The sequence below is a fragment of the Trematomus bernacchii genome, unplaced genomic scaffold (assembly GCF_902827165.1).
Source record: "Trematomus bernacchii unplaced genomic scaffold, fTreBer1.1, whole genome shotgun sequence".
Lineage (NCBI taxonomy): Eukaryota > Metazoa > Chordata > Actinopteri > Perciformes > Nototheniidae > Trematomus > Trematomus bernacchii.
Genome location: NW_022987402.1, coordinates 11,219 through 256,241, shown reverse-complemented (window position 1 = coordinate 256,241; position 245,023 = coordinate 11,219). Strand labels below are relative to the sequence as shown.

The following is a 245,023-nucleotide window of genomic DNA, read 5'->3' as shown; positions in this document are numbered from 1 at the left end:
CATTCCATGGAATATAACAAAAAGTGTATCTCGAGCCGGTTTCTCAAACTTACCTACCCCACCTTTAAGTGTGCTTGACATACCACCACTTTGACTGTTAACGACAGAATGTGGAGCACGTGGAATCACTGCAAAATGTGATACATTACATACATTCAGACGGATGCCCTTGGATCCTCTGTTCTCAGTCCGAGTCGCCAGCCTGTGTAAGCAGGCCACAACACAAATGGGACGCTGCACTAGAAGCCTCTGGTCGTTGGGTGGCGCCAGAGAGCGAGACGGCAGGCGTGGAAACAGTGGCCTTGGACGACACCGCCGCAGAGGGGGGTGTGTCAATGTGGCGCTGCAAAAGTCAGGGAGAGGTCTGAACAGCGTGATGCATGTCAGCCGCTAGCATGCGGCTACCCAACCTGCTGGGGTGGATTCCATCAGTGCCGAAGAGGGCGGGTCGGTCCCAAAATAGATTGAAATTGTCAATAAAACCAAAATTGGCAGCTCTGCAGGTGGATTGGATCCAAGTGTGGAGGCTGACCTAGTGAAACGCCCTGCTCCGCGGCCTAGCGTTGGGATCGGACCTGAGATAAAAACCGATTTTTCACAGCTCCGTAAAAGAATAAAAAGTTTCTTAAAATCCTTTTTTGTCAGCTCCGACTGCTGGCGGAGAAAGAGACTTTCTTATTAATTCATTTAAGTTAATGATGTTTGTAGAATAACTCACAATTTATCATTTGAATTATAATACCCTGAAAAGGCAGGAATGTGACTGAGTTATTATTATTATTAGAAATATGCAATGAGCCATACAAAATGTTTGTGATTTTGTTTGCATGTGAACTAACATTTGTTTGTCCTCTGTGTTTTGAAGGTTTTCAACCTGATGAGAATCTGATGAAAAGTGTCTTATAAATAACTGCTGAGCAGAAAATAAAGACAAAAGAAAGAATCTGAGTTGTCCAAGCGTCCTCTGTTGCCCTCCAGCCTCTCAAGTTTGGGCAAAACACTGAATACAGGCCAAAACCAGGAAGAACTTGACAGGAATAGTTTAATATTTACGTGAAATCAAATCTACTGATATGAATCTATTTTAAATGCAGGACACATTGAAAACGCAAAATAAATGATAATGCATATTTCTTTTTAGCCTTCCCTGATATGTAATATAAGGAAAAGCAAGAGAACATTTATTTCGGTTGGTCAAGGACATGCAATGGAAAGAGTAGGGTATTCAGATAATTAAATCATGTTTAATACTACTCTTCTGATACCCTATGAATTCAAAGGCTTTCATGTAATATGCACAGCAGCTACATTGAAGAAATGGCAATGAGAATCTTAAGTCCCGAGCTCCTCCAACAATGCAACATAGTTATACAAGACATAAAACAAGTGCAAGAAGAAACAGTGATCAAATAGTGCAGATTATGTTGCAGATCAATGTGCAAGTAATGCAGATGAAGTAAACTATATGTCATAAGAATAAATAATGACAATAAGCCAAATAATGCAGAGAATGTTGTAAGTGACCAAGTAAATGCAAGAGTCTTTATACATGTAAATAGAATAAGACATACAGAACAGAATGTAAAATTAAGTATTGTAAAGTGAAATAAAATTAAATACTGTTTATTGCAGTGATAACTCATTTTGATAAATAAATTGTGTGATGCAAACAGATAAATACTTTAGGTTATGGCCTTGATACAGATGTCAGATGTTTCTTTATTTTTTGTAAATACTGCAGCACAATCATTTGGTAAGGCACTATGATTTTGCAGTGTCATTTCAGTTTCATTCTTATTTCATTTCTTATTTTAATTACATTTGATAGGATTGAGTCCTTGACAAACCATTAACTATATGTTTTAATGCATTCTTATCAACATCTTTACTGTTAAGGCTAGGAGATCAAGATGAATATACATATGTCCAACAAGTTTAATATAGGACAGATCCACCATGAAGCAGAGGGAAATGCCCTGTGTCATATGAATCTGACTGATATGAAAACAGCACGGCATGTGGTCATATAACCCTTCAACGCCCTCCAGAGGAGGAGGGCAGCATTACATCATTCATTCCTGCTGGCTGAAAATAGTTAAGTTTCGGTTTCCAATCATCAGAAATGATACCGAGCCTTCCTACTGCAGTGAACGCAGCAGCTGCTCAGAGCTGCAGTTGCTGTCTGGTTGGTCTGGTTCAGCTGGGAGCAGGACAACAGGAAGAGGGTGAACAATAATGGAGCCGGAGCTAGAGTTAGAAATATTAAAGTTTATCTGCGCTAATCAGGGATCAGTGAACACTGAGGAGCTGCTGTGTAACCTCGGCTCAGGCGACGCTACGGCTGACATCATCACTAACCGAGAGAAGTTCGCCTTCTGTAGTCCGTTCGGTCAGTCGAAGGTGGTGGCGCGGACCTGGCTGAGGCTGTGTCTCTTGAAGGACTGTCCGGGCGCGTGCACTGGGCTGCACCTGTGTAAAAAGTTCCTCCTTACCGGATCCTGTCCGTTCACCCGCACGAGGTAAACACAGTCGACCGGGTGTGTCATATGACTGCTGGGCAGACACTTGGAGAGGCCTGCACCCCCACAGACATGTCTCAGTGTTTTTAATTGTTGATTTCCTAAATAACATTATTTCCCAGTGTTGTTAAAGCGATTTAACTAACAGAGAAACGACCACAGGGTTGTTCAGGGTTATTATTAATGTGATGTCTTCGCATGATTTAATTACCTGTTTTTAAAGGCCTGGAGGCACGTGGTGCGTTCAGGTACTCTTCGCTTTTTTCCCCCTTCTTCCCTTTATTCAAGAATAGTCAATTGATATCAAGTTAGAATACTGAAACTTAAGTCTTATCTGAGATTTTGTGAAAATAGCTTATAAGGTTAATGATATGTCTACAAGCTAAATATGGTGCGTAGCTAATTCCTTCTGCAGTTTAGTTTAGCTCAAGTTTTTTCAGGGGGGAATAAGCTAGCTAGCTATTTTCTGAGGCAACCAAATCCATGTTCCAGCACTTCTAAAGAGCAATAATTGCAGCTTATCTATACTTTAATAAAGTAACATTAAAGATCAAGTGTTTAGATGTATTGGCAATCTATAGGGAATGGGAAGCGCCGTGCATTCTGGGCAGGGGCGTAGCACAAAACTCCGGGCCCTACTGTATACGTAAACTGTCTCTGTGGGCCCCCTTCTTGATCCATGTCTCTCATGCATTTTATGAAATGTATTTACAAATGATCGAGCCAACAACTGTACACATTGATCTGAAGCGGTTATTAGGGTAGTCACTAATGAACTAAAGTAGAACTAAAGTATAATGGCGCGTTTCCACTACAGCGCGCAGCCCGGTTTAAGAGGGCTGTGACGTCAGCGGCCCGTCTTTGGTTGCGTTTCCACTTGGCCTAGTACCGGCCGGCGGGTCCTAATTCACAGTTTTTCTGGCCTCATAAAATCGTGGGTCCAGGGCCAGAGACAACGAGGCTGAGTCGGGCTGAGTATGCTAAACTAGAGAGAGCGTCGCTGGCAAGGGGGCTACAACTACAACAAGATGGACATATTTGACCGTGATTTAATTGTAATACACGTTTCAAAATGATGCCGAAGTAACAACATACTGATACCGGTTAGTAAAAACCATGATTTAATGCTTTGTCAAGTCTGCAGACAGACGGCAGGGGAAAAACCTTTTAAAATGCTTGTTTTCTAAATGGAGATTGGCTAAGCTAACGCAGTATATGCTCCGACCGTCCACACTCACAACAACGGCCTATACAGACATAAATAAAGCAGCGACTGTATTCACCATGACACAGGCAGTCTGTGGTTTGTACTTGTTTAACTTTTGTCTAGTTTCTGAACATATATGAGGAGCTGTGAGCTCTGAGTGCTAACAGCCAACGGCTGTGTTGTTTTTCTGGGGTCCTCTGAAGATCACGTCACGGCTCCGCCTACACTGCGTTACTATAGATACTGCCCCAGTTCCTAAACTGTAATGGAAATGCGCCATAAAGTGAGCCAGTCCTAACGAGGCCCAGCCATACCGAGCGGGGCCGAGCGAGGCCGTGTAGTGGAAACGCGCCATTAGTAGTAATAATAGAAGTAGGCCTAATAATAATCTGTGCACATGTTGACCCTCTTTCCTCAACATACTGTAGCTTACAATTACTTTACTATGGTTACATGAGGTTTGCTTGGAGTATCATGCTTAAGGGAACATTATCCATGTTTATTTAAGTATTTCTCATTCCCATGGTATAAGACAAAACTAAACACCATCTTAGTTTTCTAACCACTACATTGAGAAAGTGCTTACTATACTGCATAATAAAAGACAACTCAACAAGACTTCACTAGTCATGTTTATTTGCATAAACAACAACACACAAAACATCAGAAAGCATATAGGCAAAAAAGTATTAATTAAAACTTTAGAAAGCTGAACAAACAAAAGTTCTGCTTTGGATAATATGATTGATCTTGAAGTTATTGAACAAATATGAAGAATGTCTTACTTCAAACTTGAATGTATGTTATGGAACTGATGCTGACAGTCATGATATTGTAGTTCATTCCCCAGTAAATGCCCAGTGACGGGTCTTCTTGTTGGCAAAATCATTAGCTGACAAGCTTCTTCTTTGAATTATCAGAGCAAGCCCCTCAGGAAGTGTGCCAGTCGCTGAAGCAAATGTTCGTAGTGGCCAAACGGTGGAATTACATGCCATGGGGCCCAAAAATACTTTTTCTCATTGAACTACATTGGGAAAGAGACGTCCGTAAATCTTATGTTTTTTGAGGTAAATCAACTTTCCAGTACGGACACTTGAATAGCCCTTATTTATATAATTAAATCCTAAAAGTTGTAAAATGTGCTAAAAGCCGAAACCAGAGTGTTGTTTTCCCTCCTTCCCGCAGCGGCTGGGAAGCTGGGCTTAATGATAACGAGACGAATCGTAGTGCGGGGGAAGAATAAACAATTTTCCTCCTTTTGTGAGGGGTGAGAGGGGCCCCACACAGCTTTCACCATTTGTTTTTGGATACATAATTCAGTCAGTCAACCGATTTTATTGAGCTAGTTTCATTTTAGTTATGACACTATCTACTAAAAAAAAATTGCAAACAAAAAAAACCTTCTAATTCCATGCCTGTTCAAGGGCCCTCCCCCCATCTGGGCCCTGGGTAGTCAGTCCCACTTGTCCCCCCACTACGACGCCCCTGATTCTGGGGCCATCAATATCAGCATTTCCGAGTCATCTGTCAGCTGTTTTGCATCCGAAATGAATAAAGTATGCGTGATATATATATATAATAGCCCTTACCAAGAGAAGCTCTGAACAGAAACATGAATATGTACGTATACCGCGATATTTCCTGTTATAAATCCTATTCCCAGAGTAGTGGTTTTTGTTACAGTAGTTCAGCAGACGGCTGACATCAACACATTCAGCATCTCTTGCTGTTAGTTTAAAAGAATAAAAGGAAATCCCATGGTCCTTTTTTTGTTCTGTTCGTTGGTCATAGGAGAGACTGTTCCAGGGCCGGTTCCGGGCTAGAGCCCGATTTAGGTCTGATTTTTCCTGTTTCCATCGCAGCGGAGCCGGCTCTAAGCACCGAAAACCGGTACTTAGCTGGCCCCACTCGGCTGCCCGGTAAGAACCAATACTTCATCCTTACGTCGGAGGGGGGCGAGATTAACCTCAGCAATAACAGTTAATGGCGAGTACGGCAAATAAAACTAGAACGCGACCACACACTTGTAAAAAAAACACACTTTATAAAGTAAGGCAACACTAACCAGGCCTAGTGTGATTCTGTTTATTTTTACCTTACTTTAATGACCATTTTTTATTTTTTTATTTGATATACCCTTAATCGTCCCACAGAGGGGAAATTTACATTCTGCATTTTACCCATCCTTGTGGTAGTTGTAGTGGGCTGCCATTATATACGGAGCCCAGGGAGCAGTGTAGGGAACAGTGCCTTGCTCAGGGACACCTCTTGTAACACTTGGGCTTTCGGGGACTTGAACCGGTGACCTTCCGGTTCCCAAGCCAAGTCCCTATGGACTGTACCACCACCAACCATCCGTTTGCTGTTATTGATCATTGGGAAGAGCAGGCAGACGTTTTCCTGTTGTTTTGTATTATAGCAGCTATCGGATGGAATCAATACATGGGCTGCACAGGTTGTCATGTCCGACTATCACAAGTAGAATCATAAAGAAAAATACACCGGCAAAAATGGCTGTAGAAAAACAGGTGATATTTTGTCAGATAGTGGATATAATGTCAATTTAATGTGAACTCTGACCCTTCTGCGCTAGTCAGACAATGCAACAATAATATGTCCTTTTGGTCTAATTAAATGCATTGTTACATTTTTATTATTTTCCATAACAAATCTATATTTAATATTTAAACAAAAAAATGTAACTGAAAGGTGTATTGTGTTTTTTGATGACAGGACTGGATGCAGATTCTCCCATTGCCTGGACTCTTTCCACAATGCAGCGAAGCTGACTGAGCATGGTCTGGAGAGCCTGAGCCGGAGTGAGCTGTGCACCCTGCTGCTGCAGAGCGACACCAGGCTCCTGCCTCAGGTACGTCCAGGGGCGGACTGGCCATCTGGAGTTCTGGACAATCACAGAACGGCCGGCACGGCCCATTTTGTTTTTTAAATATCATCATTTGTGTTGCGCTGACAGGCGACAGAGGTCCACAGTTTCCCCGCAGCGAGGCTCCCCCCCCCCCCCCCCCCCCCCCCCCCCCCCCGTTCATGAGTCGAATCATCCATTTAAAAAAACAAATAAGTCAGTATACACTGCTTTATGTTTAGTATCAAGCAGAGGGAGTGTTCGCTAAAATAATTCACAACACAAGCCCCTCCCAACAAGCGGGAGGGCGCAGCGAGCAATAAGTCCACAGTCCCAGGAAGTGACAAAGTCCAGATAAAGGCTGTTATAATCCCCCCCCACCCGGCCCTCCCAAGCCCATCTTCCAACGCTGCATTAGGAAATGCAATGGCCGGGGAAAATCAGCATCGTGGAGGAATCCACGTCAACTGACCACTGAGCTGAAAAAAGAAAATAACTAATTGTAAATGATTCATAATGAAAGGCCAAATCCGATTTGAATAAAAAGGAACAGAATCAGGTTCAACCCTAACATCAAGCTAATTCTGGATCAGCTTTCTATAGACTTACATTTGATCCTTAATATTAAAATAATTAAATATATTGTTATTGTTTTACAGCATTTGTCCTTGAATATTTTTCTTTGCATGTTTGTAACCATGTTTGTAATCATGCAACCTTTCCTCCTTACACCAGATATGTCATAATTACAACAATGGTGGTGGGCGGCTGGGCCTGTGTCAAGAGGGCGATAATTGCACAAGATTGCACATCTGCGAGAAGTACCTGAACAGCGTCTGCAGCTGCATCAAGAACCATGATTTTAACGCTCCACAGCCACAAAAGAGCCTGTCTGACAGAGGTGTGCCGGACCAACTCTTTCCCTCGTTGATGTCTGTCTATGCCAACCTGCTGGCTCTGAAGTACGCCGACAGACAGGGCGACCCTGATGCCAGAGGCTCCGATGGTCTGATTCCACCACAGAGAGAGAGGCAAAGAGGGAGAGGGAGAGCTGGTTTCCGGGGCAACCCAGGCAACCGAGGCAACATGGGCAACCGAGGCAACAGAGGAAACATGGGCAACCGGGGCAACAGGGGCTTCAGGGGGAACAGAGGCAACCGGGGCAACAGAGGAAATCAAGGCAACCAGCCAACCCGTTCCACTGATGAAGTCTTTGCTGACTTAGATCTGTACACCGAAGATGGCCTGAGCGAAGATCGGAGACCTACCTCCCCGTACGTCTCTGCTGCTGCCAACGACACCGATGCCAGCAGCGACGATGGAAAGAGCAGAAAGCCAAATCTGAATAAAACCTCAGCCGCTGTCCGAGGGAGAGGCGGTGACAGTGGCAACCATCAACCGCTGAACAGGAGCCGGGCTACTGCTGACCCTGAGTCAGTGAACGACGACGCAAACAGTGAGGATGGAGCCAGAAGAAGACCGAGGCCTGTCAGAGGTAAACTACGCCCGCTTTCATTGAGTGTTTTTGAAAGAGCTGTGTGAAATGGAACGGCTTTATAACGCACCTCTGTCTGTTTCCTTTAGATAAAACTGAGATATGCATGTTCTTCATCAAAGGACACTGTAAACATGAGGGTGAGTAATCATTGATACATCATAGAGCATTATCAGAAACAGTAATAATTATACTGATTATTATGAAAATGTCAGAAATGGACTCTGTATCCTCAATTACCCACAAAACCACATTTTGTAACTATTATTTACATAGGCTATAATGTTAATTAATGCAATTTATGCTAATTGTGCAAATTGCCCAACATATGCAGGTTAGCGTTCAGCAGTTTCTATGTGCTGGAGACCCGTACTATACATTTCTAACACAAAACTCTGGGGTACTTAAGATTTCCAGATTCACAATAGGACTGTGAGCTGAACTAGACTAACTCTGTAACATGACCACCTATTCTGACAGTGTTGTGTCAGCTATTTGAAATAAACATGAGCAAATCCTGCTGGAAATGCACGTATTTCTTTCTTTCTTTTGTTGTACTAACGGAAATTGTGATTATACATTTTTGTATTACTTTATATTGCACTGACTAAAGTAAGGCTATTATTTATATGTTCACTTTTAAACCTGCAACACTCAAAAACATTGTTCCCAGAGATGTTAAAACCTTCATTTTGAAAGAGTTTTGGTTTGACTGGTTTGAGCCTTTAGCTTTTAAGTTGTGGCGTCTTGTGTGAGGAAATAACACAATGTGAGGAAGTACAGTTATGGTTACAGAACAATTACTCTATCTTGATATATACTGTTACCATGATACGAAAAAATCAAAGAGTTAAACATTATTTTGGCCATATTGCCCAACCCTTGACCATGTCTTCTCAGACGAGCGATGTTATAAAGCCCACAACAAGATGCCGTACAGCTGGCAGGTGCTGCTGGATGATCAGTGGACGGCCCTGCCTAATAATGAGACCATTGAGAAGGACTACTGTGACCCAAAGAACACGTACAGGTACTCTCCACTGACATCAATGGTTTCTGTCGTTTTAGGAGATGTTATTCCGTGGTGTAAATGAATTAAATCGTAGAAATTAAATGATTATTTTGCTGTTTCCAGTAGCAGCAACCTGCCTGTAGACTTCGACACGATGACCCAAGGAGCGAACAAAGTACGCCGACTCTCCACCTCAAACTCTCTGGTGGATGTCAGCTTCCTCCACACCACTGAGTGGGTTTGGTATTGGGAGGATGAGCATGCATCCTGGACCATGTACGCTTCACGTGTGAGTAACTGGAGTCCTTTTTAGTTTGACATAGAGGTTATAATTCAGACATACGTTTCTGACAGGAATTTAAATACTGTGACATCAGAACACATTGCAGCTGTCGATTGACACGAAGTGATGAGCTTTACATTTGTTATTTCTGTTAAAGATCCTCTTATCAGTATGTTTACAGAAATTCGGCCTGTTTTGTTTTTCCATATGGAAAATATTCTACAATAAGGATGTTCAGTCTCCCCAGCCAGCAACATTAGATAGCAGCCAATCGAGGTGTAAATGATGTGATAATTACATGTGGCAGGTCAAAGGTTAAAGTCAGTACTCTGTCATAAGAACCCTGTGAACATAGGAACAGTTCCTCATAGATAACAGTGAGTTAGCAAACAGAGGAAAAAGGAAGCCAATGGTTAACTGAAGATATGCATACTGACAACATGCCTCTGAAAGCTAAGCTAGTAAAGCTGATATGGGCAAAGAATTGCCACTTTACCTCTATTTCAGTGACATTTTGCAAGCGTACAACAACCCTTTCCAATACAAATATTAAAACAGCAACACAACATAATTCACAAATTAAAAGCCAGTCTGAAGAGGTGTATTTTGGTCAGTGTTTTGAAGGTGGGGGGGGGTCGGTGCAGTCTCTGATGTGTTGTGGAAGGGAGTTCCAGAGGGTGGGGGCAGCGATGGAGAAGGCTCTGTCCCCCCAGGTTCGGTGCTTGGTTCGTGTGGGGATAGAAAGGAGGTTGGCTTCTGATGAGCGAAGGCTGCGGGAAGGGGTGTGGTGGTGGATCAGGTCGGTGAGGTAGGGGGGGGCCTGGTTGTTGAGAACTTTGTGTGTTCAGTGTTTCCCCTAGGATGGAGTCATAGCAGCGGTGCTAAGGCACGTGGGCCCAGCACAATGTGAGCGCGGAGCGCGTGGAATTTTTTAGTGTGTGCGCGTGCCAAGTGCGCCCCGCCAACTTGTTTCTATGTGTCTGCCAGCACAAGAAAGGCTCTTGAGGCCTAGTACTAGGGCCGGTTCTAGCCAATTTGCTGCCCTAGGCGAGATTTTAGGCGAGATATTATATATAAAGAATAAATGAAAAATCTCTACAAAAGACAAATACACTACAAAAACAGAAACTTATTGACATAGGTAATAGACGTCAAAATGGCTTCAAATGTATTCAGTATTGTATGAACATGTTTGAATTGGGGGGTGGACGTCACATCCTCTAGGGGGGTCCGGGGGTCTGCCCCCCCGGGAAGATATTTTTGAACATTTTAAAGTAAAATGCTTCTATCTGGTGCACTTTGAGCACACAATTACTAGAGACCTGATCTAGGGGGTACAACTCTAAAACACCCATATGAAAAAGATCGGTTTACATTTTAATAATCAATAAGTATGTGAACATAACCAATAATCTACCATAGCCAATAACAAATAAATGTAACTTATTTTATTTTTGTTGTTCATATCTTATTTTACCTAGTTAACATTTATTTATGCATATTTTTGTATCTCTCCAACCTTAAACGATATTTTTGGTTTACTGTCCTATAGTATACATTGGAATGATTTCAAACCTGTTTTTATTGATCCTAATAATTATAAAGGAGTGCCTTGGAAATATGTGTTTACATAATTTGTAAACACATATTTGTTTGAGACCCACTGAGATAACTTGGATCTAAATACTCAGAGAGTCCTTTACCTCACTGAGCCTCTCAGTCTGACAGGAGAGCTCTCCTCCACCCTGGTTGTAGAAACATCTACTTCTTATATCCGTTAGCGCAGCTAGCACCAGATTCTAATAACAACAGCACCGGTGCGCTCCCTCGCTCTCTCGCTCCCACGCTCGCACTTTGGCTGTGAGCTGCAGGCGCCTGATAAGCCAACATCCCCCACTTTCATCACTTACAGCGCCCATCGTACAGGGCAAATGAAAAGTGTAACCGGGGTGAAAAGGGTGTTACATTTACTTAATTATGAATGTTGTTACATCAAGGCCAAAAATTAGGATGAGCGCCAACGGTCAAAAATGTTTTTTCCCCTCCCAGAGCTACCAGCGCAGCGCCCCCCAGCCCTAGGCGACCGCCTATGCCAAAAATCGGCCCTGCCAGTACATACAGTGGCAATGTCTCAAGATTTAGCAAAAATACACCTTTATTGAACATACAGTAACACAAATACTACAAATCCACATAACAAACAATCAAAAATGAAAAAGGGTCGCCACTTATTATTATTTTAATAAAAAATAAAAATAAAAAAAAATGTTGGGTACCTGGCTGGCTAGCAGTGGCGCGCATATTTCAGCAGCGGTGCTGCGCTGCCGCTATTTGTATATAGGGGAAACACTGGTGTTAGAAGGATTTTGAAGTGTATTCGTTGACGGACAGGGAGCCAGTGCAGGTTTTGAAGGACGGGGGTGATGTGGTCTCTGGAGCGGGTTTGGGTGAGGAGGCGGGCAGCGCAGTTCTGGATATATTGCAGTTGATTTAGAATGTTGGATGATGAGCCATACAGGATGCTGTTACAGTAGTCCAGTCTTGAAGTAATGCGTGGATGAGGGTTTCAGCAGCTGGGAAGGAGAGTGAAGGGCGGAGGTGGGCAATGTTTTTTAGGTGGAAGAAGGCGGTCCTGGTGATATGGTTTATGTGTTTATTGAATTTGAGCTGGCTGTCAAAAATGACTCCAAGGTTGCGAATGTGAGGAGAGGGGGTTGGAGTAGCGTTGACGAGGGTGAGGTTGAAGTTCTGGGTGGTGTTGGTGCGGGATGTGGGTCCGATTATGGTAATATCTGATTTGTCGTTGTTCAGTTAAAGGTAGTTTGTTTGCATCCAGGATTTAATTTCTGAGAGACAGTTGGTGAGTGTGGAGTGAGTTGTGGCAGTGATGGTTTTTGTGGAGATGTAGAGTTGGATGTCATCCGTGTAGCAGTGATACTGAAGGTTGTGGCGGCGGATGATTTTTAAAAGGGGGAGCATATAGAGCAGGGGTGGGGAACCTCCGGCCCCCGGCCCGCGAGACCATTTGCTACGGCCTTCGAGGTAATTTATAAACACACGCAAAAAATATTTTTTTTTAAGAAATCTAGACCGCCAACAAATTAAACAAGCGAGTGCCTGTTTTTCCTGGCCAAGGTCAGGGTCCTTGAACACAACACGAGCCTAACGTGTCATCACGTGGTATATGTCTCGTCTGACAGGGGTGTAGTTACGCCGGAGAGCACCAGAACGCCGCTCCGCCACTTCGAAAAATTGCAGTACCCATAAGGAGCCGTACACATGCCGCAGCTTTTGCGTGGCTGTGTTTTAGTTGAAAGCCCAGTGGCATCTGTTCATCTGTCATACTGATCATACAGTCAATAATGTTGTTGTTATTAGCATCTGGTTAGCTAGCTATGCTAACGAATATAAGAAGCTTCTACAACCAGTGAGGTAAAGGCACATCTTTATATGATCTTTATAAAAAAATAAGAGAATAAAGTAAACAGGTATAAAATACTATATGACAGTAAAAAAAAGTTGTTATTAATTAACAAGAATACAATTGGGGAGTGATTTGTAAAATATCCATAAAGAAAAAGAAATCTGCTTACAGTTCTGTTTAATATGGATGTTAAGAGATGTATCCATAGATCTCTTAATGTTGCTCTCAAAGTGCACCAGATTGATGCTTTTAACTTCAACATTTAAAAGAAAATCTTCCCGGGGGAGCATACCCCCCTTGAGGAGGTTAGGTCCCCCCCCCCCACTTAAATCATGTCCACATGGATAGGAAACTAAATACATTTGCACACATCTTGTGTCCATATATTTCTGTTTTGGTGGTCATGCCACAACCGTGCTCGTGCATGCATGCGCGAGTCATGGTAAGATATCTGGATTAAGAGGTTGCTTTTTCTTTGCACAGCATGAAAGAAAGGCCAAATTAATGGGCTGTGATTTTAGTTTTTTTAAGCAGAGGTCAATAATTTGTACGGCCCTCGGAGGATGTTGAAAAGATTGAAATGGCCCTTGAGAGGAAAAAGGTTCCCCACCCCTGATATAGAGGATGAATAGGAGGGGACCAAGCACCGAACCCTGGGGGACGCCTTGGGACAGAGGAGCAGCGGAGGAAGTGCAGTTATTGATATGGATGAACTTGTGTCTGTTGGTGAGGTAGGATTTCAGCCAGGAGAGTGCAGTGTTGGTGATGTTGAGTGAGGATTCCAGGCGGGACAGCAGGATGGTGACGAACGCTGCTGTGAGGTCGAGGTCGAGGAGGATGAGGATGTTGAGGTTGCCGGAGGAGAGGAGGAGGTCGTTAGTGATTCTGAGGAGGGCTGTTTCTGTGCTATGTTTTGTGCGGAATCCTGATTGAAAGGGTTCAAACAGGTTATTGGAGCTGAGGTGGGATTTTAGTTGGGAGGCTACAACACGTTAGAGTAGTTTTGGGGGAGATTCGAGATGGGCCGGAAGTTGGACATGATGTCAGGTGTGAGTTCAGGTATTTTCAGTATGGGTGTAACAGCAGCCAGTTTGAGTGAGGGGGGGACTGATCCAGAGCAGAGGGAGGAGTTAATGATTGTGGTTATGAGTTGGGAGATGGGAGGGAGGCATTCCCTGACAAATTGTATTGGTATGGGGTCCAGAGTGCAGGTGGAGTTCATTCCAGCCATGAGGGTGGACAGTTGCATTGGGGTCACAGGGGAGAACCGGGATAGGGGCTGTGAGGTGAAGGGGGGGAGCCAGGAGGGGAGATGGGGAGGGCTGCTGAGGAGGTCAGGTTTCTATAAATGCTGTCGATTTTGGATTGAAAGAACGAGAGGAAAGAATTGCACTGTGCGGTTGTGAAGGATGGGGTGGCGTTGTCACAGGGTTTAAGGAGTGTGCTGATGGTGGAGAACAGAGCCTTGGGGTTGCTGGAGCCGGAGTGTATCAGTTGTGAGTAGTAGGTGGACCGAACTGCTTTGAGTGCGTTATTGTACTGATGTAGGTAGTCGGTGTAGGCATGGAGATGAACTGTGGTTGAAGAGTGGTTATCTTGTGAAGGCGTTGCAGTTGGCGTTGTTGTGATTTCATTTGGCGGAGTTCGGGGGTGTACCAGGGAGCTGAATGTGTGAAAGAGACCAGTTTATTAAGACAGGAGGAGAGGGTGTTGTAGTAGTCCACCAGTTGACATGGATTGTCAGGCGGTGGGGAGGCAGGCAGACTCATGGTCTCTTCATGTGTTAACTACCTTCTTTGTCCTGTTTTTGGTTTATAGAAGACGTTCCTTGTTTCTCTTGAATAGCTTAGCTTGAAATGCTACCCTTCACATTAATTTAATTGTAATCTCTTGTTTTATGGCTCCACATGCAGCATATCTGAGGAAAGAGGTTAGCATAGCATAGATTGTAGCAACATGCTACAATTAACTTTCATGAACCCAAAACCAGCAGACTTGAATCCCTCCGATTGAGACCATAATCTCACGTTTGCAATGTTTACAGAGAGGTAATGAATCCAGTCAGAATTAGGGTCTGATATAATAGACTTATTTTTGTTAACAATGGAGTCGCCCCCTGCTGGCTGTTAGAATGAACGCAGATTTCAACATTTGCTTCACTTTTTACACTCTGAGGTTGGCCCTTGCTTGTAATACATCAAAGGTTTCTACTTCTCATGCTAAGCTAAGCTAACTGGCTGCTGGTACTACCTTTTATAGTTGGCAAGCAACCATGAGATTGGTGTCATTTAATTCTTAGAGAAAACGCAAACAAGTGATGTTCCCACACTGTTCTTTATGGCGCGTCTCCACTACAGCGCGGAGCACGGTTTAAGAGAGCTGTGACGTCAGCGGCCCGTCTTTGGTTGCGTTTCCACTTGGCCTAGTACCGGCCGGCGGGTCCTAATTCACAGTTTTTCTGGCCTCATAAAATCGTGGTTCTAGGGCCAGAGACAACGAGGCTGAGTCGGGCTGAGTATGCTAAACTAGAGAGAGCGTCGCTGGCAAGGGGGCTACAACTACAACAAGATGGACATATTTGACCGTGATTTAATTGTAATACACGTTTCAAAATGATGCCGAAGTAACAACATACTGATACCGGTTAGTAAAAACCATGAATTAATGCTTTGACAAGTCTGCAGACAGACGGCAGGCGAAAAACCTTTTAAAATGCGTGTTTTCTAAATGGAGATTGGCTAAGCTAACGCAGTATATGCTCCGACCGTCCACACTCACAACAACGGCCTATACAGACATAAATAAAGCAGCGACTGTATTCACCATGACACAGGCAGTCTGTGGTTTGTACTTGTTTAACTTTTGTCTAGTTTCTGAACATATATGAGGAGCTGTGAGCTCTGAGTGCTAACAGCTAGCGGCTGATGTTGTTTTTCTGTGGTTCGCATTGAAGATGACGTCACGGCTCCGCCTACACTGCGTTACTATAGATCAGGGGTCTCCAACCTTTCTTCATCTGAGAGCTACTTTCAAAAAATGAAAGTGGCCAAGAGCTACTTGCATCACATCGCTTACATTTATTCACATAGCCCTCATCAGTTGAATTAAGCTATACTTTTGTACACGTGTGAAATTGCAATACCTAAAGCTTATCAAAAATAAGGTCCAAGAAAACGAAGATTTCTCACATATTATTATGGCCCACATAATAAGTACATCACTGAACATTCACATAAGTGTCCTTAATCACCACCTTACAAGCATTTCACTCTTTTGTTAGTGAGATTAATGGCACTGCATACAGTCCACCATAGAGGTGTATGCTGGACCCACTTAGGTTCACTTAATAGAGTCATTTAAATGTTCATCAGTCGGTCTTGTTCTGTATTTAGATTTCATTCATGTCAGAAAAAGCTGCTTCACAAAGGTATGTAGAACAGAACCAAATAAAGCAGACATTTTCAGTGCTGCTTGGTGAATGTTCTTATAGTTTTCTGGGTCTACAAGGCTCCAGAAATGTTGTGAGTTTTGCTGAGACTTAAGCTGAACATTATTTTGGAGATCTCCACAGGATTGACACTGAACAGTTGTTCAGCCATCTTTTTCTTCTTCTTCTTCGTCTTGACATTAAATTATAAACCATAATAAATCAATTGTATAGGTCTAGCCTCCCTATATCTGTGTGTGAAAATGGTTCCATCCTCAAAAACAAAAAACTAATACTTCTGCAGTCTAGCTGCAGCTTCTAGCAACGGTCTTCTGTTAAAAAAAAGACACACATGACTTGAGTCTGAAAACAGCAGGAGTATTTACAATAGCATTATAAAAACAAAAATAGTGCATGTGGGTGCACACTTACATTCTCTGTCTTACTGTTACATAAATCCCATGAATGTATGAGATTAAGTTAGCTTCATCATATCTCAATCAGTGATTAAGTGAATAATAAAGTTTCTATCGGGTCACTATCAGCCTGTCACTCATTATTTTCAGGGAGGGGGGCGGGGTTTGGAGGAACGGAGAGGAGACGGTGATCGCGGAAGCTTTCCTCCTGCCTTCACAAACTTTACACAAGTATTTATCAACTGAAAATAGCAAGAGGACATTCATACTCCGCAATCCAAGACTTGATTAAATTCACCAAAAACCTGACATGACGATAACGAGTGTTTTTCAAAAAACACAAATCCCTCCCTGTGTGTCTCTGAGGCGCAGCGACAGGGCCTGATTCAGAGCGGGTCATTCTGCTGTTAGTTCTGGACTCGTGCTGGTGGAGAAAGCAGACTGCTCCGTGTGTGTTGTCGCTGTGCTGCTGTCACGTCTGTTCCTTGATCTCTGCGTCACCGACCATTTGATATTCGTGTGACAGAAAAAAATCTAAAATAAAAAAACGTTATTGTCCAGCCGCGGCCGAAAAATCAATAAGCAACCTTACTACGCTATAATCGATAATCGAGCGGCGAGCTACTGAAAAGCTGCCCGCGAGCTACCGGTAGCTCGCGATCGACGTGTTGGAGAGCCCTGCTATAGATACTACCCCAGTTCCTAAACTGTAATGGAAATGCGCCATAAAGTGAGCCAGTCCTAACGAGGCCTAGCCATACCGAGCGAGGCCGTGTAGTGGAAATGCGCCATTATAAACACCCCTATCTCCCTCCCCCCATTGCACCTCATAATGTAATTTGACTGACATTCACGTTGACAGTATATATTTGATCAATTGTTGTTGGCGATTAGGCAGTAGTCTCTTTGCATACCATACCATCCTGATTGGTCACCTACCCCTTCAGCAGAGTTGTGAGGAATGAACTGTTCTGTGTTTCAGTCTGGTGGGCACAGCGCAGCAGACACTGGCAGCGCTGAGCTGGAGCAGAAGTTTCTGGACAACGCCAAAGATGTGGTGGAGTTCAGCGCCGGCTCACAGGCATACTCCCTCAGTTTCCAGGGTAAACAAATATTGCGCAATGGAGTTTTTTGAATTTTCAAACTTTAAAGCAGTACAATAATCGTTTTACTGTTCCTCAGACTTGATCCAAACAAACAAGCAGTACGGCACAAAGAGGGTTGTGAAAAGACGGCCCCGGTTCGTCTCTGCAGCTGATGTTAGGGCAAAGAACACAAGGTGCGTTATCCAAAGTAAAATATGTTGGACCAACTTATGGAACATTGTTATTGAAACCACCATAAGATTAAACTAACCCTTATTCTTCTTTGCTTTATAACAACAGAAGGCCTCTCGCTCAACCAGGCACTGTACCGGATCACTGGGACAAGACACAGATTTCTCAAACAGGATACAAGGTATTCATAATGTTCAGCAACATCAATCATATTGGACTATATCAAATAATATGAAAAGTTCTCCTTGTAGGTCACAGGTCTTTGAAGGGTAAGGATCTGAGATGCAAGGACACAAAAACACCAACAAGTTTATTTCTAGTTACTTACACATGTCTATCTAATACTACAGGTACTACAGGCAATGGTGACTGGCCATAAAGAATACTTTCATACACATTTCATTTCAAACCTTTAGACACATAGATCCCCAGGTTACACCTTGTTTAATTCGAATCACACTAGAAATAGCAAGCTTCCAAGACAGCAACAAAACAGAAGTCAGAAAAAGCCAGTCTGGTTACTCAGATTAAATCGTATTTTGGTAAGTTTCATGCTGCATGCCCAAGGGATGCGTCCTGGCCAATCACTTATTATTTCACAGTTCTGTATGATAACGCCTTTATAGACCCCCATCTTGTTTACCTTGCTTCGTGGCTGTCATTTCTTTGGTGTACTATCACCTTTTACAAAGACCAAAATAAAATGGATTGTGATTATTTCCATAATCAAGCAGCCCTAGTGGGACTGATGTGAAGCCCCCCCCCCCTGCAGAGCCACAGGTCCCGTCCAACGTGCCCCCCCTCAAAAATCAGCTGACATGAACCACACCTGAGACAGCTCCCTCTGGTGGACAAACTGCTTCCTGTTAGTGTTGGAATTAAAGAGGCCATATCATGCTCATGTTCAGGTGTATATCAGTATGTAGTGTCTCTACTTTAAAGAGTCCTCTCCTGCTGATGTTCAGGTGTATATCAGTATGTAGTGTCTCTACTTTAAAGAGTCCTCTCCTGCTCATGTTCAGGTGTATATCAGTATGTAGTGTCTCTACTTTAAAGAGTCCTCTCCTGCTGATGTTCAGGTGTATATCAGTATGTAGTGTCTCTACTTTAAAGAGTCCTCTCCTGCTGATGTTCAGGTGTATATCAGTATGTAGTGTCTCTACTTTAAAGAGTCCTCTCCTGCTGATGTTCAGGTGTATATCAGTATGTAGTGTCTCTACTTTAAAGAGTCCTCTCCTGCTGATGTTCAGGTGTATATCAGTATGTAGTGTCTCTACTTTAAAGAGTCCTCTCCTGCTGATGTTCAGGTGTGTATCAGTATGTAGTGTCTCTACTTTAAAGAGTCCTCTCCTGCTGATGTTCAGGTGTATATCAATATGTAGTGTCTCTACTTTAAAGAGTCCTCTCCTGCTGATGTTCAGGTGTATATCAGTATGTAGTGTCTCTACTGCGACATGTCTCCATGCTTCAATGTTCAAAAAGCTCTTTATTTTTCTCAAACTGCCTGTGCTGCAGCACCTCTTTTCACCCTCTGTCTGAAACCAGAGCCCAGTCTGCTCTGATTGGTTAGCTGGCCGGCTCTGTTGTGATTAGTCAACCGCTTAGAGATGTCCCGCCCCTTAGCCTACCACATACAATAGGTTTTGTTAACAATTATTATACATTAAGTTTTGCATACCATGAACGGAACAAATAAAAATGAAATGAATCCATCAATTATTATTATTGTTATGATTGCTTTTATAACTTTAAATGACATTTTATACCTGGAAAAACAAATACAGGACCGAAAATAATACATAGAATACTATAATAAAAGAGATGGATAGGAGAGATGGACAAAATCATTTCAATGAGAAACTAAATCCCAGGTTTGAAGGGATTTATGTGGAGTGAAGTCCAGTGACAGGTGATAAAAGTGCGCGCACCAGAAGTAAAGGGCGTTGTTTATGATGACGCTGGAGTGAACGAGGACATCCCAACTCATACCTGAGGACTCCTAATGTGTTGGAGCGCTACACACTACACGAAAAAGAAAACCCCCAAAAGCATGATGGAGCCTCTTAAGATATACACGGGTGGTAACAAAACATTTCACGGTAAAATACTGAAACGTGCAAGCAAAGGTAGGACCCTCATTTTGGATGTTATAAACGAGAAGACCCATAAAAATGACGAGGCAAGAAAGAGAACAAAAAGGGTTGAGACACTGATAGGCTTAGCTATTTATTAGGATCCGGAGTAAATTTGACATTTACATTTTTGTATTGCCCATCAAGATAGCTCCTACTATACTGGTCTATACTGGTCTATGCACATTTTTGCCATAGGTAATAATCATTTATTTTCCCTTTGTGTTTACAGACAGTCTCCCTCCATCGCACCTCAGACGAATATTTGGAGATTGAAACCCTCTTCTGTAACACCATGAGAGGCTTTGACATCGTGAAAATAGAAAGGATTCAGAACAAAGCTCTTTGGGAAGCCTTTCAGTTGTACGTATATGATTTGAGAAGATTTGTGTTTGGCATCTGAACTTATTATCCAGCTGTGTGATTGTGTGTGTGATAGCTGGGTTTATCATTGTATGTGCTCTCTGGTTGTTAAAGCCAGGCATTATAAAGAAATAAAGACAGATGTGAGCGTTCCAGCTCACGATAGGGATACAAATTACGGATGAAAAAGGTCGGTTTGAAAAACAAGCAACGTTTATTTCAAACTCCTATCGTTTATTTCAAACTGAGGGCGTCAACACAAAAGGGGTTCACATAAACACCGGTCTGCTCCTCTATTTCCGGATGTGGCTTGGAGAGTGACGGTCCTCCTCTCAGGACCCAGTCTACTGCAAGAGCCCAGAACCAGGTTACCAGCATGCTTTTTACTGAGAGCCTAATTACCTGATTCTGATCAGCTGTCTGGTCTCCGGCTGAGCCACTCCCATCACTCCAGCATCCGGCGCTCCAACCACACCCCGCTGCCACAACAGATTTTCTGGTTGCAGTCGAATAATCCAAAAATCAGCTCCTATCGTCTATCCCTATCGTCTATCCCTTGACCTCTGAGTGAAACGTCACGGGGTTAAGGGATAGTGGATAGGAGAATTCAAAAGGATTTAGGAGAAGAGACTGCGGTACTTTAGAGAATCCGACTGCACTTTCACTATCCGACGTGTTTATGATGCGCAGCAGACGGTCATAAATGTGCGTCCTGCTGCTGTGGGGAAACTATGGAAACTACAGTTTTCTATACAGCGGACTACAACATGGATGTTATAATAAGAACGAGGGACTACTGTAAACTCATCTAGAGACTCTGCACCGTGCTCTGATGCTGTTGTTTTATGCTTTATGAACGGGGACAACAGAGAAACATATTCTTCATGACCAAAGATGGAATTGAAATAAAAAAGGAAAGTGAAACTTATGCTCGTCTCCCTCTCCCTCCGGTCCACATTAATACAAATGATCCCAATACGTATGATTGTATGAAAAGATCTTAAAATCAATACAAATGTATTTATTATAAACGTTAGTCCTTAACATCTATCACTGTGTATATCACCATTCAAACATCTTTTAAAAGTTGAACAAACCCCACACAGCTCAGTAAAGACTGTGAAATGTTGACTTTATTTGATCATTTCAGTAAAAACTAACGTTCATATTTCTCCTTTTGATTATAATACTGATGAACGTTCAAAACAAAGCACTTTGGCAACTTACCACATACGTTTTAAAATGCTTAATAATCACCGTAACTTTCATGATATAATTTGTCGGTTATAATCGGTTGTTTCCGTGAACGGCCGACTGTTGTGTGACGGCAAATGCTGCGGCCGCAAGGCATTGTGGGGCAGCATTTTCTCCTCTCCTTTCGGTGAGGGAGGTCCAGTGGTTCCTAAGCTAAAGGAGGTTATAAAGGAAGTTTGAAACCTCCTTTCCTTTCATCTCGAGAATTTGAACGGCACTTATCATGGCTGCCACTGAGGGACTTCCGGGTCATTTCACTCCGTTAGGAAGGTTCCTAAGCTAAATGGACTATTCGACTGCAACCTCTGTGTTTAGTGGTACAAAGAGTAACGACCTGTGTCCACATATAGCACATTCTTTCCACACCCCCAACGTTACTCAGTCTCGCTTTTTACGTTAGCATGCATTCCTCAATGTATCAACTAGATTTAAATTCAAAGTCTAACTTGTTTGTTTTTTTAATAAAGGAAGAACAAACAGATGAAGGACAACAACAACGGGCACAATGTGACAGAAAAGAAGCTTTTTCATGGCACTAAATCTGAATATGTAGCCGTCATCTGCCACAAAAACTTTGACTGGAGAGTGTGTGGAGTTAATGGAACTGCTTTTGGCCAAGGTGAGATGAAGAAGTAATCATTCCTGACTTGATAACATAACGTGCAGTTGTATTAAATAAAAAAGTGTTTGCTCTTAAGAGGATGGGAGTGTAACTTACAGTAGGTTATCCTAACATCCTACCATCACAGTCAACATGCAGACACATTTAAAGGCACAGACTATTTTTTACCCCATATCCCTTGTTATAGCTGTCCATTAGTTTTTGTTTTTGTTTTTGTCATTGGTTTGGTAGTACATTTAATATCATTATATAGAGAAACCGGTATACACAAGAGGATTAGGGTCACGCGTAAATAACGTTTTCTTTTTAATTCTGAGAAAAAGTTAATAAAGATACTAACATTTTGATTCTCTTCTCTGTCCAATCGTAGGCAGTTACTTTGCCCGGGACGCAAAATACTCCCACAGCTACACCGAGGACTCTCATGTAAAATCCATGTTCGTGTCGCGGGTGCTGGTGGGGGACTACACCAGAGGGAGCTCCAGCTACCGCAAACCTCCTTCCAAAGACGGGGGGGTCATCAACCTGTACGACAGCTGCGTCGACGATGAAATCAAGCCTTCAATCTTTGTTGTGTTCGATTCAAACCAGATCTACCCCGAGTACCTGCTGCAGTACAAGAGCACGCACCCACTGGTCTCTTTAGTTGCTGCTTCTGCACCAGCACCAGTACCAGCACCGACACCAGTACCAGCACCAATACGAGTACCAGCACAGATACTAGTACCAGCACTGACACCAGTACCAGCACCAAGACCAGCTCCCAAACCCAGTGTCACAAGTTATCAATCTAGCACATCAACATACCAAACCAGTACATCATCATACCGACCCAGTACATCATCATACCGACCCAGTACACCGTCATACCTAACCAGTACACCGTCATACCAACCCAGCACCTCCACAAACTACCCCTCAGTTAGCAGAACACCCAGATTTAGTCCATCTCCCCTACCCACCCCAGTTAACAGAACACCCAGATTTAGTCCATCTCCCCCACCCACCCCGAGCCCAAAGAAGTCGTCTAATTCCTGCGTCATTGCTTAAGGACAGGGATGAAGTGAGCACATGATGATAATATGGAGCTTAGTGTGTACAGAGTGCTGTGAGTCATTTGGGGAATAGATTAAATATAGTAATGACAGCCGAACAGCACCCTTCAGAGAACCTGGAAAACAGCTTTTCCCCATGTTTCCTGTCTAACTGAGTAATGGGTACATCAGTCTTTAACTGGTCTAGTGATGAGGGATGAACTAAAAGGCAGCCAGGTAACAGGCCGTCACTGTGTGCCACTGACATGCTCAGTTTTAAATGTGTGTCCGACACCTTTATAGTTGGAGTCATTGTATTGGAGTCAAGAAGCGTTGCTTATTGTTATCTTAAAGGTGGGGTTTGTAATTTTTGAGAAACCAGCTCGAGTGCGCTAGAATTTGAAAGTACACAACCGGAAAAAATCTGCCCCTTCCTTCAGACTTCAGAGCTCCTCCTCCAACACACACGAATGCACACATGACCAATGAGGGCACGAGATAAGTTTGTGCACAGATGGAAGGCTGACAGGCAGGTAGGCCATCCAGTTATTTTAGCCGGGCCGGCTCAGATGATTGGTCGTGCTTTTCACAGCGCCACGGCTTCCACAGATGACTTTTTTTAATGTATTTATTGTCAAAGCATTTCATATATTCATTGCTATCGGGATGTTAAGAGCATTCCATGGAATACAACAAAAAGTGTTTCTGAAATAAATTACATACCCCACCTTTAAAGCGAGTTATTGTCATGGCGGAATATAAATCTGATATTGACAATGTGCAATTGATTCACGACCTCTGAACAAGACTTCTCCGAGAGAGACACAATAAGCAAAGGTAAAATAAAATGTTGTTCCTCTCCTTTCTATAATGTTGTCAGACAGGTTTAGATAATAACAAAATATGATAACAATCTGAGACTGTCAGTGGCAAAAACACAGTCCTCTTTCATTCAGTAGTGTCACTAAAGTTATTGCTAACAAATAACACTAAAATGATTCATCAGAAAGGTAAACAAATGTTGCCTAAACTTAAGGGCAACTTGTTTTTGCATCTTAAGAAAAGGTAAATTATGGCGCATTTTCAACCTTAAAGGTGGGGTAGGTAATTCACTTATATTCCATGGAATGCTCTTAACATCCCGATAGCAATGAATACATTATATGCTTTGGCAATAAATATATACAAATATTTCATCTGTGGAAGCCGTGGCGCTGTAAAAAGCAAGTCCAATTATCTGCCTCGGCCCGGGGAAGATAATTGGATGGCCTACCTGCCTGTCAGCCTTCCATCTCATGCACAAACTTATCTCGTGCCCCCATTGGTCAAGTGCGCGTTTGTGTGTGTGTTGGAGGAGGGGCTCTGTAAGGAAGTCTTTGTTTCGGTTGTGTACTTTCAAATTCTAGCGCACTCGAGCTGGTTTCTCCATTCTTACCTACCCTACCTTTAACTGTAGGGCCAATATTAGGTGTTTGTTAATCGATTTTGTACCATTAAATCAATATAGAAGGAGGGCGGCGGCAAGATGACATAATTGCAGAGCAAATCAATCGTCAAATGAAAAAAACTTCTCAGCAAGATTTTAACATGGCCTTTTTGATTTTCCTGTTATTATTCGCCACTATTTTTTCTGTGTTTAAAACAAGCTTATGATTTGCATCTTACAGTACGTCATGCTTTTTTATTCATTAAGTCTGTTTCCATTGCACTTATTTAGGTAGGATCAACATTAATATATGTGAAATTAATCAGAAAAATGCTCAGGAAACGTTATACATCACAATAGCCTTTTCTCTCGTTGACTGTTATAATGAACAATATATCATACTGTATGTAGTCATTATTACAGCAGGGGGTCTGCTGCACGGACCCCTGCCAGTAGAGGGCCACACCATCTTTATTGGCATTCAAAAATAAGCCATAAAATGTAAAGCTTCTTACACTAAGTGCAAATTAGTTTTATAATGTGTAGCTACTTGTAGGTTTTGTGTGTAATTTGTCTTACTTCACAATTGCACTGCTTTTACTTTTGAAAAACTCTTTTGTGAGTTGAATAAATAAAAAAAACATGTCATATTTATGTCAACAGAAAGCCTATTTTGTGTGTGTGTGTGTGTGTGTGTGTGTGTGTGTGTGTGTGTGTGTGTGTGTGTGTGTGTGTGTGTGTGTGTGTGTGTGTGTGTGTGTGTGTGTGTGTGTGTGTGTGTGTGTGTGTGTGTGTGTGTGTGTGTGTGTGTGTGTGTGTGTGTGTGTGTGTGTGTGTGTGTCTGTCTGTCTTGGAGCTGCAGTCTCATAAGTGAATGGAAGCCACCAGCGGCCGGCTGAGGCTCTTAGTGAAATGAGGCAGCGCAGGAAAAATGATCAATACAGCTGCTGGTGCTTCCTGTGACATTAGACATTAGGCCTGCAAATCACCCCCCTTCCCCCTCCCCTCCTCCCAGCAACACATACAGCACCTACTGTTTTGTCTCCTGAATGTGAATATGTTTAATTTAAAGATGAGCTTTCACTATATACTTCAGATTTGTTCAGTATCTCATTCCAAATGCATATAGATGCATTCATTAATACTAAACACAGATGGGTAAGTTATCAGTTGAAGAGTTAAACCTTGACTGCAATGACTAATATTATTCTATGAACATTATTTGTATACAGAATTTGTTTACATCCCAAATAGATTTTTCATTTTGCAGAAATGTTTCCAAAATACCTGACCACTAAACCTTGTACAAAAATTCGAAAAAATATTTGGATAAAAGAAAACAAATTATTATTACTCTATTTATATTATCCATAGATCACATGGCCACAGGTCAGGTGCTTTATATATACAGTCTATGGTTGTGTGGCAGGTGTTGCTTATGGTAAAAGTTAGATTTATGTGTAGTGTGCAGCTCAGCTCTAGTGTCTTTGAGCTGTTTGTTTTTCAGCTGCAACCAACAGCTCCATTCCCTTTTTGTTTAAAACATATCGCCTTTTTCTCTACAAAAAAACTGCTTTCTGGGTACAGTAGAGTTCACGACAATTCCCAGGGTGAAAATGGATGTGTCCGTCTCCACTGCATCCATTCCTCTGCCAAACCCTTCTTTATTATGTGTACGCTGCCCTTTAAGATGCAGCTGTCTATGGAAAATGCGGCTGTGGTTCCCAGGATGCAACAGCCCTCCCAGTGACAGTAAATAAGCACTGACATTAACAGCCTACTTCCTGTCTGTGTCTTGCCCTGTTTGTCGGTAGACCGAACACATGCCAGCTGCAAGGAGCTTCCATGCCTCCACATATCAGAAAATCTGGTTTCCCTGTATTGCAAGAGCTTATTAATTCAATATGACTCGTTCCCCTTGGTTTGTGTGGGCCCCTCCTGGTGTTTGAGGTGTTCATGTTTTTGCTGAGTCATAAGCGTTTTGTTCCAGCAGATGGAAGAACGTTAGTGGCAAAAGTCCAGTGTGAGGGAGGTGAGTCAGATCTGTATTTGGCTCATGTCAGTAGAAGGTTTTGTTGACTTTCTGAAATATTTCTGGTGTTGCTGTGGTCAGCAAATCTAGGTACAATCTCAAAAGATCAATAACACCATTGATCAGTTAGCCAGTTTGGTTTATATTTATATATCTTTACTTCTATCTGATGGATGTAAATTCCATTTTGCACAGACATTTATGGTCCCCAGAAAATGTATCCTCAGGACTTTAAAGGTCCCCCTTTAATGACACGATGAGATTGATTTGTATTTATATGTTTACTGATATCTCTTGATAACTAGTTAGGGAATGAAGTTTGGTTCAGACATCATGTTGCCCTCAGCATGAAATCCCAATAGTGATCCCTCACAGTTTTTCTATCAGGTATTTGTTGTCCAATACTTTGGTTTATGACTAAATACCACGAGAACAAATTACATGATGTGCTCAGAGCTATTTAGCAAAAGTAGCATGCTGAAAATCGAAATCAGGCGCTTGCGCTGTGTCTCAGTTTGCATATTTCTGTTCTTGTTCTTGCACTGTACCTGCATGGTGCTCTCATAACGATCAAAGAGTTAAGTGTTGAGGCTGGAATCTTCTCGCCCTCAGATCACCAGCTACTGAGCAGTAATTGAGGGACCAGCCACAGTTGCAGTTGACCCGGGGAACACAGCACGTCACACAAGTTATGCATGTGTTCTTTATTTACCAATTTAATAAACGTACCTGCAAACTTTTGTTAAAATGAAGCCGTTGTTAATTCCATTGGGTTAATTAAGCAGTCATTTAGTACTGCGTCTGCGAATGATGACGTTGCTTGCTAGCATCCAGCTAGAGCACAGTAGGCGTGTGCGGAGTAACACTACCCAGCAAAAAAAAGGTACAAAAATGTAAACAGTGAACAAGGCCCCCAATTCCAAAGAATTTGAAAACTTCTATCTTACATCCTTACCAACCTTGGCCTTGATCAGTTAGTTTGTTGCATTATTGTTTGACCAGCAATTCATATTCATATCATTCAATTCAGTTCTCTGTTGGGAAGAGCTGTCTCACATCAAGTTAAAGCAATGAAAAAACTAGATGTGTTTTAGGTGGATAAAACACATTTTGCTGCTGCCCCCTCCCACAGCAGAACATTGCTCTCTAGTCGTAACTCCTGTTTCTCCACACTGATAATACATACGTATTCGATCCAGCCCCATAAACGTTCCCTTTAAATGTGGAATGAATTGGTGTCTCTCGCAGCGTCTGTGAATGTGCTGTCTTCCTCCCGAGGGCTGGAAGCTGGATCATCGCTGCTCATCAAAAATGAATTAGCTCCAACACAGCAGTATTTTAACATTCATTCACACAGTTATCCACAGCAATAACGTTTTCTTTATCCAGCTTTGTGTTTGTGATCCTGTTGTGTAATGTGTTGCCTGATGAGTCATACTAAGGTTCTGTATGCTATCATTTAGACTTCAGTTAGATACCCATAGAACTTCAGCAAATGAAACCTATGATTCATTTATTTATGAACAATGCGGTTTAAAGACATTGGCTTTTGACCACACAGATCCACAGCAGAGTGTGGGTTAAATGAAATGAATGATATTGTGATTACACTCTGTTACATCAGTGACAGAGCGGGTTATTTACAGTAACAGTGTAAAATGGAACACAGTAACTTCCAAGTACGGTATTTGTGTTTACGGTACAGTGTTTCCCCTAGGATGGAGTCATAGCAGCGGTGCTAAGGCACACGGGCCCAACAAAATGTGAGCGCTCCGTGCGTGGAATTTTTTAGTGTGTGCACGTGCGAGGCTCTACAGGTGTATTTTGCTAAATCACCTTTATTGAACATACAGTAACACAAATACACATCCACATAACAAACAATCAAAATAAAATGTATGCAATTTAATTATTTTAACCTGCTTTATTTGGGGGTGGACCTCACATCCTCTAGGGGGGTCCGGGGGCATGCACCCCCGGGAAGAATTGTTTTTAAATGTTGAAGGGAAATGCATCAATCTGCTGCACTTTGAGCACAACATGAATTGATGGATACAGCTCTCAACACTCAGATGAAAGGGAGCTGTATACTTTTCAATAATCCAAACATCTTTAGAATATGATCACAACCAATAACAAATCATTTAAACTGGTTTATTCTTATCTTATGTTACCTAGTTAGCATTCTTTCTTTCTATTTATGCTTATTTTACTAATCACTCCCCTTTCAAACTGTTTTGTTGTACTGTCCTATAGTACACATTGGAATGATTTCTTACTTTATTTTGTACAACTATATTAAATAGATAAAGGTGTGCTCTCTCTCTCTCTCTCTCTCTCTCTCTCTCTCTCTCTCTCTCTCTCTCTCTCTCTCTCTCTCTCTCTGTCTTGCTCGCTCACAGAGGCTGTGTGCTCCTCCGTGGCGATGACGTGAGCGCCACCTATTATTATTTTAATGTATAAAAATCTCAGCGCCGCTGCTGAATGTATATAGGGGAAACACTGTAAAATGAAACACAATAACTTCCAAGTACTGTATTTGTGTTTACGGTAATAGTGTTTAAACTGTAAAATGAAACACAGTAATATGTAATTACTTTATTTTTTGTTACAGCAGTAGTGTTATAGCTGTAAAATAAAAAACGTTGTTCAAGGTAATAGTATTTTAACTATAAAATAAAACACTGCCATTTAAAAAGTACTGTATTTTTGTTTACGGTAATAGTGTTTCAACTGTAAAATAGAAACTGTAATGCTATAATTTTAAGTTACAGTATTGTAAATATTTCTTTATTATAGTATACTTCATGTCATGCTGGTAATTTACAGATTACCAGAAATTCTTGACACAATTTTAAAGCTCACCAATAACTGCAGGGAGACAGCAAACAATACATTTTAACAATGTATTCTTAATTGTTGAACGGTATCAAGAACATGTATTTTCTTGTGCTAAATGGGTGAGCATACCATGGCTACCACAAATGTAGTCTTCCATTGCATATCCCATGTATCTTCCATGTCTTATAAACTGTGCTTAACTGACCAACAGCTGCAATTCCTACACTTATTAAATATTTTCATCCATAAAACAATGGATATTGAAGAGTATTCTTTGATTCGCAGCCAGGAGAGAGTTAAAAAGAGACTAATGGAGTCTCTGAAAGTTCAAATGAGTAATTTAATAAAGTATCGTTGGTTGGAACAAACAGGCAAGTCTTCACAGCAGCTGTGCACACAGGAAAGAGAGTGAGCACAAAACAACAAAAGTTTGTTGTTGTTTTGTGTCAGTTTTACGTCTTCCATTCACATTTTTCATCATTGTTCCACAATGTTTATCATCATGAAATTAATATCTATATATTTTATACTATACTTGCACTGCTTACCATTTTCATACTTTATATATCTTAGCATATTCATACACACTGTTAATACTGTTCATACTGCTCATAGGCTACTGTGTATATCTAGTGTATTCATACCCCTCACTGTTTATTCATCATTCAATTCATTCTATATTTTATTCTGTAGATTGTGTACATTACTTTTCACTTTACTGCTTTATGCACTCCTGGTTAGAAGCTAAACTGCATTTCGTTGTCTCAGTACCTGTAATATGTATAATATAAAGTTGAATCTAATCTTGAGCAGGAACAAATGTATTTACTTAGTACATATCTGACATGAACGATTATACACATTTGTGCATTCTTTATAAATGCAAACTGGTCAAGACCACTGACGGAATTAGTTTTGAAAAGTAGTGGTTCTGTCTTTTACATGTAGGATTCAACCCCCCTTGGATTGATTTGTTTTAAAATGAACAGACACTTGAGTCATTCATTTGTAGTGATATAATAATTGTGGGATTTCTATTGCATCCACTTCATCTGCAACGAAGAACGCCAACGCAATTTCCGCCATTGCAAACCGAATCAAGCCGAGACCTCCCCCGGCTGCAATCGGCTATTCTCGTCTACTTTCGAGGCGAGCCGCAGCTCATCTCAAACAACCCTATTTTTTCTGTTGACTGTTCTTGTCCCTATAGTTTGTCGTTCGTTTTTGTTTATTAAAGGTAGGGTAGGTAAGTTTGAGAAACCGGCTCGAGATACACTTTTTGTTATATTCCATGGAATGCTCTTAACATCCCGATAGCAATGAATATCTTAAGTGCTTTGACAAAAAATCCATAAATAACTGTCATCTGTGGAAGCCGTAGTACTGTAAAAAGCACGACCAATCATTTTAGCCGGCCCCGCTAAAATAACTGGATGGCCTACCTGCCTGTCAGCCTTCCATCTGTGCACAAACTTATCTCGTGCCCTCATTGGTCATGTGCGCGTTCGTGTGTGTTGGAGGAGGGGCTCTGTAAGGAAGTGGCAGATTTTCTCCGGGTGTGTATTTTCAAATTCTAGCGATCTCGAGCCGGTTTCTCAAACTTACCTACCCCACCTTTAAATATTGTCAGACGATATTACTTCGGTGTGGACTTTCTCTTTGAAAACGCGTCACAGCCTATAGCCAAGCTTAGCCTCTCGGCGACTCAAACTGGACTGGGAATTGAGCCGCCACAATAATAATAAAAATGATGATTATTACCTTACTTTTGTCTATTTGTATTACTCTGTGTTGCGTTTTTAAGGCGCAATGCCAAGACGAATTCTTTGTATGCTTGCATTGGCTAATGAAACAGATTCTGTAGTATTGTAATCTCTGAAGGTGACTCATTTTGGTCACTATTTCCATAAAACAAAAAACAAAAACAAAAAAAAGCTTCTATATATTGGGCCTTGAAAGTGCTCTCTGAAACGATACGCCTGGGATGGCTTGTGACCATGAAATGAGAAAATGAAAACTTTGCCGTAGAGGTACACCAAATACATTGTTGGAAAGGTCTTGACCTGGAGAGTAACATATGTCAGTATGAAGATTCCACATGGCTCCTGCTTTGAAATACTGACCTTTGAACATTGACCTACTACTTCCCTGATGGCTCCCACAGGATTGTTGACATCCTCGTGGATTCATCTTCTTATTACAGACACATGCATTTCCAAACATTTGGTCTACCTATGTTGTAAAATGTATTATCTCTTCGATTTACACACGGCATCTACTGCACGTCTGTCCGTCCTGGGAGAGGGATCCTCCTCTGTTGCTCTCCCTGAGGTTTCTCCCATGTTCCCCAATAACTGTGGGGTTTCTTTGGAGTGTTTCCTTGTCCGATGTGAGGGTCCAAGGAGAGAGGGTGTCGTATTCATATTCTGTACAAGCAGTAAAGTCCACTGAGACAAATGTAACATTTGTGATATTGGGCTATATAAATAAACATTGATTGATTGATTGATTGATTGATTGATTGATTGACTGACTGCAGTGGGGATAGAACCAGTCCTCCCCTAATCCGGAGATCAGCACACTACCCCACTGAGCCACAGCCTCCCTCTTTGTATCATCTGTTAGCAGCAGTTTACATCCTGCAGACACCTAGCATCATTAGCATGTTGGAGTTGTTTTCCTGGTGAGTGCAGGCAGATATTCTCTCTCCTTGAGTGTGCTTATTACAGCTGTTTAGCGTTCTGTCTGTCCTACAGCCTGATCTGCACCTTAAAAAGGGCAATCACAAGATCATGCCAAATTGCAGCGCTAATCAAGACAATGAGGACGATCATGAGGTTGGTCAGAAATATAATCGAGGATATTTGTGTGTGTTTGTAAATGTACATGTACACACCAATGTGTGACACGAATATTTCCTTGTGGGATAATAAATGTTCCCTAAGGGGACCAGGTGTCCTTTCTATCATTTGTCCCGTGTTCCACACATTGAGACAATGTCCCGCATTTGATTGACACTTGCCCTTCTTAAACTTGGCTTTAATCCACTGTTCGTTTAGAAAACAAGAGAAGGCTGTCTCCATTAGCTGAGCCAGATGTCAATCAATCAACAATGTCTGTAAATGTATTTATGTATGGGTGTAGCCGCTGGAGGACTTTTCCTAGAGAGTCATTCGTGACATCTGCTAGTTTTGATTTGTTATCGCTTATGGAGGTGAATACCATTTGAAGCAACACTACATGCAAACTCACAGGAAATACCAGGCTCTTGAGGAAAACTATCGATCTATGGATGCATTCCTCCACAAAGAGGATTAGCAAACAGAGGTTCCAGCAGCTGAATTAAAGAACCACCGTGCAGCACTCGGTGTCACACAGCTCAGCACACTGTGGCAGAGAGCTAAGCTATAGGACGATAGTTTGTTGGAAAAAAATCCCTTCACACCAAATATATTTAAGTGATTTACTTGCATAGTTTGTGCAAACACCTCAACCTAAAGCGTTCTTATTCATTTGAATAAGCGAATAGTTTCAATTGAAATGTTTATTTTAAGGATTAGATAGACATTATATTTAAACCGGCTCCTCTCATGGCGGTAAAATGTTGTGCACAAACACACTCTTTTTCCCACATGTGGCTTGTTGGGGTCACCCTCCCTGATCTTTAGGCACACCATCAAAACAAACTGGATTATTCTAAACAGACGGGACACTTTGCCTCCATCAAATCCAGCTATACTAAAATAGAGCTTCACTTGGGATTTAAGGTACCTTGAAACCATTATTTTCTCAGAACTCTGAGATAATAATGGTTTTAATCAAGTTAATGTATTATTTAAAATATTAGAGTCTCATGGTGGTGTAATTGAGAGCACATTTTTTTATAAAAAAACAGATACATTTAACTTTAGACACAATTCCGAGGTATATTGCAAAATTAACAACAAAATAACGCATTAATAAGCATTTCAATGATATTTCTTGTATTTTTCCTGCTTCACATCTGATCCCCTTCACTGACAGAGCAACTGTTCCTGCTCACCAAGCGGCTGCGGAATGAATCAGTGATGAGGCACGACACCCTCACGTTCCCGGCATGCATTGTGTGTGAGAGAGAGAGAATCAGAGAGAGAGAGAGAGAGAGAGAGAGAGAGAGAGAGGAGAGAGAGAGAAGAGGAGAGAGAGAGAGAGAGAGAGAGAGAGAGAGAGAGAGAGAGAGAGAGAGAGAGAGAGAGAGAGAGAGAGAGGAGCAGAGAGAGAGAGAGAGAGAGAATCAGAGAGAGAGAGAGGGCTTGGCTGGGAGGCTGAGGAGGACCGAGGACCTGAGCACAGAAGAAGAAGCAGCAGCAGCAAAACCAGAAGAAGAAGCAGAAGAAGAAAAGGAGAAGAAGAAGAAGGCGGGCATCCTCCTCATCCTCACTGACAGCTGCTCAGGTAAAAATGCGCGTTTATCCCCGACATCCTTTATACGATGGGTTTGCAACGTTTGACGGTGTGTGTGTGTGTGTGTGTGTGTGTGTGTGTGTGTGTTTCCTACTGCGGGCTTTGCTTCAGGATGCTCTCTCACACACCGAGGCTCCTCTCCTACGGTATACGGTGTCATTTGTACTGCACGGATAAGATGGGGCGACCTGTGAGTGTGTGTGTGTGTGTGTATGTGTGTGTGTGTGTGTGTGTGTGTGTGTGTGTGTGTGTGTGTGTGTGTGTGTGTGTGTGTGTGTGTGTGTGTGTGTGTGTGGGATTCCCTCAGTTATATCTCACTCTGCAGTCACTCCTGCTCAGCGTTTCATATGGGGGGGGGGGGGGGGGGGGGGGTATCCATTACATGACTGTGACAGGGGTTACAAAGGAGACACTGGTTATTGAGTCAGTTTTTTGCACATCTTTATCACAATAATATGTATTTGCAGCTGACATGTTTTAACCAATTTATTTGTATACATTTGTATTTATTTAGTTATTTGGTCCATACGTGTACTTTGTTCAAAAACTCATTTTGCAGAAATATAAAAGAGTAAAGAGACATGCTTTTTTCTTTACCTTAAAGCTAAGCAGTTTAAAAAATATATATATATCAAAGCAAAGTAAATAAATCAGTAAAACAAATGGAAAAGGACAGACAACAACAACAACAAGCAGCCCAACTGATGATAAAACGAATCAATTTGACAATTCATATAAATAATATTCATATAAAGGATGAATAAATACCATATCATGAACATCAACACGGACAGAGACTCGCTTTTTGAAAATATTGTTAGATTTTGTTGAAATATTTATGCCTGTTGCGAAATATATGTATTCCATCAAAGGACCAGTATATAGGATACAGGATGATTTATTTTCAGAATATAATATTACATAACTATGTTTAGTGTATAACTATCTGAAGTAAGAACGGTTGTGTTTTTTAGTAGCTTAAAATGAGCCCTTCATCTATAAATAGGGAGGGGGTCCTCTTCACAGAGAGCATGTTCCTATGTTTTCTGGTCACCTCTTTAATGTAAGCTGTGTATTCTCTCCTCTTAGCTTTGTTTGGCCTTCCCCTACTCTTAGAGAAACTCCTGCTTCTTCAACAGAACATCCTCTGTGATCAACAGTTAGTCAGATACTAACTGTAGCTGCAGCCTAGTAGCTTTAGAACAGCGGTCTGAGACCTTTGTGGACGTTGTTTGGCTCGAAATACCCAACAGATAATGCAGTGTAGCATCCCATAATCCCCTCTGTTTCAGCCCTGTTTCAAAAGTGCTGATTCTCTGTCTGTTACTTTAGATGAAAAATAATAATAGAATCTCTTTACACAGAGGGGACGTTGGACCTTTAAATGTTCTGCCATAGCAACAATGTTGGTGTTGAATTAAAACCTAACTGTTCCCTTCTTACTAGATTTAAAGGGTAGGGTCTCACTAAGAAAAAGATGATGTTAGAGTTGAGTTATATTTGTATCAGATCAAGAAGTTTGTTGGGTGCTTTTGTTGACAGGCTGTTGTCAATCAAATCTGATCAAATCTCTGATCTCTTAAAGCTTAGTGAGATGTCCATGGTTTTTGTTTATAAGGCAGATATAGGTGCTACAGTATGTTAACACTGAATATACCAACATGTTCATCATCAGTGTAGAGAGGCAGCTTGTATTCAGAAACGGTGCCTTTTAAATGCCGTCCGGACTTTCATAAGCCCACATGTGACTACCTCCAAATTCAGTGGATGCAGTTTTAAAGCTCAGCCCTTAATATTAAAAATACTGACGCCATATTATAAAATAAACACAATGAAATATTAATCAGGCCATCAGGAGGCAGGCATAAGTATTGCTTCCATAACCTGGTTTCTCTTCTGCCTTTGAACAGACGCTCCTCAGCATGAAAGCCAGGCAGCCAATAATCATCTATTTTTTCTCCTGAACTGATAAATATCAAAATAGCAGTCAGCAGTTTGCGTTCAGCAGACATCCAGGAGGAGAGGGTCCAGTTAGTGATGGGAGCACTCTGATACGTTGTAGTAGTGTGGGGTCCGTTTGTTGTGAATGGAGTCTGAATCAATATGCTGAGAATGATTCATCAACTGCCCGTTAGTCATACTTCCAGATGAATGGAATGAATGTTGTACGGTATTAAGTGGGGCCGTGGCTTTGTTTTGAAGTGCTGAAAGCTAATGTTTGATTTTGCAGCATATTCAGAACTCTTGCATTTTTGCATGAAAATGACAAAATGTACGCTCCAATGAAATCTCTCTGATGCCAGGCTCAACTAATGAATAACAACCATGTTATACCGGAGTTGTTGCTCCTGGGTTCCTCAGATGAACTGTAGTAAACCTATCTGTCACTGGGTGCATCCAGCATGTACTCACCTTCAGTAGCCCCGCCCACTTTTGTGTTCATTCTTGCACCAGCAGTGTTGTAAACAATGAATAGATTCAGGCCGTCCACAGAGAAGACGGAGTACCCCGGTCAGTCAATACCATAGATAGACTGTGTATGATCAATACATGTGCGTCTTTTGGAAACTCCTCATCACAGCTAATGATGCTACGGAGGCTAACGTCCGTCGTCAAAGTATATTGTTTTATTGTTAAAAGTCAAAGTTAATTTAAATACTGCATTCAATATAAAACACTGACAAGCCAATGAAATCCCAGTCTAAGTGTCAGCCTGCTGACTGACAGGACATCCATCCTCTGTAGCTTTATCAACACGATCATCCATCTCCAATGACATGGTTGAATTGTTTGCCTGTTTGACCATCGTAATTGGGCTCCCTGTAGATACAACATGCACGGTATTCTTCATGTGATTAGCAAAAACCTCAGAATCTGTATTTCCCGCCCGTCACATTACAGCTGATGTTTTCACCCAAAATGGGGTCTACATGCTGTAGAGGGAAAGTACCCGGATGAGTTGCTCTCATCATTAAGCAGCGAGACTAACATTAGAAATGGCAGAATTACATACGAAAAGGGCCTGAATCTAATAAGGAGACATATGTTATTACTCTGTAGTCTCTCTTAGTGTAGATAGTTCCACTATGGGACACTTGGAAACATAACTGCTCACAGATCCAAACATCAGCTCCAGTTCCTAAAGATGAGTTATTTAGAATAACTACTTAATTATTGGCACACTAATTGCTTCCTTTTCACCTGAATAGTATAGTATAAAAACAAGTTTTATTTTTAAAGCTTAAAAACAGTCGGGTTGATAAAGCCGGCATCTCTAAACAAATACCAGATCAGAGGAGAGTGAGGAGGGGTCTGAGATGCAGACCCTGCTGGTGGCTCTGAGGTCTCTGTGGGGACAGCAGGAGAGGAGGAGAGAGAGGAGGAGAGATGAGGGGAGAGGAGGAGAGAGGAGAGGAGGAGAGGAGGAGAGAGGAGAGAGGAGGAGAGAGGAGGAGAGGAGGAGGGGAGAGGAGGGGAGAGGAGGTCACTGCTGGTGCCTCCGGGGGGCAGAAGGCTCTGCTGCCTCCGGGGGGCAGAAGGCTCTGCTGCCTCCGGGGGGCAGAAGGCTCTGCTGCCTCCGGGGGGCAGAAGGCTCTGCTGCACACACTCTCAGTGAGAAGTCTCCGGCACATTCTGACACTGCAGCCGTCAGGTTCACAGCTCCAGCTCCAGCTTCACTTCCTGTCCTGCTGGCCTGTTCTGCACGGCACCACGCAGCAGGGTTGGGGGGGGGGGGGGGGTACTTTAAACATGTCATCCATTACAATTACCTGTAACAAAATGTAGACAGTAACCTCATCTGAGTATCACAACATACAAATGCAATGCAGATAAATAAAAGAGAAAAGTAAATCAATAAGATAGATAAGATAAGAATCTTAAGTGTATTATGTACCTTGAAAAAATGTATTATTATTGCTTTCTACTAGCCAAATAAAGAATAAAATAAAATAAAGAAGATTACAAGTAGCCTCAATGAAAACCAAAAGCAGTCAAGCAGTATGTCTACATATAATATTTGTGTTTTAAAATGTATTGTAATATTGTTATCCTGCTTGTAATCCCCATTTTTCTTCAATGTAAAAGTAATCTCAGTGCATCTTTTGAATGTAAATGTAAGGGAGTACAGTTACCTTTTTTTGTATCCTGATGACTAATCCTGTTGATCAGTAACTCCAAAGCCTGCTGATAGTGTTTCATGTATAAGTGGATCTGTGTTGCTGGCTATTGTAATCATGATCATGTCCTCATACTATAATCTTTTCTGGTTACACTTAAATAGTGGTGTGAGATCTGTACAGAGCAGTGTACTGAAAGCATTTCACAGCAATCAACAGCCTGAGTCTAACAGAGTCCTCACAGGCTGTTTCTACACGTTCTGCAATGGCTGATTAAACTAAGCAGCAGGCCTCCACACACCCTCCCACAACATCCCAACACCATATTTCTGTGGACGTCTAAGAAGAGACGGTATTAGCCTCAATATCGAGGCTTTAAATCCATGCCATTAGTGATGTATAAGGTACGGTTCTCAGTATATTCCACTTCTGAAAGATGTTTCTCGCAGATCATATTTGTGGAAAATCAGCCTGAAAAAAAGCTGCAAAACTTGATTACTTTGTTTTTTTGGAACGTTTCCTGCACAGACCTTTGATAATCAGTCTTTAAAATGTTGCCTTTCCTTTAAATATTCTAATACACTGATTTTCTTAGATTATTTTTTGTCTATCATGATACTATAAATTACGATCTGATCAAATGTTATTGTCAGATCAAGTCTGACGTTTTTATTGCATCACAAATGCAAATTGAAAGGAAGGATTGAAAGGATGCATTTTGGAGGAAACACTGAATATTCCTGTGTTTTCTATGAGTTTAATCAAAAGATGTTCAATAAATGCAAACGCTGTAGATCAGTGTGGAAAATATACAAAATGATAGATTATTTACTATCAACTATTAGCTGTTTCTAAAGATATTCCAGAAATTGGTTTCAAAATGGCTGTCGTAATCTGTCACACTCGTAATCAACCAATTAAAGGCATGCATTCAAAATAGAAATGTGTGTTGTGCTCTAATACAACCGGTTGGATATATATCTAGAAGTGATTTACTTATTTAGGACTGGAGCCCTAATGTTGAGATGAATGACAATATATCATGTTTTTTGCTGAGCGACTTTATTAACTCTGTGGCTGCCTTGATGCAGTAAAACTGATTGTTTAGTTACCATATTCATCTTACATCAGCAAAGTGAACATATAGGAATGCCAAAGAATGAAGATGCTGGCCCACATGGAGCTTTAAACTGCATGATCATATTAAAATGTAGGCTGCCAGTGTCGGGCTAACTAAAAGCTAATTGTAGTTTTAGTCTCATTAAACATTGTTTTGGTACAGTTACATGGATGCAGATCCTGAATGCTGCAAAAACTTCAACAAGACTCTTTAGCCATGCTAACGAGTTCTTTGAGGCTATAATAAGACACACTTTTGTTAACGTAAGCATGCTAACCTGATCACAATTACAATGCTAACATGCTGATGTTTAGCCATTTCTCAAGTTCACCAACTGACCTTAGCGTGCTAGTTCGCTACCATTTCAGTATTATTTTTAGGCTGATAGGAAGCCTGCTTATTTTATGTCAGAGTATTACGTCAAAAACCAAGGCATTGGACTCTGAGTGAACTAAGTCCTCCTGATGAACTCCTGTGGCAAATCACAACCTGTCCAATAGAGTGCCACAGTGACGCGTCCTAATCATAAATCTATCGATCATAAATCTATCGATTAGATTTATGATTAGAAAATGATAAAAGTAGGGTAGACATGTGGATATTATCCGGCTGAACAAAACGTGATCTGTCTCTTCAATTTGTGTCAACCACAGACCTTATTTCCAGCTATTTTCCAAAATCCTATGGAGAAATTACATTGCTTTTTGTCGAAGGAACCGGAAGTGGTAAAAATGCTAACTTACTTCCGGGTTTTAGGACGCGTCACTGTGGCACGCTATTGGTGTTGAGACTTCTGACCTAAAGAGGAAAAGATAGAGAAGAAAAGCAGAATCAGTAAGATGTATCCCGCTGGAGACCATGCATGTACATGTTGTCAAACAGGAATTAAATCATAACTGAGATTTAGTCTGGACTCCTCAGTGTGGACTGACTGACAGTGCATCATAAAGCCACTACTGTGGTCATAAAATAATGTGAACGAGGTGCAGGAAACAAATAATAAATACATTAGTTAATGCAGTTATTCAACATAGTTGCATTTAAATACAGTCAATTATGAACTAAAACAAAAAATAGTCTGATGTATTCTCAAGCAGAAGTTAAAAAGCAACATGAAAGACAGGAGGAAGCTGCTCAGTGCTCCACCAATCAGCTTTCAAGGATTCCTGTCAGAGAGAAGTGTAAATATTGGGGATCAAATATGACATGACATAGCCACGTCCTTTCTATTGCTTTGGGTGGCATTATTGAAATATCATAAATACATGGATAACCCACGGTCCTCTGTTTGTCCTATTACTGTTACAACGTATAAAGACAGGACAGAAACAAAGACATTTCTATTTTCATTATCCTTAGAGCCGGCAGCCAGGATGGAATTACGGCGCTCTACTGAGTATATGTAGATGTTATTTTCTGTTTTATACAGACATTTTGGACTAATTTTGGAAAAACATACGGGTTCATCCACGGGGATGGAGGAACAATACAACAGAAAGAAACAGTGTCTTTGAGATCCCTCCGAAGACCATTGCATTGTTTTAGGGGACCTTTTTGGCCTGATGGTGGCGCTATTGGACAAAGGCAGGAAGTCACTACATCTATTGATATCATCCTCTGGGGACCATGAGTATATATGGAGCAAATGTGTCAAGATACATGTTGAAGTGTTGGAAAAACACACAGACAGATGGACAGACTGAGGGGGGGGGAACATGCAGAGTACTGATCCCTTCAGGTCTGATACATCGCTGTGTTTCAGTGTCGAGGGCAGTTCCTGTGAGAGCTATAGGGAAGGAATGATGAAAAATACATTTTGAATTACTCAAGTTACAAAAGCCCCAAACCACTTTAAAAACCCTATTGTATTTATGTATTTCAGTATTCGTGGATTATATATTTCTCAGCATCTGATCCATGCATACTTTCCACGTCACATTCAAATTTAACAAAATCTATAAATGTAACCAAAAAAGTAAATAAATCATAGTACTTTAAATGGTTTGGCTTAATTTAAAGTGGACCTATCATGCTATATTTAAATGATATATTGTAGGGCCATACCTATATAAGGTATATTTATACGTTTCTGTTTTCAAAATACCAAACAAATCATGCATTTTAGCCATGCCTCATTTCGCTCTATGTGCTGTTTGCTGTCTACGGGGCTGATTCTGCTGACCACGCCCCCCTGCAGGAGAGGGAAGCCGTGCTCTGATCGGCTGCTGGGCTGTCAGAAGAGGGGGAGAAAAAGAGATCTCCGTCCTCCGTGTTTTATTTATATATACAGTCTATGGTTTTATTATATTATTATAGGCCTATAGAGTCGTTATTCATTTGTTTTAAAGCTCAATAAATAACAAAGAAGACCTTTGACCGGCACTTTTCTAATTTTGTCCGGAAGATTTAAACTTTAACGGACATCTTGACCGGCGAAAGAAACTGAAACTGAAACTCTGCCGCACGGTCCCCTCGTTCCTTGGAAGAGGCGGAGAGGTGGGTGTTTGTCATCTGCTGGTGGACTAACCGGAGAGAATTACAGTGCTTGCCTCGACGGGGAGGGATTGCATTGAATTAAAGCAGCGGGAGCAAACGCTTGCCTCGGGGAGGGAGAAAGAAAGCCACAGCGGAGAATAAACAGAAGGGTAACCATGGTAACTATGGGCGGGAAGTCTTCTTCGCTACTTTTGTGGCAGACTACAGCGCCACTTACAGGCCTGGCATATGTACTACAGCGTCTCCAGCGCTTTCGAGCGGCAATGGCCGGCCGTGGCCCAACCCCACATTCCCCTGATTGGTGCAGAGTTGGCCCAATAGCCGTAGCGCCACTTCTGTGACGCCATAGAAGTGTTCAAATCTGGATCAGTCTGTATCAGATCCGTTGCAGCCCCTTTTTTAGAGATTTGGGTATGGAGGAAAATAGAGAGGGTTGTGTTTTCTGACACTTGGTGAGTTCCCTGGAACACCGGGGACACATATTCATGTATAAAAGACGTACAAAAGTGCATTTTGCATGATAGGTCCCCTTTAAGGTAATGTACCTGCAGGGTTGTATCTTTATGGTTTTGGCACTAATTGTAAGTTGCTTTGGATGAAAGTATCAGCTAAATGAAATGTAAAGTAATGTAATATTCAGGTCTAATTCTTGATTCTGTTATAATGCAAAGCTCTGGCCCCCTACTGGTTGAAACCAAGCTATTGGACTATAAGGAGAAGGAAAATGCCCATCACTACCCAGAACCCAATTTGACAAGTTTGATTTAATTGTCAACGTAAAAGTTGAACACAAGAAGCATCTGTGGCCACAATGGGCTTCCTACCCCTCACCACTAAGTTCACACCCCCCAAGACAAAATATACACATAGAAAACACAAGCTGTGAAACATCATTACCAAGAGGCTGAAAACATTGAGGAGCCCATCTGTCATCAGAAGTAACTTTAGAGTACGCTTCACATCATTTAACTCATTAAGAACATCAACATCTGGCCGTTTGGAAACCATTATTACTTCAGCCATGAGGTCAGGAAGAGGTTCTTGTTGTTTTTTTTGTTTTTTTTGTGTGTTAATAGTGTTATAACAAATAGCCTGATTTTCCTGAAACTGAGTGATAGGGTGCAACACAGGCCCAGAGAGAACCTGTTACACTTTGGTGCTGATCCGATGCACTGCTGATGCTTTATTTTCCACCTATCAGAAACAATGCCCGACGTGTTTTGGATGTAATATGGTCTGTGTTTACATTAGCAAGCATCGCTAACACTCAGAGCTAACCTGTACTGGAGAGAGTATGTGTAAAAAAAGCGGATATAAAAGGTACTCACCTTGTGGTAAACCAGAGAGAGAAAAAGCATTTGAGCTCCATACTGTTTCAGAAATAATCCTTGATGTGGTTTTGGCCCCCGCCTTTTTTTAGAGGGGTATAGAGGGGTATGAGGCATGGCTAGAATGGGTGATCTGTTTGGTATTTTGAGCAAAACATTTCATAGACATGTTTTTATATAATTGTATATATCTGAGACCTATAATATATGCCTAGTATAATAAGAGACCTTTAAGTCAAAAGTAGCTATAACTACCAGCTGTTTTATATAGTCAGCTGGTAACTGGACCTCACTTTATATTAATAGAACATTAAAGAACTTCTATTTCAAATTGTTATACTGTCATTGTCATACATACAGTGATCATGTTTTCTGTAAGACATTAGGTTGAAATAGGTACATAATGTCTTTAAATAATAATGACCAGGCCACCAAATGCAGATTAACACTGAAGTAACAAGCCTCACTTGAAAATGTAAGAAGTAGAAAGTACAGATATTTGTGTTCAAAATGTACAAGTAAAAGGTTGTCAGAAAATAAATAGTGGAGGAAAAGTACTGATAGCAGAAAAATGTACTTAAGTACAGTTAGGAAGTATTTGTACCTGACTACTTCCCACCTCTGTCAGAGCCTGTAACAGAGGATGGGATGGCAGCACTGCCTCACTTACAGTCAACAGTTTCCACCAGGCTTTGTGAAGTCTCAGAACATCAGAAGTGTTTCAGCAGATCATCAGGAAGAAGAGAAAGAACTGACACCAGCAGGAAGGAAGTGCCATCTCCCATAAGCTGTGTCTTCATCCATTACTCGATTATTCACAGAAAGTGTAGGACACTAATGTATGTATAACATCTGAAGATGTGTAGTTTTATTCATGTTTTCACATCATTTTACAGGATATTGCTATATTATTTCACATATTTTAGTTCTACACATATGAATATCTGATTTGTAAAACATCACAGACAGAAAGGTATATCCGTCATTTAACGGTAAGACCAACTATCCTACAATTTAGGATTTTCCACTAAAAATAAGTCGGGTGACCGCCATGTTTTGTTTTTCTCACGCTGGTAAAGTTTGCGATCACGTGACATGGACACCGGTCATTAGAATTTAATAGGAAAATAAATGGTATCCATGTTACGTCTTGAGAGGGTTATTTGTGAATATACTACGTCTTGCCCTGTGGACCAACGTAGGTATTACACGTTTATTTTGTGAGACTGGGTTGGTATTTCTCTGGTATTTGTTTTTACCAATTGTGTTTTTCTAGAGACGAAGACCTTAAGGATTTAAAAGCTTCAGTCGTCCTCAGGCACAGAGGGAAAGCAGCTTATTGGTCGTTGGAAAAGTGGTGAATGTGCCAGAGGTGAAGATAGTGATTTCTTAACTGTCCAATGGGATTACAGAGGGGGCGGAGCTGGAGATCAGGCTCTGACTGTAATTGCCACCGCTTGTTGTTCTTTGTTCTGTCTGCTTTATAGCAATTGTCTATAATTTGACTGGAGCTGCTAGTGGAGAGCCTTTTGGTGGTTGACACACACGCATAACTCCCAGGGGAAGCCCCCCCCCCCCCCCCCCCCCCCCCCCCCCCCCCCCCCCTCCACACTCTGTGGTGGGATGGGCCACTCAGCCCTGCACTGCAAGGCATATTACATCCAACAATATGTTATTCCTCATGAGTCATGACAACAAGCATCTGCTGTGCTGCAATGCCCTGAGCCAGTAAACTGATCATCAGTCACGGACGTATTAAAGACTGATAGACTATGGCTTTCTTTAAAGACAACAAATACCGTGTGAAGATCATTACCACATCTTCGGATCATGACCCGACTACCCTAAGTGTTTATCTAAAGCCATATCTACTATATTTGTCCTCTTCCATGTGCCACATCATTGAGTGACCTATTCTGTGGTTACCATTAAGATGTGCTCTGTTAAAAAGATACTCTAGCACCACCTGTTATTAATGCACTGCTGAACAATGCACTATTTGCTTCTTCAAAGTGATGCTTGCCCAAATCTACAAGGAAACAATGTTTTAAAGCAGCAATTATTCATGTTTTTATATTAGCAAGGATAAATATCTCGTAGAGTTAAAATGGCCTCTGTAGTGACAAACCCTCACCACTCTGTATTTATACATTTTGGTATTTTTACCTCACATCTTTTATTCCTCTTCATCTTCTACATGCTCTCACAACTTGTTTTCAGCAGCAGCAGCAGCAGCAGTTTTCTGTAAAGGAATCCAGAGTTCACTCCCTGCTCAGCGGCAGACCACGGACAGGCACAGTATACCAGTGGAGCGTTTAGCATTCCAATCAATCACAATATATTTTATAGCTCAATTGCACAAATTACAAATGTGTCTAAGGAGGCTTTACAGCATGCGCTAGACCTTTACAGCGCACGAGGAAAAAGCCCCCTCCAGGAAACCCATAATTAACTGTGGAAAAGGAAGCAACCTCTGAGAGCAACAGAGGAGGCATCCCTCTCCCAGGACGGACAGACGGGTAATGGAGATTTTTGATTAAGCTTATAGTTAGGGCTGGCTGGATATGGTATTATAGCCTTAGACCTCCGAGGACTTTCACCTTCTTCTCCTTTGGGTGCACCCAGATAGAGAGGAACACAAACAGTACAGATTGAGCAAAGAGGATGAGAGAGGAGCTAGCTGTCAGTCTAGGAGCTGGTTCAAGCCGAGCCTGAGCCAGCCCTAACTATAAGCTTTATTAAAAAATGAAAGTCATCAGCCTACCCATAAATGTTGAGAGGGTCTCTGCTGTTGGCCCCCATTCTACTTACGTAACCCTGCATGATGTTAGCATAGTGCTCCATGGGTAATTCAGCTGCTTGAGAGTCAGATATTTGCTTTAGAAGTTGGTGGAGACCAAAGTGAAGCTAAATTGAGTGTGAATGTGGGACTTAAAGGTGGTCCGAAGTTTCACCACTGATGTCAATAGGCAACTGTTAGCCTAAACATTTTCATAGGAGTTAAAGGGACATCTGAAATTACAATGGGTTTTAATGGAGACATGTTGAACGTTTTTGTCACTTCATGCCCTCAAGAGGCATTTTGTTTAATTATTTGTCATTTTTCAAGCTACGAGATGTTTTCCTACGTTTGTCATGAAAAATTATGTCTCAGGAATGTAGGGTTTGGGAATTATGGCAGTTTTAAAAAAAAATATGAAGGCAAATTTCAAGATTTCCTACCCTCCAGCTGTGACATCACGCACTCTGCCTTAACGAGCTGCACAATGTTAAAGTTAAAATGTTAAAAATGTGATGAATTATGGGATGTATCTCTGGAATTATGAAAGTTATGAATGATAAAAGTAATAGCTTGCGATTCCCGACCGAGCTGAACGTTTTGATGTTTGAACGGAGTTTCTGCGATGTTGAATGTGGGAGGAGAAGAGGTGCAAAATAAGTCGGCGGAATAATAAACTTTTTGTCCGTAGCATAACATATAGTATAATAAAATAATATTTATTTATTTATTTATATTTATAATATAAATAATAATAATAAATTCGATTTATGAAGCACCTTTCATTGCTCAAAGCAATCCCAAGGTGCTACAGGAGGCATAATAAAAACAAACAAAATAAACAAAAGTTTAATCAAAAGCTTTTTTAAAAATAAAGGTTTTTAAGCCTTTCTTGAAGGCGTCAGTGGTCTGTGGAGTCCTCAGGTGGTCTGGGAGGGAATTCCACAGGCGAGGAGCAGCTGCACAGAAAGCCCGATCCCCCATTGTGCAGAGTTTGGTCCTCGGGGGGCGAAGCCGATGGTTAGTTTTGGAGCGGAGGTTGCGTGTGGAGGTTTGAGATGTGAGAAGTTCCTTCAGGTATGGAGGAGCGTTCCCGTGGATGCACTGATGGGTCAGTAGTGCGATCTTGTATTCGATCCTGAATGAGACAGGAAGCCAGTGGAGGGAATGACGAACGGGTGTGATGTGGTTGTATTTTCTCACCCTCATCAGGATCCTGGCGGCACTATTCTGTACATATTGGAGCTTCTGAAGGCTCCCGCTAGGAGTCCTGGGGCCTCATTTATAACGCCTTGCGTAGGATTGACGTGAGAAGGTTGCTTACGTAGTACAAAGCAAAAAAATAGGTACAGACATTTTCCGACATTTTCCGATTCACAAAACATTGCGTACCGGCGAGGGAAGTGCGTACCGGCACTTCCTACGCCTGTTTCCCTTTATAAATCACAATCGACTCGAAATGCGGCGCAGCTTTTGCAGGCTTCACGTAACGCCCATATTTGCCTATAAATAGTCAAAGAAACGCCCATTCATTCATTCATTTTGACTGACTGCATGAAGAAGATCGCAGGAAATGAGGACAGAACAGCTAAAAAAGACATCTCACACCGTGTCAGATTTTGGTTATTTTGGGGAGGTCGAGATAAATCATATTGTTTGGTGGATGCAGTTTGAACCAGAGTAGCAGCATGGAGGTCGGATCGTCACCAAAATAAATAAATAAGTGGTCCGAAAAAAGTTAATGACAAAAAAAATACACATAACCTTCCTCAGGCAGTGTGTTTGTCCCGGGGACAGGAGACACCCCCTTGATGAGAAACTGTAAGAAATGATCGGGGAATCCCTCCGGAGTGGAGTCATGACGACTGGATCTGAATTATTTTTGTTGTATTTGGTGGTTTGTGTTCCAGCTGTCGATCAGCAACTATATATCCATAATCCACCAGTTAAAGGAAATACAACTAATGTATTGTGTTATATTAGCTGTACAATTGACCACATATGGTGTTCTTAGTTTCCATACCTCCTGTGTTTTACGAGCCACTTATCAAGTCTTGGCAAACGGCATAAAACACGATTAAACGTGATAGTATATAAAACCATGTTCGTATCTACAACCTATAGAAATGCAAAACGGCGTCAGTTTAGACGTAATTCTGTCCTCCTGCTTACCGCATCATGTATGAGAAAACATTTCATAACATTAACACAACATATTCGAGGTGGTTTTAAATAACATATCCGTATTTATTTATTTCTCCAAGTTTTTGTGTGCACTGAGGAGTCTCAAACAGGCGTTTGTTTAATCGTTTTAAGATTGGCTTTAATCAATGTTTGAAAATGAATTATTCATATGATAAATGAGAGGTAACATTTTATTTATTTCCACATATTTCTCTCAATTCTTCCTTCTGCCAATGGTGTCGCAGTTTCTCGTCTCTCCCGTTTGTGTGCTTAGTGCGTACGCATGGGTTAGAGTTTGCGTGGAGGACCGCACATTTTCCCGTCAAGTTAGTATTTTATAAATCGCAAACATTGAGTAGAAACTGGCGTACGCCATTTTTTGAGCGTATATCCCTTTATAAATGAGGCCCCTGATGAGGAGAGCGTTGCAGTAATCGAGCCTTGATGAGACGAAGGCATGGACCAGTTGTTCTGCATCTGACAGGGAGAGTGTGGGACGGAGTTTTGCAATGTTCCTGAGGTGGTAGAAGGAGGTTTTGCACAGGTGTTTGATGTGGGTGTCAAAGGTCAGATGTCTGTCAAATCTTACACCCAGGTTGGTAACTGCTGTGGAGAGGGGTATGTTTTGTCCAGAAAAGATAATGTGGGTTATGGGGGATGACTGGACCTGGTTTGGTGTGCCAACTAAAATAGCTTCTGTTTTGGAGCTATTTAGTTGCAGGAAGTTTTCTCGCATCCAAGTCTTTATCTCCTCAATGCAGGTGTTAAGGGATGTTGATGGGAAGGGTGATGATGATGGTGACAGTGAGCAAGCATGTGGGATAGAGTCTGTCTTTATATATAGCTGCGTGTCATCAGCGTAGCAATGGAATGATATTCCATGCTTGCTGATGACACGGCCAAGGGGCAGAGTGTACAGGGTGAACAGAGTGGGCCCAAGGACCGACCCTTGAGGGACACCACAGGTGACAGGGTGTGTCTGGGACCTCGCACCTCCCAAGGAGACATACTCTGTATCGCTAGTTTTACTAAAGCAAAAGGTTATGAGAACTTCTTCTTTCACTGAATACTTAACATTATTAAACTTCTGCTACAACATCAGGAGCTGCAGAAGCTCCAACCCTCCCTCTAAATAAAGACTTCCTGTAAGTGATGGTCTGACTACATTAACACCATCCTATTCCTCTTCTGAGGGCTTGTTATAGAGCCCACCCCCCCCTCTTTAACTCCAAGACACCGCCTCAAACACCAGGAACATCCGCCTGAGCTGAGACGCCTCAATAAGAAATGCACTTTTATCTCCTCCAAGCTCCATTGACTGTGATCGCGCCCTAGTTCCAATCAGGTTTTAGGGTTTCTTTCCCCCTTGCCTGTGTGCTCGGCTGCAGTTTGATGGCTAATTTGTTTGAATGTGTCTTCTCTGCCACACTGCTTGGGTTCCATGTGTTACATAACTGTTTCCTTATCCCCGCGGCATTTATCTGCTTTACAAAGTAAGGAGCTGTGAATCACTGCTGCAACTCTGCCTCATCTCTGCTGTGTCACTGGAATACTGGCCAGCGCTCTCTGTCAACCTCATCCTAAATATTTGTTGTGAGCCTCTTAATAACTCTTAACAAATTATACTTCAAAATAAATGTCCAGCCCACCTAAACTGTCTTTTCAAACATTCTGACATGCACCATTCCTTTTCCTATATGGAATTTGTTCTGAAGAACAGAAATTACAATATTACATTATTTATTCATTTTAATATTCGTTAATTAATCAAAGCATTATGGTCTCGGAAATAAAAACACACTAATACTATTTCCAATAAATATTGTATATTAAGAACCATGTTATCTCATACTTGATTGATCATTTATTTATAGGCCTGCTGATACTACCAAATGTAGAGCTCATTTTGCAGAGCCCATTTTGCAGAGCCCATTTTGCAGAGCCCTCTTCAGACTTTTGTTGCTCAGTGCGTTCATTAAATCTCTCAACCTTCTTTTCATCTTCTGTATGGGCACTTCTGCATTCTCATGCTATTTTTTGGCACAACCTCACTCATCATTGTTTTAAATTAAACTCAATCTCCGCCGCAATAAATAATTCGGCTTTTCTATAGGGTCAAATTAATATATTTTCTAAACCGTCTCTGTACTGTAGGGCTCACTATGTATGCGCTCAACTTTATCACTACGCTGCGGCGGTCTATAGCCGAATCACAACCCCACCTTCACTCATGTCACATTGACATTGTGTCAGGTGAGCTGAAGAAATGGATGGTGCCGGTAGCAGCCAAACGCCCAGCGGGGCAGCGAAAAGAAAGAAAAAGTGACAAATTAGGCCAGCAACTACAAGGAACAGTGACGGCCACGGAGCCTGAGGATGTTGTTGAGCTAGCGAGCAATGTTAGGATTTTGATGAACTTATCACAGACTTAAGAAAAGGGCAAGAAAGAAACACTTCAAAAAGGTAAGATGATTTGAGGGATTGTCTTACAAACACACATTCTCTCTCTATTGCTTACATACACACACACACACACTCACTCACTCTCTCTCTCTCTCTCTCTCTCTCGTGTGCACACACACACACCACACACACACACTCACTCACTCACTCACTCACTCACTCACTCACTCACTCACTCACTCACTCACTCACTCACTCACTCACTCACTCACTCACTCACATACACACACACAATCACTCTCACACATACACACACAATCACTCTCACACATACACACACAATCACTCTCACACATACACACACAATCACTCTCTCTCTCACACACACACACACACACAATCACTCTCTCACACACACACACACACACTCACTCACTCACTCACTCACTCACTCACTCACTCACTCACTCACTCACTCACACTATTTGGTCTTTGAAGTGGGGTGCTGCTCTGAGGTTTTGAGTGATATTACCTAAGTCTTCTTGAGCCATACACTGTCTTGAGATCTTATCCATTGGATCCTTGTCTTGTGATGTTTGACTGAAAGGGAAAGTGGAATCCAATTGTGATGGCCACTTATTAGACCCTGCATTTAACCCTTTATAGATATGAGAGCAGCTTTAAACAGCAGTGTCACAGACTGACCTACTAGGACCCACCTATCTGTCCATCTACATATCTACTACAGTTTCAAATATCAATCATGACGAATCCTTTCTCTCTACATTTGTCCTCTGCAGGATTTCAGGAACTCTCCCCCTCTCCTCTGGCCTGACGGACCACCAGCCCCTCACCATGAACTACCTCCGCCGGCGCCTGTCAGACAGCAGCTTCGTAGCCAACCTCCCCAACGGCTACATGATGGATCTGCAGAGGCCGACCCCTCCAGGCTCCTCCCCTTCCTCCACCTCCTCCCCCGCCTCCCCGGCCACAGAGCGGCGGCAGCCCCCAAGCCTCCCGACCCCGGCCCCCAGCCCGGCCCCCGGTCTGGGCTCAGGCCCCGGCTCAGGCTCGGGCTCAGCTTCAGGCGCGGGGAGCTTCCTCAGCTCCTTCTCCAGCGTGGTGAAGAGCGCTCAGATGGCCCAGAACGTGGCCGCCGCCGCTCACGCCAAGGCAGCAGCCTCCGCAGCTGAAGGAGCCCCCCCAGGAAGCGGTCAGCCGCTCAAACCTGTCATACGCAAGCCCAAGATCCTGCTGGTCGTCGACGATCAGAACACAGACTGGTGAGTGCAAAGCTCCTTTTTGCATCTAAATGTCCTGAATGATTTTTCTTGAATGGCTTTCAAGTTCAAAAGACCATGAACTGAACTGTGAGTTATTTGTTTTCAAGAGTCCCAGTGCTAATAGTGTTCATTTCAAGCTAAGCTCCCATGACAAATCCTAAACAGATTACAGTGAGCACCTTAACACACTCTCTGTTTACTGACTGGAAGAAGCATCACTACACTGCTACATGAAGCAGAGAAAAAAGAAACCTCAAGACTTTAAGAGGTCCAGACCAAGTCAAGACTAAGACTTTAAGAGGTCCAGACCAAGTCAAGACTTTAAGAGGTCCAGACCAAGACAAGACCAAGACTTTAAGAGGTCAAGACCAAGTCAAGACCAAGACCAAGGCAGGGCGGGACCGAGTCAAGACCGGAACCAGACTACTGTGAATCCAACACTACACAATACACTTACAATACCATGTGTAAGATACCATAGTCAATTTGATCTGAAAGATCCACATCATCATAAAAAGACCCACATACAAACAGTAAGATCTAAATTCAACTTCATCATATTTATTCAAAAAGTAAGTCAGTGAAGTCATGTTATTTGATCAGGGCGTTTTACATCCAATCACATCTAGGGTTGGTTATCGTTTGGATTTGAATGATTCCGGTTCTGATTCCGGTTCTGATTCCGGTTCTGCTTTTCGATTCCGTTTTTTTCAGATCCATGTCCCATGCCAATTTCACTGGGAGCTAAATATATTTATGAAAACATTTAACAAATGTAGCAGCTAAGTGGCTCAGGCAAAATAACTGTGACCGTGCAGGCTTGTGATTGGCTCTGGTGGGTGAGCGGGTGGGAGCACAGCAGAAGAAACAGTCTATAGGGTGGTACAGTGATTTTTGTAGGCCGACCCAGAAGCTAGCATCGCTTCCTCTTTGACGAAAAGCATGTGATTTTGAAATGTTGCAGAAGGTCGTTGGCTAACACATTTATGACTAGGGATGCTCCGATCGCCAATTTTGGGGCCGATCGCCGATCGCCGGAATCAGTATCGGCCGATACCGATCGCCGATCCGATCGAGTGGGCGGGGCCTAAATGGAAGATCACTTTAAATCTTCCATTTAAAGTGATGTTTCAAACTCAGTTAATGGGGCTCATTCACTGGAGCTTCCACAAACAACAATCAACTTAATTATTACATTCAAATGATGTACATTATTCAAGTTTACATTCACTTTGGATAATACCACGGGAGAAATGAGCGGAAGCGCTCTCTTTTCCTCTCTCCCCCTCTCTCTCTCCCCCTCTCTCTCCCCCTCTCTCTCCCCCTCTCTCCCTCTCCTGACAGCCTGTCAGTATCTCATGCAGCTCACTGATCCATGTAATGAGTGACCCGACAGTGAAGAATAAATATATTTATAACTAGTTTAGCTTGTTCCAGAGGTAGATAAAATAGCTAAGTGTGTTAGGTCTAACTCTTAATGTGTGTTCTGCTCCGCTCACCGGTCCGTCACAGCTTTTCGCACAGAGAAAAGTGTCATGTATTTTACGTCATGCGATTGGCTCTCGCGATCGGCATGTTTAGAGAGCACCGATCGATCGGAGCATCCCTATTTATGACACTAAATTACTTTTGTTCAGCCGGATAATTTCCACATACACATCTTTTATAATGGTTGAAGCATAAATGCAATAGCCAGAAGTAAAAAGTTAACCCAAAAAAACCAACATGACTTCACGCGTCGGCGAACGTTTGGCGAACTCTCAGCGAATGTTCAGCGAATGTTCGGCATGTTAGCAGCCTCGTTTAGTCAAATGTCAGCAAACGCCATCCAGTGGGGTATTCACTGATGTATTTTATGTTGTTGAGCAAAATGTGGTAATCTTGCAAGCTTGCATTAACCAAAGACCTTTTTTAACGAAGAGATTTTGGGAATGTAACCAAAACGTATTAGGGTGTTAAGGTTAGGTTAAAAAACACTGACATGTTAACCAGTTCTTGGTTTAGGACTTTAAATATGGGCAAATAGATTGTGCCTGAGATGTGAAAAGCGGAGTCAAGCTTACCTTTTGTTAGGTGTTGTTGTTTTGCTTACCTTTTGTTTCTTAGCTCCTGTTAACTCGAAAAACATTCTTCTGGTTTGATTTGAAAGGAGCGGGATATTTTATTGTTTATCATAGACTCATTCATCCTTGGCTTTTGCATGGCTGTCATGGTAACAAGGGAAGGTAATTTCCTCTAAAGATGACAGAAAAATAAATGAACTTGGATGAGAAAACCTTTCAGCAACAGCCCCTTAGAGCTGATGTTGTCTCCCCTGCTCTGTGGAGTTAAGACATGCAGCGGCCAGTTTATCATGTTCGTCTTCTCAATCAATAAACCACTCTTCCATTTCATGAATTGATATTCTTCAGCTTGACATTTGCTGGTGAAGCGACCTTACTGAAGCTGCTTTTAGCTATTTCCAGCCCTTTGAAATGATGTACACAGTTAGAAGGGATCATTATGTAGGGAACATCCAATCCTCCAGCAGAGCATCAGGCCGGGGTGTAAAAATGATCACTAAATTAAAGCGCCCCGCTGATAGCCGTGTCAAAAGCACCAAGATTGCTCTCATGTTCTGAAAAGCCTGGCGGATTCTTTTCGTTACGGATTTAGCTGAAATCCCAAAAGGGCCCCTCCTGACACCCCTCCTTGCTGAAAGGAGCCGGCGGAGGATCCTCCTGCAGCTCTTTAGGTGCCATTTATACAAGGACAAAACGGGTTGTATCCGCTACTTTTCTCTCGCGTATAGCCCGTTCGTTCACACGAGGCCGACGCGTAAACACGTAAACGCGTAAACGGACCCCGCAAACGATAACGGGTCCCAAGGTGGATAGATCTGCAAACGGAACGCTCTGGGGGGGCAAACGGCTCCGTGTGTACGCCCTACGATCATTTTCTGATAATGATGAAATAGCCCCGCCTCCCTCTCCCCACGTCTCCCTCTCCCCACGTCTCCCTCTCCCCACGTCTCCCTCTCCCCACCTCTCCTGCTCAGAGATCAGCTGCTGGGCTGTCAGAAGAGTGGGAGGAAAAGAGAGGCTCCGTTTATTATTCTTATATTATTATATAGAGTCGTTATCAATTTGTTTTAAAGCTCAATAAATAACAAAGAAGACCTCTGACCGGCACTTTTCTAATTTTGTCTGGAAGATTTAAACTTTAACGGACATGTTGACCGGCGAAACAATTTTTTAACGGAAACTCTGCCGCACGGTTCCCTCGTCCCTTGGAAGAGGCGGAGAGGTGGGTGTTTTTCATCTGCTGGTGGACTAACCGGAGAGAATTACAGCAGGAGCACACGCCGTCCACCGCGGAGAATAAACAGAAGGGCAACCATGGCAACCATGCTCCGGGGTCTTCTTCACTGCTTTTGGTGTATTTTGTGGCGGCAGCAGTGCCACTTACAGGCCCGGCATATGTACTACAGCGTTTCCAGCGGGTCGGGCGGTCTCGTGTGAACGGACACGTTAATTGAGCCGAATGCGTGTGAACGGAAGACTTTTTTGAAAACGAATTCGGTGCGTAAACGCAAACGTACCCGTTTCGTCCTCGTGTAAATGGGGCCTTAGGCTCTCTGAGGCCAGCTCACTCTGCAGGGAACAGCAGGGACTTCACTCTCCTAAACAAACTACTACTTATATAAAGAGTGAATAATGGAGCCTTGGACAAGTGCTTGGTTGGTTTTATGCTCCAAAAGGAAAAGGAAAGTCATTTTTGTGCATGACTCAGATGTTATACAGGGTTGGCACAGAAACACATGTTATATTTGAATTCACTGCAGCAGCCCTGCAAACTATCCTGCCTTTGTCAAGTTTTGTATATGTAGTTATACTTTGACTTCAATATGTTGATTCTAATCCTAACCAGTGGCATGTTGACTGAGCCTTTAGGACAACATTTGAGTTTTATATCCTTTTCACTTCTTACACAGTGCTATATAACGGATTGGCTTGCCAGAGACAGTTATTGGTTTCGATCGAATTGAATTTCATCTTTTAAACAAATATTGAGGAAATCAGCAGACGATAAAGCAAAAGAATGATTGTTTCATCCCCTGTCTTTGTGTGATTCTAATGAGTTGGTCACCGAGGTGAGTAGGTGGCGCCATTTGTTCATTTGGAAAAACATTACAGAGGTTCAGTCAGACAACTCACGTGTTTCTTAATATGTTTATTAGAAGCAGCATATAGTTTGAGTTTGGCGTCTAGTAGGGTTGGGAACCGAAACTCGGTTCCAGATGAGAACCGATAAGAAAATGCCGGGTACCGGGTACCCATACAAAATACACAATTTTGGTTCTGCTCAACGGTTCCTAAACGCGGTAGACCCTGTATTTCACCGGGTCCGACTGCGCCGCGGCGCCGCGGTTACCCGGTGGAATACAGGGTAAGGGCGGACTGGCCATCTGTGTGTTCTGGAGAATCACAGAACGGCCGGTCGTCAGCGGGCCGTTGACGGCCGGCTCGGTTCGCTGACGGCCGGCACCGACCTTAATTTAAAAACGGCATCATGTAAGTTGAGCTGACAGGCGACAGAGGTCCACAGTTTCCCCGCAGCGAGGCTCCCCCCGCCCTCCCGTAGACAGTTCACGAGCTCAGTCACTTCATAACACCAAAGATGGGTAAACGCTCTAAAGTGAAGCTTCACTACACTAAAAAAGAAAAAGACAAGGCACAGTGTAATGCCTGTTAATAGCTTGCCACAAGCATAGCTCAGTTAAAATAAAGCACAGCTATTGTGCAATACATTTGTATTGCATGTATATTTTTTATTTGTAAAAATGTCAGTGAAAGCTTAAAAGAATAAAGATATTTTTGTTATCTAAACGTTTGACCTCTTTCTTTTACAATTTTGGAATCGAAACGGGGAATCGATAAGAACCGGAATCGGAATCGGAATCAGAATCGGAATCGATCAATTTCAAACGATACCCATCCCTAGCGTCTAGGCTCAGGCCTCATCACTCCACAGATTTACAAAGAACATTGAGTGATGATTAGATAACTATCCCCCGAGCCTAAAGGTGGAAGCTGGGGTGGAAGCTGGGGTGGAAGCTGGGGTGGAAGCTGGGGTGGAAGCTGGGGTGGTGGTGGGTCAGGCGAACAGCAGCAACATGAAATACAGCAGCAGGAACATGAACGTAGCAATAGCAAGTGAACACAGCAGTAGCAGCAGCAGCATAGCGAGGCAGAGGCAGGAAGACCTGGCAGCTTAAATAGGGCGGCATGTTTAGGAGAATGTGTTTGGTTGGTTGTAAGAGAGACGAGGTGCGTCACGTGTTAATGTATCATTGGTGCTCGAGTTGACTGCCTGAACTAGCTCACAGGCTTCGCCCCATTTCATTCAGACAACTCACGTGTTTCTTAATATGTTTATTAGAAGCAGCATATAGTTTGAGTTTGGCGTCTAGGCTCGGGCCTCATCACTCCACAGATTTACAAAGAACATTGAGTGATGATTAGATAACTATCCCCCAACACCACGTGGAGATTAGATAACTCTCCCCCAACACGGCATGGAGATTACATTCCTCGTGATTGCAGACGGACAGGACACCCGGCCATTCGTTCCGACACCGAGTGATGCGTGTGGTGTGGGAGCTGCTGCTCGTTCCAGCAGCGTCTGAGCCATGCTCTGAGCTAGCCTATGTTTCGGATATGAGGCAGGCTTCTTCCCCCGTGGATGATGATTCGCTTCCAGAGTCGGAGACAGCGAGACACATGTGCAAAGAACAGCACCAGCAGGTAACCTGAACATATCATGGAGGACTGTGTAGAGCAGCAGCGATGTGAGTAAAGCAGGCGAGCAGTTCCTACATTTCCCAAACTGCAACTGGTTAGTGTCTTAAATAGACTTACAATCTTCCTCAGCCTACTTAGTGTACATTTGTTACAACCAATAAGAAAAAAGGAAGACAAAGGGTTGATGATGACATCACTGTCAGGCTTCAGACTTTGTGGAACACTTCATAGAGCATTAAAGGAATTAATAGTATTTTTTATCCAAAGTACTTCAATTGTAAAATTGGTGAAGGGTCCCTTTAAAAGTGGCACTGAAGAAGTTGTTGCATGTTCCTCAAGCTTTCCTCTCTGCGCTGTATTAACCCATGAGGGTGCCACTATTTCTCTCAAATGGAACATGAACATGAATCCAAGCAAAATTAAAACTAATGTTAACAGGTAATAAACATTTCAATTGGTTTTGTTTGTAACTCAGCAAGTTCCTTTTCTGGCCACAGAGGGGAACTGTAGTCCAGCCCCCCCCTCACTGCTCTGCATGCTCAGATATCTCTCTGCAGGAGCAGCTTCAGCCAGCAGATGGAGGTGTGTGACAGCGTCTGAGGTTTAAATCAAACTCTGCTCCTGAGATCATCTTCCCTCTCAGCGTGGGAGTTTAGAGATGTTCTGGACAGCGGCTCTTCTCACTGAAATCTTGACCTGTGACTGTCACTCTGAAACCTGCCTAAGAATCATGGTGTTTTTAAGTAACACTCAGTATCTAAGTTATCCAGTGATGGTTTTTCTCAAGATCCGCGAGTACAGCTTTAAAATCTGCAGGTGTCCCCTGTGCATATTTTTGATCAGGAACAGTTAGTGTAACCCAAATTAAAATGCAATGCTATCTGGCCCTAAAAAGACACGGTAGCACTACCTGACCACAGCGACTGATGTTAAACTCAGAATTGTTTGGGCAAAGTACAGACTGAATGCTCACAGACTGGCCATAGAAACAGAGAGGTACAAAAAAACATGCCAACAATTTAAACCGGTACGGAAACAATTCTGCCCCAAAATGTAATAGTAAGCATCCTCAATTATTTTAAAAAGAAAATTAAAAACTCAAAATAAAGAAAGCTGCATTCTTGCAGGACAGTGTGTCTCTGCCTGCCACAGTATGAGGGAATCAGACTGACCTGCTACACCAGCTCTCACATCTCACTCTTTTTTTTATTTTTTATTATTATTTCCTTATTAATGTATTATATTAATTGACTGAATTTTCCTTCCGTGTGTTCCTTATATTGATATATATATCAATACACCAACTTTGTAGCTCAGCCAACCCTTGTTTTTTGTCCACATTTAGTGTGAATCAAGTTCCAGAAACACTGGATCCTACATTTCCCAAACTGCAACTGGTTAGTGTCTTAAATAGACTTACAATCTTCCTCAGCCTACTTAGTGTACATTTGTACACATAAGAAATAAAAGACAAAATGACCTCAAAACGAATACTGCCGCTGAGGCACCAGCTGGCGAATCAGAAGCAGGGAATGATCAAAGTCCAGGCAAGAACGTTGTTTCTGTGCATTTCATTGATCCAATATCATCAAAAGTACACAGTGTTCCATATCTTGCCCTGTGCTTTTCCTGGAGCCTCCTTGTGCTAACCCTGGTAAAAGAACATGTGCCTACTGATTCCACCACCTGCCTCCAATATATACTGATCAGCAGGTGCCCAATCACCCAGGGCCTAGAACTGCCTTCAAATTAAAAGCATAAAGAAATATTTTAATTGCCAAAAATAATTTGACTAAATAAATATACATTAACAATAAACAATAACAGCAAGAACAACATAAAGCAATATATAGCTCCAACAATATGTATATATATATATATATATATATATATATATATATATATTATATGTACCTCATTAGTTGAGCTTAGTAGAAACTGTTAAGTCTTTACACTTAACTCTGTCATGAAGCTCTTTTCCGCCGAGTGATGACATCCAGGTTTGTTTGGAATGAATAGAAGAAAGCTCTCAGTCCGCACCAGATCATGCACTTGAACTATTCTGTTGTATTTTATATGCAATCTATTCACGCTTTTGGAAAACAGGAAGTGGAGGTTAGGAAGACACTGGAAAGATCCCAGCTTCTCATACAGAGGAACAGAGAGAGAAGACCAGGAAGATCTTCCCTCACAGCACAGCGAGAGAAATCCAGGGACACCTATCTTTCCCAGCTGATGAAGGACAAGAGGACACCCAGAAAAGAGTGTCTCCTATATGGCTCAGCTTGATCAGCAAACACCCTTGTATTTGCTCTGAAGGAAGCTGAGCAGGAGGACACGTCTCCTGTTCAGACAACCAATCATCTCGCTGGACTCGTCAAGCCATGGCAGCAGGAGCTTTATGATATTTCAAACAAACTTTAGCAGAGACGAAAAGCCAGTTTGTGGGAACAGATCACCTGGACACTGAGCGTCTCCAGTGAGTTTTGGGATCTTTTAAACTATGCTTTGTAAGCTTGTTAGCTGTGTAGTCAACAATCTGTTAGCGTACACCAAGCTGACCACACGAAGAAACTGTGGGCAAATCCCAGGCAGCGACAAATGTTCACCAATATTGTTAAACAACAAATTCAATTAATAATAAATTAAATTGCTTCAACATGATACTTTTAATTTAAAAGAGCAACTGCACTATCAGCCCTTGAGTCAAAAGTCTTCTACTGAAGCGTTTCCTGTCATCAGAAACATTATGATTTACTGATTTTATCATGGAGTGTATATTGAAACTACAGGAAACTATCATTATGAAACTTGGCACTTAACAAGTAATTTATTAGCTATTTCTTGGCAAAATATTTATTGTAAGATTAAAATATGGATGACTTGAAGAGGATAAAGTACTGTGGTTGATCTGTGTCTCTCGGAGTTGAGTTTCTCCTGGGCATTCCGGGCCGGGGAACGGGGTCTCTGGGGGAACGCTGCTCCGTCCTGACAGTTTGGCCTCCAGCAGTGACTGATGCACAATAGCAGTACACAGCACAGGGCAACGTCTCGGAGCATCATCCCCAGCACCACACAATCCCCCCCTTTCTATCTCTCTCCCTCTCTCTATATCTCTCTCTCTCCATTTTGCCAAGAGGCTGTCGCTCTGTTTGCACTGTGATCTGAATAAAATAAAAATCAGGTTGCTCAATTCAACCATTTCTTCTCTAAAGAAAAAGCTGGGAGCTGACACAGCACTGAACTCTAAAGGGCACAAATACAGAAACAAGTTGGCTTTTATTAATCCTTGTTACATTTTAACAGGGCATACGTTCACAAACTGCTAAGTGCTTGCACCAGCAGCAAGGACCAGATATATATATATATATAAAAAACACCCATAAAGTAGAGACTAAACTTAATAAGGACATCCGTGTTCCAGAATTTCTGCATGTCTGAAGTTTCTTATAAACGGTGAAATCTCAGATATCTGTGGTTTGACTCTGATGAACCTGAGAGGGATGGTGCTTTTTCATGCTGTTCATGCTGTCAAAAGATCTATTCATTTCTTTATAGGGTCCTGAAATGCATTTTCTAGTTAATTGACTTCCACTGATCAGGTGGACACTAGGTGAGCACAAATAGTCAGCTATTTAAAGTTTCCTGATTCAGCATTTAATCTGAGTTACAGTGGTGTCAGGGAAATGTGGTTTTGAAACGTACCAATTTCTAGAATTCCTTGGTTTCTTCCAATTAAAGTGATAGCCTATTTTTCCGCCTATTTATAGTTTTGTTAATAAAAACAATTCAGCTCGACCCTGCTTGAATGTTATAAGCGCAATAAATAGACATCATTAGAAATTATCAGCCTTATTGATATGGGTCAGAAGGGGCCTGCTACACAAAGTACAAGGTTTAAGGCAGGTAACGTAGAATCAAAAGTTTTACTTCCACTTCAGAATGACAGTTACCTTACAGTTTGGCCCATCTGATGTTTTAGATGTTTAGCGATAATCACTGATAATGTCTATTAAACAGGCTGAAATCATTTGATGAATAAATAGATGCATGAAAAATGTGCAGGAAGCCATTGATGCAGCGTCTTGGTGTTATCCTGAGAAATTCTAAATAACAATATAAAACTGTTAGAAAATCCAGGAAATGCATTTATTCATCAGGGACTTACACAAATATAGCACTATCAAAGCACTTTATTTATTTAGAATTGATCGGTTAGGGCAATTTCTAGGTTAATATTAGCATAGTGTGCGTAGAAGTAGTCACCCTCTTTGTTTATCTTCCTTTCTTCTGACAATGGGGGGAAATAGTTAGTGCCAAAAGTTCTAATTAAACCTTGGGAAAGCAGGCAGGATAAGGAACCATGTTCAGTCTCTCCGTCTGTCAGCATAATACACAACAAATAGTGACCATCAATAAGCATAAAAAATAACGTTAGGAAAGACATAACCAATCAGATTCAACTATGTTAATTCTTAGTCAGGGACAGCCATAAAGAGGACACAAACACAACTTAAGACGAATAAATAAAGATGTTTCTCAGCGAATAATGAATGTGTAAATAGGTAACTAGCTTTACACTAGCCACTTTAAGGGATTTAATGCTAATAATTACACGACTAGTCAGATTATGATGAAACATACTCACTGTTACTGGGAACCTTGTGTCCTTCATAGGAGAAACATGAGCTAAACCAACAGTTTGGTATGGGAATATAAGCAGGGCTGCACATAACTGGTGCGCAGGTGCGCATGCGCACCCCCCGCCAAAAAAGGAGCACCGGATCATTTGAAAAAACGCGCATTTGCGCACAGAGAGAGAGAGAGAGAGAGAGAGAGAGAGAGAGAGAGAGAGAGAGAGAGAGAGAGAGAGAGAGAGAGAGAGAGAGAGAGAGAGAAGAGAGAGAGAGAGAGAAAAAAAAAAAAAGAGAGAAAAGAGAGGAGATATTTGCGAGTTGCATAAGAACTGGTAAGATAGCAGGGTTTCCCACACATAGACTTTACTTGGGCGGGCCGCCCAGGTATATTAACGGCCGCCAAAGTATAATTCGCGAGCCATTTAGGTTTAATTTTTTTAATCCGTCCGCGAGCACAACGGCATCTGCGATCCCTCGCTCTACCCCTGGCTATCGCGTGAAGGGTCTGCTTTATGCGCTCCGCACAGTAAAACCCTGCTGCGAGGCATACAGTGAATAGCGAACAGTTCATGAGCGTGCTCACTAGCGCACCCCCCCCCCCGTTCATAAAGTCAAGTACCCCTCAAAAGGTCTGTTTTTTTTTCATTTTAAGGATGCGCACCAAGCAACATCTCCAGGTGCTCCTTTGAGAACCAGGGCAAAAAAGTTATGTGCACCCCTGAATATAAGCATGATGTAAAAACATGTGTCCATCATGGAAACCTCCTTTGTAAACAAGGCAGTATTAGCACCACATCAAGTTTAGGAAGGTGGATACAAATAGAAGCAGGAAAAAATGTTTTAAAAAATAAATACATCTTGAGGGCCAATTGGTTTTCCGTATACATGACTCATACGCTTCCTATTAGTGGTACACAACAGAACATAATCTCATGGGGGGGAAATGGAATTCAGTTCCATGGTGTTTATAGTGGGTTTGTGCAGGGCTCGGAGAAGGAAGGCTCAGACCTCTCTATGGAGTGCAGTGTTTACATCTGGACACATGTAAAACCAGAAAGCCGTCTGTAAATTAAATTGATTACTTGAAGTGACGAAATGTGTTGCAATTACTTGAAACGCATACCAATCATTTTTAGCGGGTGAGCCTGAGGGTCCTGCCTCATGGTGGTGGTGGGCCAGGGTGACAGGGTGCATTGTGTAGTATGTAGGTCAGTCAAGCTGAAGATTCATGGCTTCCAAAATTACAGAGAATGAGACAGCTAGAGGCCCAGACCAGCTGGGAGACGTTAAGAAGTAGATCCCTCTCAGCGGCTGTAATGAACAATAATGAACAGACGTAAAGGACAGATGCAGGGAGATGAGAAACAAAGAGGCAGACATGGGGGAGACAAGGGAAGAGGCTCTGCTGGGTGTTCTGGTCTGAGAAGGTTGAGATGAGCCTTAATGCTGTGTTACATTGGAAGTTGTAGGTCGGAACTGGGAGTGACCTCACATCCGAGTCGACCTTGTTCCAGTAGAACAATTCGGAAAAGAGGGACGCCCGCAGGAAGCTTGTTGGCCTTGTTGACAGCTCTAGCAGTCACCTCAGGTTAGCCGTTGTTAGCAATACCGGTTGATGATCTTGGATGATCTCGGTCATCGTGCTAGGTAGGAATACCGACATCAGGGGGCGTTCCAGTTGGAACTGGAAACAGGTACTCCCACTTCCCAGTACAACTGGAACGCACCATTCATCCCAAACAGCCTGTCCCAGTTATCGAAGGCCTCCAGCATGTCGCCCAGAACCTCAGCAACCTGCAACCATGTCCTCAAGGGGTGAGGGTCCAACGCTGAGACCCACAGAGCACTGGGACACAACATGGCTATAAACAATTACACTTTTGAACATGTTTTTTAGAGATATGGAGAAGTGAGAAGTGAACTTACGTGAACTTACGTGAACTTACGTGAACCAGCGTCGTAGGACCGTTAAACCTTAAAGGGCCCATGTCATGGCCATTTCCACTGATCATAATTACATTGTTGAGGTATACTAAAATAGATTTATACTGTGCAATTTTGCAAACTCACATTGGTTTCGCATACAGCATCTCTGTCAAGCATGTGTATTCAGCAGTATTCACTTTCTCCACTAAACGACTCGTTGGAGCTCTTGCCCCCCCCTCCCTGTGAGCCTAGTGTGCTCCGATTGGTCAGCTCGGCCACTCTGTTCTGATTAGTCAACCACCAGAGAGGCTGCGCCCATGTCTAAACGGCTGCTCTCAGCCGAACATCAGTCTTATCATGGCGTATATTTTATATACATATATATATTTTTAACTGTTGTTATAGAAGAGTGTGACGGCCCCAGGGCCTTTGTCTTACGATGGGGTGGAGCTGAAGAGGCTAATCAGCGCGATCACGGACACCTGGCCGGAGCCGAGGTGCTAGCCAGCTGCCGGGAGTCACACGGCAGCCTCTCTCCCTCCAAGCAGCACAGCAATCCTCTTCCCTGACCACGTATCTCTGCATTTACCACAATAAATGTGCCGTGGTTTTGTAAACTCGTGTATGTCTCCTTGTCTTTCCGTTGTGGCCTTCCGAGTGTGGATCTATCTAGTCAATCTAATGAACAGCTTGTCAGCTAATATGCTAACCTAGCTTTGTTTACCTTGGTAGCTAACGTTAGCTCGGAGGAACGGCAACTATAATGTAGAGTAATAAAACTACTATGAACAAAAGCTAGTGGTTCATATTAGGCTAGCAATAACGTGTTTATAATTGCAATGTTATACGGGTAGTCTGCTACGTTCGGTCATACATTGTAACGGTCATGAATACATTGTTTTGCGCTAGCATACAGCTAGCCTCGTAGCTATACATGCAGTATATGTCCTGTCACAATGTACGTAAATCACCCGGAGTATACTGTATGAGTATTCCGTGTGTGTGACTGCAGACATTCTCCTGCCATGACAAACATGTAAGGCCATCTGCTGACATTGTAGTTGATATATTTAAACGCTAGCAACGTAGCATCACAAAAATGTTTTTCCGACCAAAGCTAGCTCTAGCTCTAGCTCTAGCTCCGTGTTAGATCGGTTGCATACACGCTACGCCAGCTATAATGTAATTACGTTTCGCGACTGACCGCACGGCAAATCACCCGGAGTATACTGTCAATAGGTATTTTGTATGTGAATGCAGACATTCTCCTGCTATGAGATACATGTATGCAAGGCCATCTGCTGATATTAGAGTTGATATATGGAAACTCTAGCAACTTAGTTAGCACAGTTAGCACTGTGTCAATGGCTTAGCAGTCCAACACAGTTTACACATTTAAACAGTCTTGTTTGATAAATACACAAATAACAATGCAAACTTACAGGTTGTGTACCAGGATCTTCCCCTGCTCCAAACGGTCCAAACAAGCTGTGCATATCCGGCCTCAAACTGGGCAATGTTTTGGAAGCTTTCGTCTGTGAAATGCCGGTTCTTCGAACCTCTGGAGGAACACGCCGCTGCTGGTGTGGCCATAGCTCTTCGGGATTGGTCCATTTCGTTCCGGGTACCGCATGACATCAGGCGGTACCCGGAAGAATCAAATGGGCAGTGACGTATCTCCAACGAGGCGTTTTGGGGAGGTATTTTCTGTGTTAGAGTTTTACTCGCTACAGGGTGTACTTTCAGGGTTTTGACTCTGCACACCGTTTACATGCATAAAACCTTCATAACACACAAGGGGACGGGTAATAACCGGAAAAGCATGACATGGGAGCTTTAAGGTACCTCGCTAACCCCAAATCCTGCTTCGTAGTACAGGCCTCTGCCGTGATGCTGCCGCGATATAATGAATTAGAGGCGGGGCTTAAAGTGGCGCAAATGCGCTTGCTGACACGCTATTTTTAGTACCACCGTTTGGCTACTACCAAAGTTTAGCCTGGTGCACTTTCTGGGGACGTGGCCCAGATCCCTGGATGATCTGAGTATTTCTGTACTTGCGTCAGCCCGTTTTGGTTTCATGTGCCAGGAATGAACAGAGCCCCGCCTCCAACGTTGTATCTAGTTATTTTTAAACAGCCATGGTTTTGAACCAAACCTGCAGGGATGACAAGCCAATAAACAAGTTTAATTTTCCATCTGTGTTCAAATAAACCAAATGTTAAAATGTCAACTTTTTACTGTGGTTGTTCTCTACACAAAGTCCAGCTTTGAATCAGCAGAAGTCAATCTCAGTACTGCAGATCTGATGATCAGAGAGATAACCCTTTCAGGTGGAGGTTCACAGGTTGAGACGACAAAGAAGTGCCTCAGAGCTTGATGGTTCCTACATTACTTCCTCATATCGCTCCTTTAGAACAGTGTGAAAGCTCATTGCAACTACTGTGGCGGCTCAATTTCCAGTTACGTTTGAGTCGGCGAGAGGCTAAACTTGGCTATAAACTGTGACGCGTTTTCGAAGAGAAAGTCCATACTGAAGCAAGATAGTTTTACGATATTTAATAAACAAAATCATAACATAGTAACTATGGACAAAACGGTCAACAGAAAAAATTACAGCACAAGCTCACCCTCTGTCATCCTCACTCGACATCAAACAGGTGACTTATATAACCAAACCACACCCATGTGACAATTACCGGAAGTGCTCATCAAACAAATAAAAGTGACGTACACAAATAATAATAATACAAATAATGAACTTGGGCTAAGTAGCGTTATGGCACCTACAGTACAACTACCATGGACGTTGTGTTTCTGTGATAACAGGAGAAGAAACTTCACACACAGGGACTGTCCTTCAAACCATGTTTTCTCTTTATTTATTTCTCTTTTTAATGCACTTTATTCCACAAGTTCCTCTTTGCCAAGAGATTCTGTTTACTGGAAGCCCCGCAGGTCACATTCTATAATTGTGGAAAATATGAGTCATTATTTTGCCCACTCTGAGGGTATTTAGAAGGTCTGTTGAGATTTCAGCTCTCCTTCAATCAAATAAACAAAGGATATTTTAAGGTTGTTTTGACTATAAGGAGCATTTGGAGCACATTCTGTACACTGTGCTGTTGCAGGGGGGGGGGGGGGGGGGGGGGGGGGGGGGGGGGGATCCATGTTGAAGAACACAAATCACCTTACAAAGGAACTAAAAACGAATCCTTGCAGTAAATAATTTGCACATTAATACAATTTGATTGTTTTCCATTGTTTAGTTTTAATATCTGCAAATTATGAATTAAGTATAAGGATTTCACTGTATATAAAACACCCTCTTTTTGTCGGTTCCTTGATAGTTTGTCTTCTGTTTCTTTGCAGGTCCAAGTATTTTCGAGGGAAGAAGCTGAACGGAGAGTATGAGATCCGGGTGGAGCAGGTATGGTGCATTTAACATACATTTGGCCTACTTAAAATATATGTTATTTAATAATTAAAAATCTAGAAATATAAAAAAAAATTTTTTTTTATTATTCTGCATTTAATTAAATAACATTGTCAATGTACTCTGTTGATAGAGGTTTCTAAGTTGGGGAAATTGGCCTAGTGCTGAGGTTGGAAACAACATTTCCTTTTTGTCCGAGATCAGGGGTGGGGCACCTCCGGCCCCCAGGCCGTATACGGCCCGCGAGACCATTTGGTACGGCCCTCGAGGTAATTTATAAACACCCGCAAAAATATTAAACAAGCGAGTGCCTGTTTTTCTTGGGTTAGGTCAGGGTCCTTGAACACAACACGAGCCTAACGTGTCATCATGTGGTATATGTCCCGTCTGACAGGGGTGCAGTTCTGCAGGAGAGCACCAGAACGCCGCTCCGGGCCGGGACTTCACAAATGGCAGTACCCATAAGGAGCCGTACACATGCCGCAGTTTCTGCGTGGCTGTGTCTTTAGTTGAAAGCCCAGTGGCATCTGTTCATCTGTCATACTGATCATACAGTCAATAACTTTGTTGTTATTACCATCTGGTTAGCTAGCTATGCTAATGAATATAAGAAGCTGAGTGAGGTGAGGTGAGGTAAAAACACATCTTTATATTTAATTTAATTTAATTTCAAACCTTTATTCATGCAGGTGAATCCCGTTGAGATCATTGATATTTTTTTCAAGGGTGACCTGCTGCAAGTAGGTTCCACATGAATACATATAAACATAACAGAAAAACAAAAAGGACATCATGCAGCATATTTACAGCAACTACAGTTTACATAGCTATATGATCATTATAGTTATAAAAAAATAAGAGAATAAAGTAAACAGGTATAAAATACTATATAACAGTAAAAAAAAGTTATTAATAAACAAGAATACAGTTTAAAAGGGGAGTGATTTGTAAAATATCCATAAAGAAAATCTGCTTACAGTTCTGTTTCATATGGGTGTTGAGAGATGTATCCATAGATCTCCTAATGTTGCTCTCAAAGTGCACCAGATTGATGCTTTTAACTTCAACATTTAAAAAAAAATCTTCCCGGGGGAGCATGCCCCCCGGACCCCCCTAGAGGAGATTAGGTCCCCCCCCCACTTAAATCATGTCCACATGAATAAGAAACTAAATACATTTGCACACATCTTGTGTCCATATCTTTCTGTTTTGGTGGTCATGCCACAACCGTGCTCGTGCATGCATACGCGAGTCATGGTAAGATATCTGGATTAAGAGGTTGCTTTTTCTTTGCACAGCATGAAAGAAAGGCGAACATAATGGGCTGTGATTTTAGTCTTTTTAAGCAGAGGTCAATAATTTGTACGGCCCTCGGAGGATGTTGACAAATTTAAATGGCCCTTGAGAGGAAAAAGGTTCCCCACCCCTGTTCTAGATGCTGAAACTGTCAGTATATCCTGACATTAGAGCATGAGAAAGATCATCTGTGGGGAAAAATAACCAGTTTCTCTGCCTGCCCCGAAAGATCCTATTCATATTTGCAAGATTCCTACGTGCCCGGATTGAAATCGCGTGGCATGTTTGAACAGTCAAGTCAAAGCCAAGTAACGGCCATCAGCCAGAGTATTTTACAGTTAAACTTGCACGAGATAATCAATGCAGAAACAGAATTGTCTTATTTGGTCAGCACTGCCTAGTCTGAGAATTGACCATTGGGGGGGGGGCAAGAAAAACTAAAGGACACCTATCATGCTATATTTAAATGATATATTGTAGGGCCATACCTATATAAGGTATATTTATACGTTTCTGTTTTCAAAATACCAAACAGATCATGCATTTTAGCCATGCCTCATTTCGCTCTATATGCTGTTTGCTGTCTATGGGGCTGTTTCTGTGAGCTGCAGCTGACCAAGCCCCCCTGCAGGAGAGGGGAGCCATGCTCTGATCAAGTCAAGAGGGGGAGAAAAAAAGATCTCCGTCCTCCGTGTTTTATTATATTATTATAGGCCTATAGAGTCGTTATTCATTTGTTTTAAAGCTCAATAAATAACAAAGAAGACCTTTGACTGGCACTTTTCTAATTTTGTCCGGAAGATTTAAACTTTAATGGACATCTTGACCGGCAAAAGAAACTGAAACTGAAACTCTGCCGCACGGTCCCCTCGTTCCTTGGAAGAGGCGGAGAGGTGGGTGTTTGTCATCTGCTGGTGGACTAACCGTAGAGAATTACAGTGCTTGCCTCGACGGGGAGGGATTGCATTGAATTAAAGCAGCGGGAGCAAACGCTTGCCTCGGGGAGGGAGAAAAAAAGCCACAGCGGAGAATAAACAGAAGGGTAACCATGGTAACTATGGGCGGGAAGTCTTCTTCGCTGCTTTTGTGGCAGACTACAGCGCCACTTACAGGCCTGGCATATGTACTACAGCATCTCCAGCGCTTTCGAGCGGCAATGGCCGGCCGTGGCCCAACCCCACATTCCCCTGATAGGTGGAGAGTTGGCCCAATAGCCGTAGCGCCACTTTACTGTGACGCCATAGAAGTGTTCAAATCTGGATCAGTCTGTATCAGATCCGTTGCAGCCCCTTTTTTAGAGATTTGGGTATGGAGGAAAATAGAGAGGGTTGTGTTTTCTGACACTTGGTGAGTTCCCTGGAACACCGGGGACACATATTCATGTATAAAAGACGTACAAAAGTGCATTTTGCATGATAGGTCCCCTTTAAGTCACATTTCTTACTATGTAGAATCCTGATTTCTATATAACACCATTATGCCAACATGATGCAGAGAATGCAAATATGTGTCCAGACGTACAGTATTTACAGTGTGCAGATAACATTTACCTCAAGTAACTGTTAAGTTATACATCTGCAAGCTATTGTTGAGCTTGGAGCTGTTTTATGAGAAAAGGAAAAAGGAGACCACAAAGAGCCGGACCTGAGGTTGGCCAGCCTGCTCCACTCTCTACTGCTGTGGTCACATTCTCTTTCTGGGGATGGAATATAAGTCAAGATTTTTTTTAAACCAGCACAGATTTTGTAAAATATTACAGTGTCAGAGATATTTAACCCTGATAAAAATGTGGTTAATTGGGCCACTTAAGTTGATCATCAAACAAGCCCCACCAGCTATAGCTCCAACCTGTTGGACCCTCCTCTCTTTCCCAGAAGCCCCTGCTCTAATTGCCTTCAGCAGCCAGACTCATATGCTGTGTGTGCACCTTGCTGAGAGCCTTAGGATGATGGGAACACAGTCTTTGTGTGAAAATAAAGCGACATGCCGAGATTAACCCTTTCAGGGGACAACAATAACAGCAATCAGACTCGATAGACTTTCACCCTCTTTCTTCTCTCCCACTTACCTGAAGGCTTTTAACATCTTTACCCACAGACATTGAATAGACATTTTTAAATGTCATACTCCACTGAAACATAGCAACAAGGTTACAGCTATCTTAGACCCTGTTTAGTGCCACTAACATGGGTGATACGTTTTCATAAGCGTCTTCAGTGAGCACTTGTGATGGAAATTACTTTCTCTATATGTAAAAAACATACAGTTTGCAAAGACCGAATTTGATGATGTGTCTTTAATTCACCTCCAATGCCTAGTCTTTTGGAAATGTAAACAAATATGTACATTTAATGGTTACATAATATGAAAAATGCACTCGTCTTTTACACAGAAGTCCTCGCTGTTTAAAAAGACAAAAAAAGTATCCAAAAATACAAGAGCGGCTCAGTTATTACACTTTCAGTTATGTTGACATTATACAGTATAGAGACTGTTCCAACATCACTATACTACTGTTATATACTTCAATTTTTAGATTACATTAATTAGGTTTATTGCTATCAAGATAGTTACCTGGTGTCCCTTTGAAATGATTTCTGATAATCCATAAGCAATAAAACTGCTTTTCCGTTTCCAGATGTCAGAGCTAGAGATAGGTTCGCTCTGATGCAAAACTGCATGCGCGAAGCCCCCACCTTTTTTTCCCACAATGAGTGTGGGTGGGGGACTCCCCCTTCGATTCTATTGGCTCTAACGGTCAGAAAGAGGTGTCAACCATCAAAATCGAGCAAGGGGGGCCAGAGATATGGAAAATCCACCCAAATGGCCCCAGAAGTGTTTTTTTTTTGCTAAATCTCTCTAAAAAGGTCAAATGTCACTTGTTTTGCATCAATCTTGATACAGGGTACTTATTATATGTTGTACTTTGGATTCCTAAAGCTGTTAGTCTACTAACCCATCATCCAAGGGTAGTTTTCACTATAAGTAAAAAATAAGTTTGGACGGACACTGGAATTTAATGTAAAATCTGAATTTTCTTTAAAATAAAAAACATCTATATTGATTCTGACTTTTCTACATCCAACTCACAGGTTTATCATTACTTTGAAAAAAAAGATTATTAATTTAACCCTTTTAGAAGGGAAGATATGGTCATTTGTTCTGGGAATGTCATTTTCGAGCCTGAGACCTGAAAAACAGTCTCAGGGCTTAACAGGTTAAGACACAAGTAAACATAGCGGTTTACAGGGTTAATGTATAAATACTGAGCAGAGAGACATATATATATTAGCATTACTTATCGCCAAAAAAACGACAGGGAAACCTGTACTCTTGAACCTGTACTCTTGGCAGGTGTTCTTAATTCCTGCCCGATTCTTCCATCAGATCTGCTGGCACATGTGCTGTTTGAAGTTTTGGGTTTATAAACGCTAACTTCGGTGAATATCCACAGTAGAAAACTCCGCTCAGTCATCACCAGAGCCGTCTCCACTCGCGGCCATTAGCCTTGCGCACCCATGATTAGCATCTGCAGAGATTGAGAGCTAGACCCACAATGCTGACCATTCAAAGCAGACTGGTTTTTTTTGGGGTGGGGCTTAAGTAGAATCATCAGGTTCAGAAAGAGGCTGAATACAGCTGTATCCAGGCAGGCAAGAATTAAGGCTTCTCATCAAAATTACAGCATGTAAAGATATTCTAGCTGTGTCAAAAAATACATAAATAAGTTGTAAAATATGACACCTTTAAAACAATACATACTTGGTCTAATACTTGCAGTGTTTCAGGCAAACCAAATTGCCTTAGATTTGAGTTTGAAGCAATCTTAATAAATCGTCTACAATTTGCTACACTTGGGCAAAGCCAGCTTAAGAATAGTTAAAACTGCTTGCGATCTTATCACATTTTCATCATTTTGTCATTGATCCGGCTGAACATACGCTAGCTGTGACCGGTGGTATTCCTGCTGCTGGAGCTCTCAGAGCTCACAGAACCAGCATAACTCTCTGACTCGCTCACTGCCATATAAGGTTCCATCTTTAGACCTGAGCACAGACTTGCCACAGCATGTGATGCTGAGGCCTGATGAAGGAAGGAGAGCGGCCTTGATTCTTCCACCCAATAACTCTCATCGAGGCAACTTTAATTTAGACCTGCAACCTTTATCCTCCCCAGCCACTGCCCAAGAGAACATTTGTGAGCCCATGATTGTGGATCGCTTCCCTTTCATTTCCATGACCCACTTTGAAGATACATTTGGCAGACGGCTGGGGCCTTGTGTCCACCGGGGGTCCGACTCTTATCAACTGAACAGATGCTCATGGGAGTGCCGGTGGTGACTTGTAAAAACATGCTTTTTTCTTTTAAAATCATTGAATATGTTCAGTAGTAGTTACTGATGCTCTGAGGGTGAAAATGCCAAGTCAAAGTCAGAAAATAAACATTATAGCTTTTTTTATTTATTCCAAATGAAAAAAAACAACCCCAATGTACAGAGAGGGCATTGCGGACATGACGTAATGTAAAAAAACAAATATAAAAAGGACAAAAACAAATATAATCAGGTGTTGAGGTTTGAGCCTGTGACACACTTACATTATTCATACATAAGAACCATACGAACCATTAAACTAAGGCAGATTTTAAAAAGAAAATGTATTTAATGTATCAGGGGGGGACAACTATTAGTCATTGACGGTCAGAGTACGATACAATACGATGCACTTTATTTACCCCGTGCAAAACGTGTCCTCTAGTTCCACAAAAGATAACAAATCTATAGGATACATACGTTACATTCTAGCAGTGGCGTAACAAGGTTGTGATTGGCCCCGGTGCAAATATTGTTTTGGGCCCCCCCCCCCCGCCATCGCCCCAAACATAAGCGCACACTGATGCGCTCACACACGCACGGACATACACAACCACTCAGACGCGCCACATGTAGGCTCAGACCACCACAGCCTGACAACGGCACAGCGAACTAAGAAGAGGATTAAACCTGTTTCCTTGATGTTTGTCTCTGGGGAATGGGTCGGTAGGCCTACATAGACCGGTTGCTATAATATAGCTTTTGATCTTGGCGTCGGGGGTCTCAATAGCGCCATAGAGTCCCCTATCGGTTGGGGCCCTTGGGGGAACTGTTGGACCACCGCCGGGCACAGCCAAATCCAGCCTCTCCTCCTGGCTGACTGGAGAAGAAGGTTGCACAGCCACGGCCACGGATACAGCTTCACTTGTGGAGCTAGATGGCAATGACGGTGGTGAGGCAGGTGAACTATCGTTAGCCTCCGGCTCCCGTTGCATGTCAACATTGCTAACGTTAGCGCTCGATTTCGAGGACGATGTATGACAAAAAAAACGGTCTAATTTCGTCAGTTTAGCTGTTACATCTCCTTGTTCTCTCTTGTCCTTTCTCTTTTGAGCGCTGCTCTTGTGCTTTGGTTTGCTGTACATTATAAATGCAAGCTATTACATTTTTATAATGCTACCGAACTTGCTGCTGCTAGCTACAGTACAGGACAGGTTGATTAAACGGTTCGCTCGTCACGCAAGGTATCACATGACATGAAAGGGAGCAAGGTCATTGGACAGACAAATTACAAATTAATTTAGGTTGCTTGGTTACTTTGAAGACTGCGTGAACCGGTCAATGCCATTGGGGCCCCAAAAATTAAAAATATCTATAAAATAAATATTATTATTTTTTATTTTTTGCATGGGCCCCTGGCCGGCTCTGGGCCCCGGTGCGTTTCACCGGCTGCACCGGCAATAGTTACGCCACTGCATTCTAGTAAGCTAGATAGCTTCATTTTTTTTGGGATGATCCTAGAAAGCCTTTAAAAAACAACAACAGATTATTAAAATAATACTCTAACAGCAGCAGTGGATACAAGTATAACTCTTTGAAGGAGAAACTTGTAAAGTAATATTCAGTAGTTCAGTATCAGTCTATCAATATTTATTTCAAGATATTAGCACATTAGTTAACGTCAAAGATGAGGTGTTGGTTGCTGGGAAGCTTGACATATACCATCCAATAAATCGGGAGTATAGATGAGTTAGCTGACATGTCCATTGAAGACAGTATGATGCTAATGTGAGCTAGCTTGCAATTGGTCCAATCTGCAAAAGCAAGTATACGTTATCTTACCTCAGCTAGCTTAAACAACAATAACACAATATATCTCACACCTGTGGACTCTGTGTTGTCATGGATGCAGTTTGTTAATGGAGGCTATATTCCAAATCAAATTCAATAACATTACAGAAAGCATTGTTATTCTAAATATGACTGCAATGTATTATCCAACATTTTACAGACATGATGTCTTGATCACGTTTAGTTAAGAATCACGTCTCTGTTTTGACTGATGCTAACTTGGGCCTACAGCACAGACAGGATGCTGACTGATGTTCCCTCAACAGACACTGCTGTCATTATTTAAGAATAAAATTATCAAGATTCAAATACGTTGTCCACTTCAGGAATTAATCAATGATGTTCTCCCTTTGCTTTTAAATAATGAGCCCTACACTGCTCTTCTTTGGAACTCGGTACAGCTAAGTGGATTGTTTCGTACATTTCTACATCGCCACATTCATGCAGAACAGTGAGTCGAAAAGCATCTTCGCTTTCTTGTCAGGTTGATGGACAAGTGGCTGATGATTATGATCTTGCCCTTACCAGATAAATATTGCATTTCTAACCATTTTGGCCGCAGTCTGGAACCCTCACTGCTGAGATCTCACATGACTTTTGATTTTTGAAATAGATTTGTGAGAAATGTCAAATCAAATGTTCCACAGCTGCATTCAAAGTTGATAACGGACACAAGGACAACTGGCAAGGGCTGGCAAACTAACTGCCAGTTTGATACCCAGCCTCTCTACAAAATGTCATAAACACTGTAATTTACCTAATGGACAAATGAGGCAGTTACATTTGAAGGGGTCTGTGGTTCTTCAGGCTACCGGACCATGTGTGGTTCTGATGGGGCAGCATCTGCAGAGCAGGCACATGACCTCAGTGCTGCCTCACTGTGCTGCTGCACTCATGGAGGCTCACAGGCTCTTTTTGGCTGGTATTAGCATGACTTAGTGCCTCTAGAACTTGCTTAAGACTGATATGGTTTGATAATTGCTGCAGCCATTTAACTGACCCAGCTCACCTCATGCCTTCTGTTTCGCTTCTGCATTCATCATCTGTCTTGGTTTATAACATTTAGTAGGCCTACCTCAATGATTCATCTCACTGTTGTACAGGGTGGTTGTGATTAGCAGCAAATACTTCTCTGTGTTGCACATGAATGGTCCACTGTACTTCTGGCCTCCCAATTGCATCAGTATGTGATTCAGAGAGCTTATCAACAATGACTATACATTCAGAGTCAACAAAAAAGGATATGCCCACCAGCTACAAACAAATCACTGCAATCTGTTCTGAACTTTTGTATACACGACTGGACAGTTTAACCTCCTATGAAGTCATGTGACACTTACTTCTATGCATTTCTCTTCAAAGGTGTACAGTAGTTTGTTCTGGTTTGGTTTGTCAGGATTTACCTCATGAAGCTTTAAAGGATAGGCAATAAAAGAAGCACTTAGTGTCACAGACACACGTTAAGATTACAATAAACCATACAATAAGAGGCTCCATCTGGGCTGCAGCCATTTTATCAACTTTTCCACTTTGGTTGTCCCTGGGGACTAAAAATAAAAAATGATCAGGGGAACCAGGTCAGTGTTAAAAGGAATATAAAAGGCATTTGTGGAGAGGTACAATTAGAGCTCAGTAAGGATAATTGTAGTTTAGATCTGTCAAAGGATTATTTTCGTATTTTGCGTTCATTGGCTTTTCATAATACGTGCTTTTATATTTAGCCATCCTAATACAAATGTCATACGATTTAAGTCCTTTTCTTCCATAATTACCATCACAATAAAGTATACTTTATATTCAGTATTACATCTTTATTGTTTTTTTTTGTGTGTACCATATATAAAATCTCCTTTTAACATTTCTATAGTGGCTAATCTCCATCTAATCTAGAATTCATATTTAGAAAGTCACTTCTATTTACACTTGGACTGCTTTCAGTGTTCACACGTCAGCATTGTGTCAGACATGGGCTCACGTTTCATCTTCTTCTTCTCTTCAGCTCGCAGTTCACCTTCTCTCAGCACATCACAAACTGTTGGCAAGCTTAAAACCAACTATAATGTTTTCAGCCACAGACTTTAATTACTTTGGGTCTTAATTAGGAATAGATTTCAGGTAATCTATTCGGAGTGACAGCGATACAGACAACCGTTTGATTGTGATTAGCTAAGACTATAACTTAAACATAAGCTTTTTCAATGCTTCCATCTAAAATGACACTACAACTACGACGATAAAAATCTAATTGTATTACATTTGAACCGGTTTACAGTTTTTGTGTCTGCAATATTCAGTTTTCTTATAAATATTACTTATTTTTGTAGCTATTTTCAGAGGTGGAAGAAGTACTCAGATCTTGTACTTGGGTAAAAATAGAAGTACTCAGATCTGATACTTTAGTAAAAGTAGAAGTACCAGAGTGTAGGAATACTCTGTTACAAGTAAAAGTCCTGCATTCAAAATGTTACTCAAGTAAAAGAAGAAAAGTATTATCATCAAAGTATACTGTCAGTAAAAGTAGTCATTGTGCAGATTGGTCCATTTCAGAATAATATATATGATATGTTTTATAATGATTGATCATGAAAGTGTTATCAAAGCTGGTAAAGGTGCAGCTAGTTGTAATGACTGTATGTTGAGTATACTGTCCTCAGGTCCACATGGCTCTGCAGTGAGTGCAGCAGCACTGCAGGAGAAATGAGGCTTGTGAACCACTTTCTCACACTTCAGTGCTTTTGTCAGGTCTGAGTTATTGTTAATTTGAGTAGAAAATTGTGTTCATTAAAGTACCTTGTTAATATGGATAAAACACAACAGGGAGGCCCGTGTTTAGGTCTGTGGAAGCTCTTCCATTAGCCAATGTGTTTTGAATTTGAACTTTTCCTTGATTTCTGAAGATAAACAAATGAATGATCAGTGAGCAGTGTGAGAGAAACCACAGACACTCACAACAGAAGAATATGATAAAAGTTCAGCTTGAGATGTGGTTAAACCTGATCACAACCAGACGGCCTCCCATAAATGTGTCCCTCCTTACAGATTAGCTGGCAGCTAATCCTGATTCAGTCTGAATGCAGGTCACCAGATGAGAAGAATCCAGCTCTGGAGGCAGTTGCCTCATGTCTTACTTCCTGTTTTCCTTTCCCAGGGCAAGAGCTGCTCCAATACAACTTTGTGAATGTGTTACCGTGATGGTTACCATGGTGCTGTGAAAAGCTTCCTGTCCCCGCTCCTGGGCCGGTGCCCCACACCAGCCTCTTCATCCATTACTGCCCAATGCCAGTGGTTGTTAGCACTTCTCCTACCGAGAACCAGCCAATCAGAGATGGTGTGGAATGCTTGGCCCACATTCAGGTTTTATCATGCTGCAGCAAAAATCGACGTGGCCCCCTGTGTGTGCGATGGGATTTGTTGTGGGGATGTCATGATGGAGGATGTGTGTGTACATGTGAGTATCTGTGTGTTTGACTGCGCAGACTTTCTCAGTAAGACATGCTGCTGAGCACACAGATGTTTCTTTCAGAGGCGGGAATAAGTAGAGCCAAGTGCATGTCCCTGAGGCACAAAGAGTGTGAGTGGCGCCTCGATGTCCCCTAAATACGATTACAGCATTTACTCGCCCCCTGCTCTTCCTCTCATAGTGCAACAAAATAAATAAAAGAGGTGGGAGTTTTTTTTGGCAGAAAAGCCCAGTTTCTTTACGTTGGCGCATTCTTTTCTAAACCAAATCCCTCCCCCATACAGGGTTTCCATGGGCCACATCGCTGTATGAATGGGAGATGTATCTCAGTGGGAATATTCCTGATAATATTTCCTCTTTATGTAGAGGAAAGCCTGTGTACAGCTTAGCAAACAGGCTTAAAGTATCAACCCATGATCACAGTATGAGAATGTGTAGATAACACTTGACTTGCTATGCACATTGAGAGGATCTGGGTTGAGCGGGGGGTCAGCTGGAGGATTTGCTTCCATCCCATCCATGGGGTGACTGGGGGGCGCCACTGCCCGTCCGGCAGTGGCTCAGTCAGTAGGGGCTTGGACTGTGAGCCGTAGGGTCGCCAGTTCAAGTCCCCGACCAGACCTAAGATATGGAGTGTGGACTTCTACTTGGAGAGGTCCCAGTTCACCTCCTGCCCTGCCCTTGAGCAAGGCACCGGACATCCCCCTTCCCCCCTCACTCCCATTGCTCCCCGGGCGCTGTACAATAGCTGCCCACTGCTCCTGGTACTAGACTCCTGGTACTAGACTCCTGAGTCTAGTACCAGACTAGACTCCTGGTACTAGACTCCTGGTACTAGACTCCTGGTACTAGACTCCTGGTACTAGACTCCTAGTACTAGACTCCTGGTACTAGACTCCTGGTACTAGACTCCTGGTACTAGACTCCTAGTACTAGACTCCTGGTACTAGACTCCTGGTACTAGACTCCTGGTACTAGACTCCTAGTACTAGACTCCTGGTACTAGACTCCTAGTACTAGACTCCTGGTACTAGACTCCTAGTACTAGACTCCTGGTACTAGACTCCTAGTACTAGACTCCTGGTACTAGACTCCTGGTACTAGACTCCTGGTACTAGACTCCTAGTACTAGGAAGGGTTAAAAGCAGAGAACAAATGTCACTGTGTGTGCTGTGTGCTCTGCATGTGTGACCATTAAAGAGGGTTTCATCCCTCCCAATTCTATTCTATGTTGGCGTGAGGCTGCTGTGAGACGTGTCACACTGCCTGTTGGAGCCTAAGCAGAGCAGCGTGGTGCAGGCATGTGTTAGCATCAGCTAATGATTAGCTGTCTGACATTCAAACAGCTGCTGTGTATTTTGTTAGGTAAAAGGATTTTGTCCAAATCACTAAATCTTCCTAAGCATAAATATATCACGATAAGGTTTCATGAACTTTCTAGTGTGGATTAAAAATGACCGCTTTTCCCTTTTGCAAACAACACAGGGTACATACCAGGCTGTTAGTAATTTATTTACCAAGTCAGTCCAGGATTTCATTCATCAACCCTGCAGACACAAACATCATTCTTTGATGAGCCATTAGCCATGTGCTGCACATGTGTGAAGGCCTACATCCAAAATGCTAAATATTCTTTGGAGATGGTCATTTGCCCCAGAACACAATCTTATTATTGAAACTAAAATAAACATCGCTTTCATAGAATGACACCTACAGCGTGAAAACCAATAGTCAAGCTGTACCTTACAATGTGCTGTGGAGGTCAATAAAAACACATGTGTTAATAACTCCTATATATTCCATTCTCTCGCACACACACTGTGATGGTGTTGCTCTGTTCTCAGTGGCAGCAAGCTGCGGCCATATGACATTTACAACAGAGCTGATAGAAACAAAGCTGACCTACAGATGGCATTTCCATTTGATTATGTTTTCCATTGAGTATTATTACAATGCTTACCACTGCAGTGTTAGACTGAATCTGGTCCTCTGCTGACTCAGGTTTAGAGTACTCACGGACAAAATAAATGCACTCATGATCTTTTGTAGTGTTCTCAACGCACATCATGTCAAAAACAATTTAAGTTTGTCCACAGAGTCAGCAGGCTTAGGGCCCATTAGAGGCCCCTATGTCCTCCTCATCCTCCCTGCCAGGCTGTTTGTGATCCAACAGTGGGTTGGGGGGTGCCTTTAAAAATGTCATCCGCTACAGTAACTACCGTAGTTACATGTCAGAAAATGTCATCAGTAACCTAAACTGAGAATCAAAATATAAAAGAAATGTAATCTGATTACTTTCCGTTACTTTTGGATTACCTCAATATCAAATGCAATGCAAATAAAAACGAGAAAATAAATAACAATAAGATGATTTTTACATTAGTGTGTGTAACAATGTAACCTTAGAGAAGAAGAAACCAAGATATTTCACATCAAAAATGTAGTAACAGTTATAGTTTACAAATGCTGTTAAAGCCTAATACATTATTCAAAAGCAATCTGTATTTTTGTTTAATAAATCAGGTGTCCACATACTGCATACAAAATACATGTATTTAAAATAAAGAATAATTAAATTAGCTTAATAATAAACCATTATGAAAATTAGTTCAGTACGTCTACCTGTTGATGATCATCAGCCTTAATATGACAAAAGGAAAGTTCAGAAACGCTCCCTCTGGTCAGGAGCTCTGGAATCAGGAGATTTAGTGACGATACTGACCATAATGAGCAGGGAAATGTGATTGTTCCTCTCGTGTCCTTATCCATAACCAGAATTAATGCAGCAGAACATGTTCCCTTTCACTGGTTAAATATATTCCTGTCAGAGCGTTTGTGTATCCAAGCACAGGAGTTACTGCCAGGGGTGTAAAGTAACTAAGCACATTTACTCAAGTACTCTTAAGTACAATTTTGAGAGGCTTGAGTATTTACATTTTTGCTAGTTCTACTCCACTACAATTCAGAAGTCAATGGTGTACTTTTACTCCACTACATGTATTTAATACCTTGAGTTACTTTACAGATCTGGATGAATGATGTGAAATCTAATCAAGTGTTAAATCAGACTTTAGTTCCACCTGGAGTCAATTCACAAGCTACCCTGCAGTATACAAAGTCATTCAAACTAGCTGCACCTCCATTTATATAAAAACCTGTCATTAAAAACCTGTGCTTTATGATGTCATAACGATGTTTTGGCTTGTGTAACCATTAGCCAATCAGCAACCAAGGTAACCCCCCCCCTCCCCCCCACACCTTATCCCCTGAATCTCCTCCTAGAGCACCATTGAGTTCTTTGTAACCAAATCTCTCTCAGAGGGGCGTGGGGAGGGGCTCCTTATTTTCATCTAAAGTAACAGACAGAGAATCAGCACTTTGGAAACAGGGCTGAAACAGAGGGGGTTATGGGATGCTGCAATGATCTGTTTGGTGTTTGGACATGGTTTGTATATATCTGAGACCTATAATATATTGATAAAAACAGTATAATAGGGGACCTTTAACTATGTTGATGCTAATACTTTTCTTCTTTTACTTGAGTAACATTTTTGAATGCAGGACTTTTATTTGTAACAGAGTATTCCTACACTCTGGTAGGCCTACTTCTACTTGTACTCAAGTACAAGATCTGAGTACCTCTCCCACCTCTGGTCACTGTAAATATAGAGGGGACTTTAAAGAGTCTGTTGCAGGATGTAACATATCATCTTGTCCTCTCTGCAGGCGGAGTTCTCTGAGATGAACCTGGCCTCCTACGTGACCTCGGGCTGCATGGTGGACATGCAGGTCAACAAAGGCGGCACCAGAGTGGTCAGGTAAGACGCTCGGGAGGGGGGGGGGGGGGGGGGGGACTCCAGTCCTTTGACGCATTTGCCCACGCAATCTGTACTGTGCCTCAGTGAGCCGGCACAAAGGCTCCTGTTCTTCACTCTGCTGGCATTGTGCTGACTGTGTGTAACGTCCAGGCACTCAAATCAGGCTGTAACGTGATTACACAGGGAACACAAAATACTTATTGCCCTTTATTCAGGTGGGAAATGTTTAGAAAAGGACTACAAATATAAATCCTAGTCACTTCTTTCGCTGTTTTAACGTTGTATATAGAATATCATCTTAATGCTACTTGGAATAAAAAAAATGCATGTAATACAACCAGGAGTTTCAGCTAAGCGGCCAATCAGAGACAACGCTACCCCTCTACAATTCAGAGGTAAATCATGTGCTTTTACTCCACTACATTTCTTTAATCCCTTTAGTTACTTTACAGATTTGGATGAATGATGTGAAATATCATCAGTCGATCAGAGCCCTGGCAGTACTAATAACTCAGCTCTTGTGGCAACCAGGAAACTACAGTTGCAGACTGATTGAGTCTTAAAACCTTTAATGAAGTTATTGTGGGGCTGATAATGGTGACATAACCTTTATGAAAATAATCACACAAAGAATAAGTTGTCCACATCCAACTGTCAACACAAGCCTCTCTATTCACTATTCTATTTCTTGTCATATTGGTCATTTGGGTCTGAAAACAACCAGCTCCAGCTCCAGCAGCTCCACACTGCTGTTTATAGACGCCTCCGTCATGTGGAGCTGGAGCTCTCAGCTGATCTGGGTGCCAGGGACCACCTGCCCAAATCTACATTATGGATGTTATCAGTACCCCCCCTCAACATACTAATATAAAACCATCAGACAGCACAGCTTGAAAACGGCTATAATCAATACATGAGTATTTAAATATACAACACATACATTTAAATGGTGATGATGTCAGTGTTTACAGCTGGTTACCAAGGGCGTTCCCCTTGTTTAAGGATATTAAAAGACCATAGTTATAATTAAAATAAATATAAAAAGGATATCATTTACAAGTTACCTTGCTCCTCAATTAAACCCTACTTACGGTGCACCTAAGGTCACATGGACGAAATGTTCTCGGCTCAGAAGACAACTTGTGAACACAAGAACGTGTTTTTCTTTTGTCCATGCTCCGTTCTTTTAATTATCTGCAACATTCCATGGAAGCCATTTATACTTTGTAAGTTAGCTAACTCTCACACAAACTGGAAGGGCGCTCGGAGAGCACGATCTACCGAGGCCAACGTGCGTTCATGTGCTCCTCGGATGGTCCCAATCCCCAAGTGTTGACTTATCCTTTTGACTTTTCTGTGTTCATGAGCTGTACAAGTAAAGCATTTAAGCTTTAAAGCCATACAATTAAGCTGTTGGTTTTATTCTATTGCTGAGAACATTCAAACAACATGCTGATGGTTCAGAGTTGTTCAGAGTTGAAGTCGCATGCTAGTCAGAATTGTTCAGATTATTCCATCACCGAATGAATGCAGCACCAAAGCCCTAGCGTATCTTGCAGTGTTTACATCTCCATTATTTGGATCTTCTTCTAAAATGAATGGGTTCTTTTTTGGCTCATGTATGCTCTTCCACCAAGTTTAATGACAATCGAGTCAGTAGTTTTCCAGAAATCTTGCCGATGAAAGGCCAACCGAGCCAAATATGAATATCCTCTGTGGAGGTAATAAAAGAAACAACCTCCAGCTTCAGATAGCAGTGACTTGTAAATATAGTTTACCTATTTATTGACATACACCTGCAGTCCCACTGTTTATCAGCTGTGTTCATGCTGGGCTGCTTGTCACGTGTTAGCTTAGTCTCTGACACCCAGCATGGCCTCATCTCTCCCTGCTGTGACAGTGATCATAAACATCCTGTCTGCAAACTCTCAGCAGTCCTCAGCTTCTCTTTCTCCGGTCCTCTGCATCCTGATTGGTCCATTCGATGGGCTAACTGAGTGTATACCACCCGATATCCAGCCAGCCCTTCATGGGGAATAATCAGACAATCTGTTGTAGCCTCCACACAGTTTTGCAAAATACACAGTAGCATTTGTCCCAGGAAATGGCCTCAGCGTGCAGTACAGTGTGAAATGAAGTGAGGACAGTCCCAGAGTGTCACAATGCAACATGTTGTCAGAGTCACAGAGCTACTGTGTGGGTGGAGCATGTTTCTGTGATACTGCTGTAATGATGGAGAAGTCAATTGGCTGCAGATGGTCTGACTGCTTGTTCACAAACACTGACATCCAGCTGCTGCAGTTCATCATGTCGGGAATGACTCTGAACTGGAATTCAAGTCTTGAGTGAGACACTGAAGGTGTCCCTGGTTTAAAGAGTGTAAACTGCAGATAACAGCCTGAGTCACAGATTATAGCCGAAGCGAAATTAACTCATGCTCACGAGTTAGTCTCTCGTCCGCACAAGAAAGTTACCAGTGTGCACAGGAAGAGGAGCGCTCAGGAGACCACCAGGTCATTGCAGACTGTTATGTTTATATGTGGAAAGTACGGTACAGATATTAATGCAGTTATATAGCGAACAAGTTAGCGAACAAGTGAGTTTCTCGTCAGCACAAGTAACTTTTACGTGAACAAGAGAAACTCACTTGTGCGCACAAGATTATTTGTTTTGGTCCATGTCCTTTTAAGGGGCTCCGTCGTGTATACCTGTTACACTACAAAAGAAAGTCGTTTTAGACACAAACTCTAGTTTACGAAGCACAGACTGTGTGTGACTGCTTTAACCGTGCGTGTGTGTGTGAGATCAATGGAGGCCGCTCACATGCACAGCGGCACGTTACACTGCATATTTAGAGCAGCTTCCTGCGTGTCTCTGGCTGTTTGCTCTCAGCGCTCTGACCTCTGACCTCTGCTGTCCTCAGGCATGCTCTCTGATCTCTGCTGCACACTTTCTCACACTTCTGTGGTTTCAGGGTTATTTGTGCATCCAGGTTTCTCGCATTAGTGTGGTTAAAGATACCCAAATGAATGGAAACTATGGATCTCACATGGCATTTTCAGAATGAGCTTAACTATGAAAACATATTGTGTGTTTATCATGTTCTTGTTCCCGTTTGGCACATGGTGGGTTCTGATTGCGAGCAGGATAAAAACCGATTTCATCGCCCTGGTTGAAACACGCATACTGATTAGAGTGTATGATTGCTCTGTGAGCGGGTCGCAGGTGTGTATGTACAGATCCAGTAATCCAGACTGGCTCTGAATGTGATCACATAAACATATGGCCAGCTTAGCATCAAAGAGTAAGGGCATCTATGGGAACGCTGTCGTTACATAAACAAGAACTCACCTTGAACCTGGACTCTCAGGGTACTGGGAGGTGTAGTAAAAGAGAGGAAAGATTGCATGGAGTGCGCTTTCCAAGAGGGACGGAGCCCGTCTAGTTTACTGCTCTTTATAAACCAAAGAGAATTATTCTCACCGGACATTATGACCGGAGAGATTTAAGATGAGGTATACTTTACTTAACTAAAAGTACAAATACTGTGGTCTTAAAATACTCCACTATAAGTAAAAGTCCAGATCTCAGAATTGTACTCAAGTGCAATCGGAATCAAAACCATGCAGAATGGATCTTTACACAGTGTTATATTTGTATCTTTATTATATGATCCAGTTTTGTATGCATATAAAAGCATATTAGTGTTGTAGTTTGTCAAAGTGCACAACATGTGAATACTTGTTACTTTCCAACACTGATATGTAAAACATATCTTTCAGAACAGTAAATACCAGATAACATCATTTGTGATTCAGAAAGTCAGAATGTGTGTTGATATGTTTTTTCTAGATTGAGCTCAGTCTGATATGGTGAAGTTAAACACGTCTGAATGATTGACTGAATGCAGTCCACACACCTCAATTCTCTCTTATTCTTTATAGTGACATGATTGTATGTCCCACTGTTTATGTTCTAAGTGTTATGAACTAAATCAAAACTGAAATATTGAAATGTAAACAGATTATTAATGGTGTCTCTACATCCATAGATGGCCAACATCAGGAGAGAAAATCAGGCTTGTGCACTAGCGACCTTTTTCCCAATGATTGTTATTTATATTAACAGAACCGTACACAGCTCTGATAAAAAGATGCAACAAAGCTTAATTTCCAAGCATAACATGTTGTGAGTTTACACACATTGTGACCAGTCCTCTGTGCGACGTGGCACACACTGCGCAGCTCCATTACACATGGTACAGGAGTGATGGTGGTGTGTTGTTTCCTGCTGCACTGCTGCAGTCAGCCCTTTGGCTCCTCCACTCTCCGCTGCCAAACCTCCAGCCGCTCGTCTCCGAGTGGGAGCCCTGGTCTGCACTAAAGACAGAGGACTAAAGCCACAGAGCAACGTCTCTCCTCCACACAGAGCTGCTGGTGTGCTGATAACACCTGGTGATTAATGTCAGGCAGTGTGTGTGTAATCTGCTGCTGATTGAGGAGTTCATTCAACGTGTTTTACTGTTACACTCACTAAAAGTAGCCTCCGATAGGTGACTAAATTGTGAGTGTTAAATAAATGTAGGTGGAGGTTTCCATCAGGTAACACTGAACTTTCAGCACTGCACACTCCAGAACTCAGTGTAAAAACCTTTAGTGCTCTAATGCCCCTTTCACAGGGCCGGTTCGGAGCTAGAGCCTGATAAGCACCGGGTTTTCCTGTTCACACCGCAGCGGAGCCGGCTCTAAGCACCGAAAACCTGTGCTTACCAAGCACCAAAAAATTGTCGGTCTAGAAGCAAGAACCGCATACGTCACGCTTACATTGGAGGCGGGGCCAGGGCCAGGGGCGGGATCAACCTGACCTGAGCAATAACAGTTTATGGCGAGTACGGCAAATAAAAGTTGTAACAAGCAGTAGCTCTGAGCAAAGTGACTAGAACGCAACCACACACTTATAAAAAAAACACACTTTATAAAGTCAGGCAACACTAACCAGGCTTCGTGTGATTCTGTTTATTTGTACCTTACTTTGACCATCCGTTCGCTGTTATCGATCATTGTGGAGAGCAGGCAGACGTTTTGTTTTGTATTATAGCAGCTATCGGATGGAATCAATACATGAGCTGCACAGGTTGTCATGTCCGACTATCACAAGTAGAATCATAATGAAAAATACGCCGGTAAAATGTGCCGGCTTATGCCACAATAGGATAGCAACAAGTAGTCAAGATAGTCAGTTTAGCCTCGGTTGCTATGCTAACATCACCCATTTTATACCAGAGAAACTTTCATAACAGCGTTGTGATGCCAAACAGCGGGCAGCACTGCAGCGGTCGGGCTCTGGGCGGTGTGAACAAAACGGGGGCTGAAAATAAAAACCGGTTCCGAACCAGAAGAGCACAGGCACGAAGCTAGAACGGGAACCGTGTTGGTGTGAAAGGGGCATAAGAGGGCCTGATAAAGGGGGGGGGGGGGGGGTCCCATTATTATACCTGAGAAGACACTGATACCTACACTGCACTGAATGTAAATGATCGTTTTTGTTCTCATAACACAGCATTCTGACATGATGGTAGCCCATCTTGCCTTGCCTATTAAGTCAATGTACAAATGTATAACCAACCCCTGGGGTTTGGGTACTGATTCGATACTGGTATTGAATTAATCAGATGTAGGCCTATACTGTGTGGAAATGAGATTGATAATTGTTTTATTAGTTAGCAGGAAACACTAGGTTTGGCTTTAACATTGTTTCCCTAACTTTGTTAGCAAAAAAGACAACAATATGGTGGGTCTAGTCAGGAAAAGGGAGGCAGGGATCTCCTTTTAAGGTTTATTATTAACTGAATATAAATATGGATTGATTCACAGGTAATACAGTAATGTTGAAATGTGTGTGTGTAGTTCTTGAGTAACCCTATACTAAGTTACATAAACAGCTGGTATAGAACTGCTATCAAAATCTTTATTAACAAACACATGACTTATTTGTGGTCAGGGATGCACACAAACTGAAACGTAACTGTTTAACAGAAATGTGATGCTGAACCAACGCAAACGCGCATTGGAAGGGGGCGTGGCCTAGCTACCAATTAAATGACTCTGCTCATGCTTCTTCCCATTGGCTGAGCCTTTTGTTCAATGTAATGTATAAAACAGGACAAAGTCCATGTACTGTATGGATGCGGATAGGATGAATGTAGCTTCCTTAATTAATTAACATACTTTCAATGGTTATTTTAATTAATTTCACTCATTTGTCACTTAGTTTCTTTAATTCCACTCAAACCACAATCTTCTCTTGAACCAAACACAGCTGTTTCCTGACTGGTTACAATAATAACACATGTTGCTGGGCGCTTGTTGGAAATACACATAAAATGAGGAATATCATATTGGAAGATATCATGTCAACCATTAAACCATGTATGTAATTACATAGAAGACAAACATAGATATAGATTTACTGAATTGTTATTTATTAATAAAATAATAAATAAAACAGTAGATTAGTCAAATAAATCTTAAAAAGTTTAACCCTTTTTTTTTTTTATAGGAAAATAAAACTCCAGTATATGTGGTATAAACATGGAATTGAATTGATTAGATCAGCAGCAGTGTCACATCTGATCCAGGCGTTTGAGTTAGTATCAGTCGAAAATCCAATATGCGTATTTATATAGTTAAATCCTTAATTTTACTCAAAGGGCAAACACTACTGAAATGTAGATTGACACTGAACAGATCACCAGACAGAACTGACATTGTGTTCACGCTGATATGTTGTTGGAAGAAGCATGTCAGAATGTTGTGTATTGCAGGAATAAGTTGAGTGACGTCTCAGTCACACTGATGCAATTTTACTTGACGGCGGTCGTTCCTCGTTGCATGTAGGGTAATATTTTTCTGATTGTATTTGAGAAAGCTCTCTGAATTCCTCCAACAAAACCCCACGTTCAGACGGGTGTTTTATTGCATCCCATCAGTGGAGGGAGGGATTCAGCCAGATGAAATGAGCAGATCCCTGTCTGATTTTTAACTCTCCCTCTATTAAATGTTCTGTCCCGAAAGCTCCTGGTCTCAGCCAGACGCCCCCCCCCCTTTAATCCCTACAGAACACATAACTAGACTCTCCTCCTTTAGTTTCCTCAGGTGACGATTTACTGCATAGACCACACAGAGACTACCGACAGGTTCATCTTGTTACAAACAAATCCCGCTCACAGACACGCTGACTTCAGACCTGGCTTTAGGAGGCCTGAGGCTGGTTTCCTGCGGGGGGGGCTGTGACTGTAATGAAAGCATTCAGAGGCCCTCTCCACCATCTCGCTTTTGTAATAAAGCCATGAATACAAATGGCCCCGCTAATTCACTCAGACCCCTAACAACACTCATTTCCCCCTCTGCCAGAGGTCATTTGGTGCTCTATCGCTCTCGCAGCTCCTTTCCTAATTCCATCTGCCCCCCCGTGGGACTCTCCCCAAATCCTCAACACAATCACTGTTAGGCAAATAGACATTCTGGAATTGTTCTTCAAGTAAATGTGCCGCAGCTCCACCCCATCTCGTGTGGATTTGTAGAGGTATTTTAGTTTCTAGTGTCCTTTGTTTTCTATGTGACCTTCAATGCATTCAGTGCAGTGTGGAGAAGAGCCCTGGAGTGCGATTGCAGCTGGAGGAGATCCAAAGCTCTGGCAGCCCTGACCGGGCCACCGCCCAGAGTCTGAGCCCCCGCCAGCCCGCTGTGGAGCCACCGGGCCTGGGGCCACAACCACAGGGAGCCCTATATCCAGGCAGGGGACCACAACATGATGCAATGCTGCAGGGAGTCACTGTGCTCTCAGAGGATGGAGAACTATTCAGGGTTCTTTGGACATTTAATGCACACAGCAGCAGATCAAAACGCAACAGATATTTATTTTTTTGTAAACTTCTATACAACTTTCTCCAGTGACCATTTTCTTCAAGGAGTGCTTTAGCAAAACTGATTTGATAGAAACGTTTTTTAAACATTTAAATTGTTCCTGATAGTCAGCCAAGATGATCTCAATCCACCAATCCAAATAAATTGGACAGAGGGGGGTTTTGGAAACTTATATCTAATTGATGATGTTTATCTATCATTTTCATTGTCAGATTGCCAAAGTAAGTATTAAAGTTAACCACAAAGAGATGATGTGTTTTTTTACATGTTACATTCTTACATGAATGTAAGAGTGCACTGCTGCCAGAGGACAATCCTTCTCATGTGTGAAACATTGATTTTGCTTTGGATTTGCTACGGTTATTTTATTATTATATCGCACAAGGCAACATTTAATATAATAATATTCCAGCTTTATTGGCCTCAAACGAAAATAAAGGTGCAACAGAGAGAACTGAATGAGAGCTTGGTTGAAATAAAACGACTCACTTAACCCTCTTGTCGTGTTCTGGCCCAATCTGACCGGTTTCATCAATCATAAATATTGTGTTCTACATTGGATCTCTTCAAGGCCTTATGATATCCTCCACAGTAGGTATTTGAGGATATTAAGTTGCTGATCACCACTTCCATTGCATTTTGAGGTTTTACTCAACTTTATAACAAGGTGTTCCCGGTCAAAAAAGATCGCCATAGGAAATGATTGGGTAACTCTACATTATGTTCATCCATCAGACAGTACACACACACATCGACAACCTTGCTAATTTTAGAATAGATTTTCAGTGTCTTTTCTTTGTGTATTCACTGTAGGTACATGCACCAACATGTGGTGATGATTAAGGTTTTTTGTGTTCGTGTAAGAGCAGTTGAAACAGACCGGGAACACAGGGTTTTGACCATCAAAGTACTTTTCACACTGTCACCTATTACAAGAACATTTACCATAATACAACTTAGACATTAGACATTTTGGGAAATATGGTTATTTGCTTTCTTCGTCTTGAGTTAGATGAGCAGATTGGTACACCACTCATTCTTCTTTTGATTAGCTTCGACAAGCACTTGAAGCTCAGCTGCTTACACATTAGACTGTATTACATTGTTTATTTAACAGAAATGTGAAACTAACATTTAGTGAGCTTTAGACATGTTGCTAAGACAAACACATTTAAATGTTGCGGTCCATGGTAGATGTTTCGCGCTGCTTCCTGTCTCCGTGCTAAGCTAGCTTTAACCTCCCAGCTAAAGCTCCATACTCACAGTCATTAACCTGCCCAGAAAAATGAAAATGTCAAACCTACATTGCAATCTTGTGGCACTATGTGGAACATTTACTGGAGTGTCTGCCCTCACAACCGGAAAGCACAGACTATTCTCTCTGATGACGTAGAGCCAGTTTGGTACAATGCCCCATTGTGTACGAGTACTGCGCTGATCCTCGGTATGTGCTGTTTGACATTTATGGCATTCCCGCCAATTTCTACCCCGATTACCCTTATCATTGAGAGACAGACTGATGAGAGGGAGATAAGGTCCTTACCAGCCTTATAGAGAGGCACAGGGCCGGTAAAGACAAATGTTCCACACAAATCACAGGTCCCGGTGGAGCCTGTTAGAAGGTCAGAGACTGTATGATAAATGGATCAGAAGATCAAAATGGCAGCATATTGTCTCGAGTTTGAATCGTTTTCTGCTCCAGGGAGCTGGTTAAAACATGGATGTATAAAGACATTGTGATACAGTGTCGGAGGCGGGGGTCTCGTTTGTTCCTATCAGAGTTACTCAGTGGCACATGGAGACAAAATGGAGTGACTGTAGATTCAGAAAGTACCCAGATCATCCGGCCTTTTGCTTATAGATCATGCACACTTGAGTTTTCCTTAAGCCCCGCCTCCGATCTCCTGCTCTCGGCTCAGTCGGATGAATGGAGAGGGAAAATAACTCTGGTTTTGGCTTTTAGCGCATTTTACAACATTTAGACCCTAATGATTCAAATAAGTACTATAAAAGTGTTCGAACTAGTTAGTTTATTGATCTCCAAAAAAAATGGTTCGCTGATTTACAGATATTTCTTTCCCAATGTTAATCAATGCGAAAAAGTATTTTTAAGGCAAAATGATGTCAAGGAAGTCGGTTGGCACAGTGTGTTGTGTAATGGACTTGTACAACTGTTAGCCTTGCAGTGTATTAGATCTTTCTAGATATACATTTGTTGAAATGTGCTTTGAACATAACCTCCCTTTTATCATCATTCTTCATTACTGGATTTCCCTCATTTGTAATTGTAGGTCCATTGGGGGTTTGGGGCAGGTAGCACAGTGTCAGATCTTTTTCACACAGCACAACATTAACTGGTGCTAATGCACATGGAAATGGTTCTGGTGAGAGCAGGGAGACCCCACCACAACACTAAGGTGGTGGGATCCTCACCACGAGCGACCTCTCTCACGTGCACAAGGAAATGTGATAATCTGAATATATTGATTGTTATGATATGCTGTGTCACTTGCAATCTTATCTAGAGTATTTTAAACATGTAAAAAAGCATCTTTGATGTCTGGAAACATTTGAAAGTTTTAACATAAAGTTCTATTTTTAAAGATGTATTTGGGCCAGACTAGCCTTTATTGGAGATGACAGTGTTGAAAGGGGAAGTCCTGATATATGGGCCAGCAGCTCTACAAGTTGAGCTATACCTAACACTCCAATGTACTTGTGAAGTGTTATGAGTGGGCTCATGACTCCACATAGATCCATCCCCTCCTCATGTCCTAATCTGTAACCCTGCTATCCCCCAATCAGCGCCTGTTATCAGCCTTTATTGCAGCATGATAACCCATTCAAAGGGCGCATTAGCATATCGCCCGCAAAGTGATGACTGTGAGCGATCTGGATCGTAAAGCATAAATGTGCTGCTTTAATGTAATCCACGACCCGCAGGGAGCCCTGATTCTGCGTAACGAGTCCGAGTGAAGAGACAGAAAAACAAAGTTAATGGGTGACAAAGCTCAGTAATGCTCTGCTGCTATAGTTCACTGGCTCCATTAACCATAGCCCGGTGAAAGCCATCCCATCGAGCTGAATGTCTTCTGCATCTGGCCTTCCTGTGCTAATGAGGTAGCACGAAGGTGTCATCTGTAAGGTTATATGAGCCTAGCATCCTGGAGAGAAAACTGTTCTCTAGTGCTGTCCTACTGAACAACAGCCGGTGGTAGACCAATACAATGAGATGCTCCTGAATGCAGCGCTACATTTGTGTCAGGCTGATAGTACAGGTGGATTTTAAGTTGATGTCTCAGCTCATGCAGCAATAAACTTCCCATGAGCACCTATTGTTCCATTTTGACTTTGGGTTTTTGCTAGAAACGGCAAAATCAGCCAATGCACTTTATTAATCAGGGGTCTGGCTGGATTCCGAAGCCTCAGTAAACAGCTTCATCCAGTATAAATACCAGAGCCTTTGGTGTGCTGCCACTGTGACTGAGTGCAGCAGCAGGAGGAACAGCAGCAGGAGGAACAGCAGCAGGAGGAACAGCAGCCGGAGGAACAGCTGCATTGCTCTGTTCCCAGACCAGATCCCAGATCAGTCCTCCTGCTGTCCCTGACACCAGCAACACCTGCAGACTCAGAGTCTGTTTAGTTGTAACTTCACCCTACAACCTGCAGCCCTTTACACAGAAAGCAGAATAAGTAGCACAAAATTGTACTATGATAACATATATTTAAAAAACGATTTTAGGACTATTGTAACAAATACAAATTAAAACCAATATTTACACAAAATATAAATATGTGGTGAGGTGGAGTACAGTAATATATAATCAAATAAGACAATACTATATTCAAAATGGAGAGCTGTGCAGATTTAAGAGAAGAAGTGTGGAGCAGAAATGTGCAACATGTACAGATTTATAGTATTAAAAAGAACAAGATGTGCATGATGTGCATTAATATGTTTTTATTGGATGGTAACCAAAGTAATCTAGCAGGAGCTTTGTGAAGCTGCTGGATGCACGGCTGACTTTTACTTCCTTGCATTATTGAAGCCCAACTCATCAACTCTTGTATATTTACAGTGGATCAAATAACTGTTGAATGTGTCCTCTCAGCTCCTTCAGCTGTTTTGGTTTCTTTCAGCTCAATATTTTGGTTTTATGGCTTCAGCTAAACTGTTTTGGTTTACTGTCACCGCTCCTATCAATGTATTTCAGTGGAAGCTGATAAACCCACTATACACTACCTTCTCAGCACCATCAGCAGACAAAGTTAGCAACTAGGCTAAAATAACAGCTGCAGCTTTGATTCTGCAAGTTTTAATCAACAATTGTTTGAAAGTGCTCGTCTATATTTAGACTTTATACACCCTTAAACAGTATTTTGTTGCTCAAAAAACACATTTAGAAATCACATGTCTTTGTACTAAGACATGTAAGTCTTTTTGATTCTATATGAAAACACAATTTCCTTCAGTCTTTATTGATTGTTAGCCCCTTTTGTATAGACGTCATCATGGACTTTACCTAGTTTTCTGTACATGGTAGTTAAGTATTGCATGCCAAATATGAATGAATGGTCTTTATTGTCCTTATACTCAGGAACAATGGCATTTTGGCACAAAAGCAGTAATAAAAGCAGTAATAACATCAGTAATAACATCATAAAACAAAGATCACTACGTCAATTAAATGAACACATTTAGAATTCACAGTGTTGAATGGTATCAGTATTTATACAAAGATGTGTCAATCCTTGTTTATATAGTGTGTTTACAGTCTGTGTCTTTAGTGGTGTGTGTGTGTGTGTGTGTGTGTGTGTGTGTGTGTGTGTGTGTGTGTGTGTGTGTGTGTGTGTGTGTGTGTGTGTGTGTGTGTGTGTGTGTGTGTGTGTGTGTGTGTGTGTGTGTGTGTGTGTGTGTGTGTGTGTGTGTGTGTGTGTGTGTGTGTGTGTGTACTAACAGGGAAGCATTAAGTGTGGTACCCAATGTTGTATGTGTGTAAAATAAGTTTACTACATACTTTAAATGTATATAAATTAACTCAAATGTTCTCCAGATGTGCCAGTAGAAAGTATAAGCAATGCAAGTGTATGGTTGCATCATATATTGTAAACGCTGGAGAGGCTATAGACAGGCAACACTTGCTATAGGATGAAATATTTGATAGAAAAGTGCAGAGAATCAGGGTAATCTGAAGCATGAACAGGACCTGAACGTAAACAGGTGAAACACGGCTGCTGTCAGAGAGAGTTTCCTGTGGTAATGTGAAACGCTGGCTGCCTGGCACTGCTCCCAGAACACTTTGTAAAGGAAGGATTAGGCTGTGTTAATTGGATAGATTTGGTCCAAAAAGATTAGGTGCAGCGAGGAGCCTCTCCTCACCCCTCAGCCCGACACACACTGAATGAAGGAGCCCCGACTGTGTGTGTGAATGTGATGTCTGATCACAGGTCAGAGTCATGAACAGAAAGCTGGTTCTTCTCAAACTTTCATTAAAGAATCACATAATGTCGATGTGTTCAAACACCTTCCTGATGATCAGAACACATTCTGTGCTCCACCCGATCTGCAGCACAGGTGACTGCTCACCAAGATAACTGACAGATGTCGGCATGGCAACTACACTGTTCCAGTGGTCTGGAGGCGGGGACTAAGTGTACGTTGCTTTGAGGGTGAAGTTTCATATCCTTGCTTCAAGATGTCAGCTGCAGGAGATTTGAAGCAATTAGAGTTCTAGGAGCACTCAAGGCCTTTTCATTTGAGTGGATAAGCTTGAATTAAGTTGAAAGTTGAAAATACATATCAATTATATTGCTTTTGCCCCATCATTTATAATATTTCTCAGCACCTAATGCTAGATTACTTCTGTGCGTATTGCTTTGTGTGTAGTCTAGGGCAGGAAGTACAAAAGCCACAAAAGTTCTTAAATAGTTCTCATGCACAATTTAAAATAAAATGTGTGTACCAGCGATTCATGCTGATGTTCAGCAGGAATATGTTCTCCTTAGCTTGTTAGTATCAGTGTATGAGTTGACCATTCTTTCTGATATTGTACTGACACAACTTTGACCTGAAGATGTCACAAGGTGCGAAGTCAGAGGATCACTACAAATATTAAAAAGAATTCTGAGAAGGACATGATTGTCTGCTCCAAATATCATGGCAATCCATTCAATAATACATCCACACCGTTAGAAAAAGATCTAGTGCTATTGAATGATGTTCTTTTATTGTATCCTATCCTTTCATTTTACAATATAACACATTAAAGTTCCTTTCTCATTAAAATGGCTAGGATGTGACTCTTTGTCTTTTCCTAATTTAGTATGATCTTTGAATGTGTAAATGAGTCGGCCTGGAGCAGAATCGTACCGATGAACAACATGTTGGCCTGCTCGCTGAGGGTAAATGGATGGAACAGGCTGTGATTTAAGCGTGTGTCTAAACCCATGTGTTTTGGAGAAACATTTTCAAAACAGTGCTTTTCACCGTTGTGTTTCTGTAACGTTACGCTAATGCCATGGAAAGGTCTACCCCGTAAGATTTGTTCTTGGATATGGATCTCGGAATTCTGTATTCTGAGACTGCTATTGGAATACTTAGGTCAGAAATGCTCGACAATATCGTTGAATACTCATACCTGATATCAATCAATCAAAGTTTACTTATATTATCCAATATCACACATTTACATTTGTCATTTTATACAGAATATGAATACGAATAGTACACCCTCTGTCCTGAGACCCTCACATTGGACAAGCAGAAACTATGATATGCTTTGTAGCCAGTTGAGCTGTAAGACCCTCTGGGGGCCCCCTAGCAGTTGCCTGCCTTGCCTGTCGGCAAACGGCGCCCCTGTTTGTAGCACATAAAAAAGCCCTGCGGACATTATCCTAAGGTCAAAAACGCACTTTGATTGGAGGGCTTATTCAAAGTGAGATTACGCTCTCAGAGCCTTGCAGATTGATAACCCCCACCCTGCCAAACTCCACCATCTGATGGTTTCATTTCCATGTCGGTCTTGTTGCAGGTCTTTCAAGCCAGACTTCGTCCTGATTCGCCAGCACGCCTACAGCATGGTCCCAGGTGAGGACTTCAGGAACCTCGTGATTGGTTTGCATTTCGGCGGCGTCCCGAGTAGCAACTCCCTCTTCTCCATCTACAACTTCTGCAGCAAGCCCTGGGTGGTAAGCTGCTCTACTGCTCTCTGCTCTACTTTAACCCCCACAAACGTGTCCCTTCCCCTGCTGATTCATGAAGGCTTTTAAAGGGAGCTGAAGCACCGTCTCTGGAGTCGGTGCAGCGAGCCTCCACACATTCTGACTCCCTCTGTACTTTGAGGAAGAGCAGTGAAAACTCTCTGCATGTGTTCATAATTGAAGGAGTATGAACCACCCCGTGTAAAAGAATGACCTTTACATGTCGTAGCTTATTTACCACATGTTTACACCTCTGTTTCCTATCCAACGAAGCATTCCATACGTTTTTAGATGGTCTCGTTTTTCTGCTCAGTGTTAATGGTAGGGACGTGGTAATTGCTCTCCAGAGATAATGACCTTTTATACTTTTTGAACGATAATTTACTGTTTGAAAATCATTCTGTTCTTGTGTTCCCACATTAGTTTTGCCACATTGGAAGCCATGACAAACAGCAAGGTCATCCATCAAGTCAGTTATAATATTGGGCAGGATAGATCAAAAAGGCCCTATGGCTTTTTTAACAGGGAACTTTAGAGCACTAAAGCATAAAGACAAACAAAAAGGTTGGACTGTACCATACACCTCGACTGTCATCAGCTGTAGCTGTATTTATAACAGTTTTCACTAAAGTGATTCTGATATTCTTTGCTTTTTTCTTCTAGTTTTGATATGTCTGAAAACATGCTTACACATATACAAATATGTGGAGAGACATTATAACAAATCCATAATTAATGAATATGATAAGCCACTTTGGTAAACATCGCTCTAGAGCAAGATACACGTCTTATTATTATATTTGGGATTTGACTGATGTGTCTGCTCTGTGAATAAATCAGGCTTACATGAATCTCAAAGACTTTGCTAGCCTCAAAGAAAACTTTATTTGTTACAAATATCAGTGTTCCCCAGGTTTGAAACCAATCATTCATACAGCAATAATGTATCAACATTCAACTATCTACTGGTGGGTTTAGAATGTATTTACTTAAACCAAGCTATCCTCACTGTCATTGTAACCAACAGCTGGATGCAGCAGGTTCAGCACTGTTAACTGAAGTGCGTAAGGCAGGTTAGAGGAAGTCAGAAAAACGATTTGTGTTGGGATATGTGTCTGACTGTACTGGATCACATGTATAAGCATCTGAGAGGATGATTGTGAATGCTGTGCTCTGACTCAGGTGTATATAACCCTCCTGTCCTCCACTGCTTTAATGAAGACATCTAACTGTCTTTTCTTTTTGCTCTTCAGTTTTCTCAGATGATAAAGCTCTACCACTCTCTCGGCCCTGAGAAATTCCCCCTGAATGAACAAACCTTCTACCCCAACCACACACAGATGGTGAGTGCCTCAGATATTACTCTTCATCCACACAACACACATAAATCACCATAAACCTCCTGTAGACAGATTTTCATTAAATCTTTATTATAAAAATATAAAACACAGAAATTAAGTCAAACACTTCTATAACCCCTACAAGGAACCCCCCTCACACACACTTCAGGAATCAGACTGTACACAGCTTCCTTGATTGGATTCTTTTTTAAACTTGACCAAGTGTTTCTGTGTTAAGCAGACAGTACATTTACACAAACATGAACCACAGAAATAGTGACACAGAAACGCCACAGCTGGAGAAAGAGCTTTGTCAACACATAAAAAGACAGAAAGGACATGTTTTGTACAAAATAAAATCTCTACTGATACGCGACTCGAAGGTCAGTAATTATTAACTTCTGTTGTAATGTCTTAAAACTAAATGACACGTAATCCGGACTCGGTGTAATGTTGCGTACTCAAGCCAAAGAGTCATCATCGAGAGGAGGCAGACAGAAGGAAAAGTATTCAGCAGTTCTCTGTAGAAAACTTTGAGCGAGAGAAAGTTACAAAAATAAGATAGATTTAGGGTTGTCTTTTTAATAATTTAGAGAAACGTGTCAATATTTGACTTTAGTTCCAGATACAATCTTCCTCCTCTGATGTGATCCGACCTTAGCTTTAGTTCCCAGAGGTGGTTTAAATACTGTTTCACATAAAAGACACATTTTTGGAATGGAGATGGATAAATAAATACAAAGTTTTTACATTTTAGGAAATTGGCATTTTACTTTGTTTCTGGAAGATGCACGCTTCTATAAGCTTCTAACGTGTGTTAAACATGAACCTCCAGCTCCAACGAGATGGCTAGTTTAGCTTATGACTAAGCTAAACTCATTTAACTTTAATCAGAAAAGCGAAAAAGCATATTTCCCAACATTTAGAAAAACGCTTTTGAAAACTTGGTCAAAGCCACAGTGCATTAGCGATGTAATACTTTGTGTTAGTGATGAAGGGCTGTGACAAATCTGTGTCTGTTAATGGAATGGATTGAAGGTACGGCACTGGGAAAAAACAGGTGAAAAAAATAAATGTAGTGACAACATTGTTACTATCATTTATATATATATATATATATATATATATATATATATATAATGTCAGTTTGAAATAGTTAAATACAAAAGATTGAATATACACATACAAAATATCTCTGAACTTGTCTTTCATTGGACGAGGAGTACCACTCTTAGATCGAGCTAACAGACAGGAGTACCGTGAGTACCAGACTATAGCCTGGTCCCTCATTCTGGGGGGTGCGCAGGCTGCGATGGTTGTCACAATGTAGTTTTGATCAGTTATTATATATTTGTTTCTTTTTATGCACATCATTTCTGTGTAATCTAATAAACATATAAATAAATGAATTACAGAGGTTTCAGATGCGTTTATAGTTCATTTCTGTAGCTTATGTTATATACAGCAAAAAATAAAATATCACCATCTCGGCCAGAAGTGAGCATCTCCCTGCGTTGGCACTATAACAGAGCATTTATTTTAGCGTCTCTCTGATATTCAACAGTGCTCAACAGTACAGGGTTGTTTGTGATATAACTGCAAAATGAGTTACATTTCAAACATTCAGGTCAGCAGAGATTCTATAATCCTTAAAGACACATGTTACAGTTAACACTGAACATAATTGATACATGTATACTTCACTGTAAAACAATACAATTTTCAAAAAAATTCAATAATTTGAGCACGAAATAAGAGGTATAACATTCAGAGGTCATACCTTACATTGGCACTCCATCTACAGAGTTGGATGTGTGGAACACCGTCCATCTAACTGTAGCAAGTAGCAACAATGTCATTTTACATAGTGATCATTGGCTACCAGGTTAGCAGAAGGCTAACACAGCTCACCTATTAACATCAATGCTATTGGTATTGAAACTTCAAATTGTGTACGTGTCACTGCTTGTTGTTTAATCCTGAGGATCCAATAAAGGTTGATCACTTTCAAGGACAGTTCGATTCGTGTTTGGAAAGTTGATAGTTCAACAGGGCGATGTGCACAACAAAAAAGGTATCGTTTTCTGTCAGAAGTGCTACAAAACAGGCACTGCAATGGATTTACTCTTTTCTCTTTTTTGCCCCTTTAAAAGAGGCTGTCACCTGGGATTGGTCGGAGTCAGGGAGTCAGTGGTTTGGGTAGGGTGCGTTGGGGTCAAGGTTCAGGGGTCAGTGGCGTTGATTGCGGTTTTGTCGCGTGAAGTCATGCCCCGGTACCAGCTGCAGTAGCCCTCCTTCTGCTGGATGCAGGCATAGTGCCGGGACTGGTAGCCCGGATAGCCGAAGTGGGACAGCATGTCCGTCCATAGGCACTCATTCTTAGAGGTCACGAAGCAGGGCAGGTAGTGGCAGGGCTTAATCTACAGGGACAGAAGCAAAACCAAGGATGTAGCCATGAAGCAGGAAACCAAAGGTGACTACAGTTATATACCTTACCTGACTGTAATAATATAAACTAATATGTTTTGAACCAAAAACTCTTGCTCTTTTCTTTTTTGGTATGTCTCAATAATGCTTAATTCTTAAAAGAATCTGAAGCTAAGTTATATTTACACTAAAGATTAAGCTAGAGCCACCAGGCAGTTAGCTTAGCTAGCATAAAGACTGGAAACATGAAGAAGCAGAAGGTCGCTCCATTTTACAAAAAATCACATTTATCACCTCTAGACTAACATACTGAGTTGTATTTTGTTTGTTTCACACATGTGCTCGTTGTTGTCGTTTTTTAGAGCTGGATAGAACTTGGCTAGCTGTTTACTACTGCCTGAAGGCTAATGCTAACGTAAGCTAATGGTATCATGACTCAAATTTAGCATACAGATTTGAGAGTGGTTTCAATCAATTTTTCTAAATCTTGCCAAGAAAGAGAATAAGAATACTTTTACAAAAAAAGGACATTCCTGCTTACTATTGAACTTATTAATATGTTAAAGCTACCAATAATTGGTAGTAGCATAACTTGTCGACAACAGTCGACAGACTAGAAGTTTGTGCAAAGGCCAAAGTAGAAGCCTAATGAGCCGCTAACATATGAAAATCTCTCAAATGTAATAGACGTATGAGCCTGGAAGGAAGTAATTGAGTATATGATTCGGTTGAAATATAAAATTGTAACATATTCACAGGCCGTGTCTCAATTCAGGGGCTGCACCCTTCGGAGTACGCAGCCTACGCGGTCCACGGAGGACCCAGCCCACGTAGACCAGGTAGGCTGGACCGAGCGGCCTACGAAATGAGACGGTCTAGCCTACGAAGCGCTTCGTATTTACGTCACGTGATACGCGCTGTTCGGTTGCGCTGCTCCAGCAGCCTGCTAGCAAATTAGCTTACAAGCTAACTCAGCTGAAAAGGATCCAGAAACTTTTCTTTTACCTTTTTACTTTAACCATTTTTTGGAGATCACCGACGGCGATGAAATAAAGAGGACCATGGCCAGGTAAATAAGACTGTTCCTTTAGCCCCAGTAATGTTACATTAGTAAGTTAACAAGTAAATTATATATATTTCATATTTAAAATAAGTCTTAATTTTTCTGTACTAATAAAACAATGTTTTTTTAAATGAACAAAAGCATGTTGTATAGATTGATTCTTAACAATATTAGTGTTCTAATCTTAATAGCTGTGATTATAACAGTTTATATTCTCCTTCTTCCCCTAAACCAGCCCAGATGATGTCCCACTGACACCAGGTCAGCACCTCCAGGTCCAGCACCACCGTGACCCCCCGCTCTGCTGAAATACACAATTAAACATTTTCTATGACCATTTTTAATGTCTTCAGTCATTACACTGAAGACAGTTTAATGACCTAGAGATATCCTATTATTATTATCATGTACACATGTTGTAAATAATGGTTAAAACCTCAGTAAATGAAATAAACAATGTGTTTAACAATTACTATTTTAATTTAATTTTGTATTTTCATCTTATTACAAAGTAGAGGTAAGAATATATCCATCCTCTCTCTGCAGCTTCATGTCTTCTATTATTATAACTTTCATCATAGAGAGGCGAAGTCCCGCCCATCTACTTCCGACCCATGGGACCTTATTTCGGAAAAATTATGTATTGAAGTCAATGGGGAGAGAAAGATTATCTTTCGATCCCGTTTGAATTGTGCCACGAATTACACATATGATGTTTGTCAATCTTAAAAAATAATTTCCATGTCAAAAAAAGTCACATTTTGTCGTAAAACTGTTGAAATATAAGAATATAAGCGTGAAAAATACGCAACTACAAAGACTACAAATCCCAGAATCCCGGTCCCGCATGCTGGCTCTTACGGAACCGACTAACTCCCCTTGTGTGTATGTACAGCTCTCATCATGCCCAGACTTGTAGTGATTTTCACCTCTTTTAATACTTTTCGCCTCATTCTGAAAGAAAGAAGTGAAATGTGTCAACGTGACGGCCGTCTTGGTGTGTGTTGCGAGACGGGAGATGTAGTTCATTGAGCGGTTTCACACAAAAAAAGTGTTACTTTTTATTTTTTTGACATTTTAAATTGACAAACATCATATGTGTAATTCGTGGCACAATTCAAATGGGATCGAAAGATAATCTTTCTCTCTCTATTGAGTTCAATACATACTTTTCCCGAAATAAGGTCCCATGGAGGTCCCCCGGAAAGGGAGGGACTTCGCCTCTCTATGGAGACAGAGGAAATCAATCATGTTATTTAACATCACCAGCAGTAAAACAAATATCAGCAAAAGTGTGTTTATGGAGTTGTTTATTTGTATTGTATGTGCAGCAAGTATATAGAAGCAGCTGTTTGGGGAATCAGACAGACTCAAGCTATAATCGTTAAATATCTATTAAAAGAAAGGACATATAAAAAATCAAATTCTGAAACTAAGACACAAGTTTGTAGGACGGCAGTAAGCAGAGGTCTGGATGGAGGCTGGATGCCGTTTTGCTTCCTCCAGCACCACGGGGGGTCCAGGTGGATGGCAGCTCTGTCCTGATGATCCGCTGAGCACTTTTCAGATTAGGGGTCCTTCTCCAGCAGATCCATTTCTCCAGAATTGTCCTAATTACAGAGAAAAAGAAGTGAATTAATCATATTAAACACAGGGTTGCGAAAGTATTATTGCAAAATTTAACTAAGCATTTCAGACATACAATCCCTAAAGGATCATTTAAAATGATGTACTGTTTTGGTTTTAAAAAAACTAAAGAGATGAAATGACAGTCACACGTGCATCCCTTTGACAGCACTGCACAAACTAACATCAAGCAAAAGGCTGCTGTCTATTTTTGATTGTCTTATTATTATGGGATTAGGATAAATTAAATACACTTTAATCTAAATAAAAGATGATCAAATCTGGTGGAAATATTTAAAATAGGCTATTTTTAGCCCTACAGTACCTCAAAGCAGCATGAGCTGAACACAAAGGTTGTAATGTTGTCCCAAAGTTTAATAAACAGTAAAACATTGCAAAATGTCAGAGAAATAAATAAAGCAAACAGCAGCTACATCAGGGTAGCCTTTTATAAATCCCACCGTACTGTAGGCTATACCGGTCTAAATGTTTTCACTTTGGTCTATTTATGTAATATAAAGTATAACTTATCTATAACAGAGCCAAGATCTCTGAATGACTTTAGTAAACTTCTGAATTGAATTAAAAATAAGTTTAAACAACAGTGCAGTACGTCCAGCTAGCTAGATAGCATCACTAACGTCATGTATTTATCCGTATTATTGAAAATGTACGTTTTAATGCCCCTTGGGTTTGACGTGTGTGACGTTAGTTAATTTAAAGTAAGTTAAAACCCAATACTCACATTTATTAGTGATTCCTCCGCTTGCTGCTGCTTTTAAATCCACTCTGCTGGGGACACCGGACCGCCATTTCATTTGAAAAAAACTCACTCTTCCCTGCGCGCATTGCACCCTGGGATATGGTAGACCGCGAGGGTACATCAGATGTATGCTCCAAATCCGGGAAAAGTAGGCCGCATTCGTGGGCCGCATTCGGAGGAGTCTCGTATTTTTTTGAATTGAGACAGCCTTCTTTCGGCGGAAGTGACGTATGCGGTCTACAAATGCAGCCTCCGAAGGGTGCAGCCCCTGAATTGAGACACGGCCACAGGGTGTAGCATCCAGAACATGTAGTCCTATCATTGCTCTTTTCCTTTCAGTCATTTGCTGCAGCACATTAACAGATGAGCTGTAAAAAGGCAGCTCTTTAAAAAACCAAATGCAAAACCAGTAAGCGTGCCCTGGCATATTCATAGCTTTGTGCTGTGAAATGTAAACGAATGTCAGCCATCTTCGTGAAGCAGTGATGTATTTGTAGTTTCGTAATGATTCAATTAGATTTTACTGAGCGCCTTTCATGCGTCACACCTCCAGGTGCTCGCACAAAAAGCAGCTTCACGGTTGAATATACAGCGTGAATTGACAGGAAGAGTCACTTGTCTACTCAAAGAGGTGATGAACGGAACATTTTGTTTAATGACTGCATGTAGCTGCACTTATGAATCTGAATAAGTAAATTCAATTAGCAAGATAGAGGGCACTTTTCCCATTCTGGGTGTTTTTGTTATTCATCCCGAGAGTGTGTCCTCAGCGGTTCAGAGACATTGGAGTAGTTTTAATGATGTGTGGAGAATAATGTTCTAACCGGCACGCCACACTTCCTGCCTTCCAGTGCAGTAAATCAGCATTTGTGGAGGAATGCAGAGCGCGTTTAATAAGTGTGATCATGTTTACGCCTGCCTGTGCTTATTGACTGAAGTGTCAGCTGATCGATGGCGTTCTCTGGATGCCTCTGGGCTGCTGCCATTAACGCTCTGAGCACAGTTCACAGGCGTAGCTCAACTGGGAACAAATAGGTCTCTCTCCTAATCCACTTATACTGATAGGGGTGGATGGTGTTAGCAGATGTCCAGGACACGGCTGTACAGTAGGACTCCGCGGCTGGTTGGCAGCTGCACAGCGACAGGCTACGGTACCATTACAACTGATTCCCAGAGCTGTTATTTAATTACTTCCAGTGATTTTGAAAAAACTAGTTTTCTCTCTTTTTACGTTTCTAAGAATCTATGATGTGGAATGTTGGTTCATAACTCAGTCCCAGTAACAACAGCCATGTCGACATGAAGGTCGTTTGAAGTAGAAGTAAATGATTGTTGCAATGTAGCTGGAACAGTAACGATAATGAGCCTGAATTGGTTTGACCCTTCACATGTTGGGTACTTCAGTTAGTTTCCCTTCCTGCTGTATTCATAGATAGAACTCTTTTGGGCTTCATAGATCAACCCAGTTTTTTATTTGACATGTAGGAGCAGTACATTTTCCTCCTGCCTCCTCTTCCCTCATCTTTTGTGTCCTTTGCTGGTGAGGTTGCTGCTCTCCACTCACCCTGCAGTTGCACCCCAGCTGATAGCGGTGGTTGATGCCTTTCTTCTGGGCCAATGAGAGGCGCTCCCACCGCTCGTTGAAGTTGCACAGCCCTGTGTAGACCTTTCCATCGTACACTCGGCCTGAGGAGGAAAAGATGGAGGGAATTGGTCATTTCATGCATGATTTCATGCAACAAATAAGATATTTCAGTTTGGACTAAAGTGGTAAACCATCCGACCAGATTTCGAAGCTTGAATAAACGTTATTAATCTCATCTCATTTGCAGTCATTTAATCAAAGTTGGTATCATATTGCTGGTATCTCATTGTGTTATTCGCCTAACTTCATAATCCTCTGTCTGTAACACAAGATAATATAAACATACTGCTCAAGCAATCCAACTTGTTTATCTATGGTAAGACAATCTGACACAGTAAACCGGTATTAAACCAACACCCCTATTTCTGAATATCAAAAGGTCAGCAGACGTCTATTTTTAGCGCTGCACCGTTTGCAGCTTACCGGCCCTTTGGACAGGTGCACGGCGCTGAGTGCTCAGAACATCAGGATTGGTCACTTATGTCTCCTTCACTGTGTTGTCACCACGTGGGAATTTGACAGCTCACAAGTATGTGCACCCCGCCCCCCTCCCGAACCAGTGAATCCCTGCACTGGGATTACTGGAGTCACTTGCAGGCTTATTACATTGTGTTGAGTGTGTGACATGCTCTGAAAATACTAATCAGGGCCGGAGCACTCAGGCTCCATCAAAGGAGAGCCAGGCCCTTTAAATTGGCTGTTATGCAGTCATGATCGTATGCAGGAACTTAATATAGACGCCTTGAGAGCAGAGAAAGACGTCAGTGATGTCACTCGCACCCGGGCTGGGTAAACATAGCCCTCGCTGCCTGGCAACGCCGTCTCCTTCACATGCGCTATGGGGTGCAGTTACTTTATTTACAGGTCGGGACTTAGCGACAGTTATACGTCAAGCACCGCAGGGTCCAAAGTAAACTGCACCTCTGTTGGAAATAGCAACTCATAAAAGCTTGTGCTGGAAAACGCCAGTCGCTTCCTGCTAGCTGTTAATTACAAGTTCTAAGAGAGGAAACGCTTTCTGCCGTGCCTGGCCAGAGAAGTTAAAGGATTTTTTTTTTTAAAGGGCCCCAGCTTTGCCGGCCTTAACAGTGCCAAAAAGTAGGTTATAAATAGTGGGAAAGATTGTGTCACAGGACAAATGAAGAAGCCATTTGGGGAGGACAGTGAGGGACACTCATGCTGTGGGAAAGACTCTGGAAGGCATCTGAACAACAGCAATCACCTGACAGAAATGTTTTCATTAATATTCTATTTGAATTGAATAAAAATGTGAATCATCAATATGAATCATCAATATCAATCGTCAATTTAAATAAACACATCTGTGGGAAAATATTAATTTTGTACTTAATAAGCTTTTCTCAGAACTGTTGACCATATTCCTATATAAAGGGACTTTTAGGGGACTTGCAATAAGAAAGTCAGTACTATCTTGTATTTTCTTGGTTTTTCAAACATAAGTACAACTGAATACTTTAGAAAATATTGTGACACTGCTTTTTTTCATCTATTTGACCCTCAAAGGGACTTAAACCTACACAGTCATTATTGTGTTGTATTGAAGACGACTTTGATACTAAAGATTGAGACCATAGGCAGGTAACAAATTAAGTTTGAAGTAGCCTTATTTTCTGATAGACTTCAATTCAATCAGACTACAATCGAAGTCTCCCCCTGCTAGCTGTATGACGGAAAGCAGGTTAAGGGCACAGCATTTGATTTACTTCAGACCATAGGTAAAGCTCCAAACACTGGATCCATCATTTCCCATAATGCAATTTGAAATGATCTTCCTTCCAACATTGACTCTTGCCATGGTGTCAAGAGTCCCTCAGCTCACCTGTGATCAGGTACTGGTACTTGTTGATGTCAAACTTCACTCCGCACAGACCCTCCGAGGCGTCTGTGTAGATGTGCTGCACGTGCTGGACCTTTTCAAATCCTTTGTACATCTACAAGACACGAAAAACAAAGTTGACGTTAAAACCGGAACTAAAAGTGCAATGATGTACCCTTCACCCTGGCACTACACCCCCCCCTGCACTCATATATATATATATATATAAAATCAGGAATGAAACCAGTACGGGGGCTTTATCAGATAACATTCCTTAAGGAATGCCTCCTGGGATAAGGAGTATTAGGCTCTGCCCTTAACCTAATCATAGATAACATGATTATGCTGTGTAATGTGCTTTGACTTTGATGCTGTTTCTGCAAGGGCATTGTTAAAGTGGGGACCTCAGCTCCTTCTATTTACCCCAGGTATGCAGAGCCAATCGTCAGCGTTCAATCTGAGACCTGTTATGTTTCCTTCAGTGTAATTTATTTGTCCGGGAACAACAGGAAATCCTTGTTTAGACGCGTCGCTCCCAGAAAAAGCAGAACAAACTGTCACTAAAGCTTGCAACTGTAGAGGTTTCAGGCTTAGGGCGATTAGTTTCATAGGATTTGTTGAAATTTGGAGGGAATCACATTCTATTACAGCCCACAAGGAAAACCTCTGTTTGCAGTATAAACCAGCAGACTGTAATACAAATAAATAACCCAAGAGGTGCAAAGGTCACATTTAATTCCTGAGGATAATCCTTACAGTGATGATTGGTGTGCTTCACCAACAAGAGGCCACTTAATGCTTTTGTACGAGCTGGGATTGTAGCGACGCAGTGCACAGCTCTGTTGAAATGTTTACACTGGGAGCGAGCAGTTTGGTGGAGCTGTAATGCCTGTAAGCTGCTAATCCTCCGGCCTGGCTCCTGTCTGCGCAGCAGGCCAATGTGAGCATCTGTCAGAAATATGCAGCGTTATGTAAGAATACAGAGGAAGTGAAGTGCGGGCTTTCCCACTAAGTATCCCAAGCTGCTTTTCAGCTATCAAACAGCGGCTGAGGGGGCGGACAGAAAGTCTTTCTAAAGAGTTCCTGCCACATCCAGTGTATGGCATTGGACGTGCCTGTGCTTTTACATAGGGGAGTGTTGTTAAATGGAAGAAATATAGCTTTTTTAGTTCAAGTCAATAGTGTTATCGCCTAGTGGTTACAATCAGAAATGATCAAATGCTTACTCTACGGCCTAGTTTAATAGGAAGTGCATTTAACTGACTATGTTGCCAAGTTCAAGTTCAAGAATTGATACAAGTCTCTAGCTCGTCTAAAGACTAGAAGCATGATTTCTTGTTACTCGCCTGAACAAAGCCAGCATGACTGCTTCCCCTCCTTCTGGTATTTAAGTAAGTTAGGCTAACATGAAACACTAACAATACTGGCTCATGTTTAACTAGCATACATGAAACTGGTATCAGTCTCCTCAAGTTATTCTTGGCAAGAAAGGGGGCAGGTGTGTTTGCCAAAACGTCCTAGTGTTCCTTTAAAGCAGACAGTGTTCAGTGTGAGGTTTATCAGCACAGACCACTCACCTTCATCTGCTTGACCGTGTAGCGCATTGTTCCAAAAGGTCCATCTCTCAGGAGCTTCTTGCCCACCACTTTAGCTCGAATCACTGTGAAGAGAGGAGAGAGACAGGTCAATGACTTTGAACTGAACTGAACAAACTGTCACATTCCTCCAACATTTAACTATGAGCCTTCCTATCGAATCCATCAAATAGCACGGCCTCGGCCAGTAGGAGGCCTTAGCAGTCCCATTATAAATACCATTTCAGGGCCGGTTGGCACCACAGTTAATCCGTTTATCTGATTTTATGCATTGCTGCAGTTTGCCAAGGAAGGCCACTGGGGGAAAAAACTACGGGGACGTTTGATACAGGAATTAGAGGAAGAAGAGGCATTGTCCCTGTACCAAGGATTCATTCTTACTGCTGGGGTTGAAGATTGTCCAGATGACTCTTTTCTAAAAGGTAGAACTTGTACCAATCACTTACAAACTTTTGGGATGTTGGCTTTGTTTGTGTAGTTGTAATATTCAGATCATAAAGGGCAAAATGTGACTCCTATCAGCTTGTTTACTGATGAACAACACCAGTCATATGAGGTCAAAAGCTGCAGCGTGTCTCCTCTGTTTCCTTCTGTTTTGGGAGCAGGGCTTGGAAAAGATCTTATCTGAGTGCAGGTCCCTCATGTTGACGTCGGCGAGGTGAAACTGCTCAGTGGGGACTTTGATTTGTTTACTTTAACTCATGTTGGTGTAAGGGTGCTTATTGTGGGAGGCCAGGGAGCTGGGAGTGTAGAAATGAGGGATATTCGGAGCCGGTGAATAGAGTCTAGGCAGAGCTGCGGGTCAGCTGTCAGTCTCTGTTCACCTGCTGCACACCGCCCACCGGCCGCAGACACAACTAACACTCGCCATGTTTGTTATCTTCTCCCGCTGGAATTTCTTCAACACATTCTTTAGGGGCTCACATTCACACAAAAAATTGAGAAGCCTTTCATTATGTTTCTGGAGGAAGAAATGAGGCATGTGGAATGCTCTGTTTGGTATGTGTTTGTTTAACTCTCCTACTTCCAGGCAAGTGGAAATGGGCACAAAAACTCAAACAGGAAGCAGTTACAGCATGGCCACCCAAAAGTGGTGACCTCCAACTTATTTTGGTCATGAGGACCACCGATTGAACCAAGCGTTTATTTAAACACCCAGTAAAGCTTATTTTAAAACAATCCAAGTACTGTGGGCAATCCACAAGCGTTCCAATACAAATACACAGGACTCTTTTAGGTTCATTTTTATTTAGAGGTACTATATGGGATTTTCAGAAACGTAGTATTATTATTGACGTGAGTAGCTGTTGAGTGAACTGCAGTCAGTCTTCTGTTGCACGCTCTGTGGATGAGGGTAGTTTGGTGCATTTAGTGTGCTGCCTTTTTAAGCTAACATTAGCTGGTGTTGCTCACTGTAGGTGCTATAGATGAGCTGAATAGATGTACTCAATACACAGGAATCAGTTCACAGGCTTGCCGTAGGTTAAGGAATGTCTGAAATCTGAAGTTCATTCAAATCTGTACATTGTAAATACAAAACTATTAATACAGCAAATGTAATTACTTTACGTAATTTGCTCTGTCAAGAGCATATAGGTGATTGTTTTTCACCTTTTGTCATCTTAACAATCAATAGCACAAACAGGTCATTTCTGAGCTCTTGGACAAGAACAAGGTGGAAAACACCTGATCTGTTAATCTGTCAACTTTGTTTTAATATGAACCCAACAGACCTCTGCTAAATGTACCCAAATGCAGTTTGACATACTTTTGCCACTGCAATTACAGGGAAAGCAGGGCACAATTACAGAGGAATGTGCAGATATAACAGGAAGCCTCTCTTAAATACACTGCTGCTGTTATTTCCAACCATCACCCCAAAACCTAGTTTCTTCCTCTGCCCTGACCTCAAAAGCAGCCCTCAGAAGAAACGAGTGTTCCTGTTTGAAGGGCCACGGGTCAACTTATTTGACCCGAGTACATCCAGATAGGTTCCCTGTTGTTGGACAGCAGCCAGTAATAGCTGGTGCTGGTGTGTGGAGGGCCTCAGCTGCTCCAGACAGAGGATTTGTATCATTCCCCTGCACTGACCCCTGACCTCTTCTCAATTCAGAGATTATTTTTACATCCCATTACAGAGCTGCCTGTTCATGTCAAGAGTCGATGTTAAGAGTGTTTATTTAACCCATAACTAGTCTCACATCATCCTGGTTCAACTGGAAACTATGAATATACAATGCAGACAAACGTTTCTACCTCCCAAATGTTTATTTTCCACCTGAACATGTTCATTTGTCTGCATACAGTGCCTCATAAGGATATACAGTACACTGTCATTGAACTCATACTGACCCCACTGTTTGTTCTAAACACGAAAAAAACCATTGATGAGTTCTACCTGCTGTAATGACAGATGCTTCATAATATTGTTGATTGATAATGTTGACATGCAGCATGTTTCTAAAAAAAGTTGTGGATTGTACCTGGTGCTGTTATACTTTTTTAGTACAACCTCAGTTAAGGTACTAAGCCGATAGAGGACATCAAAACACCGCGGACCACTGATTGTTCAGAGAAAATCCCAGCGTTTTTAAACAGCCAACTGTCATCCATCGGTTGCATTTTTTTAATTCATTCGACCTGGAATTTTTTTTAAATATCAGTTGGCACCTACACCGTACACTACGCCTTACAATTTACGAAGTGCAGTTATTCCTCTATTGGTCGCCGACGAGTAATGGTTAATATGGTGAATATGGCATGATATCAAGCAGCTGAAGTAGTAGCATTATATTGGTTTACATAATTGGCACGATTAAGACTATTTATTACGTACTAATATTTTGCATATAATAATGGCTAATAATTCAAATCAAATCAAGTTTTATTTATAAAGCACATTTAAAAGCGATTTTTGGTCGAGCCAAAGTGCTGTACATGTAATAAAAACACATTACTACAATCACAATAAAAGACAATAAATTACAACAGAAATATAAAAAAACACAGGGAATAGTCAGGTGTCATGCTCCGCTCTGACTAGAAGGCCAGGGAGAAGAAGTGTGTTTTCTAATTCAGACTTTAATAGTCTATTTGATATATCTATCGTCTCTCTGTACTTTAATGAAAAAATCTCCCTCCCTCTTACTTTGCTTAACGTGAAGAATTACAGGCCTGTATTTTCTGCAGAGGATCTGACATACATTTCCAAGAGTGGGAGGCTTTTCGTGATAAGAGAGTTAACAAGAAGAAGTAAATCCATGTTTCACTCAGGATCTCTCGCCTAAAGCAGGGGATTACACAAGCGTGATTGCGAATGCTAAATCTTAAGGTGAGCATGTAATTTAGTGCAACATTCATTTCAGCCTACGAACAATGTGGCAAACTGCGGGCTCCACAAGAATAAGGTTACTCATTCATGTGTGTGTGTGAGGAAGAGAAAGCAGAGAGGCGCAGGGCGGGTGACGCTGAGCTTAGTATGCACAAAGTGCTCCAAGGAGTGTGGGAGGAAGAGGAATTCTCAAGACGACACCACCACGCTCAAAAATAAACACTGAAACAGAAATCCTGCATGGTCTACTTACTGGTTAGTAAAATGCAAAGGCAGCCTCTGAAGTACACGCTTTCATCACTGCCTCTGATACGACTTCCAGTTTTAACAAGGCGACAAACGCTCTAAGCAACAGGTCATTTTAATCGATTTTTGATTGTATTCAAATTGAATTACAACGAAGCCATGGTTCCAAAAGAGCCTAACCGATTGCCTGGTGTTATCCCAGCATGCTTTGCTCCTTTGGTTCCTACTTTTCATATCCGTCTCTTTTTATCTTTGTAACTCACTCACTTGCCATGTGTCTCTTTTTCCCCAGAATTGTTGGTCAGAGGGTTACTGCTGTTTGAATGTCAATGACAATCCCATATTAGTTCAATCAATACTTGGAATATCTGTTTTACAGCTTTATTTGTAAGACTTTGTTTTTCAGTTACAAGTCACCGTTGATAAAAGTTGACATTCTAGTGAGAAATAATTGTTGACCTTTCTCGGCGAAATTACTCAGTGCTCCCATTACAAGTGATGAAGGCGAATAAAGTTGGATGGTGGTGCAATAGTAGCTGTATCGTAGTGTGTGCTAGGCTGATGTCCATGGCCCCTGTGCTGGCCTCCTGTTTAAAATAGTGGACCCCCGAGAGGCTGGTCATCAGTGAAGGGAGGGACGGAGTGGACATTCGATACGCCTGGCTCATGGGACAAACATCCGAGGCTTGCACATAATCCAAAACCTTTGATATCTCATCGCATTTTAGCTCACTTTTGGGAAAACTAGTGAAATTTGATCAGAGTGACATAATGCATCTCATTACAGCTGCATTAGCTCACCTGTCACCTGTTGACCTGCATATTTGGGGTTGGGGGAAAGCTGACAGAAAGAGTGGTGATTTAACTAAATGCTACTCATTAGCAGCAGGAGGAGGTGTGTTGGTACCAGGAGAGCGCCGGCACATCAGTCCAAAGCTGCTCTGCTGCACAAAGCTGCTCTATGCTGCACAAAACACCCACGGCAGGGCGGGATCCGTTTCTCACATATCAACCTAATCCTCAGCAACTGACCTGGTTTGCGGTGCGAGCATGTAAAGGTTTGCTCTGTCACCCCCAGTGCTTGGGAACCAGCGTCCTTACAGAACCATATTAAATCTCAGGGCCAGAGTTCACTGCCGGGCCTCTAATCTTGCTGTTTGAGGGCATTGGAAAAACAAGCACTGCTCATATCTCCTTGTGAATGGACTGCTTTAACCCAACCGCCCAATAGCAACCAACTCAGTCCCTAGTCAAAGAAGGAAGCTGGGGCATTGGCAGGACATGGCCCACTTACATCTCTTAAATAGCACCATCAAATTGAAATGAAAGCAATACACAATTGCCAAAATGCCAAACCTTTAAAGAAGTGTGATTCATCCAATTGAGTGTCTGCATGTGATTATGGGTCACTGCCAAAAAAACAAGAGATTTGAACTCAACTTCAGGTCTTAGATTGAGAACATTCAGGCCTGTCTTCTTTGGTGTAGACGGTGAGAATAACCGTGTTTCTCCCTCACTGCATTAACATTTCAAACCCATACTCTTGTTGTTATCTGGACTTGACTATGATACATGTAAAAGTGCAGGTGATATAAATAAACGTCAAATTGAAGAATAGACCAAAATTGAAGGATGACTTTGTGACATTTGATAACATGAATAAAAGTGCTATTCTATAGTGCTGAATGCCTGTTTTAACACATTTAGACTCTATGGCATATGTAATAAGGACATTGTACCTGCATTTTAAATAGTATAGTCCAGGAAAAAGTACATTTGACCCAGATTAATGAATGAACTAGCCGTGACCGCAGCATCCAACCAGTAGTATATTAGTCAGCTGCACAGCGACAGGTTAGGCTCAGGATCGGCTCTGTTTGTGTTTGCAACAGCCATCTCTGCACCTACTGACCAATAGAAACGCACAGTACATGGGCTACAGGCGGCGGGATGTTTATAGCAGGTGATAATGAATTACGACATACAATAACAACCTGAAGCTTACTGTGCTACAGACAAAGCAATACTCAACACTGCCAGGGTAATAAGCTAGCCTTATCCAATTGAAATGCAGGTTACTAATTGCTTATCATTATACAATAACGCAAATGCAACACATTCTGTGAATTAAGAATGAACAAATGAAATGCATACACAAAGTTTCCAACAAGTGCGAACAAACAACCACAATCTAAATCACAAGAGTTATCGCTCTGTAGGAGTTCTTATGGGATCTCTGATTAATTGATGTATTAGTTGACTATGAAAGAATAGCCTTATATTAAAGGCTGATATTTGGAGTAACCGGACATAACAATGTATCGGAGTGTTGAGCGAACATTGGTAAAGTGTAGCATCTGCGGATAGTCCTTATATATAGTGCACAACAGCATAATGACCAACAAGTTATGGGAGGTGAAGCCTTCTCTGGCCTCCATTACCTGCGCCTGCTCATAGATATCAGATGATGGGTTCATTCAAAGCACAAGCCAAGCCAGGACGTTGGGAATGGGATTTGTGGGGCTCACAGCTGATCACTGTCGCCATTGCAGTCAGTCCCAGCGGATGCCAACACCAAAGCTATCTGAAGATCTGCAGGACTGTGAAAGCATCACATGAGTGTTTGTGGTTGCTTCTTTTTCACTTACTCCAGCCGGGCACCTCCTCCCTCACAAGACTCTACGGAGAATTCACCAAAGAATCAATGTGATCTCCCGCAGATCTAAAATAAGTGACTTCCACCAACGTGAAATACTCTGGTTGTGTCCTCCATATTTGGAGAAGCCTTATTTTCTTGGCTGCATTTGAGGACCCTTTGGAACACAAAGCCCTTGCAGTGTGCTGATGATGTACACAGTACTGAGTGAACAGGACACAGCAAATGAAACAGTATTTTAAAGCCACGCTAAAGCCTAGATGTGAAGTATTTATTGGAATACACCAACAGGTGATCAGTTAGGTAGAGAAAAGCTGTTGGATCTCATGGGAAGGGAGCTAGAGGCAAGAGAGTTTAGAAATATGCTGTATTAGAGGTTGTTATTTATTATTTCACCTATCTATAAAATACAAGGTCATAATTAATAGAGTAGTCCAAACGTGTTTTTTCCCACCAAGAGTTGGATTAGAAGACTGATATCACGTTGAAGCTGTATCCTGTTAGCTTAGCTTAGCACAAAGAGAGGAAACAGTGGTGGTACAACATCAATAGTACATGTTATTGTATCATTAGCATTGTCACCTCTATTGGTGACAGGCAGTAAGTGCACCATCATTAAAAATGATGTGGATGTGTGTGTGTGTGTGTGTGTGTGTGTGTGTGTGTGTGTGTGTGTGTGTGTGTGTGTGTGTGTGTGTGTGTGTGTGTGTTAGTGTGTGTGTGTGTGTGTGTAGGGGCATTGCTGCAATAACTAGGACTTCCCTTGTAGCGTGTAAAACGACACTAGGCGAACACATGGGCTACACACTCTGCAGTGTGTATTCAGTTTAGACTGAGAGATTATTCTTGAGTATACAGTATGTCAGAGTTTCATAAAATGATATGTAACCAAAATATCAGCTGCACTTAACAAGACTGTCAGCTTCTGTCTTTGTCTTTGCACATGTGAAGAAATCCTCTGACCCCTATCCCCCCTGACACTCTGATCCACACTGTGGAAACTCTCACCCCAAAGACTCTCCCTCCCTGCAGATCACATAATCCTGAGCTTCTAAAAACAGAGGCCAGGCTAATACAGATCCCAAGTTCATATTATTGTGGGGAGTCAGGGAACGCATAACCAGGCAGTAAAACAAGCTATGTAACCCCCCCTTCTCGTGGCTGTTTGTGTACCAGAGGCCGAGCATATCTGAGTTACAACCGAGCGCTGGCTGACAGACATACCAGTGCTGTATGCTCATAAATAAGCACTATCTGAATCAACTACCATGACTTATCATCAACTGAATGTAAACCACTTCTTCCTGTAGCTTGAACATATATATGACAACATTAATGTGGGTCATTTTTTAAGGAAAAAAAGCCATGTAAATGTTTGGCAACTACTGCATTAGTTTAACAGCCATCACTGTTAGTTACATCTCTGGACCAGAGTCATTCGCTGACTAGAAGCTAAACGCATAAGTGAGTTATTCAATTAAACAGAAGTGGAAGAAGTACTCAGATTGTGTACTAAAGTAGCAAAAAATGAAAACACTCATGTACAGTACTGTATTTAGTAGTATAGTAACTGTTACTTTTCAACACTACAATTAAATAACTATTTTAGAAATGTGTTCTGAAAATAACAGAAGAAGTACTGGTGTAAACATTTAAGTCAAAGTCAAAGGTAGTTAAATAATGTCACTGTAGATCTTAATAGCAAGTTTCCTGTATACTCATCCAGTAAACAGATCAGAATCAGAATACCTTTATTAGTCCCGCAGGTCAGATCACTTTTATTCTAACACATGCTTCCAAACATCACCCCGCTGAGCCCCAGCAGTCCCCGGCCCCGGACAGCGGACCCCCCGGACAGCGGCCCCGGTCCCTCACTCACCTATGTCGGCGCTGCAGAAGGCGTCCTGCGGGTGCGTCATGGCGCAGGAGCAGGCCTCTGTGAGCGGGCTCCCCTGCAAGCTGAGCAGCAGCAGCAGGCCGAGCAGCGGCTGGGTCCCTGAACGCATCCTGAATCTGTCCTGTGTGTGTGCTGAACACTGTCGTCCTGCTGTGTTTATGTCCGGCTCTGCTCTGAGTTCTGTGTGATCCTGCACAGCGCGCGCTCTACATATAGCGCGCGGAGAGCCAGACACGCCCCCTTCCCACCTCTGCAGCTCGCGGGCGGGGCGGCCAATCAGCGGCCGGTGATGCCATCAGACAGCAGACACGATGACATACTGGAACTTTAGTCTGATGTCCCAGACTGACACAACAAATGATAGAGAAAAATTAAATAATCAGACGGGTTTAAAGCATGTTCAAACCATGCGAGGCTGAGAGGTAGATGGAGACAGTTATTCTAGTTGTTTGAGATTGAGCTAACTTTAAATACACATGGAAAACTATTAAGTTGGCATACAAAAATAGATTTTTTTAAAGATATAGATATAAAATATAGGCCACAAAATAGAACAAAATAACAAAATGTACAAGTACATGAAAAAACTACCTTTTTGCCTGTAATGTCCTGCCTTAAACAGTAACTTCATAATTTTGATTGTTGGCTGCTCATTTAATAACTATTGTACTAGTTTGTTGTTTGCTCTTGTGCGTAGTGAATACTAAAGAAGACCATTGTCTCTGTGTTAGCTGATTATTTTTGTAGAATTCTGTTGAGTATTAAACAATTGCGTGAGTGTAAGGGTATTAAAATAAATTGGTCAGTAAGTCAGAGATGTGCAACTATATTTAACTTTTTGTTTTAAAACATTTTTTTATAAATGATTATGGGAAGTGCCCTTTTTCTCACTTGAGCTCCCGCCCCCCAAAATGTCTGTGCACGTCCCTAGATAGATAGATAGATAGATAGATAGATAGATAGATAGATAGATAGATAGATAGATAGATAGATAGATAGATAGATAGATAGATAGATAGATCGATAGATCGATCGATCGATCGATAGATGGATGGATGGATGGATAGATAGATAGATAGATAGATAGATAGATAGATAGATAGATAGATAGATAGATAGATAGATAGATAGATAGATAGATAGATAGATAGATAGATAGATAGTTAGATAGATAGATAGATAGATAGATATTAATGATACATCTTCACAATATCTGCGTGTGGTGCAGTGGGTTGTGTGTTGGTTTTCAGATCAGGTGGTCACAGGTTCAAACCCTACTGCAATCAGCATGTCGTTGTGTCCCTGGGCAAGACACTTCACCTCAAATTGCTCCTGTGGGGATTGGCCACAGTATTGAGTATGTAAGTCGCTTTGGATAAAAGCGTCTAACAAGTAACATGTAATGTAATGTAATGTAATGTAAAGAAGCAGCATTTATAATGTGACTTCCAAATAAATCCAGATGAGATTTCTGTTGCTGCCATACCTCATTTCTTTTTAATTAGCCGCTGAAACATTTTCCCTATGACTAAAATACAAATTAATACAAAATGTAGCAGCTTTATTGTTTCATTTTATCAACAAAATGTTAATCTTTCTCACTTCTCACCCACTTAGTCATCCTGCCCCCCCTGCCCCCCCCCCTCTCCTCCTGACGCCTCCTTCAGTCTGCTGCAATCGAAGGCAACAGAGCACTAATCAGTAACAACAGCTGTGAAGGCAATGAAAGCTTCTGTTTCATGTATGTTTTATTTGTAGTTAACCATCAAAGGAAGATGTTTCAGTGCTACCTGTGGCTGTTTCCCTGCAGGCAGCACCTTGTCACGCTTTATTCTGAAATACTAAGTTACTTTCACGGCACGATCCGTCAATTTAGCCAATTAAAGCGTCTCTCCTCTTCCTCCTGACTGCATGGAGTGAGCTGTGTTAGGGTTGGCTCCAGCACCGTTACATAACCAAGCCAGGAATAATCAGGTCATTGAACTCTGACCCTGAATGTGCCTTCATTCATATGTATCTCAGTTAGAAGAACCTGCTTGGCCAGATTAAGATTTGAATTAGTGATTAGTGATTTTATTAGAATGGGACTGATAACCCGGTGCTTGAATTCCTGCTTTAAAAGTTAGATGGATTTCAAAATAAAAGTTGGGAAGATGGCTGCTTTTCACATACATTCGATACCACTATAGGAAATGTACAAAAAGAAAGATGTAATTGAGCGTCAGATGACACTAACAGGATATATTGTTTTAGACCAGAATAATACACAGGAAGTCATGAATGGTTTCACAGTTTCCATTCACCTTCACCCATGACTCACATCAGGAATGAAACACGCACTATGATTATTTTCGTTGGCCCTGCATTAAGGAAGCAAATGTGTAAACCTTCATAACCATTGAATTCCAGTTAAATCATAAGTGAGGTCTGAGCACAGAGCAGCTGTGGTTACACACTGATAATGCCACTCAGACATTATTTCAGCCTGATGTCTTAACCAACAGTTTGGTCACATTCCTCGGTTAGACGCGGGACAGTATGCGTAGCAGGTGGATTTACATTATGTGCCCAAAAGAGGCGATGAATACTGAAAGAATCACAGGAAGTCGAGGTGGGAGGGGAGTGATTCATGTGGGTAATATGTCAAATGACTTCACTCATGGAGGTAAAACAGCCCTGCATTCCTAACATATATCCTAAAGATAACAATTGGGCAAAGAGAAGGAAACAGACCGAATAAGGGAAAACATTAATGCATCAATATCTTTTAAAGGGACGTCCATCTTTACATTTGAGCGTAATAACATCCAGTGTATAACTCAGTTACAAACCCTTTTCATGCTCTGTGATCGTGTGGGGGTGAGCTTGTTGACAGATGATAGACTGGTCTGTTAGCTATACTGTATGTCCCTCAGAGGGTGGAGGTGTGGGGGGGAGTTTAGGCTCACACAATGAGGAGAAGTCAGACTCACCTGGTGTGAACCCTGCATCTGTACTGTGAGGACTGGACCTCTGATATAGTTGTTTTGTTGTCAAATGTCAATAACTAATGTACTCTAAGTAACTGAATGTAATTCTAAATTGCCTCAGATTAAATATAGATGTTGTAATATGTGGTATTATCTCCTGTGGTGAAGAGCTAAAGTAAGGTTGCTCCTGTTTGTACTCTCTGTAATGTCCCCTGAAAGCAACAGGCGGGACCTGTCCTCTGCTTCCTGTCAGCCCCCCCTAAAGAGAGCCACACACTGAAGCAGAAGTTTACGAGGCAGGTGATATAAGGTTTAAAAATAAATGCAAACCAAAGAGCAGCACTTCATCACTAAATATTTCTTGGAAATTAGCAAGTTAAAATCATGATTTATTGTGTGAACAAGTAAATGAATGTGAGCTCTCCTGAGAGAGTGCACAGTTGAATAGAGAGTTCCAGTTAAACGCTGCTCAGCAGATGTGTGTGGGATCAGTGTGTTCCTGCCTCACAGCCGTCCTCACATGATGGTTCAAAGCCCAGAGATAGATGAGGCTTCCTCTGAGTCAGCCGACAACAAGGTCACTACACACAGGTGGACACTCTTATTGACAACAAGGAAGGACATATTTAAAAAGCTGTTAAGGTAGTGGCCCAATACATTTGGGGAAATACACAAAATGTAACCTTAAGTTGATGGGAGATAGAATACATTTGACCTAACCAAAGAAGGGTTTTTCATTCATTGACTGGATGTGTTCAAGTATCCTAGTCTCAATAAGTGTTTCGTATGTATGGTGGCCGACAGATGTGCAACTTGGCCCAAAACATCTCCATTAGGGGGATATGCGTTGCAGCTTAAAAGTCCCATGTCATGCTTTTCTGGTTATTACCCGTCCCCTTGTGTGTTATGAAGGTTTTTCTGCATGTAAACGGTCTGCAAAGTCACAAACCCTCAAAGTACACCCTGTAGCGAGTAAAACTCTAACACAGAAAATACCTGTCTATGCTGCCCCAGAACGCCTCGTTGGAGATTTTTATTTTTCCATTTTTTTCTTCCTGAGTATAGTGACGTAACCATGCCCAGGTCCAAATGGGCCAATCCGTGGAGCTCCTCACACACACACACACACACACACACACTCACTCAGCCTTATCTTTTCTCAGCTGCGGCTCCGCAGATTTCTCACGCCAGGCTGTGAGTGTGTTTGTGTGTGCTCAGGCTGAGTTTTGCAGTGTCTCGCTGTCTCGCAGACCCCACGCAGCAACCAGGAAACGACCCCAGTAATCCAGCTCACACTGTCCGCAGCAGCGAGCCCCGCAACGTCCCGCCAACACGGCACCCAGACCCCACGCAGCATTCTCATCTGTTTGTCATTACATTTTCTGGTTGCTAACAAACGCCATAGTAACACATAAACACTGATGTTCAGCTGTAACGGTGGTTGACTAATCAGAACAGAGTGGGCGAGCTGACCAATCAGAGCACAGTGGGATCATAGGGAGGGGGGGCAGGAGCTCCAACAAGCCGTTTAGGACAGAGAGTGAATACACATACTATACAGAGATGCTGTATGAGAAACATTACATTACATCACTTACATTACGTCACTTGTTAGACGCTTTTATCCAAAGCGACTTGCATACATTCAATACTGTGGGCAATCCCCACAGGAACAATTTGGGGTGAAGTGTCTTGTCCAAGGACACAGTGGAATGTTGACTGCAGCGGGATTCGAACCAGTGCCCCCGTGTTCCGAAGATCAGCGCACTACCCACTGAGCCACAACCTCCCCGAAACCAGTGTGATGATTGATGTGATTTGGAACATTGAACAATGTAAATCTATTCTAGTAGACCTCAACAATGGAATTATGATCAGTAGAAATGGCCATGACCTTTAAGAAACGATACAAATATAAAAACCCTTTGTAGTGTCCCTGTTTCTGTGTTATGACCTTCTTGCAGCGTTTCGTTAGTTAGTTAGCTTTTAGTAAACACTGTGAAGATGTTTCTTCATGTGTTTTGGCACATTTGTGTTTTTATAATTTGCATCCTTTCTGAAGCTGCATCAGTTTCTCCTAATGGAAATGCGTTTCCTTTGCACCTGTCGGACATCTTTCAGTTGTTCTCCTGTCTATTTGGATACTTATTATTCATGTGTGGAGCATGTCATGTTATTTTGTGTTTTATTATTATTTGCTGCTGTAGGTGAGGCCACACACTATGTTTTTATTAACCTCGAAAAAGCCCTACGATAAAAATAAAAATACAAGGCCTTTTTTTATTATTTAGCTAGTACAATAAAGGCTTTTTATAATTTCCTTCCTCTTCATTGTTTGTTGTCACATTTTGGAGTGCTGTAATGAGCCTCCTGTTTGTCCAGTGTTAACGTTTTCTTAGAGCTCTCAACACATCTTCGTTCTGTACATTTAGGTATACAGAGCAAACAGTTGTATCCTTATCCATTCTAGGGCAGTGTGGCTTCATATTGTCAGTTTACCAATACAATCATGGGGCCACTCATATGCAAAAGTGAGTGCTCCAGTTTAACTTTACTGTCAGAAATGGGACAAGATAAAACGGAAGAGTCTCCAGAAAATGGTTATGTGTGTCTCTCACAACTTGTGACTTGAGCAGGACCCTGTGGAAATGATGTCTCCAAACTAGGCCAACATACTGTAAGCATAAAGCAGTGCAAAGTGCATTTCATCTGAAAAAGTCCAATTATAGAAAAAAGGCATGATTTGAGGTTGGCTGCCGGGGGGGGGGGGGGGGGACAGCTTTGTGTACCGGAAGTCTGCCGGGCCTGCGTGGTTCTGGGCTGACAAAAGAGAACAGAGGAGTGACTCAGAGGAAATACCTTTCATTCAACTGACAAGCCGCTAAATACACACAGGAAGAGGAGAAACTTTAAAAGATAGCACCCGCCGGGGGGCCGGTCAGCGAGGGAGAGCGAGGGAGAGCGTCCAGCTGACTCACCCGCTGCAGCTAAGTGGGACGGACAGGATGACGGACAGGATGACCCCCGCTCTGTGACGAGGACGGCCAGTGGGAGTCGTGTCACAGGAGGAGGGTTGTAATTGGATGTTTTCCTATTTGCAAATAGTGTGACCTTAATACTCGGGTCGTGAGGAGGATTCAGGATCTGGTGGGTCGGTGACGGATCTTTCTCCAACTTCTTGGGTGGCGGAGTGTGGGAGAGAAACTCCCTCTGGAGGGAACACAAGGATTGTAGCCTTTGCAGACAATTTACATGCACCAAAACCTATATAACACATCACAGGAAATGGAAAACCCCACAGAGCATAATAGGGCCTCTTTGAATAAGCCATACCATTCTTATTTCTACAAACAGAATGTATTTGAATATTTATTGGTGCTGTGGAAACCAGTACGTTTTCAGTCTGCGATGGAAGATAAACCTCCTGCTGTCCTGATGTTAATAGGGAGGCTTGTTTTTGAGTGGCACATGGGTCCACTCTCAGTGAGGGAGCAGCGAGCCGATTGGCCGATGCAGAGTGCTCCCTGCTGGAGTGTATGGTTTAACCATGTCCTGAATGTAGGAAGGACCTGATCCCTTCACAGCATGGTAGGCCAGTAAAAGGGTCTTAAAGCGGATTCAGGCAGCCACTTGCAGCCAGGGAGGAGAGCGGAGGAGATCATGCACTATTTAGTGTTTAGACTGACATGATATTAGATAGCCTTGGCTGTTATTTTTGCTTTGATCTGAACAATGGAGGCTGAATAGTTGGAAGTGCGCTCAAAGCCCAGTATCTGTAGCTGTCAGTACACTGAGATACTGGCTGTGTGACTGGCGTGCTGGTCCTCCCAGAGGAGTAGGAAGTGAGATACGGAGGCCTGGTGGCTCTTTCAGTAGCCGCTCAGTCTTTCCACTCCAATAGATGCTCAACGCTTTCTAACTCCAGCACTGCTGTCATCCGATGTGGAGTTAAGAGATCAGAGTAGGAAACACAAACATGGCCGTGACCCCTGATCCCCCTCACAATGGGACTCCCCCTGCAATAAAATATGATGAACGTTCAGTAACTTCCTACTCCGGCTGGCCAAACGCAGCCGCAGCGCTCCGTGCTCAGACAGGGTCCCCTTTTGTTCCTGCTGGACATATCTGGAGTGTGTGTGGTCAGGAATCCCCACAAAATGACTACGTTGTATTACGGCATGAAACACCAAGCCTAACCGTAGAGAAGGGCATATGACAGCATGGAAATAGCTGTGAGGAATTCCTTTAGGTTGAGGGAATGCCTAAACTGGTCTGACGCTGAACGCAGTAAAAACAAAGTGCTTCAGTCTTATAACGCTTGTATACTGCAAACTAGGTCATCCACTGTACCTAAAATAAAGCTGTTAAAGTTTGAATTACATTAATTCCCTGGGGTGACGTGAGTAAATAAAGAGTGATAATGTGTTAATATGTGTGCTCTTGACTCACAAATAAATGACGTCAGGTGCATGGAGCCAAAGTAAAACTTTTAAATATAAAAGTAAAAAATCCAGAACTGTAAACTAGAGAGGTTTAGCATCTTTCAGCTCATTGTTTTAGATTCAACTATGTTCAGCTGTTTTCAAGTGAAAGAGCGGTACTATAACTGCACCAAGAGGCCAACGGTGGTGAATGTAGTGGACCCTTTTCTAGCTCCAGCCACAGATATATCCTTCACGAGTACAAAACAAAATAAAGTTGATAAGAGGGTAACTGTTAATAACATTGGGAATGCAGTATTTACAGTAAAGTGCTCTAAGACAGATTGAAACTGAACGCAATATCTGTTCATCAGATAACCACTGAAACTGTTTTGAGTTCAAAGTGTGTTTACCCGTACTGCTCCTCTATAAACCAGTGTGTTATTCCTTTTAAGTATAATAGCGTGCCCGTTTGCCTCACATAGAGTTCATTAGGTAGACACAGTTAATCATTCCAGTGTCTCTGCTGCTTAGAAAACTGTAAAAAAACGGTGTTTCCCAGAAACCTGAGCAGCAGGGGACGGTGTGTGTGGGAGGACGACAGAGAAATTTAATTTAGGGAAGATGGTCGAGGGAGAACCAGTGAGTCAGCAGGAGGTCAGAGTTCGAGGGGGTCACAGGGTCCACATGTCACACAGTCAGAGGGTGGAGCAGCTACATTTTGACATCACATCACACCTTCAGGACAGCCCTGATGTTTCCTCTCTCTGAGCAGATGTACAGTTTCATTTCAAACCATTTGAGAGTTATCAACCCATGATGTTTTGCAGGAAGGAGGCGATTAATGAGTGACTGTTTTAGGAATGACTCATCTGAACTGTGCTTGGAGTAGAGCTTTTCTTTTTTAAAAGTAGTATCATGTCACTGTGTTGGTGGGAGGTGGAGATGCCACGGAAATAACCAAAAAGAGTCCTGAGAGACCTGAGAGTGATCACGTAGGCCTCAGTCTGCTTCAACAGTGTTGTACTTTGTGTGCAGCACAGACTCCATTCTACAATGGACGTTCATATCAAAAGCTGCTCTTATTAACATATTTGTATAGAACATTGATCAAATAACCATGTTAAAAGGTAAGAGGCGTCATTCATAAATCCATAGAGAAGCAATCCCCCAACTCTGCAGTTATTGACCGAGCGTTTTAGTGTCTTTCAGCTTTTTGTTTTAGTTTAAAGGAACACCATTTATAGTTATTTCATTAAGTCTTACCACTCTACAGGTATTTATTTTCAGCAAAAAAGCAGTTCATTCAAGTAAATGACTAGTTTGTGAACCCAGTGCAGCATTTAGCAGCTAAAGAGCTAGATAATTGGTTGGTGGAGCTAAACGGGTGAATATTTGGCTTACAGTCATTAAGTGTTCTTTCTCAAATAGTTTCACTTCACTGGTTGGATTCAAAGTTATTTTTTCTTTTCTGGTACGAGTTTGACAAGAAAACGTGCAGGCTGTATGATTTTCTTATCTTTTTTAATATTGCCTTACCCCTGAGGTTAACTATGGAACTGTGCAGGATTTTCGACCCTGAGGTTTGGAACCATAACATGTCTGCGTTTGCTATGTGGTGAAAAATATAAATACAGCACTCTCAATGGGGAGATCCCACATACTTCACCAATATTTGTTCTGAGCTATGATGTGCTGTTGTTGGGAGTGTTCCTATTAAAGCATTTCCTCTGGATGACAATGTATCGTGGGTAGTGATGAACCTTCCCCTGGCTGAGACCAGAGGGTGTGGGCTTTGTTGACCAGAGGTGACCAGGATTTGCTGGACAAACCACAGCTGAATCCACCATTAACCTGACAGGAGAGTACACAAACAGTACACACAGCATGGACTCATGGAAGTCACAAGAATTCCTAAATATGTTTAGACTGCATATAATAACAGCCTCTAGTTAAACTTGGAGAGGGGATCTCTTCCTGTTATCTTTGTAAAAACACTCGACCCACTGATGTGTTTGTTCTTTTGTTTGTACTGGGGGGGTTCATTTTAGTAAGAAATAGATACCTTTGTTGAAATAATGCAAATGCCTTACAAAAACATCTGTTTCTCAAACACTCTGCTCTCTCTTGGGTGTAATGTAGTGGGATTTTGTGTCAACATTTCTTAAGTGTAGTGTTTCCGTACATGAGGGTCTGTGCCCCAGAATGAGGTCATTATTTATTTATGTTAACTATCGCCACTCACAGAAGACGCGCTGGTGAGGAGGGAGGCATGTATACCAACAACAACAACAAAATGAATACATTTTCCATGATTTAAATGTAGTACACGTATCAAAGTGATGCCTAAATAACTATATACTGATCGCGTTATTTGCGTCCTTGCATTGACTTTACATGTAATCACTTCGCTTAAAAATGTGCTAACTTTAAATGTAAGAAACATACGGCTAATCGTTGGGTTAGGTAAAGCAGGTACCATTAAGAGTGAATATACTCCTAAATCATGAGGCAGAAGTAGAAATGTTCTGCATTCCTTTGTTAACACAATTTATTCAAGTATATGAATATGTCTTGAGCTAGTAATTAGATTTCTTTTTTAAATTAATAGATACACAAATAAAAGATTAATATACACTTATAATGCGGAACATCTTAACCAATTAGTTTTTTTTTATTCTTCTATGTGGACTTTTTACTATTATGACCACTTTAGCACATATCTACAAAAACCCTGAGAGATTTGATAACATTTCACCAGCAACACGTAACACTGCAAGTTCGAACGCACACTTTCGTCTTTGTCTGTTTCTCTTTGGATATTGCACAATTCGGCCTTTAGTTACCCCAAATAATATTGAGTGTTATCAGCTAATTATAAGGAGTTTCCCCATGTGTGAGATGCAATGCTGATGAGATTATTCATTACTGGTATTGAAACATTTAAAAGGTTTGTACAGCCTGATTTATTTATAATGTGTTTAATTATGATAACTACCAGTACACGTAGTGTGTTCCTGCTGTAGTGTTCCTGCTGTAGTGTGTTAACGCTGTAGTGTTCCTGCTGTAGTGTGTTAATGCTGTAGTGTTCCTGCTGTAGTGTTCCTGCTGTAGTGTGTTAACGCTGTAGTGTTCCTGCTGTAGTGTTCCTGCTGTAGTGTTCCTGCTGTAGTGTTCCTGCTGTAGTGTGTTAACGCTGTAGTGTTCCTGCTGTAGTGTTCCTGCTGTAGTGTTCCTGTTGTAGTGTTCCTGCTGTAGTGTGTTAACGCTGTAGTGTTCCTGCTGTAGTGTTCCTGCTGTAGTGTTCCTGTTGTAGTGTGTTAACGCTGTAGTGTTCCTGCTGTAGTGTGTTAACGCTGTAGTGTTCCTGCTGTAGTGTTCCTGCTGTAGTGTTCCTGCTGTAGTGTTCCTGCTGTAGTGTGTTAACGCTGTAGTGTTCCTGCTGTAGTGTGTTAACGCTGTAGTGTTCCTGCTGTAGTGTGTTAACGCTGTAGTGTTCCTGCTGTAGTGTTCCTGCTGTAGTGTTCCTGCTGTAGTGTGTTAATCCTGCTGTAGTGTTCCTGCTGTAGTGTGTTAACAGCTGTAGTGTTCCTGCTGTAGTGTGTTAAACGCTGTAGTGTTCCTGCTGTAGTGTGTTAACGCTGTAGTGTTCCTGCTGTAGTGTGTTAACGCTGTAGTGTTCCTGCTGTAGTGTGTTAACGCTGTAGTGTTCCTGCTGTAGTGTGTTAACGCTGTAGTGTTCCTGCTGTAGTGTGTTAACGCTGTAGTGTTCCTGCTGTAGTGTGTTAACGCTGTAGTGTTCCTGCTGTAGTGTTCCTGCTGTAGTGTGTTAACGCTGTAGTGTTCCTGCTGTAGTGTTCCTGCTGTAGTGTGTTAACGCTGTAGTGTTCCTGCTGTAGTGTGTTAACGCTGTAGTGTTCCTGCTGTAGTGTTCCTGCTGTAGTGTTCCTGCTGTAGTGTGTTAACGCTGTAGTGTTCCTGCTGTAGTGTTCCTGCTGTAGTGTGTTCCCGCTGTAGGGGTGTTAACGCTGTAGTGTAGTGTTCCTGCTGTAGTGTGTTAACGCTGTAGTGTTCCTGCTGTAGTGTTCCTGCTGTAGTGTGTTAACGCTGTAGTGTTCCTGCTGTAGTGTGTTAACGCTGTAGTGTTCCTGCTGTAGTGTTCCTGCTGTAGTGTGTTAACGCTGTAGTGTTCCTGCTGTAGTGTGTTAACGCTGTAGTGTTCCTGCTGTAGTGCGTTAACGCTGTAGTGTTCCTGCTGTAGTGTGTTAACGCTGTAGTTTTCCTGCTGTAGTGTTCCTGCTGTAGTGTTCCTGCTGTAGTGTTCCTGCTGTAGTGTGTTAACGCTGTAGTGTTCCTGCTGTAGTGTGTTAACGCTGTAGTGTTCCTGCTGTAGTGTGTTAACGCTGTAGTGTTCCTGCTGTAGTGTGTTAACTCTGTAGTGTTCCTGCTGTAGTGTGTTAACGCTGTAGTGTTCCTGCTGTAGTGTTCCTGCTGTAGTGTGTTAACGCTGTTGTGTAGTGTTCCTGTAGTGTTCCTGCTGTAGTGTGTTAACGCTGTAGTGTTCCTGCTGTAGTGTTCCTGCTGTAGTGTGCCTGCTGTAGTGTGTTAACGCTGTAGTGTTCCTGCTGTAGTGTTCCTGTTGTAGTGTGTTAACGCTGTAGTGTTCCTGCTGTAGTGTGTTAACGCTGTAGTGTTCCTGCTGTAGTGTGTTAACGCTGTAGTGTTCCTGCTGTAGTGTTCCTGCTGTAGTGTTCCTGCTGTAGTGTGTTAACGCTGTAGTGTTCCTGCTGTAGTGTGTTAACGCTGTAGTGTGTTAACGCTGTAGTGTTCCTGCTGTAGTGTGTTAACGCTGTAGTGTTCCTGCTGTAGTGTGTTAACGCTGTAGTGTTCCTGCTGTAGTGTTCCTGCTGTGTAGTGTTAACGCTGTAGTGTTCCTGCTGTAGTGTGTTAACGACGCTGTAGTGTTCCTGCTGTAGTGTTCCTGCTGTAGTGTTCCTGCTGTAGTGTGTTAACGCTGTAGTGTGTTACTGCTGTAGTGTTCCTGCTGTAGTGCTGTAGTGTTCCTGCTGTAGTGTGTTAACGCTGTAGTGTTCCTGCTGTAGTGTGTTAACGCTGTAGTGTTCCTGCTGTAGTGTTCCTGCTGTAGTGTGTTAACGCTGTAGTGTTCCTGCTGTAGTGTTCCTGCTGTAGTGTGTTAACGCTGTAGTGTTCCTGCTGTAGTGTTCCTGCTGTAGTGTTCCTGCTGTAGTGTGTTAACGCTGTAGTGTTCCTGCTGTAGTGTTCCTGCTGTAGTGTGTTAACGCTGTAGTGTTCCTGCTGTAGTGTGTTAACGCTGTAGTGTTCCTGCTGTAGTGTTCCTGCTGTAGTGTTCCTGCTGTAGTGTGTTAACGCTGTAGTGTTCCTGCTGTAGTGTTCCTGCTGTAGTGTTTCCTGCTGTAGTGTTTCCTGCTGTAGTGTGTTAACGCTGTAGTGTTCCTGCTGTAGTGTGTTAAACGCTGTAGTGTTCCTGCTTGTAGTGTTCCTGCTGTAGTGTTCCTGCTGTAGTGTTAACGCTGTAGTGTTCCTGCTGTAGTGTGTTAACGCTGTAGTGTTCCTGCTGTAGTGTGTTAACGCTGTAGTGTTCCTGCTGTAGTGTGTTAACGCTGTAGTGTTCCTGCTGTAGTGTGTTAACGCTGAAGTGTTCCTGCTGTAGTGTTCATGCTGTAGTGTGTTAACGCTGTAGTGTTCCTGCTGTAGTGTTCCTGCTGTAGTGTGTTAACGCTGTAGTGTTCCTGCTGTAGTGTTCCTGCTGTAGTGTTCCTGCTGTAGTGTGTTAACGCTGTAGTGTTCCTGCTGTAGTGTTCCTGCTGTAGTGTTCCTGCTGTAGTGTGTTAACGCTGTAGTGTTCCTGCTGTAGTGTTCCTGCTGTAGTGTTCCTGTTGTAGTGTGTTAACGCTGTAGTGTTCCTGCTGTAGTGTGTTAACGCTGTAGTGTTCCTGCTGTAGTGTTCCTGCTGTAGTGTGTTAACGCTGTAGTGTTCCTGCTGTAGTGTGTAACGCTGTGTAGTGTGTTAACGCTGTGTGTTCCTGCGTAGTGTGTTAACGCTGTAAGTGTTCCTGCTGTAGTGTTCCTGCTGTAGTGTTCCTGCTGTAGTTGTTAACGCTGTAGTGTTCCTGCTGTAGTGTGTTAACGCTGTAGTTTTCCTGCTGTAGTGTGTTAACGCTGTAGTGTTCCTGCTGTAGTGTGTTACAAGCTGTCGTGTTCTGCTGTAGTGTGTTAACGCTGTAGTGTTCCTGCTGTAGTGTTCCTGCTGTAAGTGTGTTCACGCTGTAGTGTTCCTGCTGTAGTGTTCCTGCTGTAGTGTGTTAACGCTGTAGTGTTCCTGCTGTAGTGTTTCCTGCTGTAGTGTTCCTGGCTGTAGTGTGTTAACGCTGTAGTGTTCCTGCTGTAGTGTTCCTGCTGTAGTGTGTTAACGCTGTAGTGTTCCTGCTGTAGTGTGTTAACGCTGTAGTGTTCCTGCTGTAGTGTTCCTGCTGTAGTGTTCCTGCTGTAGTGTTCCTGCTGTAGTGTTCCTGCTGTAGTGTTCCTGCTGTAGTGTTCCTGCTGTAGTGTGTTAACGCTGTAGTGTTCCTGCTGTAGTGTGTTAACGCTGTAGTGTTCCTGCTGTAGTGTTCCTGCTGTAGTGTGTAACGCTGTAGTGTTCCTGCTGTAGTGTTCCTGCTGTAGTGTGTTAACGCTGTAGTGTTTCCTGCTGTAGTGTTCCTGCTGTAGTGTTCATGCTGTAGTGTGTTAACGCTGTAGTGTTCCTGCTGTAGTGTGTTAACGCTGTAGGGTTCCTGCTGTAGTGTTCCTGCTGTAGTGTGTTAACGCTGTAGTGTTCCTGCTGTAGTGTGTTAACGCTGTAGTGTTCCTGCTGTAGTGTGTTAACGCTGTAGTGTTCCTGCTGTAGTGTGTTAACGCTGTAGTGTTCCTGCTGTAGTGTTCCTGCTGTAGTGTTCCTGCTGTAGTGTGTTAACGCTGTAGTGTTCCTGCTGTAGTGTGTTAACGCTGTAGTGTTCCTGCTGTAGTGTGTTAACGCTGTAGTGTTCCTGCTGTAGTGTGTTAACGCTGTAGTGTTCCTGCTGTAGTGTGTTAACGCTGAAGTGTTCCTGCTGTAGTGTTCATGCTGTAGTGTGTTAACGCTGTAGTGTTCCTGCGTAGTGTTTCCTGCTGTAGTGTGTTAACTGCTGTAGTGTTCCTGCTGTAGTGTTCCTGCTGTAGTGTTCCTGCTGTAGTGTGTTAACGCTGTAGTGTTCCTGCTGTAGTGTTCCTGCTGTAGTGTTCCTGCTGTAGTGTGTTAACGCTGTAGTGTTCCTGCTGTAGTGTTCCTGCTGTAGTGTTCCTGTTGTAGTGTGTTAACGCTGTAGTGTTCCTGCTGTAGTGTGTTAACGCTGTAGTGTTCCTGCTGTAGTGTTCCTGCTGTAGTGTGTTAACGCTGTAGTGTTCCTGCTGTAGTGTGTTAACGCTGTAGTGTTCCTGCTGTAGTGTGTTAACGCTGTAGTGTTCCTGCTGTAGTGTTCCTGCTGTAGTGTTCCTGCTGTAGTGTGTTAACGCTGTAGTGTTCCTGCTGTAGTGTGTTAACGCTGTAGTGTTCCTGCTGTAGTGTGTTAACGCTGTATGTCCTGCGTAAGTGTGTTAACGCTGTAGTGTTCTGCTGTAGTGTGTTAACGCTGTAGTGTTCCTGCTGTAGTGTTCCTGCTGTAGTGTTCCTGCTGTAGTGTTAACGCTGTAGTGTTCCTGCTGTAGTGTTCCTGTGTAGTGTGTTAACGCTGTAGTGTTCCTGCTGTAGTGTGTTAACGCTGTAGTGTTCCTGCTGTAGTGTTCCTGCTGTAGTGTTCCTGCTGTAGTGTGTTAACGCTGTAGTGTTCCTGCTGTAGTGTTCCTGCTGTAGTGTTCCTGCTGTGTAGTGTGTAACGCTGTAGTGTTCCTGCTGTAGTGTGTTAACGCTGTAGTGTTCCTGCTGTAGTGTTCCTGCTGTAGTGTGTTAACGCTGTAGTGTTCCTGCTGTAGTGTTCCTGCTGTAGTGTGTTAACGCTGTAGTGTTCCTGCTGTAGTGTTCCTGCTGTAGTGTTCCTGCTGTAGTGTGTTAACGCTGTAGTGTTCCTGCTGTAGTGTGTTAACGCTGTAGTGTTCCTGCTGTAGTGTTCCTGCTGTAGTGTGTTAACGCTGTAGTGTTCCTGCTGTAGTGTTCCTGCTGTAGTGTTCCTGCTGTAGTGTTCCTGCTGTAGTGTGTTAACGCTGTAGTGTTCCTGCTGTAGTGTGTTAACGCTGTAGTGTTCCTGCTGTAGTGTGTTAACGCTGTAGTGTTCCTGCTGTAGTGTTCCTGCTGTAGTGTGTTAACACTGTAGTGTTCCTGCTGTAGTGTTCCTGCTGTAGTGTGTTAACGCTGTAGTGTTCCTGCTGTAGTGTGTTAACGCTGTAGTGTTCCTGCTGTAGTGTTCCTGCTGTAGTGTTCCTGCTGTAGTGTTCCTGCTGTAGTGTGTTAACGCTGTAGTGTTCCTGCTGTAGTGTGTTAACGCTGTAGTGTTCCTGCTGTAGTGTTCCTGCTGTAGTGTGTTAACGCTGTAGTGTTCTGCTGTAGTGTGTTAACGCTGTAGTGTTCCTGCTGTAGTGTTCCTGCTGTAGTGTTCCTGCTGTAGTGTTCCTGCTGTAGTGTGTTAACGCTGTAGTGTTCCTGCTGTAGTGTGTTAACGCTGTAGTGTGTAGCCTCGAATACAGACTATCTTTAGTGCATCCAGCTGTTCCTAAACATCGTCCCCTTGATGTTCCTCCTCTCTCCTCCCTTTGAATGAGTCTGAATGTGAAACAGTGCTGACGGGTGGGCTCTGCAGAACCCCAGCTTTCCTTCCTCTGCTGTCAGAAACCTGCTGACTTCACTGTGCCTTATCTGAAACAGGAAGCTGGAACCATTTCTTAACATGACCTAATGCTGTCATGTTATGATGAGTGTGTCAGTAGCACTGTATCCGTTTTACAGAATGCAGCTTCTGTGCGTTCACCTGTTGCTCTGTCTGCTTTAATATGCTGCTTCTTCTTCAAACCTCTCACACTGTGTTTAATACACTTCTGTCATTCACATTTATTATTTGTTGTCTTTATTCTATTTGGCTGATAATCATGGTTCATCATTGGAACTATAGTTCCCATAATACTTAAGGTACAATCTTGAGCTATTGGCTGTACAGTACCAAAGGATCTTCACACAACATCATGTGATTACTTTTGTACAGAAAAAAACGTAAGAATGCAATGATTCTTAGGCAGGTTCTGGAGTTATGCAGTAAGAAGTGTCTCTTTCCATGATTTCTAAGCAACTCTCTGGTGGTTTATTCAATATTTACAGATTCTGATGTCTTTAGAATGTTTTGAGTCATGCTGGATCTAAAGATACATCTGAAATCTGTGCGACTGTTATGAATTCTAAAAAAGGAGTGTTACCGTTTAACCTCCCACTTTTCCTGTTGCTGCTTTTGAAAATAACTTGCTTTGGAAAGCGGAAACATTTTCAACAATGTTGCAAATAAACAATGGCAAGCCACTGAGTGCAGCAGTGTGACAGTAAAGCAACTCCCCATCCACACCTTTAAAGTCAGACTCCGACATCTGCTTTGTATCCTGAGAGATGAAGCTGCATGTTTGGCTTTCCTTCATTTCATGTGTTTACTGCAGAGACAGGATATATCAGGGCAGGAAGGAATGATGAAGGAAAGCCACAAATGTGTTGTACGCTCGCTAGACGGCTTTAATCCTGGGCAAGAAGTGCCAGCAATGTGTGACCCTGAACTCTGACCTCCCTGTGAGTGAATATCTCATGAAGAGCAGTGGGTTGGAGAAGAGGGCAGGCACCAACACAGAGAAATGTATCTTTCCCTGGCTGTTGAGCTACAGTTCTATCTTTCGTGTTGCTCACAGAGACATGTTTGGATCCATGGTTGTTTTCGCCAGCATCACTGAGCTGAAACCACTGAGTGATTCCAGTCAGTCTCTGGATCATGGAACAGAGAATCTGAAACTGCACACAGTCACCTCATTCCTGCTCAGACTTTTCCCCAGACAAATAGTGCATGAGCCCCTGGAAAATGGGAAAGAAACATCCCTTTTCCTCTTAGACAGAGGAATGTGGCACTGATGGGTTCTGCAGGATCGGCTCGCCCGAGGCCCGTCTGCCCTTTTCCTTCTGAGGCAGGAATGTAGGTTAGTGAATTGATTAGCACTAATAAGGCCTGTCCAGGTCCTTATTAGTGCACGACCGCAGAGAAACTGGTCTGAAACAGCTCTGCTTTAGTAAAGTCTGGACATGTACTTAACACTTCAGATCTCTGTTTATTTAGAACAAATGGACTGGGCTGGAGTAGTGTTCTGTTATTAAATGATATTGGTTAACCATCTGTACTATTTACCACTTTTGGGATCACAAAGATATAACGGTGAACTCTTATGAAAGCAGTTTTTGTGAGGTTTATTTATATATATATGTATATGTGTGTAAAGGTTGTGGTGTTCAGTAAAAGGATGAACCCCCACAATGCTCGCAATGAATGAAGAAATACAATTCATCCTGAGGCAACAATAAATATGTAAATGAATGGCAGTCAATTAAAAAATTGTTGACATAATTCAGTTTGGACCAAAGTGGTGGACCAACTATTTTTAAATGCAGCACTATTCTTAAAACACTGTTGAATGAAACCTCTACAATGAAACAGACAGCAATGGCAACTATAATAAAACACTTAACAATATTCTTATTGTTTTTGGGGAAATTGTGTGTGACCTGCAGCGCTGTGTTGGTGATCTGAACCCAGAAAGACCATTTTTATCAATTCTAAAAGCATAAATCATAACTTTGAGTATTTAGTGCCTAAATCTCTGGTTTACGTGAAGTAGCAGTTTTCCGAGTTGTTCCTCTCCCTATTACTAAGCAACATGTGATGAGGAAGCAGGTGGTTCGACCACCAGAAGACGCTTCCAGCCTCTCCGTCACCTCTCCATCAGCTCAGCACCTCATGCTGTCAGGAAAGCGCCCGCTCTGGAAACTTCCATCCTTAGGATTATGTTGTGTTTTCCTGACAGCTGTCTTCCTTATGGAAACTCACCAGGACGGACTCTAATGGAAGCCAGATGAGCTGAAATTCCACAACAATAATGACCATGCCCCATTAAAAGGTCTTTACTGTACACACTTTAACACAATGGGCACAGGGTGGTTACCATGACAACTCGTAAAAGTCAGTTATGTGGGCGTACCCAGGAACTACTGGATGTGTCATGCTTGGGTCACACAGTTTGGAACGTGTGTAAAAGTTGTTCTGAAGGTTAGTCCACATGTACTGCTCCACATCTGTTGTTTTTCATTTTAAATACAAAGGCACCAAATACAAGATAATACATTTCTGATTAGGATCATAAAAGATCCTCACGTTGATTTGTGTGAGATGAAAAGTGGTAGCTAAACGTACAAATGAAATATAAAGGTTTACAGTAATAGACTGTTCAAGTGAAATGAAAGGAATGCAGCACTTTCTGTTCAACACCTCTCTTTAGTCAGAATATGAAGCTAGCAGCTGGTTAGCTTAGCTTCGCTTCGCTTAGCTTATTTTAGCATTAAGACTAGACAGGGGGCAGCTAGCTTGTCTCTGTCTAAGGATCATTTGACCAGCCCCTCTAAAGATTACTATTTAACTTGATTTATCTTTCTAGTTTGTTTATTCCATACAAACATCTTTGTGTATGAACTACACGTTGTTGTTGTTTTCAACTTAGTGATGAACGAAAAACTCCTGCCAAGTAAAAATGCATTGAGTAGCATCCTGACACAATCATAACTAGTCATTTGTACTAATCAATGTGACGTTGTGATGATTATATACATGAATTGTTAGAGCCACTGGTAGGCATGTGTAAAACCTACGGCGAGAGCCTGGAGAGCTTCCAATGAGAGTTTATGATCCTCTTAAGTCACAGCAAAAGAGTTCAAAGTCAAGTCAGTCATTTCAAATGATGCTGGTACCCATTTGAAAGCATGACATACAATGTTTTTCTGCAACCTTTGAACAATCTTTAAAATTATAACATTTTTATTTTATTTATTCCAAGCCTACTGATGGCAATAAGTGGTGTGTGTAACCATGATACTGTCATATGTGTTTGATTCTCCAGTTTCATTGCTACGTATGTTCATACAGTTAAACCCTTCACTTTAATATCATGCAGAATCTTTTCTGCACTTCTAAGCTATCTTCCAAACGTATCTAACCTGTATTAGTTCAAGTGAAAGCTTACACTCAAACATGTCCCACTTTAAAAGAGCCCTGAACCCATTCCTGTCAGGTGTATGGATTCAGGCAGTAACTTAGCAGACATGCCTGATAAACATCACAGGTCTCCTGAGGCTCACTTAGTCCTCAGCAGGGTTTGATGTGGCCGGCTGCCTTTGGTCCCTCTGTGGTCGGACTCTTGAAAAGGATTGTGGGTCGGGGTCCTCTGCTCTCCTCGTCTGCCCAGACCATCGTGCCTCCTGTCTCCTCCTTGATGTGGCAGCTTTGAGTGGCCATAATAAAAAGTAAGAGATCATAAATGCAGGATGAATGCACCATGTGTGTGTTGGATCATACATGTGCCACCAAAGATCTGCTCACACTCATTTTTGCTTGGTTTTATGTTTAATACTTTATTGGAGTTGTACTTACCTTTAGTATAAGATTTATATTGGAAATAAAGACCATTTAAATCCCGCCATATACTGTAGCACACATGTCTATATACATATATACATTTCATGCTTTTCTCCACCTACTTTTGACAGTTTATTGTAAAGTACTTACTGACAGGCTGTAGTTATTTCATAGTAAGGTTATGGATTTATAACCCCTAAAGCTTTATTAATATCATATGATTTTGAGACATAATCAGATCACACAGTTAATCCCTAAATGTTGTTCGGATTTAAAGTTGATAACAGTGTTTGAAAGAAACTTGAACAAAAGGAATCAGAATATTCAATGTGACTATAAACAATACATAGTTAGACATGATTTCTTACACTGCATGAGATCATACATATTTGGCAAGAAATACTTACCACAAACGTATCTGTTAATGGAGGGATGTTTGTGATTGATACCAAAACTGTATGTGAACCACCTTTATCAATATATCATAAATAGATACTTTCTTTGTTGTCATGGTGCATTGTTCAACGTGCACGCACAGGGGGCTCTGCACTCTTCAGGTCTGCTGTGGATGAAGACTTTTGGGGTTGGAATGGCACATGGAGGTGTTTGGTAGTTAGGAAAGCAGATTCACGTCAGACCCTGACCACCAATCCTGAGTGACTCACACTCAGACAGTCCGAGGGATGGGGGGGGGGTGGGCTTCCCTGAAGTATTTCCATCAAGTGCCAGGTCTGGTCGTCTGGCACATTTACTGTAAATGAGGAGAGCCTGTGTGTTGGAGAATAAAACCTAGACTGGTGAAATCCCCAACTATATAAATAGCTTTTTAACATGTGACTTCTTAACGTCTTTACCACACTGGATGCCTTTTACAGATTTCTGCCGGGAACAAAAGGCACAGTGGTGCTGGGACCAAACAGTGAGCTGAAGTTTTTAACCAACATTTCCACATCTGAGAGCTCACGTTGGCTAATGGCCGCCAAGTTTCTTTTAAATGGAAACCTGTTTTGTTTAACAATCTTGTAAAGAATAGCAATCACTGTAAAATAAAGACTTACCATAAAGTGTTTTTTAGGTGGAAAATAAACAGTTTCACGCAAGTTTTTAAACAGAAGTTGAAGGTACAATCCCATCTTCTAAAGGTGAACAGGCTTGTGTCCTGAGTGACCAAGCTAGTAAGGACGCTATCTCTGTGACTCTCCTGAATGAATGTACAATTATGTACAAAACAAACCTTTTCAACTATCATTGTCCTGGTTTATTAGGGTGTCACTCCTACTGACACTTGGTTAGGACCCATTGACCACAGTTATTTCATGTTAGTTCTTTACATGATTTATTATGAACATGACATTGGATTACAATTTTCAATTAAAGAGAAGTTGCAAAAGAAATTGTATATGCAGTCAGTTAAAGTCAGAAAGAAAAAAGTTGCAATTATAACCATAATTCAAGACTTTAAAAAATATTGTAGGAGCCAAATGTAAGGTTTATGTGCTTTTATTTATTATTGAGTATTTGTTACGTAGTATTGGTGGTGGGCGTGGATGTAGTGGTTGTTTAACCTGGCTGCACCCAGCTGCTCAGCTTGGTGTTGTATAGAAAGAGAGCGGGAGAGCAGGAGCCGGAACTTCCTGTTGACCGCACATTTAAAACCGCAATCCTGCAACAATTTTCCATCGCAATATCTTTAACTATCAATGGCCTCCTTCATCACACTCAAAGTAGTTGGTCATTTGTTTGGACTGCCTGTAGTCACAATAAAGGGGTAATAGGAATTATGCCAGACGTGGCAGTCGTTGCATCTCTACAGTGGCGACTGGTCATTAGGGGCAGGTGGGGCACAGCCCCACCTAGTGTCAGCAGAAAGTATTACAAATAATGATTACAAAAATGCAAAAAAAAAAAAAAAAAAATATATAAAATATATTTTAAGATCATGTTTAATCATCTGATTCGTCTGTACATTGCTGTTTTAGTCTGTGTTCTTCTAATTAGTGTGTCTACAGTCACAGTGTGTGCTGTTTAGAGCCATGTGGGACAAAACCTGATTATGCCCCTTCCTCTCGCTGTGAAGTCAACGGTGACTGTAAAAACTTCACTGCGCATGCTCAGAGTATTTTGTAATGAAATGTGTGTGGCAAAAAAATAATGACCAGAGGGGCATGGAGCTACCATCCCCACCATACGTCATCTCAAATCATTCAGAGCTGATTGGCTGTAAGTACGTGTGCCGCGAAAAGTGTGCTGTGTGAAGAGGAGACGAGAGAGCTGCAGTGGCGCGTCCTAAAACCAGGAAGTAAGCACAAAAAAGCAATGAGATTTCTCCAGAGGATTTTAGAAAATAGCTCGAAATAAGATCTGTGGGAAACGTACCTGTTAGATAAATGCACGTTTTGATTAGCCGGATAACATCCACATGTCTACCCTACTTATATAATTTTTTTATCATAAATCTATGGATTAGATTTATGATAGACTTTTGAAACTACAAGAACATAAGGAGGACTTTTACAAAAAAGTAATAGAAATGTTTGTCCAGAAGGATAGGCAAATGGACTTCATCTTCAAGTCAAGGTAAGACCGCCATTTTATTGAAAATGGGATCTTACTAAGAGAGAACAATTCAATATTTAAATGATAAAATGACATTTTTTGGGTATCCTTTTGTTGAACTGTCTGTTTAAAATTAATCGAAGCATCAGACAAAAAAAGCTTTTGAAAATAATATTATATTTTGGTTTAGGTCAAAATATAATATTTGTAAACCTGAAGAGTCAGTGCCAGTGCCTCACCAGCCATGAACCTCACTGCACGTCACTGCAGAAGCTTATATATAGACATCTAAGTTTTTTGTGCCCCACCACTTTTGTACATATAAAAACGCCACTGCATCTCTAGCAGGTGACGTAACACAATGCCAGCATATTCTGTAAGGTACCCTATGTGCGGAATGTCATTTATGGTATGTATTAGAGTTTGAGTTTCCCATGTGACACAAACTGCGGTCTACACTGAAAATCCTGGGTTTGATCAACTCTTTTGTCCATGCAAAATGTGACGCTCTTCATACCGCCTCTTTATACACCCTCCTTCATGCGAGCAATGCCTCTATTGCCCTGCATGTCCAACACTGTCACTAGAGGGGTGAGTGGAGTGCTATATAGTCTGATGCACTACTGACCTAGCTGCCGTTTGTAACTAGTTGTTAGGTCCTTTGATACAGTACTACACAAATGCCCTTTGCTAGTAGTCCCTACAATCCCATCTTAAATAAACCTTCCTCGAACCAGATGTTCCTAAATGACATTCACTTTGCCCCTTTATAGTGCTAGCAGGTTTTAAAACCCTGGAACAGCCACTATGAAGCTGCTGACAGTCTGGCTCTCTTTATGGCTTACATGTGATGTAACGGATGTAAATATTCCTGAACTGAGGCAATCTCATGTTTATGTTCTGAGAGTCCCACAGAAAACAAAAGTGAGCGCATGTCTGCCGCTCCGGTTCATCGGGCGGAGGATGTGGTCGTCTCCCCTCCGTGTTCAGCGTCTGCCGTCATTGCCACGGTGACGGGAATGACTGGGAGGAATATGTCCAGACAGAGTGGGAGGCTGGAGCCCCTTCCACCCAAACAAACACACACACACACACACACACACACACACACACACACACACACACACACACACACACACACACACACACTGTGCTGCTCCTCTCAGGTACTCGCTAACCCTCAGGCATCTTATCCCCCGTCATATGACACACACACGTTACTGCTGAGGTCCCGAACTTCTGACTGGCCTTGTGCTGCTTAGTGTTTGGGAAACATACAACCACATTCATTATGAAGTCATTTGTGATAAGCCAATTTATTTCCTACCAGAAATGAGACAAATTCATAAGGAGTTATTTTTTTGTCACATTTACAGTGGTTCCAAAAATCCCTCTCTGCTGCTCCATTTTTGATCATTCAATTACATCTGTCTCTTGGAGGTCCACTATCCTTTTACAGAAATGAAAAACGACATGGTTACTGTTCCTTACCTATGTTGTTGCTTTACCTTAACAATCAAAGAATGAGCCATAGACATCAGAGGGGCTCCTTTCTTCCCTGGTGGGGCTCTGGGTCTGTGCTGCCTCACTGCACGCTTCAGCTATTTTTTTATTACATCCTGGTCTTCATCATTAAAAAACACACATTTCATTTAAACTGGGTAGATGACTTTGCCGATCCCCAATATCTCAATGGTTATCCTTAAACACAACCCTGTATGTTTATTCAGATCCAGTTCTGTAGTTGTTACTGTACATGATGCAAAGTAAAAGGTAGTTTGAGTACTTTGAGTCTACACATAATAGATGTAAAATCTCTCAGACAACACGGCCATATGAGTTCCATTATTTTCCAAAATTCTTCATATTCACTATACAGTGTATACTGTTTTTCTATTCTGCAATCTGACTCCAGATCTTCTCTGTGGGTGATTTAATACATTCATTCATTTCACAATATGATACATTAAGGCTCATTACTCAAGAAGGGAAGGTTCTAAAAGTAGATTCAGAAACAAACTCCAACAAAACAAACTCCAAAGTACTCCGGTGTGAACGCGCCTATTAGGCGCGTTCACACCGGAGTACTTTGGAGTACTTTTCTTTGGAGTACTTTTCCCACGCGTTCACACCAAAAAGCCCCAGGAACTAAAGTAGCTCAAATTAGTTCGTCCGACCCGCTTTTCAGTCCCTGCTAGAGAGCAGGGACTGTCGTGGGAGAAAATAGTTCGTACGTCTGATTGGCTGTGCGGAATGCAAACCACGCCCGTTTGACTCTGAATTTCTTACAAGGAAAAACTTCCGGATAAAACCCACAGTTTAAAGGGGAAAATGGGAGAAACCTCAGGGAGAGCAACAGAGGAGGGATCCCTCTCTCAGGACGGACAGACGTGCAATAGATGCCGTGTGTAAATTGAAAAGATAATACATTTACAACATAGGTAGTCCAAATGTTTGGAAATGCATGTGTCTATAATAAGAAGATGAATCCACGAGGATATCCATCCAGGACTTATGATCCAGGACCACAGCAGCAGGCACAGCCACGACTCAAGATCCAGGGTTCGCGATCCAGGACTCAGGACTACAGCAACACGATCAGCCATGACTCTGGATCCCGGCGTATATAGAAACCAAAAAGAAATTTGGGGAAGCTGGGTTATTCGGAACATGAGAGTACACAGGTATAGACAGAGAGAAGGAAGAAGTAAGGTGTCCCCCGACAAACTAAGCCTATAGCAGCAAAACTAGGGGCTGAGTCTAATCAGCCCTAACTATAAGCTTTATCAAAAAGGAAGGTCTTAAGCGCACTCTTAAAAACGGACAGGGTGTCTGCCGTCCGAACACAAACTGGAAGCTGATTCCACAAATGTGAAGCTTGATAAGAAAAGGCTCTGGCTCCCATTGTACTTTTAGAGACTCTAGGAACAACCAACAACCCTGCATTCTTGGAACGCAATGTCCTAGTAGGACAGTAGGGTATAATGAGTTCTTTAAGGTAAGATGGCGCCTGCCCATTAAGGGCTTTGTAGGCGAGAAGAAGAATTTTAAATTCTATCCTGTGTTCTATAGGGAGCCAGTGTAAGGCAGCCAGAACAGGAGTAATGTGGTAGCACTGGAGTGAATGACAAAGTGGACTCCTTGATCCAGCCCCAGAATGGAGATAATGAGAGTACACTGTATCTTGGCAGCGTGTCGGCCCCCCCCTCGCTGTCAGACCTGTCAACAGAAGCTCCAGCAGCTCCATGTCGGATCAAGGCTCAGCGCGGAACCAGCTGACGGCAACACAACATGACTGTGCACCGTGCTGTCAACCGTGGGGGGGGGGGTTTGGTTGAAATGGTCGCAGCTGTTTAGGTGTTCCCTTCCTCCCGATATGAGAGGACAGGATAGTGCAGGATCAGGCCTCGTGCCTCTGTGTCAAACTTCTTACATCTACATTATCTTTGTGATGTGCCTTCAGCAATGACCACATCTGTCCAGATATGGAAGAGGGACTCAGTGTTGGAATACTGTTTAAGTAAAAGCCCTGCATTTTAAATTGTACTGAAGTAAAAGTACAACAATATTAGCATCCAAATATACTTAAAGTAACAAAACTAAAGAAGAAGAATTTGAGGATGAAACTCTCTTTATTGGTCACACATATATGCACACTGCACACACAGTGCAATTTGTTCTCTGCTTTATACCCATCCTAGTACTAGGACTAGTGGGGAGTGAGGGGGGTTGTCCGGTGCCTTGCTCAAGGGCACCACGGCAGGGCCCAGGAGGTGAGCTGGGACCTCTCCAAGTACCAGTCCACACTCCATATGTAGGTCTGTTCGGGGACTTGAACCCTACAGCTCACAGTCCTAGCCCCTACTGACTGAGCCACTGCCAGACAAAAAAATGTGTATCTGATTAATATTTTACTTTTATTATATATGTCTGTATGTATATCTCTGTAAAGACTTAACCAGGTTCCACCGAGATTTGAACTCCGATCACTGGATTCAAAGTCCAGAATGCTGACCATTACACCATGGAACCTTACAAAAGTAGTGTCATGCAGAATGACTGATTTTCTACCATGTATTACAGACTACAGGTGAATTATGGCCTATGGCTAACTCTTTATTTGGTGTTTTATTTGCAGTATCTGTATCAAAACATCAATGACTGATCATAAAATAACTGTATTCCTTATCTTAATCGCTGTAAACCTGACCTGAGAGCCCGCTGTAACCTGGCGGGGCCTCAAAGTTATTACATCAGTAGAAGTGATGGAAATAATGAAGAACATATACTCAAGTACTGCACTGAAGAATCATTTTTGTGAGGTGTGTAGTATTCCACTACATTTTGGATGCCAATATTGTATTTTTATTGCACTTCCTTTATCTGACAGCTTTAGTTAAGTTATTGCGTCAGATTATAATACAAAATATAATAAACTAATCAGAACACATTAACATATGTCATGATATCCAGCAGCAGTATATAAAGTAATGTAAATGAGCTCCACCTTTGTGATGAACATATTACTGCATCAATAATCAGAAACAGTCAATTAATATATGATGCTTAATGAGGACTTTTACTTTGTAATTAAGTATATTTTGATGCAAATATGTTTTTATTTTTACTTAAAGGTCCCCTATTATGCAAAATGCACTTTTTGATGTCTTTTATACATAAATATGTGTCCCCGGTGTCAGGGAACTCACAAAGTGTCAGAAAATAAAACCCTCTCTCTTTTCCTCCGTACCCAAATCTCTAAAAATGGGGGAACAACGGAGCTGATCCAGATTTGCTGCCGATATGACGTAATATCTGAAATGTGGGCTGGCTTTACACCCACGGCCATATCAGAAACGTTGCTATCAGGAACAATGCGCAACGTGTTTGGACGTAATATGGTCTTTTTTTACATTAGCAAGCACCGCTAACACTCAGAGCTAACCTGTACTGGAGAGAATATGTGTAAAAAAGCCAGATATAAAAGGTACTCCCACAAGAGAGAAAAGCATTTGAGCTCCATACTGTTTCAGAAATAATCCTTGATGTGGTTTGGAAGAATAATACAATAATATGGCATCTTATCACGGCAGCATTTAGCTGGGAATCTGCTTCTCTCTGCTGTAACCCTTCTCTCTGCAGCTCTGCTGCATGTGTGCCCCAAAGGGGGCGTGGCCCCTTAGCTACAGACCCAGAATCAGCACTTCTCTAACAGGGCTGAAATAGAGGTGTATGAGGCATGGCTAGAATGGGTGATCTGTTTGGTATTTTGAGCAAAAGACTTCAAAGACATGTTTTGTATAGATATGGCCCTATAATACATTGTTCAAATATAGCATAATAGGTGAGCTTTAAGTAAGATTTTGAGACCTATGTTTTTTACAATTTGGCATTGCTGCTCTTCCTTAAGATTAAGGCGCCGTTTACACGAGGAGAAAACTGCTTGTATCGTATAGCCCTATTATTTACACGAGGCCGATAGAAACTGACCCCACAAACGATAACGGGTCCCAAGGTGGATAGATTTGCAAACGAAACGCTCTGGGGGGTCAACCGAGTCCGTGTAATCACCTCTATACGAATATTTCCTGAAAAAATAGCGATAGCCCCACCTCTCCTGCTCACTGCTGTAGCAACTATCAAAAATAGTTAATTAAACGCACAAGGGGTTCTTGAATGAAATAATATTATAAAAGGCAAACCAGAATTGTTAACGCCCAATATACTCCTTAAACAAAATAAACAGAGTCAGATTTCATGCATTGATCCATTATATTGACAAAGGAGCGATCTCACCCGGTGTTTGTAGAGAATATCTCTCTTTCTGAGCCGTCCTCTCCACGGAGACGTGCTTCTTGGTCGGTCGATGCAATATCCACAGATTCGGTTTCTTTCAGTTAACTTCCCCGTTGCATTTATCCATATGCTGAGGAAATGACTATATCCCGCTGAATACCAGCAATCGCCACACACACTTCCTCCTGTCAGTAGCTACTGCTAGTGCTACTGCTACTGACCATGCTACAGATATTAGTGCAACATCTACAGCTCCTCTACCACAACCATCAGCAACAAGTGGACATGGAGAATTACATGAACTACATGTTGCTAAATACACCGCGGGGCATAAACAGAAGGGTAGCCATGGCAACATTGCGGCGGGGCTGCTCGGGCTGCTCTTCTTCGCTGCTTTTGGTGTATTTTGGCGGAAGTTACAGCGCCACTTACAGTCCCAGCATATGTACTACAGTGTTTCCAGCGGCCTCGTTTGAACAGACACGTTAAATGAAACAAATGCATGTGAACGGAAGACTTTTTTGAATACGCATACTGTGCATAAACGCAAACGTTCCCGTGTGAGTGGGGCCTTAGTTCTGTACTTCTTCCATCACTACCCGTCAGGGATAGTGCTACTGAAAGTGGAAAGTCCCTGTTACATTACAGACCATTAACACTCATATCAGTGGGATCATCAGGGGGCGTTTAAACCACAGGGAGGATTGAAGTGATCTGTTGATGTTTCTTTAATCCTACTAACCATGAGAAATAACATGTGTCTGTCAGAGTTTAACAAACCTATCCCAATGAGCTGTTGTCTTCTATTGGGTAATAAACCGACATTCCTCCATCTCCCCCGCATGCCTCCTAAAAGAGCAGCTGATGCTTCAGATGGGTGGCATTAGAGCTAATGTGTTTCTTTACAAGGCCACGCTTCTGCAAACGTCTTGTACACATCCAGATCAGCTGCAAAGGAAATAGATTTGTCTCTCAATGTTCTGTTTACCACATGTCTGTTTCTCTGTATATTTAGAACACCAAGTACTGCTCTGAGTGTTTACATCCTGTGCAAACACAGAGAATCCCTTAACTTCCCACTTTTAATAGTCAGGATCACATTTTGCTTGCATTTAAATTTGAATTAAAGCTGCATAAATGTATTTATTTATACTAAAACTGGATGTGTAGTGTGTTGTTCATGCTAACCCACTCATTTTATTTCAGCCCTCAGGCCTTCAACAAGATCTCAAAGAAGGCCCAGGGCCAAAAAACACCAATCTTGCTAGATCTTATAAATCTTTAAAAAGGCCTGAGGGCCAGAATGCCTCATCAATGTTTGGTGTGCATTACTAAATAGTATTTTGTATTTTGTAGTTATGTCTCAGCACGTTTTAGTGTTGTATCTCAGAGTTTACAGCCCCAAAAAGCAGATTAGCCATCTGTACTGTACACTTGCTGTCAAGACTCAAACAGCAAACTGTCAAAATAATATCATTAAGTATTTACATATAGGCCAGAAACATCCCAAATGAATTCATATTTTGCTCAGTAGCTGCTGCAGATGACTAATTAGCAGTTTGTTCACTAACAATTCACCTTTACAGTGTGATAATGTGTCAGTGGTGTGTCCAAAGATTGTGGTACACACTCATGATTCCATATAATAATCACCTTTACACCCTGTCCTGCCTCTTCACGTAAAAGAAATGCATTCAAAATCCGACCTCTGACCTGTTGTTGGCGTAGGACCTGTATCATGTTCTACACCCAGCATTAATGTGATGTTGTTCTGTCTGCAGGTCACACCCCCCCCCCTGCCCTCTGGTGGTCAAGATGGGCCACGCTTACGCTGGAATGGGAAAGGTGAGTGCCTATTTTGGAGCCAAAAACACTCACACACATCCAATAGTTCTTTAATCTCCATCAGAACACACAGTTCAAACCCCAGTCTTTACAATGTACCCTAAACCTCAACATTAGCTGTTATTCCTTATGTCCATTTCGCTTCATATTCAAAAGACTTATAGCAGATCAATCTGCTTCTTTGGCAAGAAAGCGATATATTATATTTCCTGTTCCTTTAAGCACTTGGGATGCGAGCAGACTTTTTAAACTCGTTATGAAAAGAGTCTGCGGCAACTACTGACATTTTCAGACAAGTCTACAAATTCAGATTTCCACCCTCAGCAGCTCAGATGACAGGCTCACACTCAGATTTGTCTAGATTCCAGTCATGCAAATCAAACATGTGATATTATCACCACGGCTTTGACTGGTCTGCGGTTCAAAAAGCAGGCGAGACATTGGAAAACCTAAACCTGTTTGTTCTAGTTTCCACAGACTGGAGCACATCTTTAAAATCAGTCATGATGGCCGAATCACAGCTTCAGGATCAGTGTGGGCTGCTGGTTAACTCTCACTGAGAGGATATGATATCTGATGATACAGAGGCTGAGGAGCACAGACACACCACTGATAAGGAGAACAATCCACAACCGGTTTTACTTTTGATGTTTTTTCATGCACATTTGAAAGATTGCACGTTATAACATGATTGCTGCAAGAATGCTGTCTATCATCTCAGTTGATTACATAATAAGAAGAGAACAGTGTGGATGATTTGTTTCCAAAAATGGGTTCAGCTTCATCACGTTAATTTATGATCCACAACACGCATTTTCCTCAGTGTCTCTCCCTCCACGTCTTCTGATTCTCAGAGGGAGACACGTACTATATGTCTGTCCCTCGTCTGTCTGCATGGGCTTGGTTTCCTGTTCAGAAGCCAGACATGCTATAGAATTTCCCCCCAGGCCCGGCGGGACTTGGCAGGACCTGGTGGAGCAGGACCTCGTTTAACCCTCATACCTCACAGAGCTATGAGAACGGACAGCACCATGTGGGAGGGGGGGGGTCATCGCTGCTTCTTTGCTTTTGACAAAAACTTGTAATGCTTATAGTGAGTTATTCAAAGGAAATGAATTAGCATTTCTACTCTGCTATTTCCACACTAGACCTCACATATACAGTATAACCAGGGTTGGAAGGGTTACTTTAAAAATGTATTCTGTTATAATTACTAATTACCTATTCAAAATGTTATCAGTAACCTGATTTATTTCCGTTATAAATGCAATGTAAATAAATACAAGAGCAAAGAAATATCAATAAAACTAATTAAGTGTATTAGGTAAGACAACAGAACAATGTGACCTTAGAAAAGAAGAAACCATTATTTTATTGATAGGAAGATCTGCCTTTCATGAAGCATATTCAGGCAGCAGCCTATACACCAACACTGAAACACATGAGCACATACTACAGTTTAAAAAATAAAATCTGAGCTGACAGAAAATGCTCCGTTTTAGTTTAATACACACAGTTAAGCTCACACACACTATTTTATGAACATATAGGTTCACCTGCTGAATTAAAAACAGAATAAATTAAGCAAAGAAAGTGAAAACCATAAAGCAGATTCAGGCAGTAGGCGTATAGATTCACACTTAAAGTATTAACCTACAGAACAGTACAGCGCACAGAGAAGAGATAACAACAAACACTATATGCTATTTTCAGGTTTTTAGTGACACTTTAATCCTGCTAGTAACCCCCAATGTTTTGATGTCAATGTAATGGAATACAGTTACTTTCTTGCTGTATCCTGATTACATAATTACATACAGGTAATCCGTTATCCCCCCAAGCCTATATATATTATTATGATCTTAAAAGTTCTATAGCATAAAAATCTTAATCATTACCATTTTAAATGTCATCATTATAATAATTAAAGCAAAACTTTTGAACTCAAATAAATGATAATACAAATGTATATTTTAAATATAAAGTAATACAACACACCCTCCCACATTTTGATATACAGTTACAGGTTTTACTGCTACAGCCATACAGGGTTGGATATGACGAAGCAGCAACCATGAGGTGTTGCCAAAAACTGCAATTCATCAAATCTTAAGCACTGTAATTCTCTCCGGTTAGTCCACCAGCAGATGACAAACACCCACCTCTCCGCCTCTTCCAAGGAACGAGGGGACCGTGCGGCAGAGTTTCAGTTAGGTTTTCTTTCGCCGGTCAAGATGTCCGTTAAAGTTGAAATCTTCCGGACAAAATTAGAAAAGTGCCGGTCAAAGGTCTTCTTTGTTATTTATTGAGCTTTAAAACAAATGAATAATGACTCTATATAATAAAACACGGAGGACGGAGATCTATTTTTCTCCCCCTCTTCTGACTTGATCAGAGCACGCTATCCTCTCCTGCAGGGGGGCGTGGTCAGCTGCAGCTCACAGAATCAGCCCCCTGCAAAAACAGGGCTGGAGAACAGCAAATAGAGCGAAATGAGGCATGGCTAAAATGCATGATCTCTTTGGTCTTTTGAAAACAGAAACGTATAAATATACCTTACTGTATATAGGTATGGCCCTACAATATATCATTTAAATATAGCATGATAGGTGTCCTTTAAATGTAACTAGGGGTGTGAACACTTTTAGTGACATATGTTGCCGTCCATGGATGTATAATGAGACCTGGATACAGCGTTGGAGTCGGACCCCCGTTCTTTCCTATAAAAGTCACTAAAAGCACATGAAGCCAAAAATGGACTGACATTCGTAAAGTGCCTGGATGATCCGGGTTCTTGGCCCAAAGAACTCTTGAGTTTTCCTTAAATTCCTAATACGGGCTATAAAAGTACAGTTTTTATGTTTCACACTAAAATAATAGTCATTATTAAATACAGCTTCTCTATAGCACTTTCAGTAGAAGAGTACTTTAACCCATTTTTCTCATTACGTGAGTTTAAACCACGTAAGCGTCTGCACACGGACCTGTTTTTCCACCAGGCGCTGTTTCACCTTTCAGCTATTTACTTTCTGTTTACATCGTTATGGTTTGTTTGGCTTGTTTGGGAATTGCGTGATTCTTTAGAGCCATTATGAGCAGTGTGAGTCACTTCCCTTTAAACAGTGCACTCTGTTAACTCAGCCTCATGCTTAAGTCTCTGTTAGCTACACTCACAGTGCAAAAACTGTTAGATGGAAAAGTATGATGACTTAATAATAATTATGATAGACAACAGGGGTGTCACAATATACTGCATTTTAAATGTGGATATTTAAAAGATAATGAGTAGCATGTTATTAACATACTATGGAAGAGGATAAGTGCCAAATGTGAAATTTGATTTGAGATCTTTAATCTCAGAATTCAGATTTTTATCTCAGAATTATTTTTCTCAGAATATATTAAAGTTAGAATACTGAAAAACGTTTCACAAGTGGAAGAGTATAGCTCTTCTGTAATTCTGTAAATAATACAGCTCCTCTTAAATCGTGTAAGTGTATTTCAAGGTTCAAGGTTCTTTATTTGTCAAACGAACATAGCTACAGTGTAGTTATGTCGCTGAAACACAGATAAACTGAAAAATATAGTGCAAGTAAATAGTAAATAGTAAATACAGTACATTTACATTTTCATTCATTTAACAAAGTGACACATTCATTTGACTAAAGGAAAAACATTTTTAAATGTAATAGTGAGATAATTTTGTTATGGTAAATTGTTACAGCCATGATTATCGTGGAGTGAAAATCTGATACCGTTGTAAAGCCATGACTCTACAGTCCGCGCTGGTGTTTCATCAGTCTTTCACCACACAGGTTGTGTGCAGGACATGGGGATTTTTAGTGGCATTTAAAGTACATTTTGGTTATTACTCTTTTTTGGCTCTGTAATACTGTTACACTGCATGTTACCACGTCACATAATAAAGAGATTGTTAAATTATTATTCAAAGACAACCGTGTTTACTATGTTAATGCTGTACTCTCATCTGACACTTTGAGAGATGAAAGATATTTAATAGTGTGCCGTCTGAGCTCACTTGACAATTTAATGAGTTTAGTTGCAGTGGAACAGCTTTTATGTGGGTTCCATCAATGTTTGTTCTTGTCACCCATTAAAGGGACACCCCTGTTTATTGGACCACACTAACCATCACAGTCACCCTCTCCTCTATTAAACATTTAAAAAAAGACTTTGTTTTGGGACCGTTCACACTCTTACTCAGTTTGGCGTTAATTGTTTTCCTACTATGTTTTCTTGTTCAGCTTTTAGTGAGGGTTCATTTATCAATGCTCCAAGGCATTATTTTCGTGTGAAAGAGCACTAAACCATTTTAAACACATCATTGAACTTTTTCCTAAGACTTCACACTTGTCACTTTGTAGATCAAAATGTCTTAATTTCCATTTGTTCTTTCCATTCCATGCTTTATTGTTCAGTGATACACAGTGTGATTTTAACCTAATTTAAGTTAGTAGTCATTTTTTTGTGTGTCAAGCAATGATAGCAGACTTTGAACCTTTGGACTGCTACTTTTATCCTCATATTCTATCATGCAGTGTACTTGTCTTTGGTATGGACATACTGTATCTTGCTATATATTAGCAATTTACACAACTAGAAAGGTAATGAAGCGTAGTTGTACGGTGGCTGACAGGTGCAAATTTGTTCCAATGCCACCAAACATTTCCACACAATGCAGATATAAAAAACAAATGTGCCAAAACAAATGAAGAAACATCTTCACCAACTTGCACAGCTTTTATTAAATTATGCATATACTTAATGCTGCATATACTAAATTGTGCCAGAAGTTCAAAACACAATAGATACCAGGGGACACTCAAAGTTCCTCACACAGCTGGGACCGGAGCGCTTGGTGACGGTGACGCTTGGGGATGATACAGTTCCCCAACTGTGTCTGTTTGAAAAGACTATGTTAGCTACAGTAGCTAGCTTAAAGCAGATCTGCAATTATACCGGAAGGAATGATGTGATCACATTTTTAAAATAAGCCGATATTCATATTCTGTACAAACTGTAAAGTCCACTGCGACAAATGTCAAATGTGTGATATTGGGCTATATAAATACACTTTGATTGATTGATACAATATTTGAGGTAAGTTTCCAACAACAGAGACAGTTGTCTAACTTTATTAGACTCAGATGTGTAAATACACATCCGAGTTGACAAATATGACATGTGGGGTACCTCAAGGCTCCATCTTGGGGCCTCTTCTTTTTAACATCTACATGCTACCACTGGCTCAGATAATGAAAAACAACAAAATAAGTTACCATAGCTATGCGGATGACACTCAAATTTACATAACCATTTCAACAGGAGACTATTCTCCAATTAAAACACTGAGTAAGTGCATTGAACAAATCAATGAGTGGATGTGTCAGAACTTTCTCCAATTAAACAAAGATAAAACTGAGGTAATGGTTTTTGGAGCCAAGGCAGAACGTATAAAAATTAGCGCTGAGCTTCAGTCTGCAATGTTCAAAACAACAGATAAAGCCAGAACTCTAGGTATAGTCATGGACTCTGACCTGAGTTTCAACAGTCACATTAAAACAGTTACTAAATCAGCCTATTATCACCTAAAGAATATATCCAGGATTAAAAGACTAATGTCACAGCAGGATTTGGAAAAACTTGTCCATGCTTTTATCTTCAGTAGACTCGACTACTGTAATGGTGTCTTTACAGGTCTCACTAAAAGATCTATTAGAAAGCTGCAGCTAATTCAGAACGCCGCTGCTCGAGTCCTCACTAACACTAAGAAAGTGGATCACATCACTCCTGTTCTGAAGTCTTTACACTGGCTTCCTGTGTGTCAAAGAATATATTTCAAAATATTGTTGCTGGTTTATAAAGCTTTGAATGGTTTAGGCCCAAAACACATTTCTGACCTCCTGCTAAATTATGAACCATCCAGTACTCTCAGGTCTTCAGGGACTGGTCAGCTTTCTGTCCCCAGAGTCAGAACTAAACATGGTAAAGCAGCGTTCAGTTATTATGCTCCAAATATCTGGAACAAACTCCCAGAAACTACTTTTAAATCCAGGCTGAAGACTTTTCTTTTTGCCGCTGCTTTTAAATGAACTATTCACATCTTAAACTGCACTGTAACTTTTATCCATGTATTTCTTTCTTTTAATGTTTATTTTATTATCTTTGCTTTTCATATTTGTAAAGCACTTTGAATTACCTTGTGTTGAAATGTGTTATTTAAATAAACTTGCCTGGCCTTGCCTTGCCTTTATAATCCTGAACTAAAGCGCTCCGGTCCCAGCTGTGTGCACGTTGTGTTTTGACCTTCTTGCACGTATTTTGGCACATTTGTTTTTTATATTTGCATCTGAAGCTGCAGCGTGTTTCTTGTGAGTGTTTTGGGTTGTTTTAGCATGTTTGCACACTGGCCACCGTAATCATCAGACAACCACAAATACATTTATACTAAACTTTAGAGTGAGTTGATGACCTTTAAACACGCTAAGTTCACTTCAACTTTAGTAAAGCAAAACAGGGTGACAGGTTGAAACCTCAGAGGGATACTCTGTTTCCTGGTTCCTCTATCTGGTTTCTCTTTTTCATGATCTGTTTCCACCACAGTGTAGCACTGGGATAAAACCAGTGAGCGTGGTGGTGATGAGTGAATGGAAGCTCTGGACTGTATCATTATGCATCTTAGATATGGAGTTCTGACAGTGTGCCATACATAAAGCTGATGAATGAGTAGGTCTGCAAAGAAGCCCCTCTTTCCATGACATGATGGAATATATCTCACAAATCTGTGCATCAACAAAGACAAAGAAAAGAGCATCGCCTACAGAGATATCACCCAGTAAAAAGGGGAAGACATCAGAACCAATGATAGGGGGAGAAATAAATAAATGAGGGTATTGGAGGCTACTACTCAGGAGAAACGAGTTGTTTCCGTCCCAGGTATTAGTGTCACACCTCATTGTTACATAGTTATCTAAAAGGTTATGGTGAAAATCACCTTTGGGTTTTATTTAATGGCCGTGTTTTGTGTTCCCATAGCGTCATTTCCCCCCCGTCTGTGTGTACAGTGCACAGTGTAATCACTCACTGGTGTGAGGTGACGTAGTTCAAAGCGGCCCCTGGCAATATTTCCATCCAGGGACCCTCCATCATCCCAGCAGTGCACAAGTGTGAAATTCTTGTGGGATTCAAGTGGCCACCACCAGCTATGACGGAAGGTTGTTTAATTAGCCGCTCACTAACATGGGGGGGGGGTCTCTCCCACAGATCAAAGTGGAGACCCCGCAGGACTTCCAGGATATCACCAGTGTTGTGGCTCTGGCAGGGACCTACGCCACCACCGAGCCCTTCGTCCAGTCCAAGTACGACATCCGCATCCAGAAGATCGGAAACAACTACAAGGCCTACATGTAAGAAGTGTCGCCCCCCTCCCCCCCTGACTTTATGTAGGCTCAATAACCAGATATTAACTGATACCATTACAGATACCTTAAGCTGCCTATAGCGTGAATACTTTAATTTGTTTAATGATAAACCCCTTCCATAGTTATGCAGACAATGTATTGTGTGCTGTTAAGTCACACTTACACATTTGCAGTATGTGTCTATTTCAGATTTGAAACTGTAGAAATGTATTTTTCAGCAATAGAAAATCATCACAAATTCAGATCTTTATTTGACTTACTTCTCATATGAATACGATTTTCATTCACTTTGAACACATGTATTTGACAGTTATGAGGTTGGGTTTCATTACCTTTCTTGGTAGCAAAGTAAAGTAGTAATGCAGCTGGTGCCTGCATGTGAATCAGGCCAGTCTTAAAAATCAAAGTAACAGTAAAAAGAGGCAATATGCAGCCATGGCTGATACTGATGTAATGATTTGTGTGTGCTTTCCCTTGTTGTTCATAACTTTATTATCTTTAAACATAAGGTATCCAAAGTGGCTCCCATTATGGACGGCCAACAGGGCAACAAGATTTCTAAATCTTATCACTTACCAAAATTATGATAATTTATTTTCATAATACTTTTTTGCCAACTAGTCAAAACAGAAGAAAAACCTTGGTTTTATAGAATGACCTCATTCCTAGATTCTCATATATACAGTATGTACTCTCACAAATTCATAGTCACATTTTTCCTTCAAACCCATCCACCCATTTGGAAGCACAGTCAGCCCCCCCCCCCCCCCCACTGTCTGTGTGTGTAAACACTTACCTGACCAAAGCAGAGGAGCAGTCTCTCATTTCTCTCTCCCTGGCCTAGCCATGAAAACATGTCTTTAAATGTCTCTGACACAAACATAATGCAGGTTTGGATGGCAATAATGATCCCTGATAAAATAATGATAACCCCATGAGGTCTTGGTAAAGCGGTGCAGGCTAACCGGAGGAGCATTGATGTTCTTTGAATGCAGGAGAACGTCCATCTCTGGTAACTGGAAGGCGAACACAGGCTCTGCCATGCTGGAACAGATCGCCATGACGGACAGGTGAGCTCCCTCAGAGGTACACAGGCAAAACTATTTCCTGTTTGGAAAATGTACTCAAACCTTTAAAGAGGTCTCTGTTTTTGCTAAATCTCACATTCATAATTTTAACATACTGAAACATCTTTTGTACAAACAATTTAACCATCCTATAAATCCTTTAGTTTTAGATTTAGTATTATGGTTCAAGTGTATTTGTAACAGTTACTGTAGCTGCCCTTCATAATATCTCCAGACATTATGGGGTGTTTGGATGTGGGTGTATCAGTGAGTGGTGTCCCTGTGTTCAGATACCGGCTGTGGGTGGACTCTTGCTCCGAGATGTTTGGGGGTCTAGACATCTGCGCAGTGAAGGCCGTCCACGGGAAGGACGGCAACGACTATATCATCGAGGTCAGTTTGTTTTCAGAATAACCCCTGGTTTCAGTTTAAGATTGCACGGTGGAAAATTACAGCGCTTTTATCAAAACATGACATGCAGCATTCCGTACATTTGCAACCTTCTTGGCAGTTCACCAGCTCGACCTTCATCTGTGCAGATCTCAGTCAGATCACCTTGGATTCAGCCTCCTTTCCTGCTAATAATATTTGTCATATCATAGTGAAAGTCAACAGGGAAGGGTGTAGCCAGACTTGAAGGCACATGATCATCAGAGCCTTGAAAGAATGCTCAGTGTAGACCAAACACAGGCGGAGAATGAAAATATCAGTCAGTGACTCACTAACACTGCCTGTTTATGAAGAGTCCATGTGAAGACTGCTCTCTACGTGCAGTTTGTAGACAAACTCTGTAAATGGCTGCTGTGTGACCTGACACCACTGGTTTAGTAAGTAGTGACTTCCGGTTTGGGTTTTCCTTCTCCAATGGGATCAACATTGGGTGGTAACACTTCCTGTGTTATGGTCTGCTCCCAGTCAGGCCACCTGCTGGATCACATCATGTACCATTACAGTGCCTATAGAAATCATCATACCCCTTTGAAAGAGTAACTTTATTTGTCGTACAGCCTGAAATCAAAACCCATTAAAACAAATACTTTTTCCAGCTTTATTTACACATTTTGCCTTACAACATCAAACTAATGAAAAATAAAAGGCAACAGTTCTGAAAATGTATTAAAACAAACTAGAATAACAGGGTTGCAAAAGTCAGTCCCCTGATTTAATACTTTGTTACAGCCATTAATCTATTTGGATATGTCTCTACTAGCTTTGCACACCTCCATTGGGGTTCTTCCTTGCAGAATCCCCAAGAAACAGCTGGTTTTATTCTGAAGTAATCAAAATCACTTCACCTGATGTCAGGTGGGGGGCAGTTAGCCTGGTGTTTGATCTGGAAATTGATTGGTTGCACCTGAGCAATTTTATAATGGTAAACTCTAAGGGGCTGATCACTTAACCAAACCAGGTATTTCACAAATTCATTTTTAATAAATGTCCTGAATTTTTTTTAATGCTATTTTCACTTTGATGGTGAGGGGTATAATGTGTAAATACAGCTCCAAAAAAACTGATTTAATTTATTTTAAATTTCCAGTCTGTAATGTGAGGAAACAGGCCGGTGAGGGACTTCTGGTGTGCCCTTCTTCAGCTGGAGACCATGACATCACAGCTCTCTGATCCAAACGCTGGGGTAGGTCAGCACCGAGAGAATTTGCTTCTTTATTTAAACTCAATGTCAGGAACTATCTCCCAGCTCCTCAGACCCTGGTCTTAGATTGGCACTGCTTGGATGGAGAAACTGGTGACAGTCACGTAACAATGTTCTGCGTCCACAACTCTTCCTCCTCCTCATCTGCCTCTCCCTAACCCTTCAGCATGATGGAATTTAATTAACAAGCAAGGAAGAGCTGCCGGTCCATCACAGTGGGAATCTGTTTTTTGTTCCAGACAAAGACATCAGCCATGACACTTCTCTCTAATGAAAAGTAATGAGCTGCTCAGGGGCCCTTCATTAACAGTTTACTATTAACATGAAGCAGCTCCCTGGCCCTTCACTGGAACATGTTCCCACAATACAGACATGAGATCCCTCAACACGACACAATATGACAAGTAACATGACAATTGAAAATCAACATGACATGAAATGATATGATGCAACACAACTGATATATAATAATAATTATAATTCATTACCTTTTTTATCTAGTTTTATTACATGGTTTGGTTGAAAACTCAATTCTGTTTGGTCACTTTGGACATTTCAGAGGTTGTTAATACTCGATAACAAACCGTTGCTAAGCAAAATAATGGCCATTGATAAGTAGGATCAAGGGAGAGAAAGGGAAAGAGCGCTGGACGTCATGCCATCATAATGCGTGGTAAAAATGTAGATAAATTCACTTCAAATAAGCTAACCCATTACAAGGTCTGGTGCATTAGTCTGAACAGGTTCAAATGAGATTTGACATTAAGAGATTTTACAACAGAATTTACAGTCAAGAAGTCTTGATTCTCTACATGTTTAAGCACACTAAGTTATATTATATACTTACTAAAGTTATTTTAAATATAAATAATACAGTCTCAAAATACACGAGCACAGGTAAGAGTCCTGCATTTAAAATGGTAATAGTACAAAAGTATTATTAGCTAAATCAAATGATGTGTTCATTAAGAACAATGGATCCTTTTGAAATGTTGTATTTATATGCTAGAGCCAATTTCAGATACTTTGTATACTACTAGGTAGATAAGTAGTAAAGGGCTGAACCACTTCATATACACATATTCTCATGACAAAGGTATAAATGTTGTTGAGTAGAAAGTACACGATTACCATGAAGTGGAATAAATGATGCAGCGGGGCACTGTGCAGCTCAGTAAAAGTGCACAACAACACCTCTATGCTCCGCGCTGAGAGGCTGGCCGCTGCAGTCCTCTGCTGGAGGACTCTGTGTCCTTATAAATGAGCAGGGTGGATCCCACCGCACGCCCTTTGAAGTGGCTCTGCTCCGTCCCTGTGGTGGTGACTCAACGGGCCAAACACCGGGCCACGCCCCGCCTCACCACCGAAGCCTGGCCCAGAGGCTGCTCACAGGGAAGGGTGGGCTTTAAGGGTTCTCTGCTATGGGTAGTGGTTCTGTTTAGAACAGTGTGAACCTTCATCACACACTCTTCTGAAAAACAGCAGGAAGAAAGTAAGAAACCATGGCACATTGAAACACAGTTTGAGATGACTCTGGAGTCTTTCTTGCATGCAGGAAGGGTTTCACTGAAGGAGACCTGCTCATTGATGGTTTGGCTAGCTCTTACCAAAATCGAGGTCATCTTTTATTGGACGGCACTTGTATATACTTCGCAGAGTATATAAAAAAACATGCAATTTGACATACTGTAGCAGAGGATAAGAACATATTGTGAAATTCAATCAGACCTTAAGTAGTTCTATGATCCTTCGCTTAACCACGCCCTCAATTACTGTTATTCTCACTCTCAGTTTTACCATCAAAAATCTGTCAATTTAAATATATGTACACATTTAAATAGTGTGACATTAGCAACATAAGATCCCTGGCTCTACAATGTATTATTGTACATCATTAGGTCCCATGAAATGAATCTAACAAAACATCACATCACATGATTTGTGTGTTTGCTGCTATTTACATGTTATCAGCAGATTGAAGGAGCATGCACCATTGGTTGTAACTTCTATTCAAAGAATAGCGTGCAACTTCAAAACATAACATTATGAACACAAACAACAGATTGGTTAAAGCAACCAAACTACTTGGGCTTTTTTAAAGAAAACGTTTGGGTTAAAATAACTTGATTTGTTGTTTATGTGTTGAAGGTAACATAAACACAAAGACAAGAACACAATATTGCTTTCATAATCTCCATCACCTCTGACCTCCACCCACTATGGAGTTTGACTATTTCTATGCTATGTCACCTGAATACAGTAAGAAAAGGTTGGTGTCCTCTTCTTGTATTCTTTCTTTTAGTGATCATGAGGGTGAATAGATCATTAAAGCTACTTGATTGTAGCAGGCTCCTTCTGACACTATGAGGCCACTGATCAAGCCCATTTAACAGGCTGATAACATTCAAACCAGTTGGATTTTATGTTTCCAAACCAGTTTGATGTGAATTGATCTTGAGGGACGAACTCATTGAATTGTTGTCCCTAATAAACAAGAACTTTAAAAGAAAATGGGAATACCTTTCAGAGTGCAGAGTGTTGTGGTCCCTGCAGGCGGTCAGAAGCACATGCAGTGTTCTGCTCTGTGAACACTGTGTATGCCCGTCTCTGTGTTTACAGCCTGTGGGCGAGGAGCAGCAGCTCCTCCACCCTGGGCCTCTGTGACCCAGCCAGCAGCCCCCCCCCCTCTCTGCTGTTTGTTTTGGTCCTGGGGAGGCAGGTCTCTGGAGCCCATGTGCTCTGTGGTTCTGCAGAACACGTGTGTGTGTGAGCTCAAGTGGTGGGATTTTTCTCTTTGAGGTTAATTATTAGTGTATGGCGATGGATGTGGTCTGGGCTTCCAGATCTCACCCCGGGCAATATCATATTTACAGATGGAGTCACTTTTCATCTGCGGTTTTACCCATCAGAGGATGGCACAGAGAAACAGCTGTCAGTTTAAGAGGTATGATTTGTGTGTTTCAGTATACCATGTAATGTATCTACTGTCAATCAAGCTATACCTCATGTCCAGCTGCACATGCACAGTAAACAATTATAGTTCTCCTTTTACTTTGATACGGTATCCGAGGATTTAAAACATTTCAAGTTGTTATCCTATTCTACCCTGTTTGTGTCAGTGTTGTGTCCATCTGCATGCTCTCAGACCTCTCATTAAAAGCTGCCCTACAGTGTTTGTTCCATCTCTATTGGAGGATTTAGGAGGACAGATCCAGGACAAGGGGCTTTCTGAGCTGTATTACAGTGCATGGGAACAAACAGAGGAGTCAGTGTCATGCTCAGTGCATCCGGCACTAAATGATATTAAAGGCCAGTAGAGTGTTTCATATTGTCTAACCTCAACAATGGCAAATGACTGTGGGGAGTATTGTTGTGTATGTGATCTGTGTAATATGACTCATCATTGCTGGCAGAGCACCACATCTACAGCAAATCTTCACATAACAGATCTGATACTGCCCTCTGGTGGACAGTAATGGAGTTTCACTTTTAACATAGAGAGCATCCAGGACCTTGATTGGCTGTTTTTGTGTGTGTGCAGGTGATGGACAGCTCCATGCCTCTGATTGGTGAACACGTGGAGGAGGACAGACAGCTGATCACAGAGCTGGTCCTCAACAAGATGGCCGAGTTGCTGCTGGGGGTCTCCACTCCTCAGCCCTCTGCTGTCAAGGTACATCAGAACATACATCACACCAGCTCACTTCAGCTGAAAGGAAACAGGAAATAAAAAACGCTTTTCAGACCCCTGGATATTTTTATACAGCCCTCATTTCCAGTTGAACTCCCTCCTGCATTCATGGGGCTACCACTGAGGTGTTTTGTATTTCTTAGTATTGTTTAAACATGGCACCAAAAAAGATAGTAAAAAGAAAATAGGTAGCAGGGCCAGAAACACCCTTACAAATGACTGCAAATGGCAGCTTTATCAGATCAACTACCTGGCCTTGCCCTCAGTTACAGAAGACGATTAAGACCACATATGAAGAAAAAAGTTAATTTTATCCTAGGTCTGAGATTAAAGTCAGAATTTTTAAGAAAAAACGTTCTAACTGATTTCTCAAAATGTTGATATTGTTCACAGAATTGTGACTTTAATATTTGGTCTGATCTAAAAAGGCCCTAATCCTCTTCCTTAGTAAGTAAAACTGTAAAAGAAAAAAAAGCTAATCTGGGGTTAGTTTACATCGTCAATGACAACCGTACATAAGGTAAGAGTGTTTTTTTACTAATTCAAGTTAAGTACAGCAGTGGAGTGTATTTCAATGTGATCACCTACGGCATTATAATCATTGAAGTGTGTTCCGGTTTTGAAGTAGCATTCATGTTCACAATGAAAAATATGATTGAACCGCTTCTACCTCGCTAATGTTTCTGCTTTTACTTAACTGTGACCATATCTTATAAATAATGCTACAATTGAAAAGGCTACTCACACCAAGAAATGTAACTCTTCAAGATGTTGTTTTGCATTTGTACATATTGTTTTAAGAGTGTAGTGTTTGTGTGAAGCAGAATGACAGGAACATTACCATTAACTAGAACATTTTAACCCGCATCCACTGTACTGATACCCCTATATCATTCTTCATCCACAGACCACTCAGCCCAGACGAGGTAGGAGATGTATCTATTTTGTTTATTACAGCAACAGAGTTCTGTCTACAGCAGTGTTAGTAAAAGTCCAACCAGTCTACATGTAAATGTTGTGTTTTCACTGCAGGGGGACAACGATCTGCTTCCGCTTCTCCATCTCAGTCGGCCCAGGGCTCCCCTCAGAGAGCCCGCTCAGCCTCCACCTCCCCCAGCCAGGCCTTCCAGCCCGGGCCCATCCCTGCCGCCTCCGGGCCCGGAGCTCAGAAACAGTCCCCCCAGCTGAAGTACGTCCCTCACAGCACACCAGCGTGATCCATGATAGCAGAAGTATAACATTTCATTGACTGTTTATTTTAACCACTGCAGCAAATCCCAGTCGCTGACCAACACCTTCACAGAGACGTTACGAGGAAGCCTGACCGACGACGAGGCCAAGGCCGAGACCATCCGCAGCCTCCGACAGTCCTTCGCCAGCCTCTTCTCCGACTGAAACCCCCCTAGAAGCTTCCTCTTTCTGTCTGTGGTCAGGTTTGGGAAAAAAGCCCCACTGGTTCATCTCTAATGGAGTATCCCTGCTCCACATAGCTCAGCTTCCTTTTCTCTCCTTCTCAATATTGTGACGTTTAACACCTGGTGCAACCCGCTGTCGTCAGATCAGTCATTCATCTATCACTAGAAAGGCCAACAGGTACTGGGGGGGACCACAAAGGCTAAGAATCCACATCCACCACAGTGCAGAATCAAACTCATGATGATTATGTCTGTTTTATCTCTGCTGTAATGCCAGTTATGAACATATACAGAAATAGATCAATATAAACATCAGTCCTCCTTATACCCATAATCCTTTCTGTTTTCATACAACAGCACTGATGTGAATGCCTCCTAGGGTTAGGACAGCAGTCAGCTGATGGCTTATCCTTTCTAGTGGTAAATAATAATTGTAAATAATCATAATCTAGCTCATAATGCTTGGTATTTATAGTCGTTATTCTACATTCTGTTTGTCCAACCAGTGAAACTGTTCTTTATTGCTCATGTTTTATCGGTTTGAATATATATTTACGAAATGAAATGAATTCTAACTACTTTAATTGACTCACAGCTTCCACACTGTTTGCGGATGTATACGGCAATATTCTTATCTGAAGCTGTTCCGGTTAACTCATGAAAAACTGAATCCTCACGGTTCACCAGCGTTTTTGAGCATCTTGCAAGCAGCCACATTTCAGAAATCCACGTGCTGTAGACACACATTGGCTTACGTTGTGACTCCACATTACCAAAGTGCTTTTGAAAAAAAATAAAGAAAATCCCCCATGCACTGGGTCCAGAAAACAGTCCCACAGCGCAGCATCCTTTGAGCTTGTGATTTCACGAGGTGCAAAACGCTGACCTGCCTTCCAGCCGCCGTCTTCCACCACAGCGCAGACCCCCACCCCAGCTGCTCCTCTTTCTCCAAATGCTTTGTGTAATGTCTTGTGCTTTGTGAATAGCAGCGTGGTGTATTTTCTGCAGGGGATTTGGAACATAACTACTGCTGTGTGTTTGAAGGCGAACTGTGAGGATGTGATATTTTGAGACTTTTAATGTGCTTACATTTCCACTGAGACGGAAAATGTTTTAGTTGTGTAACATTCCATCTTATATCTATATTACCTTTTATTCTCTACATTCGATAATAATTTATCATCATTTTTGTGTTTTTTGTCAAATGGTGTGTATGCATCCAAAGCAGACATCTTCCTCCACCCTGTGTCGCATCAGCATGTAAATGTTCTGTGAATGTCATACTGTATGTAGAATCTAATTCATATTTTCAGAAACCAACACAAGATAATGATCTCAAGTACTCTATAAAGACAGCAACAGCATGGAAACACTTTATGTTATCTGTGATGCAAACCCTACTGTAATTTAGTGCAAATTATAGGAAAATACTATGTATTTATATGGCTTAGGTATCCAAAACAGGAAATTGACCATCTAAAGTATAAGCAGTTTTGAATTTCAGTGTCCTTTAACTGCTTTAAAGATGGGATGTGCAAACAATATAGTGTAGACTTGATAGAAAATGTTTCACCATTTTGATTTAGATTAAAAATAGTACTATAGTACCATCTATACATTCTCAATATCCCTTATAATTAGCACTAAATCATGTCTTTTACAAGGTATGTGAACTTTTTTCTTCTTCAAGGATGTCATTAGAAAGCCGACGTAAAAAAAAGTACTTCCTTGTTACATCCAATGTGTAACAGTTTGATGTTTACAGGAGACTGGCGGTATATTTGGCTTTCCATGCAGAGAACAATCACAATCTGATAATGTTTCAATTATTCTGCGTGATCTGTGCTACAGACATATAAGATATGTTTCCCTGAACAATCCATATTGCTTTATATTTTTTGTCTAAATATCCCAAACACGAATAATACCTGTGAGCAGTGCCCAGCAGTTTAAATTGGGTTTTTGTTGATCATTTCAAAGGATCAATATGATAACAGTAATTCAAATGAAATAATGATAATAGTACGTATGACATCAATTCCCTTTGGTTTAGGGTACATTTTATTAAAATGCATGAAGATGTATAGTGATTGTGTGTGTGTGTGTGTGTGTGTGTGTGTGTGTGTGTGTGTGTGTGTGTGTGTGTGTGTGTGTGTGTGTGTGTGTGTGTGTGTGTGTGTGTGTGTGTGTGTGTGTGTGTGTGGGAGCATGTGTGTGTGTGGGAGCATGTGTGTGTGTGGGAGCATGTGTGTGTGTGTGTGGGAGCATGTGTGTGTGTGTGTGGGAGCATGTGTGTGTGTGTGTGTGTGTGTGTGTGGGAGCATGTGTGTGGGAGCATGTGTGTTTGTGTGTGTGTAAGTGTGTTAAATTCAAGAAGTAAATTGGCCATAATGATGAATTGAATACTACCACAAAATGAAACTGCCCATTACTGCAATAATTTAGCTCATAATATGTTTTCCGCAGTTTTGATTTAAAGCTATGAAGTGTCACACTAAAGAAAAGCTGTTCTGTTTCCAAGCTTTTATTTGCTGTTTTGTCAGTCTCACTCGCATTGAGCTTAAGGGGCATTTGAGTGTTAGCTTAACAAAACACACACTACAGTGATTCTTAGCAACAACTGACAAAGCAATGATAGGGACTGTAGTTTTACTCCTACAACAAGTTGCTTTGGAGGGGAAATAATCTAGTGGATGGAGCCACAGAATCACAGTTGTTGACCAGGTGATTGACCATCTGCTAAGCCCCACCCTCTTAGAAACCGTTGCTACCTGTCAGCTCCTGCCTTGTAAATATGCTGTTTACAATGATAAAAGTAAAAATTGTACACCATTTATATTGATTTATGGGTCCTTCAGTAAGCCTAAGCTTTTCAATGAAATTATATTTCATGGCTGAATAAGCTAGCATTAGCTCGATTAGCTCAGAATGCCGTCTCGATCACCACTGTCATTAAACCATTTTAGCGGACAAATTTCCCTATAATCTACCCACTTGCGACAATTCAAGGACTCACTGAATATTAACGTATTAAAGCATACAGAGCCAAACGAAGAGTGTAACTCCGTTTGGCTTATTTTCTCGAACAGTGTAGCATTAAAGCATGAGGGAGTTATCAAGTTAGCTAGCTAGTGAGCAACTTGCTAGTTAGCTAGAGGACATGCTATGTTGCTTTACTTAGAGAAGATCAACGCATTGCTTAATTGCCCCTTATTTATTTTGGGTTGTGTGTTGTTTTTTTAGGAATGTAAAAAAAAGACACCACAATCGAAGTTTTGCAGGCCTAAGCTAAGATTTGCAAATGCTGTTTAGCGGAGGGGTTTAGTAAATGATCGATTAGCCTGCTCACCTTCCAAAAAATTGAAGTATGAGCTAACCACACTGAATCTAATTCTGCTCGCTTCATTGATCTGATCTGCAGTTAGCTTGTGTCCTTTTATTATCACTTTTGCAAACGTTTCATCACCTTTGGCAATGTGTCAAAATGGACCAAATGAGCATTTCATTGTGAGACTACTTGAAGGTTTAAATTATACTGTTTTTTTTATTGTAAAGATGCCTACAACTTAGTTTGTAATACTGCAGTGTTATAAGCCATAACCTAACCACAAGGATTTACTATCCCTGCCACGCAATAATGGCTGTGATGTAACTGATAACTGATGTGTTAACCTGAATCACTGAGTCTGGTAACTCTGAGTCCATCAGGAGACCTTCCTTGACCCGCAGAGGCAGTTACTGTCTGATTTCAGATTAAAATCAAGAGAAATCACATCACATAGTTTAAATGTGTGCTTCTAGAACTTCTGTCGGATGAAAGAAAATTTTGATGTCACTTTTCTGAGTTTTGTTGGGTTTAAAAATGCAGTTTAGGATCCAGTAAATGCCATACCCATCTATAGAGTGCCACAGTGACGTGTCCTAAAACCCGGAAGGAAGCTGCGCATGGGTTCCTTCGACAAAAAAGCAATGCAATATCATAAATCTATCGATCATAAATCTATCGATTCGATTTATGATTAGAAAATGATAAAAGTAGGGTAGACATGTGGAGATTATCCGACTGAACAAAACGTGATCCGTCTCTTAAATGTGTGTCAACCACAGACCTTATTTCGAGCTATTTTCCAAAATCCTATGGAGAAATTGCATTGCTTTTTTGTCGAAGGAACCCATGCGCAGCTTACTTCCGGGTTTTAGGACGCGTCACTGTGGCACTCTATTGGGTCAGATTCTAATCAATGACTATACGTCTATTTACATTTTCCACATGTTCTATTATATTTATTAATCGGCAGATAAATGTTCTCATTAAAGGTCCCATGTCATGCTTTTCCGGTTATTACCCGTCCCCTTGTGTGTTATGTAGCTTTTTCTGCATGTAAACGGTCTGCAGAGTCACAAACCCTCAAAGTACACCCTGTAGCGAGTAAAACTCTAACACAGAAAAGACCTGTCTATGCTGCCCCAGAACGCCTCGTTGGAGATTTCTCTTTTTCCATTGTTTTCTTCCTGGGTACAGTGACGTGCCCATACCCAAATGGACCCATTGGTCCAAATGGACCAATCCGTGGAGCCGTTACGTTACTTCCTCACACACACACACTCAATCTTTTCTCAGCTGCAGCTCCGCCGATTTCTCCTCCCTGAGACGGCGGGACGCGGCGAGGCTGTGAGTCGGTGTGTGAGCACACACACAAACTCCCAGCCAGGCTGCGGGTGTGTGTGTGTGTTCGGGCTGGGTTTCGGCTGTGTCTTGCTGTCTCGCAGACGGCCACTGGGCTCATAGGGAGGGGGGGGCAGGAGCTCCAACAAGGCGTGTAGGACAGAGTGAATACACATACTTTACAGAGATGCTGTATGAGAAACCAATGTGATTTTGGAAAATTGCACAATATAAATCAATTTTAGTATACCTCAACAATGGAATTATGATCAGTAGAAATGGCCATGACATGGGACCTTTAAGCCAAAATATTTTCACAAGCCTTATACTTTTTATGTGACTCATTCCAACTGAGATGTAAAGTTGGCTAGTAACTACCTCAAGTTCAGCAGTGCTCAGCAGAAACGGACTAGTAAGTGGTAGTACTGGAAAAGATTTTGTGAAATGAGAACTCTATAGTATGGCTGAAAAAGGGGATTAGAAATAGCCCTGTCAGACTGTAGGTAAACTGCAGTGTAATGTCTGTGACATCAACCTAATTAGGATCTAGACAGCATTCTACCCATTGCACTCATGTGTCTATGAAAATAACTGGACTATAAGAACCCATTTTTTTTAAATAAGGGATATTTAAATGTTCATATCGTGAAGTAAATAAAAAAATAAATATATCCGCTGACTCGCAGATATTTCTTTGCCAATGTTAATCTTTTAGGAAAGTATTTAAGGGTCTCACTGGCATCACGTGACGCAGCTAAAATGTCTTGGTTTAGCTAATACGAAAATTAGCTTAAAGCCTCGCACTTTTCTGGGGGCTTTGTACTCATTGATGCAAAGGGGACAAATATCCCAAAGGTCATTTGTTTGACCACATTAACACGAGCCAGTTGTTATTACATTTCCAAGCAATTAGGATTCGCCACATTTTTTCTTTTCAGTTTTGTTTAACTCCAGGTTAAGCTTATGTATTAAAGCTGCCATTTGTAGTCATTATTTTTAGCAATTGGGGCCCAGTACACATTTGTGCCCAGGGCCCTCCAGCAGGTTTATCTGGCCCTGGTACTTTCATCTTTGGTGACATGTGGTACGCATAAGAGGGCCATGTTTAGAAGAAAACTATCCATTCAGAAGATGACATTTATTTAAAATGGGTTTCTTTTCTTATTTTATCTTTTACATGACTGGCAGATTTCCCTGCCTTACAGCAACCACGCTTCCTCTCTGAAAACTCATACCTTCCTAATTTATCTTTAAAAGGCTGTTGTTGATGTCACAGATGCTGCATCCATTGTCAGTGTGCTCATTTCACCCAAAATCTTTGAGACAGAGTTGCATCACTTCACCCCATCTTTTCATTTCACTCATGATTTCAGTTAAATTGCACGTATAATATGGAGAAAATGCAATACTCTGTTTTAAAATACTTTTCTCAGATAATATGTGTTTGAGTCACAGGCTCAACTGTGTTTTGAACTAATAAATAACCTGAATTGAATATGCAGCAACAGAGACTTGCCATTAAGCTAATACCGCAAGGATAACCAAGTCCACTTCAAATGTGGCATTTGTAAAGAGATATAATGTCTTTGCTCTGGTTTATTTGCCGATGCTTCAGTCCACTGTGTCCCTTCCTCTCTGGTGAATGGTGGGTGGTATTGTTTGGTATTTAAGTGTTTTATTGTCCTGTATATCTGTGTAAATGTGGCATGAAAACCAACCCCTCCTTTGTGCCTCAGGTGTGTACATTTGGTCGTCATGTGATTTTAATGTCTGGCTGCATAATTGTGAGACGGGTGAAGCATCTCATGTGTTACTGTAATTTATAAATATAAAGATAATTTTGTTTTCTGTATTTCTGTTCTTTTGTCTGAAAATCAAGAATTCTGTTATTAAAGGTAACAACTTTTATTACACCTGTGGTGCATTCCAATTTCTGTCAGTCATCCACAGCGATCCATGACAGGATTTGAACGTTTTCTCCTTTTATGGTAATTCTAACAGATGCTCTGGCTCTTAGTCTACTTTTAAAAAGTCCTGTTTGAATCACGCAACTTTCAGAATATGTGGTGATAATCTCAAAATCTCTTCATCTTGGAAACGAGCGTATTTCATTCCTGCTGGCATGAAGCTTGGGGTGTTAAAAGCAGACTGGCAGCACGAGGCCACGGGGGGAGGAAACCTGCCGCCTTTAGTGTGCTGCCCATTCAACGTCAAGCTTTCAAAGGAAGTGTGTTAGGTACTCATGTAACAGAGGTAATATGAAACATATTCAGACGGAGTATGTCACTGCATGCACACATTATTACTTTTCAAACAATGGCATCAGCACATAGATATTTCTGAGACTACTTCTTGTCTGAATCATGTACCCATAAAGTGTAGTTGTTGCACACATTCAAAGAGGCCCTGTCATGCTTTTTGGGGTGTTCCCTTTCCTGTAGTGTGTTGTGCATGTAAATCGTCTGCAAAGGCTACAATCTCTGTTCCTTCTGTAAAATAATGACACCACTATGTAACACTTGCGATTCTATTGACTAGTGAGTTGTGATAGCCTAAAGGGCGGGACACCTCTACGCAGTTGACCAATCTCAACCGCGCAGGCCAGCTAACCAATCAGAGCAGACTGGGCTCTTGTTTCAGACAGATGGTGAAAAGAGGTGCTGCAGCACAGGTAGTATGAGAACAATAAAGAGATTTTTGAACATTAAAGCATGGAGACATGTCCCAGTAGAGACACTACATACTAAAATAAGCAGAAAAGGGCCCCTTTAAAGGAGAATCTCTGACCCACTACAACACACTGAGCCCTCCTCACCCTCTGTCCTGTTCTTCACATTTGTTTCCCAACGTGAGTCACGTGTTGCATACCAGGCCCCTGGCAGCCTGATGGTAATCTGCTGCCAGAGCCATTTCCAGCATTCTTAAGGTGGAATGTCCAATCTCTCTGTGCCGCAGGTCCCTGCCTGCAGCCTGTAAACACTGATAGTCCATCTCACAACACTGCTGGTAGGAAAATATGTGTTGTGTCTTTACTCCTCACATCAAACCTTGATGTTCTGTTTCAGGTAGAAATCAGAAGTATAGATGGTTGTTAGACAGTCCTAGAGTGTATTAATCAGACCACAAGGGGGCGTTGTCCTCCAAAACATAACTTTCCTCCCTCACATCCACCCTCACTACTGGCCCTCTGTGACACCATCTGTCTGAGACCCAGCTGTTCACCAGGACAGAGTTACCTGGAGAATAACACAAACAAATTCCAACAACAAAATAGTATCAGCAGAGTGCCTTTGTTTACCTTTACAATACAGACTTTAAAGGTCCCATGTCTTGGCCATTTCTACATTACATTACATTGCATTTAGCTGACGCTTTTATCCAAAGCGACTTACAATACAGTAAGTGCATTCGACCAAGAAGATACAAACTTGAAGAAAACAGAATCATATAAGTACATCAGGTTTCATAGAGCTAAAACATTTCAAGAGCTACTCAACTGGCTTTAGATAAGCCAGTCCTTTGTTAGTATATAAGTGCTTTGTTAGTAATTTTATTGCTCGAAGTGGAGTCGAAATAGATGAGTTTTCAGTCTGCACCGGAAGATGTGTAAGCTTTCTGCTGTCCTGATGTCAATGGGCAGCTCATTCCACCATTTTGGAGCCAGGATAGCAAACCGACGTGTTTTTGCTGATGGGAACTTGGGTCCCCCTCGCAGTGCGGGTGCAGCGAGCCGTTTGGCTGATGCAGAGCGGAGTGCACGTGCTGGGGTGTACAGTTTAACCATGTCTTGGATGTAGGAAGGGCCAGATCCATTCACAGCATGTACCAGTGTCTTGAAGTGGATTCTAGCAGTTACTGGAAGCCAGTGAAGTGAGCGGAGGAGCGGTGTGGTGTGGGATAATTTAGGAAGGTTGAAGACCAGACGAGCCGCTGCATTCTGGATGAGCTGCAGAGGTCGGATGGCACATGCAGGTAGACCAGCCAGGAGGGAGTTGCAGTAGTCAAGGCGTGAGATGACGAGAGCCTGGACCAGAAGCTGCGTCGCTTTCTGGGTCAGGAGGGGACGTATCCTCCTGATGTTGTAAAGAGTGTATCTGCAGCAGCGGGTTGTGGCAGCGATGTTTGCAGTGAAGGACAGGTTGTTATCTAGGGTCACACCCAGATTCCTTGCAGTCTGAGTCGGGGAAACAACAGAGGTGCCGATGTTGATTGCTAGGTCAAGAGTGGGACAATCTTTTCCAGGAAGAAAAAGCAGTTCAGTCTTGTCAAGGTTGAGCTTGAGGTGGTGAGCAGACATCCACTGAGAGATGTCTGCTAGACAAGCAGAGATGCGTGCGACGACCTGGGTCTCTGAGCTGAGCGGGGAAAAGACAGAATGAATTGGGTGTCGTCAGAGTAGCAGTGGTATGAAAAACCATGTGGGCTAATGACCGATCCGAGCGAGTTTGTGAACAGAGAGAAGAGGAGGGGACCAAGGACAGAGCCCTGAGGGACCCCTGTAGTTAATTGACAAGAGTCGGACTCGGACCCTCTCCAAGTTACCCTGTAACGGTCTTTGAGGTATGAGGTGAGGAGGGAAAGTGCAGAGCCTGAAACTCCAAGTTCTTGGAGAGTGCGAAGGAGGATCTGATGGTTCACCATGTCGAATGCAGCAGACAGGTCCAAAAGGATGATGACAGAGGAGAGGGAGGCTGCTTTAGCAATGTGCAGTTCCTCAGAGACAGCGAGGAGAGCAGTTTCTGGGAAGTGACCTGCCTTGAAACCAGACTGGTGCGGATCGAGAAGGTTGTTCTGATGGAGATAACAGGAGAGTTGTTTAAAGACGGCGCGTTCAAGTGTTTTAGACAGGAACAGGAGGAGAGAGACAGGCCTGTAGTTTATAACATCGGACGGGTTGAGAGTGGGTTTCTTTAGGAGAGGGTTTACTCTTGCCTCCTTGAGACTGTTTGGAAAGTGACCAGAAGTTAGAGAAGTATTGATGAAATGGGTGAGAAACGGTAGAATATCAGGAGTGATAGTCTGAAGGAGGTTTGAGGGGATAGGGTCTAGAGCAGGCATGGGCAAACTAAGGCCCGCAGGCCATGTACGGCCCGTTGGGCATTTTAATCTGGCCCGCCAAATATTGGTACAAAATTGTCCAAATTATAGTAAAGACCGCATTCATTTTGCCTTTTTCCTGCAATACCCGGCATTTCAGTTGATCCCACTAGATGGCGCACTCTAGACACAACCGGCAAGATCTAAGAACCAAATACGTCACGCTTACATTGGAGGGGGTCGAGATTAACCTGAGCAATAACAGTTCATGGCGAGTACAGCGAATACAAGTTGTAAACTTTCATAACAGCGTTGTAACAAGCAGTAGCGCTGAGCAAAGTGACTAGAACGCAACCACACACTTATATAAAGTCAGGCAACACTAACCAGGCTTAGTGTGAATCTGTTTATTTTTACCTTACTTTAATGACCATCCGTTCACTGTTATTGAACATTGTGAAGAGGCACGTCTTTTCTGTGTTAGAGTTTTACTCGCTACAGGGTGTACTTTTTGAGGGTTTGTGACTTTGCAGACCGTCTACATGCAGAAAAAGCTACATAACACACAAGGCGACGGGTAATAACCAGAAAAGCATATGATGGGACCTTTAAGGGAGTAATACTCACACTTATGGATTATTGCTCTTAGACTCAGTTGTAAAGAGGAAGATGCATTTACATGAGAAATCACACAACACCAACAATTGTTAATCCTGCACAATCGTACTGACTGACCCACAGACAAATCTCACGCCTGCATGTTCTGTCAGCTCTACACAGTGTTTCAGCATTTTTCATAGCAATGTTTTTGTTTTAACCACTGAACTATTTAGGTTCAGTCTTATGGCTCTCATCACACTCTTTTCTTTTGACAGCAGGCACATATCAGCAGAGAGTCTCTGATAAACACATCTGTTCTGTCAAACAGCAGACACTGTTAGTGAGGAGCTTGTGATAAACATCCAATAAGTCAAAGGGGCAGATACTGTTATCAAGAGTGAGCCGAATCAACTTCATAAGGGAACAAAACCTCTATCACAGCCTCCAGTGACCAATTATGGCTTATGAGGGTTTAATCCAAACAGTAAGGCATGGTTAAACTTAAAGTGGACCTATCATGCTATATTTGAATAATATAGTGTAGGACCAAACCTATATAAGGCATATTTATACTTTTTTTTTTCAAAATACCAAACAGATCATGCATTTTAGCCATGCCTCATTTCGCTCAATTTGAAAATGTTTAGCTCTGTTTTTGCAAGGGCTGATTCTGTGAGAACAGCACCACCTACAGGCCTGGCATATGTACTACAGCGTCTCCAGCGCTTTCTAACGGCAATGGCCGTGGCTGTCTCCTCCTGATTGGTGGAGTTGGCCAAATAGCCGTAGCGCCACTGTGCTGACGTCAGGACAGTGTTCAAATCTGGATCAGTTTTTATCAGATCCGTTGCAGCCCCTTTTTTAGAGATTTGGGTATGGAGGAAAATAGAGAGGGTTGTGTTTTCTGACACTTGGTGAGTTCCCTGGAACACCGGGGACACATATTCATGTATAAAAGACGTACAAAAGTGCATTTTGCATGATAGGTCCCCTTTAAATAAATATAATACATGTGAACAGGAAGAATACATTGTTGCTTAGCAACAAGGACACCTTTCTACTTGGAACACTGGGGGAAATAGGAAATTACTTATTTGTTTACATATAACACAGAGACACACTCAAGGTGTTTCTTTACTGTGAGACACTGGTACGTTGAGATGCTATGGTATGTACAAGTCAGAACAATGACGCTGAAGGCATTGGGTAGAGTAGTTCTACAAGTATAGATCTATGGCAGACGTGTCAAACTCAAGGCCCGAGGGCCAAATGTGGCCCGCCACGTCATTTTATGTGGCCCGCGAGAGCTCGCAAAGAATATAAACAGTTTATTATACGGTTACATGCCGTTTAAGCACGTTGCCCATAAACTGCATGTCCCAAAATGCATTTCGTTTTGTGACGTGCGCACTGAAGCGACTTCCTATCAGCAGCGGCACTCTTGCCCCTTTCACACCAACGCAACTCCGGTTCAAGCTCCGTGCTAGAGCTTTTCTGGTTCAGAACCGGTTCTTCGGTTTAGCGCCGGCTCTTTTCACACCGCTCAGAGCCCGACTGGTGCTGCCGCTGCTGCGTCATGACGTCACAGTTTACGTCGCTGAGTTTCTCCCCAACGCCGGAGCTCACCTCACAACAACGGGCCGGGGACTGCGTTGCTTTTAATCATACGAAGCCAGATTAAATTAAATAACGACTTCTCCAACCTTATACTTTTCTCCAGAGTGCCGTGGTTCATTGTTTATTAATGTGTTTCATTTACCGACCGCTGCAGTGCTGGCCGGCTGCTCTTCAACGGGAGTGTATTCTCCCGTTAGCTCCGGGTTAGCTCACACGGCTCTAAAGTATTCACTGTCTGACTGTCACACAAGCAGCTGATACATATCCCCAGTTCCCCTTAAGTGAATGTGTGTCAGTCTGAATTGACGCTGTTTGGTGTCAGTCTGAATTGACGCTGTTTGGCATCACAACGCTGTTATGAAAGTTTCTCTGGTATAACATGGGTGATGTTAGCATAGCAACCGAAGCTAAACTGACTACTTGCTAAGCAGTATTCTACAGGCACTTTTTACCGACGTATTTTTCATTATGATTCTACTTGTGATAGTCGGACATGACAACCTGTGCAGCCCATGTATTGATTCCATCCGATAGCTGCTATAATAACACACAAAACGTCTGCCTGCTCTCCACAATGATCAATAACAGAGAACGGATGGTCAAAGTAAGGTACAAATAAACAGAATCACACGAAGCCTGGTTAGTGTTGCCTGACTTTATAAAGTGTGTTTTTTTTAACAAGTGTGTGGTTGCGTTCTAGTCACTTTGCTCAGCACTACTGCTTGTTACAACTTTTATTTGCCGTACTCGCCTTAAGTGTTAGCTCAGGTTAATCTCGCCCCCCTCCGACGTAAGCGTGACGTATGCGGTTCTTGCTTCTAGACGGACAACTTTTTGGTGCTCGAAACGAACCGGATTCCGGAGCTATGACGCTGCTCCGCTGCGGTGTGAACAGGAAAACCCGGTGCTTTTCAAGCACCAGCACCGAACCGGCCCTGAAACACCGTTGGTGTGAAAGGGGTATCTGAGGCGGTGAGTGACCAGTGTGTGACTGTGAGTGACACAGAGTTGAAGGAACAGAATTTACAGCGGCACAGAGACACCAAACACGGAGCAAAGTCTGCTTCAGCAACCGAGACAAGCAACTCCAGTCCCAGAACAAACAGACAGAATGACCCGCTCTTTAAGAATCAGTCGGTGTTGCTGCGGCTCAGAGACACACATGGATTTATTATGTTTTAGAAAAACTCGCGTTACGGTTATTTCCGGTTTCTGGTTGATTAAAATATATGAGGTCTTGGCTTGCAGAGTATGAACGTCTTTTTGCTATATTCAGACGATAAATACTTATAAATACTTGTGTAAAGTTTGTAAAGGAAGGAGGAAAACTTCCGCGATCCCTGTCCCCTCTCACTCTGTTCCTCCTCAACACGCCGCCGCCCCCCCCCACTCACTGCTTACTGAAATAGTGAGTGACAGGTGATAGTAACACAGCAGGATCTGGGACAGGGGGTTCTCAAAGTCTTGGCTTTCAGACTATTAAAATATTATTGCTGAATTCAAATGAAATATAGCCTACTTAAATAATGCTTGATATACAAAAGAAAAATACTTTATTATTCACAAAAAATAGATTTCACAAACATTGTATCTCTTTTTGATAAGATATGATGAGGCTAACTAAATTTCATAAATTCATGGGATTTATGTAACAGTAAGAGAGTGAAATGTTAGTCTGAGCCCACATACAGTATTTTTGTGTCTACATGCACAATACATTAATGCACAACCATGTGCTTTCAGACGTAGTTATTGCCAAAACCAATAATACTCCAATGCAGAGGCAATATTGTTATACAGTATAAAATATTATTTTGATATTTATATATGTATATTTATATAGTGTTAAAATTACAACCGGCCCTTTGAGGGCAACCATAATGCTGATGTGGCCCGCGATGAAATTGAGTTTGACACCCCTGATCTATGGTATTGATGCAATATCTAAGAATGAAATATTCATGTCATGTTAAAAAGAAATTAAAGATCACTGTTAGCATGCATTTTTTTGTATAAGTAACACTGTCTATGAATGTATATGTTTTCCTATGCAATAAAACTGCAACAATTAAGTAACGTAATTGTTGCAGTTTTAAACATTGGGTGGTAATGAATTGATATAAAACTACTTAAAAAGGTTCAGTTAAATATTATGCATTGGGTTCAAATAGGTGTGATTGTTACGTAATTTGCTGTAAATTAGGATGTTATGTACGTGATGTTAGCTCAGTTCCCTATGTGTGTGTGTGTGTGTGTGTGTGTGTGTGTGTGTGTGTGTGTGTGTGTGTGTGTGTGTGTGTGTGTGTGTGTGTGTGCGTGTGTGTGTGCGTGTGTGTGCGTGTGCGTGTGTGTGTGTGTGAAAATACTGTGTTCCCCTCTCAGACCTCCCTACTGTACAGCGCTGTGGTGAGCACAGTGAGTGTCTCTCAAACAAGAAAAGGCCTTGGTTGTTCTGGCAACTGCAACGCTTCACAGAGCACAAGATGTAGAGATCAGCAGAGAAGGAAATCCTCTGCTGTGCTCTCCGTCATATTTATACTGCTGTCACATTATGTTAATGTAGACATAAAGGTATTACGACTGACAAGACCGACCAGCAGAGAGCTATCAGACCATTTTAAAGGGTGAGTTCACCCAAATCACACACACTAACACACACTAGACTATTTATAGGGTAGGGATAGTAAATCCAATAAAAACCCCATGGGAATTCAATTCTTACACATACTGTTACGGTTCAAAACGTAACGTCATATACATATGTAAAATAATCTCCACGGCCAAATGCCGCCATTGGTACTGAAAAACGTTATTTTGTTTTATTTTGTTAATTCAGGGTCTTACTGTATGTACACTCTAGTAAGCAGCAAACACATATTTTAATGTTGTTAATGTTGTAATGTTAATGTTAATAAAAAATGTAAGAAAATGTTTAGATATTAAATAAATAATTTGTTTTGTTTATAAACATCTATGACGGAATTTACACACATTTCATTCCAAGCACCAATCCTAAAATAATCCACGATAGCTGCCTTCAGCTCAGTCTGCCCTTTATTCTCAGCCAATTTATCTACGTAGCCTTTAGCAACTAGCCATCTAATCTGGAGCCAAACTTGTTGCTAACTTCCAGGCTAACACTTTTAGCATGTTGCAAACAAGACATGAGGACCTTAGGCTTGGAAATATTCTTATTCAGAGTGTGATTTTACCTTATCTTATCTTATAATTAGATATGTGTTCAACAAATATCACTCTCATGTCAGAAATGTATCTATAGCTAAGGTATGGTTAGCTTAGCATAAATACTTTAAGCTAAGCCAGCTGCATGCTGGCTCTTTATTTATATTCATTTCCTATACATTCTTATTCTCTTCCTGTGGAGGAAGTGTGTATAATCAAAGATACATTTAGTTTGAGCCACATTTAATTCACAGAGCTTTCCACATCTATTCGATAATGAAAGCAATACTATCAACTGCCAATATTCTCTAACAACACTTTCAGAATTTTTGAAAATGGTGACAATTAGTATTTTTGTGTTGAACTGTTTTTGAGGATAGCATGAAGCTTGAAAAATAAAGGGTATTTATTAAATATTATGTAACTTAGTTTACTTTTAAAGGGGGGGCCTTGAGAGGGTTTTAATAGAGTCACACATCCAAAATATTGGATTTCACAGTTATGTAATCCTATTATTGCTATTCGGACAAGTCCAATGGATTTCTAGGCCCTATAAACATACATTTAGACACACCAATGACTTGTCCACGATATATTATGAAGAAATTAGGGCATTTAAAAAAAATATATATATTTTATCTTGAAAATTATACATTTCTAGTGGACAGATTTTGCTAGACTTTTAGTATGTTATTGAGGACACCTAATTCTACACAAAACTGTTTAGAAACCTTTTGTTGACATTTTTTTGGGGTAATGTTTTTTTTTCATTATGCAGTCGCCCATTAAGAAAACAAAAAAGGTTGCTTCCCAAAATCTAACAAAGCTTTTAAATTAAAAGATTTTACAGTATAGGTGGATGAATGTGCTTTTATACTTTCATTTCAAATGTCTTTTAGATTGTCTACCACTTTAAACAGGACAATCATTGTAACAGTCTGGTGAAATGCAAACACTTTGTAGGAATGTGATGACATTTAAAAGAGACAGAATGAATCACTTGAGGTATTTTCCTCTCCTAAAGCGGATGTACTATAGCACTAAATAATCTCCCCAAGCTCAACTCAAACAGCGTGTCAGTGTGTCTCCAGCCACTCAGGAGGAAGAATGTGATGTGTGTGAGAGAGGGTCTGGAGAGGAGAGTCTGGGAGGGTCGGAGTGTTTACAGAGGAACGCTGCCCCTCTCCGCACCACTTTCATTTCCTCTGCTAGGAAACTCCTGCTGCCTTTCTGCTGTTCTGCTCTGATTTATATTGGAACATTTCATAAGAATGTCCTTGTTTTGATATACCAAATACGTTCAGTGGTGCCCACACTTTTTCAGCTTGGGAGCTACTTTTAAAATGACCAAGCCCAAAAGATCTACCTACAGGTCCGCCCCTGCCCAATCTGTGTCGCGAGCGTGAGGGGGGGGGGGGGGGGGGGGGGGGGGGGGGGGGGTGCTAGTGGAGTAAACGGCAGATAAACTGTGGCACGCTTACACTAATTGCGCCGCATAAGCGCATAATAGTGCGCCGCATTTGCGCTTCAGATGAGGAGGTGAGGCCCCCTCATAACTGCATGAACCTGTACGGCACAATATAACTCAGACTGGCTTACCTGTACGTCAATCAAGTGGCAAATGCCATAGTAAGGATGGATGATAGGCTAACTTTAAAAAAAAAAAAAAAAAAGATTTCTTTAAAAAAAAAAAAAAGGTCAATGCCATGCGATCTACCCACACTACCTTTGCGATCGACCGGTCGATCGCGATCGACGTAATGGGCACCCCATTAGAACATCCAGAATCATTTGTATTGACTTTCTAGGATTGACTTGTCCACAATAAATGATCTTCTGCTGTGTTTTTATCTGTCAGTTAAAAAGCTCCCATGGTTATTTATGTATGTGCCAAAATCACTGTAGATCTAATTTCCCCCATGGTAGCATCTAAACAGGACATATGGGGATATCAGTCTCTGCAAGGATATGGGAATTATTTTCGCTCTGGAGACGCTGGTGTTCCTCCAGAGATGTGAGCAGCATCACCACAGTGAGTTATTTTCAGTTCTGCTGAATATTTTCCTCGAGCTGAGCACAATGCTACAAAAAAGTGGAAGTCAGATAACATTATAAAAGATGAGAGTGAGGGGAGGCATTTATAACACTGTTAGTGTCAACGACAAAAAAAGCTGGCTTTTATATTTTCTTAGAACGGGCAGGTTTAACAGAGGTCTGAACTCCAGCAGCGTTGAAGCAGCTGGAGGGTAATGAGAGCGAGCTGCCTCCCCCTGCTGAGCTCCACATCACTCATCTCAGTGCTGCGTATCACACAGCAAGACTTTCATCTGCTCATTACACCCATAAATGACTTCATCTTAATGACTTTCCCTGCTGTTTGGAACTAAAAGACAGTTTATATCTTAGTGATGGGAAAACCTGGCCGTGTCCTTTACAGTCTTCTAGGTCAGGAGGAGGAGGAGCACTGTGGCTGTTTCCCGGGTTATTATGGGCTTTTCGCCTCTTGTAATTATCTGCCAGATAGCTGGGCCACTCCTTTCGGTTTCAAACTGAAGAAAGCCGTTTTTGTTTTTGTGTCCTCTCCCTGAGTCAGCAGTCTATTTGCAGTCTCAGGGTGTATTTAGTGGGAGATTTCCTTTTTTAATACAGTGCTATGACAAAAGTGGTTTACATTTTATTGGCTACTATATGGGGAAGGAAGAGAATCATAGGTTTTCATTTCTGGCCTTAAGGCAATACAAATTCAACATTTAAAAGAGTATTATTTTGAAATCCATGTTGCCCAGAATTCTGAGACAGTTGGCTGAAGTATAGCACCAAGAACCCACCCAGTATTGTCAGTGCTCTGAGTTTTCTGTGTGGGTTAGAGACAAAGAAACATGTACAGGGAATAACTTGCAACCAAGATATTCATTTCTTATTCATTTATTTCAAGTAGAGTGTTGTCCAATTCAGGTTTTTTACTCTGCTCCTTTAAAATAGACTTTTAAGCAATGTCAAGCTTGATCTAACACTGATTCTTGTCTTCTAACTATTTACCTTACATAACAGAATTCCATCGGCTACAGTTAGCCTAGCCAACAGTCACTTATAATATGAGTAATATGAATATGTTTGATAGCTAAATAGTTTTACCTGGTTCATTATTTTCCTTTTAATATTTTATTCTGTAATATATTTGAGGTGCACTTTAGCTGCCTCCCTAGGGAGTTGTCCCAGGCCCGTTTAGCAGGGAGCAGACCGAGGGGCAGACCCAGGACCAGCTGGAGGGATTATATCTCCACACTGGCACTGTCAGAGCTGTGGCCCCGGGAAGTTTGGGACCCTCTGCTGGAGCTGCTTCCTCCGCGACTCCGCATGAGCATTCGAGGATGGGTGAATGGACTTTTAAGATCTGATGAAGCACAACGTTTTGGAGATAAGTTAAGAAAACTTTGTACATGTGTAGTGTGAACAAAATAGTGAAGTTCAGGTTCAGTTAAGTACTTAAGGGCTGTTCAATGTTAATTAACAAATAGAATAGACTTGTTTCATTATCCATTAAAACGCCAATAGTTAACGTCTGCATTGTGTCTGTATTACAGCTAAACAAAAATAAATGTTGATGTTTTGTTTGTGCACTTACATTTTGAAACATAAAAACTGGCAATAAATATCTACATATGTTTTACATTACATGTCACTTGTTAGCCGCTTTTATCCAAAGCGACTGACATACAGTACATTAAATACTGTGGGCAATCCCCACAATTTGGGGTGAAGTGTCTTGTCCAACAACCTCCCTTTTAGAAAGCAAGGTAAGCCTTGATGAGTTTCAGGGCCTGGATATAACTGACATTTAACTCTATGTAAATAGGACATGTTTGATGGTGTGGCTGAAGGCGTATCCATCACACTGGTCATTAGATGTAGCTGAGCCCACCATCACGTCTGTGGAACATCAACCAGTGATGACATATACATGGATCATAAAAACTCATGAAAAGGACACCTGGTAGTTATATCTCAGTTTTTAATTACAAGTGCACAACTGGTTGTTTGATCATACAGGTCACTCACATGAAGAAGAAAACATTACATCTCAACAGTTACAGTAGCTTACTGTAGATGCCTTTGGGTTCTGTAGGACACAGCATTGCTTAAGGCAATATATAATTTATACCTACTGTAGTCTACACTTTTTCATTTACAGAGAATCCCTGGAATGTGACATGCTGGATTGACAGGACAGCTTCACTTAGAAAACCCTGACGTGTGGTGGACCTGTGCTTTGGTTCCTTCAGGAAAAACTCTTGGGTCCACGTGTAGAGGACAACAGAGCACACTGCAGAACATCATGTCAGCAGGAAGGATGGGACTTTGTTACACGCTCTGTTTTGAAGGACATTGACAACCCTGGGATTGTCAAGGGTTGTGTACTTTTATATTGAAGTAGTTCTTCGATTTAATTTTGCTTTGATCACTGCTTACAGAACGGTTACACACAGTTAGTTGCTGCGCACATCACAATACCCCCTACAGACAAGATACAGAGAGGAAACCAACAATTTTCTCTTTCAACATCAATAAATCCTTGGGTCCTTGGCATGCCAGAAAATACGTCTTTCATGCATCACTTTCAGAAAAATTAAGAACCTCATGATATGTATGGTTCCTTATGAAACTCCATGATACTTCTAAGATCAGAGTGAGTGCTTTACATCTTCCAGTGGGGAGAGATATTGCACTTGGAACATTTTAATTGAAAAAGGATCAGAGAAAAATAACACATTGCACTTTAATTCCGTCACTTTTGTCCATTCCAGAGCCAAGCATTTCTAGAAACATTTACAGGAGATAAATGTACATTTCTCATGTCACCACTCTCCCTTAGCTGCTGATCTTGGTCAGCATCTTGTTGATGGCCTGTTTGACGTGTGTGGTGGAGCTGCGGCGGCGGGCCTTGCCCTGCACGGCCTTGCGGCGCCTCACTTCGCGACACAGCTCATGGAAGGCCTCGGCCACGGTGCCCCCCTCGTTGGCACACGCTGAACATTCGTAGAAGGCGCACGCCATTTCAGCAGCCAGACGCTCGCCCTCCTCGGTGCCCACCTGCCGGGCGTGGTCCAGGTCCGACTTGTTGCCCACCAGGACCAGAGGCACGTTTTTGGGCCTCTTCACCTCCTCTAGGAGACTTCGCAGCGGAGCCACCTCCTCAAAGCTCCCGCGGTCTGTGATGTCATACACAATGACAAATCCGTCACCCCAACGCATGTGACTCTCCTTCTGCTGGATGTCCTCCTGAGATAGAAGACAGAAACTCTGGTCACAAACTCAAAGTGTAACAATAATGCTGAATCGGTTCAATATTTGAGTAAACTCACTTACAGAGAATGAGATCATTTCTGTATGCTAAATATGAAGCTACAGCCAGCTGCCAGTTAGCTTAGCTTAGCATAAATACTTGAAACAGACGGAAAAGCTAACCTGGCTCTTTTTAATAGCAGTAACGTCTGCTCCAAACTTACAAAATCTTATGTTGAATCTATTACAAGTTGGTATGTGCCAGACTATTTCTTGGTTGGGAATACTGTATGTGTCTTTAAAACCACAATGCATTGTGTTGGACCAGTTATATTGTCAGCAAGGCTAAAAGCTTTTAATATTTCACTTTTGATATGTTTTCAGACGATAAAAAAACGGTTTGCTATTAAAGAAGTTAATATACAGTGCATTAGTATTTGAACACATCCTGAAATCTACTTTTTATGCCAACATTGATAAGAAGGTTATCAATTATTTGGGGAGTTTCAGGGATTGTTTATATAGTCACTACTGAATCTGTATTTATAATCATCAGTCATATTTCCGCTACAATGCAATAATCAAACCCGTATTAACTTGGTGGAGACCAAATCAGATCTTACAGCAAAGAGAATATTGGACTTGCATTTATCAGATGCCCGACAGTGGATGCCAATGTTTCTCCAGGTCTAATGATAAGTAATATGCTAATGTAGTTAGCTTGGGGGAATGGGGGAAATGCTAACCTGGCTCTTTTTTTTTTAAAGCAGTCAACTAAAGTTCACGTCAAAACGGTTACTAGTGGTAAAGTTCCAGACTATTTCTCGCTTGGGACTTCTGTCTGTGTCTTTGAAACCACAACGTTTTATTTATTCAGCACCACAGGAAGTCATCCCTGCCTGTGACCATTAAAAACTCTTTAACCCCTCCCTCAGAATCTTCAACACTTATTTCCCCTCTTTCAGCAGCTCTACATCATTTATTTATACCTTCAACTCTGCAATACTGACCTAATAGTTACATTATGTTGTGCAGTAAGTTCACTGTGCAATCCTTTGGTTTAATCTAGCATTGATACTGCATTTATTCATGTATTCATACTGTGCATTTCAACTAATATTTGTATGTATTTATTATTGCATTCATTATTACTCCCACTTTTCAGCATTATTTTAAGTGCCCTGTTGTTATATATTTGTATTCATTTATTTATTTATTATATTATCTTTTTAAATATTTCCAGTTATTTTTCGTTGTAGTATAATTCAAATATCTTTACAACATTATTTGAATGGAATATTTCTATTTTAGAATGGGATAACTCTGACCCATTTTCCTTCGGAGGGTCAATAAAGCAGTGCTGATTCTGATTCATCCATGTCTGTTTGTATTTTACATTACACATTCAGTCTTGCCATATGTAGGCCATGTTCACATGTATAAAGTCGTTTTTTTTATGGAGAAGCTTTTTTTTCCAATTTATGAAGACTCCACCTCCACAAATCAAGATAGTTAGCAGCATGCTTTAAAACAACGAGAGTCAAGAGGGGCCGAAAAATTCAAACCTCTGTTTGATGCCAGCTGAAAATAGACTACAATATAATGAGAGAGAGATGACTTGGCTGAAGTGTCACCGGGGAAATCAGCCGACAGCAGAACACCTACGCAGCACTGCAGCATATTTATCTTCAGCCCGAGGACTTACACAAGCTCTCCCTCATGAACCACACTGCCTCTGCCAGGAAATGGCATTCAGTCTCATAAACACTCCTACTATCACTCAAAAAACTGCCTTTTACAAAAAGTGTAAATGTCACATCGGATAAAACAAATGAAAAGTTTGAATCAGATTTAACTTTGAATATTCAACAGAATGCAATTATTAACTAGGCGTTCACCAGGAAGAGGGATCTTAGCAAATCATTGAGTTGAATCAGCAGTTTAACTCATACCAAGGACTTGGCTTCATCAATTTGTTGCCATTTGTTTTTTTCAAATGTATCTCTAGCAACACCCCTAACTCTATGGAATATGTTTTCTGTCCACTCCTCAAATATAGATGTTTAACACAGAATCAGATCAGGGACACAGGGACCATGTGTCTCACCTGCCCGGCAGTGTCCAGGATCTCCATGGCAACAACCTCATCGTCAATGTTGGCTTGGTGACGATATGTTGATTCTGAAAGACACAAAAGTAAATAGCAATTAGTGATCAAAAACAATCTAAATCATCATTTAGTGATAGTACCAAATGCAGACTTCTGGAGGTGTGAGAAGTCATCAGTACTGAAGTGGTGGTTTAATCCTCCAATGCAAGCATGAATGTCTTCTGCCTGGATGAATGCAGCGTTTAAATCCACATCTAATCACATATATACACAACGGATGAAAGGTGTTGATTGGGTACCTTGCTGCAGTTTCCTAGGATGTGTTCAATTAGTCTTTAGTGAGGCTCTCAGTTGGAATAATGAGAACAGCTGGTGGAATTCTATAAATGCTAAAGAAAGGTGCTCCACTGCTCCCTTTCTTATCTCCTTTAGCAAAGGATACACTGGAACATACTTAAAAAAAAGGAAAGGACATGTCCAACAATGCCTTGCAGCAACATGTAGAACAACATTTCATGATTTGTGAAGCATTTATTTTGTCATTGTATTCATTTTCTATGCATATGAATAAAGTTGCTTCAAAACAAAACGTCCTCAGCCTTGTGTGTTCAGTGGGATTCTCTCAGCACCAACGTTTTCTTTTCTTAAGTCCTTATGAATTTTCCTTCACATATTCCTTGACCTCATGTTGTTTTCCATCTCTGTGAAGGAAAATGTGTCAGGCAGTGGTTGACAGTTCATCCACAGTTCATACACAGCCCAGCCCCTCCTGGGGCCTCATTTATAAAGCCTTGCGTAGGATTCACGTGGGAAGGTTGCTTACGTAGGACAAAGCAAATAAATACGCACAGACATTTTCCGATTTATAAAACACTGCGTACCGGCGTAGGACGTGCTGCACGCACGTCCTAAAGGTTTCCCTTTATAAATCACAATCAACTCGAAATGCAGTGCAGCTTTTGCAGGCTTCACGTAACGCCCATATTTGCCTATAAATAGTCAAAGAAACGCCCGTATTAATATTCATTTTGACTGACTGCATGAAGAAGATCGCAGGAAATGACGACAGAACAGCTAAAAAAGACATTTCACACCGTGTCAGATTGAAGGTCGGATCGTCACCTAAATAAGTGGTCCGAAAAAAGTTTATGACAAAATACACATTACCTTCTTCAGGCAGTGTGTCAGTGTGTTTGTGCCGGGGACAGGAGACCCCCCCCATGATGAGAAACTGTAAGAAAGTATCGGGGGGATCACTGTGGAGTCAATTCATGTTTTTATTTTTTATTTGGTGGTATGTGTTCCAGCTGTCGATCAGCTGTGCGCAGCGTCTCCACTGCAGCCTGTGCGTCTCAACCCCCCCGCAGCAACTCTATCCACCACTTAAATGAAATAAAACAAATGTGTTGTGTAATATCAGCTGCCAAATCTATCAAATATATGGTGTTCTTAGTTTCCATACCTCCTGTGTTTTATGAGCGACTTATCAAGTCTTAGCAAACGGCATAAAACATGATTAAACATGATAGTATATAAAACCATGCTCGTATCTATACAACCTATAGAAAAGCAAAACGGCCTCAGTTTAGAGGTAATTCTGTCCTTCTGCATAGAATACATGTCATAACATTAAGTCAACATATTCGAGGTGGTTTTCAATAACATATCCATATATATTTATTTCTCCAAGTTAGGTTTTTGCGTGCACTGAGGAGTCTCAAACAGGCGTTTGTTTAATCATTTTAAGATTGGCTTCAATCCATTTTTGCGAATGAATTCTTCATATATGATACATGAGAGATAACATTATATTTATGGTATTATTTTCACATATTTCTCTCCATTCTTCCTTCTGCCAACGGTGTCGCAGTTTCTCGTCTCTCCCGTTTGTGTGCGTAGTGCGTACGCATTGGGTCAGAGTTTGCGTGGAGGACCGCACATTTTCCCGTCAAGTTTGTTTTTTATAAATCGCAAACATTGCTTAGAAACTGGCATATGCCATCTTTTGAGCGTACGCACCATTTATAAATGAGGCCCCAGGTCACAGATATTAGAGATGTCCCGATCCGATCACGTGATCGGGGATCGGAGCTGATCACGTGATTTTCAAAAGATCGGAATCGGGGAAAAAAAATCGGGGATCGGGATTTATTTTTATTTTTTTTATAAAATATTTTATTATTTTATTTAATGTTACAAACAAAAATGACCATGTTCACGTCTTAAAGTCATCCTGAGGCCCTTAGTTTTGGTTTAAAATTACACAACATCATGTATGTGTTGCTTCTTTTGGGCTTGTTTTCATAGACCTGGCTGCTTATTTCTCTCAAATCTGGCAACAGAGTGGGCAGGGCGCAGTGTCTAATAGTAGCAGTAAGCTAACAAGAGGCTACGTTCAGCTGGTGACTCGGGAGTCGGGACAGAGAAAATGTCAGGAGTTTGGAAGTATTATAAAATTGAAAGCGAAGGCAGTGTAACAGCCAGATGCAATGTTTGCAAAGCGGAGGATCCGCGTGGTGCAAAGAACAGAGCTACGTTCAACACGACCAATCTAATACGCCACCTGAGAAACAAACACCAACAACAACGGCACTGAAACAACCAACACTTTCAGAGACTTTTAAAAGGAAAGAGAAACTGCCCCAGAACAGTGAAAAGGCCCAAAAAATAACAGCCAAGATAGCTGAATTCATTGCGTTGGATGACCAGCCGTTATCTGTTACCTTTTTTTTCTCTTAATGCATTACATAAAGATCTGATCGGGAAAAATCGGTATCGGCAGATTGTCAAAATCAAATGATCGGAATCGGATCGGGAGCAAAAAAAGGTGATCGGGACATCCCTAACAGATATTATAACAATCCTTTCCCTTCAGTGCTGCCTGCAGGTCCTTTGCTTCTGGTAAGTTCTGCTGCCTAGCATGGTACATCCAGACCAAATGCATCTGGCTTGAAAGCATTCCCTCAGACATATGTTGGATAAGGCCACCATGGACAAATCTAATGGAGGTCAGAAGGTTATCAAAATCCCAAAAGGTATTTTATTTGTTGGACTTTCTGGTTGCTGGATGAAAGCGCACCCCTGCTCTGACCTGAGCGACCTGAGCTTCACCTACAGCAGCTTTAACCCGCAGGATAAAAGCTTCTTATTGCTGGCACAGGAACACAGGTGTGAACTGTGGCTGTGACCTCTCATTCCACCTCGAACAGCAGAAGCGTTATCTGCCTAAATTGCCCCCTTGTAAAAATCCCATCTGTGTAAACATCTCCCGCACAGCGCACAAGCCCCTGAAAGCCCCCTATAAATCGAGGTTCTGATGGACTTTGCTGCGTCTGAAGCCAGGGCTTAAGTCGGCACTCTCTCAGAGCATTTGATTTCCTCAAACTGGGCGTACAATTTCTTTCAGCTAGTGACTCCTGTCCTGCCCTGCTATTTCCCCATGCATGGCTTTTTTGTGAAGAGAGAATATTAGAAAGCTTGGTAAGTCTAGAAATCAATATTGTCAAAAGAAATCACCAATCTTCCGCGTTTGCTTTAGGAGAATAACAATTTGTTGCTGCCATCGATTTCAACTTTTAACTTGTGATTTATTTTTAAAACAAAACATATTGTATGATGAGCAGTCAGGCTCTAAAACCATCACGGCCCCTGGTGGACCCCCACACACATTTAACAACAAAGACTATAGCACCTGTTAGCACTGTTATGCAATACTACTTATGTGCAATATATATATACGTATTGCTTTATAAATATTGTATTTATTACTGGCTGCTGTCCCTTAGTTAGTATTTAACTTCTGTAATGAATTTGTAGTATCTGTGTAATATATACTTCCACCTTTAATACTATCACCTGACTGCTATCTCACAACTTTATAAATGCTAAACTTATTTTATTTTTAAATACTGTCAGTGGTACTGGATGTGTATTTTGTAAATTGTGTAACTTTAACTTTTATCTTTAATATTTGATGCATGCTTCCTCATTAACATTCAGCTATCATTGGCTCTTTACTTGCTGTAACAATGTACATTTCCCCTCTGTTGGACGAATGAAGGTATTCTGATTCTGCCATTATTAATAAACCAGGTTAGTGCTAAATGCACACCGAGAGTCGCTGAGCATGTGATTTCATTAATGACATGGCTGCGCAACTAAAACGACTGTTGGTCATGGTTTTTCAGGCATCACTCTGCTTGTTTCTGCTCCCAAATGCCATGAAAATTAACTACTTACTACTTAACTACTAATACCACTTCTACTTCCTTATGGTGCGTTCACACCGGACGCGATGCGAATATTTGCTTCGCTCTAATCGCTCCTATCCAGGGGTTAAATTGGGCCGGGGCTGTCCGGGGCTAAGCCCCGGCACATAGGACGATGCTCTGACATCATCACCCTCGCAAATTTGTCATATACAAAAAACTATATGTTTAAAACTTTTTTCGTTCTTAATATAGACTATATTTAGTGTCAATATGTGTTGACTTCACTTTCAAATAGCAGATCTCTGTGACCGGATATCGTTTTTTGGCTTAGTGAGCGTGTGTCTCTGCTCCGATCAGGAGTTGCAGCCCGCAGCCCCCCCGCCCGGACGCAGCGAAACCACGTGACCCGTCCTGTAACACGGAGCCCGTTTCCTAAACCAAGCTAAATGTATGTGTGTGTGTGCATAAAGCTGAGTTCTGATCGGTCATAATAACATCGACTTTTGGTGATGATTCAATAGTTTACAGTGAAATGTACAGCATACTTTTGGCCATAATCTCGCAGCCCTATAACTGAGATTTCATCAAAAATGTTTGCTAGCAAGTGTGCAGAGCAATTATGATTTAAAAAAAGCAATTTGAAGGTTGGATATTTGTAAACATTTGTGTGTGTACATAAATAATTTAAGATGTAAATTCATTTAAATTAAGTCATTTCTATTTGTATTGTGTCATTTGGTGGCATCAATGTTTGCATTTGATACAGATAATGGAGCAGTTGCTTTAGGGCCTCATATACAGTATAGCCCTTAAGGTGAAATCATGAGATCTTCGACACCCCCCTCCCCCCCCCCCTTCCACACAGAGCCCCCCCACATATCAATCCCAATTTAACCCCCTGCTCCTATCGCATCGCTCTAAACGCTGGAGTTTCACCGCGGCTGCCAGCTGTGTTTACTCGCATCATTCAAACAAGACGCGCTGGCTCGGGAGCTACAACTACAACAAAATGAACATATTTTTACCGTGATTAATTTGTAATCACGTTTCAAATGATGCCGAAGTAACGACATACTGATACCGGTTAGTAAAAAACCATGAATTAATGCTTGACAAGTCTGCAGACAAGACGGCAGGCGAAAAAACCTTTTAAAATGCTTGTTTTCTGAATGAAGATCGGGTCGAACCAGGCTAAGCTAACGTTGTATATGCTCATTCCACACACATAACAACGGCCTACAGACATAAATAAAGCAGCGACTGTATTCGCCATGACACAGACAGTCTGTGGTTTGTACTTGTTTAACTTTTGTCGAGTTTCTGAACAGATATGAGGAGCTGTGAGCTATGTGTGCTAACTGCTAACAGCTAACGGCTGATGTTTTCTGGTTGAACGTCAGTGACGGCAGGCTGAGATCCTCACCGCTGATTGGCTTCCGTGAGAACGCGTCACGTGAATTTGGACGCTCGAGTTGAACTCTCGCGTTTGACGCGGCACCGTTCAATCGCCTCAATCGCATGATTCGCGCCGCGTCCCACCGCTTCATGCTCGCCGTCGGAGCGTCTGTCCCCGTCTGTCCGCGTCTCTGCATTGACTTTACATGTAATTGCGCCGCCCCCAAACATCGCATCGCGTCCGGTGTGAACGCACTATTACTGTATGCTGCGTTCACACCGGACGCAATGCGAATATTCGCATGGCTCCAATCGCTCAAGTTTCACCGCGGCTTGCAGTTTGTTTTATCGCGTCATTCAAAACAGACAAACCGTTGACGCGCCGCGCCGTTGACGGACAGTTGAGGTTGTTTACACTTCCATGGAAGATCGTTTTGGTTATTTCTGTCCTTGACTATGGAGGAACAACTATTGCTGCTTTGTACCTTCTGTGGAAGTGTATCGTATATCTCCGGGAACCCACTCACAGCCACAACGATCATCTCTTCCATCTTTACAACTGATCAACAGCAGGACGTCAGAGGGAATCCCAACGCTGATTGGCTTTCGCGAGAACGCGTCACGTGAATTTGACGCTCGAGTTGAAAAAATGGAACTCTCGCATTTGACGCGGCCCCCTTCAATCGGCTCAATCGCGTGATTCGCGCCGCGTCCACCGCTTCATACTCGCCGCCGGAGTGAATTCGCGTCTGTCCGCGTCTCTGCATTGACTTTACATGTAATCGCGCCGCCCCCAAACATCGCATCGCGTCCGGTGTGAAAGCAGCATTACTCTTACAAAGTAGCACAGGGAGTGTTCATGTTGCCTGAGTATAGACCCTCCCCCAATGCAGGGTACACGTACATGATATGTCAAAAGGAAGTAATATATATAATTTTCATTCTCCTTTCAAATTATTGAACTGCATATAAAGCTCTATCAACTCACTATTCACTGTATAGCAGGGTATAGTAAAATATGCTTTTTTCTAATCTAATTATTTTACAATGAACTAGACACATATATATCATGATTAAATAGATATTAATAATATATTATAGGTATACAAATATTAAAAAAACATGTTTATGAAGTCTTTTGCTCAAACTACCAAACAGATCACCCATTCTAACCATGCTTCATACCCCTCTATTTCAGCCCTGTTAGAAAAGTGCTGATTCTGGGTCTGTAGCTTTAAAAAAAAAGGAAGAGGAATGAGCTTATGCCTGCTCAGAATTCTACTGAGATACTCACTAAATGCTAATAGCCGCTTTCACACCAAGTTACTTAGCCGGGTACTTGTCCCGGTACTTGTTCTCCCCGAACTCTTTAGCCCCTCGAACTGTCTTAGTAGATCGCGTTCTCACCGGAATAAATCCCAGAGAGAGGATTAGGCAAATGAAGCCGCTGACGTCACTTCTTCTTCTGCTTTGGGTTTACTGGCAGGCCGCAAACAACTTCACAGCATATACTGCCACCCGCTGTGCATTAGGCGTCTGTTAATCTTCCTCAGACATGAGGGGACTGGCTTCCGTAGAAGCTGCTGGGTCGCGTCTTCCGAGTAAATCGCCAGAAGCGCCGACACCTCCTCATCACTCCACCGCTCCACCGCTCCCATGTTTTCTTTTGTGTTGCCATAAGTTAGTCTCTCTCCGTTGGTGCGCTGGGCTAATGCGAGCAAATAAAATGGCGGCTTCACAAAACTTTTTACGGGGCGTGGTTTGCAATTCGCCCAGCCAATCAGAAATTGTTAGTGTCCTTTTTGGTGTGAAACCAAATCTCCGCCCCCCTATCGGCCTAGTTCGGGGGGAAAAGTACTCCGGTGTGAAAGCGCTAAATGTGATGAAAAGGCCATATCATCAAGGATTATTTCTGAAACAGTATGGAGCTCAAATGCTTTTTCTCTTGCGGGTTTACCACAAGGTGAGTTCCTTTTATATCCTGCTTTTTACACATACTCCCTCCAGTACAGGTTAGCTCTGAGTGTTAGCGATGTTTGCTAATGTAAACACAGACCATATTACTTCCACGTTGCGCAATGTTTCTGATAGCGACGTTTCTGATAGGGCTGTCAGTCTAAAGCCAGCCCACATTTCCGATATTACGTCATATCGGACGCAAATCTGGATCAGCTCCGTTGTACCCCGAGACGTGGGTACGGAGGAAAAAAGAGAGGGTTTTGTGACACTTTGTGAGTTCCCTGACACACCGGGGATACATATTTATGTATATAAAAGACGTGAAAAAAGTGAATTTTGCATGATAGGAGACCTTTAATGAATTAAAAGCTTCAATTACCTTTTTCCTTTTCTGACTCAAAAACCACAAACAGTGATACAGAGGAACCTGTCACACAGATGTTCAGGCTCTCAGTGAAGAGCTATAAACAGCAACTTGAGTCTCTGCACGTCCGACCCGCTGTGTCCCAGGTGCTCTCCCCTCTCTGGGGGACAGACTGCGTCCTGTGACGTGAGAGAAATGTCACAGGGAGCCAGAGGCGGAAAACGAGAAGCAATTTATAGCTGTTTGGCTGCAGGCAGCACGAGGAGCATCTGTGAGGAGGAGAGACTCTCACAATGACCCGAGGGACAGCCGGTCTCAGGAGTCATCAGTCTGTCAGCTGCACAGGTCATCTGTCCACCCCCCCCCCCCCCCCCCCCTCCCTCTGTGAGTCTGTTGCTAACTGCACTGACCCCCCACTATCCCCTCTAATGGCGCATTTCCATTGCAGGGCCTCGCTCGGCTTAGTACGGTATAGTTAGGCCTTGTTAGGCCTTGTTAGGACTGGCTCACTTTATGCTGCGTTTCCATTACAGTTTAGTAGCTGGGGCAGTAACTATAGTAACGCAGTGTAGGCGGAGCCGTGACGTCATCTTCAATGCGAACCACAGAAAAACAACATCAGCCGTTAGCTGTTAGCCCTCAGAGCTCACAGCTCCTCATATCTGTTCAGAAACTAGACAAAAGTTAAACAAGTACAAACCACAGACTGTCTGTGTCATGGCGAGTACAGTCGCTGGTTTATTTATGTCTGTATAGGCCGTTGTTGTGAGTGTGGACGGTCGGAGCATATACTGCGTTAGCTTAGCCGATCTCCATTTAGAAAACACGCATTTTAAAAGGTTTTTCGCCTGCCGTCTGTCTGCAGACTTGTCAAAGCATTAATTCATGGTTTTTACTAACCGGTATCAGTATGTTGTTACTTCGGCATCATTTTGAAACGTGTATTACAATTAAATCCCGGTCAAATATGTTCATTTTGTTGTAGTTGTAGCCCCCTTGCCAGCGATTCTCTCTCTCTAGTTTAGCATACTCAGCCAGACTCAGCCTGGTTGTTGGCCCGCTAAGAACATCGATTTTATGGGGCCAGAAAAACTGTGAAATAGTACCCGCTAGCCGGTACTACGCAACCAAAAACGCAACACTTAAACCGCGCTCCGCGCTGTAGTGGAAATGCGCCATAAAGGTCTAGGACACGTAGGCCTGTTTGTGCAGGAGGTAGAAAGAGGTGTCAAAACTGGAAAACAGAATCCAGTTTGTTGATATAGCCTTAAAATCAGTTTGCTCTTAAATAAATATACTTAACAAAATGCTACTTCACACATTCTAACCCAAACCAGTATAATTTTCTAAATATAAGCCTGGGCCTGAGTCTTCATCATGTCTTCACCATGAGCCTGAGTCTTCATTATGTCTTCACCATGAGCCTGAGTCTTCATCATGTCTTCATCATGAGTCTGAGTCTTCACCATGAGCCTGAGTCTTCATCATGAGCCTGAGTCTTCATCATGTCTTCATCATGAGCCTGAGTCTTCATCATGTCTTCACCATGAGCCTGAATCTTCATCATGTCTTCACCATGAGCCTGAGTCTTCATGATGAGCCTGAGTCTTCATCATGTCTTCACCATGAGCCTGAGTCTTCATCATGTCTTCATCATGAGTCTGAGTCTTCATCATGTCTTCACCATGAGCCTGAGTCTTCATCACGTCTTCATCATGAGTCTGAGTCTTCATCATGTCTTCACCATGAGTCTGAGTCTTCATCATGAGCCTGAGTCTTCACCATGAGCCTGAGTCTTCATCATGTCTTCAACATGAGCCTGAGTCTTCATCATGTCTTCACCATGAGCCTGAGTCTTCATCATGTCTTCAACATAAGCCTGAGTCTTCATCATGTCTTCAACATGAGCTTGTGGATCGCCGGAGCTGTATTGGATTAACATTAACATGCTTATTGTAGTTGTAAGTGCACTGCCTTGCGGCCTGTAGCACCATCCTTGATGGAGCATACAGGGTTCTTACACCTTTTCCAAAGTCAAATTCAAGCACTTTTCAAGCATTTTCAAGGTGCATTTTCAAGCTTTTCAAGCATCTTACAGCTGTTGTAAATTACATATTTATATACACATACTTATACTCAAATGATTATTTCCCTACCTCACATTAAATCAGATGTTCTTCATGCTATAAACAACCAAATGTGTGTTTCATAATAGCATTCTACATGAGGATGAAAAATTAAAAATGTTAGAAAAGAAAACTAAGTTTAATATTTCAAAATGTGTGACCCATCTGTACGTAGACTGGGCATCCCATATAACCTGGCTGAGCCAATATAAAACAATCAGCCAAATAACTTTTCAATATATTATTGATTACTATTTTTGAGGTACTTTTAGGTTGGCAGTAAACACAAGTCAGAGGTAAATGGTGTACTTTGACTCCACTACATGTATTTAATACCTTTAGTTACTTTACAGATGTGGATGAATGATGTGAAATATAATCAAGTGTTAAATCAGACTTTAGTTCCACCTGGAGTAAATTCACAAGCTACCCTGCAGTATACAAAGTCATTCAGACTAGCTGCAACTTTACCAGCTTTGATAACACTTTCATGATCAATCATTATAAAACATATCATATACAATTATTAGGGATGCTCCGATCGCCAATTTTGGAGCCGATCGCCGGAATCAGTATCGGCCGATACCGATATCGCTCTCTTTTCCTCTCTCCCCCCCTCTCTCTCTCCTGACAGCCCGTCAGTATCTCCTGCAGCTCACTGATCCAGTAATGAGCGACCCGACAGTGAAGAATAAATATATTTATAACTAGTTTAGCTTGTTCCAGAGGTAGATCAAATAGCTAAGTGTGTTAGGTCTAACTCTTAATGTGTGTTCTGCTCCGCTCACCGGTCCGTCACAGCGGGTGGAGCTGCAGGATTTCTGCTTCACACACACGTTGCATACCGCTATTTTATTGTCATTTTCGGACACTTAAAATACTGCCAGACTGGTGAAGCCATTTTGGCGAGCTTGTTTTGCCGCGCACAGAGAAAAGTGTCATGTATTTTACATGCAACGATAGCCTAATCTAAAATGTTCTACTACAGCGTACCTTTCGTGTGGTGTGTGGCTCGTCAGCGCAGACTCTCGCATCGTTATTGTTGCACACTTTGCAGGAGGCTACTCTTGGGCTTCGCTTGACCCTCGTCTTAGCCATGGCTTGTATTTGTCTTCTGCTAGCCAACGCTCGTTGAAACGGCAACCTCCTGGCATACTGTCATCTATCACTCTCATCAGAATGCCCAGGTCACACACGTAACAAAAACACTTGCCGGTCACGCGCATTGCGCGGGAAGGCCGGAGCGGAGCTGTTTTATGTAAAACGAAGCAATTAAGCGCGCTCCGACTTCTTTATTTTCTTTTAATCTAAAAAGCGAAGTAAAGCATTTACAATTTCAAGCACTTTATCCCAAATTCAAGCACCATTCCCAAAATTCAAGCACTTTTCAAACCTTGAAAACACCTCGTACAATTTCAAGCATTTTCAAGGATTTCCAGCACCCGTACGCACCCTGTGCATATGTGTGGGCTGGACCTGTACTATACAGGAAAGGAGAGAGCAGAGGGTAGAGTTGTCGATTCTTGTTCTGTTTACTGTGACTATCTTCCTCACCCTCTCAGACTTTCAGTTGCGCGCGCTACTAAAGAGACGCGCTACCATGGAAACCAAACAATAGTGTAGCTGTATTAAAGTCAGAGTGGAAACAGTCCTGAGTAAATCTGATTTTGTCAGAAATCGGGAGAAATGCGGGAGAAATATGACCCCGGGAGGAAACCGGGAGAGGGCAATGAAATCGGGAGTCTCCCGCGAAAATCGGGAGGGTTGGCAAGTATGCTCCTGACCTCCTTTTTAAAACCTTTTGCAGTTTATTTTGCCTTTGTGCATTAGGCTTTTATCTGATGCTCATCCGGAATGGACAGGATCAGGTTCAAGGACTCAGCAACAGTTTGTGTTTAATTTCTCACAACAAAGATATTTCCACTGTTCGTCCTTGCTCCCCATTTGAATTCCTGCTATATTTCCAAATTGTGTATTACATTTTAAATGAACGTTTCTTGGGGCTCAGCAGTCTACCTGGGGGAGGAACTTGGCATTTTGTTAGCCAGTAGATGTGCTTTGGGGTGTTGAGGGGGCCGTTGCTTGGGCAGACCCAGGACATGCTGGAGCAGGAAACGGGCGTTTGTGTGCAAAGTGAAGATGAAAGAGTGCTTATCAGCTAAATCTAGCATGGTCCCCGCTTTAGAGGAAACTCTACGAAAACAAAAACACTTGATGGCACGCCCCTGCACTGAAACAAATCAATTTTCCAACAGGAACACGAGTAATTCCTCAAAAAAAGAAAAGCACATCTGAGCTTGCTAATGATAGATGAGAAATGGGGACGAATGGTGAGCTGTAAACACTCGAAGGCATTTTGAATGGAGCCCACATTCTAAGCTCTGCCTGCATACGCCCCAGCTGTTTGATGTGACCATAATAGGGATTTAATAATGTGTCGACCACTTGATGGGTAATTTCAGTCGGCAGTCTGATTGGTCTCAGACACTATCCAGCTCTGCTTTTATTCCCATAATGCACCTCATGCTGTGCTTTCTCGTTTGTGACGGCATCTCTCGTGGTAATCATATGCGGCTTTCACACCAGCGCTTTTCCCTTTCTAGCTCCTAGCTAGAGCTTTTCTGGTTCAGCTCCGGTTTCCCTTTTCAGCTCCCGCTCTGTTCACACCGCCCAGAGCTGCCGTTGCTGCGTCATGACGTCACCGTTTACATCGCTGATTTTCTCCCCAACGGAGCTCACAACAACAACAGCAACGGGGGGGGGACTGCGTCGGGTCGATGATCGTGTTGCTTTTAATCATACGAAGCCAGATTAAATTAAATAACGACTTCTCCGACCTTATACTTTTCTCCAGAGTGCCGTGGTTCATTGTTTATTAATGTGTTTCAGCGGCATTTACCGACCGCTGCAGTGCTGGCTGCTCTTCCACGGGAGTTTATTCTCCCGTTAGCTCCGGGTTAGCTCACACGGCTCTAAAGTATTCACTGTCTGACTGTCACACAAGCAGCTGATACATATCCCCAGTTCCCCTTAAGTGAATGTGTGTCAGTCTGAATTGACACTGTTTGGCATCACAACGCTGTTATGAAAGTTTCTCTGGTATAACATGGGTGATGTTAGCATAGCAACCGAAGCTAAACTGATTACTTGCTAAGCCGTTTTCTACAGGCACTTTTTACCGGCGTATTTTTCATTATGATTCTACTTGTGATAGTCGGACATGACAACCTGTGCAGCCCATGTATTGATTCCATCCGATAGCTGCTATAATAACAAACAAAACGTCTGCCTGCTCTCCACAATGATCAATAACAGCGAACGGATGGTCAAAGTAAGGTACAAATAAACAGAATCACACAAAGCCTGGTTAGTGTTGCCTGACTTTATAAAGTGTGTTTTTTTTATAAGTGTGTGGTTGCCTTCTAGTCACTTTGCTCAGCGCTACTGCTTGTAGGCAGGTATGACGAGACTCTTCAGTCGACCCATGTTCAGGGGAGGTGGGTTTAGTTTCCTGCACGCCTCGACGTAAGAGAGACGTAAGCGACGCCGCCTCTAGCTCCGAAGCTCTTGCCTCTAGACCGACAATTTTTTGGAGCTGGAAGTGAACCGCATTCCGGAGCTAAGAGGCGGCGCCGCTGCGGTGCCGCTGCAGTGTGAACAGGAAAAACCGGCGCTTTTCCAGCTCCAGCTCCGAGCCGGAGCTGGAAAAGCGCCGGTGTGAAAGGGGCAATAGAGGCATGTTCTCGCTCTTTTCTGCCTTTTTTTTTAAAACCACGAAACCATGTACCAATTTATGTTAACACAGTATATGTTGTATAAAGCTAGTGCACCCAGTACCAATACAAAAAGCTCTTTGGGCCTTATTGTTGTGCTCTAAAATGGATCTTTATTTCTGATAACAGGTGGATGCCCTGAATTTCCATCTGTGCCGAACAAAACAAGTCATTGTTGAGATGAGTGTTCCTATTTTGTCCCCTCTCAAAGCACCTGCCGGCCATATGATGTGATGTGCCACAAAGTGGCGGTGAGATTGGGATTATCCTGTCATTACATGAATCGTTGATTGATAAAAAAGAGAGGAAATGCTCCTGTGTGAGGTAATTGTACTCTGCTGAGATGCTGCACCTCAGTAAAAAAAGAGATGATGTTAAAGAGAGCAACATGTGAGCTCTGCCCTGCGGAGTGAAGCCAGGAAATGAAAAGCACCTTTCAGAGGAGATGTTGTGTCTCTCTCAGGGCAGGGAAGTGGCTCAATCTGCATATTATGTGTAGAAGAGCCTGATTTATTGCTCTGGTGAGGGAAACCTACTCTGAGTCAAACCTGAGTGCATCGACCGAGTTGTGCTGTTGTAATAACCTAAATGAATTGAATTCACTGCCTAAATGACTTCATTTCTTATATTTGTATTTATTTCTTAGTTGTGGTTCTGTTCCTTTGTTTTCAACCTTAGTATAGCAAACACATTTATAATAAGTAGTTGTATATCTGTAAATATACATTCATATTTGTGAAAGGATCCTTAGCTCTCTTGTTAAGTAATGAATGAGATTAATATCAGTCTCAAATCTGAATGCTAAATATTAAGCTACGACTTGCAGGTGGTTAGCTAAACTCATCATAAATGCTAGAAGCAAGACAAACAGCTAGGCTAGCTCTAAAGTGTTCTAGTTAAAAATCATGAGCATGCATTAAGTTCACCTTAACACGGGTTAGAATAGTTATAGAACCAGATATGTTGTTGTCTTACCGAGGGTCGGGTCGTACTCCCAGATGAAGCGTCTGGTCAGAAATCTCACCACCAAAGCTGCAGAAAAAAAAAAAAAACATGTTGAAAACAGTTCCATAAAACTTAGTATGTTAGTCTGAGTGCTCTCCAGCATGTTTACTGTATATGTTGCCTCAAGTGTGGATTTACCTCTATGATAATTCAACAAAGGGGCAGGTAATATAAGATTTTTTGTCTTCTTCCTGCTCCTTTTCGGTCAATGGTGTGTTTATAGAGACATGTTTTGTTAACGATTATTATACTTTAAGATTTGCATACCATGAACGGAACAAATACAAAATGAAATGAAACTTGATGTGCTGCTCAGTGAATAACAGTGCAGATCATATCAGGCTGTGTTCCTAATATCCATATCCACTGACAACATGTCTACTTCAATAGTTAATCAGCTGTGGATGACCACTAAGAGGCCACAAGAGCCCACAAGAGCCAAACCACTTTAACACACGTCTCATCTAAATGCTAATACTCATTTGAACAGTTCCAGATCATTCAGGCGGAGTTCAAATGCCTTCAGCATCCAACATCGTCTCTCTTAATGAGCTGCTTCTCTTACATGGGGAACAAATGCTGCTCTTTACAGCATCAGCCTTCATTACAAAAGCAGAACAACATGCCGCAGCAGGCCAGTGACTCACTCTCAAAGACTGCATAAAGCTCACTCTCCTACCATCAACATGTAGTCTGCACACAGAGATGTTCTTCACTCAGATAAGATCAGAAGGCCATACAGATACAGCCAAAACCGATAAAGTGCTGTCTGAGTAAAGTACCTGTAAACAAGTCTGTAAAGTGCATAAAAACATGTATTTGGTAATCAACATGTGGCTTTGTGATACAGATCTTTCCCAGCATCACTTTTCATCCAGAAGCCATTTGATTGGTCGTAACAACAGGACCACACAAACCTCTGTGCTCCTCTGCTGCTTGTTTTCCATCACCATCCTCTGGTACTTCACAACAGAGCACTACAGTGTAATCTGATAGAGTACCCTGATCCCCTGCCCCCCACCCCCCAGGCAGTCACAACAGGAGGTGTGCCTCATTCTGTTACAGGTTTTCAGAAAACTATAGCTTCTCTTTCTTTAGTTGGGTTATTGGGTAGGCATGATACCACTGAGACTCTAATATGGACAAAGGCAAACATACTAAATGCATCAATTAATTGATATAGGCTAGGCTAAATGTTAAAGAGGACATACTCTGCTAATTTCAGGTGTATATCAGTATGTAGTGTCTCTACTGACATGTCTCCATGCTTTAATGTTCAAAAAGCTCTTTATTTTTCTCATACTGCCTGTGCTGCAGCACCTCTTTTCACCCTCTGTCTGAAACCAGAGCCCAGTCTGCACTGATCGGTACAATGTGTTTGAGCGCTAGCCAATGAGTGTGAGTGTTACATAGTGATGTCAATATGTTACAAGGTAAACAAAGTGTCCAATGGCAGAGTTTCAGGCAGGGGGGGGGAGTGTGTGGGAGAAAAACTCCCTCTGAAGGGAACATGGGTATTTTAACCTTTGAAGAGCATTTACATGCACTAAAACCTACATTATAGAACATACTACAGGGAAGGGAACATTTGGGAAAAGCATAATAGGGCCTCTTTAGTTACAAGGATTTTTATTTTATTTAGGAGAAACACTATGTAGGGCTGCCAACTTTTCAATTTTGTTTGGAATGAGATAATACATAACTTCAGATTTTAAAGGGTCATCATGAACAGAATTTCATAGAATATTTCAGCAAACATTTGGAGGAAAATATTTAAAAGTGAGGACATTTCCTGTGTTACGCTGTAGTTTAAGGTAACTTTCCCTTTATTTTGAAACAAAAAACTGTAAAGATTGAACATTTCAGCCAAAAACATGTATTAAATATCTGAAAGTTTAAAAAACATTCAGCAGACTCTCCCTTAAAGCTCCCATGTCATGCTTTTCCGGTTATTACCCGTCCCCTTGTGTGTTATGAAGGTTTTTATGCATGTAAACGGTGTGCAGAGTCAAAACCCTCAAAGTACACCCTGTAGCGAGTAAAACTCTAACACAGAAAATACCTCCCCAAAACGCCTCGTTGGAGATACGTCACTGCCCATTTGAGTCTTCCATTTAGTTCCGGGTACCGCCTGATGTCATGCGGTACCCGGAACGAAATGGACCAATCCCGAAGAGCTATGGCCACACCAGCAGCGGCGTGTTCCTCCTCCAGAGGTTCGAAGAACCGGCATTTCACAGACGAAAGCTTCCAAAACATTGCCCAGTTTGAGGCCGGATATGCACAGCTTGTTTGGACCGTTTGGAGCAGGGGAAGATCTGGGTATACAACCTGTAAGTTTGCATTGTTATTTGTGTATTTATCAAACAAGACTGTTTAAATGTGTAAACTGTGTTGGACTGCTAAGCCATTGACACAGTGCTAACTGTGCTAACTAAGTTGCTAGAGTTTCCATAAATCAACTCTAATATCAGCAGATGGCCTTGCATACATGTATCTCATAGCAGGAGAATGTCTGCATTCACACACAAAATACCTATTGACAGTATACTCCGGGTGATTTGCCGGTCAGTCGCGAAACGTAATTACATTATAGCTGGCGTAGCGACCTAACACACGGAGCTAGAGCTAGTTTTGGTCAGAAAAACATTTTTGTGATGCTACGTTGCTAGCGTTTAAATATATCAACTACAATGTCAGCAGATGGCCTTACATGTTTGTCATGGCAGGAGAATGTCTGCAGTCACACACACGGAATACTCATACAGTATACTGTACTGTGATTTACCGTACATTGTGACCGTACATATACTGCATGTAGCTAACGAGGCTAGCTGTATGCTAGCGCAAAACAATGTATTCATGCAAGTTACATTGTATGACCGAACGTAGCAGAATACCCGTATACGATTGCAATTATAAACACGTTATTGCTAGCCTAATATGAACCACTAGCTTTTGTTCATAGTAGTTTTATTACACTGCATTATAGTTGCCTTTCCTCCAAGCTAACGTTCATATCGTGTTAGCTACCAAGGTAAACAAAGCTAGGTTAGCATATTAGCAGGCAAGCTGTTCATTACACAACTACTACTAACGAATCTAAAACAACTAAGTTTCTCTAATATTTTGTGATTTGCATTTGATTTCGTCCAGCCAGATCCTGGCGGACAATCCATGACGGGGAAGGGATTCTACTACTACTGAGGGTGCTAAAAGGCACCGCACCGACTGTGCGCAGGCAAGATGCGAGGAGGAGGAATGGATGATATACCGTGTATATATGTATATTTATGTTCATTTTGTACATTTCTAAAAATAAAGTTTAATGGAAATACTTAGTAGGCCTATCCTTTCTTCCCTGAATTCATATATAGCAAACCATGATTTGATTTCTCATCAAACAGTAGTAGTTTATAACGGGTAAAAATAACTTACTCTTTGTTATGAGAGTAGCTCGTAGGCCACAACGGAAAGACAAGGAGACATACACGAGTTTACAAAACCACGGCACATTTATTGTGGTAAATGCAGAGACCGGTGGTTGAGAGGATCGCAGAGTTAGTCTTCCTGCAGCCGCTTTGGAGAGAGACTGTGTCCGGAGGTGTCCGTGATCGTGCTGATTAGCCTCTTCAGCTCCACCCCATCGTAAGACAAAGGCCCTGAGGCCGTCACACTCTTCTATAACAACAGTTAAAAATATATATGTATATAAAATATACCGCTGTACCGACGCCATGATAAGACTGATGTTACGCTGAGAGCAGCCGGGAAAAGCACTGACATGGGCGCAGCCTCTCTGGTGGTTGACTAATCAGAACGAGTGGCCGAGCTGACCAATCGGAGCACACTAGGCTCACAGGGAGGGGGGGGCAAGAGCTCCAACGAGTCGTTTAGTGGAGAAAGTGAATACTGCTGAATACACATGCTTGACAGAGATGCTGTATGCGAAACCAATGTGAGTTTGGAAAATTGCACAGTATAAATCTATTTTAGTATACCTCAACAATGTAATTATGATCAGTGGAAATGGCCATGACATGGGCCCTTTAACAATAATGTGCATTAAAACTAGAATTAGAATTGTGACCTCTGGATGAAATCGGGAGCGGGCAATGAAAAGCGGGATTCTCCCGGGGAAATATTGAGGGTTGGCACCCTCAGTGGACGCCTGACCACAGCCTCAATCAGAACTATTTATTGCTGTTCCAAACTACTGCACTCAAATGCAAAGTGAAAAGTAGCTTCTATACTTTAGAGCAGTCGTTTGCAGCCCTGCCTTTTGGCGCTTTTTGTTAATCAAATCAAATCAAATCAAGTTTTATTTATATAGCACGTTTAAAAGCGATTTTTGGTCGAGCAAAAGTGCTGTACATGTAATAAAAACACTTTACTACAATCACAATAAAAGACAATAATTTACAACAGAAATATAAAAAACAAAAACACAGGGAATAGTCAGGTGTCATACTCCGCTCTGACTAGAAGGCCAGAGAGAAAAAGTGTGTTTTTAGTGAGGATTTAAAAACCCCTAGGGTCTGGGCCGACCTCACATGGAGGGGCAGACTTTTTGCCTATTAGAGCAAACTATTAATTGTTTGCTCTCTGTGAGCCTGAGAGCTCCACTTGAGTCCAGGCGTGAATGTGTCCTCATGTCAAATTGCTGAGCTGCTGTTTGTAGCAAACTGAAAATGAGGGAACAGATTTGTCTTTGAAGTGGAAAAAAACATCCATCTAGCCTGCCCTTTTACTTGCACATAATTAGCCACAACAAGAAAAGGGAGGAAAAGCTGACAGCTAGAGTGGTGCTGCCACGTTTCATTACCCCGCTAAAGAAGTGGAGCCAGTCTCTGAGCTCAGGTAGTGTTTGATGATTGCTGAGAGCCTGCAGCTCAAAGGTCTCCATTTGTCTTTCACACATATGGAGTAGCTGTGGAAAGCTTCAATTAGTCTCTTTGCATTAGCCATAACATTTATTTTACTTAACACAGCTACAGTTATTAGGTTGTCCATTCATTAGCATGAGTCCGGTGAATAGACTCAATATAATATGTATAGAGAGACTGTTGGAACCCTGTTATGTTTTTTTTTTCTTTTAAAGTCAACCACATTCCAATTTCTTTCCTTACAAATTTAAAGGGGCCCTATTCTGCTCATTTTCAGGTTCATATCAGTATTTAGTGTCTCTACTGTGACATGTCTCCATGCTTTAATGTTGAAAAAGCTCTTTATTTTTCTCATACTGTCTGTGCTGCAGCACCTCTTTTCACCCGCTGTCTGAAACCAGAGCCCAGTCTGCTCTGATTGGCTAGCTGGCCGGCTCTGTTGTGAATTGTCAACCGCTTAGATATGTCCAGCCCCTTAGCCTATCACGTACAATGTGTTGGCGTGCTAGCCAATTGAAGCTGAGTGTTACATAGCGGTGTCACGATATTACAGAAGTAAACAAAGGACGTGTGTGGAGAGAAAGGAAACACAAGGATTTTAACCTTTGCAGATCATATACATGCACAAAAACCTATAGAACACGCTACAGGGAAGAGAACACTTGGAAAAGCATAATAGGGCCTCTTTATTTTGTTTCCAGGAAAAGGAAAAGTGTGTCAAGCAACTTTCAATTATTCCCTAAATGCAACAGGTCGTCATGTTGAAGAAAAGGCAGTCCAACACACATTCTTCCCCGGGCAGACCCTACTTCTCCTGTTGCTCCAGAGGCTGGATTTCCCACTGAGGTTACTTCCTGTATCTGCTACAGCGGCCTGGATTCCATGTGGACAGAACAACCAATGGGGTGTGAAGTGCTCTCCTCATTACAGGTAACTTTATCTCCTGCCTTTCACTGCCACCAGAAGAAATGTACACGTGTAAGAGAGGGGCCTTTGTTAACGTGCGTTAACGTGGTCACTGTGGCCCAGATCCACAGCCGGTTTGCAGGAATAATGTATCAGCAGCTGACCAGGTCACACAGGCAACAGGTTCACTGCAGTGACAGACATCTGAATGGGCTGGTATAAAAAAGACACCACCTGTCATGGTCACACATATCATGGAAACCCCATAGCTCTAGTTTAGTTTCCCACTAAACTAGAGCAACATGTCTCCATTAAACCCCATTGTAAGTTCAGCCTCATCTTTCCCCACCACAGTAGCCGCACACCTTTAGTTAATCTGCCAAAAAGGCCACATTATTAACCCAAAAGTACACAAAAAGTACACTTCAGATGCTCAAGTTCCTTGACATGCTTCACGCTTTGAAATTTCACCGATATCTGTTACGGTTCTTCAACAAAACGTTCACATGTAAGAGGTTATCTCTCATTCAGAACAATGAAAATGCTCTCCTCTCACTGATCACCATGGAAACCTTTGATCTCTGGACACGTCATTAGCTCAAATATAAACACCTGTGTCATGGAACACGATGATGTCATAACTCCAACTGACATGCTCAGAGCAGCAGACTTCAGATAATGGTTAATGGTCCTGCTCTCAACAGCTCTACGTCAATTATGGGGTGTCATCATATGCCGTTTCAATGGAAACGCATCCCTCGCCATAAAACACGATGTCGCTGTAACTCCAATGGACACGGTCCGGTCGTCCCACAATCTTCACCTGTATATCACCTCTCCATGCCTCAACAGCTCTACGTCAAATCTGACATCTCACCATATGCCGTTTCCATACGCCATAAAACACGATGTTGTCGTAACGCCTATGAAAAGGGTCAAAACAGCACCAGACTTCAGATAATGGTTAACGGTCCAGCCCTCAACAGCTCTACGTCAATTATGGGGTGTCATCATATGCCATTTCCATGGAAACACATCCCTCGCCATAAAAGACGATGTCGCTATAACTCCTATGAAAATGTTCAAAAAGTGCTCAAACTTCACATGTGTGCTAACAGTCCAGCCGTGAAGACATCAACGGGACAGTTTTGAGATTTCTTCAAATGCTGTTGCCATGGCAACACAATGCTCACCATGAAACATGGTTTTCTCATAACTTCAGTGAAAATGCTCCAAACGGCCCAAAACTTCACAGGTTTGGTAACGATGCAGCCATCAACGCATCTAAGCGTATTATGGGATGTCATCAAATGCCGTTGGCATGGCGACAGATCATTCGCCATCAAGTTAGTTCAAAAGTTTGCAGTTCAAATATTCTGTTGCTTTTCCAAGCCTTTTTACTTTCTTTTCTTCTCTCATCACACATTCAAGCCCCCAGTGTTCATGTATCATTTCAATCTAAATTCTTCACTTTCTTCTTACACATTACATTTCAGCATAGCAGTTTAGCGTCAGCTTTTCAGCATAAAGCATTCCCACTAGCAATTTCTTCAGGAATTGCATTCTCTAGTTTTGTAAATGTTTTCTGAATGTAACTGTTATTCTTTCATTTAAGTGACTGTTAAAGTACTGTATTGCACCTCCCCTGATTCTCTGCAGCACATATACATTATTTTGAGAAGCTGCTTTAGGACATGGCAGTGAAGATTCGGTAATTTGCTTAATGAATAAAACAGACTTTGGGCTCCTATAGTTAGGTCTAATAAATGTAACATTAAACACCTACATCTCATAAATATGTCATAGTTTAAATATCTGGTTTTGCATGTCATTAACTCTCCTATCATTTCAGATCCTTCCCTCTTATTGCAATAATCTCCTCACCTGCTGCCTGATCCCCTCGTTAGCCCCACAACATATAAAGCAGTTATATTTCACTGACCCTGGCCCCAATTATTCTGCCTGTCGCTTCTCTGACTTGTTTTCCTGGTTGACGGATCAGCTGGTTTTGACCCTGCCTGTATCTGTGTCATGCTTCTGGGTTCCACCTGCACCAGTGAACTTTACCAAAACACATTCTGTCTCTATTGGGGAGCTGTAAACCCCTGCAGTGTTAAGATAATGCTCTTCCATTCATATTTTACATTTCAAATTGGTAAAAAAAAAAAGGTCTTGTAACAGTTTGTTCCTTCAGCCAGATGTCCTTGGACTTTAACGTTCTCCCCTTCCCCAGCACTTATCTACTGATGGCTGGTGGAGGAACTCTCCACCGTGTTAACCTGAACTGTTGCCATGTAATTTCTCAGATATCTGGCAGGCTGACAAAATCAATCCTGTTACTGCCTAGAGCTTGGCAGCGCTCACATTCTCAACAACTTCATATTTCCCCAAAAATGTGGCGGCTGAAGCCTGAGCAAAAGAATCTGTTCTGATTTGATCAAATTCTGCAGCACATACTTCACAGAGCTGCTCTGCTCTGAGGATGGAGTGCCGGGTTTTGCCGTTTTTTTTTATGTCAAACACATCATTTGCTGGACGTCTTTGCCAACACCGCTTTTGTCCAAAGTGACCTAATCACATTAGCAACAGAATGTTGGACTAATTGCAAACAAAGCCAGAGCAATTAGCGGCACCAAAACCCTGTCCTCAGCCGGAGCCGTGTTACTCCTTCAACATCTCCATTGAGACCCCCCCATCAGACGGACCCCCACGGCTCTTGGGTTCCCTTCAGACACAAAAACACCTCCACTGGCTGACAGGCTCCCAGTGCTGAGCAGCTGCAGCAGGTGCTGCGCCCATTGTGGCCACGTCTCCACGGGTCATGTCACACAGGCTGTGAGCAGATAAGACTGGAGGGAAATGGTTAGACTGATTGTCTATTGGTCAATTAAGGGTGGCAGGGCCGACACTCCTGCAATCCCAATCATCAAAATATATTTTAAGGAAAAGTTGTTCTTGTTATTGCTGTGGTGTGAATCATTTCAGTTTTAACTTGTCATATAAACCATACATTCATTCAGTCTTTGTCTGTATGCTAAAGGGTTTACTTTCTTCTCCATCCAATGGCCGTATGTATGTAAACCCAAAACTACCGGACCTGGAGAAGTCAATGATATGTTGCCAGATGGGGTTGTTTTCATCCAGTTAGGCAGCTTTAGGATGGATAATGTATGCCAAAATGGTCTTGAGTGGGTTGACAAAATGTTGAATTGTATCAAAATAGCACTGATGTTTTTTCTTATTTGTTCATTATTCCTATTCTTTACGTGGTAGAAATTGTTTGTTTTTCGTAAAAATTAGGGTTTTAACCAACCTGGCAACACTGCACTTGACAATGCTAGTCAGACCAGAGGCCTGTACTACGAAGCTGGTTCAACCTAACCTGGATATGTTTGAGTTAGCCGGTTGGCCCAATCCAAAACATACGCGCTCTCGCTAAGCTGTACTACGACGCTGGTTATCAAGTGGATTGCTCAAGCCAGTCGTGTCCTATCTAGTTAGGTGCGCGTTCACATGAAAGGGGTGGTATTTGGAGCATTCGACCAATCACAAACATGGACAAGCGTACTGACAGCGCAGCGTCATACTTCCTGAATGAAAAGTGAACTTTAATATTAGTCAAATATGAAGAAGTTAAACTTTAAACATCCATGACTTAAACACTTTATCCAGGATAAAAGCCACATAGCTGCACCTGCAAGGTGAATACAGCTGGTAAAAGAAAAAGCGTTTGAATGCGTACATTAACTAAAATTAATTACATTTGACTCGAGTGTTTCGTCAACTTAATGTGTTGCTTAAAATAATACTTCTGCATACAGTATGTGACACTGTGAGTGTTGCACGGCCAGATACGGCTCAAGAAGCTGACTCAAATAAGGAAATATATGATACATTATGATGTGATATGATATGAATGATAATGGGACACATCGCCGTCTGCACTCACAGTGCCGCGGACTGTACTTAATGTTACTCTGATCCGGTTACTTATGTTGTGGCAGATATTTAAGTAAGCTTTCTTAACGCTAATGTTATAATAGTCAGATTGCTCTGAAGATGGGAGGGGATATTCTATTAATTTTCACGTTCACACAGTCAGTTGATTTTTGCCGGCCGTCTTTCCTGCAACGGCAGTTTTTCTGTATTTCCTCTATCCTGTAATATGACTTGATCGCTTTAAACTCCGCACACGGAGCTCTGATTGGTCAGCAGGCGGTGCTTTCACTGAGTTGATCTCTTAGCCTGCAACCTAACCTCCTCCCGAGGAGGTTAGCCGCTCAGCATAAGTTACCATGGAGATCTAGCCCGCTAAAAAGAGAACCAGCGTCGTAGGACCGGAAAGCCCGAGTTTTCCCTGAAGTCAGCCGGCTAAGCGAAAATCCGGCTTCGTAGTACAGGCCTCAGCTGTTAGCTTGGATAGCTGATGGTTGTTCCTTATTTATACTTTTGGAGCTAAATGTTCTCAGTGACATCATGAATGACACTATTTCAATCAAGCTGATTCACGATATGTAAGACATTTTTAATAATTGATCAGTCACATGACCTCATTCAAGTGAACAAGAACAGTCTGATTCGACTGTACAGAGTTAGTCTAGCATCTGATTCACATATGCTCATGTTGTGAAGGTTACTCCTGAGTTAGCAGGACCACTGTTTTTGTCTTGTTTTACGGGAATAGAAGAGGGGGAATCATTAACCAGACAAGCTGTTTTGAAGGGTTTTATTGTGTTTCTGTCAGTAAAAATGCAGACGACTGCTGTCCTGCTGTTTTGTTGGCCGACTAGAAGCTACAATGTATTCACAATGGGGCTTCGACCGTTGTGAAGGACTTTTGAAATAACATTTAACAAGAGTTTTCCACCATTCAATTATTGGCATGAATATGTTATTTTCCATTCAATGCAAAACAAAGTGGACATGTTTGTTTAAATGTCAAAAATTGTTGTGAGACAAATGACTAGCCTAAATGACTATGAAAATAATTTCAAACAAGTTCCCTCACTTATTACCAAAGATGCTGAGAAAAGACTTGTTTCATTTTCTGCAAATCCAAACAGTAAAAGAACAGTGAGAAAATTGAGGACATTTTTGTGGAGCAGCTTTTATTTGTATTTGTTAAGACTTTAGCATTAACACTGAACATCAACAGAGCTTTAGCATTTTGACATATAAAACACAAAACTGGACTAAATCGTTTCTACTAAAGGATAATTAAACGTCGCCTTTGACACAGGCCAACGTTCTCTCCGATTAGCTGTTAGTAGTTATTATTATGACAGTTCAGACCCCCATCCCTGTTATGTATTCAAGATAAAGCTGATGGAAACACGTTTTTACATTTCTGTCTAAGTGATATAAAAGCTTCACCAACATTCATCTTAAATACAGTGTTCCAGTAGATTATACACACACACACACACACACACACACACACACACACACACACACACACACACACACACACACACACACACACACACACACACACACACACACACACACACACACACACACACACACACACACACACACACACACACACACACACAATGCTGACACAAAAACAAAAGTGTCAACCCTGATGCAAAAAACAGATTAGCTACAAAAGCACCCAAACCACTTCCTGAACACGAGGTCAGGCCCCTGTTCCCAGTCTCTGAGCTTTCCCAGAGTTCCTTTCACCACCAGTCTCTCCCTTGGGCCCGTCTGCATCCCTAACCACCAACACCAAGCCTCTCTGGAACTGACGGCTAGACATAAAGCTACTTTTTCACAATGCACAAATGTATGTACGTCTGTGGAACAGGGACTTCTGGGAGTCCCCACTGTGCCAGGGGAAATACTCAATCTGTCTCCTGCCAAATATAAATGAAATCAAGTCAGACATCTTATCATCTCTGGCCTGTCCAGATCAGATTACAGCTTCCCAATCAGGCTCCACTTATATTTATTCTAGGATACAACCCATACCCTTTAAGAAGGGATGTGGGAAATCTAAAGTGAGCATAGTAACAATAACACACAAAGCAACAGTAAACATGTCATGTCCCACAATTCATGGCAGCGCTGTCAGGAACAAATATTTTACTTTGTGTGAGCTGGGGTTCAGGGAGATTTAGTTGTGTGTAAGGACTGGCTTAAAGTGTGTTTATCTGCTCTAAATATGGTACAATTGTCCTGCTAACGTAGCTTACTACTGACTGTAGTACTGAGAGTAACTGAAAGCCAAAGGTCCGATCATACATCCAGTGTGTAGTATTTCCCCACTTTGTTCAAGTCAGTACTGGTTGCTATCTAAGTTAAGAGTAAGATTAGTGTGGACAGAAAGAGTGTCACACAGGCTTACTCTGGTGCTACACATTTCATTAAAAAAAATTCTGAACAATGCAACATTCATGTCCACATTCGCTAAACGCTGCAAACTTCTACAATATCCATATAAACAGATTCTTACACCCCTACGTGCTGTCGCAAGACGCACTTTTCATGTAGCAATAATCAAAGCTATTGGCGATCATCTGGAACTTATTACCAACAACACTGGCAATAAACAACATTGCTCTCTTAACTCTAACTAAAATGTACAATTTCTTCCCATGAACACAAAGAAAATGTAACAAAGGCCTATTACTTTTTATTATTAAATTGTTTCTACTTATATATTCTGCATAATATGACTGTTTATGCCACATTCGAAGTTCTGTTTTGCTAGGCTCCAGCAGCCCCACACATGCAGCGAAGGCCTCAGAAGGTTTGCTGTAAGATGGCAAGCGTTTCAGAAAGTTATCAGGAAAGTAAATGGGCCTCTTCAGTGGTGATCAGCTCCAGCAGCGGCCTGCTACAGTAGGTCCAGAAGGTATCTGCACAGCCCTCCACTTTAAAATACAATACACTGCAGTTTGCCATATATTATCATATAATCATTGTCCTAAGTGCGATTTTTAGCTTTTAAGGCTCCTTTGTATGTTTAAATTAAAATGTGCTGTAAATACTTGTCTTTATCTTTTTGAATACTTAATGGTTTCTTTAAAATACCTATTTTTATTATCGTTATATATTTGACCTACTATTGTAACTTATTTTCTTATTAGGTTGTTTATGTTCGCACCACCAGACACCAAAACAAATTCCTTGTTCAACTTACCTGCCAATAAACTGGATTCTGATTCTGATCTCCATGTCGATGGAACTGTGCCCGTTAAACTTTAGATTTTGGGGACTGTTTAACTTCGGTCTGAATAATTTGAATCGTGGTATCAACTGATAGCATCCATTCAATGGGCGGATAACATGCAAAATGGTTTACCATTTGCATGCCCAAGACATTCTTACAAGATGATCCTTCTAAAAACGAGTCAGCTTTAAGCATCAAGAGGTCATCCAATTAACCCATTAAGCTAATGTCAGCAATAATTAGCTAGCTAGCTACAGCCGCTAAAATTAGTATTTGTGCCATTTGGCTAAATTGATACTCCCCTGCCAAAAATGATGTTTTGTCTACTTCAGTCTGAAATCAAGCACCAATTGTTTCATAAATGACTCAGTGTGAGAGGTAAATCTGCTCCCAGTATCATCACAAACTGCATATAAGCCATGTGAGAATAGCTCAAATGTTAGCAACAGTTAATAAACGGAGGAGGCTTAGCAATGAAAAGTTGAGCCATCAGCTATCTCTTCTGTTTTGAGTCATGGCTTTCCATGTTGTTGAGTTACGCCTCAGGAATCTGATTATCCATGGGACTGAGAAGCGATAGAAAAAATTCAACTTGATGCTGCTTTTGACTGTTGAAAACATGATCAGAAAATATCAGATGTGAGTAACATGTCCTTAACCTAAGGGATAGTATTGTTCCTAAATTCCAAGAATACTCAACCAATTACAATTCAAGAAGCCTCATCATATCTCTTGTTCTCTATATCCCGTTACAGCTGGCCAATTATCTGCACACGGTTCGTCACTTTTCTTCTCCATGCCTGAAACTCATTAGAGGTGGCATATAATGAGGGTAAACTGCTCCTCTGAGATAATAAAGCTGCGTTCCATTTTCTGCCACGCTTATTAGCTTTGGGATAATTAATAATTAGGCCTGACTTCGTAAACATTAAATTATGTTTTGCAGATGAACAACCCCTGAACGTTGAGAGGTTTTTTTATGGATCATGTACTTTCCAATTTCCATCTCTTTGAAAATAAACTAAATAAATATCTTGTTGAGCTGCTTTGATCATTAATATAAATGTGTTAATCTCTCATAATATTAGTATGAGCACTGTTCAGTCTTTGGTTGGCAGATAGCTTACCATTTAAATTAAGTTGTGTATTAAACAAATTCTGTGTATCACAAGATGGCATTTTGGCCGCTCAATTTGTTATTCCGCCTCAAGCCAAGTTCTCATAATAAATACATCTGCAATCCAGCCATTAGACAGTGTTTACTCTGCTGAGCTATTATATTGTTTCGTCTATAATTTGTAATGCTGAGGGATTTGCACAAATCATGAGCGATGTAATTACATTTGCTGGTAAGGTCAGTAAAACGGACCAAGACAATATTTTAATTGATTGATAGAATGCCCTGTAATAAGAATCCCAATTGCCTTCTATACACACATATACATGTATTCGGACATGCTGATGCTTAAACTAAATCATCCTTTTCAGTGTGTTGGGGATTCAAAGCCCTAACTAGAGACAGACAAGAGTTGACAGGAAATGAGAAAGAAAGAAAGAGAGACATGTTTGCTGGACTGGAATGCAGTCTGGGTCTGGAACTAGGAGTGTAATAATGATTTTAATGGCTTTCTATTGTCTTCACAATTATTCAATAATAACCCAGGCTCCAACAGGAATTGACTCACCTAATACAAGTATTTCTGTCTTTGGATAAGCTCCATCTGTGGGAAATGTCTAGGACTATTTGAAAACATAATATATACATATCATGGAAAGCTATTTAATTGTCAGGTAACTTAATAAAAATGTTTTCCAGCACTTTGAAATTAAGCCATTTGGAGAACACTTACAGAGTCTCAACAATCCCAAATGACTAATTTCAAATGACAAAATAGTTCACTGAATATAATAATATAGAAGATCACAACAATACAGTATGTGCCAAACATAGTCAACCTGCAGCTAAAAAGAGAACCAACACACACAAATACAACTAACCATGAGAGCTGTGACAGAAACACTGATATTTGTCATGCTGTTCGTGTATTGCTGACTCATTACTTCAGACTCCGAGTTGTTGTCTACTTTCGGAGAGCGCTTTATATAACGCTGGAACTTTTAAATACACCTCTGCCTGAATACACTTCCCATTCTGAATGTTATTATTCAGAACAAACATGTCACTGTGTGTATCAAGATCACTTTGAATGACAGTAAAGGTCAGACCCGCTGCCCTCTGCTCTGCTCTGGACGAGTTCCATGAGCACACAATGGCAGAGAGAGAGAGAGAGAGAGAGAGAGAGAGAGAGAGAGAGAGAGAGAGAGAGAGAGAGGGAGAGAGAGAGAGAGAGAGAGAGAGAGAGAGAGAGAGAGAGAGAGAGAGAGAGAGACGCTCCTCTGGGGCCTGTGGCTCAGTACAATAGGATACCAGAGAGGATTTGATTTCACTTCTCTGAAGATGCAAAAGGACAGAAACTTGCAGTTGCGGGGTAAGAACAGGAAGGGCATGAGGATTCTCACACCGCATTCATCCCTTTAATTTAGCCTCTAACAATAGCACCACAGCACTATTCACCCAGAGCCACATGTGAGGCAGATGAGGGCAGAGATTCTGAGGCAACCACACCTTACAGAGATCCTCACTGTGATTACACACATGACGGTAATGCTCTATAAAAAGAGCAGCTGGGGAAAATACCTTTTTACCCTCTGTAAGCCTGGGATAGAAAACAGAATCTCTGTTAGACTTCAATGCTATGTGAGATGATGTTCCATCAGGAAAATGCTGAAAGGCTTCCACTCTACGATCTGAAGCAACAGACGTGAATACTCACTATTCACTGTGTTATGCTTGTCACAGTTACAACTGATAGGTAGCTAACGTAAGGTTGAATGGGAGGAAGCAGCAGTAAAGTCACACAGTATACTGTTGTCTCTCATTGGTAATGAAAGAAACGTCAAATGTTTTTGACATCTAAAGGATCTTTAGTTTTTCTATCGCGAGGCCAGCCTGGTGTTTCACCCTCAGTCTTGACTCATCCTTGATTTGAAAGTGTGTTGTAATGTGGACAGAAACTGAGTCTCCGTAGGCTTACAAACTGACTGAGTTAACATGCACCACCTTTTGTGTTTGTTCCCCTTATTACGAAGAAGACAATAATCCTACTGATCTGAGAGCAAATTAAAATGAATATTCCGTTACACACAAAAATAGGATTTTTTATTTTCCCTCATTCCTTCAACCACATTCTTAAAAATCGTTGGCTTTGTTATATTCACATAATCAAAAACCTGTTACGGTTCAAGTCTCAGCCTAATGTTTCAAAGTAGTTGTGTGGGATTTTCTTTTGGACATGCATCACTGTTGGTTTGTGCTGGCCCTCAAACTCAGACTCAAACTACGGTAAATAACCCCTAACTGATATCCTGTTAATATTTCTTAAAGAAACCTAACTATGTTGGCATATCCTTATCAAAATAAGGCCTAATTCAGCAAGAAGCCATTATACAGAATATGCTTTTAAAATGACCCACTTCAAATTCTGAATGTTCTCATATTCAGATTTATAGTTGAATTTAAGTGTGCATGTAAATCATAGAATCTCTTCTTCTTTAAATACTGTCAAGTTGATATGAATGATTGCATGGAGAGTAAATACAAATTAAAGTGTGGAGATGATTAACAGTTATATAACTGCCTTGGAAAATAAAAGGGGTTTTAGTTTGGGGGGAACCGTTTTGAATAAATGACATATTGGTGAGTGGCCCTGAGAATTAAACATTAACCTGAAGCTCGGCTGATAACGCGCCTTCAGACGTACAAAGGAAAGTACTTAATGGATCTATCCTGAAATGTCAAAAGCGCTGCTAATCTCCAGAGAGTTGGTTTGTTAAAAGCAAAGAGGAAAGTAACCAGCGATGACTCACACATGACGAATACACGAGAACGGACAATACGAGACGGATATTTAGAGGCTGAGTGGAGCCGTAGGTGTGCAATTCTACAGAAGAAAAAGCACACAGCCATTTCCCTTTCCAGGGTCTGCTGTGTGTGTCAAGGGAAGTCTGATTAATTGCTGATATTTATTCAGACTGAAGGCGCAGAATCTTGCCCATCAGAAACTCCAATCTAGAAATAATCCTTTCTCTCGTTCAGCCTGGAGTGTGTGCGTCTGCCAGGTGAATAGAAACTGGGGGAGGTTTAGAAAGTCATACAGGCAGTCTTTAAAAAGCTCAAACATTGAAGGACAGCCTGTTTCTTTCTTATGACAACAGGAAGGGCATGGAGGAGAAAGATGAGTGTGGGCACGCCGAAGACATTTAGCTTCTCTGACAGCTTAAGGTAGCTTTTTTCTTCGCCATCCCACCCTGAAAATACTTCAGGGTGGGATGGCCCTGAAGTATTTATATTTAGTATATATTAAATATTTTATTTTCAGGTCTGTTGCATTTATAATAAAACTACAGCGTCCTGACAGCAACACATACATAAACCTTAACAAAGGTGGACAAATTACTCAGATCTTGAAGTAAAAGTATTCATATTGCAGTTTCAAAATCTTATTTAACAAGTAAGTACAAGTCCTGCAGTCAAAAGTTAAAACAAAAATATATATTGTCCACTTTAAGAATAACATATCACTAGATTATAATTATTAATCCAATAATGTCCATAATCCATTTCATTGTTGCAGTTGGTAAAAGTGGTGCTTACTTTAATCACTTGTTATACTGCAAGTATCCTATTCATAAGCAATTAGCATATTCAATATGCTCCTTAGATAACTTTTTATTTTATTTGTTTTATTATTTTCTCCTTATAGCATTGTGAAGCACCTTGAGATGACGTTGTTTTTAAAGTGTGCTATAAATGAAATGTATTATTATATTATAGTTGAATTAAGAAGAAAAGGATTATTAATCCCCTAGGGGTAATTCAGTTTATCTCTGTTAGTTTAATATATATTCTGTATACACACACACAGTACAAGTACGCACATGCACAGGACCTATACACATTAAATCTGTATACAGCATAACTACATGCATTTTTGTATGGATAGGGGTCAGAGCGAGGCCATCTTTTACGGTGTCAGGGAGTGCAGTATTTCTTTAAATAATATGGAAATTCAGAGTAACCAATGGTGTCAAATAAAAGTAGTGGAGTAAAAAATACGGTATTGTCTAAGTATTATTTCCAGTTACAGCCACATAATTCATACCTGACTAAAAACCCTGTTCAATTTCACAATCTACCATCACACACCTGGTTGTGCTGTAGCTGTTTCATTTCATTTCATTTCATTTAATCGTTTATTTGGCAGGGACAATGCACAGTAATGAACACTTAAAACATTCAGATGTGTCAAGCGTAACAGTGCCAGATTTAGCTTTGAGCTCATTTCCATCCGCAGTCCCTCACATAAAACATTTAAGAAAATTACATTTTACAAACATAGCAAAAACAAAATACATGACATGCAAAAAGTGCAAAAGAGCAAGAGCAGCATACACAAGTATTTATGACATGGTAACACACAGCAGCAACTGACCTCTGAACAACCCAACAAATAAAAGCAATTCAAAAGAACAAAGCCTTGCAGTAAGGTAAAGTCTTATGTAACATACTCAAGTCAATCACATCACTGCGGTGGCCCTGAAAGCCACTTTTGAACCTTTTTGGATCTCTTATCTAAAAGAGCTAAATCTACCTCTGAGACGCTGATTAGAGCACTCAGCCTCAGCATAATGCGTTTGATGAGTCATAGCTTATGGCTGCTCACCAGCTCAAACATGCACGATGTAATCAGGGGACGCAAACAGCCAGACATCTGCCCAGCTGTGGGCTCTGTGAGCTGTCAGAGGCCAGAGATGAGCCTCTGCTTCCTGCTGATTGTTGGGGGGTGCACAGCCAGGAGCTCCACACAAAAACCCTGATGGATGTTATTTAATTACTTTACAGGACTTTCATTTCCTCCGACAGGCATCACAGGAAGTTGATTTTGGAAGCAGCGTGATGACTGCAACAGTGATTAAAGTGTAAAAGATTGGCAGGGCCATCTTTCAGCAGGAAGCCTATTTCAAAGACATTAACATGAGCTCACAATGTCAAGATGTCAAAACCATTTAGAGACCTGCTGCTATCTTCTACAATGTCTGCTTTGTTGACTTGGTAGAGATCCAAACACAACTCAATTTATCTTTTTAAACATTTTATATTTTTATTTATTCTTTAAATGTCATTCTAACTAGAAAAGTGCAGTAGAGTGCAGACTTTACTCTCCTGAACAGAGAAGAGGTGAATCTCACGTCCCGTGTCTCCCCTAAACTCATGATGGCAGTGAAGATACACAAACTAGAAGATATTCATCTACTGTATATTGTGCCCAACTTGGGTCATGAATTGCAGATCTACAGATGCTTCTGTTCAAAATGAGAAACTTCCTATGTCAGTTTTTGAGAGAAAACTAAGTTAAAATGTGGCCTGAAACAGATAAGCCTGCATCTTTTCTTTGTTTCCATTGAGAAGAGAGCGCATATGAATGCCTGGAGAAAAGGCGTCTTTTGTTGAGTATATTTCTAGTATTTATTTACCTATTAAGCACAGATGAATAAAGAAAAATAAAGTAGTGGCTTGTTTTTGTTGGTGTCTGTCTATCGGATGTTAATATGTCTAACAGAAACGGTTATAATTAAGACCAAAAAACGCGTTTGTTGGAGCAGATCGGCCGGTTGGATACTCAGTGCTGCTGCCAGTGAGTGTTTTACTTCAATCTCCGTCCTCCTCACTCTACAGCTGAGTGGTGAGTGGTGACATTCATTCATACGAAGTGAGGGAGCAAGAATCCTCCTGTTGATACTTTGAAGAGTGGAGAAAAAAGGTGTGTCTTTTCAAATGCCTTTTAACCAAAGTGTCTAACAACACATGCGATAAACTAGCTTTAAATGCTGTCCTGATATCAATAGTTAGTTCCTTCCAACGTTTTGGAGCCAGGATAGCAAACAGTCGTGTTTTTAGAACAGTACTACCTGGGTCACAATGGAGAATAATCACCCCTTTTTTTTCTTTTATTAACCTTTTAGTTATAAATAAATGATAACGGCATGGACCGTTGTGGCTAAATGGTCGTCTACCAATCAAAGGGTCAGTGGCAGTCAACATGTTAAAGTGTGCATGGTATACTTAACCTTTACATTTGTCTGGTAGATATGTGTATGGTATTACACTGAATATAAGTCTGTGTTTTAAAAGCAACAGACATGAAAAGTTAAAATTATTGCAAAGCAAGCTTTTAAAAAAAATACAGAAAACCCTTGCTCTTTGGTGTTTGGTGTTACCTCAGACATCGCAGACAAATCAGCCAGAAAGCCTTTGGACTAAAACTAATTTTCAGAATAATAAATGTCCTGTTCCATTCTGACTGCCGGGATAAAGCTGCGACTCATCAACAAAACTAAATGCAAATAAGAAGCACGAGGTAAAGGGAGAGCGATGTGTTTCCCTGCAGCCGAGGATTAGACAGAGGAGACATGACTGGAATATCTCATGTGGAAGGAAGCACCCATCATTTCTATTTGGCTGAAAAGAAGTACATTGTAAAGTGCTAAATGTGTTTTTTCACAATAAACCATGTTAGGCTTGTCAAAGTACATTTTCAGGTATAGTTACTGTTAGGTCAAAGCAAATGTATCCAGGTCTGAAAATATTAGAAAAGTTAGACAGTTTTTTTCCATGGAAGTGGCTGTGGGGCAAAGTGAGCCACATGCTGTGGGGTAAATTGAGTGGTTCAACTTAACCCCCCATGAGGCACCAAAGTTAAGTTAAAGTCCCTTACACACCAAGCCGATTTAGGCCATCGATAGATGTCGATAGATGTTGGGCCGTCGATGAGCGTCGATGAGCGAGCATCGTGTCGCCCTACTCAGATTGGTGTGTCTTGGTGTGTCCCTCCCTGTCTTGTCTTTTCGGCCGTGCTGACACCTTCCGCCGCCGATTCGACATGTTGAATCTGGAGGCTGTCGGTAAAAGGCCGTCGGCTAAAGAAATCACTCTGATTGGCTGCTCAGCTTAGCGAATCAGTGCATGAGAAGCGAAACGGAAGTGAGGGACCCAATGAGATTTCATTTAACTCCAGCTCTCGACAGCCCCATGAGCTTCTCGCTGTAGAGTGAACATGGAACACACACGCTATTTGTTGTTTGTTTATATCACGCAGTCTGTTCTTCTTCTCTCGGTTATCACGCAGTCTGTCTTCCGGTTGTTGCCTCTTTTGAATGACGAATACACACTACCGCCGCCTGCTGGTAAGGAGAGTTATTGCCACTCACGCATGCGCAGTTTGTACGTGCTACTTGGCCGTCGGCTGAAGTCTTTGCGGTGTGTTCCAGTGCAAAACATGGCCAAGACGCAGGAGACGTGAGGCGACGTTCTGTCGGGACGTGTTCTTTGGTGTTCTTTGGTGTCCGTTTGGTGTGTAAGGACCTTAAGTCTCTGTTGAGACTCCAAGAGGAAGACTGAGGAGATGGAGAGAGCAGCCACTGATGGAGAGGCTGGAGAATCCATCAGAGCAGTGGCAAAAGACCGAAATATTGACAGGTCAACCCTGTGTAGAGACATAAAAAGGAAGGAGAACAGGAAGTGAAAACAGGAGGTACAGAGGAACAGCAGAGGAAAGAGGGTCTTCACAGGAGAGAGAAGGGGCTTCACACCAGATCAAAAAACTGCTGACCAGTTCCATGGCCTTACTCCAACGAGATCTGTGAACTCGCCTCTGAATAAGTGGGAGGCAGTGGCTCAGTGGGGTAGTGTGCTGATCTTCGGATCAAGGTAGAGCAAGTTCGAGTCACATGTTGTTAAAAAGTGGATAAAAGTGTCTAACAATTGACATGAAATAGCAAACAGAAACAACATTCCTGTACCAAACCACTTAAGCTTGAAAAACTCAACTGGTCAGTTTACCCCCAGATGGCTCCATTTAGCCCTTGACTCAGATCAATTTACCCCTTAGTTAGTTCCCTTTGTGATAGACACATTATTATCAACGGTTGTTGTTGTCATTTGACTTCTTTCTAAATGTTCATTGCTTAGAGGACAACATAAGTAAAATGTGTTCATCTTACCCCCCTCTTCCATATTGTGCATGCAGTGGGAGAATACGGATTGAGTCCCAATGCCCATTTAAGAGAAGGCTGATTCATTAGCATGTGTGGGCTTCCACTGAAGGGCTATGTTTAGCTGAGAGCTGTTCATTTGTTGAAGGGATTACCAGGGAGACATGTAGCGTCAGATGAGAACAATAACTACCATCCTGCTGCGTGTCTCTTATTGTGCATTATAAAGAGCATGACTCAACTGTCCTCTTCAAAGCCCCGGTAACTCCTGGGATCTGAAATATCTTTTATGAATAACAGCCTGAATCTTTTTTTTTTTTAAACGTGAACTTTTACTGAAAGCTGCAAACCGGTTTCCTGGCCCTGATATAGTGACGTTCTTATGTGAATGCTCTGATTAACGAATGTGTTCAGTGATTCATCCTTAGCCCTTTTAAATCGGATTTTATAAAAAAAATGTATCCTCTTAGTCCCTTCATCCTGGCCTAAAGCCTATATGCCTATGTCTCTCTCATTGCAGAATGTCCCCCCCTTCCACTGATTTGATGCCTTGTTTATATGATTTGCACTGTCAATGGTCCATGTGAAAGGGGACTTGGTATTAAAAACAATTTTACAGCAAGCATGAGTTTGTGCTGAACATGTTCTTGCAAGTTCCCAAATGTGATTATGATCGCTACAGTGAAGAAACAGAGGTATACAGTAAAGCCAAAAGACATCGCTAAGCGGTTGATCAATCACAACAGAGCCGGCCAGCTAACCAATCAGAGCAGACTGGGCTCCGGTTTCAGACAGAGGGTGAAAAGAGGTGCTGCAGCACAGGCAGTATGAGACAAATAAAGAGCTTTTTGAACATTAAAGCATGGAGACATGTCACAGGAGAGGCACTACATATAAATATGGACAGAAAATGAGCAGAATATGTCCTCTTTAAATGATGATCACAAGGTACGCAGCCACTGAGCAGAAGTCCCAGTAATAACGTTGGGATATGGAGAGATTGAAGCCATGGAAACGGATCAGGGCAGGTTTGACAGGGCTAATAGCAGACTATAGTTTAGGAAATAAGTTGCAGATGGGAGCTTTAATGTCCCAGTTTCCTGAACACACCTTCAGCCTCACATGTTTTACAACCACACTCCTTTCAGCTGAAGGTTGTGAACTCTGCAGTCATTATGTTACAGTACAGTACTTGAGTTAACCTCCTCAGGTATTTTAATGACCTTCTTTGACATGGAAGAGCTTTGTAAGCATGAGTTCCAACAGCTGATGGTTACGCAGAAGCAATCTGTCTTCATTTGATTTGCTGGAAACATATGTTCTGTGTAATTGTGTCGGCTACTGGAGAAAATATAGCAGGCTCCAGTTGAGCTAACGCAGCTCACAGAGGAACGCTGAAATGATAATGACACAACTGACTTATCTGTGGGAGTGAAGGTATTTGAGCCAGACCAAAAACAACCCCCTACTGTAGTGCTGACTACACAAACAGACTGAGCACGAGGAGGAATTATGGCGTGTGTAAAAACACTGACAGGATGTTGGAGGAAAACATTAGAAAGCAGAGGTCATGCTGAGGCCCACGGGGACAACATAAACTAAGCAGAAACATAAAAACGCACCCATAAACCTGCAGACACTTCAGCCGTGTTTAAGGCTTTTAAATGTTTCCTGGAAACTGATTCAAGGAGATTCTAGGCATCAAAGTAAAGAGAAAAAATCCAGCCTCTAGTTCTGGGAAATTTAAATAACTAGAAGAACAGAAAATGAGGGTCAATAGTTTATTATGAACGACGCACACTTTACAATATTTGAATACTTTATCATCACTTTACCTGACTTGCCCACCCCGGCTCTGCCAAAGACGGCCAGCTTCACCTCCGGACTTTTGGCCATGACAGCAGCTGTAGAGAGTTCAGCGAACCAATCAGAGAGCTCCAAGGTCAGCCATCCATCTCACAGGGTCTGAGGAAACATGTAGGACACGTTTATATGTACTGTATATGTTGTGCATTTGTGTGTTTGATGCTAAGGCTTGATTGTTTAACTGTCATATTATTTAGAATGCTGCGTTTCCCTTCTGGAGTCAGGCTGTTACTGGCTCACAGTCTGTATATCCGTACAGAGTAAAGCTGGCTTCCATAATCCAAGTTTGTTTTACCAAATAAGTTTTACAGGAAGAATAATTGTCAATAGTCACTTGCTAGCAACTGACTGTGTCTTGTCATACTGTTATCTTAAATCTGGATATTAGATATTATTAAGTATTTTCATATTATTTTCAGCCCTATATTACCATGACTTATAGTGCTGCATATATTTTTGTGACCTAACTGGTCCATAAATCCATGTTTAGGCTTCTTAATACATGCACAGTAACGTGGAACAGATGAACCTTCCTCTGTGGAGAGGAAAGCAGTCTGGTGTGTGAAAACCACTAAAAAATGATCCACTTTTATTACTTTGAGTTTATAGTGCAGACCATTTGTGGAGTTGTTGACGTTCTAACTGTAGTTTTTCATGCAAGTGTGTGAGAGATGTAACAAAAAGATAAAGACAGCTCGGAAAGAGAGAGATGGGGGGGGCATATGATAACACATTGCTGAAGTTATTCATAAGTCAAAACAAGCAAGCACGGTGTGTTTACTGAGAAAACAAGCGACTGTGAAGTTATCTCACTCGGTAATTGGTTCTAAACCTCTGCATCAACCACGTTCTGTTTTTCTTTGGCTTGTTCTTCCAATTTTGAACCAAAGACAAGCAGACAGCAACCAGAATCTAATTGAAATCTAAATCTCAATAACTCCAGAGGAATCCTTGGATATACTGGTTTAAGACTGGTGCATGTTCAATTAGCAGCAATGTTGACTATGATAGTACAACAACAAACACAAGGCGTATTCTGTTTTATTGCATTTTTTTCAGTAGTGCCAGCAGTCAGAAGGAAGTGTGTTTGTAACTTGAGCGTGAGGGATTTAAAACCCTGCTTCTTCTTTAAAACTGCGGAAGAAAACCGCAGGAGCTACAGCCTACTGTGCTGCAGACTCACAACAGAAATTCTAAAAAAAGTAGAGACACACATCACCTACCCTGTCAGCCAGACCCATAATGCAGCTGAAACAGAGTGAAATGCTCAAGTCAAAGACAAAACACACTTGGTTGTGTGGTGCTTACTTTCTTAGAGTTAAATGAAAAGATTGATAACACTAACACACCTAATTTCTGTATTATAGATATGAAGCAATCGGCAGCATCAGGTTAGCTTAGCTTAGCATCAGAGAATGGAAACAGTGGGAAACAGCTGGCTCTGTACAAAAGCAACAGAACATTTTTACCATGTCTTGTAAATGTTATCATCTTGCTTGTTGAATCACATTTGTTGCAGTGTTGGGCAGATTTCCTTGTGTCACTATTTGCCATGACTTTTCCTTTAATGGATAGTTCTGATAGTTTGAAGTTGGGTTGTATGAAGTACAGTAGGTTCAAAATGAAAAATGAGTTTACTAAATGTTTTTATATTTGATCAGAGCTCATAGAAGCTATTTGTTTCTCCGAACTGGGTTGTTCAAATTACCATCTCCCTCAAACAACCCCACTTCAAAAAATCCAAACTGTTGCTCTAAAATCAACATCAGCCTTGGCTTGGACCACACCAGACAACACTTAATAAGATAAGATGAATGGTGACCATTTGCAACAGAAACCCCCCTGTAGTTTTTGACAATGCTTCGGATGGGATGTTAGATCATATCAGATTTTAGTTTCACATCAAAGAGCAGGTGAAGGGACAAGTTGGTGCAATCATTGTTGGACGAAAACAGGGTGTCAACTCCTCAGATAAAAGTTAAAAAGTGATGCCTTCTGGTTTTGGTTGAGAGAACTCTTTGAAGAAGTTGGAGTTAAAAGCCGACTTGGATGGAATATATAAATATGACATTTTCATTCTGATGTGTTTTGGCAAGATACGGATTGGTTCTGCCAGAAAGCTAGGAGTCAAGATTTCACTTGGCTCAAACTGTCAGATCCTTCACAGCATTTAATGTTTTGTATTTCATGTATTACATATTAATATATTTCTTTCTCCTGTCAAAAGTACTACACAACATGTACAATTTGATGTGATCTAGGCGCCTAGAAGAATATTAAGCTTTCCAAAGCTAACAGTCATTCTAAAATTGTTAATTGTATTGTGTTCCCAAAATTATAAAAGTCATCACAGTTTTGGGAATACATCTGTATGTAGCCTGCTTCAGTGTCAGCCATGTTAGACATCTATAATCAGTGGCTGTCAGGAAAATCTCTTCATTCACTCTTGTGTTAGTCTGCGTGGATTGAAATGTGATGTAGCAAAAAAACTGAACACAGACATTCAGTACTCCCTGTGTGTGTGTGTGTGTGTGTGTGTGTGTGTGTGTGTGTGTGTGTGTGTGTGTGTGTGTGTGTGTGTGTGTGTGTGTGTGTGTGTGGTGTGTGTGTGTGTGTGTGTGTGTGTGTGTGTGTGTGTGTGTGTGTGTGTGTGTGTGTGTGTGTGAGAGAGAGAGACACATGCAAACTTCCAGGGTGGTGCTTTCTCATCAGCTGCAGTGCACACACACTGAGAGTTTAAGCCACCCTTTCCCCTTTCATAGCAACACACACATGCCCCTTACTGTATATGGTGTGGCTGTGTGCCGCTTGGTGTGACTCTGGTAGAGGTCGATCATCCGTCAGTGTCTCGCTCTCAGCAAGCCAGCGTCTTTGGATATTTTATTTTTTATCAACAGACAGCACAGTCAGAAAGCGAAGCTAATGTGGAGGTGCTTTATACCATGTGATTGGTAAGATACCGAACCCCAGATTGCTCCCCAAGGCACAGCCATTGGTGTGTGAGTGTGTGTGAATAAGTATTTGATGACATGATGAGATGTTTCTATGAAGGTATTGGCATGTAATATAAAAGCCCTTTGAGTGGTTGGAAGAATAGAAAGGCTCTGTATCAATGCAAGGTCATTCACGGTGTTGCCAAGCAGGATTAGTTATCTGACAGTGCCAGGATAATCTCTATAAACAGATATTAAAATGTTTATGTAGTACCTGTAGGCAACAGGACAGGATTATGGTACGAGAAGCTTTTCATCTTCCATTTACATTCTACCATTCATGAGTAGACCAATCACATTTGAGGGGGCTTTGATTGCGTGCAAATAATGAGTGGCTGTGTAGCGCAAAATGCAATCTTGTCTGATGACAATATATCTGCTAATAATTTACTTTTGAAAGAATCTTGTCTCCCAACTATTAACTCTGTTCTAGCATCTGCCTTTGCCATCGGACTGTGAACTATGATCGGAGCAATGTAGAGGAAGTCTGCTACACTGGAACCCAAAAAAATATTGACTTTTGAGAGGCTGAATCATCACACCAAAAGCCAACTGGTTCCAAACGTCATAATGCTAAGATAAGATACCCAGCTGCTAGTTGTTGCTTCGTATTTAGCATTCAGAACATGAGTCATATGTATCTTATTTTCTAACACATGATAAAAAAAGTGTCAATTTGCGGCTCTAAAACGGTACTAACCAATGGCAGCTTCATATTGATGAAAAATGACCAGATCAACTCAAGATCTATTTGCAGACAACAAAGAAGCAAGTTAGGCATGAATCTAGTTTCATATTAAATCTAAAATGATTTCCATGCAGTGTTTTTGCGAGATTTCCAAAAGGGTAAACCACAACATCAATACAACAGGGTGTTGACTCACCCTATAGAAAACGAACAAGTGGGAGGGAATGTCTAAACCATTTGGCATATGAATGTGAAATGATGCAATATGCTTGTATGCATATAATGTAAACAGAGTATGAATGAAATAGAAGCAACCCACATGAACAGCTTTACAGCTCTCTTCTATAACAACAGACTTATATCACATATTATTGTAAATACAAACACACACACACACTCTCTCTCCCACAGAGCAGCTGGGAAACACCAGCAGGAGAGTAGGGAGGGACACACACCAGCATCGTCACGGTCATTCTTCTTCTCATTTAGCCACCCACTCCACCCACTCATCTCTCTCTCTCTCTCTCTCTCTCTCTCTCTCTCTCTCTCTCTCTCTGTCTCTCTGTGTCTCTCTATCTTTCTCTCTCTGTCTCTCTCTCTGTCTCTCTGTGTCTCTCTCTGTCTCTCTCTCTCTGTCTCTCTCTGTCTCTGTCTGTCTCTCTCTCTCTCTCTCTCTCTCTCTCTCTCTCTCTCTCTCTCTCTCTCTCTCTCTCTCTCGTGTTTGAGCTAACGCCGTGGTCACTGGAGTTTAAAGGTCCCATGTCATGGCCATTTCCACTGATCATAATTCAATTGTTGAGGTCTACTAGAATAGATTTATATTGTGCAATTTTCCAAAAAAAAAAAGGATGGAAAAATTAATGTATATAAAAAAGATGCCGTTGACTCATCCTGTAGACTCATCTGGTCCTATCTCTATTGTGTTGTCATAGAAAGGGGAGGCAGGGCATTATAGGGTCCCCCCCCCCCCCCCCTAAATTCACTAGAAGTCATCATTTAAGGGGTTATTTTTAAAACTTTTCTTCTGGGGGGAGCATACCCCCCCAGACCCCCCTATTAGTACTCGGTCACTGTTCGCTTTGTGAGAGGGTTTGAAGGTCTAATTTGTAATGATTGATAGTTACACATACTTGTGGTATGTATTAGTTTTGTTTGCCCCTGGTACGTAAAAAGGATAATAATAGCGTTTTTTTTTATTATACTGAGTTATTCTTCTTGTCAGGAACCGCTACTATTCGTTTGTTTTATGGATTTGGGCCGGTCTGGGTCTAAATGCCAGGGCCGATTTGCTGTCCCAGTCCAGCCCTGTCCTGAGCACACACAAACTCACAGCCGAAGTAAAAACAATAAGTGTGGCTTGATATTGAGTAAGAAAAAGGTTTATAAACAGGGGTGCACATAACTGGTACGCAGGTACGCATGCGCGGCACAAATCTGAATTGCGTAACGTCACTTGTGTCACTACGCGCCTTTGCGTACCTCAAAACAAAACACATATTTCGTCTACACGTGTTTCTTGTCAACACTCAATGGAGTAAACTACTAGGCATGTCAAAAAACCCAAAGACATTAAGCAGCTACGTTGCCGTTTCGCTCCCTGCAAAAAATCTTTCTATGACTGATTGAACTGGAGCTGGGTGAGCCGCGCAGGACATAACCGACAGAGTTGGTCGCCGTGTGCACAGACAGGGTTAACGTCGGTATGAACAACAGAATTGTGCCAAAAGTCCGCCAACTGGCTGCGGTGGGAGACTCCCCTGTGCACATTCTGTGCCCCGCGCACACACTGGAGAACTGCGCAAAATCATCTGATCACAACGTTCACGCTCTGTGGTCAAGCTGCTGCAGTTTTATTTACACCAAAGTGGAGTGAAACACACAGCTGCAAACTTACTCAGGGTGTTATGGAAGAGTTTGAAATCAGACAGAGGTGGAAGAAGTACTCAGATCTTGTGTAGGAATACTCTGTTACAGTAAAAGTCCTGCATTCAAAATGTTACTCAAGTAAAATTAGAAAAGTATTATCAAAATATAGTGAAAGTAGCGACAGTAAAAGTATTCATTGTGCAGATTGGTCCATTTCAGAATAATATATATGATATGTTTTATAATGATTGATCATGAAAGTGTTCTCAAAGCTGGTAAAGGTGCAGCTAGTTTGAATGACTTTGTATACTGCAGGGTAGCTTGTGAATTTACTCCAGGTGGAACTAAAGTCTGATTTAACACTTGATTAGATTTCACATCATTCATCCACATCTGTAAAGTAACTAAAGGTATTAAATACATGTAGTGGAGTAAAAGTAGAAGTACAAAGTAGCATAAAATAGAAATACTCAAGTCAACTACAAGTATCTCAAAATTGTACTTGAGTAAATAAGTGTGCTTTGTTACTTCCCACATTTGAAATGTGATAATTTCTTAGTATTTGATCCTTCAACTTGGCCTCAGGAAATGCAAGGACTTCACAGTTTTGGCAACAAGTTTTGGAGAAAGCAAATCGGAGGCTTAAAAAGAGACAGGGAGGTGCATCTTCATCATCTTCATCATCTAGCATGCAAGAAGTGTAAATTGAGGACAGTGAAGGAGACACTGAGGAGGACCACACTTCGTGTGGGGTGAGTACCAAACGCTGTCTCTTGGTACTCATCTGAGTAACTCACTAAAAAGGTTATGTGCACCCCTGTTTATAAACGCTGTGAGAATGGGTCTGCAGAGAGAATTTCGCCACAATCCCAACTGTCTGTTATCAGCCTGCAGCCAGGGAGGAGAAATCAGCAGAGCTGCCTGCACTGAGTGTATGTGTGTGAGGAAGTCCATGGATTGGTCAATTTGGACCAATCAGTGGGGGCTTAACGTAACGGCTCCGCGGACGTAACGTAACGGCTCCACGGATTGGTCCATTTGGTTCCGGGTACCGCATGACCGTATCGCGTCATAGCTCTGGGCGTGGCTACTGGGTATCCAGACGTCACGATGCCCAGGAAGAACATGAGAAATCTCCAACGAGGCGTTTTGGGGAGGTCTTTTCTGTGTTAGAGTTTTACTCCCTACAGGGTGTACTTTGAGGGTTTTTGACTCTGCAGACCGTTTACATGCATAAAAACCTTCATAACACACAAGGGGACGGGTAATAACCGGAAAAGCATGACATGGGACCTTTAACAGACTGTCTGAGCCTATTCTTTTCTGTCTGATGGAGACTTCATACTGACTTCAACATGTTCCACCTATTTTATACATTATTGGTGACACACAGCTGTCGTCGTTAGCTCAAATATAAACACCTGTGTCATGGAACACGATGATGTCACATTGACAGGTTTGGTAACGATGCAGCCATCAACGCATCTAAGCGTATTATGGGGTGTCATCAAATGCCGTTGCCATGGCGACAGACCACTCGCCATGAAGCACGATGTCGCTGTAAGTCCAATGGACACCGTCCGATCGTCCCCCAAACTTCGCTTGTATATCACCGGTCCAGCCCTCAACAGCTCTACGTCAATTATGGGGTTTCTTCAAATGCTGTTGCCATGGCAACACAATGCTCGCCATGAAACACTGTTTTCTCATAACTTCAGTGAAAATGCTCCAAACGGCCCAAAACTTCACAGGTTTGGTAACGATGCAGCCATCAACGCATCTAAGCGTATTATGGGGTGTCATCAAATGCCGTTGCCATGGCGACAGATCATTCACCATCAAGTTAGTTCAAAAGTTTGCAGTTGAAATATTCTGCTGCTTTTCCAAGCCTTTTTACTTTCTTTTCTTCACTCATCACACATTCAAGCCCCCAGTGTTCATGTATCATTTCAATCTAAATTCTTCACTTTCTTCTTACACATTACATTTCAGCATAGCAGTTTAGCGTCAGCTTTTCAGCATAAAGCATTCCCACTAGCAATTTCTTCAGGAATTGCATTCTCTAGTTATATCTCTCACAGGCTCCGCCCTCTACTGGACTCTATGGGTACTACCTTATCATGCAAGCATTCACCTACTGAGATTTCTATAGACGTAGCCGGCCCCGGGGCGGGCCTACCTGAATGCGTGCGCATCTCACTTCCGTATAAAAGGAGGCCTCGCCTCCTGACCACCATCCTTTACTCTTCAGCGAGCGGAGGTGGTAACCTAGCACTGAGTCCGAGACGTACAAGTGGGAGAAAGGAAGTAGAGAAAGAGAGAGATATTGTGAAAATGGAGCCACTCCTGGAGCATCGTAGTTGCCCGTCGTGTCCTGGACTGATTGCGGGAGCAGACCCGCATCGTCAGTGTTTCCAGTGCCTGGGACAGGATCATGCTGAGCAGGGAGCGGGCCAGACACCGGCCTGTGCTTCCTGCTGTTCGATCCCGATGCTAAACCGCCGGCATCGTGCGGAGCACTTCTCGAGGAAGTTCGGCCCGCAGGTGCGCGGAGAGGAAGAGGACCTCGAGGTGGTGGACATGGACGACCTGGAGGACGTGCCGTTTGAATTCGTCCTTCCGAGGGACCGAGTGGTCGACTTCGCGGAGGAGTATGACGACATCTCCTTGTCCGACACCCCCGGGTCCGACAGCCAGGAGGGCCCAGCACTCAGGTCTGCGCGACTGGACTTCCCAGCGGTGATGACCCAGGCAGCGGAGCGTGTAGGCTTACCGCTCCCCCCACCGCTGCCACCGAGGCCTGTAAGCCGCCTTAGGCAGGGGTTTTACGGCCCGGTGCTTCCGGCGCAGCCGGCTTTCGTCTCGCCCCCGTTGCCAGACATCTGGCAGTGTGTGGAGGCGACATGGCGGCGTCCATTGAGGACGAAGGCCGCCATAGCATCCATGTCGGGCATTATCAGGGTGCAGGGCCGATCAGACACGGTGTGTTCTGGCGTGCCCCCCCCTCGACGAGAGCCTGGCGGCCCATCTGTTGCCACGATCAGCTGGTTGGGCGGAGGGGAAGAAACCTCTGCCCCCGGTGCCGCGGGACCGGGAAGCCTTGGAATATTTGGATAAAATGTTCAGGCTCGGTTCACAGATGGTGGCTGCGGCTAATAATCTGGGTGTGTTGGGTGTCTCCTTGATTACTCCTCGAGCAGACGCCCCCGCTCTCCCGTCTCAGGACGGGGATGATTATCCAGACCGCTGCATGGGTCAGATGAATAATCTGATCCATGGAGTGGCCACCGCAGCCGGGCGGGTGATGTCCTTAGCCACAGTGGCGTCTCGTCATGTGTGGCTGGGACTCACCGCGCTGCCCAAAAGGACCGAGCAGATCTCCTTGGAGCCCCCGTTTCCACGGAAGGGCTCTTTGGGTCTATAGCCTCGGTCACCCAGCGTTTCAGCCGTCTGGAGGAAGAGAGGCTGCAGCTTAGCCGCATGTTGCCGCTAGCTTCTCCCCAGGCACAGCTTCCTCCGCGGGCGGCGGAGCGCAGTGCAACGGTGAGACGGAGGGAGAGACGCCGGTACGAAGGTCCCGTGCCGGTAGCACCCTCCGCTTCTTCAACCGACCCCGTGGGGCCAGCGTACCGGCACTCACGGGGGCGGGCTGCCCGGCCACGGCAGTCTCAGCAGCAGCAGAGAACCGCCGGGTGGGGAGCTCCGCCAAAACGCAGCTGACTGGCGGAGGGAGGAAGCGTCTCAACGGGTCTCTCCACCCAGGACGCTAGGGTGAATCCCACCTCCTCCCTGTTCAATGCCCAGGTCCCTTTTATTAGGAAAACTAATAAAGAAAAAGGTGATCTGTATCCAAGTCTGAGTGTCATTTGTTTTCACAATCCTGCACTCACACACATTGTTGACTGTACATATTCCCCAGGGCTCGAGCTTAAGGACCTCCCGTCGTCCCGGGGCCGAAAAAAATCGGGTCGGGGAGGATACAAATTAATTTTGGGACGAATTTGGGACGAGAGTTAAAATAAAAATACCCTGCTAACTCTACTACGAACGGCGATGAAAATGAAACTGACTGCACGTTTTGTGTAGCACACAGTTATTAAACCTCCTTGTCAACATAAACACACACAAAGCATTTAGCAACCCGCGAAATACACACACACACACACAGTACGTAGCTACAGCTGTCAGCCAGCCGCACAGCTGTGATGGTAACTACAATTTTTTTTACCCCGGAGCGGTGCGGAGAAACGAAACTTAACTTATGAAGCAGCTTTTGACGACGCGCTATGCATGGGGCACCCTAGAGGGGGTTTCCAGACATGTCATTGCAGCTGAGATGAGAACTCTCCATCGCATTTAGTCCTTAGCAATATGCTGCGCCTCTCCCCATGTAGGGATGGGTACCGAGCCCCGGTATTAAACGGGCCCCGGGCCGGAATTATTAAAGACAGTGGTACCAACAGTGGTCTTTTTATCGGTACTGGAGACATTTAAAACATACATGTCATATGTATTATTGCTACATGAACATTACATTGCAGTTTTAGTTTCGCCAACTCCTTTTCTAATATGCAATAAGACTACAAAATGCGTCTATGATGTATTTTCCAATCCAGACGAGAGAGCTCTCTCCCCCGTCTGTGTGCGAGGGGGCGGGGCAGTTTGTAAAGGTCTCCTGACTGTGTTACAGACTGTCATCCTGGTTAGTGGTTACTCTTGGTTCTGTCTTCTGTCTTCAGGACAGAGTGTTGGATTTTTTTGTTAATCGGATTCAATATTAGAGTAACTTTCTCGCTTGTGTGTTTTTTTTAAATATATTTGGCCTTTGTTTCTGTGTTTGACTGATTTACTCAAATAAAAAGGTTGATGAATTATCATCTAATGATTTGTATGATGTTTTATTTATGTTAAAGGTCACTTTGAATGATTTTAACTAATGATAATGTAGAAAAACAAATATTTTAAATTCGGGACGGTCCACATTAATTTCGGGACGGCTTAGATTGTATTTCGGGACGGTTCCGGGAGGATGGTGAAAAAAGTTAGTCGAGAGCCCTGATTCCCCACTCGCTACCCCGGTTATTTCTCCTGTAAAGGAGATAGCTAGTGGGCATGCGCAGATGAGAGAGATAAACCGCAGGAAGTGCTATAGTAGCGCTATGCGGGTACAGGGGCTTGCTAGTCGGCGCATTATGGTTAGGGAACACACTACGCCTAGAATAAAGGCTCCAATTAATACAGTTTACCGTAGTGGTAAGAGCTGCATTATGGCGGAGCTCGCGCTCTCTCAGGAGCCCATGGTGTGTTCAGGGACCTCAGGACACATTACGTCAACAAAAACTCCGGTTAATGCTGGTTACCATGGTAATGAGAACAGCGTTAGGGTGGAGCGCGCGCTCACACAAGAGCGCGCGATGGTGTGTTCAGGGACCTCAATAAAAAATCGGCCCTTTCTGTGTCGACCCTCCATGGGCAAATCTTCCTTTCACGGGGGATTTTGCGGCGGAACGGGTCACCAGAGAGTATCACAGCTTTATAGCTGCGGCCCCACAGCTAAGGGCTTGTCCATTAACTCAATATTATGGGGAATGGAAACTCAGCTGTGTACTGTCAGAGTGGATGGACAGGACGCTGAAACTGGGTTATTCACTCCAGTTTTGCAGCGTCCCACCTCCATTCAGAGGCATGCGAGAGGTAATTCTGTCATCCCAGGAGGAGATGGGTTTCCTCTCAACAGAGATTCAGGCTTTGGTGCAGAAACAGGCAGTGTCTGTGGTGCATCCTCAGCAAAAGGAAAAGGGTTTTTATTCCATGTACTTCCTGGTTTTCAAGAAGACAGGGGAATTCAGACCTATTCTAGATTTGCGCAGCCTGAATCTTCACATTTGCCGCAGGAAATTTCGCATGTTAACTATCAAACAGTTAATGGGGCTAGTGCAGCCGGGCGATTGGTTCACCACCATCGACCTGAAAGACGCATACTTTCATGTGGAGATTGTGCCAGAGCACAGGAAGTATCTGCGTTTTGCCTTTCAAGGGATAGCCTACGAGTACAACAGACTCCCGTTCGGCTATTCCCTATCCCCACGCACATTCAGCAAATGTGTGGCCACAGCGCTTCAACCGCTGCGCGCCCAGGGCATGAGAGTTTTCTTTTACATAGACGACCTCATAGTCATGGCTGGGTCCCGGGAACAGGCAATGTTTTGCACAGCACAATTGATCACACACCTAACCAAATTAGGCTTTGCGATCAATTGGGGAAAGAGCACCCCCATACCTCACCAACAGGCGTTGTATTTGGGAGTGGTGCTCGATGCAGACGCGCTACGTGCCACCCTGTCAGGAAGCAGGCGTACGTCCCTTCTCAGGGCGGTGTACAGGCTGCGACAGGGGGCAACAGTGACAGCTTTAACTGTCATGCAGGCTCTGGGTCTCATGGTGGCTGCTCACGTTGTGGTCCCATTGGGGTTACTGCATATGCGCCGCCTGCAGAGGTGGTTTTCCAGTCTGCGTTTGGATCCCAAGAGGCACAAACGGCGGCTGGTGACCATCCCCCCCTCAGTGGAGGGCAACCTCCGGTTCTGGGGGTCTCCCGGGCGCCTCCGGAGGGGGTCTCCACTGGGGCGGGTAACCTCCTACATCACAGTGTTCACGGACGCATCCAGAACAGGATGGGGAGGGACCTGCCTGAAGAGGGCTATAGGTGGGCGCTGGGCTCTACGGAGTCTCAACACAGCAACCTCCTAGAGCTACGGGCAGTAGTGTTAGTTCTGCGGCATTTCATGCCCCTAATTCAGGGGAGACATGTAATGGTCAGGAGCAACAACAGCACCACAGTGGCTTATATCAACAGGCAGGGCGGAGTCCGCTCCGCCCCCTTGTTGGCCACAGCGGAGAGGCTGTGGTTATGGGCTTCAGAGGTGGTGTTATCTCTGAGAGCCCTCCATATCCCGGGACTGGAGAACAGGGGGGCCGACCTCATGGCGAGGGGCGGCCCCCTGCCAGGCGAATGGACGCTTCACCCGGAGGTGGTGAAGCAGATCTGGGCCCAGTTCGGGAGAGCGGAAGTGGACCTGTTCGCCAGCCGGCACAACAGCCACTGTGCCCTGTGGTTCTCCATGGCCCTGAGCGACGACCCGCCTTTGGGGGTGGACGCGTTTGCACACGAGCCATGGCCAAGGAAGCTGCTATACGCCTTTCCACCGCTGCGTCTCATTCTCCCTCTCCTGGGGAGAGTGAGGCGAGAACGTCTGGCAGTCATTCTGGTGGCACCGGATCGCGTCGGGGCTCCGTGGTACTCAGAAATGACACAGATGAAGGTGGACCAGCCCTGGGCGATTCCCCAGTTCTGGGGGTCGATGTCTCAAGAGGCAGGTGCAATCGGGGCGTTACCCACTCTGGGCCGTCCTCTTCAGGCTTGGCTCCTGAGAGGGACAGGCTGAGACAGGGTGGATTGTCTGACAGCGTTATTCAGTCTATCCAGGCAGCTAGAGCAGAATCCACCACAGCCTGTTACAGGCCAAAGTGGCTGAGATTCCAGCATTGGTGTGAGTAGCGGGGAATAGAGCCCCTATCTTGTGAGTTGGGCTCTATTTGATCCTTCTTACAGTTACTGGTGGACAGAGGGCTTGCTCATTCCACAGTGAAAGTGTATGCAGCAGCCATCTCGTCCTGTCATGAGGGATTCAACGGCAGGTCAGCCTTCTCTCATCCACTGATGTTGCGGTTGTTACAGGGGGTCAGGAGGCTGCGCCCTGTAGTGCACACCTCCGCCCCACAGTGGGACCTGCCGCTGGTGCTCGAGGCCTTGGTCACGGGGCCATTTGAGCCTCTTGAGCTCTCCTCCCTGAAAGCACTGTCGTGGAAGACAGCATTGCTTCTTGCCTTAACGTCAGCCAAAAGAGTGTCCGAGTTAACCGCTCTGTCGGTGCACCCGAGCTGTTTATTGATTCGGGGTGACCAGAGTGGGGCGACACTCAGACCGAACCCCTCCTTTGTGCCCAAGAGCCTAAGGAGTGAGTTCAGGTCGAGGGCTATTCAGTTGGGGGGTTTTAGTCTTCCACCCCATGGGGGGACTAGAGAAGCTAAATTACACCTCCTCTGCCCGGTGCTCGCATTAGCATATTATGTAGAGCACACAGCTACCCTGAGACGCACTGAACAGCTGTTTGTGTGCTTCGGGGGCGGGGTGACTGGAAAAGCTCTGTCCAAGAAACGCCTGGCAGGCTGGCTTTGTGAAACCATTGCACACGCCTACAAGCAGGCAGGGAGAGCCTGTCCCATGGGGGTCCGTGCGCACTCCACACGAGCTGTGGCTGCATCAACAGCCTTATTCAACGGTGTGAGTGTGGAGGATATATGCACGGCGGCGTCTTGGTCAACGCCAGGCCCCTTCATAAAGTTTTATCTCTTGGATATGTCTGGCTCTTTCTCATCGTCTGTACTTGCTGTGGCAACACAGGACTGGTGAGGAGGGGGGGGGCTGTGGGTCAGTGGGCATCTGACCCCCTCCCCGGGCGTAAATGCGCTTACATTTCTCCGGACCCCTGGAGGGTCGCGGGGTGATGTAATGCGCTCTGGGCCCTTACAGGGCTGAAGGGCTCCCCTCGCCTGCCTGGGGGCAGGAGGGGGAGAGCCCTCCATATTGTTGTCCCTACACACTCTGCACAGGGTCAGTGGCTGAGTGGGGGGGACGTAGGGGGCACTTGCGTTCTCCCCGTGCTCCTTAGGGACTCAGGAGGGAGAGTGCATAGTGAACCCATACAGGGCTGCAGACTTTCCCTGTCTGCCTAGGGGCAGACGCACGGGAGTCCTCAGCACTATTTTTGAGCACACTTTTTTGCGAGGCAAGCGCGTCAGGGTGTGCTCTATCGGCCGCAGCCCGGACTTCTCCACGGTTACAACCGAGGGAGAGGTGAGTGAGGCGCAGTGGCTGCTAAAGCCGGTCAGGGACAGTGAGGTGGAACGGTGTGCTGGACGACAGTGCGTGCATACATCGGGGCTCCGCCCACTGTACCCATAGAGTCCAGTAGAGGGCGGAGCCTGTGAGAGATATAACGTCGGGTTACGTATTGTAACCCTTGTTATATAAACACAGGCGGAGCCCTCTACCTTGGGGGCACTGTCTGTCCTATACCGCTCGCTGAAGAGTGGTGTAGGATGGTGGTCAGGAGGCGAGGCCTCCTTTTATACGGAAGTGAGATGCGCACGCATTCAGGTAGGCCCGCCCCGGGGCCGGCTACATCTATAGAAATCTCAGTAGGTGAATGCTTGCATGATAAGGTAGTACCCATAGAGTCCAGTAGAGGGCGGAGCCTGTGTTTATATAACAAGGGTTACAATACGTAACCCGACGTTATAGTTGTCTCTGTATCAGACTACTGCACACAACCAGTCAGTGTGCTCTACAAAACAATGTATGTACTACAGTATACGTACACAAGTAATCACAGTGACAGAATCAAAACAAATACTAAAAAAATACAATGAACACAAATTAGAAATAGTTATTAAATTATTATATTCAGCTTTTTGTGCTTTTCCCTTGCCTGTAGTGTTCTATATGTTTTAGTGCATGTAAATGGTCTGCAAAGGATAAAATCCCTGTGTTCCCTCCAGATAGAGTTGAAGGGAATTGTGTTACATCTGGCACAAACATTAACTTGGACTCCAGGATGAACTGATTAGAAATTGGAGGTCAAAGGTCACTGTGTCCTCACAAAGTGCCCAATAAGTCATGTGCTAATTATGACAATTACAAATAAATGTCTAATAGGATAAAAGGATGAAGTGATTTTGAAGGAACATGGATGTTAAGTGCAGCTTCACTGATGGTGGAGGCATAAAAGATGAGGCAGTAATGGTAGTTTTCTGGACCTTTGCTCTACAAGGATCCCATCCAAACTGTCAAACTGGGCACATGTATGTTTTTTTGCCAGCTGGGTTTTGTGTCAATTTTTCCCTGAGAAATGAATCTGGGTGGTTGTGCTGTGGTTGGGAAGATTACAGACCTCTGAACTCCAAACCATGGGAGGAGACCTGCTGCACCGAGGCTATAGAAAGCCTGCAAACCACACGCCTGTAATCTGAATACATGAACACTGCTTCCCCAGGCAAACAGGGGGGGACAGTGTTTTCATCTGAGGGACAGGGCTCTGTCAGTGGACCCTCACCCTGACCTTGGACCAGTTTGGCCTTGTTTCATCACAAGTACTCCTTTCTGAGTAGATTTAAGTCTTTCTCTGCTGTCGGAGAAAAGAAAACTAACTATATTCAGTCAGTCAACAGATAACAATACGTTTGTAAGTCCTTTCCTTACGCAAAAATACCAGAAAAAGTCACAGGAAAATGTTTTTAATTTAAAGAAGAAGTGCTTACTCATACCAAAGTGCTGCATAGTGCTAGCATCCAAAACATGAAGGGGTCTCTAAATTATTCAAAGTAAAATGCTTTATTATCCAGAAAGGCCCCTTCCACATCGACAACTGTATAATTTATATAATTGTATTACCATTATTGTAATTAGCTTTACCAATGTTCAAATAGCATCATCTTTTTAAGAAAATCCTATATATTCTTAGTTTTCAAAGTAACTAATAAGAGGAGTTGAAGTATTTATTAGCATTAAGTAAGTACCTGAGTAAATGTATTGCATTACTGTAGCATTCCCTTTATTGGGAACAATGTAGACACTCTTTATCTTGATATCTGCATGGCAGCTTTGAGGAGCTGTAAGTGTAAGATTCTGTTTTCCTGTCTAGCCTCATTTCTGCTGGCAGCCCCCCGGACCCCGGCCTGCAGGAGTGGATGTGGGCTATTATGCAACACTGGGAGCTGCTCATGAATGACAATTACAGAGGCTACTCGAACTCAAGCAGCAAAGTAAGACGAACTGCAATTTCATGAACAATTAAACAGAGAACAACTATTAAACAGCAGCTCCTCTCCGAAGGACAGGATGACTGCAGACATATGCAACACATTTCCCACAACAACTTGCACAACAGCTACTTTGCACAATTGTGTTGTAAATATGATCCAATGTATACATGTTCTCTGTAGTATATTTATAGATGTGTCTGTTGCCTAGTGAAATTGTATGAAATTAATAGAGTATTCAAATGTTATGAGTATTCTCTTTATATTGTGTATTATTTAGATAATAGTGATATATGTCCTTTCTATTGTGAATTTGAATATATTTGCCGTTAATGTTGTAACTCATGTCATGTCCAATGCTTGAAAACACTGCTGCTTTGACAAAATAATTTCCCAAATTGGGATGAATAAAGTATCTATATTTAAACATAAATCATACTTATGTAGCCTATATCTAAATTCACAGAACACCAAAACATGACCCGTGTCCGTCAGATATCAGAAATATGGATTTAACTCATGAGAGAACATACGGATACTAAAAGGTGTTATTGTGTGTCTAATAAAGCTCCGTCTGAGCACAGGTGGATCCTCCACACCTCTGGGCAGCAGCGCTGCAGCGGTCCCTGAGACCCGGCAGAAGACTCACCTCAGCCCGCTGAGCAGAGCAGCCTCCCGGGAAGGAAGAGAAGGATGCAGAAGAGAAGATAGAAAAAGTTGTCAAGTCCGCTGATTAAAACCGATGCGTCTGACCTGTCGAGGTACATACAGCACACCACTGTATGGAGGGGGGTAGAAGGTCTCCAGCTGGGGGGGCAGAGGTATGGATGTCTGACAGTTCCGAGCTGCAGCTCTCCGCGGGATGAATGAATCAGAAACGGAGGGTCAGAGGGAATAATACGGAGCGGAGCTGCTGGAGTCCTGGTCTTGTGCCGTAGGTTGAAGGCTTGTCGTAGATTGAAGCCCTGTTCGCGGGGACGCGCAAAGGTGACGTCATCTCGTTTATTGCGCGTTCGCCTAGTTTTCTAAGCGGAAAAACGAAAGACACTATTTACTTTCTCTCTTTTGAATGATATCTTTCCCATCAGATAAAACAGCAAACGGCTGAATAAATAATGTGCATACAATTGTGAGGAGGCTCGTTTTAAGGGCACTTTTCAGATCTGTCACAATCTTCGTATTGGAACAAACTTCCGTTTTTAAGTGTAGTCCATCCACTCTGTTATGTTCCTCCTTCCTACAGAACAGACAATGAAAGGATAAGATGTCATTTGTCAGTATAGTCCTATTTCTTAAAACCTTCTCTGTAGTTTAAGTGTCTGATACTTGATAACCACGAATAGTAAGCAATGATATGACAGTAGGCTAATGATATAACTATGATAATGTCAGACACTGTTATTTTCAATCAAGCCTAAAAGATAATTTGTTCAAACTGGCTTCACTCGCTTTAGTTGCTCCTTTGAATGTAATTTTCCTCTGTGGTTTCCTACTCAACACATCCTATTGTAATGCCACTCATATTTTATTTTTTATTTTATTTTAAGGTGACATTGAATGTTTTGAAAGGTGCCCTAAAATAAAGTGTATTATTGATCTTATATCTGTGCCTCTATCACACTATTAATGTTCCTTATTTTAGTCTAGGTTAATCCTGGTGTCCATAGAGAACCGCAGTGACGCGTCCTAAAACCCGGAAGTAAACTCCTTCCGGTTCCTTCATCAAAAACGCAATGCAATTTCTCCATAGGATTTTGGAAAATAGCTCGAAATAAGGTCTGTGGTTGACACACATTGAAGAGACGGATCACGTTTTGTTCAGCCGGATAATGTCCATGTCTACTGTTAGTTATTCTTGAACCCCGAGAGCAGGAGAGACTGAAAAGAGTCACGGCAAGCTTATAAAAGTTAACAGCATTTAATTACACAAAAGATGCGGTGGTTTAAAAAATGAAATGCGCAAGTTGGTGGCTCCCCCCTGCCAGCTGTTAGGTCGCGTCCGCGCTGGGTCAGCTGGGGGCAAGGAAAGAGACAGATCATTCTTGTGGCTCCTGGGTAACAACTGTAGTCTTCTCCTATTGGCCGGCGTCGAAGGGGGCGTGTCCAATGCAAATCCTGTCGGTTTCTGCTGCTGAATTACATCACTCTGATGTCTGTGGTCATTTAAACATTCCCTAATAAACCTCATTCCAGCGTCAATAAATGAGTGTTAAAGCTCCCATGTCATGCTTTTCCGGTTATTACCCGTCCCCTTGTGTGTTATGAAGGTTTTTATGCATGTAAACGGTGTGCAGAGTCAAAACCCTCAAAGTACACCCTGTAGCGAGTAAAACTCTAACACAGAAAATACCTCCCCAAAACGCCTCGTTGGAGATACGTCACTGCCCATTTGATTCTTCCGGGTACCGCCTGATGTCATGCGGTACCCGGAACGAAATGGACCAATCCCGAAGAGCTATGGCCACACCAGCAGCGGCGTGTTCCTCCTCCAGAGGTTCGAAGAACCGGCATTTCACAGACGAAAGCTTCCAAAACATTGCCCAGTTGGAGGCCGGATATGCACAGCTTGTTTGGACCGTTTGGAGCAGGGGAAGATCCGGGTATACAACCTGTAAGTTTGCATTGTTATTTGTGTATTTATCAAACAAGACTGTTTAAATGTGTAAACTGTGTTGGACTGCTAAGCCATTGACACAGTGCTAACTGTGCTAACTAAGTTGCTAGAGTTTCCATATATCAACTCTAATATCAGCAGATGGCCTTGCATACATGTATCTCATAGCAGGAGAATGTCTGCATTCACACACAAAATACCTATTGACAGTATACTCCGGGTGATTTGCCGTGCGGTCAGTCGCGAAACGTAATTACATTATAGCTGGTGTAGCGTGTATGCAACCGATCTAACACACGGAGCTAGAGCTAGGTTTGGTCGGAAAAACATTTTTGTGATGCTACGTTGCTAGCGTTTAAATATATCAACTACAATGTCAGCAGATGGCCTTACATGTTTGTCATGGCAGGAGAATGTCTGCAGTCACACACACGGAATACTCATACAGTATACTCCGGGTGATTTACCGTACATTGTGACAGTACATATACTGCATGTAGCTAACGAGGCTAGCTGTATGCTAGCGCAAAACAATGTATTCATGCAAGTTACATTGTATGGTAGCAGAATACCCGTATACGATTGCAATTATAAACACGTTATTGCTAGCCTAATATGAACCACTAGCTTTTGTTCATAGTAGTTTTATTACACTGCATTATAGTTGCCTTTCCTCCAAGCTAACGTTCATATCGTGTTAGCTACCAAGGTAAACAAAGCTAGGTTAGCATATTAGCAGGCAAGCTGTTCATTACACAACTACTACTAACGAATCTAAAACAACTAAGTTTCTCTAATATTTTGTGATTTGCATTTGATTTCGTCCAGCCAGATCCTGGCAGACAATCCATGACGGGGACGGGACTTCTACTACTACTGAGGCCTCGTGCTAAAAGGCACCGCACCGCACCGGCTGGGCGCAGGCAAGATGCGAGGAGGAATGGATGATATACGTATCCACATTTCGTATATTTCTAAAAATAAAGTTTAATGGAAATACTTAGTAGGCCTATCCTTTCTTCCCTGAATTCATATATAGCAAACCATGATTTGATTTCTCATCAAACAGTAGTAGTTTATTACAGGTAAAAATAACTTACTCTTTGTTATGACCGGCTCGTAGGCCACAACGGAAAGGCAAGGAGACATACACGAGTTTACAAAACCACGGCACATTTATTGTGGTAAATGCAGAGATAGGTGGTCGAGGGGAGAGGGTCGCTCAGTTCGTCCTTCTGCAGCCGCTTTGGAGAGAGACTCCGGGCCGCTGGGATTAATAGCACCGGCTACGGAGGTGTCCGTGATCGCGC

The 245,023-nt window shown here is 42.1% G+C and overlaps 4 protein-coding genes and 1 non-coding gene across 8 annotated transcripts; 2 read left to right on the top strand and 3 right to left on the bottom strand.

The window, feature by feature from the left end:
* Positions 1–2,120: 2,120 nt before the first annotated feature.
* On the top strand, positions 2,121–25,404 carry si:ch73-252i11.1 (uncharacterized protein LOC553517 homolog). Of its 2 annotated transcripts, XM_034135494.1 has the most exons (13): positions 2,121–2,519; positions 6,460–6,595; positions 7,325–7,706; positions 7,743–8,084; positions 8,174–8,224; positions 8,985–9,114; positions 9,220–9,385; positions 17,629–17,749; positions 17,829–17,925; positions 18,032–18,104; positions 20,288–20,418; positions 22,140–22,291; positions 22,665–25,404. In XM_034135494.1, exons 1-13 carry the CDS (start codon positions 2,236–2,238, stop codon positions 23,342–23,344), a joined length of 2,745 nt encoding a protein of 914 aa, XP_033991385.1. In that variant the 5' UTR covers positions 2,121–2,235; the 3' UTR covers positions 23,345–25,404. The 2 variants fall into 2 exon arrangements, with proteins under 2 accessions (XP_033991385.1, XP_033991377.1); XM_034135486.1 differs by having other exon boundaries at positions 7,325–8,084.
* Positions 25,405–33,903: 8,499 nt separating this feature from the next.
* Positions 33,904–165,397, top strand: LOC117486918 (synapsin-3-like). 3 transcript variants are annotated; one of them, XM_034135513.1, is made up of 11 exons: positions 33,904–34,061; positions 51,299–51,781; positions 67,497–67,554; positions 82,206–82,297; positions 97,254–97,410; positions 98,676–98,765; positions 148,064–148,127; positions 155,412–155,554; positions 156,565–156,639; positions 156,927–157,029; positions 161,829–161,952. In XM_034135513.1, the coding sequence occupies exons 2-9, from the start codon at positions 51,354–51,356 to the stop codon at positions 156,583–156,585; spliced, it is 1,053 nt and encodes a 350-aa protein (XP_033991404.1). In that variant the 5' UTR covers positions 33,904–34,061; positions 51,299–51,353; the 3' UTR covers positions 156,586–156,639; positions 156,927–157,029; positions 161,829–161,952. The 3 variants fall into 3 exon arrangements, with proteins under 3 accessions (XP_033991404.1, XP_033991412.1, XP_033991420.1); XM_034135521.1 differs by lacking the exons at positions 33,904–34,061; positions 51,299–51,781; positions 67,497–67,554; positions 82,206–82,297 and adding exons at positions 162,886–162,904; positions 163,011–163,167; positions 163,250–165,397 and having other exon boundaries at positions 97,288–97,410; positions 161,829–161,960; XM_034135529.1 differs by lacking the exons at positions 33,904–34,061; positions 51,299–51,781; positions 67,497–67,554; positions 82,206–82,297 and adding exons at positions 163,011–163,167; positions 163,250–165,397 and having other exon boundaries at positions 97,288–97,410; positions 161,829–161,960.
* On the bottom strand, positions 98,830–118,029 carry LOC117486938 (metalloproteinase inhibitor 3). The gene is made up of 5 exons (XM_034135543.1): positions 117,831–118,029; positions 109,701–109,783; positions 108,127–108,238; positions 106,206–106,327; positions 98,830–101,182 (listed from the first exon to the last, which is right to left on the bottom strand). The coding sequence occupies exons 1-5, from the start codon at positions 117,955–117,957 to the stop codon at positions 100,985–100,987; spliced, it is 642 nt and encodes a 213-aa protein (XP_033991434.1). The 5' UTR covers positions 117,958–118,029; the 3' UTR covers positions 98,830–100,984.
* trnaq-uug lies at positions 144,447–144,518 on the bottom strand. The gene has a single exon. It is a non-coding gene; the product is annotated as a tRNA-Gln (tRNA).
* A 17,093-nt stretch (positions 165,398–182,490) lies between the features above and the next one.
* On the bottom strand, positions 182,491–242,068 carry rerg (RAS-like, estrogen-regulated, growth inhibitor). Its single transcript, XM_034135651.1, has 5 exons — positions 241,749–242,068; positions 224,641–224,770; positions 200,693–200,749; positions 185,887–185,960; positions 182,491–183,776 (listed from the first exon to the last, which is right to left on the bottom strand). The coding sequence occupies exons 2-5, from the start codon at positions 224,699–224,701 to the stop codon at positions 183,366–183,368; spliced, it is 603 nt and encodes a 200-aa protein (XP_033991542.1). The 5' UTR covers positions 224,702–224,770; positions 241,749–242,068; the 3' UTR covers positions 182,491–183,365.
* Positions 242,069–245,023: the final 2,955 nt, after the last annotated feature.

What these genes read in the sequence shown, in the direction of transcription:
- LOC117486938 (XM_034135543.1), bottom strand. Translation starts at nt 117,957, where the DNA reads ATGCGTTCAGGGACCCAGCCGCTGCTCGGCCTGCTGCTGCTGCTCAGC. An exon ending in ACACGGTCAAGCAGATGAAG is followed by an intron (nt 108,239 to 109,700) that starts GTGAGTGGTCTG and finishes CGTGTCTTGTAG; the next exon opens with ATGTACAAAGGATTTGAAAA. An exon ending in AGCTGGGGTGCAACTGCAGG is followed by an intron (nt 101,183 to 106,205) that starts GTGAGTGGAGAG and finishes CTGTCCCTGTAG; the next exon opens with ATTAAGCCCTGCCACTACCT.
- LOC117486918 (XM_034135513.1), top strand. Translation starts at nt 51,354, where the DNA reads ATGAACTACCTCCGCCGGCGCCTGTCAGACAGCAGCTTCGTAGCCAAC. An exon ending in ATGAGATCCGGGTGGAGCAG is followed by an intron (nt 67,555 to 82,205) that starts GTATGGTGCATT and finishes TCCTCTCTGCAG; the next exon opens with GCGGAGTTCTCTGAGATGAA. An exon ending in ACCCCAACCACACACAGATG is followed by an intron (nt 98,766 to 148,063) that starts GTGAGTGCCTCA and finishes TTCTGTCTGCAG; the next exon opens with GTCACACCCCCCCCCCTGCC.
- rerg (XM_034135651.1), bottom strand. Translation starts at nt 224,701, where the DNA reads ATGGCCAAAAGTCCGGAGGTGAAGCTGGCCGTCTTTGGCAGAGCCGGG. An exon ending in AGCCGGGGTGGGCAAGTCAG is followed by an intron (nt 200,750 to 224,640) that starts GTAAAGTGATGA and finishes TTTTTTCTGCAG; the next exon opens with CTTTGGTGGTGAGATTTCTG. An exon ending in TCCTGGACACTGCCGGGCAG is followed by an intron (nt 183,777 to 185,886) that starts GTGAGACACATG and finishes CTTCTATCTCAG; the next exon opens with GAGGACATCCAGCAGAAGGA.
- si:ch73-252i11.1 (XM_034135486.1), top strand. Translation starts at nt 2,236, where the DNA reads ATGGAGCCGGAGCTAGAGTTAGAAATATTAAAGTTTATCTGCGCTAAT. An exon ending in ACACCAGGCTCCTGCCTCAG is followed by an intron (nt 6,596 to 7,324) that starts GTACGTCCAGGG and finishes TCCTTACACCAG; the next exon opens with ATATGTCATAATTACAACAA. An exon ending in AAGACCGAGGCCTGTCAGAG is followed by an intron (nt 8,085 to 8,173) that starts GTAAACTACGCC and finishes TGTTTCCTTTAG; the next exon opens with ATAAAACTGAGATATGCATG.